The sequence below is a fragment of the Blennius ocellaris genome (assembly GCF_963422515.1).
Source record: "Blennius ocellaris genome assembly, chromosome: 20".
Classification (NCBI taxonomy): Eukaryota; Metazoa; Chordata; class Actinopteri; order Blenniiformes; family Blenniidae; genus Blennius; species Blennius ocellaris.
The window spans coordinates 17,670,872-17,899,997 of record NC_137669.1 but is presented as its reverse complement, the minus strand read 5'-3'; the positions used below and the strand labels follow the sequence as shown (position 1 = coordinate 17,899,997).

General features: G+C 43.3%; 18 protein-coding genes across 31 annotated transcripts; 6 read left to right on the top strand and 12 right to left on the bottom strand.

Annotated features, from left to right (window-relative positions):
* The first annotated feature begins 2,360 nt into the window (after positions 1-2,360).
* Positions 2,361-28,716, top strand: LOC308144761 (myocyte-specific enhancer factor 2D homolog). Its single transcript, XM_080515966.1, is given in 13 exon segments — positions 2,361-2,540; positions 11,864-12,250; positions 16,199-16,402; positions 16,725-16,862; positions 17,977-18,193; positions 18,693-18,749; positions 19,338-19,513; positions 24,456-24,585; positions 24,732-24,909; positions 26,419-26,487; positions 27,537-27,587; positions 28,112-28,409; positions 28,411-28,716. Coding segments are annotated over 12 exon segments (1,743 nt in total). The 5' UTR covers positions 2,361-2,540; positions 11,864-12,196; the 3' UTR covers positions 28,582-28,716.
* A 5,912-nt stretch (positions 28,717-34,628) lies between these two features.
* On the bottom strand, positions 34,629-39,627 carry tmem79a (transmembrane protein 79a). 2 transcript variants are annotated; one of them, XM_080515841.1, is made up of 6 exons: positions 39,527-39,627; positions 38,756-38,891; positions 38,119-38,677; positions 37,170-37,364; positions 36,847-37,069; positions 34,629-35,936 (listed from the first exon to the last, which is right to left on the bottom strand). In XM_080515841.1, exons 2-6 carry the CDS (start codon positions 38,765-38,767, stop codon positions 35,744-35,746), a joined length of 1,182 nt encoding a protein of 393 aa, XP_080371967.1. In that variant the 5' UTR covers positions 38,768-38,891; positions 39,527-39,627; the 3' UTR covers positions 34,629-35,743. The 2 variants fall into 2 exon arrangements, with proteins under 2 accessions (XP_080371967.1, XP_080371966.1); XM_080515840.1 differs by having other exon boundaries at positions 38,119-38,891.
* A 4,631-nt stretch (positions 39,628-44,258) lies between these two features.
* Positions 44,259-46,375, bottom strand: LOC308144503 (uncharacterized protein; the record flags this gene model as incomplete). The annotated part of the gene is made up of 2 exons (XM_080515627.1): positions 46,245-46,375; positions 44,259-45,648 (listed from the first exon to the last, which is right to left on the bottom strand). Exon 2 carries the CDS (start codon positions 45,621-45,623, stop codon positions 44,259-44,261), a length of 1,365 nt encoding a protein of 454 aa, XP_080371753.1. The 5' UTR covers positions 45,624-45,648; positions 46,245-46,375.
* A 34,195-nt stretch (positions 46,376-80,570) lies between these two features.
* Positions 80,571-83,636, top strand: LOC308144470 (small ribosomal subunit protein eS19; the record flags this gene model as incomplete). Its single annotated transcript, XM_080515591.1, has 5 exons — positions 80,571-80,641; positions 81,659-81,759; positions 82,323-82,506; positions 82,587-82,641; positions 83,589-83,636. 5 exons carry the CDS (start codon positions 80,571-80,573, stop codon positions 83,634-83,636), a joined length of 459 nt encoding a protein of 152 aa, XP_080371717.1.
* A 717-nt stretch (positions 83,637-84,353) lies between these two features.
* Positions 84,354-86,904, bottom strand: LOC308144441 (trypsin-3-like; the record flags this gene model as incomplete). The annotated part of the gene is made up of 5 exons (XM_080515556.1): positions 84,354-84,503; positions 84,780-84,916; positions 85,631-85,884; positions 86,627-86,777; positions 86,865-86,904. 5 exons carry the CDS (start codon positions 86,902-86,904, stop codon positions 84,354-84,356), a joined length of 732 nt encoding a protein of 243 aa, XP_080371682.1.
* Positions 86,905-89,676: 2,772 nt separating this feature from the next.
* On the bottom strand, positions 89,677-113,105 carry kmt2ba (lysine (K)-specific methyltransferase 2Ba; the record flags this gene model as incomplete). Of its 3 annotated transcripts, none has more annotated exons than XM_080516293.1 (36): positions 89,677-90,165; positions 90,447-90,576; positions 90,924-91,007; positions 91,094-91,204; positions 91,379-91,631; positions 91,760-91,885; positions 92,004-92,122; positions 92,371-92,481; positions 92,726-95,075; positions 95,176-95,337; positions 95,444-95,604; positions 95,695-95,773; positions 95,899-96,016; positions 96,112-96,270; positions 96,360-96,494; positions 96,649-96,716; positions 96,853-97,022; positions 97,298-97,374; positions 97,518-97,628; positions 97,856-97,954; positions 98,095-98,285; positions 98,516-98,629; positions 98,773-98,890; positions 98,996-99,088; positions 99,450-99,596; positions 99,732-99,845; positions 100,477-101,334; positions 103,433-103,530; positions 103,679-103,924; positions 104,012-104,073; positions 104,215-104,485; positions 106,911-107,067; positions 107,273-107,362; positions 107,757-107,917; positions 108,054-109,482; positions 112,803-113,105. In XM_080516293.1, 36 exons carry the CDS (start codon positions 113,103-113,105, stop codon positions 89,890-89,892), a joined length of 9,351 nt encoding a protein of 3,116 aa, XP_080372419.1. In that variant the 3' UTR covers positions 89,677-89,889. The 3 variants fall into 3 exon arrangements, with proteins under 3 accessions (XP_080372419.1, XP_080372421.1, XP_080372420.1); XM_080516295.1 differs by having other exon boundaries at positions 100,477-100,581; XM_080516294.1 differs by having other exon boundaries at positions 107,757-107,914.
* Positions 113,106-115,101: 1,996 nt separating this feature from the next.
* Positions 115,102-118,716, bottom strand: LOC308144939 (zinc finger and BTB domain-containing protein 41-like). The gene is made up of 5 exons (XM_080516229.1): positions 118,691-118,716; positions 118,233-118,370; positions 117,761-117,876; positions 116,553-116,696; positions 115,102-116,465 (listed from the first exon to the last, which is right to left on the bottom strand). The coding sequence occupies exons 2-5, from the start codon at positions 118,333-118,335 to the stop codon at positions 115,872-115,874; spliced, it is 957 nt and encodes a 318-aa protein (XP_080372355.1). The 5' UTR covers positions 118,336-118,370; positions 118,691-118,716; the 3' UTR covers positions 115,102-115,871.
* Positions 118,717-119,496: 780 nt separating this feature from the next.
* On the bottom strand, positions 119,497-124,630 carry ndufv1 (NADH:ubiquinone oxidoreductase core subunit V1). Its single transcript, XM_080516412.1, has 11 exons — positions 124,584-124,630; positions 123,052-123,161; positions 122,889-122,971; positions 122,635-122,805; positions 122,348-122,531; positions 121,478-121,667; positions 121,088-121,300; positions 120,485-120,651; positions 120,330-120,411; positions 120,063-120,208; positions 119,497-119,747 (listed from the first exon to the last, which is right to left on the bottom strand). The coding sequence occupies exons 2-11, from the start codon at positions 123,154-123,156 to the stop codon at positions 119,670-119,672; spliced, it is 1,419 nt and encodes a 472-aa protein (XP_080372538.1). The 5' UTR covers positions 123,157-123,161; positions 124,584-124,630; the 3' UTR covers positions 119,497-119,669.
* A 2,515-nt stretch (positions 124,631-127,145) lies between these two features.
* On the bottom strand, positions 127,146-135,743 carry hcn3 (hyperpolarization activated cyclic nucleotide-gated potassium channel 3; the record flags this gene model as incomplete). Its single annotated transcript, XM_080515626.1, has 7 exons — positions 135,598-135,743; positions 130,935-131,364; positions 130,687-130,848; positions 129,566-129,784; positions 128,844-128,990; positions 128,015-128,255; positions 127,146-127,357 (listed from the first exon to the last, which is right to left on the bottom strand). Exons 1-7 carry the CDS (start codon positions 135,720-135,722, stop codon positions 127,146-127,148), a joined length of 1,536 nt encoding a protein of 511 aa, XP_080371752.1. The 5' UTR covers positions 135,723-135,743.
* Positions 135,744-137,962: 2,219 nt separating this feature from the next.
* On the bottom strand, positions 137,963-141,267 carry LOC308144401 (uncharacterized protein). 2 transcript variants are annotated; one of them, XM_080515511.1, is made up of 5 exons: positions 141,169-141,267; positions 140,733-141,034; positions 139,433-139,487; positions 139,226-139,337; positions 137,963-139,149 (listed from the first exon to the last, which is right to left on the bottom strand). In XM_080515511.1, the coding sequence occupies exons 2-5, from the start codon at positions 141,027-141,029 to the stop codon at positions 139,116-139,118; spliced, it is 498 nt and encodes a 165-aa protein (XP_080371637.1). In that variant the 5' UTR covers positions 141,030-141,034; positions 141,169-141,267; the 3' UTR covers positions 137,963-139,115. The 2 variants fall into 2 exon arrangements, with proteins under 2 accessions (XP_080371637.1, XP_080371638.1); XM_080515512.1 differs by having other exon boundaries at positions 140,733-141,031; positions 141,169-141,245.
* Positions 141,268-150,002: 8,735 nt separating this feature from the next.
* On the top strand, positions 150,003-160,888 carry LOC308144583 (phosphatidylinositol 4-phosphate 5-kinase type-1 alpha-like). 2 transcript variants are annotated; one of them, XM_080515729.1, is made up of 16 exons: positions 150,003-150,137; positions 150,413-150,565; positions 153,087-153,121; positions 153,344-153,430; positions 153,645-153,775; positions 153,893-154,010; positions 154,239-154,391; positions 154,790-155,089; positions 155,205-155,416; positions 155,526-155,609; positions 155,855-155,903; positions 156,592-156,676; positions 156,761-156,928; positions 157,106-157,334; positions 157,732-157,804; positions 157,910-160,888. In XM_080515729.1, exons 2-16 carry the CDS (start codon positions 150,514-150,516, stop codon positions 157,913-157,915), a joined length of 1,782 nt encoding a protein of 593 aa, XP_080371855.1. In that variant the 5' UTR covers positions 150,003-150,137; positions 150,413-150,513; the 3' UTR covers positions 157,916-160,888. The 2 variants fall into 2 exon arrangements, with proteins under 2 accessions (XP_080371855.1, XP_080371854.1); XM_080515728.1 differs by lacking the exons at positions 150,003-150,137; positions 150,413-150,565 and having other exon boundaries at positions 151,542-153,121.
* A 389-nt stretch (positions 160,889-161,277) lies between these two features.
* Positions 161,278-164,878, top strand: psmd4a (proteasome 26S subunit ubiquitin receptor, non-ATPase 4a). The gene is made up of 10 exons (XM_080515684.1): positions 161,278-161,318; positions 161,889-162,029; positions 162,341-162,455; positions 162,564-162,650; positions 162,827-162,895; positions 162,985-163,200; positions 163,424-163,532; positions 163,642-163,773; positions 163,865-163,917; positions 164,315-164,878. Exons 1-10 carry the CDS (start codon positions 161,293-161,295, stop codon positions 164,483-164,485), a joined length of 1,119 nt encoding a protein of 372 aa, XP_080371810.1. The 5' UTR covers positions 161,278-161,292; the 3' UTR covers positions 164,486-164,878.
* A 293-nt stretch (positions 164,879-165,171) lies between these two features.
* On the top strand, positions 165,172-173,000 carry znf687b (zinc finger protein 687b; the record flags this gene model as incomplete). Of its 2 annotated transcripts, none has more annotated exons than XM_080516427.1 (10): positions 165,172-165,206; positions 166,679-169,030; positions 169,491-169,753; positions 169,862-170,046; positions 170,148-170,324; positions 170,426-170,588; positions 170,854-171,222; positions 171,718-171,818; positions 172,019-172,106; positions 172,374-173,000. In XM_080516427.1, exons 2-10 carry the CDS (start codon positions 166,693-166,695, stop codon positions 172,998-173,000), a joined length of 4,311 nt encoding a protein of 1,436 aa, XP_080372553.1. In that variant the 5' UTR covers positions 165,172-165,206; positions 166,679-166,692. The 2 variants fall into 2 exon arrangements, with proteins under 2 accessions (XP_080372553.1, XP_080372552.1); XM_080516426.1 differs by having other exon boundaries at positions 169,458-169,753.
* Positions 173,001-174,468: 1,468 nt separating this feature from the next.
* aqp10b (aquaporin 10b) lies at positions 174,469-176,694 on the bottom strand. The gene is made up of 6 exons (XM_080516336.1): positions 176,513-176,694; positions 175,919-176,045; positions 175,693-175,830; positions 175,450-175,568; positions 174,905-175,122; positions 174,469-174,804 (listed from the first exon to the last, which is right to left on the bottom strand). Exons 1-6 carry the CDS (start codon positions 176,600-176,602, stop codon positions 174,633-174,635), a joined length of 864 nt encoding a protein of 287 aa, XP_080372462.1. The 5' UTR covers positions 176,603-176,694; the 3' UTR covers positions 174,469-174,632.
* A 533-nt stretch (positions 176,695-177,227) lies between these two features.
* hax1 (HCLS1 associated protein X-1) lies at positions 177,228-179,632 on the bottom strand. The gene is made up of 7 exons (XM_080515837.1): positions 179,443-179,632; positions 178,898-179,148; positions 178,300-178,496; positions 178,146-178,209; positions 177,905-178,038; positions 177,703-177,823; positions 177,228-177,613 (listed from the first exon to the last, which is right to left on the bottom strand). The coding sequence occupies exons 1-7, from the start codon at positions 179,505-179,507 to the stop codon at positions 177,540-177,542; spliced, it is 906 nt and encodes a 301-aa protein (XP_080371963.1). The 5' UTR covers positions 179,508-179,632; the 3' UTR covers positions 177,228-177,539.
* Positions 179,633-181,152: 1,520 nt separating this feature from the next.
* Positions 181,153-207,182, bottom strand: ubap2l (ubiquitin associated protein 2-like). 8 transcript variants are annotated; one of them, XM_080516128.1, is made up of 30 exons: positions 207,123-207,182; positions 205,164-205,302; positions 204,059-204,136; positions 203,310-203,420; positions 202,299-202,473; positions 201,128-201,283; positions 200,943-200,988; positions 198,187-198,231; positions 195,306-195,412; positions 195,080-195,139; positions 194,922-194,974; positions 194,629-194,714; positions 193,741-193,921; positions 193,423-193,621; positions 193,004-193,344; positions 192,686-192,855; positions 192,133-192,253; positions 190,926-190,965; positions 190,607-190,802; positions 190,435-190,501; positions 189,912-190,242; positions 188,526-188,614; positions 188,371-188,424; positions 188,202-188,283; positions 187,146-187,369; positions 186,763-186,868; positions 185,578-185,703; positions 183,547-183,614; positions 183,236-183,430; positions 181,153-182,589 (listed from the first exon to the last, which is right to left on the bottom strand). In XM_080516128.1, the coding sequence occupies exons 2-30, from the start codon at positions 205,257-205,259 to the stop codon at positions 182,494-182,496; spliced, it is 3,699 nt and encodes a 1,232-aa protein (XP_080372254.1). In that variant the 5' UTR covers positions 205,260-205,302; positions 207,123-207,182; the 3' UTR covers positions 181,153-182,493. The 8 variants fall into 8 exon arrangements, with proteins under 8 accessions (XP_080372254.1, XP_080372252.1, XP_080372253.1 ...); XM_080516126.1 differs by having other exon boundaries at positions 183,236-183,464; positions 183,569-183,614; XM_080516127.1 differs by lacking the exon at positions 207,123-207,182 and adding an exon at positions 206,939-207,013 and having other exon boundaries at positions 183,236-183,464; positions 183,569-183,614.
* Positions 207,183-208,242: 1,060 nt separating this feature from the next.
* LOC308145150 (protein C1orf43 homolog) lies at positions 208,243-210,469 on the top strand. The gene is made up of 7 exons (XM_080516507.1): positions 208,243-208,511; positions 208,605-208,706; positions 208,792-208,900; positions 208,986-209,039; positions 209,575-209,741; positions 209,835-209,893; positions 209,994-210,469. The coding sequence occupies exons 1-7, from the start codon at positions 208,449-208,451 to the stop codon at positions 210,199-210,201; spliced, it is 762 nt and encodes a 253-aa protein (XP_080372633.1). The 5' UTR covers positions 208,243-208,448; the 3' UTR covers positions 210,202-210,469.
* A 194-nt stretch (positions 210,470-210,663) lies between these two features.
* Positions 210,664-223,468, bottom strand: tuft1b (tuftelin 1b). Its single transcript, XM_080515487.1, has 12 exons — positions 223,385-223,468; positions 216,966-217,043; positions 216,781-216,879; positions 216,589-216,663; positions 215,892-215,957; positions 214,911-214,997; positions 213,731-213,841; positions 212,719-212,942; positions 212,528-212,633; positions 212,164-212,247; positions 211,876-211,961; positions 210,664-211,760 (listed from the first exon to the last, which is right to left on the bottom strand). Exons 4-12 carry the CDS (start codon positions 216,619-216,621, stop codon positions 211,688-211,690), a joined length of 870 nt encoding a protein of 289 aa, XP_080371613.1. The 5' UTR covers positions 216,622-216,663; positions 216,781-216,879; positions 216,966-217,043; positions 223,385-223,468; the 3' UTR covers positions 210,664-211,687.
* Positions 223,469-229,126: the final 5,658 nt, after the last annotated feature.

The following is a 229,126-nucleotide window of genomic DNA, read 5'->3' as shown; positions in this document are numbered from 1 at the left end:
AGATTTGCGTATATCACATCCTGTTTTTCCAGTTTTGTTCCTATTACATAAACAGGATTGTGGATTATTGTGCTTTTGTGTTTTATAATCTTATGTTTTCAGCCATTTAGCGAAGCTGAACATGTAAATGTAGCTGCATGTTGAGCATACAAATATTGGAACAGTATTGATTTTTCTATCCAACTAAAAATGTGCAACTGTTTCTTTTGAATACAGAGCAGGTGGCTGAGAGTAACTCACTACTGTAAATGAGCTCCTATTGGGGGAATAATACCAGCTGTTCACAAAACTTATTATGCTTTGGAGGACATATCCCTCAACATGACAGCTTTTTCAAATGCTGTCATCTAAAAAAAAAAAAAAAAACACAAGCAAACAAAGATGAGTAACACAATAGCAGCAACTTGACAAGAATAGTAGGTTTCTCTTCACCTGGCATGTCATGTTGTGAGGAACTCCTTAAAAGAACCTGTCAGATTTGTTCATTGGAAAGAATAGCATGAGCACCGCTGCCAGCGAGATAACAAGCTACAGTTGCTTGCTGCTTTGCAAAACGCATTTGAACAAAACTGGGCATGAAAATAGGCTGTTTTTCTTTTCGCCAACAGACAACACAGACGATTCTTGGATTTTATTTCACAAACTGCACGCTCATTATAATCAAAACAACACATGTAACAGAGGCTTGCTGTTGACGTAAAGCTGCCAGGTACCGGTAAAAAATGGGACATCATAGATTGAATAAATGATCGCGGTACAGAGAAATAAATCTGTTTGAGATTTGAATCAACTGTCTCGGCCTTGTACAATGACAAATACATGGGGATTAATGCCAATTTTCTGCCGTGTTAACAGACAAAACTACAATATAGAGGGAGAAAAATGACAGTAAGATGCACTGTAAATGTCTGAAATTTAACAAAGAGCAGGAGAATTGAATCCACCCTATAATAAAAGTAATAGCTTAACTGTCTGCAGGTCTTATTATTACTGCAGTTGGGTTTTCAGTATAAATGATACAAAAGTCCATTGTAGTGCAAAGACTGCTGTTATAACACTTTAAAGCTCAATCTCTGAGGAAAATTGGTTTTTGCCATGCCTTTAACTAGAGGATTACTTTGTGGTAATTCTATTAAGGGACTTTTGCTTTAAAAATCTCTAAAACAATCTCTCCGATGAAACAGCCTTGTTGAGAAGCCATAGGCATTTAAACCTTCATCACGTCCTGTTGTCATGTGAAGAAGGTGAAGAAAGACTGGAAAAAAGTCTATCCAGGTCACTCCAATATGAAATTTCACCCAAAGAAAGAGTAAAGAACGGACTGCTGGGTATAAAACAAACATGTGATTATATCAAAAAATAAAAAAGGACTGAATGTGAGAAACTAAATAATTACAAACAAAACTAACAAAAAATGTGGTACACAGATGACTGTCCTAAATGGGGTAAAAATGAAAGTACAAAGCCACAAAATGACCACAAGGAGAGGAATAAAAAACAAACAAACAAAGAAAACATGTATAACAGGATGACAATGCAAAACAACTGAATAATGTGCAGTTGGAGGCACAAGGCTTCAACAAAACTGCAGGGTGTCCTGATCTTTGGTTTGATCTGCGGGGGCCTTTTGCACATTTCTGTCTGGGGGGTCACTGTGCCCTGATCTGTCCATGCATATAAAAGCACTGTTCTGTGCAAAGACGGAGAATAAATACAGTGAAAGCTTATGCATCCAAAAGAGACCAACACATGATGATAAAAGGATGTTATGCAGTAATATGCACAGGGTGGGCTGGCCTATTTAACACAGTGAATGGCTGATTTGCACATTATTCTGCAATAGTGCATTCTTTTGCCTGTTCACGGAAGAAAATAGCCTTTTCATTTTCTCCACATAAAGCAAGTGGCTGGTAAACATCAGTGGACATGTCTGCAGGCTGTGATGGGATTTCGTGTGAAAGGTATATAACAGGGCAATTTGGACGTTTGCCCTTTTTAACAGGCTCCACATGTCTGAACGGGTGGTTATTTTCCATGTACAGGGCTGTGGTGATTCCACCCGTGAAAAAACAAATGTCCTAGCGGGCAGCGGTATGGAAAGCGGGCAGGACACAGTGGGGCTACACTGACATTTTCCCCACATGCAAAATCATGCAAAAGGTAAATACTGAGGCGGAGGGATACAAACACTATTGCAGAACATGGCCGTCACCTCCGTCATGTCCTCTCCCGCAGTCCCGCCCCCTCAACTGACACCGCCCTCTGATTGGATCACAACTTCGCACGTCAGCTTTCCATTGGCTCCCCGGCGGGTCAATCGCCTGCTAATGTCACTGACGTCGGTCGTACAGTGGGTACGCTGTGTCGCCTGGGTGGACAGTTTAGTTACTTCAACATTAAATGGAATAAAATGCCGCCGATCCGTGTAAATAAAGACGCCGCTTCAGAGCACTTATTTAATGCTTGTTAACTCGACGCGGGTCACCTCTGGAGCGGGTGGCGGAAGGCCTGTAGTCGGTGTTTATCAGCAATACTTCAGGGTAAGTGGAGTGATACATTTCCTTCCTGCGTCTTTTTTCCCTTCGCACGGGTCCAGACTGTGCTCGCCGCGTTTATTTTTTTTTAAAATAAAGCTAAAAGTTATGGCTAACAACACTCTCGGTTTACATAATGCGGACTCGCGGCGTTCGGACGAACGCGAAATATCCGCACGGGGGGTTAAAAGTAGTGCGTACTCTCAGCGCTCCCAGCCGAGCTGCTATGGAGAGAGTGAAGAAGGTAATGGCTGTCGGTCGGACTCGTAACTCGGAAAAAAATTGTGAAATGGCCTGTTTGGAGTCACGCTGGCTCGCCTCGCTGCTCCGACCACTCGGCCACGGCTTGTTTGTGGGAGTACGCGTGGCTTGGTTAACAGTCGGGGACAGGTGACGCGACGGCAGTGTCGGCGTCCCAAACATGTCAGACCTCGGTCCTGGAGGCTACCTGTCTGCCGTCAGAGGCCCCCCGCTCGGTCTCCAGACTCCATCTGTCACCGCGGCTGCAGGATTCCAGCTCCCCAGTCCTCATCCCACTTCATCTTCTCACGTTCTAATCTCATTCCAGCAGCATATTGGTTCCTTAACACCAAATCCGACACGGTTCCTCGCGGGGTGATAGGAGAAGTGCACACTACACGTCAGTAAAGGAGCTATTGTTCAAATCTCTCCGTGCGTCGTTTTATCGTGTTTCTGTCTCTTGTTTGGAAAGATTAAAATCGTTTTGTTTCTGCCTGGTTCATCCACATAATGAAAGTTATTTTTAACAGAGGAAGGGAATCTCCTCGTTGGCCCCCCAAAAAATGAATGCTTCTGTCTGCATATCAAGCTGATTTAATGCTTGGATATTGCATATAAGGTTGATAATGTTTAGAACCGCAAGTTAATGCTTCTGAAGTAATGCCATTTGTAAATTGGAAAGCCCTTTTATATCTGCTTTTAATGTTGGGCATTATAAAAGCAAACATTATTTTGATGAATCCACAACTTGGAAGGTCTCTGGCTTTATAAATACACGTTGGGATTGCAAACCAAAAAAATGGAATTGTGCCACATTGATGCATAATTTACTGAATATGGAAGTATTACCTTCAAATTAAAATATCCCAAGCTGCTGTTGTTTTCTTCTTCCAACATACAGTACATACTATAGATTTAAGAATGACCATGATGAGAATTCAAGAAATTCTCATCTTGGAAGTCTTTGTTTCTATTTAAATTTGACTCTTTATTGTCATACATACGTGTAACACTGCAGTCTGTATTTGAATTAGTCGCAAAACACACAATAGTATTGTAATTGAATGATCCAATAGCTACTTGAAAAGTATAGTGTATTTTGAATAGAGAAGTCTTCTATTATAATAATTGCAGTTCAATGAAGGTGTTTTTTCAGCCTAAAGTGAGAAAATGATTAACTTTCCAATCATAATCAATTTTATTTTAGATGCATTTGTATTGGCAATCCAGTCCTTTCTCTCTCTCTCTCTATATATATATATATATATATATAGATAGATAGATAGATAGATAGATAGATAGATCAACGAAATACGGTCTGAAAGCAAATCTTGTTTATTTTTAGTTTATAAGCTATTATCAAATCATCAATTATCTATTACCCACTTGCTATAAGAGTCACTATAAAATTGGACATCTATCAAATTACTAGAAAAGAAAACTAAATATTGGGTCACTTCTTTAAAAAGGATAACTTGCTGCTCCAAGAGTGTTTTTTTGTTGTTTTTTTTAAAGCCGGTTTACCTGTATTCCCCCTACACTTTGGCATTTATCCCACTCGGAACAAATTAGGGCACTGATCATGGTCGTACGTGTTGAGCGGCTGGCCGGCGCACCTCTGATTTCCTCTGCCCTCCCAGGGTAGATAACCAAAGCTGCTGGGCAGAAGTAGGCCAGTTTGACGGGTGATCCTGCGCCGCGAGGCGTCCCTGCAGATGGATTCATCCCAACATCTGTAGGTAGTTCAGTCCCACTGATCAGCAGCAGAGATTGCACCAATAATTCCTCTTCCCACCAGACTTTTTGTTGTAATGGCTCATATGTGCTTTGGACGGAGTAGAAAAAGACTTTTCTTTTCGGGGGAATTTTAAAGCGACACCTTTTTTGTTTGGATTACGCAGGTTCCCAGGACGTGTTTCTCTACTGGACCCGTGGCAGGATCAACATATTGGTTGGCCAAAGCGGTTGTTGTCATAAAAGAAAGTATTTATTAAAATGCTTAAGATAATATTTACCTCGAAGTGCGGCGTCTCAGTGGTCGGACTTGAGCTGACAAAGCTGTGAATGGAAGCCAAGATGAACAGAATTATGCAGGTTTTCCACAGCAACGGTTTCTGAAGACCGTATTCATTTCTTGACATGTTGGCATTATTTGAGCTGTGGGAAATCCAACGATTGTGCCTCCTGACAGATGATGGCCAACTAGATGAATAAACACTTAAAGAAATGATGATAAATTATGTTTATCTTGTACCGTTGGCCAAACTCATTTGATGACAATAAAGCCTTTCTCTAAAACTGAGTAATGTGAAGATACGTTTTTAGTACATTGGGGTTTTTTTTTCAAAGAATAACTTTAACGCAGACGTTATTGAAATGCCGAAGGCGTGCTGAGGAAATGGCAAACATTTACCCTTTTGTTAAATTACAAATTAAGTTTTCTTCAGGTTGTCCTTCAAAATCATTGATAATTGTGAGTTTCTTTTTTGGTGAACATTTTAAGAAAACAGCTCAGTGAGTTGCTTTTCATTGGGGAACTTACTCAATATCAGCTATACACATTTGTTGTATGAGCTGTGAGGTGTTTCTTCAATAAGACACGTGTCTCTGTTGACAGATTTTTATGATTTGTTTTTCATATTTTCTCTTGGTTTTTGTCAGTTAAAAGAGGAACAGTAAAACCTCACGGCATCTGAATAAAATCTTTGTGGCTTGTATGGTTACATACACATCTTGGCTTTGAGATAAGCAGTATTATTCACAAATATTATTCATACTGTCATATATTTAGACATGCTATTACAGATTGTAGTTATGATGAAGAAACATTTGAACGTTTTAGCACGCTGTCCGTCATACTGTCGGGTGCCTTGTGAAACGTGGCAACATTATTAAAGATAGACCGCTTGTGGTGCTGAAACCACTAGGAAATGAATTGAAAAGTCAATTGACACGAGCTTCTGTCAAGACATATTTTAGGAAAATATGGCGCCAAACACTCTAATTTTCCTCAGTTGTGATGGTTGCTTCTTTTTTTTTTTGTTGATGGAGTATTAACTAAATTATCTTTGGAGATTGGTTTTATGTTTGGATAAATTAATGAGTTTTAGAAGTCCACGTTGGACTGATTTCATCATTATCCTGCGCCCTGTAGTCAAAATTGTTTTATAATGAGAATGGGAATATTTAAAACTCTGCTTGTATTGCCTGCAGGCGACTTTAAGCTGTTGGTCCTTTTAACTGAGCTGTGTGTAGCACCACATCTTCTCAGGTGTCGGGGTTGATGTCAGAGTCCTGACAGTCTTTGGAGCGTAAATTCTTGCCGTCCGCCATTGGAGATTGAGCCAGAGAGGTTGTCCAGAGTCCCAATCCAAACCCTCATCTGAGAGCCGCGGACGGGCAAACTCTGCTGCAAGTAATGTTTGAGGCACCGAGCATTTATCTCAGGGCTCTGGCACGTCTCATTGGCTACCGCGTAATCCGCTAAAGGTCACTGCCACTAATTACACTCCTCCAAAACAGACAGATGCATACCCTGTGAGCTTGATTGCGCTCTCCTTCTGCAGAAGAATATTCCGGGGGGGTTGCGTAACCATCGCATGGATGATGCAATAACATATGCATCGCTCGTTTTTTATCAGAGTGACAGAGTTCCCTCCTTAAGATAATGAGGCGAACCTGCTCCGCCTATAAGTCACTCATCCGCTCCCGGCGCGCTTGTTTTGTACACTGTCTTCCAGCGGCTGTTTGGACTGACTCGTAAACTATGTCTTTTCTGCCTCGCCGGCCTCCCGTATGTCACCGTGCACGTTTGACTCGGCGGGATCCGGGGCCGAGCCGCAGCCGAGCGGCGACCTCGTTATCTTGGTGTCCAATCAGTCCGGCGGCCGAGCTCCTAATTGAGCCATCAGCGCCTTAAGGGGGAAGAGGAGGGATGAACGTGTCAATTACAGTAATGAGGGGGCAGCCATGCAGAGTGCAGTCAGGGAGAGAGAGGAAGGCCAGACAGAAGCCTCGCAGTGCATCCCCACGCTGGCAAATTTAGTCAGAAGGGAAAAGGTTTAAAAAAAAAACAAACATATATATAAATTGTCCCTCTTGCTGTACGGTGTTTCTCCATGTTGTGTTGTGGTGACTGTTTTAGAGCTGGTAGCCAATGGATGAGCTGTTGTGCTGCTCAGCAGAACCATGGAGGTATGAAAAGCTCCACCTTGGGCCAGTGTCAGTTTGGTGTCACTGTTGAATTGTTGGAAAATGCCAATAATCAGAAGATTAGATTTGGATCTCCTCAAACCGGTAATATTCCTTTGGGAGTCTGCTAACTGCATGCTGTATCTTAAATGATTGCATTTAGGACATTTACCAATAAATTGGTAATGGAGTTCCTCTCGCACAGCAATAGTTTATCTGACATTTGTCAATTTGGGCTAATGGCGTCAGCGGTAAAGCCGCGACTGTTAATTAGATTGTTTTTCTCAGTTTTAACAAAGAAAATGTGGGAAAATGTGAAAATACTCTATATGTGTATGTCTCTGCTTTGAACTAATACTGAACCGAGCTGTGGAGTGTGTGTGTGTTCAAGGTCAAGCTTGGAGGTTTGTTATCCCTTTTTCCTTTTCATTCTTTTTTTTTGCTCCCCACTGTGAACATGTCCGTCAACATTGGTGTTTAAAAAATAAATAAATAAATAACTGTACTTCACTTTCCATTATCTGTTATATTGAACCGTTCACATATTGATTTTAAAACCACTTCAAGAGATAAGTTACCACTTAAGATCTCACAGTGAGGCCTGGAACATCATGTTTTGCTTTTCGTTTTTTTTGTGAGACTATCTAAAGAATTGGATGTGTTGTGACTGAAGTTATCAAAAAGGTATTAAAGATAAGATGTCATGCTACAGTATTAGTCCCCATCTGTCCAGAACCACAAGGCTGTCTTTATTCCACTCAATGTTCACTTCATCTCCCTCACTTGGGTGAAACACTTGTAAAAGGTGAATGGATAGATGTATGTCTTTTATTTTTTTCCACCAAGAATACACTAAATGTTTAAAACAATGACTGAAATATGTTCGGTGAACCAACGCACACATAAAAAGATGACCAGCAGCGTATTCAGTTCTCTCAAAGATGTAAGAATTCCTCACTTTTTAATGATCTGTTGCAGAGTGACTCCCGTTATTTGAATTCTGAACAGATTAAACGAGCCCTGAGCAAATAAACAACTCAGATATCTAGTCTCAAATGTTCCGCCACCGACGACCGTCTGACTTCATAGGCGCCGCCTCTTCTCGGAAGCGGCCCGCGTCATTTGCGGCGTCTCGACTCCAGATGACGGCTGAGAGCCTGGAAGCTCCCGACTGCTGTTTCTAACACCTCCGCTCACCGTTGTCGACCCTCGTTGGCAGGCGGCCGCGCCAAAATCCCAACTCTGAACTTTGCCATCAGAGGGACTCGCCTCTGGCAGCGAAGGAACTTGCGCAATGGCGAGGATGTAGCGTTACAGCTGACACCTGGTCCGCTCAGTCAGATTAGTATTGGTGTTGGTACCAATACAGCACATCACACATGGACATCTCTGGAAATCAGTCGGCCAGCGAGCGGAAAGTGTATGACAGGATATGAAGACCAGCTGCCGCCGGTGCAGGTGGCCGTCGTACCGACTGCGAACTTTACCCTGGAAAACAAAGAAGAGTTGGCGACGACGTCCACGCGATCGATACGTCACGCCGCCGTCCATACGCGACGTCTCGGGGTTCGTCCCAGCCATCATTAGAGGTGAAGCTAATCTGCCACGAGTGCTAACATCTTCTGATTAATTCTCAAGCCGGACGTGTGTTGAAATGTGGCTCACGTAGGCCCCATGTGCACTCCAGTGGCGTTTTTCAATTTTTTTCCGTCTGGCCTAACAACAATCCCACAGGAAAGCGCGAACGTGGCGGGTCAAGACTGGAGGGGAAAGCGTGACGCCTGCTGCAGCAGCTTAGCCCATGTGTAGGAAGGAGAATGGCTTTGAGGTGAATACAGAGTGGAGTTCTAAATGTGAGAGGATGACTTTTTGTTCAGTTTTCACTCTCGCTACTTAGCTGCGGTTCAGTGTGTTGTTGGCACTTTGTCATTCCTAAACGAAGCTAAATACCTCAACCTTGTTCGCTTCTCTCTGTGAATGCTGAGGACTGGATCGTGTTCTTGATGGTTTTTTACTCACAAATTACAAACAAAAAGATGTTTCTCTGTGCAACTTAACAAAAATATAAATTCTTCAGAATTTTTTTTTTTTTAAGACAAATGACACTAATTGGACTGTTTCACTCCTGACCAGTAGAATCATGTAACACTTGCTCTATTTGAATAATGATCATTTATATTTTTACTTTTCATTTAAAGGAATTTTTTTTCAATATGGGTGGAAGGGGCTTTTTTTTATCATAACAATTATTTCAGCCAATAACCTCATGACCTACTATTCTATTGATGCTCCATGTTGATTTTAACATGCGTAATACATATTTGAGGGTGGGTGCTGCGGATCCTTTGGGTCCGGAGTTTGTCTTCGGCACTGCTGCACAAGCTAAAGGTCACAAGAAGAGGCAGGAAATTCTCCCAATGTGGAGGTCTTTCTGTTCTGAGAATGAATCCATAATAAAACATCGGAGTCCTCTCGCGTGCTGAAGTGCCTGAGTTAATGCAGCGGACCAGCCATCCTGAATGCAGAGCATCAGCACGGCACCAGGCTGCGTTTAATGAAATGTTGTGATTAATATATGACTCGCTGAGCAACCCGGCTGTGAAGGTAAATCACAGCTGTAGATATCTTAAAAGCTCTCACCGCAGGCAGGATAAAGTGCAGCTGTATCCATGACTTAATGAATTATAACACTTAAACATGATGCTGCTGTCTGTATGGCGCTTTCTAAATATTTATCAGCGAGGCAGGTGATATGTTAAAGTGGAGCGGCTTCACATCAATACATCCCTCGAACCAGCGTAGAGGGCGGACGGCTTCTCCAGTGTCAAATCTGTTTGTTGGAGGGACGGCTCGGAGATTTGAGCTACAGCAGAGTTCTCAAGGATTTCCTATTCACCCATTCTCCACTGTTCTCATTTATTTATTCATGGGTATCAGGCCTTCATACAAATGGTAATGGCGATTTCAAGGTATGCCCGACATAAAGACTCCCCGGCAGTGACTCAGAGCGCACACAAAGATGGAAGGCCCACACGTACGATGTTGCAGCGCAGTCGACAAAGAACTTCTTATGTTGCTGAGACAAACTTTAGTTTCTCATACAGAAAATATCATGATATTGATTTTTTTTGAGGTGAAATGTCTTGATGCACGGCCACGATCGATGCAGTTTTTCGAGCCTTTGCGAAGCCGCCTTGACTGTTACTTTTTCCCCCACTGAATCAGCTATTAAAGGTCTTAAAGCTGCCCACTGACTTTCCTTTTCACGGAGGCCCGCTCTGACTTTCCTTCAAAGTGATACCACATTGATTGTTTCGGCAGTGGCACCCAGTGGCCCTAAAGAGGGCTAAAGCATCATGCGTGTGTGTGTGTGTGGGGGGGGTAAAATGCTGACTATGTTAAAGTGCTTAGCTCTGTGCAAGGCCGCAATGAATCAGCTTGAGCATCGATTATTCCATTTAATTGATCCATGTGGCATGTATTTACTCAGAAGAACAGCATTATATCTCTGTTATACTGTAAGTCACCAATTGATTTGCCAATGATGGGAGGAAACGTTGTGTTTGCTTGAATTCCGATTCCAGATTATAGCCCTGACATCGTAACTTTTAGGAACGTGAAACAATAGTTACTCAGCGAGGCATCAGCAATCACACTTTGAGGGAAAATCCTTGAATACATTTGACATTCACTTATCAGTGATTGACCCTGTTTGTCAATATGAATGATGTCAGAGTCCATTATTCTATATTTTAGACGAGCTGAGCGTTCACGGCTTGTTTTCTAAGATAGTAAGTGACTTAAAATGTATAATTGAGGTGATACCATTTCTTTAGTCGTGAGTCACTTTGTCACTAGTTTTTTTTTAAGCCCCAATAACACAAGCGCTCGCTGTGTTCTGGATGTTCGTTTGACACACCAATGGTGCTCAAAGTCACTGAAACCTGAACCTTTTGAAAACACTCTCTCTCCATGTAAACAGTGAAAATGGAACTTTTCTGCACCGCTGGTACTGCACATGTGCACTACGGTTGCGGCGTAGATCACTTGAATGGTTACGGCATATGGTTTTGTAGTCTGTGATTTGTCTGAGATGAATAGATGCTTGTTGGCCTCATTCAGAGTCGTCTGTCGTCCGCTGGTCTCTGTGGAGGCGAGCGGCGCTGCTCACTTGAGTGTCTTCGCAGGTGAACTTGGGAAATACTTCCTTTTGCTGTGTCTTGAGTCCTCTTACTGCCAGATTGGGTAACGCTATTATAGGCTCGTATGACGATATTTTTTTAAATATATTTCACGTGAATATTTACTTAAGCATTGATATTTTTGAACAGCCTTTGTCTGGGATGTACCTCATCTTCAAGCATTACGAGCTTTGACCAGATGTATAGATGTGTGTGTGTGTTTTGGATGGGGTTTTTTTTGGGGGGGGGGGTTAAATAGCAATTTTCAATTGGATTTGCAACAGAAAATGCAGCGTTCATTGCTGAACCTTGTCGTCTTTCAGTTTCACGATGTTGAACTCTGCCTGTTTGGACTGAGTCTTGGAGCCCCGCCGCGCACACATGATCTGTTTTCCATGTTTTGAAATGGTTTGTTTGAGCGTTCCACTGAATGCAACTTGTGATTCAGCTGCAATCTGTGCTGGCTGGTGTCTCCTCTGCCCTCGTGATCACACAGCACAGTTGTCTTTGTTGCCCTCCCATTTAATTTATTGGAACATTGTCATGTTATTTTCATCTTCTCATGTGACAAGAATTTGATAACCTAATGTTTTATGAAGCAGTGCCCTTCCTGAACAGATTTAACCCCCCCCCCCCCTGCTTGTAGCTACTCCTATTTTGAGTTTTTGTACTTTTGGGCGCATTTGAGTAATGTTGTGTTTTCTTTCTGTCACGCAGGAGAGGAGTGACGTCCTCCTCGCTGCAGGGACGTTTGCCGCTTTGGTCGTGGTCGAAGAAACGATGAACTGAGCTCTTTTCAACTTCTCCACATCACACATCTTCCACACCGCCCTCTCCTCATTCGCCTTCCCGTTGGGGGAAAACAAAACAAAAAAAACGAGCCGACGTCGTTGTCTCACCGCACCTGGTCAGAGAAATGTGCGCGCGCACGTGTCCTGGGATGCATGACTGTGTCTGAGCGTGTTTGGACTGCACTTCCTCTCTCACCTGCCGAGAGACGCTTCTCCACTTGATCGACTGCGACGTTTGTCTTCACAACTGCAAAGCATCATGGGTAGGAAAAAGATTCAGATCCAACGGATCACCGACGAAAGGAACAAGCAGGTGAGTCTCAGTCATATGGAACACATTGGTTTTTTGTTTCTTTATCTGAAAACATCAGAAAGGTGACTTAATGTGGCAAAATATACTTTTAACTTAATACTTGTGCTGCAAAAACAAACTGGTGTTGATGTTGATGTGTATCACCTAAATATTCTTGTTTATTTGTGAAAAATTACTGCAAATGAAGTAAAAAAAACATAACTTTTTAGAAATCTGCCAACCTTAGAAATGACCTATCCAACTTCTTATTATAGGTTAATATTATTCTTCTCTCTAACAGTAGATGATAACAGAAAGAGGACTTTAATGAACAGATCTAGTCTGTCACTTGTGTCAGAACAGGTCATTTTTTTAGTTCTTCTTCTGTTTGCCTTTTAATTTATACTCCCGATTTTGTCACAAGACAACATGTGGCGTGTCACTGTGCTCTGCTGTTCGCTGCTGTTTGAATTTATGCCACAGAATGGATCCAGGTGAACAGTAAAGAAGAAATAAGCAGCTTTCAAGTACATTCTTTTTGACAGCTTTTAATAACAAACACGGCGGTTCAGTCGTCAAAGCAGCCTCACTGGAGCTGATTAAAGAGGCTCCTCCATGTTCGCTTGAGGATTTGAAATACGTTGTTGTTTTTACTACAACAAACAGCTCAGTGGATTGAACAGCAACATAATGTTTCGGTGTCAAGGTGATGTGCAGCTGAAATAATCTGCAGTCTGCATGCGTTTATGTCGGCTTAACAGTAAAACTGAGCGCAGCTGTTACACAGATTTCCATTTTCCATCCAAAAAAATCAGCCATTAAACTGTTTGGAACATTTATTTTTCTTCATCCTTCGTCCTGGCCTTAGACAAAGCCATATAATTGCTTCCATGAGCAATGGGGAATTGAGAAAGTATAACTTTGAGGGGTGATAATCCATGGATTTTCAGTTTTCAGTGGGAAATTAGGATGTTTCAGTCAGTTTTAGTGAGCAAATCCGACGTCACAACACAGCGATGGGAGATAGTATTTACTGCACACCTTGTTCTGATTAAAGCAGGAATAAACCTAAACTTGGTCGTTACCCATCTGATTACAAAAACCATCAGCATTTCCAAATGTTCAGCAAAATCTTTGTATTTTCAGCTGGAATGTTGATTCATACGGTTTGTAACGTTTTGCAGATTACGTGGGCGCCTCGCTTGCTGACTGTTTTTGGTTGCCATAGCAACAATCCCAAATTAAACATCACTCACACGACAACATTTATACATTGACAGAGAAAATATTACTAACCACAGCGTACCTCATCCCCCGTTCAAACAAGTTTGCCAACAACAAAAACTCTTTAGTAATTCCAAATGTGTCGAAGTGAAGTCTGTGGATAATGTTGACTTTACGAGCATAAATTCAGCCGCGTGTCGGTTTATACTAGATAAATCAGTGCTGTTGGTCATATTTCTGGCGATTAAGAGCCGTCTAAATGTTCACAATGAGCAAGAACTGTGAAAATTGTTCTCTCCCAAAAGAAAAATAGTGACGTTGTAATGTTCTCCCAGCCCCGCTGTGGGAGTTCTTGCATACACATATGTTGTGTGATTGGTCAGAAATTTGTAATTGTGGTTGATTTTTGGAAAAGAGGTCATGCAGCCTACGCGCTTTCTCTCCCCCCCTACCCCCATTTCTTCTTGGGATTTCTGCTCTTGTGTTTCTCCTTAAGTATGAAACTTTCTGTGACTTTAAGGAAACAAAGTACTCGTCTCTACTCATGTGGAGTATGTGTCAACTTGTTGCCTGTTTCCTGTTCTCACTCGGATGTGGGACTTTCCCAACCGATAACTCTCCTGTTCGGAAATGCCTGAATGCAGCATTATTCAGCCGTTTTTAATTGAGAGGTCCAGCTACTTTAGTTATTATACAATTATATGTTAAAAAGAAAAAGAAAAGAAAAAACAAACGTGAAAAGATTATGCATCAAGCAGAAGACTTTACTTTTCAAAAAGGTTGATTTTGAATCCGTGTTTACTTTAGCTTGCTGAAGAAAAACAAAAATCTGTGCAAAATCTCAGGATGTGCAGCCAAAAGGAAAACCATAACTTTGAGCACATTCGACGTTGTGTTCTTCACCGTCTAGAAATCATTTAGTTTTTGGACTCGGGTCATGACTGCACGGCTCTATTGTTGATTTGGCTTCATGCTCGTGCCATTGTCCTCCTCTAAGTGTCCGTCTTTTCAGCTGTGAAAGGTCTCGAGTATTCCAAAGCAGGCTGTTCCTAGAAATGTGCCCTTTTTTTTTTTTTTTTTTTCCTCCCTGAGCTCCATTTGTGGTTTTCTTCTTCTTTTTCTTCTTTTGGCTGTGCGACGCTGCCACCCCCTCTTCACAGTAGTGATGACGCTGAGTGAGCGATGAAGAAGCGTCTCAGCTCTGCCAAACAAAGTGCTTTGTGACTCCGCTGAAAAGTTTAATTGTGTTTCCATCACACCACAGAGGAGTTCGCCTCGTGCTCTCTTCTCCGCGGTTTTGGGGGGAAATCTTCAAGCACATTTATTTTTCCATGACTGGATTTCTTTTGGCACATTTTCAGCTAAAAGTATAAACATTTGGAACTCAATGGACGCTTCCATTGACTTCTGCTTGTGTCGTGTTTGTTTTCCCAGCTGGGTTGAATGAGATCTCAAAAACCTCGTCTTTCTTTAAGAATATTTTGAAATCCTGACAACAATTAGGCTATTTTTGCGAACCGTCAATGAATATTTGGTTTTTTACTCTAATTCCACATCTCAACAGCTCTAAACTATCTATGCAGACAGATTTTGTTACACGGATGATGATGTCCAAAATACAGACTTTTAAAAGTTTATGTCTCGAGTCATGTAATGTTTCTGACATTCAAAGTCACTTAATATAACAGTCACATTGGTAGAAGCTGGTTCAAATCCCTTTTTGACTTCAGAACTGCTTCAGTCCTTCATGACGGGGATTTAAAACGCTGCCCAAAATTGGTGAGTGTGGACGTGTGTGGTGAGTTGGTGATGTAACTTCAGCCTCTTCGCTAGTCAGCAGCAGCAATATTAGTCATGCAAACCAATTAGTGGCAGTACAGTGGTGATACACGTTCGCAAAAGGATGGAGATGATGAGCAACAATAGTCGGGGAGGCTGCGGTGGCTTCAGAACTCTCAATTGTTTGCAAAGTCTGTTAACAAGTTTCACACGACGAGCAGCCCGACTCTGTCGCAACCAGGCAGAATGGATCCATGCTGTCAAGTTGTTTATGCCAAATTCTGACCATTTGAATGTGGCAGCATAAATTACGACTCGTCAGAAGGGCAAACTAACCTTCCAGTTCTCTAATTTCAATGAACCTGTATGAAGCATAACCTCAGCTTCTTGTTTTTAGCTGACAGGAGTGACAGCACGTGTGGTTTTCTGCCGCTGTAGCCCATCTGCTTCAAGGTTGCGTTGGGAGATGGTCTCATGCATAACTCTAATAATCGTGTCTCGGAAATGAGGACGCTTCAGTATTGACGCTGGAATCGACTACATTGTGTTTCATTGGTGGCTCTTTATGATGAATGCACACGAAACACTTCTCTATTATCTGTCTGCCATTGTTATCTAATGTGTTTGTCTGTTATTTGGCTGAATGTATTTTCCGCACCACAAGTCAGCTGAAGTATCACTCACAGGTCATCAACGTTTCCTGAATTATCAATTAGGTTTTGCTCCTCTTTGTGTGTGGATCGCTGCAGACCTGTTCACAGGGAAGTGTTTACATCACTCCCATCATTGTAACCATGGAAAATAAACTTGAGGGATTGAAGGCAGTGACAAGGAGAGGCTATATTTATATGCGTCATCCCAAGTAATCAGCTTCAACACATTAACTCGCCACAAGTCACAAACCACAGAACTGTTGCTTTCTGTTCCCTCCATCTTGAACTTTCTCTCATCTCCCGTCTTCAACAGGTCACGTTTACGAAGCGAAAGTTCGGTTTGATGAAGAAAGCGTACGAGCTGAGCGTGCTGTGCGACTGTGAGATCGCCCTGATTATCTTCAACCACGCAAACAAGCTGTTCCAGTACGCCAGCACCGACATGGACAAGGTCCTGCTCAAATACACCGAGTACAACGAGCCGCATGAGAGCCGGACCAACGCCGACATCATCGAGGTAAATCCACCATACCGGTGTGTGTTCGTGATTTCAGGGATCTTTTCACCAGGAAACTTGTTGATGTTTAAACATTTAAAAAAAAAATGGTTATTATGTCACAGAACATGTGATAAAAAAAAATTCACTCAAAATTATTTTCTGTGGGGAAAATAGGAATTTTACACAAAGGAATAAAGAATTCGCCTCAGAAATTTTTGTTTTAGACCTTTTATTTTCTTTACTTTTCAAGTAAAATCCCCTTGCCTGGTTAAATGACCACCTCAACAAACTCAAGGTTTTTTACATGACTGATCAACTCTTTCTGTTTTATATTCTCAAGACTTTGAGAAAGAAAGGTTTCAATGGTTGTGACAGTCCAGAGCCGGACGGTGAAGACTCCATCGACCAAAGTCCCCTTAATGATGACAAGTATCGCAAAACCACAGAAGACCTGGATGTTCTCTTTAAACGCTACGGAGTAAGTTTGTCAAAGTTATGCAGAGTTTTGTAGCTGCACTTTGTTCTGCTTCCCCTTTGACTCGCTGGCCGGACATTTGTGTTTATCTTCTGTCTCGTCAACCAGAAACTGCAACAAGTGTGAAGTTCCTCTAACTGCATGTTTCACACTTGCGTCATCATAATCTACTGAAAACATAATATATTTATGATCATCATAGAATATAACGGCTATGTTACCTGTTTGATAGGCTGGTCTTATATTTGGCTTTAGGTTTTGAGTCGTTCAAGAAGATATGACCGATGGATTTCCTGCAGCCCCAGACTTTGTTTTTACTACTGTATGCTGACGATACTCACCTGTTACTTCCTATTGAATTTGACTTTCACAACTGTGGTTTTTCACACTTGTTGTTCCTGTTCACATTAAAAACTTGACACAGCAAAATGTTCATGTGGAGCCACTCATCTGTATTAGTAAGCATGACTTAGGGAGTCACGTTGTGTTTCATACAGGATGTGTGTGTCCACGCCTGAACCGTGAGAGAAAGGAGAGATTCTTTGTTCAGGTGCAGAAAGTAAACTAAACACCACTACTGTGGGTTCTTGAGCAAGGCCACTGAACACTCTTTCTGTTTTTCTTTCTCTCTTTCTTGACTTTTCGTCTTTGTTTTTGTTGTTTTTGATCATTTTTATTTCAGACATATTCATTACATACATGTATCATAGTACAGATATCTCATGTATACAAAGTCACTCATACCACACATGCACACAAAACAGAAATTGTGTCTGGAAAGAAGAAGGAAGAAGCGAAACTTATTTGACTTACTCCTTGTCGATCTAAAGCATATTATTATTATTAATCAGTGTTTTAAAGCTAATGATCTCTGGAAGCTTCTGGTTCAGTGAGGAAAAGTGAAACACTACACAAGTTTCAGCTTTATCAACACGTAACAAACCATATTATAGCTTTTCACTATGTTTTTGTGAACTAATATAGAAATGTCTTACATGTTTACGAGCAAAATGTGTTATAGTTTAGATGTACACTTTTCAGTGTCCGTTGTGATGGTGGTAATGATGCATAAAGTGACTGAGCGCGGCCAGAAAGTGAAACTCTGCTGTTCTTGCAGCAGTCGGCAGCTCCGGCCCAGACCTTCTCCATGCCCGTCACCGTCCAGGCGTCCAATCAAAGCACACTGCAGTTCAGTAATCCCGGCAACGCACTGGTAACTACCTCCTACGTGACATCGCCGTCGCTCACCGATACCCACCTCCTGTCGCCACAGCAACCGGCCCTTCAGAGAAACACAGTGTCTCCTGGGTTGCCACAGCGACCAGCGAGTGCAGGTGAGCGAGTGATCTTGTGCAGCACCAGTGGGGCCGTCAAATGAAAACCAAGGGGAGAAAACGAAGGGTAGATGATTCTCAGCTCAGGGACGCGTTGTTTATTTCCACCCTGTTTGTGTTTGTGGAAGAGGCTCTGTGTTTTAGGACGTACTGCATGTAGATTTCTGCAGAATGAGATGATTCACTGTGCAGGGAGGAGAACATGTCTGCTCTGCACTAATTTGACCTGTGTGACAATCCTTGTGCAATTTTTGACTTTTGCGCCACATTTTATTGGGGCGGTTCGAGCTACATGGAATTTCTAATGACCACAGTAAATGGCAGTAAACAGTTCTCTACCAAAAATGGTAGTAATTCAGCTCCCACTTAAAGTCCAGTTTGTACTTAATTGGACCAAACCATTGAAGCTTAATAACCTCAGATGTGTTGTTTTTCTCTATTTTAAAAATGTAACATGTTTTGGTCAATAAATTTGTTTTCTTTATCTTTTTATCTACAGGCGCTCTTCTTAGTGGCGACCTTAATAATTCAAATGGAGGATGTCCAAGTCCAGTCCGTGAGTATCCGTCTGATTATTTCACTGGATTTGTTCTAAACATGAGATTTGTCCTTGTGGTTATTTCTTTTGTTCTGTGCCAAGTGTCCATTGGGTGGTCTGATGAGTTATTAACATTTCATTCCTCCTCCACCTTGGCGGGATCAGAAGATAAAAAAAAAAAAGAAAAGAAAAGAAATATTCTCTCCACAACCTCTGAAACTTAAATGTAGCAAAGATGGCATTTGTATTTGTTAAATATTTATACAATCTTATTGACAATGAGACGTTTATAGATCCAAAATTGTTTGTTATTATCAAAGGCCGTCAAAGAATTTGACAAATAGGGAGGAAATGTGTCTCTGCATCAATAATCCTGAACATTTACTCGGGGTGGCATTTACTTTACAAGGACCTTTATTCTGTCGACGCTGACGCGTCTTTAAATGATCTGCTCTCTGAGCAGAATAACAGTTTGAATTGGAAACCTTTGGAGGATTGCGTAAAGCCCCTTTGAGGGCGCATGCTGCCTGTCCTCCCCACCGTCTGCATTCACCTGTTTGATTTCGCTATTGATTCCCGTCCATTCGCACCTCCGTCTCCCCACAGCTAATGGATACACCAGTGCCAGGGCCTCCCCAGGCCTCCTCACTGTTTCCAACGGCAACAGCCTGGGGAAAGTAGTCCCGGCCAAGTCTCCACCCCCACCTCCCAGCCCCCAGATGGTCAACAGCCGCAAGCCAGACCTCCGAGTCATCACCGGCGGAAAGAGCCTCATGCAGATGGTGAGCTTAACTGAGCCGCGATTGTAAAGTCGAGCCTTCGCTGAGTTTACGTCGTGATACTTCTTAAAGGCCCCCGGGGAACAATGTCAAGTGAAACCTGTCTGTTTTAAGTGTTTCCTTTTCAAGGGAGAAAGGCTTTTTCACATTTCATTGACATTTTCAGCAGCCAAGAGGCTTTTGTATTGGATGCATATTTCGTGAATGCCCTCTAGTGCGAGATGAGTCATGAGACGTTTGACTTTGTTTCAGAAGAAGAGAAAAGGACTGAATTAAATGTGGACCTTTTCTAAATTGTTTTTTTTTTTTTTTTACAATACTATTGCCTCTCCCTGGGATGTCAGTCTTTTGCAAATAAGACGCCATGTACATCGACACAGGAAGTAGTAATACTAACAAAGCATACTTCATCCCCCTTAAAGCAAAAACAATCAGGTAGTTGTCCTACTATAAAAAGTAATTTCAAATGTGTAGAAGTGAAGTCTCAGTATAGTATTGCCTTTAAGGGCGTAATTTTATATGTGAGGATCTAAAGGTCGAGGCAAACTGTAGAAAATAAATCATGAGTAATTTCTTGCGGCTTGTTCTCGACACATCATCTGAGCAGAACTTTCCTGGTGTCCTTGATCTGCTCTGTGATTGGCCAGAACTTTGTATAGAGCGAGTCTGATGCAGCAAGGCAAAGGCGCTACGTAAGGTTTTGGCGAAGTATGAGAATTCCTGGACAAAATTTGTTCTTGCCACTTTGAGAAAACCCCAAATGTCTCTGTTCTCGCAGAGTGTGTGTCCACCTTGAGACCGAAGACAAATGTGCAGACTGAGATTCACAATGTAAACGGGTTTTTTCATTGCCCAACAAATGAGATCGAACATTTTACTCAAACGATGAACTTCAGGAATCAGCCGCAGGGTAAGCAGCCTGTCAGAAGGCCGTTTGCCATCATCTCACCTGGAGTCTGTCACTTTAACTCCAGTGTTTTGTTATTTTGTCAAGCAGTCAATGAAATCTCTATGAATCACCGTTAAACTTCTTTGTCTGTACTGGCGCTAACGGTGTTTGCTGGAAACACCGGAGGCTGTGGTTCAGTTAAACAGACTGTATGTAAAGATGAGGTCCTCAAAAGTGAATCTCTGAGATTCTGAGTGAAGCAAACAATGGTTAAAGAAAAACACTTGTAATCACAGTGATTGTTGTAGCGATCAATAGGAGGGAAAACCACTCGAAGCAGCTTGTCAGTCACTGCAAATACCTGATTAGGCATAAATGAACTTTAAATGGCAGTTTACCCTAACATATTTCTCATTTCAAATTTCTTTAATAATATATATAGATTTTTTTTTTATTACAGGCCTGTCCTTTATGATGACAAATTAGATTACTGAATGCCGATCCAGAGAGTTACTTATATCTCAGTTGTAATTATAAATCAAGAAAGATTAAAAGCTTAAATGAGCTAAACACACAGAATATAAATTGGCCACATTGAACAAGAAAACATCAGTATCACTTTATATAATATAATATAATATAATATAATATAATATAATATAATATAATATAATATAATATAATATAATATAATATAATATAATATAATATAATATAATATAATATAATATCAAAGAAGTCCCATTGTACATCATTTAGTATAAATTCTTTACATTTCTTTGATTATCTACTATTTACCTGATGAAGTTAAAATGTAAGGAAATCTCACCATGTGCTATTTTGAATTGTGATTTTATTTCAATATAAGTAAATACTTTGTATTTTATGAGGTGATACATTTGATACATTGATGATTGATTGTTATATTGTGATTCAACTTCCAGTAAAGCTTTCTGATCACAATATAATAGTTTCCCACTGGAATATTATTGTATACGACAGAATTGTGATCTGAACTGCTCCCATGGCAGTGATCAAGCTTTATGTAGTGGGTTTTCTGGAGTCTTCTCACACATTGTGCACTTTTCAGAGTCAAACTCCACATGGAAAATCTTTACTTGTCGCTTTAATTTTGATTCCTCAAAGTCAGTTGAATCAGGTCATCTGGGCTCAGTCACGAGTCTTTGAAGACGACGCCTGCTCGTCGAGGGACGGCATGAAATGATGGATAAGGGACGAAATGTCCTCGAAGACATTTGATCAAGTCCAAGTTGACCTGATTCAATTTGCTTTCAGTTGTCTCCTACCTGTACTCAGGATAAATGTGTGAATACAATAATCTCAACTCGACATGCAAACATGTTCATCAACTGATGTGAAAGAAGTCGGCAACAAAAAGCTATCAGGTTGATATTCAGGGCTCAGACACACAGAAAGAAGCTGTTAAAGCACTGTGAGTAGTTTTAGTACTGTTTTTTTTTTTTTTTAATCGCTTGGCTGTTGTAACCCTCTTTGTTACCACCCTTTGCAGACAGAGGATGAGCTGGAGTTGGTAAACGAGGTGATTTCTCCTCACGTCAGTCACTCGCATGAGTCGGCGGCAGTCGACTGTCGGTCCGGTGTTAGCATGAAGCAGAACTGTGCAGGAGTCCCATCGTTTGTCCTGGTCTTGTTCCACCCGCATTTTCTTGGGATGGTCGTCAGTTTGTGGTTCCTCACTCAGACTGCATGTGGTTCAAGAGGCTCATGGACTTGTTAGTTCCAGCAGCCGGATCACCAAAACTTCCAACTCGGCACACGGATCAGTTTGTTTCGGCTCAAGCGTATCTCAAGCGCTCCGGGCAGTTTGACATCAGGCCCCATTTACCTCAGGGTAGGATGCCGTGGAGAGCATGGGTGTCTCTTCTCATGTCGGCGTTTGTGGTGCCAAGCACCGCTCAGCATGTCGCCACTCACCACCGTCCACCCAAAGACGTGCCCATTGGAGACGTTTCAGAAACTAACGTGCTTTACATTAAAGGCATTCCACTCAAATGTACCGTCAGTCACAACTTTTGTTTAACCTTAAATCGGGTGATTAGGAGGATTTAGCTTCGGTGTTTAACAATTACGATTTGATGGGAATATAACTGAATCTGTCCAATTTGTTTTGTTTGGATTAAACAAAGAAAGCTAAATATGGATTAACGTTGATATAGGAGTAAATAAAATAGGGATAGGTTGTCGCTATAATAGATGTCAAGAGAATAGGATTAAATACTGTAGATAAAATCTGAATAGATGTCGGTGATACTGGGGGTACATAGTTAAAATAGAATTAATTGTATAGAAAAAGTGTTGATGCGATTGGGTATATTGAACCGGAGTTTATAGAATAAATTAATATAATAACAGTTGATTGATAGCATAGGATAGATAAGTAGTAAGTCAATAGTTAGAGATGATTTGTTAATAGAAATTAACTTTCAAATTCAGCCTTGCAATGGACAGTCATGATTTCCTAAACAATGATTTTGTTTTTTTTAAATTAACTTAAAGAGCAGAACATGGACGTGTTTTAAACTTTGTATAATCTCGTGCTAATTTGAGACAAACGCACTGCTTTCCGCCGCCGCTGGTGGCGGCTGTCAGTCCTCCTCCTTTATAATTCTCCTCAAAGTTGACAGGCAAGATTCTCATTTTCCAGAAGATAGTGATTAATTCTCATCGCCCCGCCACCCCCTCCTCAATTCCTCACAAAGGCAGATAATTGAATCTGGCTCCTCTCTCCGCTCCGTCTCTCTCTTCTCTCTGTAAATTCAGAGCTACTGTCATAACTCCAGATGAATGTTTCCTCTCAGGACCAGCAGCCTCACAGGCAGTAATTCTGCTCGGAGATGATTCTCCTGCACTCTTTGGTCTTTTTACGCTTTTATCAGTGATATAATTCAACTGTAGCAGACTCTGAGGGCGAACGTTCCCTCGCACATTTGTCTCTTTCAGTGCAGCTATAATAATGAAACCTCCTGGCAGCAGATCCAGCAGCCTGTCTGCTGCGCCGCGATGGAGAAAAACACAATGTCTTTCGGTGCCGACGCGCCGCCTTCACCTGTTTCACGTCCCGTTCCAGTGAAACACGGAGAAGCTTGTTTAGCTGCAGTGCAGTTCACTGCAGGAGTGGACTGTCAGGACTTTACTGACATCCACTGGAGAACCAGGAGACGAGCCGTCGTCAGATTAACGTCACACAAGACACGTTTCGTCTGAACAGAGTTCATCCTGGAGTTAATTTAAGTACTTCTCACACTGCAGGTATATAACTTAACCTTCAATTATTTATTAATATTACACAGTTTACATGGGGTTTTCTTTGAAACCACCTAGTTCTTCTTCCTGTTGTAGGAAATTGATTGTTTTAAACTTTTATTTTCACAAGTTTGGGGTTTCTATGAGACTTTTTTTTGACGTGTTCTAGTCCAGAGAATTAAGGCAAACTTGATTTCCTCCATTAACAGGGTGAATGAAACATTGACACGGGTTTACATAAGAAGAAATGAAAGTTATCTTTGTTTTATATGGAAACCAACCAATGGAAAATATGACAGAAAAGTTAACTAACTGATAGGTCATCGACATGAAAAGAACTTCATGTGGGGACAAACATCTGCGTGTTAAAGCCAAAATAAAGCAAAGATAATTATTGCTTTAAAAACTCACACAGGAAAAAGAGGATCAGGTCTGTGTTACTTGTACAACAGATGTTTGAAAGATTTTTAGTGTTTTAAATGTGACAAGGTAAGAAATAGGGTTGAATGGATTGCCTTTAATGTATTTCTTGTACACACTCATACCCAGGAAGTTGTCTTTTGACGCATGTCATCAAGAACGTCTTCACAGTAAATCCCGTCCCGACGCCGAGATTTACTTGACGCCGGCGCATCATTACGAGTCCAGCCATGTGCACATCCGTCATTCCCGGCATGTTGAGAGACTCACATGATTTGGCACGAGCCGTACGTTCGCGAACAAGCGGGGTCCGCGACGTCGACGTGACGCTCCCGTTGCTCCTCTCCGCAGAACGCGCAGCGGCTAGCGGCCGGAGCGCAGGTGGCCCAAACCCTCACCACGCCGGTGGTCTCCGTGGCCACGCCGAGCCTCCTGGCACAGGGGCTGCCCTTCTCCGCCATGCCGACGGCGTACAACACAGGTGAGGCACACGCACATCAAAAACCCTGAGTGGTATTGTTTACGATACAAATAAACTCGTCACAAAATGAGCGCATAAGAGACGTCGGTGACTAAATAAATCCAAATCGCTATTCAGACTGACTGAAGTCCTGTCTCCTCTCTCAGAGTACCAGCTGACCAGTGCTGACATCACCGCCTTGCACGCGTTGGCATCACCTGGCGGCCTGCTGCCCACCACGTGGCAGCAGCAGCAGACCATCTCCCAGCAACCGCAGCAACAGCAACAACCGCCGCAGCAGCAAACGCAGCAGCAACTGAATCTGGCGTCGCTCAGCAACCTGGTGTAAGTGTTTCCTCCGTGTTCTGACCGGCCGGGTGTCACCCAGGTGGAGGGGCGGTGGCGGTGGCGGGGTGTGTTTCTCTTGGTGGCTCAGTCTGCTGATAACCTTCTCCTTAACGCTGAACTACTTACCGACCTCCCCAGTCGGCTTGCATGATTTCCATACCATGACCTGATATGCAAGCGATTCACATCCTTTTTTTTTTTTTTTTTTGAGTGAACTGGTCTCTCACCAGCATCTCACCATCTCTTCCATAACATCAATCTGAAGTTTCTTCTCGCCGTCGACGGGACAATTTTGTGGCACAAAACGTTCCGGGGAACATAGGAGGAGAGAAGTGACGCGAGCGGCATGAGATGAAATGCACATATGAGGGGAACGTCTCGGTGAGCCACAGGGCTCCCCGTCTGCTCAAACTGTATTCTCCTCTCCGATTCAGCGTCATGTTTACACGACCTCAGCCCGTATGGAGACGCTTCCGTACGTCAGCTGTCCCACTTGGCTTTGAAAGACGCCGCTATTCCTGCTGGAGGTCACGCATCTTTCCGTGGTTGTAAACGTCTGAATAAAGAGGCTTTTGTTTGGCCCCTTCAGCTGCCACTTACCCCAAAGCAAGTCTATAAAGCAAAAAAAAAAAAGACTCATTCTGGCTCTAAAAATAGAATCAAGATGCAGCTTACAACCACAAAGCATGATAATGTGGAGAATATTTACAAGTACAGTACCTCCCAGTCCTGAAATAAACTATGTGGGTACGCAATGCTAAAAGTGATAGCTCGATGAAACTGGCGTCTAAATGTTATTTAATTTTCTAGGAAAAACTAAAACCAATGAGAGGGCGTAGCTGATTTTCTAGTAACTTTAGGAACGTAGTGAAAATGTACTTGCAGCATGGAGCATAAACAGGACATGATGGATTTTAGTTGTTCGTCTCCATCGACTGTTGTTGTTCAGCCCATGGAGAAAAAATACCACCACGATAATCTAACTTACATTGTTTTGATTTTAGCGCAGCACACAGAAGATAACAGTATCAACTTGTCCTTGTTGACAACGAAGCCCTGAGCTGCAAAGCCTCCACTTGATTCGATTAAAACTTAAAATGAATGGTATTCAGTATTTGTCCTATTTATAGAAAGGAGCATATTTTGGTAAACACCCATAAAATGCCTCAGATGATTTATGTCAGTATCTTAACTCTTCCATTCCGGCGGACTGACGAGAGTCATCAGTGTGTCACACATTTATAACGCCGACCGTCAAACAAATACAATGAAATGTCTAGAAATTGTACGTCCACGATCATAAAATCCAGTCATAACAGACAGAAATTCCAGTATTCGATTTGCATCTTGAGAGCCTGGAAGAGTTAGTCAGCTGCAGGAAGCGGGACCGGGACGAGGACCGAGGTCTGGGCCTTGGCCCTGGACCGGGTCTTGGTTTTTTTGGGGGGGGGTTTTGGTGGCATGAAGAGCAGATGGTTGAAGTGTGTCCTCTCCTCTCGTCCACAGCATGTGGGGCGTGGACAAACAGAGCAGCGAGCTGTCTAGCCAGGTGTCCAGTCTGGCTGCCAACCTGAGGTGAACAGCCACTGTTAGTGTGTGCGTGTGTGAAGTGTCATGAGCGTGTCTGTAGGGGGGGGCTCGTCGTCCACTGCACCTTGACACAAACATTTGTACTTTAAATGAAAGTTTTCGGACAAAACGTACATTTTACAATATGTATTCTTATATAAAAGCAGAGCTGGGCCCCGTTCCCTGCTTTACTATTTGACAAGGACGCAACAGCGAAATGTAAACAAGCCAAAACAAAACAAACGGCTCATCGCAATAGATTCAATTGAGGCTAACGAGGATCTGAGCAAGTCTCATTAATCATTCAACGTGAATTAAATTGCTCCTCATAAGCTGCACCTCTGGCTTTTTTTCATGGTCACGCACATGAAACACACATCATCTCGTAAGAGCAACGTGTTTTCTTTCCAGAGCATTAACATCCGTAAATATCACAGTTGAAATGTTAACTGCGATTGTAAGAAGTATTCTGGATTTAGTGAAATAAGTGGTAACGGTGTGGCTCGTTGCTGTCTAGTTATTTTCTTTCCATTTTCAGCTGAAGTCCTTTAACTCTAAAATAAATCCTCTGTCCGTTGAGGACCAAACATATGCAAGAATAAAATCCTGTAAAATATCGAAATGCATCAAAAAAGATGGGAGATAAAACACGTGGCTTAAACGCTGGGGGTTTTCCACTTGTGGAAAAAGGAAATAAGTCATGCTTTTGCATTCAAAGTAGCATATTTTTGCCCCTCGAGGGCCACCGTAGTCACACTGCAGTCAGACAGAAGTGCAAACTGCTTCACGGCTGAGCAGAAAGCGTGCCGATGTTTCTCTCGCTTGTGTGTTTGAAAATGAGAAAAACGTCTGGATTTGATTGTGTGCCGAAGACGGAAGTTTGTGTTTCTCATGCTGGGACATCATCAACATTATTGCTGTTGTTGGGGAAGAAAAGGAAGAAAAAAGGAAAAGTGATCTGCAATAATGTTTCACACCTTTGTTTTCACACACATGCCTCCTGATCCACCTGCTCCCTTCGGTTTCCCCTCCAACGTTTTGTTTTCTTCCCACAGTGTTGGCTCTCCGTCCAACCTGCTCTTGGGTAGAGATGAGTGGTTGGGCCGGTACTGTATCACACTTCCTGTTTCCTGTGTGTCTGTGCTTCTGGCTGCCCCCCCCCCCCCCCCCCCCCCCCCCAAAAAAAAAAAAAGAATATACGCATGTTGGCGGCTGCAGTCAAATAGGAAAAACAGGCGTAGTTCCAGCCTCCGCCATGTTTGTGTTTGTCGTCTTCACGTCACAGCTGACTCACCGCACTCCGCCTCGTCACACCACCATCTCACGCTTCCTCGGCTGTTCTGTTGATCTTTTTAGGAGCAGTTGGGGTGTTTTTTTTTTTTTTCTTCTTCTTTCTTCTGCTTTTAAAAGGCTCAGAGTCGAGTGTGTGATCAGTCGATGGCGTGTGGCTTCTCCCTGTCGGTGCTGTGCATTGTAATGTGGGTTTCTGTCTCCACGCCGTCGCCGCGTGGCTAACCTTGTCGTCATGTTGTCTTTCTTTTTTCCTTTTTTTTTTGCTTTCCCTCTCCGTTCTGGCCCTCATCTACCCCCCCCCCCCCCGTCTTCTTCCTGTCCGTGACCCTGTCTCCAGGCCGGTGACCAACATACCTCAGGGCGCCATGCTGACCGTCAACACCAACTCCAGCGTGAGCATCAAGTCGGAGCCCGTGTCGCCCGGGCGGGACCGCAGCACCCCGTGCCCCCCTCCCTCCACCACGCCGTCCTCCGCCGCGGGGGGCGCCATCCTGACCGCCCCGCCGCAGTACCCCGGCTCGCTGCTGTGCCTGGAGCCGCCCACCGGCCGCTCGCCCGCCGACAGCGTGAGCAGCAACGCCAGCTCCTTCGAGGGCAGCGACCGCGACGACGCCGCGGGAGGCGGCGGCGGGGGAGGAGGTGGCGGCGGGGGAGGCGGCGGGAGCGCCGGCGCCTCGACGGGAGCCGCCGCCCGATCGGTGCCCGCCCGACTTCAGCCCCTCCGCGGAGCTGCTGAGGGTGTCGAACGACCCGGAGCAGGAAGGGGGAAACATCAAGCGCATGAGGCTGGATGCCTGGGTCACATAGAGCGAGCGGCGCCGCCTCCTGCCCACAGTGAAGCTTTGGTGACTCCTAAACGTCCACAAAACACACTCACACACACACACACACACACACACACTCACTCACTCACTCACTCACTCACTCACTCACTTGCTCACTCACTCACTCACTCACTCACTCACTCACTCACTCGCTCACTCGCTCACTCATAGCCCCGCCCCCACCGCCACGTGACACTATCACCACACATCCGCCTCCACATTTAGACGTCTCGGCTGCATCGCGAGGCCGAAAACACACGAAAAGCTGAAGAAAAAAAAATAAATAAAGCTGAGCGAGGAGCGGACCGCCGTGGCGTCAGACGGACCCTCCAATCGGGGGGACGGTAGTTTTTTTTTTTTTTCCTGAAGCCGTCTTGCTTGAACGGACTCCCATATAGTGATTCTTTTTGTAGAAACGAGGCGTTGGGGCCTCTCTTGCAATCTGACGGGGGGAAAAAAACCACACAAACATTTATCTCTCGCACGGTTTTCCTCGTCGCCTCCCATGTTTTCACGTCGAAGCTCTTTAAGACCTTCAACGACGCGGCGGCTCGCTGACGACGACCACAGGCCTCAGGCCTCGCCACCCTCTTGCTCTCCGGAAGACCGAACGTCACATCAAGTCGTTGTTGCTGTCCATTTCTTCCATGAGTCACTTTCAAACTGCACTATTGGAAAAACAACTGTTATCTGGACGGGTCTGAGGACTAAAAACCGGATCTGCTTTTCTAGACGATGACCGGGTGGAATCTTTGCGCTGCCTCGTTGCAAGCAGGCAGGCCCGAGCCCCCCCCCCCTCAGGTGGAGTCCAGCACTTTGCCAGAGTGCCAATATATCGCTTCGGAAGTGAAAACAAAACAAAAACAAACAAACAAACAAAAAAAAAAAAGCCAAATGCCTCTCTCTTTCTCGCTCTTGCTCTCTCTCTTTTTCTCTCTCTGTCTCTCTCTCTCTCTCTCTCTCTCTCTCTCTCTCTCTCTTGCACACGGTGCAGGGACGCCGACGTCGCTGGCGGAAACATTGGGGACTTTTCTCGGCTTGTGATTGGCCGCCGCGTTGCTCCTCCTCCCCCCCCCCCCCCCCGTCTCCTCTGGATCCCGGATGGAAATCAGAAATCCAGCCAGCCGCTCAAGCTCACTAGCCGGAGTAGATCCAGTCGAAAATGTTGTCGTAAACATGCAAGTTTTTTCAAGCCTCTTGGTGGCTTTTCTTTGAGTAGAGGAAAGTATTTGGTTCTTTCAGTCCAAGTGTTCTTTATCTGTTGGTATTTTAAAGAATTAAAAAAATCTGTTTTGAAGGTTCGTTAGTCGTCCAGACGTAGGAATTTGTATGAAACTCACTCCTTATACGAAAGCTTTGATGTCCTCTTTAGCTCTCTATAGCTCTCCCTAGCTCTTTGCTGTGTTTCGACAAGTGAAAGGAAAAAGACATTTTCTATATTTCTACCGCTTCAGTTGGCGACAAAGTAAAATGGCTTTTCAGCTTCAACGCCGTGTATGTACATATGAATATATTTGCATAGACTTTGCTAGGTATCCCTAAAAACAAGCAATGTGTTGATTCTCAGTGGATCTGTTTGCATATATGAGTGTGACTTTGATATGTGTCGAGCTACGGTGCAGGGGCGGGGCCACTGGCGGCGGCGGTGGCGGCGCTGGCGGATTGGACTCGCTTCACTATTTGATTCTAGTGCTTGATGGTGTGTGTGTGTGCACTTCCTGTCTCTCGCGCACTGAGGCCTGCCTGGTTGTGGTGTCATCATCTTCCTCTGACACCCCTTTTTAAAAAAAAAACAAACCCACGATCAAAGAAAGCTCGTACACCGTGACGTGAACTCATTATTAGGACACTGCCATTCACTGATAGTGTAATTGTTGAGGGGGGGGGGGCGACACACTTTTACAGTAGACGCAGATTACGCCTTCGCTCCCTCGCTTTCAAACGACGTCAGGAGACTGACTCCCAAGTTTGTTTGTTTTGTTTTCTTGAACAAATTTGTCTGAACCATTTCAAGTGTGTGTGTGTGTGTGTGTTTGCGGGTTGTTTGAAGTCTTAAGATAGAAACGTTTCTCTGGATTGTTTGACCTTTTTATACTTGAGACGACGCTCAAAGCGCAAGGCTGCGGCGACAGCTGCTGCTGATTGAACAAGCCTCCACGCCGAAGTGTGTGTGTGTGTGTGTGTGTGTGTGTGTGTGTGTGTAGGTGCAGCGGCCACCGTTATAAACCGACCTTCGCTCGGTGCAACTGCGTGGCAGCTCCTGACCCGGCGGGTGGCTTAGATCTGTGGGGAGTGTCCGGGGGAACAGAAACCCCGGCGCCCAATGGCGTCCATGTTTTTCCACCAAGTCACGTGTCCCTCCCTTATCCGACTGTGTGGCGAGCAGCTGCAACTCCGGGTCACGTCGGGTCTACTCGGAGAGATATTCAACATTCAGCACTCGTGAAACGTGCTGCCTGAATTTGTGTTTGTGGGAGAATTTGAGGAAACGGGAAGTTTGTCCCTCTAAAGATGTAACACGATTCGTCTCCTGGCAAAGTGGACACGAGCAGAAAAGACCTCAAAATGATTCGGCTTCTTTCACAGCTCTGGATTCTGGAAACTGTTTTTTTGTTTGAGTTGCGACTCAAAACAAATCTAATTCAACAGACAAACCATTTGTCCATTTTTTGTGAAGGAAAAGCCAAAATGTAATTCCTGCAGAAGGAAGTGGAAAATGTGCAGAAATACAATCAGATTATTTCTCCATTGGCACAATTTTTGCCTCAAATGTTGCATTTGCAGTATCCAAAAATATATTTTAGTCTTTGTAAACATCGGAAAGCTTTAGTTCTCTCATGATAAGACAGTCAGCAGCTGTTGAAGAGAAAAGATGAGTTTGGAGGTTCTCAAAGTGCGGTGCGGGCCTCCACTGGGGGGCGCTAAAGAGTTTTAGGGACGTGACAGCTGGACTGCCTTTTCCGTTGTAGATTTAAGAAGGAAAAAAAAAAATCCTAAATGGAACTGAATGAAGGGTTCAATTAAGCGCAATACAGAATAAATGGAACTATAAAATATGACAAGGGCCTCTTCCCCGCCACACTGTCCAACAGGAAGGCCCCTGGACGCCGCCTCGCTCGCCACACAGTTGTTCCCATCGCTGCTCACGTTTGGTTTCCACGGCGACTCTCTTTGCGTTTGTGGGCGCTGACGTAGGACTTGAAATGTGACGCCACACCGAGGGGCTTCCTGCCGCACGCGCGCGCGCAGGGGGTCGCTCAACAAAACAAAACAACGAAAACGTTCTCGGTCCAATCCAGCCGTGTAGTCACAAGACAATCTGTACGAGAAATGAAAACCTGCACCCGTTACTCGTCGTGTACAATGTTTTTTAGAATCTCACTATTTTTGGATTAATTTGTGCTGGTGACAGTTCCATTGTTTTATTATTATGATGATGATGATATTATTATGGAGCTTTTATTTCATTGATATTTTGTGTAGGGTAGCCAACTGTTTTTTTTATTTTCTCTCTCTCTCTCTCTCTTTTTTCCTTATCATAAACATATAGTACTGGTTTCCTTTTTTGAAACAACTTGCTGAAAATTGCACGATCAGTTATTGTGGTATTAGCAAAATGCAATGAAGGAAATACCAGTTAAATGCTGCAGTTTTAATTCAGATATAGAATATATTTATAAAACAAAATGGGGAAACAACTGAAATTAGTAATTCATAAAAAAAAAAATTTGAAAAGTGTAAATGCATGGGATACAGGTAAAAACAACAAAGCATATGTTACATACAGTAATGATAAGGACATGCATCACACATGAGTTCGACTCAGAATAATGTAGCATATGAAATACTAAAGATGAAATTTATAGCTAATATATTGTGTTGAGCTGGTCTGCTTTTGGGTTTTGTTGTAAAGAAAATATTTCTTTTTGTTGTTTTTTTGAGAATGATATACAGTTTGTGTATATTTTCATATACAAAGTATGCACTGATATGTTATTGAAATTCTATACCGCTTTTACAAAAAAGTGTTTGTTGTACCAAAGTATCCAAGTCCCTTGAAACCTTATCCTTTTTGCGTATGTTTTACCGTATTTTATATATTAAATAGACAAACTGAGTGAAATGAAGCTGAGTCTGTGCTTTTATTTTCTGTTTCACAAAGCATTCTAATTCGTGCAGAACGTCGGTGTGTTTCCCACATTCTTTTTTTCCTCCCTCCTTGTTCTCGACCCGTCAGTTATTTCCACGAGTTACGAAGCTTCACACGTTCAGCGAGAACGAGACGGCTAAATATAGCTGCTGATCATCCGTGACCTCGGAGGAGATAAACACTGAGTGTGTGAGCCAATCCACGAGTGAGAGTGAAGAGTGTTTTAATTATCGCTCAGGAAAAATGTTTTCTTCTTGTTTAGTTATGCCATGGGTCTTTTTTTTTTTTTATATAAAACTTATTGCTGATATGACCTCATTAGATATAAAGTTAAACAACTCATAACACTCTCATTTTCACACTTTTCAATAAATTGTAGGTAAAACCAATCCAGCGGTTTGTTTGAAAATAATACAAAATGAACAATTCTATATGACTTTATTAGGCACATCTGTAATGGCCAATAATGTAATCAAACGTTTTAGATAGATACATGCATGCCAATATCTTTTTTACGTTTTAATTTATTAAGTTATAACATTCAAGTCGCTTGATTTAATGATGTAGGGTTTAAATGTCGGAGACCAGACTTTGTTTCCCGGGGACATTATTTTGTGACGGAACCAAACTGGACGGCCGAGAACAAACATACGTTATTTAACATGAAGTCGTGACAATTTCAACACAATGACAGACATTGATTTATCCTGAAAGTACGTGGCTACTTTATTCACAACCATCTGGCAGCAGCAGTGTTTTTCTTACGTTTAATTAGACGTTCCCGAAATCAGAATAGTCCGTCAGTAAATATTGTCCCCCGGAAATTGCCGGTTTTTTTCCGGTCACTGCAGACGTCCGTTGTGGATTTTTGCTGTTGCGTTGGTGCGTAATTCTTACAATATTGGAGTCACGTCCTTCAGTATTGTCATCATATAATGAATTAAAATTGTATAACGCTGGCTCCAATATTTTATTGCATTATTACCCATTTGTGTTATTGTTATTGACTATTTTTCAATTAGAACATGCAGAGAGCTGGTGGAAAATGTAAGTGAATCCTGAAACATTATTTATTATGACTTGGCAAACCTGGAGTCAAATCATTAACAGGAAATTGGTCCAAAAGTGTAGAACCAAGTTTTTTTGACTTCTCTCAGTAGAAGAGGAAGTTGAAACCAAAGCCACAATTCAGGAGTCTCATTAAAGTAGTCCTATAACAACAATACCACAAAATAATGTCAAAACTCCAGATGAGCTGAAGCACTTCAGTAAGAAAGCTTCCAAATGAAAATATCTTTTTGTTTTAACATGTTAAATCCAGTGATTCACTGTAAAAAAAAAAATCTTGTAAATTCAAAAGGTTTTTAAATACATTTTCTTACTCTCTATATAATGAACTTCAGAGATGTTGCTCACAGTTGGCATGATTTAAATTGTTGAGGTTGTTTTTAAGTCTGATTCAGGCGCTGAGAGCTCAGTAAGTTTCTTTCCTCCTCTGACGAGTCTTTTGTTCTGCTGCTATGAGGTGACTGGGATTCCTTTGCAGGTTACAACAGATCTCCGAGGGGAAAAGTCTGGCAACACAGACCAAACAATCTCTCCTGATCAGACGAAGACAAATTCAGACTAACCACTTCAACACTACGCTAACCTGTTCCCATAATGCTATGCTACAATAATGAATTATTTTGTTAATGCAACACCGCTTCTTATGTTTGTTGACATCACCTTATGACTGTAAGATTTCCACGTCTCTCATATTATAATAAGCAGTTGCAAAAAGTACTCAACACAGAGACAAAGTAGCATTTCATGAGTTGTTACCACTGAGAAAGCATTGATCTTGTGCTACTTTTCACATGTTTAATTGTATCGTTTTAATCTCCAGCAGGCACACAAGGGTTGGGGTTACTTAAACAGGTCAGTTAAACTAACAAGACGTCACTTGCACTTCAACATTAGCAACATTTTCCGGCTTCTTTGTTCTTGAAACTTGCCTCATAATTTTTTTTTTTTTTTAACGTCTGATCCCATGTCAATGGACTGTAACACAAACACACAGTTGTTCTGACTCATCGGCTGCTGCACACGACTGACTGAGCATCACGTTTCTGAGCAAAGTTTTATTGAACACATTCGGTGTCCCAGAACTGGATCAGATTTCCTTTAAACACTCATCATCCACAGACTGGAATAATAAATCCTTTAAGACAGAGAATAGAAAAATAGAAAAAGCTCTGCTGCCATTTAGAAGAACCTGTGATCAAACAGCCTCTCTTATAAATATAAAGTATACAATATATATATAATATACTAAACTGTATATAAAAATGTAATATCACCTATAAAAGCTTTGTTTCAATCCATCCAAGTGCTGAATGTTCTTATACTGAACAAAACTCAAATATTGAATGAAAGGCTGTGTTCAAATGTGTGATTGAAGTTCGTAAACATGATCTGAAAAGACAAATCTCTTTAGGTTCTGTTACAAGCAGAGTTCATGGAGGAGATCATCTTTGACATTTTTAACCGTCAAAAACAAGTGGAAAATAATAGATTTAAGCATTCAGTTTTTACAGCATTTCATCGGCAAAAGGGATAAAAAACAGTATCAAATTCAAAAAGTTGTGATTATTTAAACGACAAAATGTTCCATCAAGTATTTACAGTTACAATAATGAGCTCTATCTCTGGAAGAACATTCAGGTTGATGCTGATGAACAAACACTTTAATGAATTTACAGTCAATTGGATCAGAAATGTGTTTCATCTACGGATTATATATATATATATATATATATATATTGTTGCTGTAGCATCCTGTGTTTTACTGTAGCTGCTGGAGGAGTGTTACCATGGCAACCGAACACCTCAAACCGTCCCGGATAGAAACTTTCAGGATTCCATGTTTTAATGACACACAAACACACACACAAAAAAACCAAACAAACGACACAAAGAAGGGCACGATGTCCGAGGTGTTTTACAACCGTCCTCAGCCCCACCATCGCTGTTTGGGAGGGGGCGCCGTAGTGGGCGGGGCCACCTCGAAGACGGCGCCCTGTCCGTCAGTGGCGCACACGAAGTAGAGGTTGGTGCCGAGCATGAGCAGGATGGGGAGGAAGGAGAAGCCGAAGCCGAAGCTGCGGACGCTGCTGTCCAGAGAGAGGCAGAGCCAGTAGATGAGCCTGCAAAAACAAACAAACAAACAAACAACAAAACAAGGTGAGAATCCTTTCTGTCCGACGTACTGCTGCAATGAGCTCATGACTCATGAGCCACCAGGTGGTACGAAGCCAACTGATCAAAGTCAACAAGGTGTTAAATATTCGCCAACAGGCCGATCCCATCGGCTGCGTTGGATCCGACATTTAACTCGTCGCAATCAAGATTGTCAGGCAGCGCCGTGTTTACGCGGCTCAGGAATGCCGACTGCGCAGTTTATTACAGACCAGCCACTACATGCCGTTAGCTGGAATTGCATAACGACTTCTAGATGTTATTGATATTTTAGCAGGAACCCTGAACGCTGGCACTTCTTAAATCTCACCAGGGATGCATCATATTGGATAATTGTAAAACTAAATATTGCCGATATAATACGGGGTCTATGGATGCGTTGGCGTGTCAAAATCACGTGTCGACATGATGCGTCAATTTCACGCTTCCCATTCATTGTCTATGTGAAACGCACCGTTGCGTGGGTGCGGCACGCCAAAGCAGAGATTCCCTCGGCTCATGGAGGACGGAGAGCGGAGGTCCGACGCGTCACGAAACGTTTGTTAAAAAAAAAAAAAAAAAAAAAGTCTAAACTCGCGATGTTGGAACCAAAACGACAGAATCAGCAGCTACGCGGCTTATTTCTCACCTCCAAAGTTTTCAGAAACATTTTTCTCTGAACTGTTTCAGTAAGAAAAAAAAAAGAAAGTTGGTGACCGAGCGGCCATGTTGGTTTGGTATGATCTCCGGGAGCAGACGGCCGCGAGGCGACGCGTTTGTCCAACATAGCTACACATGATTCAATTCTAACGGATACGCTCACCGACGGCGAGGTCGATTCCACACCGCGACCTCTAAACTACCGAAGACGACGCGCACCTGCCGAAGACGAAGATGATGGTGAGCAGCGGCACCAGCTTGAGCAGGTCCTGGTGGATGTAGGTCGCCATGACGGCCAGCTGCAGGAAGTAGAAGAGAAAGAGGGCCAGCGACTCGTTGACGTAGTGCCAGTGGAGCGCCACCTCCCGGTGCACCGCGCTGCTGTGGTAGAGCGGCGTCAGGACGCTGTAACGCAGCCGGGCCAGGCCCTGCACCACCACACCTACACACACACACACACACACATCATCAACACCAGGGGTGGGGGGGGGGGGCTTCACATTCTGAATGGCGGTGGGACTCAGGGGGGGGCGTTCTCTCACCGAGCAGGATGGGGATAGTGGCGAAGAAGGCGCAGCGCAGCGTGTACATCACCCTGACGGGGGCGCCGTCCAGCTGCGGCGAGTCAAAGGGCAGGAGGGCGTAGCCCCCCCACACCAGCAGGGGGAACAGCAGCGCCGCCGCCAGCATGGCCACCACCAGCTTCATCTTCTCGCCGCACAAGTGCTCACACAGGTCTGAGGAGCCAAAACACAGAGAGGAGTATTTTATCTCTCATTCATTCTAACTCAAATGTATAACTTGATCAGCCTTTTCCCACTTCGTGAGATTAAGTGTGAGGGAGTTCGACAAGCATTTGTGCTTCAGAGCAAAACGTTTGGAAAAGATCAAACTAAATATGAGGCTGAACGGTAAAGCTGTGAGGAAAAACAAGCTGCTATAAAAAAAAATAAAGAGAAAAGGGCCAAAGGAAAATAAGAAGAAAAGCGTCTTTGAGGCTTATTTTTCACTTAAAACGTGGTTGAATTTTGTCTTTAATCACTGCTTTATTATGATGATTGTGTTTGATCTTTATTGAAACTTCTTATCCATCTAAACTTTATCCCCAATTCATCATTTAATAATCATTTTAATCTCATGTCAGTTACAAAGCTCTTATTTTGATGCACTAATGAACGTCTACTCTTCCACTGTTGAATTAATCAGGAAGTTGTCAAATTCGTAATCTTTTTTCTTTTTACCAATAACGATGTGTTCAGTTTCAGTCCCACATCAAGTCTTTGTATCTTTGCACTAGTTTCCTGCCACAACTGGGATTCAAACCCGAGACCAAACGCTCACGGAGACGATTCGACTCAAGCTTTACAGGCGATGAAAGTATAACGGGTCAATTTCGCTGCCGACCTGTCCAGACGCTATCCTGCCGTTTGCCCACTGAGCTGTGCTGGAACCAGTCAGGATTAGCGATTACAGATTTCTCCAGACACTCACAGTACTTGTCGTCCGGCTCCGTCCACTCGGGGTAAATGTGGACGGTGGAGTCCGGCTCCACCTCCAGCTCGCTCTCCGCGTAGTGTCGCCTCGGCTCCTCGTGGATCTCGTTGCTGGACGGACGCACGATCATGACGTTGGCGGTGAAACCATGAGCGGCTTTCTCTGAGGTCCACTCCGACTCCTCTTCCTCCTCCTCCTCCTCCTCCTCGTCATCCGCAAACGAGCCGTCTCCCTTGTCGTTCCTTTGCTCCTGGACCTCGTCGTCCCTCCACCTCTCGCCCTCCGGCATGCTCTCCCTCCACGCGGCCTTGTCCTTCAGGTCGCCCTCCTCCGGCTGGCTGTGCTCCTCCGACAGGTCCTGGCTGATCCCCGTGTCCTGCTCTTCAGACTCCGAGCCCTTTTCTGACCACACGTCCTCGCCGGTGTCCACCGAGGGCTTTTTGTCTTTGTCTCCTGGCCATGGTAGCGTTGCTGGCTCCAGATGGGCAGAACTGATTTTCTCCTCCTCCTCCTCGTCTTCGCTATTCCTGTCCAGTGGCTTTTTGTCTCCTGCCGCCTGTGGTTCAGCAGCCTGGTCAGCAGCCTGGTCAGCAGGTAAAACAGTCGCCGCCTCCTCTGTTAAATCTGTGCTCACCCTCGCCGACATTTTTCAAGATCCTTTCCAAGTTTTTCCTCCGGTCGACGTCGACACCTGCCGCACTGCCAAGACTGTTTAGTGACTCTTCCTCCTGCTGCTACGAGTCATCTTGGGCAACAATTCCTGGTTTTGCCTGCATGGGAGTAAAACAAAGTTACGCTTGTGTTTCAAACAACACCCAGCCTCACCTTCACACAGGGGGAAAGAAATTTTTATATTCAAAGTCCAGAGCTTATCAGTGGTGAGCTGCCATATAAGGCCTGGTCTCCCCCAGGAGACACTGTACAGCATGTGTGTTTTTAAAAGTTCTAAAAAACAAAAAATATAGTCAAAACACATGGCAAAGTAAACCGTGTCTGTGACTTCTCAACTAAGTGGAAAAAGTAAAGTACAACATTAAGACTAACAAAATGGCAACTCCAAAGAAACATGTTACTGAATCAGAATGACTGTGGATTTTTCTTTAACCTGGATTCACTGCCAAAAGGAAAGATTTCACTGAAGGGTTTAGTTTGTCAAAACAGCTGGTTATAAACAACAACTAATTAAAAAAAAAAAAAAAAAGTGAAACTTTGCAGTGGAAAAGTTTGTTTGGACCAAATAAGCTCCCCAGTGTGTTGTAATGTTTCAGCTCGGAGCCGCAGCGCAGCCGTGAGGAATGTAGTTTCAGACTGAAGTGTAAAACTAGTTCAGCAACTCTGTTTACCAGCGACTTTTGTCAAAAGGTCCAGCGGAGGGAAGAATCACGATAACGCTTGTTTGACCTACCTGCCTTCATCCGCTCCGGTCACATCGCCGAAACACGTCGCGGCCTGGTTGTGAACGTTTGTCCGGGCGAAGCGGCGTGAAGTGACAAAGTTTAACCTGGCAGGTGTGACCAGGTGTCCCTTCTCTTTCGCGACAGAGGTATCACTCCGCCGCCGTTTCCAGAAACCACAGAGGTATAACTCCGCCGCCGATTCCGCGCACCAAAACCAGCGCTCCGCTGTGACGTCACAACAATTAGGAGCTCATTTTCACTTTACCTGCAATTCTTAAAGTACGTTCTTAATGGACAAACGTTGCATTTCTTTCTCTGCTTCTTGCACTTATTTTAAATTATTAAATCTCCAGGTTTGAATCCGGAGACAGGAAGGACATTCAGTGTACAAACAAGCCAAATGTGGAAGATTTACTCTAATAAAAAAAGAGCAGCTGGATGTAAACGACCGTCTATTTGTAGCAAAGGTCAGTATTATATCATTTGGTTTTTTTTTTTTATTATGAAAGAAACTCATTGTAACGTTCTAGCAGCACATTTCTGCACTTTATCAGAATCACAACAAATTACGAGCTGATTTGTCTGTTATTGAAGCAGACAGAAATTACAAGGACATTTCCAGCAGTCGGTGGCAGACAGTGCTTCAGTAAAGTGCAGCCACAAATCTGTTTACTCGACAATAAAAGTGTTTGAAGGCTGTTTATGAATAAACAGGATATAGCCTTTTGCTGCTGCTCTCTTGACGTGTAGCATAAACTGTAAAGTAGAATAAACCTAACAGTTACGCAGCTTATTTCATGCCACTGATGGTTAAATATGTGAGACAACAGGCTGGTTTTTATGTCTCTATGTGGTTCCTTCAGGCAGGAGGTTTGTTGTCATATGCATGCTTTTGACCCAAACATGGGAATTTCCCAAATGGGAACTTTCCAGATCACCAGAAAAGCCTGTGGGATTTTTCCATTGGATGTCGTGAATTCATTGAAGACGATCCATACATGTACAAATAGACAACTGTTATGCTTTTCGAAGTAGTAGATTAAGAGTTAAGATGATGAAAATTAACTGCACAAAGCTGCATTTGCACTGATTAATCTAGCTTTACAGTTAAATTGCAGTGATGTCATGTGCTCTCAACTATAGTTCATCAACTCCCATCACTTTGAGGACTGGCAAGACTACAAAATGATAAATAAATAAATATTAAGAGTAGGACAAATATTCTTGTTGTATGTATAAAATGAGGAAATCCTGCAACTATCAAGGCTGTAGTCTTTAACTTTCTCTAGCTTTTAAGTAAACGGCGATATTTTGAACGTGTCTCCTCAATGCAAGTGGTTTGTTTTATCTCATTTATAATTAAAGCCTCATTTAAACAATATTCCTTGTAAACGCATGTTTCCATTTTCGTTTCAGAAGTTGAACAAAAAAAAAAAAAAAAAAGTTTCATGCCCGTTTACATGAAAACACTGCTCTCCTGTTGGGCCACTAGTGGGTGCTGTTTCTTTTTATTTTCGTAATGAAACGACACACACAGAGAACAATACACTATAGACATTAACAATGGCGAGGAGATGATGGAGTTGGATTGTTATTATTCCAGGTGACTCTTTAATAAAACTGCCACGTCTGAGGAGAATCTGGACGAGAAGTCACGACACTCTGGAGGCCGCCATATGTTTATTGTCCATCTACTCTACCATCGTCATGAAAACGGTCCTCTTTAATGCAACAAATGTTTTGCGTTTTGACTTGGGGCGTCGTCGGTAAACGGAGCTTTAGGCTCATTATTTCATTTCAACATGTCTGTGATTACCTTTGTCCTCAAAACACATTTACTCAATTTTCTTTAAGACCAAAACCTAATTTGCGTTGAGATTTCAGTTTAGAGTGACTCATCTTGCCAGAACACACCCAGCCGTTTGGTTTTGTTCCACGACTCGGGTGACCGAGTGCTCCTGAAGTCACAAACAGGACTGGCGAGGGTGGAGCTGAAACTCGCTGCACGAGTGGCGGCAGGAATCCGACAAACGCCGAGCTTCATGCGGCGCGGACGTTACCTGAGATACAATAAAATTCCACCACGGCGAAGAAATCTCTTTTTAGAAACGGAACAAACAAGATAAGACACCAGCAGATGTTTCTCAGAAAAGTGAGCCTTCATCAAATATCCAGTCGACCTTCAGTACAACGGTGAATGAAACGCAAAGAAAACCGGACGCTTCCATCTTCGGCCACTAGGCGGCGCAGTTGAGATGCATCTTCAACTATTTTCCTCCAGAGAGGAAGTGAAGTCGCTTCCCTGTGTTGCTCCCCAGACGAGAATGAATCCTGTGTTCTTAAATTAATACATAGAGTTTCCAAGTCACTGCTAGGACAAATTAAGTCGTTAAACAAATACTAAAAGAGCCCAAATCAAAACATCACAACAAACTACGGGGAAATAAAACAGAAAGATCAACATTTTATTTCAACTCGACCATAATCTCACAAATAATTGACTTTTTCAAAACACACACACACACAAACAAAAAAATGCAAATGTACACTTAAAATCATTTGAATTCACAAAGCTGGGCCGAACTCAACCGACACTTTTTTTTATTTTCATTTTTTTTTTTTGTTAAACTCCGACCCTCCTCCATTAAGCATTTAGAAATTTTCGATGTTTGAACCAAACCCGAAAGTCGTCAGTATACAAGTCGTTGTCACACTAATTTATACAAGGTACTCACAACAAGTGAATGAATTGTTTGTAAAAAAAAAAAATCAAACCAAATCGTTTTGTACGAATCTCAAAACAAATTAAAAAATGGCCTCACAGCTGCGCCGACATTCGGAAGAGCTTGGAGCTGCTAACAGTTTAGTGCCGGGACACAAGAGAAACAGTGGCGAGCTAAAGTTTTCACACGCCTTCAACTTTTTCACACCTCAGTTATTTGTTTAAAAAAAAACAACATAATTTTCCTTCCGTTTAATCGTTCAGCTTGTTGTGTTTTTACATAAAATCCTAAAAAAATAGATTTGTCATCATTGAAATGTGGTAAAATGTGGAAAAGCTCAAGGAGCATGAAGACTTTTTTTTCAATCCACTGTAAATGAAACCTACTTGTGGTCGGCAGGTGTCGGATACATTGTTTTTGTTTTAATCCTCTTGAGGAATGAGTTTATTTAACAATTAAGGAGCTGATCAGTGCAGGACAAAGTCGACCGAAGTCGTGGATGGTACATTCCAAACTTTGGCAATTAAGGCAAAAAACAAACGATGAGGCCATGATCGGCTGTGAAATAGCATCCAGGGTATCACAACATCATTCAGACTTTTTTTTTTTTTCTTCTTCTTTTCAAACTCTCCAAAGCTGCAGATACTTCCTCACAGAAAAACAGGATTCAAAGAAGAATCGGACACAAATACAGCTGAACATCAGGGCCACATAGAAAAAAAAAAGAGGAAGCTAATTTTTTTTTTTTTTTGTAATTTGCAATAAGATTATAAGCAAAAGTTTGAGAATAACTTGTAAAATAAAAAAAATAAAAAAAAAGAATATAGTGAAAATATAAGTTGTTATATGACTGCTTCGGTCTTCCTCTTTGTATTTCCATCATTTTGGCCCCAATATGTCACTGTAGACAAGACACATTTTTTTTTAATCTCAACGATAAAAAAAAAAGAAAAGAAAAGAAAAACATTTAAAATCATTCCGTGGTCAGGGACAGCCCAAACTGTTACAAACATCTTATTGAAAAATAAAATGTTAGTGATCACGTGGCAAGACGTTGCGTTCTGAACCTGCTAAAACGAATATTTCAGAGCAGTAAAAAAAAAAAACAAGTCCACTGATTTAAAATCAATATGAATCTACTCGTTGCGTGGAGTTCTCATCAAACTCTCATGTAAATCACTGTACTTTAGTGGGGAGTATTCCTATATTATAGAATAAAGAATACTTGTCAAGTTTCATAGAAAAATATCAATTATCGCCGTAATGGGAACACAATATTTATCTATATAGGGCAAGTAGTGTTCACTGTATGCAATATTTCAGATTCCCTTTAATTTTTCTTTTTTCTTTTCTTGTGCAATGGTTTGGAGCCACAAACTAAACCTCCAGCCATGAAACTCCACTCCGAGCGGCAGTTTCAGTGGACGAGGCGTCGCCGCGCCGCCAACTCTGTTCATTCTTCAATTAAAAGTGATGTCAGATCCAGGAACATCTTTTTTTAATATATATATATATATATATATATAATAGATGAAAACAAAACAAAACAAAAAAAGAATTGCTTAACATGAAACTGTGTTGACAGATACTTTCCAACATTTCTGTGGGATTTTCCCCATCGGAGAAGTTTCCCCCAGCAACCGTTTTACTACGAACTAAACTAACAAACAACTACACATGAAGGGTACAGTGAAAACAGGGACAGTCACTCTATAATACTCACCTCCACATCATGCCAGTTCTAGTCAAAGATTATTAGTACTTCCGCTTATTCAGATGACAAAAACAAATGTATAAAAAAAAAATCAAAAAAAAAAAAAAAAAAGAATCAAATGAAGCACAGGAAGAACGAACAAGTTAGTGAGAGAATCAGAGGAGCTGCAGAATATCTAGCCTAGCCAACTGACAACATGTTAAAAACATTTTTTTCTTTTTCCTCATTGATGAAAATGTATTCTATGTTTTAAAATGCAATTACTACAGCAATTTTTTTTTCTTTCAGGGGGGGGGTGGGTCGTCAGTACGGGGTCGTGTCACTGAGAGTTTCTCCTGTATTGACTTGGTGCTCCGCCGACACCGAGACGTCCTCCTCCCCCTTTTCTACCACCTCTGCTTCCGCCACTTCGCTCGGCGGTTGAGAGTGGTTGGGCAGGGCGCCGTCGGGCTGTGTTACGCTTTTGGATTTGTTTAGCGACCCTTTGGGGCGCCCCCGCTTTTTCTGTGGGCCGCCATCCTCGCTTTTCTTGGGACGGCCCCGCTTCCTCGGGGGGCCGTCGTAGGGCTGCCGCGGTGCCGCCGGCGCGCCTTTCCGCAGGTGAGCGCCTTTTTTGGACTCCGACTTGCGGGGCCGACCGCGACTCCGGCGGGGAGCCGCCGGCGCTCCTTCCGGCGGGTCGACGCGGGGGTACTTCCTCGGTCTGCCGAGCGGCTTCCACACTTTGGGCTTCTTCAGCTCCTCGGGCGATGGGAGAGGATACTTCCTCGGCCTCCCTCTCTTGGCCGGCAGCGGGTGTAACCGCGGCCGCCCGTGCTTCTTCCCTTTCGCCGCTACTTTCCGAACGCCGCCGTGCGCCTTGGAGGCGGCGGGCTTCTTGTTCGACGAGCCTTTGGGGCGACCTCGTCCTCTCTTCGCGGGCTGCGAGCCGCCTGAGAGGGGAATAGTTTTTCTCGGTCTCCCTCTTCCCCTTCGAGGCGTCTTTGAGACGCCGTTCGAAGAACTCTGCGACAACACCACTTTGATCCGCCGGCCTCTACCCGACCGTGGCGAGTTCGAGACGTCATCGGCTTCTGTGTCACCGTCACTCAATTCCCGCTCCAGCCGGGGTTTCTTGTTGAGGGAGCCTTTTGGCCGACCGCGTTTCTTCGGTGTGGCGCCCTCTTCCCCGCTCGTGGAGCTTTCTAATTTGCGCTTCACGGAGCCTTTGGGACGTCCCCGTTTCCGCCGGTCAGTGCCACCGTTGGGCAAGTCAGGAGTTTTCTCACCGGCACTTTGACCGAGGGACTTTTTTGGCCGGCCCCTTTTCCGCGGAGACTGTCCCGTCGTGTTTCTATCACTGTCCCGTTTCTTTGACCCTTTTGGCCTGCCTCGACCCCGAGACTTTGGCGCCGGCTCGTCATTGTGGCCGTGTTCCACGCTGTCTTCTTCCGTGTGTGTCGTGCTGCAGAGTTTTGGACGCCCCCTCCCTCTCGGGGCCGGTGTGCCATTGGGATCATCTGAAGGTATGCTGACCGCTGAAACACAAACCTTAAGCTTCTTGGAACCTTGCGGCCTCCCCCGTCCCCTTTTGACTGGAGTTTTGTTCGCCTCGTCGACACTGGCGTCCACTTTGTTGCTCACAGCTTCTGCTTGTTCGCTCTCCGCCATCGCAATTTCTTCCTCCATTTTGCCGCCTTCAGCTTGGAAGCACCTGGACATTCGACAGACAAGAATTATTACTGGCTTTAAATTATTAATGGTTGCAGATCATAAATATTCATAATCAGCTTTATCAATATGAACTTCAGTACAACTGTAGATTTTGAAACAGCTCAAACTCAAAGTGTAACATTTTAAACAAGTATTGTTGGTACACTGACGCAGTGGCGCCCCCTGCCGGTGGAGAAGCAGGTTTTCAGGGTGGACAGACGCTGCTGTGGGCAGAAGGAACCTCCGGCTCAGATCTAACGGAAGGGGTCGTTGTGGCTGCGTCTACTATCTGGATTACAATCTGGTAACGGCGGGAAAGTGAGCCGAGCTGGGCGTCCCGTCAACACTTCTCTCCGCTGCCCGTCAAACTGCTCTTTCAAGCTGCACATTTACAGAGCCAAACCATGGAAACTTCGAGAAAACCATGCAGACACAAAGCGCCCACAGCTCCAGCCCAACGAATGAAGTTAACATTATTAAACAATGTCTGAGACTGAGGAGCAGATTGTTTTCCAGGAGATAGTCGCCTTCAGTGAAAAGAGTGGCCGGCGGCGTGGAGCAGATTAAACTGTGCAAACAGCCGAGTGTGCGTCTTACCTCAAAGAGGCTTCTCGCGTCTGTTTTATCGTATTTTTGGGGAATAAAATGTGGATTGCGCAGATGTACCGCGAAGAGAAAGTGCGCGTTTATTGTTGCTGTGATGGCTGTTCAAATTTCACACCGCTTCCGGACGGCCGTGTCCTTCTTCCAAGTTCCGACAGAAACTGCAGCTCGAATCTTCAGTTCCGCTCCCGCAGATTTCATTTCCACTCATAAATTGTTTAGCGAAGATATTATAACCGCACACAGGGCAACATTGAGCTCATTTAACAATATTCACCAATGGAAACAATTACCAAGAAGCAGAGCTTCACTTTAATTTCTCCAATGCGGAATAGAGGAGCTCAAAGCTGCTGTTAAGATCATTAAATCAGAAATGTTAAACTGGTGGTCTGCGGGTCTCATGCAGTTTTTTTCCACACCATTTGTAGCCCAGGAGTCTATTCAGAAAAAATAAATAACGGGTTTCAAACAAAACGGAAGGGTTGTTTTACATTTAACTCTGAAATTTAAGCTTTGATATGAAATATGGAACACTACATTTTGGGGGCACTTTTGGAGGTTTGCAATAATAAGAGAAAAATATGGGGGATGGCTTCTTTATGCAGGATTTTTGTTTTACCATTCATTTCTGAGGAGAAACCATCCATCCATCCATCTTCAATGCTGAGAAGAGACCTTGATGTAGAATTAATTTGAGAGTAAAACTTGAATAACTTAATTAAATCATGTATTTTCATTCTTGAGTTTGTTATAAGTGTATTAAATAATAGTGTGGTTTAAACTCACCCTCACACACCTGAAGAGCTTGTTTTGGTTCCACAGTTTTTATATATCTTAGAGGTTCCTGGTCACTTTAAGCTGTCTGGTAGTGAACCAATTGTTTGATACCCCATTCATCAATATTGCTCATTCCTATAACAACAAAGAATAGCTGGCTCCTCTACCAGCACGTCAATGTTAATTCACTTCATTTATAAGGCAAGCTTTCTCACAATCTTTAGAACGTGAAAGTTCCTTACAGAATCAACAGCCACAAATACAAAATACACTCACCTGGAACAATTGCTGCATCTTCCAAACAGCAGGTTGGAGTCCCCATTTGCCCCTCAGAGCTGCACTCATGCTTCATGGCAGTGATTCAGTGTGACAGTGACTCTTCTCTGCCCTCTACAGACTAGTTTGTACACTGGAAAAACTAACCAAACATTCAGTATTCATTTCACAGCAGGAACTGATAAATAGAGTTCACTGTCTTTAAAAAAAAATCTATCTAAACATCCTCATTATAGAGTACAGATTGTAAAATGATAAGACCTTTGAAGCATTCACCAATTTTATTACGAATACACAAAGACTGAGGCCGAACATCTGTGACATTCTCACGGAAAAATGTAATATTATTATATCACATAGTTCCACAAATTCCCCTCGAAACCTCTTTTTGTGTCACATAAGTTTCCTGCAGCAGAATATGATTAAAATTAAATGTAAACTACATTTAAAACAGTTTCTACATGTCTGCATGAGAAGATGCGAGGATGAACGCTATAGCTTATTGGCAGTTGACTGGAGGAAAACAATGCCATTTGTAACAGTAGGACGTAAATCACACTGCTGCTTTCTACAGGTAAATCACAATCAGGAGAAAACACACACTGTGACAGTCGAGTAGGTAAACATGTAAACATGTACGAGTTGTGTGGGTGTTTTATGAGCTTGTCATTTTTAATATATATAATTAAGGAACGATATAAAGGGCATAATTTAAATCTCCGGGTGCAACTCAAGTGTACACACACACACATGCACAGTAAGAATAACATCCAACAAAGTGTTTTATTATTTAATTGAACAATCTCTACACTGATTTTCCACATGAACAGATGGAACAAGACCAAATAAGAGTGACCATTAGTGTATTTAAAGCACAAGAGATGGAAAAAGTACATAAAAGATGTCTGCTACTGTGAGTTTCCAGGAGCCCCGTAGCTCAAAGTTCAAATCCATTTATTATTTAATTTGGGGTCACGTTGATGATAAACAACAAACTATACTCAGACCGCCCTGCCGACACGAAGCTGAATGCATCGCTGTAAATGAATAGGTCAAGAAATAATTAGCAGAGCACCAAGTCACTGCAGCAAAACAATCCCCATCATTAAGGGTTCAGTGTGAATTCTCAGTACTTCAGATTCTTCCCACCGTCTACAGACGTGCTTGTTAGATTAACCGGTGACTCCAAATTGCCTGTCGGTGTGTGTGAGTGTGTGTCTCTTTGTGTTAGGAGCCGTTAACCTGTCTGAGGAGCAGCCTGCTCTTTTACCACAGTCAGCTCCGATGGGCTCCAACTCAGTGACCCAAATCGTCCGGACTTTGTACCTTTTTTTTTTTTTTTTCCACTCTACTGTGGAAATTGAGGCGGTATGTCTATTTTTAAAGTTTCACTGTACACGTGTACCTGCACTGTCAATGTGCTCTGGAGCTCTGCTTCCCATGACAGTGATGTAAATTAGCGAAGTCAGGTGTCATTTAGATTTGGCCACGCTTGCCTTTTCTGTTTTGAAGTTAGACAACCTAAGTTGACTAACTTGAGCAGAAGAGCAATCCAGCCGCAAAAAAAGACAGAGCTAATTATTATTTCTAAGCGGTGTAAATGATTTCTAGAAGAAACGCCAATGATGGTGTGCAGATGGGCCTGTCGGAGAAACGGAAGCACAAAAATTTTTTTTTATGACAATGACGAGTTTTGATTTCTTCATTTATTAATTATGAAAGCAAATCCTATAATATGATCAGTTACATTTAGTGGAGGTTATTTTTGTTTCGACAAAGACGCACATATTGATGAAAAGGTTTTTTTTGGCTCATGGGGGGCAGAACAAGATGAGGACAAAGTGATGAGGTCAGCGTCAAAAGGGGAAATCGCACAAAGAAGAGGAGGGAAAAAGAAATATGCAAATGTGTTTTTTTGGTGTGCGAGGAGACACGGAGAGATGGAGACGCCGTCGGTTCGAGCGAGTGAAGGAGAGAATCCAGGAGAAAATGACAGACATGGCCGGAGGAAAGGAAAGGAGCGTTTGAGAAAGACAACCCCTGAGACTGCTCACTGAACCCGCTGCCCCGTTTCAACCCTCCTCCTGCTCCTCTTCCTCCACCCCCCTCCCTCCCTCCCTCCCTCCATCCGCCAGTGTTCTTTGCCATGGTTACCAGACAGGGCTCCCAATGCAGCCGGTTAATGTGTTTTTCAGCAGCAGGAGCGAGCTGGGTACTAATGTGTCTCGGTCTGTCTCATGCACAATCAATGTCAACTGTCCTGGGATGCACAAACACACGGCGGGCGGCGGAGCCAGGGAACACCGAGCCACCCGGGCTGAGTGTCAGAGCGAGATGGCTGAAAGAGGAGCACGTCACTTCCATTTATTCACCTGAGAAGTTCCTACTCCGGCTCTCAGCGGGGGCCCCGGATCACTACCCGCGTCAAAACGTTTACCTCCCGTCGGATTCCTCTGTGGATGAGCTTCACGTGTCCCCCCCGGGGGGAGGGGGGGGGGCTGTGTGAAATCAGGACAACCGCAAAGTCCGATTGATGTATTTTATTCGGTCGGTCGTTACACACATCAGGAGGACGGGATGCAGATCATTTATCTCGAAAAAAGTTGACAACAAAATAGCAGGAAAATATTTCAGAGTAAAGTTTTTCATGCAGTAAGCACAAAAAAAAAAAGCATCTAATTATAATACAGTCAATAAAAATCTTATCTCACACAAACACCTGAAGGGCGTCAACATGTCTGCATCTGATTCTTCGCTGTTGTATAAGAGTTCTCTGCAGGTCTTGAGTGTCGCTGTCAGTCTCTGGAAGCAAATTGAAAAATCTCTCGTGACTCATAAATCGGGGTCATGAACCTTTGGCTGTCTTTTTTTAAATTATTGAAACACGAATGTATTCAGAGCACAAAGCCGGCCAGAATGTTCTGCCCCCTTCCAAAAAAACAAAAAAAACAAACCTGAAAAATATTTCTGTGTCTTTCCGTGATTAGAGGAAAAAAAGTTTCTCTGCAGACTAAACGTCTCCTCTTGTGACCGTCCTGCAGATTCACAGTATGATGTCATGTTTTGGTCACAGCGTGTGTGTGCGTGTTGTTTGTTTCCTCGTTTTCTCAAAGGACAGAAGAGCGAGCTGATCTCCAGACGTCTGTGCATGCGAGCCTTGTTCCCAAGGACCTCACCTGTGACCTTTCATATCATCACAGGTTAAGGGTCTCAGGGACAAAGGACCACGCCAAGAGGAGCGTTTTGATTTCCATCTTGCCGGGCGGCGTCGTGCTCCGGCTGAGACGCAACACCAAGTCCTGGGGAAAAAACCACTGCAATCTGAGAGGTTTCGTACGAGACGACCTATGCCTCACCCTCCAGCCGTCTTCACGTGTATCAATATTTCATGTAGATTTTTAAAGGTAAAAGTCCGTGTCGTGGTGACACCCTGAACATCAGAATCATTTTAAAACGACTCGATACGTCGCGTCTGAGAAAATGTGCCGTTAAAAAAAAAAAACGAGAGACAATTTGTAACGTCACTTGAAATTATTACCATTGTTTGTTACCGATGCCGACGGGAGTCCGACATGAAACGTATCGTTCGGACGCGCCTTGCAACGACCCGGGCTGGATCACATCCTGTGAAAACAGAGAGAGATTCGGTTAGAGGACGCGGCTTGATAAATGAAGATAAAGTTGCTGCTTTTCATTTGACTGTCTTTCCTCCTGACATAGCCAGCGCCTGGTGCTGAGTGCAGGTCTGTGCTGCAACGACTGTGAGACAACCTGATGCCCCCTGCTGGCAGACAGATAGACACACACACGCGCACACATACACACACGCACGCACACACGACGTAGAAATCAGGACTTGCAGAATGGATGAAGTTGCAGACACAAAGCCAGTGTGAGTCGTCCGGCTCCGACATTGCCCTTCGCTCAGTGCACGTGCACGTATAGTTGACTCTCCTGCTTGTGCAATGTTGCACTTGCATGTAACGTCCGCAGACAGCTGTGCCCCGGAGCCCCAGACAACACTGTCGTCTTATATTTCCTACAGGCCTTGTGATCTCACCGGATTATGCAATCACTCCCCCATGACAACGACGTTCAGCCTTGAGGGAGCGACACTGATTTAACTCTCCTCCAGACGAAATAAATGTCACACAAAAAAAAAAGCCTGACGCTGCAGATTGCCACATGAAGAATGCGACCGGGGGGACTTCAAACGAAACGCTCCAGTTTCATCAGACGTGAAATCCGTCCGCGCGGCGGCTCCCGTCGTCTGCCGGCCGTCCGGAACGCGTCCCGGACTCACAAGATGCGTCGCCAGCCCGCACGCGGGCGAGCACGCCGCGCCACCGGGGCAGCACGGTACACGCGGCGATATGCCGCCGTGTGAGAATCTACTCTGCCTCCCCATTTCCTCTTTGTCTCTGCGCTTTGAGATTTCTCCTCTGCCCCAGTTTTATGAGCTCCTCTGTTGCTCTCTGAAGCACCAGAGACAAAGAACGCAGGATGTGAACCGGAGGCTGGAGGGAGGAGGACGTGAAATATTCCCAATAATCTCTTTTAAGCACAATGAACGTGACGATGGACACAGATGAAGGAAGATGGCGGGTGGCCAGGGGAACCGCCGGTCTCAATTTGTTAAGACGTCCCGTTCAAGTCATTCTCAACTCACCCTTTGCCTTTGCCTGGTTTTGCTCGCAACTGCACGCACACACACGCACACACACACACCTACTGTATGTCCATGTGCACCACAACAAGTGCATGTACATAAAGCAGGTGCACGCTCACAGTGCAGCAGAACACACTCTTACGATGAGTTATTGATCCATTTTCCCTCTGACCAAAAAAAAAAAAGAAAAAGAAAAAAAAAAACTATTAATCCGGTGGTAAAAGAAAATAAGGTTTGATCAAATCTATCCTGCCCCATCTTCACAGTCTTCCTCTTTCTGTGAGCGTTCGCACGAGCGGCGGCAGACTGAAACAGCTATTCCCCTCTCGCTACCCCTACATCTCCTGCTCTCCTCCTGTTGTCTCTCCTCTCCTTCTATCCCTCGCTCCGGCTCCGGCGCCGTCCCTGGCTCTGCTTTCTGCCCGTTTCCCGCTGCCAAGTCACATCACTAATTCTCCAGGCGATTAGAGTCCGAACAGGCAATGTCTATGAGACAGGTACGCCGCGCACACACACACACACACACACACACACACACACACACACACACACACACACACACACACACACTGATTCCATTATCTAGTGCAGCACCAACACCCCCACTTCCACCACCAACAGTGCTGTGACCCCCTCCTTTCATAAATCTGTGTCACCTACATACATCGCACACACACACACACACACACACACACACACACACACACACACACACACACACACACACACACACACACACACACACACACACACACACACACACACACACACCGAACACTTATGCAAGCATGCAGTATCTCCAGCCATCGTTCTTTCTTCTCTTGCTTCAACACTCACTCCCACTCTGTCCCCGCCTCCCCTCATCCCCCCCACTCCCACCCCCTCTTTCTCCCGCACTCTCTAACCCCCTCATATTTTTTTTCAGGCGTGACGCCCTGTCTTGCCTGGAAAAAAAAAAGAAAAAAGTCTACGTTCACATGATGCCATGTGTCTCTACGTGGGTGTCTATTACACTCTGTGTGTGCGCGCGCGTGTGTGTGTGTGTGTGTGTGTGTGTGTGTGTGTGTGTGTGTGTGTGTGTGTGTGTGTGTGTGTGTGTGTGTTTGAACTCCATGCATCTGGAGGATTGCGAGCAAGTCGATGTGCTGTGCGGGAGGGAGGGAGGGAGGGGCAACGTGTGTGAGGTGTGTGCTCACATTTGTCCTCGTGCACCGCTGTGCACACGTGCATCTGTGTGAGAGTGAGTACGAAGGCAGGGAGGGGGGAGGGGAGGGGGGGGGGGGGGGCGGCGTGGCGGCGGAGGGGAGCCTGCAGACGGAGGCTGTGGATTTTACACAGCGCGAGGATCAAAGCCACAGCGAGCCCAGGGGTGATTAACCTCCCAGCCGCTCTGACCACAACACGGCTGCTCTCCTTCCATATTTCATTAACAAGTCCACACAATTCACCGTCAATCCCGCCGCCTCAGACTCGTACGGTAGATCTCAACCTGTGACGTAATGCAGGTTAAACTTTGGCGGAGATTCTTCTCAATCAACTTACACCACGGACGAGAAAGCTGTCAATGGTGCTTTTTAAATCACATTCAAACGGCAAACAAAGTGTCACGCGAACGCTGGCAATGAGACAATTCAGCCGTTTGAATGCTAAATAACTGTATGAGCATTAAATGTGGAAAAACAAGTGCGGGGCTCGGCCACCTCAGATAAATAGCGGGGTGGCAAGCGGCTCCATTGTGACGGCTGGATTTCCTCTTGAGTTGGAACATGCCTGGGAGTCGTTTCTTTGTGTGCGCGCAGAAAAGAGCAGTGCTCGGCAGAGATTGCTGATATGTGCTCTTTTTCCCCCCTTCCTTGCCGGAGCACGGCAACGCAATGCGGATACTGGGTGTCTGAGCCACTAGCCAGACACACTGGGGGACAGAGGGGGAGGGTGGGGTGGGGTGGGGGGGAGTGGAGGGGGGGGGGGGGGGGGGAGTAGGCGGAGGCAGTAAGCAAGTTCACATACATCCTCGCGCTTCAGGACACGCTGATTCCCAACGTCTGGGCACACTGTGATTATCTGCCATGACTACAGAGAGCAGCGCGTTCGCACGGCGCTCGCTCTTCACTTTAGAGATTTTTTTTCTCCCTGCCTTCCTTTTTTGTCAACTGACAAAAGACGCACTGAAAATCGCAGACGTCCCAGTGTGTCTGCGTACAATAAAAACAAGAATCATCTGTGAATTACACACCGGTGTGAAATAAAAGCCAAGGTGGAGGCGTTCAAGATGCTGATGGACAGAAACTCAATGCACAATGCGACCGAGCCCGCGTAGAACAACATGCATTTTTGCAGGGACCCCCGATTCTTTTGAGACGCTTCCACACGCCGAAGCGCAACGCCGTCTGAAGACACATTCTGTGGTCGGCATGCCAAGAAAGCACGGAGACAAACCACTATTGATAGCTGGCTCGACACCCCGTTAGACTGCACCAAATAACAAATCAAAGAGCACTGCAGAGCAAGGTGGGTAAATCGATGTGTGGATTAGCTGGACCTCCACAGCACAGACTGATTAGTATTGCACATCTATGAGATTCTTCTTCAACACCCAAGCTGTTCGGTAGCTTAACTATTGTGTGACTATGACTGAATCTAAGGAGAAGTCCTCATTATTTCAGATCTGGTAATGTCAGAACATTTTCATTAAGTAATTCAGTCAAATTGTAGTTTCGAGGGCCTTTGACTCAACACACACACACACAAAAATGCATATATTTTCAGTAAAACTCTAATAAAAGACTGCTGAACATAATTGAAAATGTTGTGTAATTCATCTACCCGCCACACTTTCTTCTTTTGATATCTCAGAAGGGAACAGCCAAGGGTCAGCTGGAAGTACTCCCTTCAAACTTTCAGTCCTTTTGTCTTCACACTCACCACATCAGAGGACGTCCGGGCCGACGGCATTCACGCGAAGTCTGGGCGACTCCGCAGGGAAAGCTAGAAGGTTGTACAGTTATCTCCAGGCTGTTTATTATGCGAAACCATACAACCAACTACCTCACACTGCAGAGCGCCGGCGCTGGGGTCAGAGCTGGAGTCTTTTCTTCCTTCATCCAGGCACAGATCTGTCTGCCCGCCTCTCATCTGTCCGTCCCACTTCATTCAGGATCTCATGAATTCATCACAGGCTCACACCTTCCCTGTTTGCCTGCACTTTGCCCCCGGTGACATGCAACAAGAATGCAGGTTGCCTGTAGAGTTTTTCCACTATGCTTTGAAATAAAGCATTTTTTTGTGGCCATGTCTCCCTCTTGTGGGTAGACTCAGTACACCGACGCCCCCCCCCCCACCCATCAGAGGCCAACGCAGACCTTCACTGTCTCTGAATACAAAGACAAGCACTTAACCTGCAGTTGCTCACTGTAGGCGTCTGCCTGACCTACTTCTGCAAGTGGAGCTGCTGGAATCTTCCGTATCCTCAAAGATTCGATTCAGCTCCACTGAGCACTCGTTTTCTGTTTCCCAGAGGTTAAAGTCTGATACTCCTCTACGGCGGCTGCTGTTCGACAGAGCCAACAGTTAAATTCTGCTCCTGCCATCGTCCCTGAAGACAAATTATAAGATATGACCTCTGCAGCTGCACCAAGGAGCGTCGTCTCTTTGTCTACGCGTCACTGGTTAAACTCCTGTGTACCGCCACAGATATCCTTCCAAACCCTGCAGAGGCATATCCTGACTGCTTCTTCACCCACCCGCTGGAGCGTTTTGAAAAAGACAACAACCTGCATCAGATCTTAGAAACTTAAGACATTTTCCTTCACATGAGACAAAGAAAAGCAGCGAGCAGTTTATGTTGTGGTTGAAATTATGACTTCATTATTCAGACCAGTGAACCTCTGCTGTTTTTTTTGTTTTGTTTTTTTAACTGTTCATTTGAATGACGACATTTTGAGTCCTTGAAAACAGCTTCCACCATGGAGTGTTGTGGAAAACTACGAAAGGAACTACCAGCATATGTGCACTGTGCATCAAAATCAATGTTTTGTTGTTTTTTTTTATGCACATGCACATTGTCAATCGAGATATGTGCAACGAGTCGGCAAAACAATTAAACACGGTTAGTCAGCACTTAATAATATAGTGTTTTATACTTGTTAAAGCTGCTTCACGGCCTCTCTTCAGAGCTGGAGAGCTCTCAGACAGCAGCAACTCTCCTCGCCACGATAAAACAGCACAGTTGAAAATGAAGAAGGAATAAACAGCACTGTGGCAGTACTTTCATCCAAATAATGAAAACAAGGTAAGGATGTCAGAAAATATTTTTTAAATTGTTCACCCGGATCAGCTCTTATCCTGCCTGGTCAAAGATTTAACCTCCAGAACACAAAGAGCCTCGTACTTCAGCTCCATCATAAGAACTGGTTAAAAGCTTCAAAGGGCTCTGAATACACCGACAATATTTTCATGGAAAACGTTTAAAACTAACTACAAAACACACCAAAATTTGACTTGTTTCACTAGTGGTTCCCTGGAATCAATATAGAACTCAGTAGTAAGGAATGTCCCCAATCAAGGACAGTAACAATTATGAATTCAAGCCCACTTTATGAAACTGATGGTTTCAGCTCAATAACAGATTTATAGACATTTCATATTTTGCTCAGTCATTTTTGTGAATCATTCACAACACCAGCGCTGGAATTAAAGTCACTGGCACTTTGCCCTGGTTAAAGTTTTGCATGCTGCAGGTTGAGTGTCTCTCTGAATGTGTTTTTTGTTCCCCACACTGCCCGAGTTCGAATTTATTTTTTTCAAGATTCATCCAAATACAATTCAAAGCAATATATTTCCTTTCTGTTTGTATAGTGAGAGTGCGTCATTGTGCAGGCCTGCCTACAATTTGTCATGAAGTTAGTTATATCGTCACCTTGTTGTAAAAAGGTGCAAAAAAAAAAAACACTTTTCTGGACTATCCTTCAAATGAAGCATCTCACACACGCACGCACGCACGCACGCACGCACGCACACACACACACACACACACACACACACACACACACACACACACACACACACACACACACACACACACACACACACACACACACACACACACACACACACACACACACACACTCTCACTGCAGTCCTGACAAGAAGGCACAGCGAAATCTTTATGATTCTCTAAAATCATTGTGGCCTTATGTTTCGGAGCACCGAGTTGTGAAAGTTAGAAGGTTTTGAAAATTGGGGGCTCCTTTTCATTCATTTTTTTTTTTTTTTTTTTTTTTGCGAGTACAACTGAGCGCAATCAATTCAAGGAGAGGCTTGCTCAGAGTGTGCTTCATTATCCGCATGTGTGTCATTACTGAGGCGCTGCTCTGAGACTGCAGGCATTTCGCTCCGTCGCCGAGGTCGGGGCAGGTTGTGTCAAACTCATTTCTGTTCACTGGCCACACACAGACCAATTTGATCTCAATTGGGGCCCAGGAACCTGAAATTTCTGAAGAAAAGAGGAGAGATCTGAAATAATAACACATTTTATTTGTACTGCACGTTACATTCAGTAAAAGCTTGTCTGCAGAGGTATTTTTCTTCTGCATAATATTGACCAAAAAAAAAAAAAAAGGGCTTGTCGCTCCTCAAAACACACAATTTACACAAACATCTCCTGAAAATGTCCACAATTTGAATTATTCAAACGTTATGGTCTAAATTTCTGTTGCCACAATTTTATTGTAGAAACTGCAATATGATACAAATAATTTAAATGATGGGAGTTTTGATGGAAGTGAATGTAGCGGAAGAAAGATTAAAAGAATGAATGCTGAATGAAAAAATGACAAAAATTTCAAATTGTCAAACTGTTTTTATATATTCTTTGCAAACATTTCTTTTTTTTTTAAAGTTCCTGGATTGGTTTCTATCAACTATTTATCTATTTCAGAAAGGGACCGTGAATGTATTTGATATCCAGGTAAATTGAATCGAGTACTTGTGCAAATAAATTTGTTAAAAGTTGCAAACACTATGAATAGTCTTTGACAAGATTACTTTGTATTTTCACTTGTAGTTAAACATAATTTAAAGTTCACGTTCTGAAAGGCTGCGTGTTCCTAAAAAGGCGAGGCTGAACTTGTGACGGTGGATTAGTGTCGAATGTTACGTAATACCATTACAGCGATGATGAAGAACATGTGGCTGGGGCCGAGACCTTTATATTAACACGGGCAAATTGTGTGAAAGATGTGAAGTAATGCTGCAGAGGTCTGGCCTCCAGAAATGACCATTCTCCCCAACGGCCACACACAGGTCCAATTTGAGCGGGGGGCACGGTGCAAACATTAATTTCTCCACCGATCTTCTAAAGACCGTCCTATTAAGTAGTTATTCGTATTTCTTTCTACCTCATCAGAAACTCAAGATGGTGTCAGACACCGGTGTACATTAAAACGACAGGGGCTGATTTGTGCCGTTTAATAAACCACAATCAGGGTGATCCAGAAATTGGTGCATCGTAGAACAGTTTCCAATGCGGCAAATAGAGATCTAATGGGTGAGTAATTGGATGACAATTTGGAGTAACAGCACTATCCAGTCAATCTCCTTCATTATACTCCATAAATAATGGGGTGCACCCACACGTTCGACATCTCGCCGAGGTGATCTCCTGCAAAAGCAGCAAATTGGCTGTTGTTAGCAGTCAATGGCTGTGTTTTGACACTGCTCCTGTGTGCCTCAAGGACTCATTGATTACTTGATAGCTGCTGCACATGCTGAGTTGCTGGGCCTTCTATTCAGACCTGGTCAATGTGCCATAGATGGAGGAGTCTGAAGACGAGCAGACAAGTGGTGTATCACCAGGCCCTCCAAAGGTTACTCACTCTATTGCCGGCTCCAACCACTGCTGCAAGTCAACGAGCATGGGCCACACAGGTAGATGTGTGTTTAGGATCATGCGCGTCTGTGATGGGTCTTGTCCAATTCCATTAACTAAAGATTTAACATCAAGCCACTAATAAAAGGGAAAAAGAGCCAACTAAGTATTAACTTCAAAAGGCCCTGTTTTGGCAACACCATATGCTTAATAGAGACATTGATTGTGTGCATTTTTTTATTTATTTTTTTTATTGGCGAGCTTCCAGATGCAAACCCATTCACCTCGCCTCTCTCCACTGCCCTCTGCCATTCTAAAAGCCCACCCTCCACCCACCCTTCACTTTCTTTCTTTCTTTGGCCGTCCTCCCGCCTCTCTAAGTGCCTCTTATTTGTCCTTCATCGCTGAACATTTCATGCCTCAAAATCTTTAACAACTTTTCTCTTTTTCGCCCCCCCAAGACAATCTCTCTGTTCATGCCAACTGAGCCCCCCCCCCCCTTCTTTCAATCCCCTTGATTGCACCCCCCCCCCTTTTCTTTTTTTTTTTTTTTAACCTTTCTCACCATCTCATTGGCAGTCGGATCACGCAAGCATGCGGCATGGTTGTGCCAATGCCAGCTCTTTGCCAATCTGCCTGGGCGTGTTTGTGTGCCAGAGGATTCTGCCCCTGCACCAGAGAGTACGGATGGTTTATAACACCAAACTCTGGTTGGTGTCGGCTCAGGTGAAGCCTTGAGAGACTTATAATTCCCCCTCTCGAGAGTGAGAACAAATGAATCGCGTTGGACCAAAAGCACCGAACAAGCAAGCGACACCTAAAATCACCATAACTGAAATCTGGCTCTGCTAAACAGTGTGTGAAAAAAAAACACAAAAAAAAAACACAAAGACAATTACACAGACCCAACTTTTAATTCAAATTTGTGGCAACATTTGTGCCACACGAAAGCTTGTGGCCAAAGCGCTCATTAAGTACTCAGCATGAATCTTTGTTTCAGTGTTTTGATCACTTGTGCCAAACCCTTCAAAAGTTCTGAGAAGATAACCTTTTGGCAAAATTGCAGGGAAGTCTTGTTGAGATGACAGGTAAATGCCACTATAACTGCAAAATACAGCCTATACTGCAGCAGAATACTGGTTATATAAATAGTAGTTAAATAAACTACCACTGTGCCTGAAACAGTCAGTGAACCAGATAAAACTGCAGCATTTGGACGACCGGTGGTCTAATTTCATCAGCAAGTTCACACACTGTTCATCAGCTCAATGCAAAATGTGATTTTTTTTGGCAAGAGGTGGTTTTTTTATTTGCATTTTCTAAAAGTGATAGTTTCACATATCTTTGGAAATTCTGTGCTGTCTCAATTCAAATTCATTGTTGTTGTTACATCCTACAATGGCGCTTTTTTGTTGGTCTTAGAAATACGTAAAAAGATGTTGATCATCATACATTAGGCTGATTTTGGCCGCTTCACTGGCTCAGGTGTTGAATTAAAACTAAAAGAAGAGACGAGAGCATTATAAATGATCCTGTTATTTTTTTTACATTTTGCTAAGAGCATAAAGCTCTCTTTCAAATTCAGTTTTTACTTTGTTCATGCAGTGAGAGCACCACAGATGATTTGTGAAACAATCCCAAACAGAATCAGTTATATTCAGTGTATATTAAAACCTATAAAACTTTACTGCTACCTAAATGTGATGTTTATGGCATGTATTTCAAATGAAAATAAGAAAAAAGAGAGAAAAGGGAAAGGAAAAGAAAAGAAAAGAGAAAAAAAAAAAAGCAGAACATTTATATCAAAAGAGCATAAAACGGATCAACAGCCCAGCAGTATGAAAAAAAGAAGAACACTGAAGACCTCACTGTTTTCTACACAAGAAAACTACCACAAAACACAAGTGAGTGACTGACTTGGAGAGAGAAAATTAATGAGACGATTACTGAAGCCAAGCCCACATCTGCCTCGCAACAAGCCACTTTGGTCAATATATATATATATATATATATATATATATATATACATATACACACACACATATGCATATACATACACATATACATATACATATACATATACATATACATATACATATACATATACATATACATATACATATACATATACATAAAAAAAGACAAAACAAAATGATCTTGACTCAGCCATTGACGATGGAACAAAGAATTCAGGTGGCTCTCCGCAACTCGTTGTCTTTGAGAAATGACGCACAGACACTAAGGCACCACCCAAACACTGTTGGGGCAGAGAGGAGTGAAATCTGCCCAGTGACAGCAAATAAACTGGCAAGTGCCAGCTCAACAGGAATGCAGACAGCGGTTCTCAAACTCAAGGCCAAGGGCCACTGCCGGCCCTTTTCATGTTGACAGAGGGACGCCGCCGTTCAGCTAAACCGAACTGTTTGTTACTTGGTGGATAGTAAATAAAAAAAATCCCATCAGAAAAAGACATTATAGCAAGAGTCAACATGAAAAGAAATTCTATGATGGGAGATGCAGAACTATGAGTATTCTGAGAAAAACAAGCCTTGGCATTGCCCTCACTGGAGCAAGTGCAGCCATTATTTTCCGACTAAATTTTATAGGAGAAGCAATGTAGAGACCTGGGAAAGGTCTAATGCTCCTCCTCTGTGCTTCTGAAAAAAACATTAGGTTTGACCGAGCGGTGAGGACTCAGACCTCTGATCCTCACTGGCGTTAATGCACCTCCTGAGTGACAACTCAGCCTGGTGCAGGACCACTATAACCATCAGCTTCTCACTAAAATAAATTATTAGCTTCTCTCAAGACAGAATGAGATTCTGTAGTGCAATTTCTCCCAAACCCCCCCTTTTCTCTCTCCTAGTACCTTATTTACAAAGGCAGAAAGCGTTGCCATGGGAACACACTACCAGGCAACCTCAGTGGCTTGGCATGATGCCCAATGGTTGCTAGGGCACTGTTGTCAATGGCTATTGGGTTGTGTGGGCCAGTGTGTGTGTGAGTAGGAGAGGAGAGGTACATTTGTGTGTGAGTGTTCACAAATGTGTACAGTGCACGCAGCAGATTCAAGTATATATTCATATGTATAAAAAAAGTAAACTCACAATTTATTGTTCTGCTTTTATAATGGCAGCTTTTCAATGCGTCCAGTACGTCATTATTTTAAATGATATGTGCCACTTTAAATTGTTTTTTTTTTTTCTTTTTGCCTGTTTGACTCGGTAAGTGACAAATGATGCCTGGCAGCTCTTGTGGGTTTACGCACTCATTTATTTCTTTGCGAAGCGCGCGTTTGTCAAAGAGGGAGAAAAGAAAAGACCGAGCCGTTATGTGAGGTCCCATTTGCAATTACATTGAATAACATACAATGATGGCTCTCCAATTTAGCCTTCCTCCAACAGGTTTCAATGGGTTAAACCGGTCGGGATTCTTTATAGCGCCGACAATTGAACAGTTTTGTTTGGGAACACACTGTCAGTTGGGGAAAACTTGCGTTTTATGATGAGAGTGAAAATAAAAGAGACAAGAGAAGAATGAGAGACTGCCAGAGATGAAAAAAGAAGCCGAGGCACATGGAGGTGTCGGTGTGTCTGTACATTTGAAGCCCCTGTTCTCCATCACTGCCTCTGATCTATCAAGCGCTCTGCTTTGCTCGCTCATTTGTGTCTTTGTTGGGAGAAGCGGGGAGAAACAGATGTTGTCAAAGCGTTTTACCTCACGACTGGGATCGCGCTCCGGCTTTTTCCCCGTGACTCGTTCCTCGCTGCGGAGCCTCGATGGTTGACCGTGGCATTCCTGGAATCAGCAGAGCACCATGCAGATTATTAGCATACCACAGGATAGGAAGGGAAACATCAATAAACAACGTGAACCGAGAAGTTGGGATTTGAAAAACACGATCGAGTCCGTCACCTGCACACGGCTTTACATCCCCTCTATACATGGCAAAGAGTTCACTTGTTAAATCTTAAGCTTAAACCCAAACACATTGATCAAAGAACATAACAAGATCAGTAACTCATAATGGGTCACAGGAACAGGGAGGGGAATACTGACATTTAAAACAGAAAAAGCACCAGGCAGTGTAAAACGCATTAACAAAGTGGGACATAATGGTGAGAATGAATACTCTGCTATCAACAAAGCATGAATGAGAGGGTGGTACAAATATACATGTAGACTGAAGAAGCTTAAAGACAACGGCGATGAATAATACATCAATAACACTGGATAAGGCAGTCCAATGTCATAAATTAAGCAGCAGTAAGCCAAACAAATGCAATAATTAAGACACGGCAACACAATGAAAGAAAGACTGAGATCTGTGGCTTTTGTGTCGCACTCATTCACTCCCACATGTATGTATACATCTATATGTTCTCTTAAGAAGAGCTTAGGCAGAGTATTGCCTGTGGTGCATCTTATCTAATATTACCAGGAGGAAACAGAGCCTCTCTCCCCCTTCATCGCCCCCCCCCGGCCCTTTGAACTCGAGCCGCTTCTGGAGATGCAGTCTGACTGAGCACAGCATGTCCTGAAAGGAGGTCAGAGGGCAGGACAAACAGTCTGCCGCCATGGCAACTTGATGCCACCAACCAAAAATGTAGAAAGGGCCTGGTGGGCCTGTGATAAAGTTGGTCAACCTATCACAGCTTGTTGAAGATGGCGAGGTGCCACTTGGATGGGTTTTTATTGGAAAAAGAAAATCCTGTGGCGAGATTAAGACCCACTGATCCTGGTTACATGCAAAGGCCTGATTCATTTCATTTCGCCAGAAGCTCCAGTGAGGCAGAAAGCGACGGCAACTTTTTTTTTTTTTTTCATTCTTTTAAAGCTTAGGTTTAGCTTAGGCACAGACCTAATATTACCCAAATCTTCATGTAAGCAAAGATGATCGAACCACGCAAACAAATCATCCCTTTGAATACCCACACCAGACACACCATTACTACCCAGCAGGGTGTCCAGTTAACTCACTGCGAGTCAGTGTTTAGATATTAGTTACCTTTTGTTTGACCTCTTGACTGGCACAACCATCTCTATCTGCCAACATCCATCTCTCTGGCTATATACTCACAGGAATACTATTTCATGCCTCAATGCTCAGATGCTAAACAATTCATGTTGTTTTGTTCCCCTCACTAATTATATATTACTGTACCAACCCACAAGTCATTTCCTATTAATGAATATACATTTTTATGACCCGAACCATCAGATTTGCGTGTTAACCGGAGTGTCTGTGAGCCTAGCAGCGTGAAGATTCCGAGTTGAGTTTAGGAGTTCGGTAACGTTCAAAACAATCTAATTGTTATTGTGTCCTCAAACCACAACAGAAGTCAAGTGATTGTTGAGGATTACGAACAAAACAGCACTAAAAGGCAGAATAAAAAGGCATGCAGTTAAAGTCAATAGGGGCAAATGTTTCTTAAATTTACAAATAATAAACATTGTGAGTCCTTGTTGTGAGGCATTCAGAGTGCCGCATTCATCAAGTTCAAAGAAATAGAAATAATACGACCTATTGAAAAAAATACAAAACCGAGAAATCTCAGCTTCTGAATATCAGGCCCACGTTGGCATACAGAAGAGGTAAAATGTTAAATTATCAGTTTTCAGCTCAGATTCTGATAGGAACATCCTGAGAGAGCAAGTTATTTGTGTACTCTGGCAATTCGAGGAAAACATGGAATAATGCCAGAAACATTGTTTAAATAGCCTCAGCGCTCATGTTGATAAAGCTATTTCTGTACAAGTGTGATCTTTGTTTTGGTTTTCGGTTTGTTTTAATTGGACAGTGTATCGCACAAGTATTTAAAAAGATATTTGCTATGAAGCAGTTTTAGGAAAGCCAATTTAAGAAAACAGCCTCGCTTTTAACCTTGATTGATGTGACTTGATCATTTTATTGGGAAGCCTCTAAATGGTTTTCAAGCCAAAACTCAATTCCTGCCACTAATGTCACCTTGGCTCATCTACCTCTCTGAACAATTACGACCAATAGGAATTCATTTCATTTGTTTGTGCGAATTCAGCAAATCTGGGAAATGAACCGCAGCTGTAATCGTGTCGCCTGCCAGTGGCCGCCGCGCACTGCCTATGTTTTCATCTCACTGCTGAAGTGTTGGATCAACACAGAATCCAGGTTGCTCTGTATGTCATTAGCTTGCCGGGTGCTTGAGCCGAGACCTCTCCAAGCCGTCGTGCTTTTCAGCCTCTGAAATCTCCCCGATCGAGTGTGTGACTGCTGGTGTGTCAGCCTGTGGGCATGCGTGCATATTAACCTTCAAAAGCAGCGAACATTTAACAGCCTTTAAATTGACGTGTTTTTTTAAAATTTTTTAAAGCCATTCATTCTTTGGGTATATAGGTGCACGTGCGAGGCTTGTGCGAGACGCGCATGCGCTGCATCTGTGGGCTTTTGTGTGCACGGTGTGTGTCCTTGTGTTTGCTCAATGCGGCAGAGGGTGGAGTGGCAGATCAATAGGAAACAAATGAATTCAGATCAATATTAAGCCAGGGAGTGAAGGAGAGAGAAGGAGAGATTGAAAGCGAGTGAGTGGGGTGATGCACCACAGCAGAGGAGGAGGAGGAGGAGGAAGAGGAAGAGGAGGAGGAGGAGGAGGAGGAGGAGGAGGAGGAGGAGGAGGGGTGCTGCTGGGTTGGAGGGGTGATGTGTTACCAGCAGCACAGCGACTAACTGCACACTTGGGAAAGACCACTCATTTCTACAGCCAAAACCTCAGCGCTTTGAGGTCATTGGCGGTTAAAATGGATGGCTGAGCGAGGCGGCGTGAGGGCAGGAGACATGAGAGGGATTGTGCACAGGAGGCAAAGACGCCACTCCTGCTGCACCGCTGGTGGTCTTCGGTGGACAGTGAGGACGCAGGCTGTCAAACGACGTTGGACTGCTGCACCGTCACAACATTTAAGACAAATCCTACCAGCATTGGAAATAGAAATCCACATATTTACATTTTTTTTTGGAAGACCTGTGTTTATATGCTTCTGAAAAAAACAGACACGTCTGTGGCACGTTGTCAAAGTTACAACTGTACTGTATTCGTTTCAATTAAATCTCATGTACGGCATGCTGATAAATCTTAAGGTGTATTTTCTAATTTAATTAAGATAGATTTTTGTTCATCCTTAATTAGATTCTTGTAACTAAATACACAAGATGCATATGAATAAAAATATATATTAGTAAGGATTAACAATGTATGAGTGTACAACAAGCAAAACCTTGAATCATTATGTAAAACAATAATAAATGTAGACACATTTGAGTTTGTTGTGATGTTTATACAATGCACATTTTAATAATACGACGACTGATAACTGAAACAATTTTGAGACAATAATTTAAACATGGCATTATGTGAATAGGAGTAATGAAATATAAATGGTCATTTATTTTGACAGATCGATTAATCCTATCAAGATCTGTGATTATTAAATAAAGCCTTTTTTTTTCTTTGTTTAATATTAAAATAGAGATGCCAGCATGTTTATACAATTTGTATTTGTTATGTTGTGTCCAGTGTATGTCCAGCTTGTGTTCTGTGTCGTTCAGCCTAATAATAGACAATCATCACAGCTGCCTCACTGGTACGGTATTTTATTTTTACACTGGAGTGGCACATAGTTTCCCAATTTGTTCATTGTCAGAAGCAATCTGATGATAAGTGAGGTGAAGGGGCCACGGCTGTAAATAAGCAAACCCCGGCTCAGATCTCACAGCAGCAACATCTGCCACTGTGCACACGCGGCAGCTGGAGTTAAAGTCAACTCTGACCTTTTTACTTCTTTCCTCGGTCTAAATAACAAATTTCGTTCTCACCGAGCGTTATAAGATAAGAAATCTCCGCCGAGCTCAGATTTAATTCTGACCTTTCAACTTCCAACTCCCCGGTTGGAGCTTGACATTTGCAGCCAAACCTGCGAGGACCCGACATGTCCAGATTGGAAAAGGGCTCGACTTCTCACGTCTGGTTTCTCAATGTTTGACTGCGAGCGATAGAACACCCTGAAGCTTGGCCTTCTTTTTTTTTTGTATTACTCTCTAAACAGGTAAAATATCAATGTGCAACAAATTAGATTGAAGTTATCATTTGCCTGTGCATTGTTTGATATTTAAAAAAAAAAAAACCAACAACATTGAAATTGTGCTACGAACAGAACAAAGACAGGGAGAAACACGACAATAATCAAACCGTTTTATCAAAGACTTTAAGATGATTGTTCTTTTAGAAACGAGTTTGAAACTTTGAAAGCTAGATTTTAATTGTGCTTCAACTTGAAAATGTGAATATTGAGGACAGGATGTGGACACACTTATCTCTACTCAGCTGCCTATCTGCACATGTAAAGGGCCTTCAGAGAAACCTGAGACACCGGTCGAATATATTCGTCTAGACTGCGACCGAAGAGTCACCAGAGATTTGATTGCCTATCACATTTCCACGGTCGTGAATATTATTTTGAGAGGGGGGGGGGGGGGTGATATACAGTATATGAGATGGATCGCGGTAGTGTTGATGTCTTTTTTTAGCCCTGTCAACATCTTTTTGTTTATAAATCAGTGCTACACGTCGCATCATTCATGATCTCGCTTTCCTTGATTAGCATCAGAGGCATTATTGGAGCATAATTATTACCATATTTAATCCATGCCAAAGAAACAGGAGGAGTTTTTTTTTTTTTTTTGCTTTGCCGTATCACCTTGAAAACATAAGCGAGATTGCTCAGCGTTGTGTCGCAGCTCATCTTCAAGATCAAAGCATCAAGAACCATTTGGGAGTCGGAGCTCAATGTGACTTTGAAGTGATAGTGGCAAAAACAAATACGTGGCAGTTGAGTGCTTGTGAACGACCACTCTCCACTTCCAGCTCAAGGTTCCTCAACTCTTGAGATGGATTCCAACAATAAACGTTTCAATTAGCTCTGAGTGCCGTATTCATAATGCCGTCGAGAAAATACCGCCAGCTGTAAGCCTCTTGTTTAATTGTTCAGTACACCTATGGCAACGGAGTTTCTTGAATTCACCGCGTGGCCTTGTCGGTAAAAAATGTTATACTATCGCACATTAGCTAATCGTTATGAGTGACATACTGCACATAAGTGAAGAGCATCAGGTGATATTTAACAGCCACTTTCACTTCACTTTCTAAAATATGATCTGATGAGGCATCGCTCAGATGTTAATATTGACTAGTGTGCGTCGCGCAAATTGGTATATCCGCAACTGGAATGGGATATGTGAGGTTTAAGTAAAATAATAATAATTTTAAAAAAAAGAAAAGTCAGAGAAAATCCGTCAGGCTTCAATAAAACTCTGCTATTCTTTTGAATGGAGAAATTAAAAAGTAACATAAATTATTTAAATTGCATATCAAGTCATATTAACTTCATTTATATGACTTTACCTTTGTTTCTGGTTACCAATGTAAAAACTAAACAATTGCCAAACAAATAATTAATAAAAGAATCAAAGCTGCACATTTCAATTATTCCAAAATTAATCTATCGTCTCTGGAAAAAGATTTAGTGTTTGTTATATGAAAACAACTGGAGTTGGTTTCTGATTTATTCATTCACTACTTGTTTTTTTTCTTATCATACATTTTTGACAATCTTTGGCCATAATGACATGAAGCTTTAGATTATTTAGTATTACCACCTTCTCTGACTTCACAATCGCATGCCCGTAACACTCATTTGCATGGATCCAACGTTTTCTGTACCAGTCAGGTTGTCGATCAAATATCTTATTGTTGTTTAGTGCGTCTCGGCGCTACCTGAACGCCGCTTCCGCTCGGCATGCGTCATCTTAACTTGCATATTTTGTAGCGCTCAACGGGCCCAGTGGAGCACAGAGGGCCTTCTGAGTCAATCTATCAGGCGCTGCATGGCGAACGAACGTGTGAGGCGGCGAGCTCAGCAGCCCTTCAGCTGCATCACTGTCACTCATTTCACCCTTGTTGAACTCACACCATCATTTTCACCTTTGGCAATTTCACACAGTGAGCAGACTTGACAGTCAGTGACCATGGATACAAACAAGATCAAGGCTGAGGACAGAAATGTCTGTTATGGGTGAAAAATAAAAACTAAACAAAAATAAATAAATAAATAAAAAAAAGGCACCAGCTATCTGGTAATCTATTGATCACTTTTTATTATTATTTAGTTTGACTGAAAATGTAACGTGAGAAGGCTTTAGTTATAAGCCTGCGTCTTAACAAGAGCATTAAAGAACAAATATGTGCGCACATCTGCAGACAAGACAAGAGAAGGATTTGGCTTGGTTTTTTTTTCAATTTGACCAATAATGACTTAATTGTCCTCGATTCATTTTCAGACTAGCTTCATATTAATTTTCCATCTTTGATCTCACTCCAAAGCGGCTTTGGTGTTTTAACATAAAGCAACGGAGAGAGAGAGAGAGCGGACGGAGAGCGAAACACTGAGAGAAACCTGAGGCGGTGATGTAGAACATCAACGCCAAGCAGACAGTCTGCAGAGGGAAAGAAAAAAAGAGAGAGAGAGAGAGAGAGAGAGCGAAGAGGAGCATGGAGAGGCAAACATCGCCATGTCTTTCAGCTTTTCTTGCTCCTCTTTAATCTGACACCCCCCCGCCCCCCCATCTGTCTCTCTTCCCCTTCTCTCTCTCTCTCTCTCTCTCTCTCTCTGTCCCCCTGAGCTGTGTTCTGCATGTTCTCTCCCCGTCTCTCTCCATCTCCCTGCTTCTAATGTGCTCTGGCGTGTGTTACCCGCGGGTGCCTGCGCACTGCTGCCGCCATCCTAAAGCCGGGTCAGGGGGGCATCGAAAGCGGCGCGATGCTGCCTGTGACATCATCAGTCGCTGATATTACTCACGTCTCACCTCCCCTCACTGTCTGAAGCTGCACACACACACACATATACATACAAAGACAAGCAGATCTCCACCCGAGTTGTCGGCCATGAAGGTGTATTTAAATCAAAAAAAACAAAAACGTGTAAATACAGTTTCACATACAGCCGACACTGATGCCACCCTGTGTTATATAATCAGATGCCAGTTTGCCCAAAATGTTGGACATCTTCCACGCAATTAAATTCTTCTCTTAATAATTCAAGATGTTAGTTCTAACCCAAGTGGACAACAAGATAGACGCAATAAATAATTTAACACGGCAAAATATTTATGACGGTTATGCTGTCGGTCAGAGTGAAGAGCCTTGGTGGAAGATGAGATTGATGTGTCCCAAAATCGTGACGTTTCAATCAAACAAATCTCATTAACGCGACATCTTTTTTTTGGATTACTAATCTATTTGCAAATATGCGAAGTTGTTTAAATTGGATAAATGTAAGTGTGAATCAATTCTAGCAAATCAACAAGTGCCAGCAGTCTGTTTGATTTGTGCCACAATTGTTGAGTCTTCATACACATTTGAAAGAAAAAGGGATTTGGCTAATTTTGTGTTGCGTTAAAATCATCCACAGCACGATGGGGATAGTTTTCCAAAAGGAGATGGAACATACAATGTCCTACTTATGGCAGTCTATCATAAAACATTGAAAAGTGGCGGCTGCATCGTAATACGAATTGTGGCCAGTTGCTTGCCCCGTGCAACTTTTGAAGACCACAAAAAAAAATTCAAAATGTTGAGATTAGAGCTATTTTTGATAACTGAAAGCTCACAGGGGAATGGGTTCGCCATCAAAATAATCAAAAGCATGACATCACAAAAGAGTTGAACAAACTGAAAAACTATTGTCTCAAAAAAATAAATTCTCAATTAATTATCATAATCAATAATATGAGTTTGGAAGTGTTCATTAAATTTTTTGATTAATCCTTTGTCAGCAGTGCAAAAACCCATCTAAATAGACAAACTGTTATCGACAATCAATTTACTCAGGTAAAATCTGTTGCTCTCATTATTTCATAATCGTGCAACCTTCAGATGGAAACTACATGTAAAAAAAGAAAAAAAAAAAAAAAACTAGCGCAAGTGATTTTTCACATGTATTCGGTTGAACTTTTCAGAAGGACGAGAGAAGCTCCAGATGTGGCCTCCACCGGCCTTCCACACATCTGTGCAAAAACCCAAGAAATGTGCCTCCATTCAGCCATTCAGAGGATCAGACTGTGTCAAATCGCCACATCTGCCATCGGCGGAAACACTGTACCTGGGGGTCCGTCTGTCACCCCCGCCGTCAGCCAATGGAGAGGTGAGACACTGCAAACTCCTCCATTCCAGAATACAGATAGTCGGCATGAAAGTCATCAGCCCGTGTGTGTGTGTGTGTGTGTGTGTGTGGGTGCGTGTGTCTGGGAACGCACCATATAAATCATACATGACCAGCACCACCAGGCACCATATGCATGTTACTGCGCTGCATTAATAACAAGCATCCCCAGAATTCACAAGCATACAAAGAATGTGTGTGCATTTGTCTTATCCTCCCTCACTCCCCTGCACTACTGACATGTCCTCACGAAAGCACCTGCAGCACTGAACTCAATGCACCAAATAAAAGTGAGAGGGGGAAAATGGCCGGATGAGGGGTGGAAGGAATGGGGGAAAAAAAACAAAAACCTGATAATAATTACAAAAAAATAACATTTGGAGCATAAATTGCAAAAGTCTAAATTTTAAAAAAGAAAGAAAGAAAAAAAAAGCTAAAAGACTACGGGGATAAATAAAAGACAAGGAAAAACGCGAGAAAAAAAAACGCGAGGCGAAGTGGTACAGCAAAATAGACGGCGCGTCTGGAAGACAAGGCAGACAGACGAACTGAAAGAGACACTGGAGAGACAGGAACAGACACAAAGAGCAAGCGTGGGGAACAAAAGACGAGGGGATGAAATATGAAAGGGAGGAAGAGGAGAGCGAGAGAAGGGCAGACTCGCAGCCAAGGCGGAGAGAGAGAGGAAGGGAGAAGGAAAGAGAGAGGGAGCCGGGGCGGGCAGAGTTAGCGTTGCGCATGCTAAAATAGGTGGCAGACTCTTGTCAGTGCAGTGACCTCGTCGCAGAGGACTGAGGAATTCTCCCCGTTGACCCGGACACATTCCTCCGGTCCTCAGACGTTAACCCATGCCAGACCGCCGTACTGTACTGCGGCGGCTCTCTTGTCACCCACCCGTGAAAAATGGAAAAAAAATTAATCACTTTAAGTGTCTCGAATGCGCACACGCCACAGACAAGGTTTACGGACCGTGAAGCAACGTCAAGCGTTTGCGCCGTTTTGAGTCGATGTTCGCGCACGAATCTGAAAAAAGCGACCAAATTGCACCGCGGCGTCTTCACGACGCACTTCGTCGCAGAGGACGCAAAGTGCTACAAATCTCTGTGCAAACACCTTTGAGAAGAATGGGAATATCGGGTGAAGTGCAGCACTCAACTGAATCAACAGCCGGCGCTGCCTGCAGAGGTCTGTGAGCGCATGTGTGCACAGGGCCCTGCAAAAACATTGTGAAACTCTCGGGGCAAGAAGGGATCTATTGTGTCGCAGTGGCAGAATGTCGCTCTTATTCTCATGCTGCTGGTCGGAGGGCATGGCGTGACATCAGCACAAAGGCAGAAATGTAATGTGAGAGGCATCTCCTGAGCTTGGCTTCGAGGCTGGACCACAGTCCCGCCTTTATACCCGCCGTCTCTCGCTATTCGGCCAAAAAATCGGGACGTGACCAACTGGTGACCCTTCAACTTGTTGCTCACTCGGATTAGGTCACGGCCAGGACTGAGACCAGCAAATTGTCTTTCCTGCTGCTTGCACATGGGCCCATGGTGAGCACATATCTGCGAGGTTCATCACGGCAGAATGACTCAGGGAAGGGTAATTCAATTATTCTGATGGTGCATTGACGTTTCGATCGGGCCGGACTAAAATAGCTGACCAAGTGTTCCTGACTGCTGAGTGCCATTAAGCGAAGCTCTTGATCTTACTACGCGATAAACACAAACTCTGCAATCCGATGTTTATTCGAGGTCCTTCATGAATGTTCAGAAAGAAGAGAAACGAGATGAGCAAACGTGAACGTACCTTATAGAAAACAATTTTGAAGTTCTGCACATCTCAAGCTCAATCTGAAAAACAAAGAAAATGCAGATTACCTCTTAATTACTACTTGCATGTTCTAAAAGCATATAAACTATAAGACATGATTCATAAGCTCATTCAGTAATTCAAAATAAAATACTTTTCCTATTTTCACATTTTTGTATTTAATACCGTATCATTGTACTTTTACATAGTGATGCTTTTTTTCTTCCTTTGTCGTTGAATCTACCGTTTTATAAGAGTCTTTTCAGTCATCAATCAGCAACGACACTCCCGCTTTCCTGCAGTCTTTTCTTTGTACTACAGTATTTGTATTTCGCAGTGAGCCTGGTGTTGCGGTTGCACGATTCAGTCTGTCAGTTTCGAGATAGGGAGAGGAAAAAAAAAAAAAAAGAAGAAGAAGAAGGAAGAAAAAAAAAAAATTCAAACCTGCTCCACACAATGGCAGCTTGCATGGGAATTTCTGAGGTCTGTTCGATCCATTAATGTATGCTGCGGTTGAATGTCATCAATTATGAATGAGAAAACACACAAGCCTCACGGAGAGCTGCTATAGAATCATGGGAACGGCTCAGAACTGTAGTATCTTAAGATATTTATGACGTATTGTGTGAAAACGAGGCCATGCAGTCAAATGTGAGCTGGTCTGGGGCGGGCTAATCTGAACGCTTTACACACTGACAGAAAAACCTACCGCGATGCCGCTGGAATCTGATCCGAGCGCAGCGAATAACTTTCATCTAAAGACATGTACAGGGTCGATATTAAAGCAAGCAGCCTGCTTTCTGGGAGGCAAACTCTATTATAATAATCATAATCATTCAGCTTTTTTTTTTTTTTTTTTTTTGTTCCTATGACATTTACTGCAGGGTCTTTATGCAGCTGGCGTCTGTTCCCCTTTAAGTCCCTGGTCTGTAGGAGTGTGTTGACCCTGCCAGCGAGTTCATACCATAAGCAGACCCATATAGCTTCTCCTCCAGAGCCCCAGATCACGAGCCTGCTGGGCTGCCGCCTCAGTTATGTAAGATTACATAACACCAGGTCTGTCTGAGTAATATTTCATAACCTGGGGGTCCCACCACACTGGCATTACGACCGAATCCCCGGAGGACTTGCATTAAAGCGGCTCGGCAGGTTTGGAGGTATAAAAACAAACCTGATTTGAAAACAATTAGAGAGACAATCTCAAATTTGTAAACAATTAAAGAGAAAATCTTGAGATGTATTTCCCCCCACAAAAAAACCGAGTGCTTTTGCTGACAAAGACCGATGTTCGATTTTGTCAAAACCTTGACATCAAGGGGTTTTAACTTGATTTTCTTCAGAGCTAAATTGGAGGTCACGGGAGCTTGACCCTGGGACGCTACTAAACAAAAGCCTGCTCCCCCCCCGGCTTATTACGGAGTGCAGTGATGCTGTCTGCCATAAATGTCATACCATTGTGTTTTAATCAGTTGATTGAATGTGAATTGATTCACCATACATTTACAGACTGACAATTATTCCTGAAGTAGGCCAGTGATTGTTATCTAACGGTCTCAGCGCTGCAATCAGCTTCATTTGAGCCAGATCGACAACATGTAGTGGGAAAAAAAAAAAACGAGGCTTGTATTATTTTTCGATGAAAACTTCTCTTCACGGTTTTTCTACAAACCCTGCTTGAGTCACAAAGGTTTTGAATTGGAAGCAAGAAACTAATACAGATGATTAAAAGTGCTTTCTGACATTTTTGTTCACACAATCACACCAATAAAGAACATTCCCGCGGAGGAACACACACACACGCACACACACACACACACATACACACACTCCCCTCGGAGCGATACCAGAGAACAATCTCAGATTCAGATAACAACTGTGGCGAGTGATACAGAAAACGTGTGCTGCGATAACGGCGGCAGGGTAAAAAGTAAAGCAGAGCAGGCAGATATATTGCACAGAAGGAAAAAGAGAAACGGGAAGGAGATGCCAGGAGACCCACCGAGGCGGATACCGCCGGTGCGAACGGCGAACGCTCGATGTCGGTTGCAGTGGATGAGCTGCAAATGCACAAAAGGGGATTTGCTTTACGTCGAGCGCGTCTGTCTACATCCCCAAGTTTCACGCCAACTGTATTTACTGTACAATAATCAATTCATACAAATGACTCCTGCCAAGATCTTTACATCACGGGCGTTCAGTAATGTGCGGTAAAGCTTTGGTCTTTACGTTGAACTCAACCTCTTCAAACAAAAGTAATCTCCGTCTCAATTTTGTTGCAAAAAAACTGGAGGGAAAATAAAACGTGAATTTAAACTTATTGAACCTGCCTTCGGTCTGTTGCTTTCGGTGACGCCCTCTGAACACGTCCGCCCATATCTCTCTCTGATACCGAACCACATCGTGGGTTTTGTCTACGCGGGCAGACCAACCGATAGATTGGGGATACCCGGATGAACGGATGGAAGATGGGATAGAAAAAGCGGCGACATATGAGGAGGGGGGGGGGGGGGGGGGACGGGGACGACAAGAAAGGTAACGAGAAGACTAAGACGAACAAGAAACCCACCGTAGTAACGCAAAGTATTTCCACTATAATCCTTATATTAGCAGGTCTAGCTTTGTGCGCATTGTGTAATAAACGGCGTGATACAATCAGCGGATATGAGACGTGAAACGTGATTGTGCAAATCCACGCATGCGTACGCAGGAGTGACCGTCCACCGCTGCCGGCTCCCTTAACTCCCAAATCACACCCCGGCACACGGGCACGGACACACACACATGACGAATGCAGATAGTCGAACGCACTAACGCACGTACCCTGCCTCCCCGTACGTGGGCCCCCCTCTAAAAACTAGGTGCACCCAGTGATCCCTTTCCAAAGCCCTCATCTGAATGTGAGCAGAGGTAATCCTTGAAGGAGAGGCAAAGAGAACAGCGATAACCCACGATAAAGAGGCTGGAGCAGGAAAGAGAGAGAGAGAGAGAGAGAGAGAGAGAGAGAGAGAGAGAGAGAGAGAGAGAGAGAGAGAGAGAGAGAGAGAGAGAGAGAGAGAGAGAGAGGGAGGGAGAGTGCGAGATGGGATAGACGAACAGGATGGGGGGATTAGCAACCTAGGGAACACATTTTTCAAACAAGTGAAAAAAAAAAGAGTTGAAAAATGACGTGAAGGAGGGGGGGTGGGAGAGGAGACGGAGCCGTACGGAGAGAGAGAAAAAAAAAAGAAAGGAAAAAAAGGGAAAAAAGGCAGAGCATGTGTCAGGAAGGGAAGACGGACATGTACGTGCCGTATACTCACAGATGAATGAGAGGGTGACCGAAGAAGTGGTGGAAAAAATCATGTCTGGAAACCAAAATCAAAGGCGACCAGGCGAGCACAAGTGTGAGATTGAAGCGCCGTCCAGTTTGTTCTCCTTCTGGAGTTTTGTTTTTTCTCCTCTTTCCCGCGATTTTGCCAATTCCTATCCAGCGGTCCCTCCTTCCTGAGTCTATCCCCTACTGGTCCTCCTTCTCCTCTCTTCCCCCTCCCGTTTTTCTTGCCAGTGCCGGTACTCTCGCTCCTAAGTCTCTCACCCTCTCGCTCTCTCTCTCTCTCTTTCTTGCTTTCTCCCGCAGACCATGCTCTCCATTTTCACCTCATTCTCTGCATCTGTCTCCTTCATATCTCTATTCATCAGGCATGAGTCTCCTTTTCTTCAAGTCTCGGCAGCAGCTTCAAAATAGAGATTTTAAAAAAAGTCGAGTTTTGAGTTGGAGAAAAAAAAACAAACAAAAAGGAAGCCAAAAACTACTGCAGGAGGAAAGAACCAAAAAAAAAAAAGTGTTTACGGGGAAAAGACAAGCAGTTTGTGGCATGCAGTCTAATGCAGGGACAATCCACGGCCTGCGCTTTCCAGGGGCGCCACGCAGAGTCAGGGTGAAGCGTCTGTGTGGTGCTGCTGCTGCTGCCGTACATGAGGGCATAACCGAAAGCAAAGAATGGCAAAAGCAAAAGAAAAGAAGAATAGGAGAAGAAGAAGAAGAAGAAAAAAAACAAAACCTGAGCTGACTGCGGTCGGTTTCCAGTGAAAGTGGATAGTAGGCGCGCGTGAGGTGAGGGAAATGAGTGGGAAGGAGTCCGGGGCGTGTGCATGTGTGTGAAGAGGTGGGAGGGGAGAAAAACGAGAGCCAGCGAGAAGAGAGACTGGAGGTTAATGGAGAAATATCCAAGAGGGAGGGATAGAGGAGGAGTGTGTCGGTGAGGAGAGAAAAGAGGAGGGGGCAGAATTAATAATAATTTCTTTTTTTCTTCTCTTTTTTTTTTTACGGTATTCAAATTTTATGCTTTTCATTTTTCGCCCCCCCTGTTCTGAAGCTAATACCTTCTCTTTCTGTCAGGAGAAAAATAGGGAGGAAGAAAGAAGAAGAGAAAGAGCTACTGTGTGCTTTGTCTATCGCCCCTGCCGTCCCTTTCCTGGTTTCCTTTCTGCTCCGACTCTCCTCTATTCAGCCTATTTTCTGCACGTGCACTTGAACTAAATCCTGTCTGCTTTCCCCTCCCCTCTCTCTCTCTCTCTCTCTCTCTCTCTCTCTCTCTCTCTCTCTTTGACTGCGCATCTATGTGTGTCGGCCTCTCTCGCCCTCCCTCTCTCCTCGGCAGAGGCTCGAAATAGTGCGAGCAGTCAGGAGAGCGCGAGGGGAGGGAAACGAAGAGGGCGAGGGGGACAAAAAGGGGAGAGAGATGTTGAGAAGGGGGGAGGGGAAGAAGCTTCGACGGGCTGACACAGAGCTGCTGTGTGTGTGTGTGTGTGTGTGTGTGTGTGTGTGTGTGTGTGTGTGTGTGTGTGTGTGTGTGTGTGTGTGTGTGTGTGTGTGTGTGTGTGCTCGCGCGCGCGCGTCTACATGTCTGTACATCTGTAAACGCACGTTTATCTAACTTGGGTTTCGACATGGTGTTTCACACGTCGGTGATCTTCAGACAAGAAATGCGGGACTTTGAAGGTTTTAATGAAAAAACACAGCCACAATTAAAGCAACACTTTACAGCCAACAACAGCCACAATTAGCACTGCAAGTATTGTTTGTCTTAATTATTAATTAATCCAATAATGAATAAGTAATCTTAATTAATCTCTCAATGAATAATTAATTTTTAAAAAACCCTAAACATCAATAAGATATTGACAAAGCCTTATCAGCAGCACAGAGTGACGCCTTCTACCCGGGATCACTCGTGAAACCTCAACCAGATCCAACTCAGTTGACGAAGATTAGCAATTCTGCCAGTTCAAGGCAACGTTTCTTGATTTGATTTGCAAAAAATCATCTACTCATTTTGAGTCCCGAGTGCATCTCTCTGTAAGTTGATGATTATAATATAGATCAACGACAATATCAGCTTCGACATGAACTATTTCATCAGGACCATAAGCCACGTTGATCATTTGAATCATCCAAAAGGAGTTTCAGTAAATTTAATTTTAGGGAAAGGAATTGTTACATGATAATAAAAACACTTTTCTCAAACAGAAGATTATTTTCCCCCATGTGAATTAGAAATGGGCAACTTTGTTTGTAGTGATGTCCACAAACATTATGATGGATGACTTAATTATGTATAAATATTGGACATAGTAGGTTAACATGAGGGACGATGTGAATGGTGGTAAATTAAGCCTTATTGAATCAAAATCCACGCATTTAATTATTTATACCTAAAATGCATTTAGTTTTACAATATCTAGAGAATAATTAAACAATTGATATCGAGTTAAAATATGGACAATAAGACCTCTTCTTCTCCAGATTGCATTCAAAGATAAATTGGTATAGTTCAGAAGAGTAATCAGCTGATTTCAAAGGATTGAAGAATACCTAGAATAACCTTGATGAGCATCTACTTTTATTTATTTTTCCAATTAAGTGTATTTACTTTTAATTTACTGTCAATATCTTCAAGTTGTCAGTCAAGCTGTCAGCATCCTCCATTTGAACTTTGCTTCTTAAAAGTATTAATTCTGTCAATCATTGCTACTAAAACCCACACGTAAGTTATTCTAAATTAATTATTGGTATTACAATATTCATTATTATTATAGTTAGTTATAATAATGTACTATAAAGCTGTATTAACCAACATGGATGCTGCTATACTATCTAATTTGGATAATTGGGCAACAATGGCAAATGCTACGAATTTCATTTGACCACTTGAGGCTTTCTATAAAAAGTGACTGCGTTTGGTAATGAGGAAGAGAAATGTACAGTGGAGGCGTCACGTGTTGTCCTAATTTTCACAAACACCACAGACCTGTTAGTGCCAAACAGCTGATTGATGTGTTTAAATTAAAGACACAATGTCCATTTTTAAAAAAAAACTTTTTTTAAATTCATGGTAAAATTATATCCATCTAGATAAACCTTTGAGCTACACAGTCTGAAATATGTTGATGTTTTACACATTCTGATACATTTTCAGTCAATATGAATCGCATACGATGGTATGCATTAACGCCAAATTTGAGTCTTATCTTGTAAAAAGTGGCTCTCGCTCTCACGTCACAGTGAAAAGATCCCTGTTCAACTACCGGCTGGGCTTTTCTATGTGGAGTTTGAGTGTTCTCGCCGTGTGGGTTTCCTCCTCGGTGTGAGTAGGAGTGAGTGTGTGTCGTTGTCTGTCTCTGTTTGGATGGACGGGCGGAAAGACGAATGGACGGATGGATGGAAGAATTGCAGTCACTGCATACTGCTTTATCTTTTAGAAACGTGAAAGCCACTTCGGCAGCCTATAAGCAACAACAAAAACGTGTTACAAAACGTATCACTGTGTCATGGTCGTCCTTTAAAATGCAACACGGCGTGTTGTAAGTCATTTCAGAACAAATTCAAGGCCTAAAAGCACATTTTTGTGATCCTTGTAAAGGTGCAGATATGAAGATACATGCAAGTAAATTAAAGCAACATGTGAACGCCGTTTACAGAGATGAAGGCTGCTGCTGACCTTCTGCGGGGTGTCTGCTTCATCCCGTCTCTTCTCTCTTCTCTCTCTGACTGCAGCTCAAATTTGAGAACCGTCTCGTGAAGCAGGGGGAACCGATAAAAAGGTTTAGCAGCACCGCCACCTGCTGGAAGGACCGGGAAACAGCACACAAAGCATCCTCACGGCCAACGTCTATTATTTCAACGCTGCTGCTCCATCACCTCCACAAACCGTGACTGTGAGAGAAGTGTAGGATAATGCTGATGGAGTGGATAGGGTTTAAAAGGATGAGGGCAGCTCGGATTTGGAGGTTAATTCAGGTTATGGTATCATTAAGTCCACCCACCCCCCCCCCCCCTCTCACCCCCCCTCCTCCTCCTGCTGCTGCGGTTTTACCGCATTAGCTGCGGCTAAACCGCCTACTTCACTCCCACCTCTCCGCCTGGCTGCCGGCTCAATATCATATATGAACAGTAAGATGTCAATCATTATCTTATAATACAGAAACAGTTTCTGTGGGTAGCTGCCAAAGAAAGCTGTCCGGAATCTCCCTTCAGTTACTTTATGTTAAAATGGCTAATGCTGAAGCTAATGCTAGCAAAAAATGTTCCAATGCTGCATTTCGGGGGGGAAATAAATAAATAAATAAAAGAAAGAAAGAAACATTTCCGATCAGAGTTTAAGCTTACCCTCGTTTTAAATTTGTCTTTTGTTTGGTTTTTTTTGAGATGCCCAGTGTGACCGTGAAGGATGTCAACCAGCAGGAGTTTGTCAAGGCGCTGTCAGCTTTCCTGAAAAAGTGAGTATTACAGTGGAGCCGCTCGTGGCGGCTGTCACGTGTACGCCTGTCAGTCACCCGGATGACCTCGAGTAACCCCACGATACGCTTCCTTTTATAATTGATTTTAATTTAACTCATATTTTTTTCAATGTACAATGAAGCAAAAAAAAAAAAAAAAGTCACTTTAAAGTCAAGTTTGTAACTTTTTGCAGATTTTTAACCAGTATGCTTTTTTCCTATCCCAATTCATTGTTTTGAATGAATTGCCTATCTATTATTTGTGTTTCGTTGTTATTCGGGCTTTTTAGAGACTAATGATTTGTAATAACAATCACAATTCCCTTGCTTCCTTCCTTCTTAACTTACATTTGATAATATTAATAAAAACAGAAAGTATACCACAAATAACTACTTTGAAAAACTTTAGAAAAATATGATTATTATTAGATGAATACTGAATATGAATATGATTAGAGTAACAGAATAGTTGATGCATGATTGACACTTCCACTTCTCTTCTGTACGACTTTATCCAATTTAGTGTGGCACTTCAAGAGTGCTGCGCAACTGGACACTATCTAGATTACCGGTATATAGCTGTTTTATACTGTATAAAAGATTTGGGTAGATGTGAAAAAAGCAGTTGGACATCATTTAAACTTCATTCTGGAGCAGAGAGCAAGGACCCCAAATACACAGCCTTTGTATTTAAGAATTACGTTAACCTTAAGGAGGAATTTGACTCCTCGAAGTGAAAGCATGGCCTCTGCAGAGGCAAGGCAAAAGGAAGGGAAGAAAGAAAGAGGAATCATGCACAGATAATCTGTCTTTTTTTTCAAGGACCTGAGTACAAATGTAAGAATTGATGCAGTTTTAAAGGCAAGAAGGGTGGTGACAAATATTCATCTCTACCCTGCTTTTAATTCACTTTAAACTCACTTTAAAACACTTCATTTTGAAACTGTTTATACTTCTGTTTTTCTTCCCCACACTGTATGTATATCTAAAGGGACTCGTTTGATGGTTGGGTTTCAGGTCAGGTAAGCTGAAAGTCCCAGAATGGGTCGACACTGTGAAGCTGGCCAGGCACAAAGAGCTGGCGCCCTGTGACGACAACTGGTTTTACACCAGAGCAGGTGGGTTACAATGCATGTTGTCCCCCTGGACTAGTCATGGAAGAGTCAGCGTTCCTTACTGACGTCCGGGCCCATGTTTCATTTTGTCCTCCTTCATTATGTTACCACATGAATTAAAGAAAACTATTTTACTGAATCTTGAACAAAACTTTATATATTAATATAATACTTATTACTGTCTTTTTCATGTTGAAATAAAAATTTGATTTTTGCACCGATGAGCGTATCTCAGTCTGTCATCTCTGCCAGTCCCGGACTTATCTTGAGCTTTTCCAGGTGTTCATGTGACTTACAGTTCTTACACAAACAGTTGGGTAATATGTCACGAGGGTTCCACTAGCAGATCCTCTGTGATATATACAAGGAAAGCCAATCCACACATTCTCCTTGGCTCGTGTGCACATTATCTGTGCACGCATGTCGACCCTACAGTAGCATGGAAAATGTCACACGTTCGATAAGTTGGAATGTTTGATTACACGTCTCTCGGGCTGGAGAAGTCGGGACGATAACGAAAGTACACATTGCAACATACGCTGTGAACTGCATGTATGTCTGACCAGCGTCCACGGCCCGTCACCTGTACCTGCGGGGGGGTGTGGGCGTGGGCTCCATGATCAAGGTCTACGGAGGGCGTCAGAGGAACGGCGTGTGCCCCGCCCACTTCAGCGTGGGATCCAGGAACGTGGCGAGGAAAGTCCTCCAAGCTCTGGAGGGCCTCAAGATGGTGGAGAAGGATCCCAATGGGTGAGAGAGGCGGAGACTGGAGTATATGATTTTGAGCTTGTGACTTGAATGAATAATAGATGCGTATGTTCTTGCAATAGTGGTCGGAGACTTACTCCTCAGGGCCAGAGAGACCTGGATAGGATTGCTGGTCAGGTGGGTTATCAAGCTGTCGACAGCCACATTACATGTACACTGAGAGCTTGTGCCGCCATAACACTTCAACACCATCAGGAGCAACCAAAGGTTCAGTGTCTCTTGACGATGACACAATGGGCGGGCAGGAGGGGGATTAAACCGCCAACCTTTTGGATTGAAGGATGAGCTGCTATACCGACTCACCCAGAGCTGCTCAGGTTAATGTCTGAAGTTACAGTTTCTTGTATCTTTTCAACACCACGTGTGACTTGATCCAAAAATATAATTGGTTGACAGTGGCTATAAAAATACATTCTAAAGTGTTACAACTCCAGTTAAGAACTCTTAAAGTAAGAACTTCAAATCTACTTCAAAATCTCGTAAGGTCAAGTAGGGATGCTGACAAATAGTAGAATACTTATCATGACAATATAATAATGGAATTTATTTATTTATGAATGGGGGCTAAACTCCTGCGATGGACTGGCAGCATGTCCAGGATGTAGTTGGCTCCAGTGTCCCGAGACACTGTGCTGGATGGAGCAGTGGAAGAGGTGGATGAATGGGCGGCGGTAGCAGCTAACAGCATTTATGTATGAAGTTTGAGCTTGAATGGGTGAGTGACGGTGAAATGCTTTGAGATTGCCGAAGTGAATTCCACTTACTGTTTATGAAGTTTTACCTGAATGACTTTCTCAGAATTGCTTTCAAATGCAATCGCAACCAAGTGAGATGTCGCGATTATTCCACACTTTTCTGAGACACTTCACTTCAATGATGCCTCTAAAAGTAAAGTGTCCACACATGTATGGCATAAAGTAGGAGTGGTTCCCACTTGTCTATTGTGCCTTAAATGCTCTACAATGAGTGTTTTGGCCTTAATACACATGCTTGAATGCATGTTTTTACCACATGTACTTCACGACTGCCCCCCCCCCCCTTGTGTTTTCTCTGTGTACGTTTAGGTTGCCTCAGCAAACAAGAAGCAACGCAGTCTGCAGAGCGCCATCTGAGGAAAGAACCCAGACACGTGAAATGCAGCTATATATTGCCTTACTGCGTATTTGCTCAAGTTCACTTGTCTCCCATATCAACCCAGTGCCCAAAGATACTAAGCACAGAAGGCATTTCACAGAGATGCATGTGTCTATATTGCCGTCTGAGTAAATTCAATATTATACATGAATGTTTGCAAGGGCTTTAGCTTTGTGCTTCATTTGAAACACATTATGAATTTCAAGACAGTGGTGGCCTTGAGACAGCAACACGGAATGAACGCTGAAGCACTGAGAACGCAGTATTACCAAGCATGAGCATGATAATATTGTTTCCTGTAAATGTGAAATGGAAAAACTGTGAAACTTAACAGAGTAAATAAAAACCAATGCAATGAGTTATGTTACACTGACATTTATTCGTGTCTGTTCTTTTGTTGTTTTGCAGAAACGTGTACGAAGGTTTTAGCCGTAGTTTATCTGAATGCTGATATGATTAAAAGGGCATCTTGAAAATACTTCTTTTAACATTTAGATTGGCTCTATTCATGTCTGACTCTTGTCAGTCAGCAAGAATTTAATCAGTTTGACAGAAAAATTAGCTTATAAGCGAATACGTTGCATAAGCGCGACACAATATTACACAAGGTATTCCACAACACACCAGTTTGTATGCCGGCCAGCGTGTTTTAATGTCAGCTGCTCTGATGCAGCTGCGTGACTGACAGCGGGTGTTTAGTTGCTGCTCATGACGCTGCTGATCCAGCTGTTGTAGCGGCACACTCGGGCGTAGACGCTGGGGTGTCCCTGCATGGCACAGTCGTAACCCCAGGACACGACTCCCTGCAGCTGACCGTTACACACCAAAGGACCGCCGGAGTCTCCCTGCACACAACAGGCGGAGGTGGAATAACAGTGAATTAAAGGTTACTCACAGTGGTCATATCAAATGGTGATAGTTACTGCTCGATGTGTTTAATGGGAGAGGATACAGCTCTCGGGATATTAACTATAATAGTGTCGAGGCGCCTTCTTCCTGTAAAGCCATCGCTCATTTTTTAATAGTAGCTATTGGGAGGCAACATGTGTATTGTAATCACTGCACATGCAGGTTTACCACCTGACTGCATCTGTTTTTCACTGTGATTTGGTCCAACTCACTTGGCAGCTGCTGGCGCCACCGTGCATGAACCCGGAGCAGACCATGTTGTCCGTGAAGAGGTGGGAGTAGGCGTTCCTGCAGATCCTGTCGTCGATGATGGGCTGCCTCAGACACTGGAGTCTGTCAGGGAAGCTGTCTGAGGAGCGACAAGGCAGACCTCCGTTTGTTTATATATTCGACGAGAAAGGCGTTAGGATTGAATACATGGCATATAAAGACTCACAGCAACTAACCAAATCAAAAAGAGTTAAAAATTTTTGATTGCGAACGAGACGTAGGGCCATTCTCCAGCACACTGAACACCATTGGTATTATATAAAGTATGAAATATGCAGTCACTAGTAATCAAGTGATTGATGGAAAATTAATGACTGTACTGAAAATGAATTATATTTTACCGGTGGATACACCGGTACAATGCTCTAATGTTTCCGTTGAATTTATCACTATGACTCATAAACGCTATCGTTCAACCATACCCGTCTGTACCAGACTCAGAAGAAGAGGCTCCTGAAGATGGGGAGTTAAAAAATATTGTCAGAATATGTTACTCAGTGTGGTTGTAGTGTTTTCACAGTTACTAAGTAGAATGTTGGCTCCTGCTAACTGCAACTGTAACTTTTTTTTCATATTGTACTGAATTTATTCAGTGTATCAGTAAGGCAGAGCTCCTGGTTATTTCCCTGCATGACATCATGAAGGGAGACTCTCTGAATCACCTGTATGAACACACATTTGCAGCAAGCAAATGAGGGAGCTAATGGACTTCACTTCTGGGGCCTCATATACCGGCTATAGGGACGCATTTTACAGTTCGAAGACATAATAAAGTGAATGTTCCAGAACTCACTGCCATTGGCGGACATGTTGCCCCAGCCGGACACCAGGCAGTTCTCGTCGGCCACGGGGCAGCGGGAGGGCAGGGACACAGTCTGGACGAAGTTGTTGAGGGCGGCGGGGCGGCTCAGCTTGATCAGCATGATGTCGTTGTCCAGGTTGTAGCTGTTGTATTGTGGGTGCTTGATCATCTTCGCACCGTCGATCCACTGCTCGCTCCCCTCGTTCACCGCGATGTTGTGCTCGCCCAGGCGGACCTGGATCCGGCTGGTAAGTTGTGACAGTTTACACGCGGTGAATGCAGTGTATGTAAAGGGTGACAGATTCAAATCTATATTTACTTCTGTATTTTGGTGCGTTTGTGTAAATGTTGTTGCTGTAGCAACCACACTGTGCCCCATAGCAACAATCAGCAATACATTTATTTCAATTATTTAGTGTTTAGATCATTTTTATTACACTTAAGAAGTAACATATTACAAAGAAAAAAGGTATTATACAATTATATATTATAGTATTATGCATTATACAACTGGTAATAGAAAACTTGCTGTATAAATTAAGCAAGCAAAAAGAAAGTAATTTGTTGTAATGTACTGTACTACATGCATTTACACCATTGTACTTATATTTAAAAAGTAAAACACATTTTAAATGTTATGCAAGTAACTTTTTTTATGGAAATATTTTGTCCCCGACAAATTAGGTTGAATGTTTTAAACAGCGTTTCTTGCATTCTGTCCAATGACCAAGTAAAAGTATAATGTTTAACCTAATGTATGTTCACAAATACCTACTAAGAAGGGTATAAGGCCTTTATAAAATACTGGTGCATTTACAAAGACTTGCTATTAAGGCGACCAAAAAAACTGCTTTTAACGAATCGATGAGACGTAGTGGAAACCTTACAGAAAATGAATCCTGTATCCATCAACTGGACCTGGGTGTTAGTTAGTTTGAGTGTATATTATTACTAGTAACACTTTAAATCATGGCCTCCGGTACTTACGACTTGTAGCAGTGAGCGGCAGACACGACCCACTGGCTGGAGATGAGGGATCCTCCGCAGAAGTGGTATCCGGCGTTCAGAGACACCTGGTAGGGCACAGAGTGTCTGGGACACTCATACCCTCCCACCACCTTTTCATCTTCAGCGGCGACTGAAGGAAAAGAAAATATGCCGTGACTGAAATACAAGTAGTCAGAAATTAGGAGTACCAAAGAGTAAAATCATGTTCGTCTCTTACAAGCCGCCGCGAGCAAAGTCAGGAATACCAGAGCCTTCATTGTCAGACTGCGGAAGAAAGCCCGAGCTGTAGCTCCTTATATACTCCTGACCTCTGCTTCTCTCACTTCAGTTCTTAGAGGTAAAAGGCAAAAAGGCTCATGATGGGAAAGAGCCATATGGCTGGAAGCTCCAGAAAGACCTTGAGCGAAGTCAAAGGGGAGACACGCTGCCACTGGGCTGTTCTGATTGAACAGCCTCCTTGATTTGAAAGTTATGTAATCAGCAGTTATGTAATTTGCAGCCATTGAAACTTGGATGGGTCCAGATGCAAATGAAACAATTTGACATCCAAAACATGCTCTTTTCAGTAGAAACTGTCATTCACGACACAGCAATGTGTCAGCAAACAGATAGTGAGGATATTGGTGCAATTTCATTGTCGATGTGACTCATATAACATCGACAGGTGGCTTTGATCTCACGTCAGCAGAAACAGGTTTACCCAGGCTCGCTGTGGAAATGCTGATCAGGCTGTTCCAAAACCACAGAAAAAAAAAAGGTCAAAACCCAGAATATTAAAAGTTCCCATACTGTAGGTCTGGGCCTCCCATGCGGATCACTGGATAAATCAAAGGGCATGATTGTTTTTGAATCAGATCTCCCTAGATTATAATTTGTCCTCATTTTATTCTTAAATGTAACCTTGAGGAATCAAACATACACCCTGGGGGCCACAGCAGCCTTCCAGAGGGCCAGTTGCAGCTCACCATTTGACCTTGTAAAACATATAGACTACAAAGTCCACATCAACTGTCAAACTTCAGTAAAAACAGCCGCTTCAGATTTATTCACTGGAGATCACACTATTTATGTAGGAGCGGACATAAAGAACACTGAGACCTGACATAAACCTATTACCTTACTGTTATTTTACTGTTGAAGGCTGCAAAATGCCAAATTAGTGAGTCAGGATATTTTACTTTAAACATTTTGATGAGCTTCTTTGCACTAAAACAAATCAGCAACCGTCCCGACAGTTGCATTTAGGCTATCAATGTACACATATGGCCCACTCCTGAAGAAATCGGGCTGAATGTGGCCTCTGAACTCAGTTCTAACAATTTTTTAGGCTTTAAACTGTTGTAATGAAACTGCGGAAGATTGGTTCTGATGTTTGTAGTTGTAATAATTTACATAAGTTAGAAAATGGGTGTTGTCATACTCATAGATGACCTTTTGATTATAGCTCAGGAATGGGGTTGTGGAGTCTGTTGGAATGTCGTGTACGTAAAAGTAGTTACCTAGTGCCGTTAATATTATGCTACTGAATAGCTGAAGAATCAAAAGTTTGATATATATACACAAGTTGCTGGACTGACCTGATTTGTGATTAAAGTAAAAAAAAATGTCCAGCGTTTTTTGAAGATAAGACATGCTATGACTTTTTTTTTTTAATTTGCTGTGTATAAACAAGAACCACCAAAATGATAAATCATTTTTATCACAGTATTACTGCACAACATGAAATCACAAAACCTATTTTAATTGATTTAATACACACAGAGCGATATAAACATTGGCAAATGAAAAGCAAACTTCCAACACATTTTATTGAACGTAAATTTAAAAAAACAAAAAACAAAACAAAATTGGAGGTAAAAAAATATTTAACAGGTTTAGAAATGTTTTACAACTATGTACAGGCAAGGATCCATGGTGAGCTCACAAAGTAACAAGAGTTCTGCTTGGTAATTCAGTTAATAATCTTATAAAAACAAGTCCACAGCATCCAACCTTCAACTTAAAGTGACAATTCCTATCTACATCCAGTAGCTTGGTTTTGGTGCACAACGCAGTAAATGAGCACAACAAAATGATGTCAACCGGTTTTTTTGTTTTTTCTTTTAACGATAATAGTGTTGATGGTAATTCATTTCCAATGATTAGAAACCAGGAGGAAAAGAGGAAGCAGTTCTTCAACCAAACTAATTAAATGTTGCTTCATAACGACTTGAGGTAGTACACCAGTGAGAGACAAAAACAGGAGGAAGGAGGGTGCAAAACATAAACAAAACTATTAACTTAGTAGAATTTCTTGGCAATGGCTTCATTTCTGTCAGTTCGCCTTCACTTACAAATTTAAAGTTAAAAGCTCACACAAAATTTTCCTCCATCAGTTTGTCGAATATACATTTATTATTCAAATATACAAAATGATTAAGGGGCCGCAGGCGAGCGCCACTATCTTTGCGACGGCTGCTTCGGCAGAACTCTCCCTTGTAGGCCTTAAAATACATAGAAAACACGAAGTAACAAAAACTGAATGTTATAGCACGATAAAAGATCACAGCGTCTCTGCCAGTACGAGGCAAAGACAGAAGGTTGAAGCTGACTGGAGGAACGACTCTATTGAAACTAACCCTTGGAATAAACGTCATCAGCACCTGAAATGTTGGATTCCCTGCCAATGAGAGATGTGGTTTTGGAGATGGCGGTGAAGCATAGCTGCACTAGAACATCCACAAGGTGCTTGGAGTCAGAGGTGTTAATTGCCTTCTGAAGTGAAAATGTGCTGCCAGTGATGATTGTGTGCAAGTAAGACGCTGGACAAATCCTCCTCGTTCCAATCTGACTGATCCCTCGCCACACGGCGGGGGAACTCGCTCTCGGGTCGTTTCAAACGGCACGGCCGGCTCCTCGGAGTGGCGACGTCCAGCCCCCGGTTCCAGCAGAGGCCACCGACGGGAGCTGCAACACGGACAAGTGTGTGCGCATACGACGTGGAAAAAACAAACCCCCCCCCCACCCCGAAGACCAAAACATCACCAGCGATCCAGTAGTTAAAAGTCATTTATGTCGGCTTCAGCTTTGACATATGGCTCTTGTCTGATTTCAGTAATTAAGAGGATGCTCGTTAAAATAGGCTTTCATCAACGTGACGAGTCGGCGGATCAGCAGCTTTCTGCTGATGGCTACATCGCAGCTTTCCTTCAGAGCTCCACCCCCTGCGGCGCCTCGCAACATGGCTTCTCGTTCACGCCGGTCTAATTCAGGAAGCGGCGGCAGCGTCTCGCCCCGCAGTTGCAGTGCAGCTTGTTGCGCTCGTCCTCGATGGGGAACTTGTAGTCGTACGTGAGCTCCTCGCCGCGGTAGATCTTCCTCAGGGCGAAGATGACAATGTGCTTGCGGCCGTCCACGTTGATGACGCGCGAGTAGCAATTTGGCTCGCACGCGTGGTTGATGAACCGGGCGGCGTTGCCTTGCATTGTCGCGTCGACCACGTCGAAGTCGTCGATGCGGAACATGTAGCAGCCGATGCCCTGGTGCAAAGACACAAACGACGGGAACCCGGTCACATGGTATTCAACAGCTGAACGTCATGTTCCTTCCTCGCAACGATAAACGGAATTATTAGCGGCAGCTTCTGACATTGATTGAACAAGAAAAGAACCAAGGCAGAAACCGATCTCTTATTTACATCAGAGATGCACTGCAGAAGGAAATTTCAAGTAACCGGGATAAAATAAGGGGCCTAAAATGAAGTGCGAGAATAAATAAGTGGGAATAAGTTCAAACAGGGAATAAGTAAGTTAAAACTGACCTTGCTGTCGTAATATTTCTCCCGCTTGTCAGTCAGGACCGCACGGATGACGGTGCCAGCGTACTCGATCACCATCTCCCCGGCATCGATGTTCCTCTTGCAGAACAGCCCTCGTCCATGAATCGGAGACCTGGAATCAGTTACAGGGAGACGCCGCGGATGTGAAGAACAGTCTGTCGGTACTGTGGCTCTCGCCAATGTCGAGCAACGTGAAGCATATTTTAGGACACGCCGCCCTCAATTTGTCACCCCCCCCCCCCCCCCCCAGATAGATAAAGGATTGAGTTCAAAAAGCGGCGTGCCACGTGATCACAGGCCGACGCACGATAAAGAGAAAGGGTCAGTCTGTCGTAGAGAGACTGACCCTGTGAGAGAGAATTTTTGAATGAAATGACCCAACAGACTGTAAATAATACTGAAGCAAAAAAACCCACAAAAAAAGCCAGTTAAAGATTACGAAAGGTTTGTTCCAATCACCTGTAAACTCCAACTGCTTCTTTGGAGATTTTCTCCAGGTGTCTGAATCTCATCGCCATCGGAAGTTCACTGTTGGTGGCTCGCCTGGTGGAGAAGGGGCACCGGTAAGCGTTTTTGCCATGTGGTTCCAATCGGGATCAATAAATATGTGACGAGTTAAATCCACCGACCTGGACGACTTCAGGGGGAATTCATCCTCCTCCTCATCGAAGGGGCCGACAATATCGGGGAGCTGTCGGTGTTGCGACGCCAGGAAATTGAACATATCAAAAGTTGCTTTCCTAATTAGACAAACAGAAGGGGGGAGACCAATTAATTTGCCGAGCATATCAAAACAACACAGACAAGAGAGGGGGGGGGGTAAAAAATAAATAAAGAGAGCAACATGTTTTTAATTGAGCCTCATTAAAAGTTTTTTTTTTACAGCAAGAAGATGTAAATGAGCTTTTTTTTACCGCGTGTAGACTTCAGTTCGAGCGCAGCCACTGGGGTTAAGAGGAAGCTCCTCTTCAATGTCATCGCAGCGGTGGAAACGGAAGCGGTGATGTTTGCAGTTCGCGGCACCCTGCAGCTGCTCCAGCAGGAAGATGACGGCGTCGTGGACGACGCCGAGCACCCGCGGCCCGCTCATCCCGCCCAGAGGCAGCTGCTTCAGGTGGAAACCTGCCCGGGCTTCAAGGACGCCGTCAATCACGGCACGCCAAGCGACTTGAGACACGAGAGACGAAGGGATGAAGGGAGAACTTTGGCAAAGACTCGCACAAGATGCACATGGCTTCAGTCGCTCCTAACGGCTAGAAATTTACAGGATAACGCGAAAACAAAACCGCTCTCACCTTCTATACTGTTGGCCTTCACGCTGAAGCCGTCGTCGCTGGTGATTTCAAAGCGCAGGTGAGGCTGATTCAGGTACGTTCTGTATCTGTGTTTAGGGAGGGGGGCGTCGTCTTCTGAACTAACACCTACGAAGAAAAGTCATAAAGGAGACAAACAAAACATAAAGAAAAGAGATATTATGATCAGAGTCTCACATGTGTCGCTTTTGACTACTTCAGACCAAAACATAAAAATAAAACAAACCTGTGTAAGGGCCCCACTCGGTGAGATCTCCATGACGGGCACTGACCCACATGTGTGTTTTACCCTGAATGTAACTGCTGATATTTTTGGATGGAGGTGGAGTCTTGGCTTGAGGGTGCCTATAAAAAAATTAAATAAAAAAATTAATCAGACTGGTCAGAGGGAGTGAAGGATACATATGAAATCTATTGCATAAAAACAAATCTTTACATTACTTATTTTAAAATTGAAATATTTGAAAAGGAAAAAAATAATGGTTGCAACTAATTGAAATGCCTTAATTTTTTTTTTTTTAACACTAAAACCAGTTTAGAAGCCCGTTTGATAACTGGTGGCGTCTTAATCTATTTTTCTAAACTGGACTCACCGGAGAGCTGGGGGAGCTTTAGCAGTGATCTTCAGTGGCTGGGACGTATCCTTCTGGTCCAAGTCGAGAACACTTTTCACCGATGGAGCCTTCATTCTCACGCCACTCAACCTGTGTGAAGGATTCAAAATTCTGACTTGTAGATTTTGACTTTATCGCTCTGAAAAGTCTGCAAGCTGCTGAAAGAAACCGTTGGGTAACTCCACTTCTCATTATGACCTTGAATAGGATCAATCACAATGCTGATGAAATGTTTCCACCACGCACAATCGTTTCATCCCAAGTTAATAGGTAGACGAGTGCCCGTGTGTGATTCTACGTCATCAAATCAATCCATTTTTAGATCTTTTCTTACCTGGAATCATTTTCTTCCAGCTCACTTGACAGATCCTTCAAAAAGTCCAGCTTGGATTTCTTCCTCGAAGGCCTTTCAGCCACCGATGAGTCTCTCTTCACGCTCACCTGCTGGCATGATGAAACGGGTTTCTGTCCCTTAACCCCACTGGGCAATTCCGAGTATCCCAACGATGGCTGATTAGAGTCTGCTTTCTGAAACACGGCGGTTTTTTGCTGCTTGGGCTGAGACGATGGACTACTGTTGAGGATGATGGGTTTCACCCTGGACTGGGGGATGGCCATCGCTCTGCTGATGATCGCCTGTGCTGTGCTTTCTGTGATCTTGGCAGGATTTGGTTCCTGAGCACTCGGCACACTGGCAGCAGCTGCAGGAGCAGGAGCAGGTGCAGGTGCGGGAGCAGGAGCGGAAGCAGAAGCAGAGGGAGGAGGACCACTGCTTTTCAGCACTCTCAGGACTATTTTTCTTTCAGTCACTGTGTGGTTACCGGCGGCGGAGGAAGAGGCGGCGGTGGGGATGGCACTGGAGCGAGGCTTTAATATGACGCGAGGGGCAGTGTGACGCAATGGGTTACCGCTGTGGAGAATTTTTGCTATCTGACTTATTTTACTGTATGCAGGAGAGTTTGCGTGGAGTGACTGGAAAGTATTCGATCTGGGATCTTTCAGCAGAATCTGGCCATGACGGTTGACCAGTAAGACCTGAGGGGTAGGAGTCTGGGGCGGCGGTGTGTTGGAAACGCCCGCCTGATCGTGAGTGACCGCCTGTGCAACTCCAGTGTTTGAGTTGTCCAAGCGAATGGCAATGGCCTTGGCCCGTGTGGCACTCGAGTGAAAGGGTAGGGCATTTAGGCCATTGATGATGATGGGGGAGGTGACTGGACGAGGGACAGGACAGACAGTCACGCTAGCTGTGGAAAGGGGCACATTGTTGACAGGGTGTCGAGGAGGCAAAGGCAGCTTGAGTTTCGGCTGGATCAGAAGAACTGGTTTTACGGGGTGGTTGGTGTCTGGTTGAGGAAGTTTGGGCTTGACAGGGACGACTTTCATCTGCGATGTGGGAGATTTTTTGGTTTTGGGCTCTGGACTGTAATCGGGGTCATTCAGATCATCTTTAAATTCCTCAATCGAGTCGGTTGACGAGGACCTCCCGTCGTCGCTGTCTTCAGTCGCCTTTTTCTCTTGGAGCACAACAGAGCCGCCCTCCGTGGGAACAAAATGGCCAGTCACTGTATCCAGAATCACTTCATTTTGCAGTTCCACCGTTTCTGGGGTTATGGAGACCTCTTCCTCCTGAACTGAAAGTTCACTGCTTCCAAAATCTGTTTCAAGAAGTTCAGACGGCGGTAAACTTTGCTGAAGCTCTGCTCCAGCCATTTCTTGTTCAACTTGTGACTTTGACACCGTGTAGATAGACTCCAACCGCTTTAGAGTAACCGTAAGTTGTTTAGTTGGAGTGTTGTGATTTATGTGACTGAGATCACCTCTGTCCTGGTCGTTATCAGCGACCCCCTCGCCGTCGTCACTGTCGGACCCACCGTCTGCTCCATCCAACTGCGAGATCGACTCAGTGGAGTGGAGCTGAGCTGCAGCATCTGAGCTGCTAGCTGCGTCACGCACCACTGTGCGAGAAAACTTTAGGTAATGACTGGAGTCTTCGTCTTCGGAGTCATTCTCACGGTTATCTGCATGCATTTCTACATCATTCCCTACACATTCCACATCTCCTCTGCCGCCCTGTGATTCACAGTGAAGCGCCACGTTCTCGCCCAGTAGAGCATCGTCAAACTCTAGCTTTGCATTCAGCATCGAGGCCACGTCTGTGTCGGGATCAAAAACGGTGTAAGGCAGCTCCTCGGCCATGAGATTGGCCACCTCCTCCTCCAGGTTATCGGGGGCGAGTGAAATCCCGTTTGTTGTGGCCACTGCTGCATCTTCTGCTTCAGACGACGCGAGGAAGTCTTGGGGAACCTCTGCAGACACTGGGGTGGTGATTTTAAAGTTGAGCCGTGTTCTGGGGGAATGAGTGAGGAGTCCCTGACAAGGCGACATCGCTGCAGAAAGACTAGAGTTGGATCTTGGCGGGGAGCTCCAGACGGGAGATGCAGAGTTTTGTCGCGACAGAGGAGGCGAGGCGGATCCCAAATTTGAGGGCCGAGGAGGGGAGCCAAACAATGCGCATTTGGGTTGGACGGTGCTACTGGAGCGCAGGGTCACAGACGGGAGCACAGACGGATCGCTCTCCGATGGCGAAGAACTGCAGCGGCTTCTTGACGAGAGCCTCCGAGTCCGACGGGTATCCTCGAGGTCCCGCAGTGTAAGGATGTGATGTGATTTGGGAAGAATGGACCCTGAGGGCATCAAAGGATACAGTTACACAACTACACTTATACACCGAACCGAAATGATCATAAACTAAGAATATACAAGGAACTATATAATCCTACTCACCTGGAGAAGGGAGAGGTCGAGATGATCCCCCTGCTGGTCTCCTGGTCTGAGAGTAACCAGGACTTCTAGGTCCAGGTGTGTTGTGCAGTTTTGAGTTGGGTGATGGGGTCGTGGACTTTATTGGACTGGATGAAGGGGTCAAACAATCCGATGATTCAATATCTGGTGAAGAAAAAGAAAAGTCTCAAACAAAGCAAGTGTAGCACTACGAGCCGTTTTTTTCTTTTGGATTCCTGGCTGCCGATCAAGTTCATCCCTTCTTGCTCACCTCTCGTGTGGTGGGGACTGTGAACAATGGTGTGGTTCTCTTCATGGTCCCACCGCGGATCTTGCTCCTCACCGGGGAGAGGTGTGCTCACTTCTGTCACCTTACATGTGTACTTACAGCGCCTCCGGGGATCAACGGTGCTCCAGTACAACCGAGAGCATCTGGGGAATAGAGGGAGGAAGGTGTGATAAGACTATAAGCTTGTTAAGGGAAAAAAAACCCAAACACATTTAAAGGCAGTGACTACTTACTGATAGCCAACTGGATACAACATCCTCCCATTCGAAGACAGCTCAGATAACACACCAAGTTTCTGAATCTGCAGGGAGCCTGGAAACAAACCAGAATGAAAGTCAACAGTCGAAGGCAAAATTTCCTCTCACAATGGAAACACGGGGCTGGTGCAGGAGTCAAGTGACACAAACCAACAACGCGTAACAATTCCACATTCTTACCGATGGTCATGTTTATGGATTCTGGCTCCAGGCCTGTGAGGAACTTTCTTCTGAGAGTGATCCCTTCAAAATCCACAAACACCCTTCGAGGGACTTCAAATCCTTTACCAGCCACGATCTGGAAGGCATCATCAAAATTCAGCAGGTGTGACGAGAGCGTGCAAAAAAAAAAAAAAACAAGTGTAGTAATGACAAAGAAGCTCGTTTGCATACCTTTGCACTGACAAGATCTCGGTGTTTGCAGCAGTACACCTTCCTGTCCTGCTGGAAGACGCAGTTCTTTGCCCGAGCGCACATGAAGTGAAAATTACTCTGGCAGGTGGCCAGACAGCAGCCCACCGTCGCTCCTGACTGCCCACAACGATCACAACGCTGCAGAATGAGGGACACGGGGAGGTTATGTCAAAATGCTTTTCACAGGACAAAAAATGTAATTATATATTTTTGAGCGCAAGTCTTACCAGATGGCGCCCTCTCGATACAGCACTGTGCACCTGCAGAAGAGCGCTGTTGTCCTCGTACACCTCAGCAGACCAGAGGCAGCAGTTCACGTGAGCCCACTCGTTTTGCCCCAAGTACAGGAGCCGCCCCGCTTCCTACCAAGACAAAGACGCAGTCACAGTACTTAATAAAACAACAAATTGCTCTATTAACTACAATTATGGAGCAGAAACTAAAAATACTCAGCACAAAATTGTCAATAAAACTAGGAGATAATGTCATTATGGCAAATAAGGCAGCAAAACTCACACTGGGAGCAAAGTCTCCATATTGCTGGCACAACGCACACTGCCTCACATCTTCAGCCTTGGTGGACTCTGGGGAATCAAACAGAATTTCCAGATAAGAAGATGAGAACAACTCTGTACTGATCACCACTACAATAAATGACTTGAAACCGTGTTCCCGTCTTCGGCATCACATCATACAGAGCAGGCTACAGTCACTTCGTACCATGTGGACGCAGAGGACGGGCAGACTGCCGTACAGCCACCGACGACAGCACAGAGTCAGTTTTGCCCTTCTGAAGGCCCCTGGCCTCTTTCAGCTGGTATGTCCTCTCCAGCCACTGTGCATAGCTGTGCTCCAAAGATGGTGGGAGAACTGCCTCGGGGAGCATACCGCTGGAAGAGTCGAGATAAGAACAGACATGTTCAAGACAGCTGTCCATCAACTGGAGTGACATTAAACTCATTTAACACAGAGTGCACTTGTGCAATCTTACACAACAGTTCTGGGAGTTGTAAGGTAAGAATGAAGTCAGTGGGAATCGTTTGGTTTGAGATTATCATTAAATGCAATACAATTATGATTTTTCTAATATATATATATGTATAAAAAGAACAAAAATCTGGGGTTCAATAATTCATGTAGAATGAACAATGTCGGGAAGTCCTACCTCGGGAATTCTTCGGAAAATGAATTCCACTTTTTGAGATTGCAGGCAGGAAGCCAGCTGAAAACCTGCTTCATTACCTGTTGGATATTGAAAACAGAAGATGGATTACAGACAAATGATGTCGATACAAACACATTTTTGCGGGCCATAGTTGTCAAACCATGACGTGTCTATAAAAACACCGCTAATTGTGGACGGGTGTCTGAGGAGAGAAGCTTACTTTGATGTAGTGTGCTTTGGACTGAATGGTTGGTTTCTGCTCCTCAGGGAGAAGTTCCTCCTCCTTCAACCACGTCTTCATCACAGACGCAACGTCTGCATGAAAAGCTTTCTGAGTGGGCGACGGGGGAAAAAAAAAAAAAAGAGACACCTGGGTGTCAGGAGGAGCTTTGAGCAGCAAGAGTGCATGCAATTGATTCCACCAGCATTTTTATTTCTCCTCAGCAGACTTTCTACAATCTATTTATAACAGAGAACTTTTTTTTAAATTGAAACAGGAAGTTATAACTGTGATCCAAGTTTCAGTTCCTGTTAATAACTGGTAAATGATTCACTTACTATTGAGGTGTAATTGCCCGCTTTAAACTTCTCCTGCACAGCCTGGAGATCACAAACCGGCTCTTGCTCCCTGATAGATGTGATGGTTTGTTCTTGACACTGAAAATAAACACATTTCACGATAAGATCCAGAAAATAGACCCGGAATCGGATTTAACCGCTTTAATTTCGAAAGAGGGGCATGTACTTAATTGGACAAATTAGCTTTTGTTTGCTTGTGCATGTTTATTTCTCCTCACCGTTTTGCAGGAGACAAGGTGCTGGGTGCTGCTGGAGGAGAGGAGGTCTGTGAGGACTCCCTCCAGCTCCACCATCAGCCGACTCTGCAGCCCCTGCTTCAAGCTGCTGTGCTCGGTTTGCTGTTGACTGCAGGAGCAACAGGTGAACTCCACTTCGTCTCTCTGACTTGACAGCAGTCCAAAGTGCTCCTCTGCAACGACAACAACACCAACATGAGCTTTGTTTCCATCTATACTCCCCAAATGCAGTCAACTATTTTGTCACTGGCCCTTTTGAAAGCAGCATCAATAAATGAACCTTGTGCATTCAAGGTGTCTGTATATTCAGAACCGTGCTGTTGTTGCACACCGAAATCTGAATTACTACCAAGAAAATCCCACACCTAACAGCAGCATGTTGTTAGCCTTTCATGCTACTCACCTGAAAGTCCTTCACAAGTGTAATGAATCCAGTGGCTGCACTGCGAACATTTAATCATCTGTGACAGTTGACTGCTGTCGTCATAGCACTTGTTGCAGACGGTGCAAAAACTGCCTGCGATGAACACAAAACAAGTGCCACATGAGTCAGACATCAGAAAAACAACACATGTGAACAAAGAGCCTTCATTGAAGCCGTTCTTCACACCGTCCCATCAACATGACCCTGCCAAGCTCAGCCAACACTAAAAGTTTCACCTTTTTTGTGCAGAACGGTGCAGTCGGGGCAGAGGTCCTTCTCGTGGTTCCAGGCCAGATCCCAGGTCTTTCCAGGAGTAACGCCACAACTTTTACAACGGATGCAAGTCATACACACCTGCACGAGAACAACGGAATTAAATAATCAGCAACCTTCCCCACTGAGGTTTCCCTGTGCTGCATGTAGATTCGTGTCATAAGTCATTGCAATGCAGTCCATTACCCATGGTATGGTGCAGTTCATCGGCTTTGGGTATGTCGGCCCTAAGCAGGAGGGATGGTAGGATGTTTGGCACCTTCTGCACTGCAATACAGGCTACAAGAACACAAGAATGTACATGAATGTTGAGAGTTGTTCAACGTGTCGAATACTCATCTTTCACCTCAGACCCACACCATCACTTTCTTCAGTTTATAAATGTTCCATATAAACTTGAACATGGTGCAAAGATGTCACATGTGGCTTTTTCAACAACAAAGAATACATTTTCTTTGACAATCAAAGCCATTAATTGAACTCTCTAGAAAGCATTTCTATTATATTGTCAAAAGACAATGATCCTTATGTTTAAGAGTAATATCAAAAAGCTGGTGGAATAAAGCAAATGTACCTAAACTAATGAAAAAAAAAGAGTTAATTTCATTAATGATAGACCCAGTGATTCTACCCCATATACCTTTGTGCTTTTGCTCCGACGGCCACACACGTTGCAGAATTTGCAGCGCCTGCAGCACCAGTTCTCCTTGCTGTCCTCTTGAGGGCGCTCCTCAGGTGAGAGGCAGAAACTGTGGAACGGTTCACAGCAGATCTGGCAGAACAGCATCTGATAGAACAGATAACGATGGAGAAGACATGTATTAGGATCAAATCACTGGAGAAACGGTCTGAATGAACACCACAAGGTTCTTAAAGCTACGAAGGAATATGATACATAGTCATCAGTGACCGTTCCCATTACCTCGTGTCGGCCTTTACTGGCACAGAGCAGGCAGATGGGTTGTGGCGTTGTGGGGATAGACGTGAGCACACTGAGGCCGCCCATTAGCCACACATTCTGGACAGCACAGTCCTCCTGACGGACACACGGGAAAACAACAGCATTACAGTTTCAGAAGGATTACTATATTGCATAGAAGCTGTTGGATTACTTCCTTAATCTGCACAGACTGTGCCTCCAACGTATTCTAGTACTGAGCAAGCCATTCTGCTCGTATTGAACTGGATAGTTTGGAAACATTTAGTCCGTTTCAAAATGTGTTTTTTTGTGATATCAATGTTTTGTTTTCTGGACATTTTATTTTTGTCCTGAAAAGCAGTGGGTTCCATTCCGAGGTTACCATATTAGATTTACACGTCACAAAAATCTACAGAGACACTTTACAGAATCCAGAGCCAGCATAGTAAACTAAGCACTGCTTTTCAATTGAAGGCATCTGCTTTGATACGTTAGTACCAAATGTGGACTCACTGTCACATTCAAGCAGTCAGAAAGGGATTGAGATTGGGAACCATGTTCCTTACATTCCAGTCAGGATGACTAAATGCCAACAAATTAATTATCTTAGAGCTAAATCAACATCATGATAAGACAGACAACCAAAAGTTTATCATTTTTCCCGCAAAGCTTAAAGTCCAACTCGGGCACGAGAACAAAAGACTGAGATTTAAAATCAGTGTGCTTCCAGCAACAAATGCAGACTCACCTTAAAGTCTACACGGATCTTGTACTTGTTCTGCAACACGCCCTTTTGGGGAAATCCGTTAGTTAACCCAGTCAGGGAGTTCACAGATGCAAACTCTGCAGGATTCTGGGAACGAAGGACACAGTGTGCATCAGTTGTTGGAGAGCTTTGCTCCACAGTCTCTGTTATAGGCGAGTCCTCCCCGTCCTCTTCGGCCAACTCCACTCGTCTATCCTCCTGCTCTTCTTGGGGCCGATCCTGCAACACTGTTCTTGGACTGACTGCCTGAGGAAGCCCGGTCACAACACCGGGCACCGTTATATCTGCATGAGAGCTGCGCGCCTCCGTCAAAACATCTGGGTGTTGCACCTCAGACTCGGATCGTCCCCGTGCACGTGGCCGTGGGGGCACATCTCTGGCAGTGGACTGCAGCTCGGGCTGTGGATTTGGTCGACGTGATGCTGGCGAAACAGATTTGTGCAAATGGAAGGCGGCCTGCACCACGGACTTTGGCAAGCGTTGCAAGCGCACCTGCAGGCGCTTCTCTCGGGGGTTTGCTACGGGGCGGGGCGAGAGTGGGGAAGCGGGGAGCGTTTCAGGCCGGGCCGGTTCCGGAGGAGGGCTTGCTAGAGAGTGTGAGGCGTGTGAAATAGCGGGGTGGGTTATAAGACGAGTCAGCATGGGATATGACCGTGTAACGCACTGATCCACGCGCGCAGGCAACTCTCGCAGCGCGTATGCAGCGGACGGCACGATATAATCAGGCAGACGGCATAATTGTATTCGCAGCTGCCTCTGCAGCGTCGTCGCGGGGCTCCGGGATGGTCGGGGTTCAGGCAAAGTTTCTCTGGAGTCCGTCTCTTCTGTGTTCGCCTGTGCCTGTGGAGGAGGGGACTGCCTAAGCCAACCAGCAAGATAAGATTCCAAAGTAACACTAACACTAGAAACATGCACAGGCGGCAACAGAGAGCAGTGTTAACCAAGAGTGAGGAGACGGAAGAGGGAGTAATTAAAGGGATAGGAGAACTGAGGAAAGGGTATTCAGTAGCAGCAGATACACACACAGAAGTGCAGCGAGCAGTCGTTCTAACATGAGATTATGCATTTCGGAGACTCCAAAAGCGATACTAGCAATCAGCAGTCTGCCGACCAAAAACTCTGGGCAGGTGGAAAGCAGAAACTAAAAATCCTACAAGTGTTTTTTTTTTAATTTTTTTTTATACATTATGGATTCAAATCTTTATATTCCTACACATGGGGATTCAACTGCAACACCTATATGTCCTGCATGCGAGAAACACAGTTAAGGAGTTGAAAAGACAAAAACACAGACAATGACAAACTTATGCAGAGCTTCACTGTCCTGTTCTGAACACAAACACCATTTCGGAAGTTTTGTTTCTACGTCTACACGATGACAGGTGCAATACTATCAAACTCGCACAACTTTTCATGTTCTTCTTTCAAAGACTCGATTTGATTTGCGTAGTAAGACTGGAGAATGCAAAGGGAGAGTCAGATCCAACAAACACAAGAGAAATGACAGAGTAAACGCAAGTTTGATCGGGGAAGCTGGCCCAGCTCTGAAGTGGCCTCAATACAGTCTTCCATACGCTTTGAATTTTCTCAAACTTTGTAGGATTTAGCGAGCAGGCATTGATGGCCTCAAAGATTGTAAAATAGGCTAGTTTTAAATCCTACTTCCAACGAGTCCCTCAGCAAGGCCATTAACCTCAAACTGCTCCAACATGCCGATTACCAATTAATGCGATTCCGGACTGGAGGGGCAGAAAAGCACGCACCATTGTTTCTATTATGTTCTCTTAGTTTTGGGAGTAGTAATTATCAGTGGAGACTCAATGAAAAAAAACAAAAACAACTCTTAATAAGTTAGGGGCTTTGCAGTTCATCACAAATCAATATTTCATAGAACAATCTTTATTTGTTACTTCATTTTTCAGTTGGGAAAACAATAATGTTAATAAAACACTACAACTAATGTTAAGCCAAATCACCTCTGGTATCCATGCTTGCAGCTACAAGTTAAGCCGGGAAGTAAAACCAAAGATTTAATGTTGCTTTGGCAAAATGCATATTCTTTTGTTGCACACAGCTGGTCTCTTCTCAACGCCTCCATCCCACAGGTCTTTTAAAACTAATCTTTCCATCCATCTCATCCTTTAGCTTAACCACGTTCCACGTGAAGCTTCGTGGTTTGCCCTCTGGTGCATTGGTAGTTTGGAAACTGAAAGGCTTCAAGGGAACTTTCTGAGAAAGCAGAATTAGCTCGATAAAGTCGCACTTCTACTAACGGTCACATACTTGGAAAGAGAGGGTGAAGTGAATGGCACTCGGCGAGTTGCAATCTTTAACTTCACCACTGGATGCCACTAAATCCTACAAAGTCTTTGCGTTTACCAAAAACACACCTCACTAATGTAAAACAGCAGCAAAGTCATTTACTGTTGAGGTGAGATCTTCTACAACTCTTCCAAACATACACTTGTGTATACACATCATGCTGCTACAAAAGCAAATGGTGAAAGCGTTGGTAGAAATTAGCGTGAACACATATCGCATGCATAATTTAGTACATGCAGTGACCCGCTATGAAGCCAGAAGTCAGGAATAAAAGATTAGCCAGGCTGAATTTGAAAGTTGTGATTGCAATAACATATTAATAAGCAGGTGTGGTAATTTACCAAAAAAAACAAAAAAAACCAAAGTGAGATACAGGCCTGGGCTAAGTATTGTTTGGAAATAACTTTTGTTTGACTTTAAATAACTTAAGTCAACAATTGAGTCGATTTGAAAATCAATAATCAGAACAATTCTGGACCAAAAAAAAAAAGAGACAAATGCGTTTTGAGCACCTACCAAGGCCAACAAAAACAACTTTCCAAAAATACCATTCAACCCAGGCTTGGTCAGGAGGAACGTCAGGAGGTGAAGAGGAAAGCCTACTCCGTGTTTTTACCTTATATGCTCGCGGCTTGTTGCCGACTCCTTTAGAGAACAGCCGCCGATGCTTCACCACCTCGTCTGGGAGCGATCTGCCATCTTGAGCGGCGTAATCTCCAAAACAAGAGCACAATTAGTCTTCGGCACTATTCTACTCCTCCATTGTATATAGAAAACACTTCAATGAGTAAAAGACCCAACGCATTCAGAAAGTAGCTTTTGGTCGTGGCTTTAAAGTCACTAAAAACAAAGCTTCGGTTACCTTGCTTGCTCACAGCTGCTGGGTTTGGCTTGATCGTCGCTTTATCACCTTTCTTCTGATTTACCGTCTCCTCCTCCTCTTCAGATTCAGATTTAAGTAGGCTGCTGTACGAGCGCGGCGTGATGTTACGCAGAGACTGTTTCCGGCCTCCGGTGGCCACGGAGGGCAATCCTTCACCGGCTCCTCCCAAGCTCCAGTTCGTGTCCTCGCTGCTCGACATGGTGCATGGAAGTCGCCTTGCCTGGACTGAGAAAACAGAGCCTTGTGACTTTTGAGACCACAACCTGTTTGAAACTAGTACTGCCTAAATATTCCTGCACTGTTAAGACTTACGTTTCAGTGGTCTGATGATACGCTTCATCTTTGCTTTTTCAATCCGATCACACTTCTTGTATCTAAAGAAAGGCAAAGAACGTGCATTTTTGCAACACCTGCCACAATGCAATACACCGTATCCAATAAAGCTTTAAAGAAACATTAAAGTTGCGTTTCAGATTTAGTTTCATAACGAAGAGACCGGGCTTGTTTTGACTTACATGCAGCACTGCCGCTTGGTGTTCGGCCCCCCAAACTTGGGCTTGTCCAGGCAGTTCATGCACGTTGCGCAATCCTCCACAACCAAACAGCCTTGGCAGTGTCCACACCGGCGGGAACGCAGGTTCCCGCGCGCAAAGCGAGTCAACAGCTTCTTCTTTTGGAACCGGTGGCTCTTGCCCTTCCTCCTGCGCTGGGTGTTCTCCAAAGAGACGGCCCACTGCGCCTCGCCCTGCTCGGTTAGGTCGTCGTCGTCGTCGTCATATGCCACGTCTGCAGGTGAAATACACGGAGGATGGGTAAAAGCTCCACAACATGGTTTCCAATAATCATTACCTACATGTGATTGGGGGGTGGGGGGTAGGGGGTGGGGGTGGGGAGTGACATCTGGGGATGCCAGAACTCACTATTCAGTCAGCTGGAGACATTACAGTTCAAACTGTGATTAGAAGAGCTCATACGCAGTTACTGGATCTGTGTCCAACACATTAGCTTGATTTTTCTTTTTTCATAGCTACGTGTTCGTCAAGTTACTTCAAATGTTGGATAAATGAAGAAGCTCCAGATTAAAAGTTAGGTGACTGAACAGAAACGAGAGTCTCTGTGTGGAGAAATCCATGAACTCTTTTGAAACCTATTAGGATCCCCTTAAATCCCCCCCAAGAGCTATTTTAATGCCCACAAAGAGACAGCGAAGCTGTTTCGGACATAAAACAATTACTTTTGAAGTGGCGACTTGTCAGATTTGAAAAACAAAAAAAAACAAAAAAAAAAGATGAGTTAGGAAAAATGGAATAACGCTGTGAAGGGAATCACTCTGCTCTGGAGCACTACATGTGTTGAGTGAGTCTATTATTTGTCAAACAGCGCTTCCTCACCTCATACTGAGTGACGCTCACTTGACCAGTGTTGGGTATAGCTTTCCAACAGCGGTGGCTAATCTGTGTGTGACAAAAGATATTTTTGCTGGCAAATATTTTAGTTACAACTACATTGAACTAACAAAGCAGATTTTTTTTCTTTGCCCTGCTCGGTAAATTTGACAAGAGAGACCAGAATTACGTTGCTGCACACAATTCGAAAAACAATTTAGGTTGTGTTCTTAAGTTTGAGAGAATAATTTTTAGCTCATCAGTGCTTTTCACTTCAATACAATAGAAGGGCAGCTTTGTCAGACATGAGCAAACTGCAGAAACAAAAGGAGAAGTGGAAAATTGAATTAAAAGCAAATGACCTACCTGAGACCACGGTTACACAGTCTTTTTTTATAATACTCGGTGAACAGTTTAGTGATGCAGTAGTTGTGACTAGTCCAGAATTGGGAAACATAACTGCTGATTGTCTCACCCTAAAAAAAAAAAAAAATACTGTTTCTACTTTTCACTTGTGTGTTTCCAATCGATGGACGATGATGTAATCGGGGGAGGAGAACTTTTCTGGTATGAATATGGCGGAGTGAACTCAATCAGAACGCATCTATGTTGTTTTTTTACCAAAATGATCATCACAGTCATGTAGGTCCTGCTGACACCAAGTGTTCAGGTGTCGGCTCCCGCCGTGGTTCCCAACCTGGGGTCCAGCCCCCCCCCCCCCCCCCGAAGGGGAGCATGGTTGTCTGCTCAAGTAAGATTTGTATATGCTAAACAGAACGAGGGCCGCACAACAACAGATGAACAATTCGAGAATTGCGACACCGATATGATCTGCGATGCATAGAAACACTTTAACATCTTTAACTTTAGCAATTTATTTATTTCAAATAACAGTGTTCCTTCTCTAAGTCTCTAAAATACACCAGGAATGACACGACCACTTGTGCACATGCAGTTGCTACCAGCAGCTTTTGTGGACAAGTTTGTTGACTGTTTCTTTCTTTTTTTTGTGCTGCTGACATCTACCCTCATTTTTAAGTGGTTTTATTTTATTTTTTTAATTGAGAAAATTGCCTTTCACGCAGCAACTTCCTGTCTGGTTCAATCGTCTGTGCCCGTCTCTGGTTAACCGAGATATTGTCAGTGGAATCACTAAAGGTGAAAAGGCAAGCGTGGTCTAGAACAAGGGGTGTCCAAACTCGGTCCTGGAGGGCCGGCTTCCTGCAGGGCTTAGCGCTCTCCCAGTTGCAACACACCTGATTACGATGAAGGGCTTTTTCACAACCTTGGTGATGACATCACAAAGCATCATCCAGGTTGTCCTTCCTGCTCTCAGGCCTTTCCCTCACCGTGACGCTCAATAAGCTCCCCACTCCACACTTTAGTTTAACTGTGATGTTCTGGTAACAAACCTGAAATTAGAATTGGCTGAGAACCACAGTGCTACAGATCTCCTAGTATCAAATACCTGCAGTATGTAACAAACCGCCAGACATATAATAGCAGCCTCTCTATATAACAGAATGTAAAGATTTTACAGGATTAGGACAGATGGTTAAACTGAAAGTGTTCATTGACTGAGGCCTCTCATTTATGCTTCGTTGAAGGTTTAACTGCAATTGAAAAAAAAAAAAGGCAGCTGCAGCTTTTTTTTTTTCACTTCCTTCCCATTTTTACTGATATTGAGTTCACCTACAGGAAACACGACGCAAACAGCTTCATCATTAATCATAAAAAAACATTAATTCACTCAAATGCTTGAGCACTCGCTGCACATTTACAGTGCAGCCCTATGTAAAGCGAGAGAGCTGATTTGGAGACTGTACCTTCTGCGGCAGGAGAAAAGGTGATACCCTCTCTCTCGTGGAGGGGCAAAGCGCTGAGTCTGGGAATATCGTCTGGCACCATGGCGCGAGGCTGCCCCAAAGCCACCGCTGCTGCCCGACATACGTGCTTGATCCTGGGTCCGCAGAGCGGCTGCTCCTGCACACAGAACCACACAATCAAGTAACGGAAATCAAGCGTCTGCTCAGCCACTCACTTTACAAGAAGAGGCCAGAGAATGTAATCGCACGTGGCTGTCTTTAGACTGGGCTAGTTGCAAAGACAACCACATAATGAGTAAATAAAAGTGACAGATGTTCGCTTTGTCAGAGGGCAAGTAAAAAAAACATTAATTTTTTTTTACCTCAGGACCGAGATCTTTGGGAGGCGTGCCAACTCTCCTTCTCCTCCTGCTGCTACTGCTCACCGGCATTCGCGACTCTCCAGATACCAACTACAGACAAAAACAAGACATTGTAAAATGATTATGTTCCTATAAGTTTGAATCGGCGGCCACCGAAGACAAACAGTCTGACGAGCACCAGAAGACAAAACAAATCTTGGGAGGAGCTGTTCTGCTTCAAACGTTGTCAGTCTGGTCAATCTCACTATCAGTTTTACCAGCAGTCATAAGCAATTTATATCCATCTGCCTCCGTGATGTTGTCAAATGGAAGATTTCCCTGGTTAATTTTATCAGTCACAAGAAAAAAAGAAAAAAAAAGAAGCTGCAACCAGGCAAAAACAAATACATTTGTGCAGGTTATACACATATTATCTAGAAAACGTTAAACTAAGTTGATGTTTGTCATGTCAAAAGAATCTTTTCGCCACATGCTCATTTGTTACCTGGGAGAGCTTGAGCTGCTTCTGCTGATCAATTTTGATGAGTTGGACTTTAGCTTTCTTGAGCAGGTGGAGCATCCTCTTGTTGGCGCCGCTGAGACCGATGCGATGGCTGGACCCACTGACTTCCAGTCCATCACGATTCTCCCTCATCGTGGTTGCTGCTTCAACAGTGAAAGTACTCAAGTCAAATCTCTCTTTACTTTCACAACCAAACTGTTTACAGCCATCTAGTGGCTTAAACTCAAACAATTGCCCCCCGCCCAAAAAAAAACCCAACTGAAAAACAATTTTTCTTACTGTTTTCTGTATACGGAGTCACTTGCGAAGGTTCCTTGACGTCAGTGTTCACCATCACGGCGAATTTCCTGACCACGCCAGGGGAGTCGATCTCCTCCATCATGAGCTTGGACCTGCGTCTCTTCTTGGCATGTGAGGTTAAACTGTCGTCTTGGTCCGAGTACTCCCCCTGAGACTGGCCTTTCTTCTTCTCTGCGAGCTTCAGCGTCAGCTTCTTGAGGTTCTGGTAGATCTCCACGTGGCTCGTGCCCACGCTGGGCTTGGACGTGACTTTAGCAGGCTGGCTGTCAAAGGCAGCCGCGGCATCCGTCTGCGGCGAGTTGCCGCCGTAGCCTGACTCCTCCTTCTGTTGACTTTTCAGCCAATTTGTGAGGGAGCCTTTAGGGAAGGGGATCATTTCCTCATCCAGGAACCTCTTCGGCGCTTTGATGACGCGGGAGGACCGCGCGCTCATGACGGGGATGGGGGAGTTGTTGGAGCTGTGTGGCAGTTGCTCGGAGAGTGACCTCTGCTCCTCCTCTGACGGGGGGACACTCTGACCCTGGATGTGCGAGTCGTCGCCGACCTGGGCGGCTGGAGCCGGAAGAGGCTCGGGTACGTATGTGTAATAGACACGCCGAGAGCGAACGTTGCCCATTTTCGGACGTCTGATAGAAAGGTCTTTCGACTGCTTTCGCCGGGACCCAAACGATTTGCGCTTTTTATTCAATTTCTTCTCCGCGGCGTCTTCGGCTTTGCACTCGAGGGGCATGGCCGCTTCCTCCTCGCCGCTGTGTGCGCCGGCCTCCGCCCCAGCCTCCGGAGAGGCGCCCATGCCTTTAGTCATCCTCTTCCTCTGCCGCTTGTGAAAGGATGGAAATGACAGAGTGATGGCCGGGGACGTGCCTTTGGTGTGCTCTGCTCGAAATCTCCGGATGCTTTGGGACTGGCTCGAGTCGGAGGCGTCGGACACCTCGCCTTCTTCTTTGATCCCTTCTTGAGGTTTTTCAGAGCATGTGCCTTTCGCCGACACGCCCGCCGTCCTGTCCTGCTTGCCGCCACCGGCTGAGGTAGCGGCTGTTTGGTTGTGCGTGCTGCTCGTGGTTTTTCCTGCCGATGTTGTTCCTGAGGCCTGCTTGTCTGCATGTTTGGCTTTCACAGGAGGAGCTTCCTGCTTGCCTTTCACTTTAATATTGACCTTTGGTATTTCTTTGTCTTCGACCAAGCTTTCTATAGCACCCTGCTCCCCTTTCGAGCGTTTTGAGAGAATTTTCCCAATCAGTGCTGGTGGCAGAGTCTTGAGGATAACTTTTCCAATAACAGGCTTTGCTCTTGACAAGTGGACAGAAGGCTGGCGAGCCTTTGATGCTCTGAATAACGACTGATGAACAGTGGCTGACGTTCTCTGCGGACGAACTGTTGTGGTACCAAATCCAGTGAAATCCTCCTCCTGGAGAAAAAACAAAAGTCAAGTATTTCAGTCGGTATAAGACTGATTTACTTTATTTCAATGTTAAGCACCTCATCGTGTCCAGCCAGCACGGGGCGCACCGGACACCATAAAACATACAATCGCCTAACAAACAATACACATTTACTCAAATTCAACAAAGAAAATAAAAAGAAACCATTGCCAAACAATTTCCAAAAGACTACAGACGTTTCCACAATGAACTTTGACTTATCTTGCATGCCACAGTTATAAACTTTGCCAACAAAACAACAAAGTACGTGTTGCAAAATGATGCTGTAATTGTAAACCAGAGTTGTACAATGCCAATTATTGTGAGGGCCAAAGTGTGATCAAGCTCACCTATGACAAGAATTTTTTTTTTTTTTTAATAAAAGGCAGTTTTTATGGATTTATAGAAATTGCAGGGTTTATTTTAATCACCAAGGATATGTTTTATCATATTAATCTCACAATACAGTCATCTAGAGTAATTCCAATTGTTACTTGGTTTATATGATTAACATAATCTGAAAATTGGTTGTGAAACTAATAGTTAACATTTTTTTTTTTTTTTTTTACATTTTTTTCCAATTTAGTGTCCACAAACTGCCAGCAAAAACAAAAAAACTTCTCTATACATTATCCAATCCACAGCTGTCAAAGTACATTAGGAAGAAAAAAAAAATTAATAGTGGTGTGCAAACAAAAGTACGACCGTTTCTGTTCAGTGTTCGATTTCAAACCACGATTGAGGTAATGAATGGGTTCGGTAGCTTCTCAGGTTACTTTAGGTGGAATACGGTGGAGGGTGGAGTCATCCCTGCCACAAGGCTGCCACTTAGAATTTGCACCCGAGTTTAAATTTCTTTATCAGTCACCAGCTCTGATGAAACTTTAACCACAGCACTCCTCTGCGCTCTTACTAGTGTTGCATCAGTAGCATTCTGAGGCAACACAATCTTTCAGTCAATTATAAGTAATACCTTGTTTGCTCATGTGTCTTAAATTTTTAGTCGCAGTGAGAATATTAATGGAGTGCCGGTTGCAGTAAAATGCACATCCAACGCCTACCACCCTTTACATCCCCATTTTAAGTAGAAATGTTAAAAATACACAGACCCCCAGCGTCCTCTGATTCACACACAGGTCCACTGCAGATGCAGAGGCTGCAAACGGCAGCAAATCGCAAACTGAAAGTCCAGTTACTCACACCCATCTTAACATGCGAAACAGTGAGTCTAAAGATTCGTCAGCCAGCAAAACCCCCAGAACGATCATCTATCCCACAGCACGCACACACACACACACACACACACACACACACACACACACACACACACACACACACACACACACACACACACACACAGACAGACAGACAGACAGACAGACAGACAGACAGACAGACAGACAGACAGACAGACAGACAGACAGACAGACAGACAGACAGACAGACAGACAGACAGACAGACACCCGAGTGTGCAGTGTTCCAGCTGAGCATCACCGAAAGGCTTTAGCGTGGACCATGTGACCCCGTTTCAGTCCACTCTAAAAGGATTGCATCAGTGAAGCCCAACTGATGTCAGATGCTATAGCCTCCTGCTTTGGAGGTTAAATATGATTAGATCCAGTTTGCCATTAAATCATTATATAGCATCCTGCCTGACCGGCGCTGAAGAGAGAGGGCAGCGCTGGAGTAAATGATATCCAACAGTGACGGCACAAACACAATACAAGGATTTCATTAGTATAGAGTGGATTTATATAGTTAATTTTTTTTTTTTTTACTTTCACCAGTGGTTTGACACTGCAGAGTCAAAAACAAACAAAATTCAGCCTTTGTTTCAACTTGTGCACATCAGGTGAGGCGCCAGCATCTTTTCACACTCTACACTATTTTTGTTTATGACTTTGGACAGTTTCAAGGCAACATCAGAATTTCTCTCAATCTGGGCCAAGTAATCATTTAGATCAGACACTGTCCTCAAGATTAATTGAGCTTGTTGCCCCTTTGTGTATTTGTATATTAGAAAAATTCTAACACGGAAAAAGAACCACAGATAAAGTAGGCTTGCAATTCAAAATACCATATTGGCGTACAAAGGTACAGAATCATTTTCAATGCCAATTTTGTTGCTGTTGTGCCTTCTAATATGACTACATTTTAGCTTGCCCTGTGAATCCAATTTAACTTTGCAACTATGCTTTCACAACACATTTCCCGAGAACTCTGCATTAATAACAAAAACATTTTCTTCATAATTCCTCTCTTTGTTATTGCAGCGCTTCACTAATACACTATAATTTAATAGTTCACTCTTTATATACAGCTATATGGACATCTAAAAAGAGGCTGTACACTTTACCTTCCCTCACCTGAGCAGCATGTCGATTACATTTTAGTTCACCATTAAGATGTTATGCAATAAAGATTGATTTCTTGAATGCTGGACCTTCCCAGACTGATGAAATCTTGCATCGAGTTTTAGCAAATAAAACAACAACAATTCAATCAGTGCTTGATTGTGGAGCAGATATGACAGTAAACAAAGCGTCATGAGGGACAATCTGCATTGTAAGTGAGAAATTGGCAGAATTATAAGATTTGCAATCGAACGGTTTGAATTGCACAACACCATCTGACATATGTATCCGTCAGATTTTCTTTTTAAATTTTTTTTAACGTCAATTAATCTTTGGGCGTTCCATCCTATTGCGTCCCACGCTAAAGCCACGTTCAAAACAGCGAGCGGTCAGCTGACAGCTCCAACGTGGAGGCTGCGAGCTCCTCCGACACTACGACCAGATTAGCAGGCGGAGGATGTCAGCACAGGGTGGGAACTCAAACTCACGATGCCATGTCAAGGGACACACAAACAAAAGAACAACCCTTGGTTTCCATAACAGAAAACAGCGAAACAAAACTTTCAGCCCGGGGGGTTGGGGAGGGGAGGGAGTCCTTTAAATTATGCAAACAAACTCAGCTGGACGGGGCTAGTATGTGCGAGCAACACCGCTGCAACTTGCAGAATTGACGTGCGTTTGAAAACAACAATTAGGTCAAATGTGTGTAGGTGTAATCCAACTCTAATATCCACCCTTTCTGCGTGTAGCTGCAGCTCAAGCACGCAGGGAGGCTAAAGGCGCCTCTTTTAATGTTTCTGTTTGCTCGGCTAAGTTTCCGCTAACGGCTACAAACGCTCTTTGTAAGTAACGAACATGATTCGGGGGTCTTTCTTTTCGGCAAACCACGCTTTAATCGCATTTAATGGCGCCGCTTGGCGTCTTGCTGCCGCGCTCCGCTGAGCTTATTCACCTCCTCGCTGTTGCTGGACTCGAAGCCCACGTCTCTCTGCCGGCGGTGCTTCTCCGTCAGCCCGAGCAGGCGCAGCAGGGACGGATCCTCGCTCAACGCCAGGCCGATGTTTACAGGCCTCGGCCCTCCGGCAGCCAGCTCCCCGTCGCCCAAACCCAACCTTCCGCGTATGGTGCGTTTCTCCGACCGCAGCCTGCTGCGAGCCGAGCCCGGCCGGCCCGGGAAACGAGCCCGGGCCGGCGCTACGGTGCTCTGGGCCGCCACGGTCGTGGGGGATGATAATCCACCTCCCGATGCCGCCATTATTTACTACAACAACACGGACGGCGCGCGGGCGGAGGGAGACTGCAGCGATCTGCGAGCCAAGATGGACCGCTCCGAGGCGAAGGCGCCAGATAGAGAGAGACAGCGAGGCATCATGGGAAAACGAACTGCTGTACGCCCACTGTTCGCCTGGCCGACCGGCAGAGCGACTTCGAACAGGAAACAAATCAAACGCTTTGTGTGTGAAGAACAAATTTACATTAACTGCTCATTTAAATATATCAATCCTCCGTATTAATAGCGATCAGTGATGATCAATAAAGACTTTAATTAACAGGTTAACCTATTATTACTCACTTTCTATGACTGATGAAATATTACATGGACTTCACATCTACTGTGTTACATAGATACATGTATTTTTGCTGAAATGTTGAATGTAATTTTTTTTAAATATAACTTGCTTTTTAGTAACTATTTACTACAGATAAAGATGAGTTCGAGCTTTTAAAAATTATCTTTCACTTTCATTTCACACTCATTAGTTGTATACTAAATAGTGCAATACAAATAGATATTAACTGTGTTTAAATCTCTGCAATGGCTGCCTGTCAGTCAAAGGCTCGACTTCAAAATGTTAATTCTTATAAAGGTTTGAATGGGTGTGGGTCTAAATACAGCTCAGACTGGTAGAATGTGAAGCATCCAGAGCCCCGAGGTCCTCCAGAAGAGTTCCCAGAGTCAGAGGAAACAAGGTGAAGCATCTTTTAGTTTCTACGCCCCTCATCTATGGAACAAACTTTCTGCTGACACACTTCTTTTAAATTAGGCCTTGAAACATAATTATTTGCTCGGGTTTTGCAATAAATAATATGTTTTTAATTATTATATTACTTTTCTTATATCAAAGCTTTTACTTTATTAATTTCTTTATTGGGAGCAGCATTTTTTTTTACATATTTAAATACCTTATTAGAGACAGACAACTTGCAGCAACTTTCTCATATGCAGGTTCACATTGACAAATTCTTACACTTTGGATAGACATGTTGGAATGTAGACAATTCTCCTGAGGCTACAATAATATTATAATGCCCCATGTCCTCATATGTCTTTCATACAAGCTTTGTTTTCATTTATTTCCTTTATTTCCCTTTAAAGCTCTATGAATTGCCTTGTCTGAATTATGGAATATATATAATTTTTCCTTGTCTTTCCTAAATCCTAACAGGCAACAAAATGAGTTGATACTCGCATTAAATCAATAATGCACCGTTTTAAGTGTTTGCATTATTATTATTATTATTATATTGAGCATTTATTATTCATTTAACAATAGTAAATGTATTTACAATCCAGCAAATACTGACAACATTTAACGAAACAATTTTTAGCCAACCATACATTTTTCAAGTTTTCTGAAATTGGTGAGTAAACGAGGAGTAAACAGCATGTCTGAAACCGTCATGCTTGATGTGCAGTGCTATGTTGTATTTTGTGAAGTCGCAGTATGTGTGTGAATAATTGATTTTTAATGAAAATAATGCTCAATGCGGAGAATAGAATTGTGTACCAAAGAATGACCAATGCAATCAAAGTATTCCTAAGTTAGTATATTGAGTTATATTGTGAGTTTGTCAATCCGGGGTCTTTTTGAAAGTACTATTCCACAAACTATTAAATCCAAGCTAAAGTCAACCTTTTAAAGATGCTTGAGTCACTGATATAACGTTATCCATGAACTGTACTATTCACACCTTTCATTCTCAGTTATGTGACAAGAAAAACAAATTGATTTCAATTTCTTCATAAATTTCTGAGGACACTAAATAAAGTTTCATGTTCTTTATAAGTGTCAAGCCAGAAATAACAATAGCACAACAACCTACAGACAATTAAACTGTCCCCCTTTGGTGCAAAAAATTTTAACGTGTTCAATATAATGTTTTGTGAAAAGACAAAAATAAACCAACGCTACAATTAATGAAGTCCCACCGAAGATAATTTTGTACACTTATTTATTGAATTTTGCATTTTGTTATGTTGAAGGCTTACATTCTCTGTGGCTCTGTCATATAATGAGTGTTTCTCAAAAATAGGACGATACAGCAAAGCCATAATCACCCCCACACATGAGGGAGAATGAAGACTGTCAATCTACAAAGAATAAAGTAGAATAGAGGCAATACATACACATCAAAAAGAAGCTTGTGATATCATTTTAAATGAGCATAAATCACAATCCTATACAATGTGGTAAACAGTTTTAATATAATTCAAAAAACCTTAATACACTCCCAGTAAAAAGTTTGAATACAGCTTCAGTTTTTTTCTTTATTTTCATGACTATCTAAAACTGTAGATTCCCACCGAAGACATCAACACTATGAATAACAACATATGGAATTACATAGTGTAAAAAAAAAAAAAAAAAAAGTAAAATGACTCAAAACATCTTTTAGATTTTTGATTCTTCAAAATAGCCAAACTTTGCTTTGCACACTCTTGGTCTTCTCTGGATGAGCTTCATGAGGTCGTCACCTCTCCTTCAGTGAGAATCTACAATGTAAATAGTCATGAAAATAAAGAAAAAAAAACATTGAATGAGAATGTGTGTCCAAACTTTGGACCGGTGCTGTACATTGGCGTTGCATTTATCCCCTTGATCACCCTGAAATATTCACAGAAACAAAAATAATAAAAAAAAATAAAATAAAAAAAAATCTTCCGCCATGTTCTCCAATAATGTAAATTGAACATTGTGGGAGGATTGGTGAAGTAATTTTTTTTCTTTCAAAATCAGTATTATCTGTTTGCTGCTTCCTCTTCTCCCTCAGCGTGGGTGCTTTGATGAGCCTTTAGCGTGGTGATTCGTGCAAAGCTCTTTCCACAAATAGGGCAAGGATACCCGGTGCCGACGGCCTTGCGCTGCGGGGGCCCGTGGGCCTCCCTCTTGTGGGCCCGCAGGGCTGCGACAGAAGGAAAGACAAGCTCACATTCCGACTCAGAACAGGGAATCTGCAGCTCTGCGGAGGAGCATCCCTCAGTCGGGGAGTCATCGTCTTCTTCTTCTTCTTCTTCTTCTTCTTCTTCTTCTTCTTCTTTGATCCTTTTAGTGCTCACTCCCTCTTCGGCATCCTCCGATGTTTTGCGACGTCTTCGGCCGCAGTTTGCCTTGTTTGCATATTTCTCCTGGTGCTGCTGGAGCGCTTCGTCCGACTGGAAACTGCAGCTGCACTTGCTGCAGCGGTGCGCGTCGAGGTCCCGCGCCATCTCGGCGGCTCGGACGTGTATTTCGGTGCGATGGTTGCGAAGCCGCGCGACAGTGGAAAACAAGATACCGCAGTCTTTGCAGATGTACTTTCGTACCACGCACTCGTGTCGCCTGTGACTGTTCAACTGCAAGACAACATCAATGACGTTTTAAATTCGTGACAGATTTGCAAATAAAAAAAAACAAAAACAAAACGAACGCCGTTTCCTCACCTCAGCATAGGTGACAAATTTGGCGAAGCAGTGTGCGCAGCGGAAAGGCTTCTCCTCTGTGTTATGGGAGAGCTGATGCTGCCTGAGCTCTTCGGAGAACTTGAAGGATTTGTCGCACTTGTAGCAGGTAAATAGAGTATTTGTCTGAACAAAGATGAGAGGAAAACTAATGAGAACATTCTCATTCACTGAAGAACAGTCTTCACCAAACTACATCCCTACGTTCACCTAAAAAAAGAGAAATATACAAAAGATTAAATGACAACTGAAAGCACAAAAGACACGGCGGGGGAAGGTGAGCTACTCCTGCCTGATCCTATTGTCTGTTAACCATGGGAAACTGAAGCCCTGAAAGTCTCCGCCATTTCTACTTGAACACATTTCTCTCACACATAAAAGTTCAAGTCTGAAGATCCAGTTACAAAAAAAGACAGAGTCATACTATAAAACATAAAAACCCAATAAAGCTCACATTATCAGTTGTATAATAGCTCAATTAAAGGTATAGTAGAGGATTTTCTTCTTCCGGGTGGATCATCAAAATAACTGGTCCTCCCAATTGTCAATCATTCTGGTGATCTATGACGTAAGCCCGTCGTACGTGCTCGTCCCTGCGCGCAGCTCACTCCACACGGTTCTCATCATGCCGGTGGCCGACCCGACGCATTATTCTCTGACATTTTTATACAGTTTCACCCCCCTCTGGTGCAAATCTTCTTGTAAAGTGAGCTTATGTGAGCGATGCCGACTTGTGACTTGTAAACAGAGCGTGCACGAGGAGAACTGGGCTCGTGCATGTCTCGTGCACGCGTTTTAGTAGGCGTTCCGTCTCGGGAGCAGGTACAGCGTTGCGCATGCGCATTTTTTTCAAAAGGTGGAGAGGGCGGTTCTTTCCTAAAATTCGGGAAAATCCTCCTGTATACCTTTAATAATTTGGAAGATAGATTTTTAATTTTATTTTAAGTGTATAGCCACGCTACTATGGAGTTGAAAAAAAAGATCTTGCACCAAAACAATTAGCTTGTCCAGCAACCATGACAATAAATGTATTGAACTTTTTCCATCAAGCAGATTCCCTAAGCTGTATCCAAATGGTGGCTTGTCAATGACAATGTGGAGCAACCCTTCCCTTAAACATCTGTTTCATTGAACGCCGGCTACAGAATTTGAAAGTGTTGCTTTTTAACTCGGCACAAAGAAAACCCCACCTGCATCAGGTGCTGTCTGTACTGATCCCGATGGCTCTTCTTTATGTGTCGCTCCTTGGCTTGGAAGTTGCGGAACGTGATGAAACACTGAAAGCACTGCAGACTTTCATGTTGATCTGTATCACAATGAAATAATACGCTGATCATTATTAGTTCAGTGAATATAGACCAACCACACACCTGAGCCTCACTTGGAGAAAACCAAACCCCAAAAAGTATTATTTTCAAAATATGTTACCAGTCTTAAATGTATTTTACCGCTTCAATCCTCCAATCGCCAAACTATGATCAATAATAAACGTGTTACAACAAATGAATAACATACCAAATACGAATTTTCTTTACTTTTGGGTCTGTGTTTACATTTAACGATCTAAAACAATAGAAATCACGAACTCAGGGTTGGGCACTCGCACGGCGAGAGCTGTGAAATAGGACTTTGCATAACTGATGAGAGGAAACGTCATCTTACAGGCCGGCAGAGGAGCGACCACTGGTTCGGGCTTCATCTCCGGAGGAGGATGGGGCTTCATCTCTCCTCCGACAATCACCTGCTCAATCTTCATCATGTCCATATTGACGCTAATCAACCCAACCCAACCGCACGAGGCTGGAACACAGTAAACAATGAGGATAAGTGGCCAAATAATAACATTCGCCAGAGGCAATCGTCACAAGAGTGTACATATTTCATGTGTGATTATAGAAAACATGACGGGCAGCGACAGGCCCGAGCCAACCGCTGACACAGGATGAGGGCAGCCAATAACAAGCACCGCCTCTCGCTCCTATAGAGAACTACTTTTTTCCAATCTACGCCATCCTGTGTCAATTTAGCGTCGGACCCGCGTGCCTCGACGCCATAAATGCGCGGAATTGTAGCAGATTTGGCCTAAATTCGATGTAAACACTTCCTGGCGACTGACTTACCTCACGAAGGTTTCGCCGGAATGAAGCCGCGAAGAAACGGCTGTTCTCGTCACGTGACGAGGGAAACTTGTTATCGCGAGATTACGGGACTGCGCCTGTTGTGTGGACTGTACCACTGCGTTTGTTGACGCGGAGCAGCGCCCATTCAAGGTATTCAGGTGAAAAACGGGTTTCTAAAGGGAAATTACCTCATTTATTTATTTCTAATTCCGTTGATTTTTATGGGACGTCACTGGCACAAAAATTTGATGTTGAAACATTTGCTTAAACGTCTGACTGCATGCCCAGATAAAAATGTACATAATCAGGATATGTATTTTGTATTTGAATATTGATTAGATAAACTTGCAAGCTATTTTACCAGATGGGCGTTTACAATCCAAAGGAAAACTACATTAAAGGTCATAATGCACACATTTTCTTTAAGCAATATTTCATATGAATAAAAGAAATCAACTGTCAAGATGAAAAACAGAAACCTTAAAGAATTTATGGTGAAACTGATGTTTTGGATAAAAACAGATTATGTTTATCTCATGAAATGTTCAGCTATTATACAAATATATATAGGACATAACTTATTGCAAGTTGTGGAAATTCATTAATATTTTTTTGAGAATGTGATTAATTTGAAAAATATGTCTATAAAACCCAGAAATTCAAAATACGTATTTTTTTAATCTGCAGAAATATAAAATTTGAAAAATTGTTGATTTAACAAAAAGTGTGATCGCTATGAGTATCTTATAAACCAAAGGCTAAGAGTGAAAAAGTTAAAATGTCAAAATGAAGAAACAAACACTTGATTGTTCATAGAACTTTATTCGGTAATTTCCTCCTACAAGGCAGACACATCAATGCAAAAGTTGATGATGAGGTGATGAGACGGCACGTTTTCTTTTTCTTTAAATAATTTGTGAAAGACACAAGCACAGGGTGAAGAGCTCAAGAGGCGAGGTTAAGGAGGACAAGTTGCAGTTCAAGCCCTGGCCTGCTGCTGCTGTTGGTATTCAGAAATCCTGCTTTCCATCACAGGCCTGAAGTGCCTGATCAGTCCCTGAAAACACAGAGGAGACAAAAAAGTCATGCTGTTAGCAAAACAGGACAAATACATGACAATATGTAAACAACATAAACATATACAAATGACAAAAATCACAGCAGCATGTGATGGCATTTGGATAAAAATAAAGAGTGGGTTCATTTACACTTGGCAAGTTAACATCTAGAGAAGAAAAATAACCTTCAAAGCACAAGTTGGATATACATTTTTAAATTTAGATCCTGAATTTGCCACGGAGACCAAAACAGAAACGGCCCTTAATAATCCAGTGAGGTGTTTAAATACTCGATCCTGATAACAGTTGTTTACCTGCACAGGCCATGCGGCGCCGTCGCCCAGGGCACAGATTGTGTGTCCTTCAATCTGCTTACTGATTTCCCAGATCATGTCGATCTCTGCTGCACGAGCATCGCCGCGCACAAAACGCCACATCATGTTGTTCATCCAGTCCACTCCTGCAGAAACGGACAAAATGGTGAAAAAGTTTTGTTTGTTTTCTCAAAATAAAGGCTTTAATGACATCGGATTCAGAAACGTTCCTTCTAAACCCACAGACGACACTGAAGCGGCGCGTACCTTCTCTGCAGGGTGTGCACTGACCACAGCTCTCATGCTTGTAGAACTCAATCAGACGTGCAATGGCTCTGATGATATCGGTCTGCACAAAACAAGCCACAGACAATGAGAGGGCTGCCTTGTCGTTTCGTACGCGTCAGAGGCGAGACACTTACCGATTTGTCCATGACGATGAGGGCGGCGGTGCCCAGGCCGGTCTGAGCCTGAACGAGGCCGTCAAAGTCCATCAGCACCTCCTCGCACACGCTCTTGGGAATGAGTGGCGTTGAGGAGCCGCCGGGGATTACAGCCAGCAGGTTGTCCCAGCCGCCACGCACTCCACCTACCGGACAGATGTTTGTTTCAATCAAGTAGAGGGAAAAAAAAAATAAACTGCCCTTATCCTGGGTCTGAGTCTGAGCTGTCTTAATCTTTCAGTTCATGACCCCCCGCGGTGCAAGGAAACAGACACAGATGTCTATGTTTCAGATTTAATTTATAAAGGAGCAAAGTGTTTATTAATTAACATATACAGCAACATAACATTCACTACAGCAGTAGCAGGAGATTAAAGTGCAAAATAGATAAAATATTGTTGATTTCAGACAAGAGCAGGTACCACAACAACTGGAATGTGGCACCAAAGTACATGAGTGCAAATCTATAATGTTTACATGTTTGTGTTGTTGCAGTAATTAGCATGGTGAATTGGACAAGACACGTTTTGTCTTGACGCGAGGGAATTTATACAAGTGTCATGTTCTCATTGTAAAAGGCACCTGCGTGTTTCTCGATGAGGTCTTTCAGGGGGATGGACATCTCCTCCTCCACGGTGCACGGGTGGTTGACGTGGCCCGAGATGTTGAAGAGCTTCGTGCCGGAGTTCCTCTCTCTGCCAAAGCCCAGAAACCACGAGCCTCCGCGGCGACAGATGGTGGGCGCGACGGCTACCGTCTCCACATTGGCAACAGTTGTCGGGCAACCAAACACACCTTCACAGAGCGAGAGAAAGCATACGGAGAGACATTGGCACGGGGGGGGGACGCTTGACTTTGAGGCAAGATAAATAAATGCCCAGCAGTGATACCAATCGGTGTTATGGTGGGAAAAAAAAGCATCCTTTGTTTGATCAGGCTGCTGTGGATCCCTTTCCGAGTGCCGGGACTCACCCACATCAGCAGGAAAAGGGGGCTTCAGGCGGGGCTTCCCCTGTTTCCCCTCCAGGGATTCGATCAGAGCCGTCTCCTCTCCGCAGATGTACGCGCCGGCACCGCGCATCACGAACACATCAAAGTCGTAACCAGAGCCACAGGCGTTCTTTCCGATCAGCCCGGCGGCGTAGGCCTCATTGATCGCCACCTGGGGGGCAAAACCACATCGTAGAATACTTAAAGAAGATGAATTAGACAATAAAATCTGAACCTGATTAAACTTAATTAGTTGTGTTGAGCTCCAGAGATTAAGAAGAAGAAGAGGTTGCTGTCATTTGAAGAAGAAAACAAAGGAAAAGTTGTAACAATAAATATAATAATTGAATAAGAAAAATAGACTTTCTGTAGGCAAAGTGCTTTATCTTTTGTTTATATCAGTCCTCCCATTCGCTATTCTGTGTGACTCAAATATTAATTGGGTGGTTGGTTGTGTGAAGTTGTAAGTACATTAATTCACCTGCAGGCTATGACAATTAATTTTTTCAAAATTATTTAGAAACTGATCCAGAAAGATGCTGCAAAATGTAAAGAAACTCTGTTACCCCTGCAATTACTATGAAGCATGTCATAGAGAAAATACAATCAAAAAAGTAGTTCACCGTCTTTCAACCCTGCACATTTTTCATATCATCTTGAAACAGTTAAATAAACATAAAATGTTGGTCCAAATAAAGGACAGGCTTTTTTTTTCTTTCTTGAAACAGATATATTCATCTCCTCTAGTTATGCTGAGTTTTGCCTCATATCAGTACAGTTGTGGTCTGCAAAATCATTCTGAAAAATGTTTCAAAAGACCCTACTGTAAAGAGACACGTCAGTCAGTTTCACCTGCAGGTTGGACGACTCGTTGTAAAACTCTCCTCTGATGTAAATATAAGCGGCACGCGCTCCCATGGCCCTCCCAGCCACCAGGCAGCCCTCCACCAGCTTGTGGGGGTCGTTCCTCATGATCTCCCGGTCCTTACAGGTGCCCGGCTCTCCCTCATCTGCATTTACCACCAGATACTTTGGGCTGAAGACAGAAAAAAAACAACAAAGACACAGCTTAAAAAACAAAACAAAAAATGCAGCAAGTTTGACTTTAACAGGAGAGGATTTCTCAAAAAGGGACTGACCGGCCATCACTGGGTTTGTTCATGAAGCTCCATTTCATGCCTGTCGGGAAACCAGCTCCACCTCTCCCACGCAGGCCAGAAACCTTGACCTCATTAAGGATCCAGTCCACCCCCTTCAGAAGTATCTCCTTAGTTTTGTACCAGTCACCACGCTTCAGCGCGCCCTTCAGCCTGCAGCACAAGCCAGAGTCAAGAGTGTTAATCACATCAAATCGGATTCAAACAGCACATGAGCGTGACATCAGTAGTGTTACCTCCAGTCGTGACGGCCATAAAGGTTTGTGAAGATGCGGTCCTGATCAGCCAGAGGCCCAAATGTTGTTTTCTTTGGAGCGCCCTGGATAAACAAACCGTTCTTCATGTCGTTGTCATGGAGATGGTTCTAAATGTAGTCATACCAAAGCGTGGTCCGCGTACCTGAGCTGTGCTGTTGTAACGGGTGATTGTGGTCACGGCACCTTGACTGACAGCAGCTGGGGCCCGTGACACCCCGCTCACCACGGCGCGAGTCAAGGCCAGCATCGTTCCTGCAGAGGAAAGAGGCCAAAACGTGAGCCCGCCATTCTAGATCATGACAGCAATTGCATTGCTATTTTTAGATGACAAGATCCCTGCTTGTCTTTTGACATTTGTCAGCAGATTGAAGTTACCTAAAACCTTCACTTTAAAACAGAATAAGTGATTTCCCAGATTCTAACTCTGTTCTTTCTTGTCATTCACTTCATCTCACTTGTTTTCCTGTCTCCTATAATATTATAACAGCTACAGCCACGTCTTCTCTCCTCCGAGGTCTTCATTCATATTACATATTTATATGTATGCCATATCCAACAACATTGAATTGTGTGAATAATACGATAACCAAGTTTCTCCCCAGTAATGTGTTAGGCTGCTCATACACAGACAGCAATGTGGGGGGAAAAATGGCAGTGTCAATCTAGTCATAACATGTGGAAGACATCAGACAAACATGATGTGGAAAATCAGGGGGAAAAGGCCACTTCTGGACGGGGACATTCATTTCATGTTACATTGATTAAAAACACTCCTCCAAAACTACTCCAAAACACCCCAGGTGTGAATGTGTAAAATCTAAATGAGTTGTTTAGTCATTATCACTTTGTAAAAAAAAATAAAAAATCTTGGACAAAAAAAGTTCAGTTTCGTTAACAAAGAGAAGATTATGACGTTTTTATTACTGTGAACTACAGTAGGTTTTGAAAATATTCACACAAGGCACGGACATGTCCACCATGAAAATATTATAAACGTTTCTTAAACTAATCACTTTAGATTATCTATGACTAACATTTTGAAGTCATAAGTTGATGTTTGTGTGAGAATGTGAATTAGTTTGAAGGGATTTGTAGCTTCTGTTATGTGATGTTGTTATATCAGAGGGAGCTGACAGTTGGTTAACGAAGGTGAGGACGCGCACAGATGCTATAAATCCTCACACAAACACCACTTCAGATTATCTATGACTCACATTTTGAAGTTATACGTTGACGTTTGTGTGAGAATGTGAATTAGTTTGGAGGGATTTGTGGCTTCTGTTATGTGATGTTGTTATGTCAGAGGGAGCTTGACAGTTAGTTAACGAAGGTGAGGACGAGCGAGCACAGATGTTATAAATCCTCACAGGGTAGCCAAAACCTCGGACCCACTCACATGCGAAGAAACTGAACAATAATCCACAAATCAGGGGCGCTTGGTTCACTGTCAGCGCCATAGTTAAAGAGTACACACTGACCTCCATGTAGCCGCTGCTGCTAGCCGCGTGCTAAGCTAAGTTTAGCGCTTAACCTTGCACAAGCAGAGTAAAAACACTGGATTCACCGCAAAATCTCAGACATGGATGGCCTTTCACTAAGTGGTATGACCCTGGACGAAGCTTTAATATTGATCAAACTGTACAAATCAGTGAGCAAAGAATCGCTCCGTCCTACCTCCAGTCTGCGTCCCGACTTTATGAAACGGAGGTTTACCGGAAGTAGAGCGCCCGGACCGGAAACAGTTCTGAGTCCGTCCGCTGCGGCGCTGCGGAGGAGCATTTAAACGCAACACGCTTCATAACATCTGGCCTTTAAAGAGGTCTCATATACCACAACACGCTTTTGTAACATATCTGTGACCTTTAAAGAGCCGACATTTATTACAAAAGCTCTTTAATAACATTACTGAGCTTTTTAAAAGGTCCGATTTATTACAAAACTCCATCACATCAAAGTGTCCTTTACATTAAAAGGTCTCATTTATTCTAATAATTATTTCATACCACCACTTTGTCGGTTAAAAAAGTCCCATTCCAAAACAAAAGTCGTTCATAAAGTCACTGTGTCCTGAAAAAAAAATCTGTCTAAAAATCTGTCACAGTTACCACAAAAAACACTTCCATAACACCACTCCCTTAATTAAACAAAGGCCGATCTGTGTGGTTTGTCTATGCACGAAACCTAAAGAAAATATATTGTATATTTTATGCAAGTGTAAAAAAATTATAATCAGTAATATAATATAATAAATAATTTAAGCAGTTGAAAAAGCTCTGAAAATTTATAATATGCTTTTATTGTCCTCAATTCCAATCACATCATTGTGGTTTAAAATGTACTCAAGTAAAAGAATAAAGTATTCCATGGAACTGCAACTCACAGGTTTTTTTTACCTTTGAAGTGCATCTAACTGCAATATATTATCATGAAAAATCAAAACGTGAGAAACTTCAATTGCAATGAAGCACAAACACACGTGAAAGAGAATTTAAACAGACAGAATTACATCCTACGCTTCATGTGAGTGACGAAGCTTTTTGACTGCAGGGAACGAAACAATAATGGCAAGTTTATGTAAAGTTTGGGGCTTATGGGCTCGTGGCTACTTGTTAATCTTCCTATTGTAAATATGACTTAATTCCCACATAGGGATGATTAATATTGATTTATCATTAATTATCACAATTGGCACTACAACAGCATTTATGCTGTACACATCTATGTATGATTGGATGTGTCTCTGGGCTGCAGTACAAATGAAACTGAATGAAACACTGAAGCAACTGCATAGGCAAAAATACATATTTTATAATTGTGCATCAAGGATCAAAATAATATTTACACAACATAATCAGTCTGAGGGTATTCACTGGAAAACCTAAATACCAAAGCAAGCAAATTCAATACAAATTGATCACATTCACAGGAATACTATGATGTACAGCGCTCTAATAACAGCTATACCTTTTCAGTGCATCAAATGTCCCTTTAATGATATGCTTATTCACCTGAGAGAAATACATACTATTACTTTAACTGTAAATATGTGGAATAACAAGATGGATTAAACGGTTGAGTAGTCATGAAATGTTAATATGAAGAACAAATGCAGAAAATAAAAAGCTAAAAAAAAAGGCCTTTATTACTGCCTATTTTCACACAATAAATGTAGAAAAGCACAGCTGTGATTAGATGATTTCTAATAATCCTATTGTTGACAGGATACTTGTTGTTATTAGGTATGCTTATGCTTGACCTGGTGTGATGAGTCTGTCATGAATAATGTACATTTAGTTTTATGTGAGTGATATAAAATGTTGTTTCTGCTCAGTAATAAACTGTTAAAAAAAAAATCTAAAGGATTCATAGGGAGACAATAGTTAAATATTAAACAGCCCGTGAAGCTTTTTGATTAATGCTCATATTTAGAGTTAAGTTGGAACTGAATTTTTGAAAAAACTGGTTGTATTTTAAGAGAATAAAACAAGTTTTTGCATGGAAGAACAAATGACCTGAGAATATTGGAGACTAAATTACAGAAATGCATATGTAATCTGGAGGTGATGAGATCTTTTTTTCTCATAGAAAAATAATCCTCAAGGGAAATTGGAAGTTGCTATAATTATAAAAAAATATATATATATTTTAAATGTATACAGCCTGTGTACAGTTGGACATATTACATCACTGCAGCTTATCATCTGTGAACATGGGCATTAAAACCCTCACTTCAGGCAGCCTACACATCCCAGGGATCATTTAAATTAGAAATCTGTGTGATGTATAACACCAGCTGGTGTTCCTGTTTGCTTTCAATATCCTGCAGGAAGGAGGAGATTCACGGTCAAATCTGTATAAGCATGCTGAGATAGAAAGCCTGGCCTTAAATGTACTTAGACTGGAACAGACAGTGTGGCAAGTGGGAAAAACAGAACAAAAACAAATACACTACAGTTGGGAACAAAGGAAGAAAGTGCCGTTTCTTATGTGAATTCAGTGGACAGAGCATGGATAATATATAAAAATCTGAAATAGTCATGAGAAAATAGCTTTTATAGATTCAAGTACCAATAAGAAACAAAGTGACAGTAAAGTATTTTCAAGTACAAGTATAATCTGTTTATAATTTATGATGAAGGTCTTCATTTTAAGTCCATTTAACATCTCTTTGTTGTATAAAGTCCATTTAAGAAGTGATATCTATGTTGCTCATATCTGGCTGGAGTTTTGTTTTTTTTAGTTCTCAGTCTCATTCTCTGGAGGCTGATAACTGGGTCTTCGTGCGACCCGGTCCAGCCGATCCACGGCCACGCTCTCAAACGCCCTCCTCATCAGAGGGTGCTCCTCCAGGACCTCATTGAAGCTGTCCACACTCAGCGAGTAGAGACGACAGTAGGTGTCGGCCCTCACCGAGGCTGTCCGTCGGCCCTGAGTCAGCAGGCAGATCTCTGAAACACATAGGAAGGAGGACATGCTGCTGTTAGACCAATGCACTGGTGCCACACTGGTCCTCTTGTGTCTGAGTAATGAGAGTGACACAGCAGCTGGCTGGCCTGGGTAGAAATTGACTAAAACAAAACCTCTATCCTAGATGTGTCCAGATAAAACATATATTGTTGCTTCATCCAATTTAGTGTGAAGCCAAGTTTCAAACTTGATTAAAAACAATCAACCACCACAGCTTGGTAATATAGTTAAGTATTAGTTTTATATAACTATCAAATAATCTCTATGAATAATAATTAGTTAAAGAAAATGAAAAGGTAATTTTTTATTGAAAATAAATCATTCCAATAATGCTACGACTAAATTCATAATAAATGAAATAATAAAGCCACAATATTGACCAAGTGTGAAAAACTAAACCTTCAGTCAAATGAAGGGAAAAACCAGAATCAGTTTTAAAAACATAAAAGTAACAATATGAAGTTTGTTAGATCCATTTCACTTCAGCTTCTTACGGCAGATAAAGCTGATGTGGCTCACTAGTTGCACTGTTATGTCTATAGTCATGTGCAGTTCACTTTTTTTATCAAACGCTGCCTATAAATTTCCTTCATTCTTTTATGTGAAAGGAAACTGTGTGAAGGTCAGTGTCGATTTACCCCCAAAATAGGCTCCGTCACTGAGACTGATCTCCTTACTGCCACGTGGGATGACGGTGACGGTGCCGTGTTGGATGAAGTACATCTTCCGGCCCAGCGTTCCCTCTCGAATCACCAGGTCTCCGGGCTGGAAGACCTCGAAACGCAGTTTGGTGAGGATCACCGTCACAAAATGAGGGTCTGTGTTGGCAAACAGCGGCATGTTGGCCACCAGCCCGCGACAGTTATAGCTGACAATCTCCTGCATGGGGGGAGGGAAGAAACAGATCTTCAAATTATTACTCTATATTTTGAATCTTCACCAGCATCATTATAGCACTTCTATACTACTTTATCCACCTCAGGGTTGATACAGACACATCACAGTAGAGGGAAAATGACCGTCACACACCCACATCCACACCTACAGGCTTTTTTTTAATAGTCACCACTTCACCTTAAATGCATGTTTTTGGACTATAAAAGGAAACCAGACTATCTGGAACATGTAAATACACAGGTAGAGCATGAAAACTTCACAAGCAGGCTTGAACTGCAGACTGTGAGGAGACATGCTAACCACTACACCACTGTGCAGCCTGACAATTAAAGACTTTGGTGTTTTTTTTAACTTCTTTTTTGTACACTATCTATCGATTAGATTGATTCCTTTTTGGTTTGAAGACACGTTTAATTTCTGACAATTCTAAACTTTTCAGATTAACTTCCAATAAAAATGTGTTTGAATTCTAGGCTTATAATTCCTTCAGGATGCTGATCAATGAGACTGATGTGTTTGGCTGTGTTGTGAGTGAGAGAGGCTCATGAGGAGAGTTTATGAACGACACACCTCCTTGAGCGGATCACTGAGCTCTCCAAAAATGCTGTCCTCATCGAACATCTTGCCCTGGAACCGCTGCTCGTAATAATCGTGGATCCTCTGCCTGACGTCGGCCGGCAGTTTATGAAATGACATGTACTGCTCCACTTGCTTATACTGAAAAAAAACAAAAACAAAAAGTGTAGAAAACACATGGTGATTGAGGATACAGTTGAAATTCTGCAGGATGGCTGTCAGCTGTCACAATTAGTCACATTTTCCACCATGTGTTTAGTGAATTATGCCGAGCACAGTAATTACACATTCGCTCTACCAGCTTTGCAGGATTTTTTTTTCTTTTTTCTATTGTTTTAAGTGGATTACAAACTCATTTGTAATGGGCATTAGCCAGCAGTGATTGAAAACAAAGGTGCTGCCATTTGTCTATTATCTGCTCCTGCTTTATCTTGTGAAAATCCTCTGGAGAGGTTCGCAATGAGGCCGCAAAATCCATTAGATAATACACATATTCTCTAGACATTTGGCACAATTTCCACGAATGAGGCAAGTAAGCAAGCCTATGATATAAAAAAACAAAACAAAACATGACTGTGATATTAAATCTCAAAGCTGGAATCACATTAACATCCACGTGAGTCCCCCGGGACATATTGTCCGCAGTGCAAGCGAGGCTGTGGGTCAAAAGGGATGATGTTTGTTAAAGTTTTAAAGCTCCGAGCACAGATGATCACCTTCTCTTGATACTGCCGATGTGATGCATCCAAGGACTGCACAAGGTTGGTGGCGTGACCGAGGAACATGGCGTAGCAGGTGGCCCCGACCACCATGCTGGTCATGGTGAGCCACACATCAGTCATGCCCTCTGGGGGGTGGGCACCGTACCCGATGCACAACATGTGACTCATGGCCATGAAGAGGGCGTACGAGTACTGTATGTGCCACGTATCGTTCTGAGAGGGACAGAGTGAAGAGGAGACGAGACGGCGAAGTGGTGAAAATATATATATATATATGGAATAATGTCGTGGTGAAAATATATATATATATATGGAATAATGTCACACGTCACATGATCCTGATTTTAACACTGGAAATAGAGGGGAAAATATATAATAAATAAGTCTATGCTTTCTCATTGAGATGCTATTGTCACATGTAGTGTTTAGAGAGAACTGTGTAGCATAATCTCACACTTAACAGCTTGAGTTTATGTTGTGGATTATTTCAAAGCCTTTCAATTTCACACACTCTTATACATAATGAGTCTGTGAGGTTGTGGCCCATAAAGCCACTGTAAAAAGGATTGCATTTTGTGCTAAATATAAATACAAAATAGTGAAGTTTTTATTTCTTCTTGGTGTGAATTCAGAGTTGTTTTAGAGAAACAAACTGAGCTGTGTTTACACTATACACCACAAATAAGAACAAAATCTAAGTACATAAAGCATAAATACTTATTGAGAAAAGTATTCCGTTATATGTTACCTTGTGTCAATAGTTACATACTTGATGTGATGTGTATAACTGTGTAGTATTAGCAGGTATTGCCAATGGTTTTTCTATTTTCTCTTCTGCTGAATTAGTTTCACTCAGTTTTAACACACATTGACTTTGTGACAAATAAAGCTGCTTAACCTGTAGTTTTAATTAAAAAAAAAAAAATCTCACAACAGTAAAAACTCAATGGTTGAAGCAAGACCCCCCTCTCATATTGTTTTTAAACTTGTCTTTCAGTGCTGGAGCACAGTGATAGTTGTTCTGATTTAAGTGACGTCTCAGACCTGATTTCAGCGAGAGTAAAAGTACCCCATAAATATTATGTCTTGTTATATTTAAAGGATGCTGCACTCACCACCATGTTGTTTTTGGACACCCAACAGTCTGAAGGAAACTCCTGCAGCATCGGCACCATGAAGGTCAAGCAGCCGTCCCAGTGGCACAGCAGCAGCATCATGCCGATCAGGTTGACTATTCGCACCACGGCGCTGGCCAGGTCGTAGGTCATGTGGAAAATCTGAGGGTCAGACAAAGATGAGAAACGATCATGTTTATTTTTCCTGATGTGCACATCTGTGCACGTCCTCCCTCCTCTTGCGTTACCTCTTCCCACTGGTGAATGTATCGGATGAGACGGGACAGCCTCAGGAGACGCAGCAGGCTGAGGATCTTGGTGAAGCGGACGATGCGGAGAGCTCGGGCGGTGCGGTACACGTCGGATGACTCGTGCCGCGACTCCAGGTCCACGATGAGGAAGATGTAGTCGACGGGGATGGAGGAAACGAAGTCCACCATGAACCAGGTGCGCAGGTAGTGCGTTCGGATCTCTTTGGGATTCAGGATGATGTGGCTGTCCTCTCCCAAGATGCCTGTACGGAAGTTAAAGACCAGGTCCATGAGGAAGAGCGTGTCGGACAGGACGTTGAAGGTGATCCAGGGCATCGTGTTCTGGTCTTCGAAGAAAGTGATGCCCCACGGCAGGATGACCAGGTTACTCATCATCAGCAGGAGCATCACGATGTCCCAGTAGAACCTAGACGGAGCAGAAAGAGAGGATATACAGTGAGAAGTTGTGCTTAAAACAAAGTGATGCGTTATTTCTGGTACTTCCAAAACAGGTCTATCTAATTTTGCTTTGGACTGTGTTTACCTGACAGCTACAAAATGACAGAAAGCCCAAACTTCCATAATATCTGGAACACTGAGAACATGTGTGAATTTATGAATCAATCTTTATTGCAGACTCTTAGGTCCATATACAAACATAAAAAACAGTGAACACTATAATAAAAAAAAGCATGTAAGAGTAGCCAATGGCGACTCACATAATCCCAACACAAGAGGATTTCATGAACCTTTCCTCCAGTAAATTGAAATTGTCATCTCGATACAGCTCTTAACTATTTCAGGTAGAATTGTCTGAAAGGTTATTGTTACTGGATTACACAGTAAACACAATGAACCAGAACAGTTTTATCTCTTGCTATTACACAAGTGTCCCTCTGTTTAAGTTTGGTGTGCGTGTGCTTTTGCCACCCCTGGTCACGTGGTCCAGCTGTGTTTTCTCTAAATGCTTTCACTGCTGATGTAACACAGATGTTCATCAGGATTTAAAGTCTTACACCTGCAGCAGACACGAATTCAGACCTGATCTCATAACAACTTCATTTAATGAAGCAAGACGTGCTGTTAAACACAGATGTTGTGATTTCATTCAACTGCAGCCTAATGTATATAAACAACATTATATTTAGTGAATAGAGAGAAATCACTCTCTCGTCAGGAAGTGGCCAACTTTATCTGATAGGTACATCCATTCGTATAAATAATATCCATTCATATAGATAATGACAGATTTGACCATGCTTGTTTTTGTCAGTGGACATTATTCGGATCAGGGTACATATATATTTACACCAACCAACTAACAAACTAAGTTTTTTATTTATAGCCAGATGCCCTCCCTGCTGCAACCCTGAATTAAACCAGAGTTCCTCCTCAAGGTCAAGACTTAATTTGACGCACCACCTATATAACTATATAGGTTATTTTATCAAAATACAATAATGTTGAGTAAACAAATTGAATAAACAGATTAAAGGGGATAATAATGTTCATCAGGATTAAAAGTTTCACAACTGCATCATATTCAACTGATCTCACAACATCGTAAATTCTTAAAGGGAGATGTGGTTTATAATTCAAAGACCACATTGATTGACTGGTTCATGCGTATAACATTCAGTGAATAAAGAGGCATTACTCACACATTTATGAGCAAGTAACTCATCATGATGCCTTTTAGAAAGCAGAATAGAAAACTGACTACAGTCAAAACTGTTTTCAACCGGTTTGCTAATATTCACATCCAGTTATGTGTGAACATAATGATGAACAAACTACCCAACATACTAACAACTAACTAACTGAGCTTGACATTCAATATAAATTTAAAGCATAGCTCTACTATTCTAAATAATATACAAATGTATGAATGTAGAAATACTTGAATTAAAAAAAAACCTCTTAGTAGTCATATTAAAAGAACAGCATCATAAGTCAATAAAAGAGATTTTTAAGAAGGGATTTCACAGATTATTTCTTTAGGGGGGCCTCTCTCTCTCTCACCAGCTGTTCCTGCAACCTGCAGTTTGGCAGATTAAACCAACAAGACATGATGTTTTTAACTAACTGGACAGGGTTGTTGTTTTTTTTTTCAAGCATGTGTCACCCTGCATGAACTGGATTCACCCCCGGGTGAGAGCCGGAAGAAGGTTGATGTAAATGATCACAGTCTCACAGCCTTTGCAGTTGTCATGCATCGTACCGGATCCAGTCAGGAGATGCGGACCTGGATTCGGTGTCAACAGCAGGTCTGAATGTGGTCTGCAAGCTCACAGAATTTGAAACAGCCACCGAGGGCAAGTGAAGTCATCCAATCAGGGGGTCAAGCAGAGGGAGTGACCCACTTCAGAGTGATCCTTACTCTCATCACAGCTTCTGTCACAGGAGGAACCCCTCTCATTAAAAATGCACGGCGCTCGCCTGGTCAGGCTCGATATAGTATCAAAGGGGAGTGGAGAAAAGAAAGGCGCCGCGGCGTCTGGAAATGTCCGGCCTGTTGGGCGTGTGGTTGGCAGTCGTGTTGGAGCACGGACGTCCGGGCTGCACGCTAACTCATCTTCGTGTCATACGCCATCTCATCTCCCACACGGGTCTCCAGTGTCTCGTTGTGCAGCACGTCTCCACGGTTTGAATTTCCTTACAGACTGTTTCCATCAAAGTGTCAATCACTTCGGGCCTTTCAGTCACTCGTTCGCCAAACAAGAGGCCGAGGAACAGAACACGAACCAGACTGTTTTTTGATTACCGTCACCCTCCGGCGGCTGCAACGTGAAGCCTGCGAGAAAGCGACCTGCTTCTCTGGCTAATCGAGGCACAGACACAGAACTGATTGATGGGCCCTTTATTGTCATTCAGGTTTATCCCGCCATCCATCTCTGGCGCCCCTGTCCTGCCTGCACACACGCACTGGTTTACATGACTACTAATCATCACTTCTCATGTTGCAGCAGATTAGCGGTTGCCTGCTGCTAATAACTCAAAAGACTCTGGGAAGCATCATGGCCGACCTGTGTGCGTTTAGCACCAGAGTGTGTGTGTGTGAAAGAGCGGCTGAATGAAATCTGCTGCATTAAAACCTTTTAGACTTAACATCAGTGAATGTGTGACCAAAATAGACACGTAGACTTAAAGCGTTTCATTTGTTAGCAATTGATGTGAGCCTACGTTACACTTTTTAGAGCAGTAGAAACTACAAAGCAACCTTTAATTTTGCCAGATTGATCACATAGCTACCATTAGGATGAACCACTTACATGCCTTTATGACAAATAGACACTTACACAACTATTTGAAGGACTACTAAAACTGTCAAACTAAAGTTAGAATTTTTTTTCTATAAAAAAATGTTTTATATATACAAAAACACCCAACCTGCTAAAATCACTCAGTATGTCCTCCCTTCCCAGAGCCATCAGGCTGTACACATGTTAGGAAGCAGAGGCTTTTTAGGGTTAGTCAATTCATCAATAAACCATCAAATACTTGGCTAATTATCTAAGGTTTCAAACGTTTTGTGGGATAGACCCTGCCTAAACCACACTGAGATCCCAAACTCCGCTGCCGATGCATTGATGGATGATGCATTGATAGCAATTTTGAAAACTGTCTGGTCTTCGTATGTAGTCGGTAACTGTTGCACTCACAGCTTTACTGTTAATTGTCATTACATTTGCAACAAGTTCAGTAATCCGATGCTTTGATAAAATAGTTTCAATCTGCACTTGTTTCTTCTCTGGTGCCCCTCCGGTTCACCACTTTAAAACCACTTTCATATTTCATCTTAAAAACCTCAAACTAAGACAGCAAACTTGTCCATCAACGGGACTGTACGCATCTACAACCAGCTTTGACAATACCTCATGTTGGATCCAAAATAAAAACCAGCTGTTCTGACTCGTCTGCCTCTTCTTTTTTTAAAATAGGAAGTTGGACCATAAGGTCTGAGGAGAGCAGGCCCTCGGTAATCCCCCTCTCAGCTGCCTGTGTATTGTTGCATAATAGAGCAAGATAGGAATTATACGATTCTTATAGGCAATAATCCCTGCGCACGGGCTGATCCTCCCTGCGGGCCTGATGGTTGAAAATTGTTTAAATTTGATGCTATTAAAAGGGGCCCTCACAAACAAAAAGCTTTGGTTAGACTTTCAGGAGGAAATTCAGCAGCAGACGCTGAACAGGCACACAATAGAAAGACAAACTATACTGCAAAATGATTGGAAGTTTGTAATTTTGAATACTCTGGGTTGCTGCAATGATTGGGTTCACTTGGTGTAGTTCTGCCCTCACCAGGAAGGAGAAAAGGAGTCACAGCAGGGGAGTGGTATCATTAATCCAGATGATCTTGTCCTATATACTGTAGCACTAATCAGATCCCTTCATCTCCTTATAATGTGCTATGAACCATGACATCAGCAGCTGTCCTGTATTCTGCCCTTGGAGAAAACTTGCTGGGGACACTTAATCAATGGATAAGGGATTAAAAAAATAATAACGACAAAAGCACTTAAAATTGAAATTCATGGATGGAGAGGACAGATAGGGGGATGTTTTATGGGGGCTATAACTATATATACTACTCTTTTCCCCCCCAAAAAAAACTATTGCACAAGCATGATTCAGCCATAGGTCAACTCATCTTTACCTGAAGTCACTGTATGGGTGTATGATCCACACTCCAAAGCTCTTGACCCTCTCCTGTTCAGCAGCGACCCCTTTGTGGCTGCCAAACATGCGCAGGGAGAACTTGTTGACCCCGGGCTGCAGCATGGAGCCGAACTGCTTCTGGAAGTAGGTGGCCGGGTCCGGAGGCAGGTCCTCCGCGTCTCCTTCCACCTCCGTGTTGTTCTCCAGCAGGCCGTCGGGGTCCGCCGTGTAGTCGTCATTGTGCGTCTTCACCAGAGAGAAGAGCGTCCGGGACACGTCGCTCCTCTTGTCCGCCTTTGGTGAGGGGGTGGTCGGCGGGGTCGTCCTCTGAGAGCCGCTCCTCCACCGGGAGAACCGGAGGCTGCTCCAGCTGCGGAACCGGGGCGCCTCCGATTTGTGAGCGGGACTTTCACTGACGCCTCTCTGCTCTTCGACACTCCTGCAGGGGCTGGTCATTTTCACACTTTGCGCTCGAAAAAGACTAAACGCAAACTCAAGTTTTTTTTGTTTTGTTTTGTTTTTAGTTTAAAAAGTTGATGGCAGATGCCATTTTTCTTTAAAGTTATTATTAAAATGTCACAGAAAACAATGACACTGAATAAACAAAGATACACAACCTTACCAAAATGCGCATAACTTTAAATTCCTAACAGTCGGCGCAGTATGCAGCTGCAAAAAAATAAAACAAACAAAAAAAATCTATATACATGTATAGTCACAATGTGTCAGTCTTTATTCTCCACAAGTTTCCAAAAGTTGAATGAAATTGTTTTCTTCTTGGTTTTGTAGTGTCGCAGCCCACATCCGTTAGAAAAAAGTTGCCATATCCAATAAAAAAGCGCGTCTTTTACGCAAATATCATCTGAGGAGATCCAGCCTTCTACTACGTCCGCGTCCTGCGTGAATGAGTGGACGGACACAAATTGACAAAGAGGGCTCAGTAGCCTTCAATAATCGGCTTGTTGGCACTGCTGTTTCCACTCTCCCCTCTCCTCCCTCCTCTCCTCCTCCCTCCTCCCTTCTCTCCTCCCCGGTCTGAGCCGCAGGTCATGTTGCGCGCTCAAGACGGGGATGATCCGAGACGAGTCAGCAGAAACAGCACGAATTGCGTATTTATGCCAAACTACATTTCCTATAGGAAAGATCAACGCTCTCTATTCAAACTGTTATTCTCAACAGTTGTTTGATATATATAAAAAAACAACTTTACGCACGGTTGTGCGTCATCTTTCTCCACCTGCAGATGGTAGACTGTTCAATCGACAGTGTTCATTCAAAAGCTAAGGTAGATTTTGCACCACGCTTTACACATTTACAGACAACGCCGCCATGTTTTAAACATATTAACTGCTTCCTTTATAAAGTATTTGCTTGCAAATCTAACTGCGCAAAACCAAGGTCAAAAGAACCCAAAATATAGACCTCTTCAACTCAAAAATGGCCAAAAGTTGTATATTTCTGATACTATGTGGGGAAAGATGTAAAGTCTAAAACTGGGACACGGTTTTTCCACTGTAAAAATTTTTTTTATTGATTTTGTAACGTCAAAAAGAGACTGCACTGTGACTTGTCCCCCCCTCCTCATATTGAGAATGTCTACAGTTTGTATATTCTCCCTATGCTTGCATATTTCCTTGTGTCTGGCTTTAATTCAGTGTTTGCACGTTTTCCCTGTGCATCTACTCTGGTTCCCTCCCACGGTTCAGATTTGAGGATGAAGACTTTCTCCATGTATCAGATCCAACTTTGAAAAAAAAAAACAAACAAACATAAATTTGCATGTTCAGATAAAAACAAAAATATTAAATTTAGTCCAACTTTTGTTTCCTCCGCTGTGTCTTTTTGCAACTTACATTGTGGTGTAAGTTGTGCCAACAGTTACTTCCATCCAAAGGACATTTGCCAACAAGTTCTAAAACTTTGTGGCATTTCGGTGTTACCTTTTATGTCACTATAAATTAAAATAATGGATATCACACTTTTTAACATTAACAAAGTGTCACGTGACACTTCATGTAAAAACAATGTGCAATTTCTACCTTTAAGAATGTTGAAATGTTATATGTTTGACATTCTTGAGACATTACCTTAATTATTAAAGTACTCATCCTTTAGGTAAAACTCAGTGGAGCGAGTCCAGGTCATTACCAGCAGTGTTATCCAGCTCACTGAACTTTGGCCAATGGCTTCTATCAGCGGTGCCACTCGTAGCCTCTCCTGCAGTTTCCATTTTCAGGACTCATGTCGACAGTTCATAACAAATATTAAATATTGATTTATTATTTCAATCAATAACAGATTTTTACTATTTATGGGACAACAGAGATTGAGGAGTCCTCGTAGTTTCTGCGGTGTGTCCAGGTCACTCCACAGGTTGTGCGGTCACTCAACGTGCATCGGATTTCACTGTTGTCGGACACGAACGCTCTGAAGTGGCGAATATCCTACTCATGTACTGTTACAGGTACATTTGAGACGCTGCAGCCACACTCACTGGGTCATGTCTTCAGCTTGTTCCTCTCTTGGGTTTCAAAGATCAAAATGACAACATGGTTAACTTCATTTTAAAAATGAAAAACACGTCATATTACACTCTTTAAAAAGTCAGTGTTTAACAAAACCTATATAAAAGGAAATGAGGAGGGATGGTTCAATTGCCGAAAAACTTGAGTGAATTTTTTTTTAATTGACTTAAATTAGTGATATAGTACATTTTAACCCTTGTACAGTCTCAAAGTAGATACACATTCATCTATTCACACGCATCCCGATGGCGATGGCTCATGGCTGCCATGTACATCGGTAAGTTGTGGTTCAGTCCCTTAACTCAAGACAGACTTATGGACAGGGTGAGATGGGGGTCAAATCCTTAAAATGAAGACAGCTTTTTGTCTTTTTCCGAAAAATGTCAAGCTCCACCCAGGCGTTTTAAGCAAAATCCTCCGAATAAACCCACAAGACGCCAACATCTGTGAGGAAACTGGCAGATTATCCAGTGGCCTAAACCAGAGAACTGTCCGTTTCACACTCTGGCTTTTGTACATTTTAAACACCACAAATTATTTAGACAAGCAGTTGAGGCGAGAGGCAGGTTTCGTTTCTTTTTGGCAGAACAGGACAGTTTCCAGTCACAACAGGAGATTGTGAGAAGACAAAGCAAAGGTTTCCTCCTGTGTTCTCTTTTAAATGCTCAATAAACCATTTTTTTTTTACCCACAGAAAAAAAACAAAAAAAAAACCTTCCTGAAAAATTGGGTAAATCTGACTGAATTACAAGTCACATGCAGCATCACAGCAGGTTTTTTAATCTAAGAATTTATACAATTACTGAATAAAAGTGAGATTTGGGAAAAAATGTGTTCGATTTCAATCTGGGGTTTTCCTGTGTGACATTTGGATGTTCTCCATTTGCCAATTTTTTTTCTTTGTGTTTCTCTTGTGTACTCCGCTTTTTCAAACAATCCAAAGACAGAAAAGAAAACACGCAGGTACAGCTTCATAATGTGAACCTCCTCTTCAGGGTTTGCTGCTTTTGAAGCCACACAGCTCCCTGAAAGACACAAACCTATCATTAACACAACTACAAACTCAGGAGTTCTCGAGAAGTTTGAGGTTTTGTGACTTACACAGCCTTTGGGTTTTTCTTCACAAAGCTACATATCGGACTGCGGGCCAGCAGCTGCGTTTTCAGATTTTGTATCTCTTTCTTCCAGGTGTCAGGCAAGCTTTTCATGACACCTTGTTGACAACAACAACAACAAAAAAACGTTAGACAGCAGAGGAATTACTCTTGTATTCCACCACATGGTGGCACTGTCTGCTGTGTGCTGTACCTTTAACCTTCGCCTGTTCCTTCTGCATGGAATCCAGCTCTCCTTTTATTGTTTTCTACAACAGCGTGAGAGAAATGTTGGCATAAAAAAGTAAAAGTGACGTGGCATAGAAAGCAGTGGGATGGACCATCAGGCCTCCACGCCTCCATTACATGAGCAATTTGGGAATGGGAAACATGCAAAGCATCAGCCCACAACAATCAGACTGAACCTGTAAGACGAGTGTGAGGACTGAAAGGTTTTACAGTTGAAAAGTAAACAGCCAGGCACCAGAACGCTCAATGTGACAGTTATGAGTGAAACAGTATATTCTAGATAAAGCATTTGAAGGGCGGAAAAAAAAAAGAAAAGTGTTTCCATGCTTTTGCTGTAATTTTAAAGCCAAGTCATTGCTATGCCGAGATGTGATGCGAAAAATAGAAATCAAAGAAAACAAAAGACCAGTTTCACATTAAGAATTTTTTACATGAAATATTCACGCACCAAGTTATTAAATCATCAACTCTTCTTTTCTGTGTTAAACCTGCCTGAAATTTCACAATTCACTCAGTTCATTGCTGAACCAGTTCATTGACTTGATAGTGACTTCTAAGCTACACTACATTGAGATGAAATTGTGTCTTTATTTTTACTAAAAGGCAGAGATTTCAAATCATTAAGATCAAGCTTTGAATCACACAAATACACAGTCGATGGGATATTACAGTGCCGTTTATATAACGTTTTAGCCAAGAACCTATTCTCGTTCTTTTAAATGACAGTGAATAATGACAATTATTTGTGCATGTTTTTTTTGCATTTAAAAGCTTGGAAAGCACAAGATGTGTGATCCATCAAAAATCAAGTAGTGGCAGAAAAAAGTATGGATAAAACCACAAAGTTTATATTTTCTGTGAGGTGACTTCATCAATTCAAGCATCTGTTTGAAAAAAAAAGGTTGCTCAAAGTGAAAATAGGTAAGTTTAATAAGTTTTCTCTAACTTGAAGGTTAAGTGAAACAGGTAAAAGGTTTTTTTTTTTTATAATGACTGAGTAATTTTTGTTTTGCTTTCAGACAATAGTATATTTCTGCTGTTAAGAAATCTGAAATCAGATCCAGCAGGACAGACCAGAAGAACAAAGAAAACCAGCCATTGTGTTTTGAGGATAAAAAAAGAGCTTTGATCTTGTGCAAACAAATTAATATGGAGATTAACGTGTGTACATGACGGGTGAAGCGACAATTAACGTGCGGGTTAGTGCAGTGATGGATATCAAAACTGTAAAGACGACACAATGTTTTTCTTTTCTTTTTTTTTACCAAAATCTCTTGACAGGCCTCGTTTTGCGTCTTCGTTTTCTCCGCAGTCAAAGTGAGTTCAGGCACTTTCTTCTCCAACTCCTGCACTTCACTTATTCCACTGGTCACCTGCATGTCCATGTTGGAGTTATATTGCTGTTCGGCTGCTCGTCGCTCATCCAGCTTCACGGATCTAATTTTCAGCCTTTCGTCTTGATTTTTAAGCTCCACGATCATTTTGTTTTGGCTGAAGGCGACCTTCAGCAGCCACAGGGATATCAGCATGGAGAATATAAACAGCATCGAGGTGAAATGCATGGCTGCTGCGGTGAGAAAGAGAACAAACGCAGGCGAGACTATTGCAAACTCAAAAAACGAGGGTTGGGAACATTACAGCCAAGTTACAATACAAGAAGTTTCATAATCAAGTGTTCCATTCGACCTTTGGTTTCCTCACCTGATATGTGTGTATTTAGCTCTGTAAAATGCACACGGACTCCCTGATTGTGTTTCAAAGATGCAAGCCGTCAGCACGTCCAAGCTCCTCTCATTTTTGTACCATTGCAGTGTGACACTGAAAACAGGTTAAGTCGGTTAAACACATACGTACAAAAGGATTTCGTAACGCGAAGCCTCAGTGAGTTTACTCAAGAGGGTGGAGACACGGCGCTGCACGTCTCTGCATCCGTCTGCTCCGACAGCTGAATCTAATGACCGGTGTCATCATGAAGGCTTTTGATGATGAGCCTCTCAGGACACTCAGGTGTGTGGAAGCAGGAAACCCCGACAGAAGCTCGACAAGCTTCTGCCAGTGACGTGGGAAAATGTTGCTACAATAAGTGGTTCAATTTTCAATCCAAAAATAGTTTGAGAACCAGTTCATATTTATTTTCTGTTTGGGTAGGCCTCGTCGATGATTATAATTGCTAGACTTTCTGGAGTGAAAATATGTGGATGAGCTTGTATTTGTGTGTTGAGGCGATGGTTACAATGCAAATCAGTTCAATCCCACCCAAGAATTATTTTTTTTTGTCTCCTTTCTTCATGACACAAACAAAAATATGTGGCCGTGATGCTTATGGAAATCCACGGTCTTGTTGTTGACATTTTCCGTCCAACAAGTTCAGCATGTGAAATAGGATCACAGTGTGACTTTCTGGGAGAAAAGAAGATAAAGATCTTTCTCCATAATACAATGTCTCCTTCTTCTAGTTTGTTTTTAAATATAGGGGGATGAGACATATCTCTAGTTAGGCTAATTCACCAGCATTAAAATAAAAGTCATAAAGATTACTGTACTTTATACTTAACCTGATGTTTAGTTTAAGGGCCTCATACCAACCACCATTTACCATTTCCCCTATGATTTAGTGCAGAAATACATGAATTAATTTCTCATTATTTTATTGCACCCTGAATTCCCTTCTTCCACAGGGATTCTTTTAAATGTAACATTTACAACAGTTTGCTGGCTGCCTGCTCTCTTCAGTATGTATAAGCTAAATGTTGAAAGACTTACCCTCAAAGTATGAGAGCAATGTTAATGTTATTGCTTTAGAATCTAAGTGTTGCATTAACACTTTTTCCAGACTGTATGATTTTAACAGTTCATTGCTGGACATTGCTGTTATCTGTGTTGCGTTCGTTGCCATTTCCATTGGTTGATTGTCTGACTATGTGAGAAAACAACGGCCGTGATATCGGCAGGCTGCGAACCCGTCTCACTGTACGACTCAGCTCCTTCTCTGAAAGTTGGGGAGGTTTTCCTGTTTCTGATGAGACCTCCACCAAATGCTATCCACGTGTGGAAGTTCTCTCCTCGCTCTTACTGTGGTGTGTTACTGGCAGCGGGTTCTGTCTCGTCTGCCGTGCCACGTGCCCGGTGTCCGGTGACCCGCACTGAGTGACCTCTGTTGGGCATCATTACCACCCGCCGGGCATTTGCACACGGGAGATGGCTGGTTTGGTGTCTCATCCGACCAAAGTAGTCTGGAACACTTTAGGTCTGTTGTCCAATTAGTGGCGGAAAAAGTGTAGAAATACATCTTAACGATCAGTTTGTCCATATTTCTAAGCTTTCTAATACAGTTTCAATTCAAACAATTGAAATACTTTGTGATTTAATCAGGTCTTTTCCATAAACGTATATGACTGCAACTTTATCATGTGAAGTATTACTTTGTTTGTTTTAAGTGGATCGAACCCCCCCCCCCCCCCCCCCCCAAAAAAAAAAAAAAAAAACCTGCAATGAGAGAGTAACTGTAAAATCACCTAAATTCCCCCGTGAAGTCGAAATTTCATGCTAATTAAACAGTCAAAGATAAATATAATCAGACTTAGGGAACAAAAGGTCCATAAAAATAATCCAGTTGATATTGACTTACATTTTGACTAAATATTATCAAACAATATAAGTACTTGATTGTGACTTTTATTTCTCTGTAGGTCAAGCATGTTTTTTTTTAATTATTATTTTCCAATATGTGAATGACATAGGAGGTCGCTCAATATCCAGTTAAATTAGGGAAAATTAGGAATATGCAACAGTTTCTACATCGATATCTTAAAAATGTTCCCGTTCAATGCATTTTCTATAAAACCCATCGTGCCACAGTATTTCTCTTCGACCTCATGTTTCTTAATAGCCACCATCTCTGCACCAATTAGAGTCTGACGTTCAGTTTGGAGTGTTTCCTGTTAATTGAATTTGTGCGACACCCAATGGACAAATTATGAATTGCACTTGACGCTTTGTTTATTTCCACGCAGCACTTCTCACTCATCATCTTCTGAGTTTGGGACACAAGCATTATGTTCGACACTTCTGATCAGTAATCCATCACAGAAAAAAATTAACAACACAGCCCTTCACACCTACAAGTAATTTTAGAGTTTTAGCTATGCAGTTTAATTGAAAGTTCACCCCCTTATCGAATGTTTACGTTTTTAGATGTACAAAAAAAAGAAAAATCCTATTTTGAAAATGTAATTCCTTTTAAATAATTAGAAAATATAGCAGGTTTTATCTATTTAAAGAACCATGTTTGTGTCACTTCTAATATGTATTTATTTGCCTTTATTTAGTCAGGAGTACCACATTGAGATTAACCATCTCTTTTACAAGTGTGTCCTGGCAGAAGTACGTAAAACATTCCAAATGACCATATTTGCAAGCTTATCTTGAGCTTGATCTTTCAGTGACTGTTCTGGGGAATTTAGAGATCCAGTTTATTCTCCACTGTAACACCCACAATATGCGCGCGCCGTGCACGCCCAGTAAAACCTCCGCTCTTTAAAACAATATTGTGCGGCACAATACCCACTATATTTAGCCAAAGTGATAAAGATAATGAGTAATAAGTGATAAGATGGAAAGGTTACAAGCCTGCCACTTCAGCACACAACTGAATGTGAACTTTAACACAATAATATGACAGACGCAGCCACAACAACAGCAACAGGAAGTAAAACACACAAGTTTTCATTTGGGCCTCACACACACACACACACGAGACACGAACTCCTGCTGCCAAAACCTCCACTGAATGAACAATATTTAGATCATTGGCTCTAATGTCATACTAATAAACATAACATAGAGATAACCAGTAGTCACTGCTCGTATCTCAAACACCAAATAGGAAATAGTGATCACTCACCATGAGATGTTAGAATAAAACGTCGGTTGTTGTGGTTTAGAGCGAAGCCGTCAGTGATTTTGTCACTTTTTTCTTTTCTTTTTTGTGTGCAAAAAGCGCTCAATGTTTTATTGCTATCAGTAAGTTACGGAGTGACCAGGGAAAGTGCGCTCTCAAGAACAGGAAGTTCAAAAGGTCAATCATGCGCTGCAGCGATTGGCTAAATCAGAAGACGCTGCTTAAAAAAACAAAAAACAAGCAAACAAAAAAGCCCATAAATATTTATACAATTAAACATTAACCAGGCAACAAATTACAATCTTCATATATATATATATATATATGAAGATTGTATATCACATATATTTAAAAAAAATCCAAATAAAGCACTTTTCAGCATTTGTATTTGCCTATTCTGAAATTCCCAAATAAGGCTGTTTTTGTCCAGCATTATGTAACACCCTCAATTGAAATCTTGCTGAAAATGTCGTGAGTGGTTTGGCTCACAGATTACATTTTTTTTTTTTACAATAATAACACAAAGAAGATTTGTTTTGGGAAAATAAACAGAAGTATTTCAACCTCAACAGAGATAATTGCGCGTATTTGAAACTTATTTGGGCCTCCATCACCGCAGCTCTCGTCAAACCTGACGATTTGTCCAACAAATTCAAATGGTGTAGAATGAAAATATCCATACTAATACGCCACTAATTCACGACTGCGGCAGGAAGAGTTTGAGAGAAAAGTAGATGCAAATATCGAAGTTGTCGATGCAATAATGTCTAAAAATCACAAGAGAAAACAGACCAATTAAATATCCACAAGTCTGATTCATAATTTAAAGTATACTAATTATATGTTTTGAACAAAGACAGAACTATTTTATTCTATCACTTATAGCTGCCAACAACTTTCTGAACCGCACCATGCAGAGAGCAGGAACAACTGATGTTTTGGTTTCCAGGGAGTCAAAACACCGTAAAGAAAACGATTTCTTCCCAGGAAATCCATCCTCTTCTCGTGTTTGTCTGGCTTCACTTGGAAACAAACATGAAAACAACATTTCCAGCATTTTTGGCCAGTCTGAATCACTTTGATAAGAAACTCACACTCATCCCACCAGTGGAAACTGGGATCAAAGGTTTTTTTTCTTCTTTATTTTCTGTAATGTCTGTGCAGTTTTTGGAAACAAATGAGAAAGGTTTTGATAAAGAGTCAGCCAAAGATAAGCAAAGGGAGGATTCGTGGTTATAACATCCTGTTGAAAACTGTTGAGTGAAACCTGCCTCCCATTGTCTCTCAAAAGTTGAGATTGAAGGCATTTTATGAGAAAAACAAAATTAAAGAGGTGACTCTGTCTCCTATTAAGCTCCAGTTTTTGTGGATACTTAGAGGAAACACTGTATGGAAAACTGAAATATGCGATATGGTAAAATGTTAGTAAAGCAATCCAGAAAGCGCAAGGATGGTAATAGAAATATTCATAGCAGGAAAAACATATAGTGATGCGGGATATTTTAGGTAATCTTGCCTCTATACAGGCAGAATAACATTGTTGAGTACACCAATCAACATTTCAGTGTAATTAAATTAAAATATACAGTGTGTTCTCTTCATTTGTTGCGCCACAAAAAATTCCAGGTATTTATTACCCGTTATCTTTTAGTGCCATTGTTTCCATTAACCTCCCACTCAAACCAGTCTGGGCAGACGGATGACCACCCCTGAAACTATTTTTTCCCGTCAAAATGGGAGTTTTTGTGTCCTTTTATCTTAACCTAGATGTAAAAACTGCCCTGAGATAAGGTTAACATATCTGATAGTTAAAAAAACAAAACAACAAAACTTTAGCAAACAAAATTGTTGTTTGATGCTATTTTCTTTTAGCCATCATGAGATTTTTGTGCCATTTGAAAATCAATTTTTGACACAGTTTTGGTTAAAAAAAAAACCATGTGAATGAAAATATTGAACTGAATGTCATTGTAGAATTTAAACTACATATTGAGATATACATATTTATTGTAAAGTTTAGGTTCATGTGCAAATATTTATTGTGATAAAAGATTCAGTAGATCTCATGGTTTTTTGTTTATTTGCCATTCAATCATGAAAATGCATGAAACCAGCAAATATTTTTTTTAATAGTTTCAGATTTTTTGCAAATAGAAGCTAATTAAATAAAAGTGGCTTGAGGCTCCTGATTTATCTCCTTCTAACAAAAGTCAAAATGTTTTTTCTCAAATTTAAAGCAGCACCAACATGTTTTAGATTTAATCTAAGTCTGATTGCAGAGGTTTTCTTTTTTCTTTTTTCTTTTTTTTTTTTTAGCCTGTCTTGAACATGTCAACAAATATCAGTCCTGTTGTGGTTATCTTGACAACTGTCAACAGTATCTTTCCTCCTCTCAACCACACACACACACACACACACACACACACACACACACACACACACACACACACACACACACACACACACACACACACACACACACACAAACACAAAAGTATGCCTGCATGCACTTTCAAGTACCCCCCCCCCCCCCCCCCCCTCCTCCTCCTTGCCTATATAAGCAGGTTGAAAGCATCCTTTCACAACAATCTTCCTTTTCAGAGCTCACACACACACAAACATACACACACACACACACACAACCATGACTTCAGCTGTAAGCCTGGCAGGATTTTTGATAATTGTACTGATGAGTCTTCACAGTGTAAATCTCGGAGGTAACTTCTTTCCCTTTCTCACTTTTGCTCCTCAGCCTGCAGCACTAACATTTTCTTTTTTTAAAAAAATGCTTTGGTTTCATGTCTGATTTCCATCACAGAGACCAAGCCGTACTCTCTCAACGAGCCGGACGTCCCCTTCCCGCCCGCCTATCCCACCGCTCAGAGCCTGTTCGCCGTTTGTCACCAGGGTCAAGGCCGTCCCAGATACCCGAACAACTTCTTCCCGCGGTCGGGTGTCAGTCACTTCCGCCGCCGCGGGACCGCCATCAACCTCATGGAGTCCTGGTTTGACTTCTGCTGCAGTGGAGTCCCGGCACAAGACAGCAGCAAGATCCTCTGCTGTACCCAGCAAGCTGTGAGTGTTCGAGAGACGACATCACAGATCTGTGCTGTTACTCCAACAGAAAGGTTCATTATGAGCCATGGATGCAATCCAACTACATTTGCAGTCCATTTGAAGCAAAGGGAGTTCCTCTGTAACTTTGTGCAGGGTGCTAGATGTTAATTAAAGCTTCCAGTTCCCGTCCATCTACAGTTTGTGATTATATTTATAGCAACAAGTGTCATAAATGTTCTGTAATTAATCCTATTTCACATGAAAAGGTGGTTGTGATTGTCTGGGAATAGAGTCAGAGTCTTTATTAGCGTTATTAATGACTTTTTAAGTGATATTAATCAAATCATTATGTACAAAATAATTACATTTGTAGTAAATATAAATGGATTTGTGAGATTTTAATCAAGATATTGACTTGGGGAAAAATTGTGGATCAATTAGCTGCAACAAATACAAGGTTGTGTGTTTTGTTTTTGCAGTGGAGACAAGCCTTGTCGATATTCTGCATTGGCGAATACTCCACCATGACACTGGCGTACCAGTGCTGTGATGGCAAGGGCGACTCTCGGTGGAGCTGCTTCAACCAGCATTCCATCAACCCAGGCTACATCGCCAAGCCGGGCTACAACGCCCCAGCAGTCACTGTGCAGGACGGATTATTTTCCTTCAACTCCAGCCTCTGCTAGAAGAACAAACACAGAAATATATATATAAAAGCAAACATCTATCCGTGAAATCGTCATGATAATATGTCTCTGTAGCTTTTCCCTTTCTGTATCTTCTCTTTGTCACAGGTTTTCAGAAAAATACAGAACACACTGGTTTGGTTTATTGTTTTGCCGCATGAGAACAATGGAAGTGTTCCCTGCCAAGTTTAAAATACAGTTAAAATGTTAGAACTGCCATTAAATGTATTCTGCTTGAAATACACTGTTTTGACCTTTTGCATTGTTTGTAATTGAAATAAAGACGCAACTGAAAGCATCCTATGTTTTTTTTTTAAGTTCATCCCGATTCTTTATCAAGTTTATCACCTGGGATAAATAGCTCATAGACGTCCAGACTGAGGTTTCTTTAAGTGAAACAAGATAATTCTGTTGGCAAACATTGTAAACAAACTCTAAATCTTTTTTTTTTCTAAGAAAAGATTTACCTAAACAAAATTACAAATAAACATTTTTCCTCAGAATTCACTTACTTCTTCAAGTAACCTTTGGTATACAGTATACACAAAGAAAGAACAGTTGAAAGTGATCAGGGCCAAAGTTTTCTTTTGTTGTTGTTTTTTTTTTTTTTGTTACAGTAAATCTGTGACTCAGAATCTGTTCATTCAAGGCAACAACTTAAGTTGGAATACTTCATTCTTCAAGATTACAAGCAAAATATTTTACTTGAACATCAGCAAAAACAATCTCAATAACGTATTTAGAATCGGAATGTGTGAGAAAGTTTCTTTTTGGTGAAGTTTTTTAATTCAGCAGGCAAAATACACATTTGCCCTCAATATCACATATTTCACAAATGTAGATTGCAGCTCTCATGATCTGAAAACATTTGAGTTCTGAATTGCACAACCTGAACTTGTCAGTACAGTTATTTGCATTTTTGTTTAATTATAGGGCTTGTACAGAATATACTGTTGACTCTGTGAACATTTGCACATCCCTGTGCAAATATTTTGAACCGTGTGCATATTCTAAAAACACACGCAATATTTTTTTTTAATTTGTCAGTGGATTTTGGAAATTTGTTTTGGACTGGTGGGACCTAATACACATTTTCAAGCAAGGTATAAATAAAAACAATTAAATGCTGCTTGAACTTTAGTGCAATTATTGTGACTTAACACTGAGGGGAGCCATTGGTTTTAGCTACTGGAGCAAAAAAACCAAATGACTCTGGGCAAAGGAGAGGTGCATCCTGAACAAATCCAGTGAGAAAGTTACACACTCACATTCATATCAATGGGTCTGTGAGAAGAAAGCAGAGGACTTAAAGAAAGCTCAGGGAGATCATGCAACCTGGGGGGGAACCTAGAGAAATGAGAGCGCTAACCACTGCGGTGAGAACTAAATCTTTCAACAAGTTTTAAAGTAGGATCCCAACTAGAAGGGGCCCTCAGCAGAGCGCAGACCTTCGCCAACGCCACACTCGATGCATTTCGGATTAATAGTTACGAAAAGTTGGTTAAACTCCAAACATAAAAACCAATAAATACACGCAGACAAAAACATAATCTTCCACTCTGACTTTCGTTGGCAAAGATACATATCTTGAATTTATTGGATAAACCAGCAGCAGAATCTCCTCCAGTCTCATAAACCATATGGATATAATACATACATTTCTTGTGAAAGTTTCAATTGGTTCAATGAAATTAAATCGCTTGAAAAGAGGTAATGAATTCGAAATACTCATATTACTGGAAATGAATCATATTTTGGATGCTTTGTCAGGAATTTACCCGTGATTCAGTATAATTTGCAGCATCCCTTTTCCACTTTTTTTTTTTCTATATATATATTTATTGTGACATGGTGTGTTTTATTGTGAAATCGAGCAGCTGCTTCCGGTCTCTCCGGCTGTTAACTACCGCTTCCGCATCGCTTCCCTGCTTGTTTGTTTTCTGTCAGTAAAACAACACTTTTACGAGAGAAAACGTCAACTGTCAACTTCTCCGTAGGCCCACGGAGTCCCCTCACGAAGTTTTCCGGTGAGTAAACATTTGTTTTGCGATTATTATTTTTTTTAACTCGACTCTCTTGCTGGAAGTGGGAAAAGTTGAGTTAGCACTTTAGCTTCAGCTTGGCTAACTGTATAAACTCCTTAAAGCTGCTTGAACTCGGACTAACTGGGTGTTAAAGACCGGGTAGAACCGGGAGGGAAGCCCGGAGGGGGGTTTCTCGTGGGGTGAAGGGGTCCAGTCAACGTGGCTGCTGCTAATACTTGTATCATGAAGTCATCCCGTGTGTTTTTTTTTTCTCGCAGAGATCCTCCTCCTCTTCCTCCTCCTCCTCCACCTCCACCTGCCCGAACCGGCACGCTCTGACTGCATCACCCCGGACAGGAGCTTCAGTGTCCGGTTCTGAATGGCCACAGCTGCAGAGGAGCCTCCGGGGCTGCAGGGGCATCAAGCTGCCAGTGAGTTCTCAATGATCATTATATACCCCAATTTACCCCAACATGTATGTGGCCCTTTAGCTCTGCTTGACTCGGGGTGACCCTGGGAAATCTTCAATCAAATTAAATTAACTGTCACCATTGGCCTGTTTACAGAATGGTCCCATTTTTCTTGTTATTGGCCTTTATTACATTATTAGAGAAAATATTGTTTTTATTCACCGTGCTCACAATTAAGAATCATTTCCAGACACACTGGAAAATATAAAGTGCAACAGAGACAAACATTCAGGAATCGAAGAAATAGTCTTTGCCAAAGAAAACACAAAATCTGTTATTAATGCATTTTTGGTTGCAACAGAATTCAAAGGGTCTCCTTAAGTGGAGCTGTTTTATTTGTGGTTAACATAGTTTTTGAACATTTCACTGTATTTTGCAGTGGGGAATTAAAAGTAGAAATTTGAATTAAAATGTTCAAATTGCGTGTATTTTCGACAAGAATAATCTAATGAATTTGTAAAAACATACCTTGTTGAATGTAGACCTTGTCAGAATGCCAGTGTGCTTAAAAAAGACGAAAATATAAATTTTACGAAACGAAGTGTGCGGGAACACACTTAAGCTCGTTTATTTATTTAGATGTTACACAGTGCCAACACTGTATTTACACGAGTGTCCCAGTTTTGTGGCTTATTCTGGTTTATGGATTAGTTTTCATCGTCTCTCATACAGTTAAGTTAGTACTCAGGTTTTCTAATCCCGTCTTTACAGCTGCATTTAACAAAGTCTTTATATATTGATTTATACTCTATTTGACTCTCCACCTTGAGATCGAGACAGTTAGGTTATTTTTTGTGTCGACTGAGTGACTGCAATAAAAAGTATAAATCAGCCAAGTTTATAGGATGAATTGATATTGATAGTAAAAAATAAACCAATTTTATTTATAATAGTCTTTTGTACCATACAGTTCAGTCGCTGTGACTGAACAGAAAATGTTTATACTCTTTAAATTCTGTGATTCTGAATATTAGCTGGTACAGAGCGTGTTTAATTGGAGCTTTGTGGCCAGATCGCTCTGGGTGTCAGTTTTCTTTTTTAGTTGGAACTTTGACTGAAGTGCTGACTTGGCGCTGTCTTTTCGTAACACTTGAGGAGGTCATTTGTTCTTCTGTTGAACTGTGTCTAACATCGACAAGAGGCTGGAAGTTTCCAGAGAGAATGATTTCACATCCTAAACTTGGCCACAATGTTTTTGTAATGTCAAATTACGAGACGGATCTGAAACAGAAACTAATAAAACGACTAAATCAATGGCCTCAGGACTTCTTGGTACCTCAATACAGCTGATATGAATTGAACTCACACTTTTAGAATGCATCAGCTCCACCCAGGCTCAATAAAAACGCTGAAGGACCAAGACCATACGTATAGAAGTCATTGAACCATACACTATTATATCAGCAAAGAACGTATTGTAGCTACAGACGTCTCTCCTGTAAAGTTCACTTTTTAGAATCCTTATTAATTAAAGTCAAAATCAAATGAAATTGTAAAAAGAAACTGCTCATGTTCTTAACAAGCATTTCCCCTCTTTATGAGGCGAGGAGCAAAGATTACTATCCTGGGCAGCCGTTTATTTCTTTTTTCCTTATTTCTTTTCTTCTACCCTTTTATTTGGCGTGTATTAAGTGTCGCACTGTCGGGAGCACGGACACAAAAAGCCCACCAAAATGTGCCAAAAGTTTGGGAATGGATTTGGCTAACGGTTTCCAAATAAACTGCAAAAAAAATGCAAAAAAGAATCCTATACAAAGCAGATGGAAGAGCTGAAAGGAGATCACTATGTTGCCATGGAGACGCTGCAGCTGACAAACAGTAGTGTAGAGCTCTGACAGTTAAGGATGTGAGAGGCAGCCACACAAACTTTCCTCTGGAATTTTCTAGCCTCTTTTACTTTTTGCCAACTTTTTAAATTATTAAAAAAAAAAAAAAAAAAAAAAAGTGTATATAATAGTGTCAAACAATCCAGTATGTCCTTTTTAATGCTATGAAGCTTGAAACTCTAGAAAACCTGCAGCCGTCATGAGAAAATCTCTGCTCGGACCACATCTCGCTTGATGAAGCCAAACAATAGAAGACAACAGTTGTTTCAATCCCTAAACTTTGTTTCCTGAAAGATAAGTAGAAAGTATTCCGTGTTGACTTTGGACTCCTGGCAACATGACTTTCATCGGCCTCGTGTGAACTCACTTTAATAGCATACTTATCTAATTCCTCCCATTGCACGCAAAGACCTGCAGAGTCACTTGTGGAGGAGGCTTTCTTCTCTCAGAGGTAATGAACGAGGTGCGTCTGCATGCTTGTGTCGAAGCTCGGCTGCACTCTCTGGTTTCAGTGTGAGGAAAGTCTGCTGTGGTATTAATGCATCCTGTGCTTAAAACAATAGAAAATAAAAGCTTTTGTGTGATGAAGCTATTGGCTACTTTGTCTTGTGTGTTTTGTAACTTTGTTTTTATGTTGTTTTTTTTTGTCACTACAGATTCGACTGGGACTCGAAAAAATGGTTCTGTCGAGGTGAGGAATCTCAGGAAGGGCTGTGTAATCGAGCACTGTGATTGTTGGGAAACATGCATTGTTCTTTTTTTTTTGTTGTTGTTTTAACAGTTTGTGATTTTCCAATATTCTGCTGACGCGTCTCATCCTTCCTGTTTGTAACATGTTGCAGCAAATTCTGACGCTGAACTCCCCCCCCCCCCCCCCCCCCCCCCCCCCCCAACATTCTTCCTGTCGCCGCAGGGTCCAGTTCTCACCATGACTCCGGCCATGAAAAAAACTATTGGCCACCGTGGAATCGCTCACACGGGGGAGACCACGTACAAAAAAGTAACTTTTTTTTTTTTTTTTTACTTTGATAATCTTGATAATCATTATTAAATTCAGTAGTTGTGAGAAGCAGGTTGAATGTACAAACCAAACACATGCAGAAGAAAGACTCATGCGAGGGACTTAAATTCTGTCTCAATAAGTCACACTTGACAATTGGGACTTTTAAACTGCGTTTGCGTCTTGATGCATACAAAGTCTCCCTTTCTTCCAGACAACATCGTCGGCGCTGCAAGGTGCTATCCAGCTGGGCATCACGCACACGGTGGGCAGCTTAAGTCAAAAGCCTGAGCGAGACGTGCTGCTGCAGGACTTTGAGGTGGTGGAGAGCATCTTTTTTCCGTGGTGAGCTTTTAAATCGATAAGTCGGATTCTGTTTTTTAGATGTGGATTCTGCACAGACGTACCAAACTCCTCTCGCATTAAACGCAATCCGGTGTCTCTGCTGTGTTTTTCCGACAGCGAGGGCAGTAACCTGACACCGGCCCACCACTACGGAGACTTCAGGTTCAAAACATACGCCCCCATTGCCTTTCGCTACTTCAGAGAGATGTTTGGCATCCGGCCTGATGACTACATGGTATACTCCTTTTTATTCGGCATCCGGTTTATTTACAAAGTGTGCACAATCTTCATCTGTGTGTGTGGAAAAGGAAAGGCATGTGAATACAAAGAAGAGCGATTGAGTAACCGGAAAGACGTAAACTAGGGAAGTGTGAATAACTGTGCCGTGTCAGATTTCACTGCGTTTAACCCTCTGGATCTTTATCTTCTTTTATACGCCACTGCGCTGGGTATGGATTTCCAGTATTCGCTGTGTAACGAGTCGCTGATCGAGCTGTCAAACTCCGGGGCCAGCGGATCCCTGTTCTACGTCTCCAGCGACGACGAGTACATCATCAAGACCGTGCAACACAAAGAGGCCGAATTTCTGCAAAAGCTGCTGCCCGGTTACTTCATGGTGAGATTATGGTGGCGTCACACATGGTGGAGCTGAGAGAATCTGGCCTGTCCTGAATCATCATCATCATCATCATCATCTTGATCATCTCGTTGATAATCAGTTCTGCATCTCAAAGTGGCCTAAACGAGAATCGTGCCATAGTTGGCCTGTTTTGCTGCTTAATGTGTGCACTGATGATGATGAGTGTCAAATCACCCTGATTTTTGAGGACAACTTCCCCTTTCACAAGGCACACGTGCTGCTGTTTTGCACAACTCTGCATGCGATCCACGTTTATTCATCCTGGCATCTTTGTCAGTGACGTTTGTTTGTCCCGTTTGTCGTTATTATTAAATTTGTCAAGAACTTGCTTCCCTTTCTGATCACCGATTTCGGTCTTCTCCGTCCTCCCTCAGAACCTGAACCAGAACAAACGGACCTTGCTACCAAAGTTTTACGGACTCTACTGCGTGCAGGCGGCCGGGAAAAATATCCGCATCGCAGTCATGAACAATCTGCTGCCGAGCTCCGTACGGATGCACCTCAAGTTTGACCTGAAGGGCTCCACCTACAAGCGACGGGCCTCGGCTAAAGAGCGGGACAAGGCCGTACCCACATACAAGGATCTGGATTTCATGCAGGACATGTCCGATGGGCTCATACTGGATGGGGACAAATTCAATGCTGTTTGCAAGACCATTCAAAGAGACTGTTTGGTGAGAACTGCAAAAGATGGATATTGTAAACCTACATTTTTTTTGGGGGGGGGGGTTTCATTTATTATTAAGGCTCTCCTTCATACTTGACTTATTCTCCTTGATCTTCTCTCAGCTCTTGCAGAGTTTCAAGATTATGGATTATAGCCTTTTGGTGGGCATTCACAATGTGGATCAGGCTCGTCGAGGGCAGGTTGGCGAGGAGGCTGCGGCGGCGGCGGCGGCCGACCAGAGGAGGCCTCAAGGCCAAAAGTCACTGTACAGCACAGCCATCGAGGCCATTCAGGCAGAGGCAGGGGGCATGGGGTCGCTGGACACGGAGGACAAGTGAGTGACCGACTCCTGTCACTGTGTTTATTGTGCGAGCAAGCATCACCCGTACAAGCGCCTCTCTCCGCAAGAAAGTTTTAGTGTCTTTATTTTTGTCCCTTTGCAGAACGGGAGGGATTCCTGCACGGAACTCAAAAAACGAGAGGCTGCTGGTTTACATCGGCATCATCGACATCCTGCAGTCCTACAGGTGACTGCAACGCTTCCCCCCGCCGTGTGTTTACTCTCTCGTGAATTCCATTAGGGAACCTTAAGAGCCTGGCAAAGTTAGAGTGGATAGAGAAAATGAATGGTTGGACTATTCGATGAGAACTTCATTATGAATCATCGTATTGAACGTTTCATTCAAAGTTTACTTCCATAATCTCTTTGCCATTGTAGTAAGTGTAAAGTGTGTTTTGTGAAACGACAACTTTGGTCTTTGTGCTCTTTCAGACTTGTAAAGAAACTGGAACACTCCTGGAAAGCTCTGGTTCATGATGGAGTAAGTGACTTCTTCCTCTTTTTTTTTGTTTTTGTTTTTTTTGAAACTCTCGGTTACCAGGAAGTCCCACTGAGATCAGAACCCATTTTGTAAGAGAAAGCCGGCCAACATTACAGCCATTACAAAACCACCAACACAAAGTAAAAACTTGCAGGTTGTAACACAACCAATTACAACGACGGACAATGAAACATGACGTGTTTTTACTCGCGATTAAAAGAGCTTAACTTTTTCTAACACTGACACGAGAGGTCTTATCTATTTAAACAACCATGTTTGTCACTTTTATTAACTATTTACAAAGCAAGTTGCCATATTTTGTAATTCCGCGCATTTTTTTTTTTTTACCCTTTTCTTACAAACTAGCAATGGTGAAATAATCAAAATATGCAACGGAAAAACACCAAGATGACACAAAACTACTGCAGTTTTCAAAACACTGTCCAATGAGTCATAGTTTGGGGACTACATGTATAACACATTATGTTGTATTTCAGTGCAAAAGTTATTACACAGGATTTTACAAAAGGGTTTATGCAACATTTTGCAGTCCAGTGAGAATCGTGTCCCACTTCGGGAAACTTTTAAGCTATAAATTCAAATATGATCGCCTCCAGCCGTCGCTGGATCATTGACAAACTTGAGAAGGGACTGAAGACTGTAACTTCTAATCTTTTCTCTCCCTCAGGACACGGTGTCGGTTCACCGGCCGAGTTTCTATGCAGATCGCTTCCAGAAGTTCATGTGCAACACAGTCTTTAGAAAAGTTTCATGTAAGTGTTGAGATCCTGCATAAAAGCATAATGTCATCTGAGCTCGCTGAACTCTTGAGAACGGCGTCTCTCTCTCGTTTTCAGTGAAGTCGTCCCCATCGAAGAAGCGCCGCGCCGTGACACAGGGACCAATGAGAAGAGCCGCCGGCTCTGGACTGACTCTGTCCACCCAAACCAGCACCACCAGCCAACAGCCTTCGCTCCAGTATCAGCTCAGCACCGACGCCAGAGACGACGCAGACGTGGACAGCGGTGAGCGCCGAGCGGCTTTTGCCGTCTCGTGGGAAGGGGCTCGTGTTTACTGCAATCTGCAAACCCTCAGTCCTCCTGCATGTGTCGGCATGTGAAGTGTTTCCTCCACAACAAAGTATTAAGAGTGTTCCCTCTCCTCCTCCTCCTCCTCCTCCTCCTCCTCCTCCTCCCTCTCAGCCCTGCAGTCGGGTCGCCCTGACCTCCTCCCAAAGTCCTTCCCGCCCAGCAACACTGCTGGCAGCAGCAGCTCCGAGGCCACCATCTTCTCCTCGGCCTCCTCTGTCGGAAACCCTGGATTTGCGCCCACAACTCAGCCCCTGCCACGTCCCGCAGATCCCGCCAAGATCTTGGAAACGGCCTTAAGCAACATCGCAACCAGGGAGAAAGGGAACAGCACCCCCAAGAGGTAACGGAGGGAAGGTCATACATCCTTCTGGAGTTCATTAAAACAAACATATTAATGTCATTATTTGGTACATTGACATAAAAAAACCACAGGATTATTCTTGGGGTGTTTTTAGTCACATGGCTGGGTAAGATTAAAGGACATTGTTGTTGATCAATATGTGAGTTTGAATTTATAAAGCCAATAACCTTGTTTTAATTAGATGCAGACCAATCACACAAACTCTGTTGTTTTAAAGTAAGAACATACAAACTCTCAATGAAATGTATGCCAATAGAAACTTTCACATTGGGTCTGTGTACAAATTTCTGCTCATGTTGCCTCCATCTGCAATTTATCTAGTTAGTGTCCATTTATTTATGTATTTATTGCAATAACCCTTCCCTTCTGTTTCCAGAGCTCAAATTGGGAGTCTTGAAGACAGTGTTGGCCCGGAGGAAGAGATCACGCTCGAAGATATTGTTTCTAATGCAAGTCAATAATTTGTAAATTAAAATCTCTTTTTTTTTTTCACCAGTATTTTCTTGTCATGCTCCATTTCCTTTCTGTTAACCTGTTGGTTTTCTGGTTTACAGGTGTAGACCTGGGAATGAAAGCAAGACTCAAACAAACTGAAACAAACTTGGAGGATTCTCAGAGGATGGCTGAAATGTTACAAACCCCCTTTTGGAGGTACCAGAATTTAAAAAAAAAACACACAAAAAAACGAAGAAGAAGAAGAAAAACAGTACTCGTGTTATCGTCAAGTGAGTTATTATAGTTTTTTTTTTTGCACTTTGGTTTCCAGATCTCATTGTGATTTGTGTGTGTGTGTCCATGTCCTGACACTAGTGACTGCAGGTACTGGCTGTGGTTATCGAACACTATTATTCATCTCCATGTATTCGCCACCAAAGATTATCGTCAGGTACGCCTTAATTGAGTCGTAAGAAGTAACGACACAAGAACTCCTTATTCGGAGGGGATTGTTTGAGTCGTCGTTCCGTTTTTTTTTGCAAATCGTGCCCCCCCCCCCCAGCGAGCAAATTCTACAGCATGATGGAATGAACACATTGGAACCGGCAACACGGTTTTAAATAAACATTTCTTTTATGAGAAATTATTCACAAGCTGCATGTTTTTTTTGGTTGTTTTTTTTAAACGAGAGGCTCATTCTCTCGGTTTTTATCCCACTAAATGTTCTAATGGAGCTGAGTTATTTTCTAGGAACTGTGAATCTTATTGTAACTTTTAATGTTTGGGTCCACGAGATATTTTTTTTATATATATTTTTTTTTTTCTTCCTATTTTAACATGTGATACTCGGCCACAGCACAACAAACAAACTAATCTCCCAGAGTCTCTGCAGTAGGAGGCGATGCCACTAAACCAACCCGCTTGTTAAAGTTTGTGTTAAAAGTTTTCAAGCGATAAGGTGCTTGAAAAAAAAAAAAAAAACCATGTCCTCACTGAACGAGGACGGAGCGTGACATTACTACAAACTGGTACAATCACTTTGTTTACTGTTCGATTTTTAGTTTATTGGGGACAAATTGGAAGGTTGCAATAAATGAGCGGCTGAACCGGGGCCTCATCCCGGTAAGACGGTCGTTGCAGTTATTTTTGTGTCATTAATCATTAAAAATGACATGGAGGTTGCACTTTTTGGTTTTTTTCCCCTGGGACCAGCGAGTATACTTAACATGTGACTCTGTCCATGCATTCTGGTTTATTTGGCAACAATTTTTTGAGCAGTCTTCAAAACGTGTTTTTGGAACCAATTTTGATACATATTTTTTCGCGTTATTGTTGAATATTTCCGGTATTTGTTTGTTGTTTTTTTAAATTTTTTGTCTACTTTGATTCTGTGAGCTTTGACTAATTATAGGAACTGCAGCTGAGTCGACTGAGCAATGACACACAATGTAATTAATGTCAAAACCTCTAAAAATAGTCCGTCACTGATATCATCCAGGACCAGAGCTGCAGTTGGAGCAGCCTCAGACCTGCTGATCTGTGCATGCAGACAAAGAAAGAAAGAAAATGTCATTGAGTTTAAGACTTTTTGTTTTTGTGACTGGGAAGCTCTGTGTGTACCTCTGTGTTTACCATTTTCTATTTTACATCTAAACACAAGTTTTGTTTTTGTTTTTTAACTGAAATCTGCCGGAGAGGGATAAAAGATTTGTGCGTTATCACCTTTCTTTAGTCTTCATGAGTTCTTTTGGGTGTGAGTGTAGGGTCTATAAAAAGAAACGGGTTGGTAAGAACTTAGACTTTGTTGCTTAATACCGTAGACTTGGGTGGTACTGTATTGTCTTAAAAGTATTCATTGCGCTGCTATGTGTAATCTGAAAATGATACAAGCTGTAAAAAACATCACAGCTCCATTTTTGTTTTTAGACTGATTTGTTGTAAATATAGATACTACTTTTCTTTGCCATTTCTGGCTCTATTCAGTTTAATAATAACTTAACCTTTATTGCTGCAGAGTCGGACTGAAGTATGTGTGATTGCCGTCAATTTTATAGTTCTCTGCAGATGATTTTATTGGAGCAATTGTCTTCTGATCTTAGACTTTCTGCATAAACTCATAGATGCAATAGTAAACACGGGATTAACAAATTTATATCCAATCGTCAGTGATAAATGTGGTGAGGCTGAAAATGTTAAATTAGATTATCCAGACAAACACCATTAACAGACACCTGCTTACGTCCGAAACCTGTATGAGTTATTCTGAGTTTATTATAAAGTCACACTGTTCGGTCTTTGCACTCGAGATCAAGTGTGCACTATTTTAACATAATGCTGTGACTTAAAGTTATTACTTTGATGCCAGTTTGAAAATACAGAAATATGCTAGAATTTAGGGGATTCTTTTTTGAGAGAAAGCAAACTGAAAATTTAAAATGATCTTCTTTGCATCATTCTTTTTGTTTACAACATAAGTGCTAATGAGTAAACTGTGCAATAATATTAAATTGAATGCCATTTTTCCAAAGCCAACCGAAATATGCAACTAACACTTGTGATTGGTAAATGAATATATTTTTTATCCTGGCTTTTGCGCTAAATTGTCGAATGGCCCTCTAGCCCAACATAATTGTGCCTTATTCCCAAATCCGCACACGCAGCCTGTGAACCAAACCGGTGGTGACTTATATTTATTATAGTATTTATTGCTGTATGTATTGCTCTAATATTTCCATAAGTGTTTATTATTGGTGATGGATCCTTGACAGAAGGAAAATGTAAAAAGAAAACGTGATAATTGTATTATCACAACTGTTAGATCATTCTGTATTTTCTGTCTGTAAATTGAACTTGACTTTGAAATGTATGTAGTTTATAAGTATACAAGTGTTTACAAGAATCACGGCAATACTTTTTCACAGAATACAACTTCACTCTGTCTTACTCTTTTAGGGGTGTCATGTTTTTTTCTCATGTGTACCTGAAGTTATTAAAAAAAAAAAAAGTTTCCTCTTGTTTTTATTTTTCTTCATGTTTCATTCAGGACACACTTGCGAAAGAGATTATTAATCTCAATGTGTTTCTCCTTAATAAATAAAGGCTAATGAAAAAAATGAATGTGTATTTCAAGCTTCTGTCAATGAACATAAAAAATAATGTAATGTCGAAAGACATCCAATTATTTTCCTCCTTTTCTTTTTTCAAGTTTTCCTTTCAGTTCTGATGAAATGGGACCTGCATTTATTTTATAAATATGATTGACTTGTGAATGGGTGAGGTACAGTTTATATTAAAAAAAGAATAAAGATTGATGGCGTCACTTTATGGCCACAAATTCAAAATATGAGTTGAAAATTAAAGAGTCTATTTGGTTTATTCTATTGTCTCGTGTCAATAAATTAACCGCACAGATTGGACCAATCAGCTCTCGGTTTACTCGGTCTTTATCCAATCATCTGCGAGCTTGCTGAGACACGACAGAGAGCAACAAGAACTTTCCAAAATGGGGCTTGAAAGTACGATGGTCTGGTAAGAAGTCCTCAAATTTCTGTTTTTCTATCGTTGTTGGTATTTTATTACTTCATCCGAAGACATGTTTGTTATTAACTCGATAAAGTCGCTTTCAGACAGGAACATGGACGAGATATCGCGGCTCCTTGAGCTGCTGTTTGTCGGTTAAAAGGCTAACCGGCTAACGCAGGCTCGGCAGGCTGAGTCATTGTAGCTCCAACGAGCTTTTCATTTATCCGTTAAATCGAATATGTATCCACCTATAACACACACGACATCGTTCAGATGTGACACCGTTCGCTGTTTTGTATTTTCACTTTTTGTTAATGCCTGACAACACGGACAATTTAATTGACAGTCTCGTCAACTGTCACAACATGCTAAAGTTAGCACGGCGTGCTAGTGAGAAATGGTTAAAGAATCTTTAATACATTTAGTGTGGTATGTGTTTAATGTTTTCATATAGAATTTAATGTAAAGAAATAACACACTTTAGGTAGTTTGTTCGGGCCCATGAGAGTGCCGGTTCCAAACTTACGTGGACTAGCCGTTTGGCTAAGTGATGTGCTAATGTCCTTTCTCCTTCAGTGTGGACAACAGTGAGTACATGAGGAATGGAGACTTTCTACCGACCAGGCTACAGGCTCAGCAGGATGCTGTCAACATCGTGTGTCACTCTAAAACAAGAAGCAACCCAGAAAACAATGTGGGCCTCATCACAATGGCAAAGTAAGCACACTGATCTCAGTAAACACACATCGGATGTCTTAACTGCTTCACGGCTTTTTAGATTAGGACAATATTTGATATAGAAGATGTCACACAGAGCTGTTGGGGTGTTTTGATAAACTTGATACAATGTTTTGCATGTATTGTACTGGGGACGCTTGTGGGTCTGCGAGTTACTAAAGTATTTCAGGTACTATTTCCATAGCAGTTGGATCAGTATAACTACTGGCTGCTGATAATTGATTGATCGTTTACCACTTGCATGTGGAGCTGAAGGTGAAACTCATGCAAACGGTTTTTTTCTTACACAGTAACTGTGAAGTCCTGACAACGCTGACACCAGACACCGGCCGCATCCTGTCCAAACTCCACGCTGTTTCTCCAATAGGGAAGATATGCTTCTGCACAGGCATCAGAGTGGCTCATGTGTGTAAACAATAGTTTTGAACTCTATACAAAAATGTTGATATAGATTTAAGCCTTTTCTTCAAGCACGATTTGTTTCTGAAATCTGTTTGTTGCTTTCCCGTGTAGCTGGCTCTCAAGCACAGACAAGGGAAAAACCACAAGATGAGGATCATTGCCTTTGTTGGGAGTCCTGTCGAGGATAATGAGAAAGATGTGAGTTTACGGTTTTGTTATTTACACTATTTCAATGTCATAAATGTTTAAGCAAAACAAACTCCACTCAAGTATAATCAGTCAAAAAAAAGCACAAAGTATTATGGTTAACGCTCTTCAAATAGTTTCTTTTTTACCTTTCATTGTGCTTCTGTCCCAATCTACTCATTTTGCAGCTTGTGAAGTTGGCAAAGCGCTTGAAAAAGGAGAAAGTGAATGTGGATATCATCAACTTTGGAGAGGAGGTAAGGAGCTCACATTTTCTTATTCTCGATTGTGATAATTTAATGTCCACATCATTTTCACTTGTTTTCAAACATATAATTTCTTTCAGGAAGCAAACACGGAAAAGCTGACTGCATTTATTAATACTCTAAATGGGAAAGAGGGAACGGGCTCCCACCTGGTCACAGTTCCTCCGGGGCCCAGTCTTGCCGACGCCCTGTTGTCCTCCCCCATTCTGGCCGGTGAAGGAGGCTCTATGATGGGTCTTGGAGCCAGCGACTTTGAGTTTGGTGTGGACCCCAGTGCAGATCCAGAGTTGGCCCTGGTAAGAAATATATGATGTATGAAAAGTGCCAGATAACTTTTTTTTTATCTTGGTGTTACACTGAATTTCAGTGCAACATTTGGTGAAATTGAGTGAAATCTCAAGCAGCTTCCTGTGAGAATTAAAAAAAAAAAAAAAAAAAAAAAGTAGCTTCGTGTGTATGAAATTGAGGATTTCCCTTACGGTTTGTGACTCACAATGTCGTCTTTGTGCTCTTATGCAGGCCCTGCGTGTTTCGATGGAGGAGCAGCGACAGAGGCAGGAGGAGGAGGCCCGCAGAGCCGCTGCCGCCTCTGCTGCCGAGGCTGGCATGCCAACACCCAGCGCGGACGGTAAGTGAAGTGAAGGATGATTGACGTGTCATTATGTGACATCGCAAATTACAGTCATTTGAGGTTGAATGACACCCCCCCCCCCCCCCCCCCAATCTTTTTATGTCAGAATCGGAGGAGGCCTTACTGAAGATGTCGGTTTCTCAGCCGGAGAGCGGTGCAGCAGTACTTCCTGACTTCAGCAGCATGACGGAGGAGGAGCAGATCGCCTATGCTATGCAGATGTCTCTTGCTGGAGGAGGTGCGTTACCCTAAAGTATTCTTCAAACTCATACCGTCACCTGCATCTCCTGGTGTGCTTGATAAATTTGTATTTTCGTATTTGTGAACAGAGTATGGTGAAATGGATGCAGGAGCCCCCATGGACACTGCAGAATCAGCCAAGGTGAGTCATCATACCATCCATCCATCTCCTGTACCGCTTTATTTATATCTATAGTGTTTAAGTTCACATGTAAAGGTAAGATGATGGGCCTCTTAAGCACATTTGAACCAGGTATCAACTGAAATTACTCCATATTATATCAGTACAGGCACTTTCACGCCAGGTCAGTTATTTGTTTTGGGTCATTTTCTCACTGCACTTTTTAAAGTGGAACGAACATCTTTGACAATTTGTAGTAGTTCCAACAGCAGTTTGTTCAAGAGAGCAAGAGGTTTGAAGGAGGAGCAGCCTTTCACTGAACAGACGAATGATTGATTGAAGCTGACATGGTATAGGCACTACATCATAAAGGTCCGGTCCATCATAACTGACTCCGTCTTTTGCAATAATGGAACAGGAGGAAGACGACTATGATGTGATGCAGGACCCAGAGTTCCTGCAGAGCGTCCTGGAGAATCTGCCTGGTGTCGACCCCAACAACGAGGCCATCCGCAATGCCATGGGCTCCCTGGCCTCCCAGACAGGAAACAAGCCGGACGGCAAAAAGGATGAGGAGAAGAAGAAATGAGGAAAACTTGAACTATTTCCAACTAATACAGGATTTATTAAGCGTATTAAAAAAGACTGCTGATGCACTTCCCTGCATGTCAGCAATCTCATTTATTACCACCATTTTGTCATGAATACTCAGACATTAAATAAAATGTAAAAAAAAACAAAAAAAAAACGACAACCTGATGTTATGTCTTTGGTTTATAATTTACCCAGAAACATTGACATCATGTTAAAAAAAAAAGAATGAAAGTAATCTGGGCTTCTCTTTCCCCTACATTTCTCTACTTGGCATCGTTAAATACAAAACTGAGGGATTTGTGATGACAGGCTTTTAAATGAACACTTACCAACACCCCTGTCACGTCTTTGTGTTTTTTTGCAATAAAAGTATTGTGTAAATAGCTGATTTCGTTTGTTTTGTTTGTGTTGATGTTTGATATTGTTGACAGTGCGCGTGCTGGGGTTTTTTCCAACTGCCGGACGTTAGAAAAAATAAATCCCTGCAGGGTTCTAGTTTACATATCTACAAACCGTCCTTTGAAGATTATACGTGGGTTTGTTTTTCTGTAGAAACAAGTAAATAGAGTACAATATACGTGTCGCTTGCGGCATCCTCCGTGCTTTTTTTTCCCCCAGCGCGAGCCGCGGTTGATAGGACATCCCGGGTCACGTGACGGGAAGCGCAGCATTTTCAGCTGAAAACGAGCTTGGATAGTCGGGAATCGCACGTCCAGGTAAACAACCCAAATCCCAGAGATATTGCAGGAAAATCCACATACCGAGCGCAATTTCCAGTCACGCCGTCGACCCCGCGATCACCGGAATGCTCCCGCTGTCAACCCCGAGCCCCAGCACGCGCGCGGCGGCTGCTTTTTAATGGCGAGCGCTAGCTAGTTAGCTAAATGACCCCTCTCTTCTGTGTTGGCTGGAGCTCCGCGGCCAGCTAGCCGACGCAGCCTCGGTCGTTAGGTCGCGTTCGGGAGACGCTTCCCCTCCCCTCCCGCGGTTGAACCGCGTCTCGAGCGGACCCCGTTGTGAATCCGAACCTGCACGGTGGAAACGGCGCATTCCATTCATCTGGAAGCAGAGCTGCTCCCGGCAGAGCGGCTGCAGGATCGCCGCCGCGACGAGCGCGCTAGCGGGCTAACCGCTAACCTGCCTGTCAGCTTGTGTTTAAAGCACCGTGCGGACCTGCAGCTGGCCAGTGTTTCTGCACCTGGTTCTGATGCGAAGCTTTGGACACTGCTCGTCTCTGATTGTGTTAATGTTGATCACCAAATGCACCCCCCCCCTTCCACCTCCACCCGTTTTCCCCATTTCCCCTCATTATTGACATCACTGGTTTTCAAAGGGAAGCTGCAGCATCAATGGGGATTCAGCAAATAGAAATAACAATGGAGCACATTAGTTGTATAGAAGAAAGCGCACATGAGCACCTAAATCCGTGTGATTTCAGTGTGTTTTGAGGATTTCTGCTGATATTATCAATATCCAGGTATCTGAAATTGATATAATCTTCTGGACTGACACTGTTGTGTGTTTCCTGATGTGTGAGTTCCTGCAAACAGCATTATTAGGCATCTTGGGCTCAGTCGTTGAGTGCCTTAAATAGCATAACCATAATCTCACTGTCATCTAGGATTTCAGCAAAGGTACTGTCTTCCAATTTTTGGCTCAGACTTTTAAAAAGCAACAGTAGTAAACTTATTATTCACATAACTTGGGATGCACCTGCATTCGGATTGGCTTTCCTTTTCTTATTTGTGTCACTGACCATCTTGGTTGACATTTTCTTCATACAGGCAAAATAACCATTGAAGAGAAACTGGATAGTTCACAAAGTTTTTTTTTTTTTTTTTTTTGAATAAAATAACTCATTTTAGCCATGAGATCCCATACATCGTATCACATGATATAGCTTGATGCTGTATATTGCTCCGCAGAATTTCAATTTGAATGCTTTTTAAGTTCAAACGACTTGTTTTTTTTGTTTGTTTGCTGTCAATACCGTGTTGCATGTCTGTTTTACATTCAGAATATTTTGTGCTGCTTTTCTTTTTCTTTATATTTCATGGCACAGCTGCCTCAAAAATGAATTAAAGCGACGATCGTTATTTAGATAAGCGACAACAACAGGTTGATTCATATTTGTGTCTGTACTTTTGCAATTGCTGCCACTTCAGCCTGTTATTCTGTGTGTTTGCAGGAGTTATTCCCGGTATGGGGGACATGAAGACCCCAGATTTTGATGACCTGTTGGCAGCATTTGATATTCCTGACATCGATGCCAAAGAGGCCATCCAGTCGGCGCCGGACGAGGCAGAGGGGCCCCATGGAGCGGCGGGTGCCCCTCTGGGAAAGCCGGACAGCGTGGTGGGTGTTGGGTCATCTTTGAGACCACCGAGCCCCTCAGACCCCCAGGGGGACACCTCGATCGTGAGCGTGATCGTGAAGAATAAAGTTCGCCTTGAGGCGGTGGACGGCGCGGAGGGAGAAGCTGACCAGGATCCCATCGACGTGATCGCGGGGGTCGATGTGGGCCCCCGACTCGGCGCGTGCGCTCCCGGCATGGCCGAGTCGGAGGCCCTCAACCACAACGGTTTCGGCGCGTCCGGTGTTTCCACGCCCCTCCCGCTCGCTCAGTCCAACGGCGCGCCGTGGTCGCTGAACACCCCCAAGGTGTCCTCAGAAGCAGCCGGCGGCAGCACGGCCAAGTCCCACAAACAGGGCGGGAACATTTTCAACAGACTGAAGCCGCTGGTGGCGCAGGGCTCTGGAGACCCGGTGGGTCGGGCCAGGAAGATGCAGCTCCTCCAGCAGCAGCACCAGCAGCAGCAGGACACGGGCCAAGAGAGAGCAGACGGGGTCAAAGCGTCGTTGCCCTCGTCCTCCTCTCTGTCTGCGGGAACGTCTCCGCTGACCGCCGCGAGCCCCGTCGGCCTGGCCTCGCCTTTCTTCCCCCCTTCCAAGCCCCTGATTTCTACTCTGCCTTCGGCCCCGTCGTCACACCCGCTACACTCATCTCAGCCTTTCAACGGAGCGCCCAAAAGCGGGCCCGTGGGGTTCCAGCCCCAGCAGATGGAGGAGGAGGATTCCGACCCTGACCTGGGGAGTCCCCTGGTAATCCAGGAGACCCCGGACTCTCCCACCTGCACTCAGCTGAGCCGGCGGTACAAGTCCGACCCCATCTCGACGCAGCCCTCGTCCTCTACCGCGTCGCAGCCCAAACCCGGGGACACGCCGTCCGGTGCGGCGCTGACCTCTGCAACCCCCCAGTCCGGCTCCACGGAGAGTCCGCAGGTGGAGGAGCGGCACCCCGAGCACGTCATCGAGGAGAGAGACTCGCCAGAGAGCCCCGAGCCAGAAATGCCAAAATCAACTGCGCAAGTTGCAGCTAAAAGGTGCTCCAGCCCCGCCGTGGCCTCCACGCTGCCGGATTCGGAGCTGCGGGAGCCGAAAGAGGAGGAGGAGGAGATGGAGGTGGGGAATGGGATTGACAGGGTCGTGGATAACAAAGCTGACAAGACAGAAAACGTGAGAACCGGCGAGGAAAGCATGGAGGTGGGCGATGGCAAGCCCAAACCGCCATCCGCCGACGGGGGAGAAGCAGGAGTTGCTGCGCCCGCCGCCGCCTCGGGAGCTCCATCCCGACCGCTCAAAGTCAGAATAAAAACAATTAAAACCTCGACGGGGGGAATCACTCGGACCGTCACCAGAGTGGCGGGGAAAGGTGCGGCTGCCGGGAAAGGCCTGGACTCTAAAGGCGAAGCTGGCGAGCGCAAGGTGTTGGGAAGCAAAGGGCAGAAGCTGGAGGCTTCCCCCGCTCACATGACGTCGGCGTCTCAGAAAGTAAGTGCCCTCAACGCTCTGCCCGTGTCCACGCTCGCCGCCAGCAGCGTCATGCTCGCCGCGGCCACAAAGGTCCAAAATAAACTGGCCGCGTCGGACAAGGCGAAGGTTTCCGCCACCGCCGTCAGCATCACAAAATCCGCCGCCCTGCCCGCGACCCCCGCCGTGACCTCCTCCCCGAAGTTCTCCGTCGCCGCCGGCGGGATCAGCGTGCGCTCGGCCACCAGCAAAGCCGCCAACGGCGGCAGCGGCACCATCATCGGCAGCACGCTGCAGCCCAACAAGCCCGCCTCCATCGTCAACAGCACCGGCGCCGTCATCTCGCGCAGCCAGTCCAGCCTGGTGGAGGCCTTCAACAAAATCCTCAACAGCAAGAACCTCCTGCCGAGCTACAAACCCGACCTCTCGGCCCCGCCCCCGCCCGAGTGGGGCCTCCCGCTGCCCGCAACGGGCTACCGCTGCCTGGAGTGCGGCGACGCGTTCGCCCTGGAGCGCTCGCTGGCGCGACACTACGACCGGCGGTCGCTCCGCATCGAGGTGACGTGCAACCACTGTGCGAAAAGGCTGGCCTTCTTCAACAAGTGCAGCCTGCTGCTGCACGCCAGGGAGCACAAGGAGCGCGGACTCGTCATGCAGTGCTCCCACCTGGTCATGAGGCCCGTCACCGTGGAGCAGATGATCGGGCAGCAGGACATCACGCCGATCGGCGGTAAGCAGGACTTCAGCGGATCCCTTGTTCTTTCACCAGTTCAGTCACGTGTTCAATTAAAATGTGATCGACTGCTTGTGGTCTGTCAATGAAGTGATTGTTTCCAGTTAAACCAGTGAAAAAATGTATTGCGTTACCATGTAAAATCACAAAGCCAGTTAAAGATTTTGAAATCAGGGTATTCTTTTGGGCTTTTTTTCTTCAAAACACCACACCTAAATTGACTTAATTAAAAAAAAAAATCTACTTCCTGTGGTAGTATACATGTTTTATCTTTTCCCAGAAGTAAAAATTGTGCTTAAATGTAGTGTTGACTAGTTTCCTGAACTGTTTATAAAGTCTGATGTACGTGTCACTCATTTTCTGACTCATCCTCATTCACCTCGTCCCATTTGTCTCCCCCGTTCTCCACCTGCGTCCCGGCCAGGCCTGATCACCTCTTCGTCCTCCTCTCCTCCAGTCTCCTCTCCCTCGGCCACGTCCGGCGCTCCGTCCATCTCGGCCAGCTCCAGCCCGCTGAAGGACTCGTCCTCGGCGGCGGCGGCGCAGCCTCGGCCGGTGCGGCGCGCCCCTCAGGGCCCCCAGGCGCTGATGCCGCTGCCCTGCAAGAAGGCCGAGGGGCTGCAATACAACAACTTCAAATGTCCGGAGTGTCAGACTCAGTTCTCCGGCAAAACCGAGCTGGTCACGCACTTCCAGCAGATCAGAGCTGCTCCCAACTCGGTGAGTCTTGGACGTCAGCAGACAGACGTGTCCTGCTGCCGGTTCGAAACAACTTCAACTTGTTCGACTACTTTTATCTGATCCTCCCCACTCTTTTTTTGTATGCAGACGTGTATGCAGTGCTCGCCTCCCATGATGCTCCCGAACTCGTGTGCCGTGTCCGCCCACCAGAGGATCCACAAACACCGGGCGCCGCACGTCTGTCCCGAGTGTGGCGGGACGGCACGGCAGGCCAGCTTCCAGACACATCTGGAGGAGGCGTGTCTGCACTTTGCCCGGCGCATCGGTTACAGGTGCGGAGACCCCCCCCGACAGAGCCGTTACTTTACCTCATCAGTTTCGTCCCGTTCAGCAAACACACGAGTGACGATCTGTCCCGTCTCCTTTGCCGAAGGTGTTCGAGCTGCCAGGTCGTGTTCGGGGGGTTGAACTCCATCAAGTCCCACATCCAGACGGCTCACTGCGAGGTCTTCCATAAGTGCCCCAGCTGCCCCATGGCCTTCAAGTCTTCCCCCAGCGCCCAGAGCCACATCAGCACTCAGCACCCGACGCTCACCGGAGGACAGGCCAAGTACGCTGGCTCCGTCCACCTGAACGTCTCCAACCAGAACACTTCACCTCACCTCTAACATGCGCATCTATTTCTCCCCCCCCCCCCTGTTTCTCTTGCAGGATGATCTACAAGTGTGTGATGTGTGACACAGTTTTTACCCAGAAACCGCTGCTGTACATGCACTTTGACACTCATTTAGCCAAACAGAAAGTGCACGTGTTCAAGTGTCCTGACTGCACCAAGCTCTACGCCCAGAAAGGCTCCATGATGGAGCACATCAAGGTGAGATTACCCAGCTTTGTAACAAGCACAGCAAATCGAGCCTTTTGCCTTCATGTGTTGCCCGTTCATTGCGTTCTACAGTGAATGTGGTGTCAACTGAGGCATACAGCAAATCTTGGATTGGCCTTTGGGAGGCTTCCGATCGGAGACCTCGTCCTAAGTTCTATGCCAAGAACAAGCGTTAGAAAGTGTGTTTTGACAAATGAAATGAAACGACTTCACAGAAGCCGAACTCAGTTTTTTTTTCCCCCGCCGTCGCACTCAGACCGCCCACCGAGGACCCTCGGCCAAACAGGAGTCTCAGTCCGACGCCACCAATCCCGCCTCGGCCCCCGCCAACACGTCCGGCTCCTCCAGCCAGAAGTCCAAGTCCTCCGGGAAGCCCGACAACTCCGACGGGGAGGACTGGGGCCGGGAGCAAGAGGAGGAGGAAGAGGAGGAGGAGGAGGACGACGACGACGATGCGGACGAGGACTACGAGGCCCCGGGGGCGGGGCACTCCGGCTCGGCGGCAGCGGCGGCGACGGGCGCCGCCCACCCCGCCACCCCGACCGAGTGGACCTGCCCGCAGTGTCAGAGCACCTTCACCGACAACGACGACTACCTGAGTCATGTGAAGATGGAGCACGGCAAGGTGGGACCCCGTGTGACCTCACATGACCCTACGTGACCTCACGTGACCCTACGTGACCTCACATGACCCTACGTGACCTCACAGGACCCCACATGACCCTACGTGACCTCACATGATTCCCTCTTTCCTAATATTTCATGTGTTATTTTCATAAAAACATCCCAACATGGCGGCTTTGTTCCTCTGGACATTACCGTATGTTAAAGCATTTTTTTCCTTCCAATATTTCTGTTTTTTTTTTTTAAAGTAAAAGGTTCAATCCAATGCGTTAACCGTGAGGAATAGATACTTTATGAATACGAGTTGGCAAAATATTCCCTCCTTGTTTATCCTGACTATTAATTCAATTTATGAACACCAATTGAACATGATTGGCTTAGCGCTCTTTGTAGAAGTTTGATCACGGGCCACAGGAAAATGTATGTTTGTAAATAAGTGGGATCTTATGTGTTTTTTTTTTTTTTTTTTTGTCTCTTCCTGTGCGTTTCCCTGCAGTTCCCCTGTCGTATCTGTGGAGGCACATTCAGCACGTCCTCCAGCCTCAGGCGTCACGAGCGCGTCATCCACGAGGGCAACAAAAGGGTCTTCCATTGCCAGTGAGTTTGCATGTTTTCCAGACACGACGTGTTTGTCCTGTGGGGGACCGGTGCACTAAATCAAAAGGCTTGCTTGAAATAATTTAGCTTTTATATGAGCTCCACTCTGTTAGCATGTGGTTGACAAATTTACGCGTAAATACCAGTTGGTAGAGGAAGTCCTGGATGCTTTGAGTGAGTCTGGTGTGATTGATTTTCAGATATTGCACAGAAGGAAAACGCACCTTTGGCAGCCGGTTCTTACTGGACAAACACATCCGGCTCCACCACAGATCCACGGACGGACAGGTGAGTCGGCAAAAAAATGCTCTTGGATGCACTTATTCACGTATTTTCCGTAAAGAACAACAGGGGAGAGGACATGTTGAGGTTTTGACAGATTTGATTTTCGATAAAGTGATGAATGAATTGAGTAGAATTTGGGGGTTCTATTGTCTTTTGTCCATTTTAACTGACTCATTTTTTGAAATGAGGCAAATGAAAGCAGAGGAATTGTCTTATAATCGGGGTCGTATTTGGACCAATGGGGTCAATGGAACCTGTCTCTGCCTCCAGGGACCCCCCATGACCAGGAAGCGCGCGGCCACGGGCGGCGAGGGGCCGGGAAGCTCGTCGGAACAGGACGGCGAGGTCGGCCCGCCGGCGGGCCGGGCGGGAGACGAGGAGGAGAACGCCACGGAGGAAGGCCCCGGCGCCGCCGCCGCCCCCGCCCCCGCCCCCGCGCCGGCCAAGCGAAACAGGGCGTCGGCGCCCTCCACGTCGTTGGCGTCGGAGCCGGAGGAAGAAGACAGCGTCTTCCGCTGCGTCCCGTGCGGCTTCGCCACCGAGGACGGCGCGGAGTTCCAGCGCCACATCCCCCAGCACCGCGGCGACACCGCCTCCTTCCAGTGCCTGCAGTGCGGCGTCTGCTTCGCCTCGGCCGGCTCCCTGGGCCGCCACCGCTTCATCGCCCACCGAGTGCGGGACACCCAGGGCGACGCGGAGCGCGGCGCCCCGCGCGCCCACGGCTCGCCGGACGGCTCCCCCGCCGGCTCCCCGCAGGCGGCGGGCGAGGACGCCGACGGCAACCTGGGCTGCAAGGTGTGCGGGCGGCGTTTCGACAAGGCCTCGGACCTCAACACCCACTTCAGGACCCACGGCATGGCCTTCCTCACCGCACACAAGACGGACAAGCCCCAGTAGAGGAGGAGGAGGGGGAGGGGGCGGGGCATCGCGTGGGACTGAATGAACACTGAGAGCAAGCGAGGAGAGGGGGGGAGGGGGGGTTGTAGAATATGAATGTTGATGAAACGGGGCTGTTTCCCCGATTGTATGTGCATGTCGGGTCACCTGCGATAGACTTTCTATAGCGGCCATACTGCGTCAAAAAAAAAAACATGGCCTCATTTCCATTTCCACTCTCACTCTGCACAGACTGTAGCCACCTGCCTGTTTCTTAATGTACCACATATGTAAACACACACACACACACACACACACCTCCCACTGTACTCCTGACTGCTGTGTTTTCTACATCACATCTCTATCAGTCCATGTTTTTTTTTTTTTTGATTTGATTTTTGAATTCGGGTCACTTTAAACAGAAATAAAAGACGTCAAACCGAAACGCGCAGAAGCATGAAGGAAGACAAACCTGCAGCCCGGAGACTCCCGACACCGACTTTTATGTTGCTATTATTATTTATTTATACGAAACACACGACTGCTGTCGGTATTTGTGCGAGTCGGTTGCGTCAGATCGTCCTCCGGTGCAATTTACCTGCGACAGAGAGATGTGAGGCGAGATCTCTCGAGGGGAGATCTCCGGAGGGGGGGGGGGGCGTGGCCCGCGTCCTGTGTGAATACGTTGTGATGTCGTTACTCGTTGAGCTAGAAAGAAGAGAGATCAGGCTTCCTGCCGTTTAGTATACGTGTTTGACTTTTGCCCTGTAAATACATATGACACTAAATGAAAGCGTTCTGGTTTTAGTAACTTGCTATGATAATGTGAATACGTATAGTATTTGTACTTGTACTGTCACCTTCTTTTCCAAAATGATTTGAAGTCTAAAAGAATAAAAAAAAAAAAAAAGAGCCCCCCCCCCAATCCCCCAACAAAGTTAGCTCCACATTGTAATTACAGAGCAGAGGGAGAGCGCGGCTAGGGGGGGGTCGTGTCGTCTTAATGTGTATGAAAACAAATGTTTATCTCTTTGAGACGGTTCTTTTTTTATCTACAGACTCAGTGCTTGCTGTACTCACGTTTCTTTTGTATGTTTTAAAAACAGCCTTCACTGTCGCGTGACGGAGGCCTCTGAGTGGATGTTTTGTTTTTTTTTTCTTTGTTGGTTTGTATCTTTTATATGTCATATCATATTTATATAGCTGAATAGTGGAAAATTCCATGTCATTTCCTTTTCCATGGTTGTGGTCTGCTTGCTGAAATGCCATACACTTTTGTGCTGTTTGGAAATAAATGTTGAAAACAGACGAAACTCGCAGTCTCGGCACATATTTGACCGATGACTTCCACTTTGTTTCCTCCAGAAATTGAATAACAAATAATTGTCCTTTAATATCAGCTGAAGGGAAAAGATGAATCCCATTAAATCTCTCTCCAGTTTTATTTTCATAATGAAAAACGTTCACACAACGCAGAATTTTCCAGCCGTACATATTTTGTCAATCAACTTTTCTATCTTTTTATTTTCAGCCGACTTTCAGGCTATTCTCATCAGTGCAACAAAGTTCAACCAAAAACACACACAGGCCGTCTTCAGTGTGTTTTTACATTAAGTTGTTTTTCATTTTTTTCCTTTTCTTTCCCCTCTCCAGTCATTCCAGTTCCAGTTCCACCTTCCCCTCGGCCTCCTCCTGACAAGAGGCCTGCAGCTCCGCTGGAGGAGACGGATGGTGCACCTCCACCATCAGTTCATATATCACACTCCCCACCAGCCCCCCCACGCAGGGGCCGACGATCGGCACCCACCACCAGCCGCCTCCGGCCCTGCAAAACACAACAAGCCCACGTCACCAAACGACCCCCCTCCAAAAAAGCATGGATCGGGAATAACGCGGGCAGTTTGGTCGGCGAAACAACTACTGACTCGAACACGTCCGCCCCCCAGCCGGCGATGTACGTGAACAGGCGAGGTCCGAAGTCCCGGGCCGGGTTCAGGGCGTAGCCGCTGTTTGAGCCCATGGAGATGCCGATGACCAGCACGGCGGCGCCGACCAGCGGCGGCTGGAGAGCGTCGGGGACGGAGGTGTTCCTGCGGTCGCCCAGAGCCAGGACGCACAGCAGCAGGGCGGCGGTGCCCACCACCTGGGACAGGAAGTCACAGGATGGAGTCTCGAAACTGCCTTGAACTCGTTGGAAACGTCGTTTTTTAAATGAGCAAGATTATATAAGTCCAGCAGGTGTCATTCCTATGTGGAGTTTGCATATTTTCTCAAGGGGCGAGTTTCCTAGTTTCCTCAGAATCCACAAAAAAAACCTGCCGTTAAGGTCAGTTGGTGACTATAAAGTGGCCGAACGTGTGAATGTGAGTGGTAAATGCAGATTTGATTTCAAATTAATACCCTTAATGATGGTACGCCTTTGTACTATTGAATTAAGAGAATTAAATATATATATATATATGTGCCTGACCTGGTCCACGATGCCTCCCCACAGACTGAGGTAGTCGGCCGGGTAGGTGGCGAATATCCCCGCCGTGGCGTTTGGCCCCGTCACCGTCAGCCGGCCCCCGCCGAACATCTGGATGGCATCTGTACACGCGTGCGTGCATCATCAGGGTGCAGCCACACACACACAGAACATTTCACCCTTGGGGGTTTATTGAGCTCGGTGTTCTCGCCCTACGCCAAGAGGACACGACTTCGCTTGCCTCACCGTAGTACTGCAGGCCGACCGTGGCCGCAGCCAGGAAACTTCCGAGCACTTGGAAGAAGATGTACAGGGGGAGTTTTTTCCAGGGATGTCGCCCCAGAACACACAAACTCAGAGACACGGCGGGGTTCAGATGAGCACCTGAGACGAGAAGAAAAAAAACAAACTTAGATGTAATATGTCATATTAAATGGGAAAAAAACTCTTTTCCTGTACAGGTTCTTCTTACCGGAAACTCCACGAGACATAAAGACCCCGAACGTGACTCCCAGAGCGAAGCCCAGGTTGATGGACAGGTACTGTCCCTTGGTGTCCCGAGTGGTGGTCACCTGGGCCACGGAGCCACAGCCGAACAGCTGCAGGTAAGGAGAATTGTCATTATGAAACGGAACTGCACACAATAGTGCAGTGTACACACACACACACACACACACACACACACACACACACTGCAATCTGCATTTTTATGCACTTCCATTCTGCTTTATGGTTTGTGCTGTAAAATGTTTGCAGCCCGGGGAGGTGTGATGGTCATTACTGATAAAAGATCTGAGCTTCTTCTATCTAACCGCCCCCCCCCCCCACCCCACACACACACACACACACACACACAGACTATCACCCTTGCTTTGACTCTGCAGTGATCAAAGTCCTCCGTCAGACATTGTGCAGATTCCCCAGCTGCTCCGAAACTAGAGAACAAACGTGGAACTGCCGTTTCATACACTCATAGTTAGACTTCTTTTGGTTCCCCAGAGTTAAATCCTGCCCTTTTTTTTTTAGAGTTTGGAGGTCGTCAAACAACTTGAAGGCAGACACTTACAATGAGGATGTAAGTCCCAAGACATTCGGCCAGACACTCTCTGACCAGCTGGTTCCCGATGTGACACTTCTTCAGCAGCTTCTCCATCATGTCCGGGCGGCAGCAGGCGAGCGCTCAGAGCTCGGACGCCGTCATGGAGAAGATCTCGCTCTATCTATCTCTCCACTGTCTTGTGTGGGCAGAGTTTGACCTCAGGAGACGCGTCACGCACTTTATGGCACGGCAGATTTGATTGCTATTGTGGATCCGCATATAGGAAACGCAGACTGTGAATTGGCAACATACGCGCATAAACATCCAATTCTTTGATACTGAAAACTTTCTTTTTTGGCTGGGAGTGTTCGTATTAGAGTCACACCGAGTGTGATCGTGAGCTTTTATAACAGAAACACTTCATTTCTCGCCAGGAGCTTCGTTTTGTTATAAATGTCGAGGTGCTGTTTTCAAAACATACTTTTCTTTTAGTTTTTCTACATAAAACCCCAATAAATATCATTTAGAAATAGTAAAACATTTTGGTAAACTGCAAAACTAACCAGTGATGGAATGTTTTTTAGGCATTACCTCCTAACGATTTATAAAGAAATAGAAATAAATAAGTTGTAATGTCGATATTGTGCTTAGAATCATTTATTACCACAGCAGGAACGTCTAAAGCTGCAGGACAGGACAGCAAAAAAAAAATTACAATTAAAAAACCCCAGCCGCAAACAACTTTGTAAATATATTGAAACTCTTTATTTCAACCATCACTCAGACATTCACACAGGACATTACAGAAAGAAAACCTTTTTTTTGGTCTCGAATTGTTGAACTGATTCGTCGTCGGTTGGAAGCTTCTAACCGACATCTGAATGTTGGAATCTGAAGTTTGAACCTCAAAGTCGCCGGCCTTCTTTTAACAAACATATTGAGCTCATGCGTCTTGACGGTGCAGCTCAAGTCCAAGAAACACAAACTTTTGGAACACAAGATTTTTGTGATTTTATTTTTTTTCTCCCCCAGAGACTTTTCATCGCTTCACTTATTATTTAAAGCCTCCAAAGAACTTGGAGAATAACGAGTGGTCGTCTCTCAAGTCTGAAAAGTGTCGCGCACCACCTGGAAGGCAAAGACGAGAAAGAAAGAGGCACGGCGGTGAGATAGAAGACGGAGTGCGATGAAAAAGGAGGAAAAGGAGGAGAGCTGACCTGGAAGGTGGGGAGAGGTGTGATGGTCTGGACCCTGCGGGGTCCCGGGACCGCCTGAGCGAGTCACGGTGGTTTCCTCGTTGCCTTTTCCGTCTCGGACTGTCCGCCGCTCCTCCACAGTCTGAGCGTCCAGAAAACAGAAGAAAAACATTATAAGCCGTCGTTCAATGTGATTCACTTCAATAAAACGACGACGCCTCACCCCGTCAGGCTTCACCACCTTGGTGACGACCACAGACTGAAAGAAGGAGCGAACTCTGGGCTCTGTGGGTGTCTGACCAGCAGGGGGCGACAGGATCTGATCCAGGCCTCCCGATTGCACAACAGAGTCCAGGTCTGCCAGAGGATGGGGGAAAAACAAAATAAAAAAAAAATCAATCAGAGATGAGTTCAAAGATCCAACAGCGATTCTCTTTCACCGATGGATGGGAAACTTCGCCCACCTACGTCTTCTCTGATCCCGTCCTGCGGTGCAATGTGCCGGTCCTGCCTCCAAATGTCATGGAACTACGTCAAGAAGATTACAGATGATATGTTATGATGAGATGAGGACAAAAATAAATAAATAGATGATCACATGAAAGAAGGAGACATTACTTTGGAAAAAGGCGTCCAGCCTTGAGAGGGCGAGCGTGAAAAACCTGGCGACTCCGAAGGGCGGGTGTCGCCTCGGGGTCGCCGAGCGTCATCGTTAGGGGGTTTGAGCATGAAGTCTCTGAGGGGGTTCCCTCCGGGTCTGTACGCTCCTTTCTCCGCTCCCTCCTGAGGCAGCGCCGGCATTGAGCTGGGAACATCTATACAACCACACAGGAGATTCAGAGATTCATCTGGTGGAAACGAGTCTCGGTGCTCAAAATAACACACAGAGAAAAATGAAACAAACGACCACGTGACCAGAGAAACAACTATATAGGCAACAAAAACCCAACCACAATTAAATACAAAGGTTGAGATCACTGACAAATCTAAAGATTAATAATAATATTAAAAAAATATCCCTTTTTTCCCCTTAAAATTTGAGTTAATGTGTGGATGCCACTGCTTACCAAGCATCCTGCTGAAACACTCACTCCTTTATAATAAAACTATTACAATTCAGGCTTTCCACTAAACAACACATTTGATTTATCCGAATCATCTTCATCTACTTTATATATTCTTCTTTTGATGATCAAAAACAGAAGAGTCTCCTCACCTCTGTGTCCGAGCTGGGTCTGTCCGTCCCAGTGGCCGAGCTGGGAGAAGATCTCCTCCATCTCCCGGAGGACTTGTCCAAACACAGGAGGCTCCTGGAGCCTCATCCCGTCCGGACCGAGGCTGAATCCGAACCTCCAGGCGCTGTCGAAGGGGTCCTGGTGATCCCCCCGGAAGCCATCGTAGTACGTCCCGTCATCTTCCTCCTCGTCGTCCTCATCATCGTGGGTCATTGTGTCGAAGAATGGGTCCCTGGTAAAGACAATAGTTGTTTAAAACGCCTTAACGATCACAGTTGTGTTGCTGCAGATTAAATCTAAATTAAAGGAGCAGTTCACCAAACTTCGTTAATAGACTTTACACCCGGTCGCATTAGCCTTCGGGTCAGAACAAGTCTAAATAAGACAGCAGCCGCTGGACCCCTGCGGTTTTCCTGGCAGAAGAAAATAACAACTAATCTTGTTATTGGTGGAGATTTATCAACTAACTCAACTGGTGCTAGCTCTCTCGTTAGCCGAGTAGCGGCTAGCCGACAACAACACTGACCTCCGGCCGTGGTAATGTCCTCCAGGGACCCCGAAGAAGCCCCGAAACAAGTCGAAGACGCTCATCTAATGCGAGGGTGCGAAGAAATCTAATTCATGACTGGGAATATGCCCGCACGGCGAGCTCCGAGAGAGGCAAACAAACCCCAGGAGCCAACAGCTGGTGGAAGTGTCGTAAAACGTTCTGGAAGGATTCCTGACGTAATATATCGTGTTGCTGGGTTTTACCGTAACTGAACGAGACAACGCGCAGCAGCAAAGACGGAAGCCTTGATGGGACTTCCGCTGAAAAAATCAAATAAAGCGGATGCATAATAAAAATAAAAAAAAAAGTTATAAGCTAAATTAAATTAATAGCAATTGTATGTTTGTTGTATTTTTCTTCTTAGTTACACTTAATGCATTACTTGTGTCAGAAGTATACAGTAAATGTAAAATTTCGTATTTATACAGACTCAAAAGCTTGAAATCTGTCAAAACTCAGCTCGTCCTGGGTTTTTTTTTTGTCTCATTGTCAAAAATGCAGTTTGTCGCTATTCAAAGTGCGTCTCCACAAGTAAATAACGTTTTACAAAACAGTAAATTACTGGAGCTCAATCCTTGGTTTTGTTCATGTGATTTGCAAAAAAAAAAAGTTTTTAATTCCTCTACCAGAATCCACACTGGAAAATTTAGGACCCAGCTTTAGCTGCTGTTGTACAGATGGCAGTAGTACAACTTCATGGATGCCAACTGCCATTGAATCCAAGTGAAAAATAAGGGAAACGGTCATCAGGACGAAAAGAGCGATGGGAAACAATGTAGATAGAACCAGCAGATGGAAGCAATGCAACTTTATGGATGCAAACTGCCATTAAACCCAAAAGAAGAAACTACTTGCCTCCTTTTCAAGTCTTTCCAGACATTTATAGTGAATCATGTGAACGCCGGAAGAAATATCGTAAAAGTTCTTTCCATTTTTCCTCCCAGTTTTTATCAAATTCTAATGTCAAAACATGCAACCGGATGCATTCCTGCATAATTTTAAGCTCTGAAAATAAGATTTTTGAATTTGCTGTGAAGTCTGTCAGGACGAAATCTCCAATTATTGACGTGGGTGGAGAGAAGGCAGGAGGAGAAGGTGGTGGTGGAGGACTATGAGACGAGCTGGCAGGGCGGTGCAGTGGCGAGACGGTGACGGCAAAGGGAGTGGAGAGTCTCATCACGGCCTCCTTAAGGAGTCTATGGTGAGAAGAGGTTTTCTGATGGGAAGAAGGCCGACGGTTTGGTTTTCCAGGGGAGTGGAGCGCCGCTCCAGCGCTGGGAACCCCAACCCTCGACGGCGTCAACGAAATCTCCGCTTCCCTCATCTAAAATATCTTAAGTGTAAATCACCTCAATCTGGCTGCTCTCTATATATATATATATAAATATAGGAACATCTGGAGGTCTAGTTTCATTAGGTGCTGTAGATGTTTGACCTTCAGCAACACACACAGACACACACAGCTATAAAACAGTGTAAACAAGAGGAATTTCTGCATTTACACGCCACATGAGAAATGGTTTCCGAAGACATTCACATCCAAAATGATGAAAATGTCTTTTTGTTGTTTATTTACTTAATATTTATATATTTTTACAAAATAAAAAAAATATATGAAAGAAAAAGCTAACAAGTCTGCAAGGATTCAAGAAGGAAAAAGGAGAAAGCCATCGAACAAACAGGGACTACAGTACTTGTGTTTTTTTTATATATGTACAAGACAAGTTAATCCATTTAAATCTTTTTTTTTCTTTTTTTTTTAAAACGCACAGTACAAAAAGAAAAAAAAAATCACTGACAAAAAAAACAAAACAAAACCCCAAAGTACAATTCTGTCCATCAGTATGCATCGCTGCAGGTTTCCTTACATGTCGGGGGGGACAGGTGGAGTTGTCGGGGGGAGGTGGGTGGTTGGGTGGGGGGGGCTCGGAAACTGAATATAAAAGAAAAACACACTGGAAGGCAGACTGGGTGTGCAATGGCCTTGGAACACATTCAACAACTTTCGAAAAAAACAAACAGGCGGGAACGTTTGCAAACTTATTTAAGAATCGGTGGGAACGGTTAAACTGTACAAAGCGGCGGATAATGGGGGGGGGGGGGGGGGGATAAAATAAAATCCTGTGCTCGGCAAAAAAAACAAAGCACAGTACACAGCCACAGCCCCCGTGTGTACAAACATGCACGCAGTCACATGACAAACACACTTCTCCTCACAGTCCAAGCCAGTGAGCTCGCTTATATGTCTTTATATATAATATATCTATATTTGGTAAAAAATAAACTTCACAACTCTACCAATTTAGAGAATTGTTTTCTTCAAACTTAAAACATGGAAAAGAAAAGACATTAAAGAGCAAATTGCGTTTGGAGATTTTCTGTGCGTGTGTGTATGTGTGTGTGTGTGGTGGGGGGGCGGGGGGGGGGGTTTGGACAATTTTCTGCCTAAAATTATTGAAATGGGGGAGTTGAGGGTGAGAAACAAAACCAGCCTGTCCCCCCCACCGTCCGATTTTACTTCATCCCTCCCCTTAAGGGGGAAAAAAAAAAAAAAAGGGGTGGGGAGACGAAAAGAAAGAAAGACCATCCAGGAAATGTTCATTCTTTTAGAAAACAGTTCTATGTTACATACAAGTGAAAGAAAAAAAAGGTGGGGGTGGGGGGGCTGGGTGGCTCGGGTGAGGGGGGATGGGTGGGGTTAACACGATACAAATTCCCAACACTCGTCGCTCCCCTGTTGACGGTGATTTTTCTATCATCATTTGAACTCTGAACGTCCCTCGTGTCGACGCCCTCCTCGTCCCTCCGGACCGCGGTGCTTCTCTTCCTCCGACGGCGCTCGGGGCTGCGAGGAGAGCTGGGCGCCAAGACACCGGGGAGGGAATCTCAGCAGGAGGAGGAGGGACGTTACATGTGGGGACTATCTGCAGACTAAGAGGTGAGCCCCTGCCCCCAGCTTGTTGACACTGTGGGGGAGGGTGGGAGAGGAGGGGGTGTGGGGTGGGGGGGTTGCCCTTCGGTGGTAGGTTAGTTTGCACCCCAGTTGTAGCTGTTGTAAGCCGACTTGTTGATCTGGGACTTCTGCTGAATGGAGGCGTTCTGGCTGCGCTGTCCGGTGCCGCTCTGCGGGGACAGAGAGCGAGACGTCACTTCACGCCAGCACACGGCGGAACGCAACCACAGGAGGATAATGGAAACAATGGCACTGAATTGGCAAGATATAAAACACGACTAAATAACCAAGGTGTCCTTCAGGTCGATATCCAAACGTTGATGCAGATAGTTTCCACCGAACTGAAAACACAGATGACCCACGTCCCTTGAACGTCTCCCAGCAGCTCTGCTAACATGTGCCATTTATGCTACGTTTAAATCAGTTGACCATTTTAGCTTCTCGGCTGAAAAGGAGGAACTGGACACAAACTTGACCGACATGAAGCCACTGATTTGATGAAATTTAAAAACCATGTGAGAATTCAGATTTGACAGTTTATTAGATTTACACAAGAGGTTAATGCGAAGCTGCGATTCTCCTTGAAGTTGCGACGTACTGGGTTGATCAGTACAAGCATGGAGTTTTTCCTTTGTTTGCCGTTTCTCTTTGTAAAAAGCACCTAAATAAACCCCAACTATGTTGTATTTGGGGCGACATAAATAAAGTTTAATTGAATCTGTTACATAAAATAGTCCACTGTGCCTGCTTCTCCATCCGTGTGCCTTCTCTTGGCGTTGCTCCCCATTCTGACCATTTCTAACTCCATGTAATCACCTGTCCGTCCTGCTGCAGGTGGTGGTGCAGAATCTGAGAGTGGGGTTGTTGGTGTGGTGCCAGGATGTGCATGAAGGGGGCCGGAGCGTAGCCGGCGGCGGCGGGGGGGTTGATGGGACCGCCGCTGCCCAGCGCCGAGGGCAGGCTGAATGAGGCGGCCGGCGTCCCGGCGTGGAAACCCTGCTTCTCAAACGACTGCAGGAGGGAGCGAGGCCGAGAACAGTCAGGACTACACGTGTCAAGTTTTAAGAAAGAAAACAAAAAAAAAAGAAGTTATTTTCCCACGGGGAAGAGAAGAATGTGAAATTTACCTGTGTCTTTGTGTAAACAGACCCTGAAATATCTGGTACTCCCGTGTTGCTTGATGTCACGGAGACTCCTGCAGAGGTGAGAGGAAAGAAGAGAAACTTAATCGAAAAACATGGAAACAAGGAAACGATCATCTTTACCTGCCAGATAACAGTTATTCTTTTATAAAGCAGAACATTTACCAAAAAAAAAAAAAAAAAACCGACAAGAAATTCCAGATACAAGCATGACGGTCCGTCTTTCTCGGAGAGGATTGGCGTAATATTTCCTCTCGGCGAGGACGGCAAAGAGCCGAGTGGAGGAGATGAAGAGGGGTGAGATGAGGAGAGGGGGAATAGAAAGATGGAGGAGCAGCGAGAGTGCCGGATGACCACAGCGGCTCCAGTCTGACTCCATGTTGGGGGTGGAAAAAAAACGAGCCGCCGTTTCACCAGGGAAACACTGAAATGCTGGTCAACTGTTCTGACGTGAAAACCCGTCAGTGAGACGGCCAAATAAACCAAATAAACCAGTGGAAGTCCAATTAGCTGACGTCTAATCAATGACTTCTAAAACCTTTTGTTAAAAACATCTGGAAGTTTTGTGTTAAAACATATCCGGCTTCACTTTACCGCTGCAATGACTCACCGTTTAACAACGGGGAAAAAAAAATTATACTTGGATTGTTTGCTCTCTCAGATGTGTTGCCTGTCTTTTTTTTTTTTTTAATATATTTTTGGAGATGAAACTCCAGGAAATTCTGATGTGCAATTTCCCCTTTATTTCCCAAGAGGCTGCAAAACATATTAAGTGAAAAAAAAAAAAAATCTAATTAATACACAATCGTTGGAGGCTACAGTGACTGAAGATGTTTTTTTCTCGTCACGACCTGCATGTTTACTCTGACACAGCAGGTTCGTGTAATAATTGGCATGTGATGTAATGGAGCTACGAGAAAACAGTTGAAAATGGAGGATATGGATGAATTTTTAATGACCACAGGCTGCTCGACAGATGTTTCTCGCTACGTGCTGCTGTTTATGACGGCACAGTCCTGCCACCGATGTGGGAAGTGAAAATACTCTGGACTTCTGTTCCAAGTGACAATGTTAAACTAGTTCTTGTTTAGCACAAAGATTTTGCAGTAAATTCATGAGAACCGTGGAATCCATGATCACGCGGTCATTTTTGAAACAGACGCAAGAGTAAAGCATTTCTTTTACCCACTCACAGCAACTGATTGATGCTTTCAATGGTCATTGTGGAAACGGAGCCATGCAGTGTGTTCAGAAGCATTTAAAGGAATTCAGTGAGGAGAAATTAACCAATTTGAGCGATTCTAGGATTGAAGTTTGACGCATCAGTCCTTGTTCTCGGAAACGTAAATGGGTCCAGTGATGGAGAAGCAACGATTTCCAGGCGATCATTCGGGTACCATGTGTTGTCGAGCGCAAACTGAGCTGCAAATGCTTAATAGTCGGCAGTGTCGGGATTAGGTCTGTACATTTCTATGCTTTTGTCCCCCCCCCTCGTGTTGTAAAAGCCACGTCAATCACAAGACCACCAACTTGTTCTTCTGCAAACGGACACACCAGTAATGACAACATGAGTGACGAGCAAGCAGGACTGAGGGAAAACGCAGCAGCATCGACCCGAGCAACTCATAACCAGCTGGGAGCAGAGAATCGGTGCGGGGCTTCATTTCTTTGCTGGAAATACGGTGGTTTCACAGCACGGCGGACCAATTTAGAAAGGGTATCGAATTAGACCGATGATGAGTTACTCGGGTAGCAGAAACAATGGCAGACGAGGCTTGTAAAGAGAAGGGCAGGCTGCACTGGGCTGTTTGAAAGCAGATGTGGTGAGAGGGTCTTCCCACAGGCACAGCTCATCAGGCGATGAGGCAAAGGAACAAGAGCAGAGGGAGAAAATGATGGTTGGTGACACGAGGAGGAAGACGGGAGGGACAGGGTGGTTCTTGGTTTTTTTTTTGTTTCCCTTTCCTTCTTCTTCTTCTTTAATTTTTTTTAAATTTGGCATGTGGCGGCACTCACCGACTCCAGGCCCGGTGACAGAGCTGGCTGGCTTGTTTTGTGCAGAAGCTGCGGCGGCCACGGCAGTGCCGTATCCGCCCTTACAGAAATCCCCACTCCCTGAAGCCTGGCCCACATCCTCATAGCCTGCAACAGTCAGACACACAGCCGCAGCCCACAGCGTTAGACACACCAGGCAGGGGACGCAGACCTGCCTCAGCTAGCCATTGCAAATGATGCGTCGTGTTTGGGGTTCGGCGCCGTACCACACCCGACGGGTTTTCACCAACATCTCAGGCCGTGCGGCCGGTGCCGGGGGTCAGCCGGCGCCGGCCGCATCGCCTGCGTGGCCAAACCTGCGGCTCACGATCGACGCCGACATCATTTGCAAGTACTATCTGACCCAAGTCTGAGGGGGAGGAGGTGAGGGAGGTGAGGGGGCAAGCAGGGCGTGTGTGGGGGAGGGAGGGAGAGCGAGCGTGAGGTGGGTGATGGCAGAAAGCAGCAGATGGTTCGGCTTCGAACAAATAGGTGTTGCGACCAGAGGTGGTTTTTGCTACGTGATGAACAAAGTGCAAAAAATACAGCTGAAGTGAATCAAGTGGTTGTGAGGATGTGAAGCTGCTGGAGGGATCGCGGCGCAAACCACAGCTGAGTTAGGAATCATAAGGTAGGTGATGGAGTCAGATGTGGATGTGCGCGGGTGATTCGGTAGATGGCAGAGCCCCGAGGGCAAACCTTCTGAAATGAGCAAAGCAAGCCATGGAAGACAGCAGGAAACCAAAACGTAAACCCTCTTGATTCGTTACACTGGTATATCCAGCTGCTACTGTCCAGCCCTCCTGCTGTGTCTAAATGGCAATCCTACATATTCCTGGTAAATTAGGTCAGCGGGTTTCTTCAGCGGACAGGACGCGTCAGGCTCAATCTGAAGACATTTCCACTCCGAGGTCAACGATTCAGGTAAAAAGCCGGCGGCCAAGAATGTTTCGTCACCCGACGCGAGGACAACAAGATGAGACACGAGCACCATGTTTACGCTTGTGGATGCAGCAGTGCTCAAAATATGAAATCTGCACTCCACAGCAATAAGAGACCAAGGTTTTCATAGTGGGAATCGGCACGTAGTCATTGGTATGCAGGTAAACAGAGTGGGACCTGCATGACCCTCCAAACATGCCGGTTCGACACCGTGCAGTCCCTCACCAGTGCTGTATCCATGGGAACCGTAGCCGCTGGCCTGCTGGAAGGGCGTGGCAGAGGCGTTGACGCCGACATTCACACCGTGCTGCTTTGACGAGGTAGGAGCCACCTGGACGAGAAATGAAGACAGACAGTCATTAAGTATAAAAGCGGATAGAGTGAAAGAGACGAGGTGTATTGAATAGGAGGGAGAACGTTTATACATCAAAATATAAGCGACTCCCAACGGTTGTGCGTAGGAATTCTGATTTGAACCAAAACCTGGATGCAATTTCGGGCCCAGTGTAAAAATAAACATGTTGAAATCATTCCAAGATTTTAAAAGGTAAAGAAGCGAATTAATGGAATGCGGTGTGCAGAAATGCATGCTCGATCAATGTCCTCACCGGAAACACAGCAGGTCCGTACTGGAAGGTGTTGGGCAGGCCCGGCATGCCGGTGTAGTACGGGAGGCTCGTGTAGCTGTAGCCAGGCGGCAGCGCCGGGTTGAGGAATGGCTGCTGCGTCGTGTGATGCGTATGCGTCTGCGTCTGATTCTGCTGCGTTTGCGCCAACGTGGTGGCTGGAGCCGGGGACGACGCGTCACCTCGGCCGAACTTGGATAAGTCGCCTGCGGAGGGAAAACGACAGCGGCGTCAATGTATGAATGTATTCACACAGAAGAACGTGGATAGAGGCTGACAGGTGTCGTCACCCAGAAGATTAAACAAGACCATAATGCCAATGGACATTTATGGGAGAATTTATTGCTTTTGGAGACCAAGACTAAAATCAATCATTGGCTGGAGATGTTCAACATCCCACCTTTAAAAACATTTGAACGACTGTATAATTAATAAGTCAGTTTACGAAGGCATGAGTCCAACTCCATGTCGGCTGCAATCACACTTACCTGCACTTGGCAACATTGAAATCTGAGCAAAACTAATAGCAAATTGTATTGCTCTTGGAACATTTTTAAGCTAGTTAAGCAGCAGGGGCACATCTTTACCAATTATTTCCTTTTGTCCATACGTTCATAAGTTACATTTTATCTCTGTGGTTTCTCCTCTGTTCTTATTCTGTACCTTCCTGTTGGATCTCAGACAGAGGAAGTGCAAATCTGTGATCTGTTTTCTCTGCTCATCACGTCTTCAGCATGTTGATTAGCTTGTCGTCTGATGTCAACTTGTTTGTTTTTCTGCGAACACCCCCCCGACCGGTGCAACACAAAAGCTGCTTGGTAGAAACCTGGAGATCGAAGCTACAAACCATCTGCTTGCTCAAGATAGTTTTGAGGCTTTCAGTCTAGTAAAAGTGCCTTGAGATGACCATGTAACTTATTGGCACTATATAAAATCAACTGAATATAATAATTGCTGCCCCCCCCCCCCCCCCCCACCTCCATCAAATTCACTTCAGTGCATCACAAACTAAAACTGCTTAACCAAGCGCTGTCTCACCAGAGTACGGGTTGCTCGTCAGGCTGCCCTCCCTGCCAGTCAGTGCCGTTGTTGGAGTTGCAAAGGGAATGCTGTAATAATCCTGCGGGAGAGATTACCACATTCAATTCAAGTATTTACAACTAATATTGATCGATTTCTTTTTACTTTTAAATAAAGGAAAACCCACCAGCGGTATTCTCGTCTGCAGCATCTGTAGGTCATCGTAGCCGTACACCTGAGGCTGAGGGGACGCAATCGGTATATCAAACGTCGTTCCACTTGTGCTCGGAAATCTTAAAGCTTAAAATTGCTCAACTTCTATTAACTTGAGTGCAAACTCACAGGGTACGCGTGCAGTAGTCCAGGAGCCACGATGTAAGGGTTGGGCAGTAGAGGGGGCACTCCAGGTGGCAGGTTTGGAGGTGCTTTCCCTGGAAGTAGGAAATAAATATCATGTCTAAACAAGTTGATCAATAATTCCCGCTGCATACACTACATACAAAAGCTTGCAACAGTTTAAGGTCAAATGTTAAGAAAAGATGCAAGAACGAAAAAAATTTATAATCACAAATTTTTTTCAGGCCCATTTTGCACATTTTTGTGTAATAAGTCTGCAAAATACGGACCTTTTCCACAATGACAATAAACAATAATAATAACAGACTCGTAATTGATATGAAGCCACATAAGGAAATATATGTACTTCAGACTATATCTATAAATGATATCTTTCTAACTATGTCAAACCCATTTAAGTGTAATTGCTCGATGAAGCAGCATCTGCCACACTTCAAGCAGCAAAAACAAGTGCTACAAAATTCCTCTCCGAGCTGCATCAATAAATGACGAGCCTGCATTGCATCACGTGACCCAGTGTGCACCAGCAGAGGGAGCAGAGAAGAAAACCGTTTCAGAGAGCAAATGTGTTTGACATGTCAGAGAAACAACAAAGAAAAAGAAGCTTCTGAAGAACCAAACGATACGCGATGAGTCACAATCACGGGAAACCAAAAACGGTCAAAGGAAAAGCAAATCACCAAACCCCAGATAAAAACACGACAACCGTGCCAAACAAAGGAGGGGCCTTCACTGTTATTATACCACCGGTGTAGGTTACCGACATGCAAGAAAATAAAGTTCTTACAGGAACATGATTAGGATTAGACCTGCGACAATAACTAATTTTACTGGATGATATATTGTCCTATAAATTATTGCTGATAATATCACCAAAAATTTACCACAAATACAATGATAATATATCATAATAATGCAAGTATACACTTTCAAATGCAATAATCTTGTTTGTTATGTTTCATCATTGTAATTTGAACGTCAAGAATAACCGGCAGCGCAGGTAAGCGACGTCTGCCCCGGTGAAAAGAACGACAAATTTCCTTTACAAATTAGGATTACAGGTAACCGTGTCAAATACCCAGATCAGACATTTATCAGCTGCATTAACACCATTTTAATTCATAATTAACACTGATGCTTTATTTAGGTTACTGGATCTTCTCCCTGGCATGTACGTTCTGACAACACTCCCATTAAAACCTTACAATGTATAAATATATAGTAAAAGACCAACACATCCACTCTGGCGATGTCGACATAAAACTGCCAAGCGGTAATTAACTCACTGCTACACTGACGGCAGGATTTTAAGGAAAGTTATACACGAAAACTGAAGAAGCCCATTTCCCTGGTGTGTTCGTATTATCTAACCTGAGGATGCTGCAGAGCCGCGCGAGGATGAGTTTTGCGAAGAGGGAATGGCTGAAGCCGACGTAGAAATGGAGATGGTGGCGGCAGCTGCTGGCGGTGGAGCCCCCATGGAGGCAGTGTTGAGGCCCATGGCCAGACTGCTGACGGGGCCAAGACCGGAGGGGGCCGACACGGTGGCAGAGCCCACTGAGGAGCCCTGAGGAGCGCCGAGGGACACCTGTGCGGCGGCCACAGAGGAAGAGGAGGAGGGGACTGACGAAGATGGAACGGCCGACACAGAGGAAGGGAAGGACGACGAGTGCAGGCTGGAGTCGCCGTCGACGCCGGGGTGCTGCGGAATGGGGGGGGGGAGGAAGACGCTGTTCAGAGTGATGAAGTTGCATCTGAATTAAGGGTCAAGCTAATGCGCCTGTCCGCCATCACAGGAAATGTAGCTGAAGCTCGGAGGAGCAAGGAGCAAATAATGCCTTCTGATTGGTTCAGGCAGAATCTGCTACATCACACTGACGGATGAAGCGCTCACCAGTAAGCTTGTGTTGGATGTCCTGACTGAAGATGGAGCAAGGCTGTTCTGTTGTGATGGATGAGAGCTGGAAACGTTTCAGAAAGATCGACAACAGTTATCAGTTTTCACAATGCTTGAGTTCGAACTGACGCCATAGAACTTGAGATACCATCAGTTCCTCGTGACTCACTTGTTGTGCTGAGGGGGGATGGTGCTCGGAGGCAGGTCTTTATTATGCCCGAGACCACTCAGGGATGCTTGATTGGATGTGGTCAACAAAGAGGCGGCGCCTGACCCAGTGTCGGTCAGCGTGCCCATGCTGGAGACGGACGAAGGCGCGACGGAGTCGGGCGCCGGCTTTACTGAAACTGCAGAGCCTGCTGCAGCTGGGAGACGGGAAGAGATGATAGAAAGGAATCAAAGAGTAGAAATCGACAAATTAAAAAAAAAAATGCACGAGGCAATTTTAACATTTTGCAGAAGTGGAGACAGAGTAATTTGACACTTACCTTCAACAGATTGTGATGCTTGTATTGAACTGAAGCCATTCTGTAAAAGCAACAATGGAAGTGAGCTCACAGGTTTCCATAGAAACAGGCCATTGATAAAAAAAAAAAAAAAAGTTGGGGCTTGTCTGACTCTTAGAAACAGTCTCCAAGACGCTTGTTTGAAATGCAGAGCATTTTAACAACGGGTCAGGTCTGACGCCAGCGGTGCATTACAATGAACACCACGCAATGCAACGGCTGCACTTGGAACAATGAGGGGATCAAATAACACCATCTGCACCAAGCGTACACTTTATGGAGAACACCTGCTCCCTGTGCACGTCCAACACTTCAGTTAATGACCTTGGAACGTTAGAATTGTGCTTCACAATAAAGGTGCCGGCTACAGACTCACTTATGTTTTGCGTTGGATACATAAAGAGGCGTCTATCTACAGGAAGTCAACAAATACGGACCAAATGCTGCAGTGCCACCGGGAGTCATTGGAGTCAGTGTTGGGATTCTAAGAAGAAAACTGAGTGACATCCTGAGATGCTTATTGGCTCAGTTGTCTGCCATGTTACCTCAGATGAAGGTTTCTTCAGAGTATAATTTGTCTCATTTCTGCGACCAACAATATGTTATTTATCTTCTAACTGTCCTTTAAAAAAAAAAAAACAACAACTTATATTTAACCAAATGTTTACAATTAACAAAAAAACACAAAAACAACTTTAAATCTTTATTTTAGGTTGCCCGGCTCATCTATTAACTCATTAAGAAGCAACTATATATGAGGATGTACCTTGATGACAGTGGATGACAACAGAATGCTGCTATAGTACTGTAGACGTAGGATTAAATACATTTTATCCCACAGTAACCAAAGTAGTCGTTCACACAATGCCATTAATCAATGATTCGGGTGTGGTGGGAGATTAATGCTATTGTTGTGAGACTTGACAGAAATTCCAGACCTTGAGCGAGGATAAAGAGTTTTTATAATTCACACCTTCCCACAGCGAGTCATAATTGTTTGCTATGATGATGTAATTATCGTGCGTGATCCTTTCCAGTTGATTCAAATGACCATACATGCACGACTTCCTGTACATTGGTCCTGGCACACACTGCAGGAGTTCATTATCACAATATATTTCTGCAAATGCAAGAACTTGGACGGGAAAGACTAAATATTTCAGTAAACGTGATTAAGAGAAGTCCTTACTTTGGGCTGCATGTCTTTCTGGGGGGAGGAGGAAACTGAAGGTGGGTAGCGGCGTGTCTGAGGCGCCCTCTGATCGTACAGGTCCATCTGGCTGGAGTTGGACAACGCTGGAGCCGATTCACTGCAACGGCATTAAACAAAGCAAAGTTTGATTGGATTAGTTTTGTGTTCCTGACTTGAATAATGATGAAAACCCCATTTCGACTTTTAAAAAGCGAGACCATGCATCAAAATTCAGTAATGTTCATTGTAGAACACAAAGGCTGCATACTAAAGAAAACAAAAGCTAAAATGCAAATCAAAAGTAAAAAAACACTGCATGAATCTCCAAAACTTGTAAGAGTCTTGTTTTCAGACACAGGTGTGAAGGAATAATGAGGCACAATCCAGAAATGTGGTGCAGCATTCATTATCCAAATTAATTATTCCATTCATGTAGTCTAAATAGAAACGCTAGTCTTGGGATTCACCAGATGGCACCAAATAAAAGCCTTTTCTAAAAGTGTGTGTGTGTGTGTGTGTGTGTGTGTGTAAGATATTCACATGTACCAACCTGGGGCTGGTGTAAAGACTGTTCTGGACCTGGTTGCCTGGTGTGGTGGTGGAAGAAGTGGACTCGTACTCCGGCAGGACCGGCTCCGACCCAAACTGCAGCGCTCCGAACTGCAGATTAAGGCCCGAGATGTCGGTTGAGCCAGGCATCTCCACCGCCATGGCGGGAATCTGAGGGTGGCGAGAAGCATTTTTTGAACTCCAAAACCTTTTATTGCTATATTTTTGAAAGTCTAGGGTTGAATGATTGCTTTCACAGTCGGTGAACAAATAAAACAATGCACGTTGCAAATAATCGGCGATATGAAAACAATCTTACCTTTGTTGTGATGGAGGTCCTCTTCTTCTGCTGTTTGAGTTTGTGTTGCTGCAGGGGCAGCGGACTTGAACCCTGCGCGTCCGATGAACTCGGTGAAACCTGCTGCACGAGAGAAGGAATGGCTGCCATTTTGGGGAGGGAGGAAGCAGGCGGAGGCACCACATGGGGCGAGGATGTCGTCTGTTGCGGTAAGGAAGAAGGCGAGGAGACGGAAGAGGAAGGAGGCAGGCCTTTGTCCTGCAGGAAAACATCTAACATGGACGAGGTGGAGGTGGCGGCCTGGTACGGCTGCCGCTTTGTAAAGGGCGTGTGGATCGCAGAGTCCGTCTGAGTCTTCATATCTAGACAATGAAAGAAAGTATATTAAAAAGCTGTAAAACTGTACTTTGGCAATTGATAATCAAGGCCGTCCTCCTCACCGTATTGTGCCAGTGAGGCGGCGCTGGTGTCCCAGGAGGAAGGGGTCGTGTTGGGGGGTCCGGTCTGGGAGTGCTGAGCTGCCAGCTGAGCCAGAGCCTGTGCCGTTTTGTACTGCTCCAGGAACTGGGAGCCAGTGGTGCCCGAGCTCGCAACTTTGGGGTCCCCCACCTCCCCGAATCCCTTGCTCAGCATGCTGACCTGCAGTGTGCAAACCGCAGAACACCAACGTCACAAATAAAACGCAGTAGCGACAGCCGTCTAAAAAGCCTGGGTGCATTTAACTGCTCTGTGACAACTGGTGTTCTCAAGAGCCTCACCATGTTGTGCTGGGAGTACGGGGTGCTGGAGGACGTTTGAGAAAGCGGCACCCCTTGCTTGGAGTTGCTGAAAACCAGTGATTGGGACAAGGAGGGGGGCTGGGTGGCGTCCATGGGGGCAGTTTCTGTCTCAGAGGAGGATGAGGGTGGAGTCTTCCCCAGAAGCACTGCGATGTCAATCCTACAGCAACAATTAGAACCAAACGATCACAACGTGACCTTTATGTTCCCTCCGATTAACGTTTTTTTTTTGGTTTCCTCATTCACACTTGATTAACCTGCAGATTTTTTTTTTTGTCTGAAGCCGCAGGGGATGAATAAAACCTTTAAAATAACTTGGCCTTTTTGAAGTTGATGGCTTTGTGGTGAGATGACAGCATTTGTTTTGTGTTCAACATAAAGCTTGTTTGAACTCGTCTTCAATGATTTGATCACATACCATTTTGCTTCTGCTGCATCATAAACTTCTACTCATGCTCTTATCAATTCCAACTTTAACTTGCCCAATTTGGGAAAAACTACAATTTTCTTCTAGACATAAATAATACCCTTTGCTTCATTGACTAAAAATATAAAAGGGATGAACGGTGGTTGTGATATGAACATAAAAAGAAAGACAATTCTTGAGTTTGTTACCAAGTACTACAAATATTCACAATCATATGCAGTCCAATAAAAGTGTTGGTGCACAATTAAGCTAAAAAACAAACTGAAACTCATTTCTGGCCCAAGACCTTGAGCCACTAAATATTACAATTTCCATTGGTGTTTATAAAGAAGTAAAAGAAATCGGGTAAAGAAAACCACACTTGTAAACACAGGAAAAGGTGCTCGCTGGCAATTTTTTTTCATTCAAGCAGAAAGTTGGAGTTTGTTGAAGCGACTCACCTCTGTCCTTTGGTGATAGTCACATTCTCTTGAGGAAGAGGCATCGTCGCCACGCTGGAAGCTGTGAATACCTTGGGCTCTGAAAGCTGCGGAGGAAATGACAGTGGGAAAAGGGAGTAGTTATAATTGGAAGGGAAAACATTGAGCACTAATAACACAAAACATTTTCCATCAGCGATATTGCTGCGGAAGCTAATCAGATTATTGAACAGATACGGTCACAGATTTGCAGGGTTTTTTTTTTTTTTTTTTTTTTTAAACAGGTGGATGAGATGAAGCCCTTGAACACTCACATCTTCATTATATTCCTCAGTGCCCCACTCCTCCGGAGCAGACCTCCAGGCACCTGCAAGCCAGAGAGACGGTTCAATACCATTACGGTGGGCAAAGAGAGCTTCAAACAGAATAAGCAATGTCCAAAAAAAAAAAACACGAGAAAATAAAGGTTTACCAGGAGCAGAGTCAAACTTGGGTGGATAATTTGTTCCCTCTCCTGCAGAATACTCCAACCCTGGAGACAAAGAGAGGCGATGAGCTCCTGCAGTGTATCATACTACTTGTATTATAGGGCACAATCCTAAAGCCTCCTAACCTCTGAACATGACGTTGTATTTGTTTGCGCTGTGAAAAAAGGAACTGCTTTTATTGGGTTGTAAGCTCTTAACGAATGAACTTACTTGCTCCCTCCTCCATCTCCATATTTCCCGTGTTGTTCCAGGTACTGCCGCTTCCGTAGTTGTCTTCTGTCTGGGCCGGCTCTGCGTAGTCAGCAGGGTTGAAGGTTCTGGTGAAGAGAAGAGTTGAGAACTGAGTATGTGCAATTAACAATACCAAACAACCCGAGTGTGTACCAACAACATGAGCCCAAGGGAAGAAGAGAAAAGGAAGAGGGGAAAACAAAAAAAAAACCCCACGAGAATATTTCTTATAACAAGGGAGGCACAATTTGTAGAAGTAGGAAGATGAGAAGGTTTAGTTTTTTTCCTGTAATATTCGTGATGCAGTCATGTGTCCGATTGTAAAAGTGTGCCCGTTTACAGGTTGGGTTCAATTAAATGGAGATCTGGTATACCCGTTGCTTGCGTGTGGTCCACTTTTGGAACGTCACACATGGCACAAACTAATGCGGACGGATTCCATTTGAAAAGCACATCTCCATCGTCTTCTCAACCACTCTAATGCCGTTTGATGAAAGTGTCAACCCAGCACAGACTAAAGAGCTCGAAACCACACACAAAGCATGATCGACTTCCGAGCTCAGCATCCTTGCAGCAGATGGCATTACTTGAACATCACTGAGGAATTCCTGCAGCTTTTTTTTTTTTTTTAAATGCCCTTGTATATTTTATAAGCGGTCACATTCTCAGTTGGTAAACGCACCCCCACAATGAAAACACGTGTGCCACATTACGCTTAGCAATACACACAACAATGTTATGGTTATTTTGCAGAATATATATCAAAACAACCATCCAGAATCCATTTCCCCCCCCCTCCATGTGCACACATAAAGTGAACCTGATTACGATGCAAACGCTGCTTTATTTCCACCTCTGAGGTTGCGCTTTGTCCGCTGCGATTTTGTATGTTAGTGCTCAAAGTAAGTGAATCCTGCAGCACAATAAACACAGGGGCCAGAGTCATATAGAAAGCCAATCTCACTTCACCTCCGAACAAACTCTGTTGCAGTGTACTTGAAATACGAGCGCAACACAGGATAAAAAAAAGGCCTCCAAATGAAACCAACACAGGATGCAACAGGCTTCAGAGATGCTACATGCTTGTAACACGTCTTTTAACGGCAGGTGCAACGTGTTGATTTGGGCTTTTAATGTGTTCTCAGCTGACAAAGACCGCAATAATCCAGCAACGGTTGCTCAAATCCAGCACACAACCTTTTTGTTGACGTGATAAAAGTCACAAAGCACGAAATACTTGAGCGTTATATTTGTATGTTTTAGTTGAAGGTTAAAGATGCCGATGCACAACCTTTTTTGGTGTGTGTTCTCCCAACTTTTGTTAAAATCAAGTAACTGTACCTTAAGTTCCAGACCCGACAGGTGTGATGGAAGATGTTGGAATGCGGTCAACTAATTTCCATTTGGACTAAACTGAGATTTTGAATTTAGATTAAACTTTTCTTAAAACAAGAAAATGGGGAAATGCTGAGAAAATTCCAAAGCGTTGGCAGTGTATTCTGGCTCAACATTTTCTATTAGTTTCCGGAAGCTATTATAGTTCGGTGCAGGTCCGGTTTGACCAAAGCAATGAATTTAATTTCCTATATTATAGTGGAAGATTATGCTACTTTAATATATGTATTAGAAAGCAGGGAGAGTGCGTTTCTTATTTTTAGGTTTTACAACACAAATATGAAGGCAGCATTTTCCTCCAGCCACAATAGAGGATGAAAAATCCACCAGGCTGTTTGAGATAATTTCTGACTCTTATCTGTTAAATGTACAAATCCAAAACAAGTATCAAAAAATGTAAGACTTAAAATCTTGGTCTATTTGGTTCGCTTCAGGATAAGATACATTTCATGATAAAAGAAATGCAACTAAAAGGGCGGTGACTTTACAGTAAAGTGTCTTTGGTCCAAGAATGACAGAAATGTGTCATTTAAACAGTGTTATATAAGTATATATTATATATGTACGACACATTGCAAAGGTGGGCCGAACAACTTCTAGTTGTATGACCTATGAATCTCAACTTGCTATAAGCACCTCACATCTAAAAAGCCGTCATTGATTCAGGCTCTACCTGAACCTCAGTTGTGCGTTTCTTTTCTCAATGTGTGTGAAATGTTTCGCATTAATGCACCGAGAGGCGTGTGCAATGTAGGTAAATGCATCCTTAAGTAGAGAACATTACGCCGGTTTAGCTTAATTTACTTTAGCTGAAATTGCACTTCCTGCAATGTGATTATGCATTTGCATATCACAACGTTGATGTTGAAGCAGTACGTTGTACAGCCCGAGTTATAGCTGCTCTCGTACAGGTCAAATTCACACTGAATAATAAATACAGTTGAAAATAAATCCAATTTGTAGCTCCCATCTTAAGATGTACTTGATAGAAACACTTCAGAGAGGAAAAACTGGAGTTGTAAAAGGAAAAATAAAACAGAAGAAACCTAATTCCAGCTTTTACGGTTTGTATATTGAAAATAAGCGGCATTAGGCAGCAATTGAAGTTTCTGTAGTTACTGAGCAACTCTTTCCTGGTACGGCATGTGTTTCATTAATGCGACACATCCGTGTAAACTGAGAAAATTACAGCGGGTGCAGCCTAGCAACATGATCATGTGCAACACTTTCTCCTTTGAGTCAAGCCAAGCAGCTTTTGGTTTTTTTTGTCGGAGATCCTTCCTGTGCAAATCACGCTGCATTTATGGCCTGAATGAACAGATTTAATGTCAAGGCTCGGAAAGACTACATCCTATTAATAGGAGGAGTAGTGGTATTTTCTGTTTCGATAAGATCCTGTTTGAAGGCTCAAAAAGCTCCCGATGAAAAGCAAGAGTAACAGACACACCAGAGGCGATTCACTCACCTCTCACCTTCAGCAAAATCATATCTGGGCCCCTTATCAATCTGGCTTTAGAGGAAAAACAACAGCAACAATTACAAGAGGAACAACAAAGTAAAAGTTGAGAACAAAACTTCAGTATTTCACACCACAATTCAATGTAGCAGCAGCCTTCAAGCTGCCTGAGCCAGCACTGTGAATACCACTCTGCACCGGTCAGTCACACCGCAAGGCCAAAGCAAGCCGGAGTACTTTTAGTCGCAGCGGGTCGATACAATGTGCAAGAAACCCAACTTGCAATTGGCTTCGATAATGCAACCACAAAACCTGAAGCCAAGTGATAGCAGCGACAGCAGAAGTAAATGCAACAATTATTTCTATTGAAAACCACCTGAAAGTTCAATACTGAGGTTCATGAGCCAGAGAAAGACAAAGCATGCAGACAAGATGCTTCTGGCAATGCGAATCCGTCACTGAAGTAAAACGACAGGGGATATTTGCAGCTACCTTGACCCTGATTAGTGCAAATGCCAAAGAGTTTTGTAGAAGCGTCCAACAACCACAGTCGCCGACTGTCCTCATATTCCGTTATGAACGAGGAGGTGCAGAAATGCAAACCGTTTCTTTTCTGCAAACGTGACAACAGATCACAAACACAGAGGCAGCTAACTGTTCCGTCAGCGAGGCAGCGCCCCGAGCCGTCAGACACTGTGGTACCACTGAAAACAGCTCCCGACATAATAAACAAGAGCGCTCATTCTCGGCACCAACAGTTCAATGCATTGCACATCTTTGAAGCAGAAAATACATCTAGTGTTGAACATACAGGCGATCTGAATGGAGCAGTTAGTTTAGCTTTTATGTAAAGTGACGGCTGTTTTATCACCGAGTCATTCAGTTAACCACACCCGTCACAGTAATTACCAAACTGGAGTTTTATTGAGTGAATACGACTCCTCTCTCCTTATAGGCTCTGCATTTATTTAATAAACATTTTTTTATATTGGAGACACATGGAGGATATTTTCGTTGGTGATGCGTCAGGCTGAGCTGTGATCTTGGCTGTGGAGAACCGTCACTACCCAGGGTGGTTCAAGGCACCGGTGTCAGGAGCTGCATTTACCACAATTATTCAATGAACTAAATTCAACCATTTAATTAGAAACGGCTTTTGTTGGAGCTTGTAAGATTCACTATCATTAGAAAAAGCTGGCAGCATTCTTAAAACATAGCATCAGTGAATAAGAGACCATAGACACTGCACTGCAATACAGTTTCCTGTATTTTTATGCTCAACAACAGGTCTGTGATCAGAGACTAGTTTTTTTTTAATGCACAGAGTAAACACCCCTGATAACCTAATACGTCTTCTAAAGTACTGTTAAACATTTGCATTTAAAATGAGAGTTTATTTGCAAATTTCCTCTCATCTGTATTGAAGAGCAGCACTCACTTTTTGTTTTTAATTTGATGCATGCTTAGATTTATAATCAGAGTATCTGTGCGTGAGCTGAATAAAAAGTTGCCTGAGCATCAATTGAAAAGCACAAAACAACCAATGACACACACAGACCCGACCTCTGTCCCCTCAAAACCACAATAATAAACAGATTAAAAGGCTTTTCAGAAGAAAAGACTGCTTCTTTTCCAGCCAGGTGCTCTTCGAGACACAGATGCCAAGCTGGTACACTGTAACCGCTGGCAACTGGATGCAAACACAACAAAACTGTTGGTGTACTGAGGTGCATATAAAAAACAAAAAAAACAGACATCTCGGCTTGCATTGCACGATTGCTCCATCAGGTCAAGTCTCCAACAACATTATCTTAGAATCTGGTTGAAAAACTGTTTGAGACACGCGAGTCGAGAAATGCTAAAACAAACATGTTTAAAAGTGAAAGATTTTTCCATAGGTTCAGACCGTGAAGATCTTGCATGAGGTTACACAACCTTATTGGTTGCATGCAAGCACGTCTGAACCATAATACAAGCCATCAGTCAGACTTTGGTCATCCACTTAAGTCTTGTGTACAATCATACCGTATACTCATGGTATATTGGACAATTGATTTGTAGTGCAGGATTAATGCTTTAAACAGAATCAGTCAAAGTCTCAGTGCAGAGAACACCATGCAGCTCTTGACCTCATAAGCATGAACCACCAAAAAGTAACCTGTGCCTCTTTAGCAGACCCCAAGACGATTAAAAAAAAAAAAAAACTGCAACATCACATTGCACCCGACTGCTTATGCTTGTCATAATGAAATCCTGTGGATTGCACTGCAGCGGCTCAAGCTTTACTGCATTGTAGCTTATAAAGTGACGATGAAATGAGTCAAGCACACCAACAGTGGAAAGGAAAAAGTACTTCCTCTGGTCTGACTTCTCACTGCGAGATGCCAACTCATCAACTGACATGTTATTAATGGCACACGCACACAAACGAACAAACACACAAACAACAGGCAAAAAAAACACAAACAGAACAATGCTAGAGCCCAGGGCCAGAGAGCAGAGACTTTAAGGATCACCAGCTGCGCCTCCGACACCCTCCTTATTGTTTGTGTCGAGATTTCATTTCTAAATAAAATGTTTAGACATGGCACTCTCTGTAGCGAGGTGCAGCCCACGCTGTTGCAACCCATTGGCTGCTGTATGCCCGCCCTCCGTTGGATTAAAGCTAAACAATAGGTTGGGGTCCTGCTCTCTGGTGACCATGGCAACAGGTAAAAGTGGAACAAAAGGCCCTCTGGATTTAGGCAACGCAGGTATTCCCTTACCCCATGCCCTGTGCCGAAAACCTGCCGCCTCGCCGTCCAGACACTCCTGAGGAGACAATGAGAGCTCTTGTCGGACTCTTAAGTTTGACAACTACGACGACAAAAATGAACATTAAACACGTAGAAATCAGTTATTTTGGTTATATACACTTCATTGAGGAATTTGACCAAATAGGAATACTTACCGACGCTTCCCCTTCCTCTGCCTCTTCCCCTTCGACCCCGGTCTGCTCCTCTTCCAGCGCCCCCGGCTGCTCCTGCACCTACAGCTGCTCCAGCACCTCCAGCTGCTCCAACACCTCCAGCTTTGCCTCCATCCAGACCGTTCTCCTGACCACGGACTTCAGGAATGGAGGAAGAAAAAAAAAACCAAAACGCGACATTTACCTTCTGCATTGCATCCATGTATTACTAGTGTACATAAAGACTCTATAAAAGTGGTACTGTACTAAAAACCTGAGTGGCTCTTCATTCAGCAATCAAGATGAATGATTAATCTTATTATTATTAATCTTATCTAATCTTACTCCGGCCAACGCTTACAAGGGCTCACAGAGTTCCTGCTGCAGGGCTTCAGATAGGACTGAGAAATACCTTCTGGTGCTAAGCAAATAATGAAATAAACATAAAAGGTAACAAGACGTATTCAAACTCAGCAACTACTATAGTGCTGATAAAGTTACTAATTTGCAAAGTTAGTGTGATAATTTTCTGGTTTACATCAAGTCATGTTTTGGTTTATCTGACCTACACTCAGGAAACGTGCAATAAAGTATTGCTGCACAAAAAAAAGAAATTCTATGCTTTGCTATACAAAAATATTTCATGCATAAATAGCTCTGAAAAAACGTGCCAAACCAGCGAGTATCAGTATAAATAGCAATTACTGCAGAATATCTACAAGACATGAACTAACTATGCTAATATGTTAAATATAAAGTATTTTCAGACACGTCATCCCCGCTTTAGCATGGCCCCATGTTATTTAATGTTAATTATGCACAATCTGAAACAGTGCAAAGTGCATGATCAATACTTACAGTCTAAATAAGACAAACCTTACAAAACTATCTGATAATGTGAGGGGAGACTGACAGTCATTTACTACTCAAAAGAGGAACAAGGGAATGTGCATGGTTGGAGAAGTGACATAGTTCATTATGGAAGTTACCCAAAATTCCTTTTAAATGCGTACAAATAGACATGTACGTCAAGCGATTAATCACAGAAGCATCTTCCTCTTGCACCCTGCAGCCTTAATAGATCACAACTCGTCTGTTTTGATTTGCGATAATGATGTGATCATGTTGGTGAAACAAGCGAATACATTTGGAAGGATGACTGACAAACACTCACACTCTCGTCCCCTGCTGGCTCCGCGGCTCTTGCGTGGAGCCCCCCCTCGACGGCGTGCGGCGTCTTTTTCTGCCCCTTTCTCTCTGTTCTCTTTTCCTTCCTCTCCGATGTCTGCCTGGCTGGTCTCCTTCTGACCCGACATCCCTTTCTTCTTTCCGACCATTTCCCAGGAGTCCTTCAGAAATAAATACCGCATTATAACAGGGGTTCTCTTTAGGCCGGTGTATTAAAGAACTTGCAGTGTTTGTATTTAGTCAATCAGACAGAAAGGAAGAGACGGTGAGGGTCAGTTGTTAAGTGAGGGCACTTATTTCAGTAAAGTTATGTATAGAAAACTTAGCTCACGGTGGAACTAGAATCACCCCAGATGCTCTACATCTGACCACTTATAGGACTGTCCCTATGACACAGCACTTTAGATATATATATTAATAAAACTCTTTTCTTCACTGATTCGATATCTTGACAGACTAAGGAACCGACAAGCTCGTATCAGTTGTGATTAATGTGCTGCCAAGATGCATTTCCACTGAAATTGTGCTTCATATTCTACTAGATACCACTACACTCGGGCGAGTAACTATGAGGGATCATGAGGTTGATCTGTGCTGCAGTCGAGTCCCGAGTACAAACCGCACTCTCATCAAAAAATAATGAAGGAACCATTGCAGTTAGCTTAGTAAAATCTTAAAACTTAATTGAGGCGTGACAATCCATTTTACTGTCACACGCCAATAATTAAAAATCAATAATTAAAGCCACGGCACTCATCTTTGACACCATGCAAGTGGAGTCAAAAAGAAACATCGCGACCGACAGAGGAAACACAGAAAATATGTTTCCAGTTAACTCCTCCTGGCACTTTTTCCAATTTCAATGATAAAACTCTCCCCATGTTGATAACAAGCTCAAAGGGTTCTGACTTGTACAGTTGTGTCCGCAATGAGCTCGCTCAAGCAAGGGGGCCACCGATTTCTCCGGAATCTGATCCTGACAAGAGCAAATACTCACAGTGTCTGGGCTTCCCTCCAGCAACACGTTGATGGCTCTGTTAACGTCCCCATTGCAGTCATGCAGTGCGATCATAGACTCATCCTGGTCCTTGCCTGTGATGTCAATCAGCTAGAAAAAAACAAAACAAAAAAAACCCAACACATTAGCAATTACACTGAGGTGAACAACTGACATTTGTTGTGTTGCATTGTTTGAGGAAATTTAAAAAAAAAAAGACAACTTGACATATTTACATGTTCTACAAAATTTTTTAAATACATTTCAGTGCTTTAAGAATAAAAAAAAAACAGAGTGTGATGATGTGTGACGTTCAACCCTCTTTCAGTCTCTGAAACGGTCAGATCGGCTATCGTTTTCTGGAAAAGATCAACTTTTACCAGGTCCTGATAACCTCTTAACTGGACTTCATGACTTTAAATGACATTTTTGAGTCTCCTTTTTTTACATTTATGCTCAATCAATGTTGACACAAACAATCTGATGCCAGATTCTGTAAGATTTTACCAAAAAGTTAAAACAAATAATAAAAAAAAAAAATTCATTCCATATCATTTTAAGAGTTTAGACACATTTTCAACAATTATTCACATTTTACAAGGAATAGGCTAACTTTTTACAATCTGCCTTTAAATATCTAAAGTGTTATCCAGCATACAAACATATTGAGTGCAAAGCGTAACGGGCGTAACACTAAAACAAGGCGCTAAATAAAGCACAGCGGAAGGAAAAGAAGTCCATCTGCTCACCTGTTTGACCTTCTCTTCAAAGTCTGCATCATTGTGGTCCGAAATCATCTGTGCAAGTCGGATCTGCTCTGCGGTCGCCTGTTCAAAGTGCAGTGGAATATCCAACATTTGCCTCAGCAAGCACAAAATTTGCATCTTTTTTTATTAAACACATCCAGACATCTGTAGAATTTAAGCCGGAGCTTCAAAGTTAAGCTGACAAAATGAAGCAATTTTGCTGCAGACGCTTCAGTTTAAGACAACCGATTACTGCATAATTAATTGTTTTGGTATTAGTTCCATCTGTAGCACATTTTTTGATGTACACAAACAAAACGGAGAGAAAAAGCTTGCAGTTTAACATGCACACGGAAAACTAAACTTTCAAATTATTTAACATTAGCTAATCACAAACGGGTTTTATTTTTTGCATTTTTTAATACAGATCATCTTGTCTGTCATAAATATGATCCGTCTGCTCTAATGAACTCATAAAACCTTGAAAACAATATTATGTCTGATGACTAACCCCAATTATCTAAATGGATACGATAGAACTACATTTAAATCACAAAAACAACACTGTAATAAAGCTAAAACTACAAAAAGAACAAAAAGTATTTGTTAGCCAGATGAAGTTACTGTCATTTGTTTGCATAGTTGACATCATTACAAGTTGATAAAGCAGCAGTGCATGTTTAATGTACTGGTAAATGTAAATGCCGATAATTCTTGATGAGTTAACATCCGCCACAAACACTGTACTAATAAACTTGTCTGTGCAGTTACTTTAAAAATCAATAAATGAGCTGATCAGAGAAGTTTATGCAGAATTTGTAATCCTTAAATCTAAAGATCTGGGATTTCGCTCCCAATTCTCAAAATATGTGGTCCACCTTTGTGACAAACATCAAGGGCTGTTTTGCATTAAACCCCACAACACCTTTCAACTTGAGGTATGCATGTGATATCGGCAGCTATGCTAAACACACTGCACTGATTGTTGATGTGCAACCAGCTGAAAACAACTAAATGATAAGGAAAGACAAACCTAAAGCTTATGTTCGACAATCAATGCAATCATTGTGCATGTGGGCAGTGTGACGGGCAGTGCGAGGGAGGGTACCTGAGGCCTCTGCTTGTGCTGTGTCTGGCTCTGTGTCTGGCCCTGTGTCTGCTCCCAGCTGCCCCGGGCTCGGTTTCCGCCCATGGACGTCATCATTTACAGTATATACAAATAACAGTATTTACAAAGGAATTAACACCTGTGGAGAGAGGGACGAGAGAGGCATTAAAGACTTGTGACCACCGGCCAACTTCAGCCCTGGCGCAGTTCAATGCAACTTCCTTAATCTGCCTGGTAGCCTATTGTCGAGTGGCGAGGAAGCTGGCAGTGGTGCGAACTCAGCTCTCAGAGACGCCGAGAAAATGTTGACAAAGGGTGTTTTACTGCGCGTCTTTTAAGAGGACAACTGAAACTGAGGAGACGCGCGAGTTTGACCCGGGAAACAAGAGTGCCGTGGTGCGTGCTGCTGCACACAAAGCTAATCAGTGCAGAGCGCCGGTTAACTTATTTACTTCTCCAGATCATGATGCAACACTCTCAGCGGTGTTTAGTAATCCCCGGTGTTTTACTTCACCCACACAGTGCGAGCCCACCACACTGGGATTTGTCCCACCACAGTGCACCTGTAGTATTTTCACACTTGTGGTACAAACAGCTGTGTTTTCTCACAGTTTCAACAAGACATCTTAAATCTCAGTGAATGCATCAGGCAACTGTAAACTAAAATACATTTTCCTCTGATAGATGATGGACAGCCTCAAGAGTTTAAGGGTGGTGCATAAACTAGTTTGTTGGGAAATACCATTTCCAATGACCAAATATGAACAAAAAGAACTTTATATTATCATTGCACTGCACATAAATAATTGTGGATAATAATGAAAAATCATCACACAGTAATTTGCTGTGTTTTATATAAATACACACAAATTTATGACAGACATTAGGATAAGAAAAACCAGGGGAGGTGGCTGCAAAGAGGGGGGAGGGGGGGGGGGGCACAGAGGAGGCCTGAAATTAACTGACTCCAACGAGAAAAGTAACGGGTCAATTCATCTGAAATGCATTCCGATCCAAATCCCACGGGGGCTGCTTATAGCCATCAATAAAACCGATAAAAAAAAAAAAATCACTGAAGTAAATGGATCAGAGATCAGCTGCAACCACACACTCCAGCCTGTCAAGTGCATCTCCACTCGATCACAAATTGTTAACCTTGATATCGACTCCTTAATCTACGTTACGTAAAAGCCTGTTTTGACTAGCCCACAAACAAGCCTTGAAGCCAGGGCCCCGAACGACACACAAGCCACCGTTCCTGGCCAGCCACATGGCTCAAAAACGCTAGCCGAACGAGCTAACACTTGACGAGAGGGGGGGAAAGAGAGAAGCGTCCAGCCTCGGTGGGCTTCCGCTTCTCACGGCTTCGCCTCATGGCGACAGCGAGGCTAACTTCGCCCGCTAGCACGGGGGGCTAACCCACTTAGCATCATAGCCAACAAGTTAATTAGCCGAGCAAGTCCGGGCGAGCGGTTTCGCAGGGAGCCACCGGACAAAACCAGGGGGAGGAAAAAAAAAACGCCCATACGCCGCTGGTTATCCGCTAACCACCGTGCTAACTTAACCCAAACGAGCGTCGCCTCGCGCTGCCACACGGCGTTAGCCGCATTAGCGAATTAGCAGGTCTATAATACTGCACCGCCGCTCCGGACATCCACGGCAAGGTAGTGGAGCCGGTGCAGCCTGATTCCCGTGACGTGGGCAGAGAAAACGCCGAGGCTGGAGGAAGGCCTGCAGGCCCCGTGAAATGAAAATAAATAACAGGCGATACTGACCAGAAACCCTGCTCAATAATACACTCTGCCACCCAACCGGCCGACAAGTGGCCTCCCTGTCGACCTTCGAGTCGGATCGAGGACGGGGGGAAACAAGCCCTCAGCGTGAAGTTTACACAACTAAATGGAGAAAAATGAGACGAGCCGACTCGCTCACACAATAAGCGAGAGACTGTGAATTTACCTGTTTCTTTTCCACTCTGACACCACGGAGAGCCGAGTCACGTGGTCCACAGAGCGCTTCGAGGAAACAGGAGCCGCACCACGTGACCGCTTCGCGAATATATTTTATTCCATCAACGAGGAGCTGACATGTCAGAGCAGGGATGCACAACACCACACACAAGCATAAAAGGCATTGCACATGAAATAACAACACGAAGAGAAGAAAAATGACCCCCCTATAACCGAATAATGTTAAACACATTTCAGGGGCCATATACAGCCTCATCGAGAGTGGATGCAGATTACACGTCACAAATTTTTTTTATATTTTCATAAAACCAAATAATTACTACTGCAAATTAAGACAATCTCATCATAAAGACGATTTTGATTATGTCGTCTTCTTCAAATACAGTGAAATGTCCTAAAAACATCTATAGCTGGTGCATTATTTTTTCTTTTCTTTTACAAACTCATCAATATCTCAGCTAAGTGTTGCGTTGTGTCCGCGACTCATAAGACTAAAGAAAAAAGAAAAGAAAAAAAATCAGCGCTTTCTTCTCAAATTGTTTCTAATTTGCTTTGTGGATTGGTGGGCTGGATGAGAGCCTCTTGTGGGAAGATTTTGGCCCACGGGTCTTATGTTTCACACCCCTGCTATAACCCCTCAATTAAATACTTTTAAAAGTGAAAAATCAACCTTAAAATCATATGAGATTGGCTCCAACGTCCCCCAACCCTAAACTGGGTAACTGAAGATGTATACATTGACAAGTCAGTCCCTGAGTAAGGCCCTTGCACCCTCCGGAAGTTCTCCTGTATGTGTTATTATGAACCAAATACAGAGAAATAAAGTTTTATCACTTGAAATATATGCCTACTAGGGCAAATATAAAATGTCATTATGTAACAGTACTGTTTAAAATTGTAATTGATGTATTATACAGTGTGGGTATTTTTTTAATGCATATTGTTTACAAGCAAACACAGTATTTTATTCATAAAATAATTATTAGCTGTAAATAAATGTAACTTTATATTTATGTATTCCACTTATTACGGTAATGTTCATGCCGTAAACCGACTCAATGTGTCGCGCTGTATCGTAAAGCTAGCAAACCCTAAACTGCGTAATTTCACTGAAGCTGAAGAAAGATGGAGATTTGTAGGCCTACAGTCGCTATATATGGTTTGTTTTAACTGGAAATAGACTTTCAAAGCGGAGGAGCAGCTTCGACTCGTAGATATGCGCCTGTGTGTATTAGTCGTGAAACTCACGTAGCAGAGCAACGGTCGGTTTTAGCTGTTAGCTCGTTAGCTGTTTCTGTATACACACAGTGGCAGCATGGCAGATTCCTCGCCGCTCTCTGGGGTTAATGTGGTCCTGGTTATGGCCTATGGGAGCTTGGTGAGTCGGTCAACTGTCGTGGATGATGGCTGCTCTCCCCGCCTTGTGATTTCGTGCTTGATTTTCTAACCTCGTGTGTGTGTGTGTGTGCAGGTGTTCGTGCTGCTGTTCATCTTCGTCAAGAGGCAGATTATGCGCTTTGCCATGAGATCCCGCCGCGGACCACACGCACCGATCGGCCACAACGCACCCAAGGTAAGTCCGTTTTTTTTTGTTTTTTTTCTGTTTTCAAACAAATGGACTGATGAATGTCCTGACCAACGGATGAATGTCCCCGCAGGGCCTGAAGGAGGAGATCGACGCCAGGCTGTCCAAAGTGCAGGAGATCCGCTTCGAGCCTCGACTCCTGTCGGAGGAGGACGACCGGCTGAGGAGGGGATCTCACATCAGTCAGTCACACAGTCACACCCCTTTTCAGATGGAGACATCGTAGCTTTTGTTGCATCTAAATAAAAACCTGTTTGCATGTTAAAGGTTGCTACAACTACCTGTACAGGATGAAAGCCCTGGATGCCATCCGTGACTCAGGTGACCCAGCTTTAATATTATTCCCATCACAACAAAATAAAAACACAACAATGTTGAATGCAAACCTATTGTCATCAGACGCTGGATTTTGGTTTATTTACTTTTCTCTCTCATAATTATAACTAATTTAATAAAGAGGCAGTTTTTAGCCTTTCCCATGTCTTTGTGTGTAATATTGTGTGATTTTATGCACACGTAGCTTGTTTTCTTGTACATTATTGAAAGTGAGACCCAGTTCTCATCTAACATACCTGGTAAAATAAATAAGGAAATATCTCTTTATTTGTTATAAATGGGGAAAAAAGTGTATTCCACTCTTTTATTATTAAATTATTATTCTAATATCCACTTTGCAACATTAGTTTTTACATAAAATCTGATTCGTGTTTACAAATCGGCAAAATGTAATGTAACGTTTATGTTTTTGTGGCCATACAGTGCATTATATTCAGTGGGTTTTTCCCGTATCCACACAGATCTGCCTCATGATGTTTTAAAGCATTATTCAGATTGTTCCGTCTCGTCTGATCCTCAGGAATCCCTCTGCAGGAGATAAGCCGCAGTCCCAGCGCCTTCACCGGACGCAACTTCAGGAGCTGGCTGTTGGAGCTGCGCAACTCCCACTCTCTGATCAAGAGCAGCCGCAGCGCTCTCATCGACCGCCTGCTCGAAGGCTACGACAGCGCTCGCCACGGGACCGGGGTGTGTGGGAGGATTTTTAAAAAATTTTTAGTGTGTGCCACAACTACGTCCTGGAGTTTTTAATATCCATCAATTGCACTTTATCTGTTCCAGGTGTTTGGAGAAGCGGAATTTCTTGAATATCAACAAGCTCTCGATGAACTGGCTGACGTGTAGGTGTCGCCGTGCCGGTCCAGACTTGATGTTTGTTGAGATTTTTCCTGACGTTGGTGGAGCGTGTGTGGTGACCCGTGCGACCTCTCTCTTCCTCAGCGTGAAGGCCTACTCCAGCAGCACCAGCCTGGACCAGCACCACCAGTCGGCAGCCAAGGACCTGACGGGCTCCCCGGTCCGCGGCACCCCCTCCACCATCCAGGTCACCTACCTGCCCTCCACCGGGCAGCGCAGCAAGAGGCCCAAACACTTCCTGGAGCTCAAGAGCTTCAAAGACAATTACAACACACTGGAGAGCACGCTGTGAGGCGCAGGCGACGTGGTTTTTTTTCCAAATCAGCTTTAAAGCAACAAATTAAGTGCTGTGGGGCACTGACGACTATGAATTCAGAGTTGGATATTTATATTTATGATGTAAACAAAAGATTCACAACGGTGAGACACTTTGTACAGATGTTCCAAGGTTTTCGGTGGAGGTTTTTTGGACTTGATAATTCATGTTTTCCTTTCAACAAATTGATTGTAAATACACAACTTATATTTGATTATTTGTACAGATGTAAGATATTTATATGCTGCAGTAATAATTTATTTGATACGGTTTAGTTTGTTTTCATGTGAAAGTTGCACTTCTGTAATTTCAGATAAAAAAAACATCTCAAACATTGTCTGCTGTCTTTAATATCTCCACTAGGTGGCAGTATAAGCTTATATAGCGCATACACTTTGGACCACAGAGGTTAATAAGCCATTAAACGACAACAAATGATCGGTTCAACCAGTATTTGTTTTATTATATTTAAATAAGAATCTACACGATCTACAGAAAAAGGACACAGGCATCACTTCGGCAAATCTATACAATGTTCACAGTAAAAGGTTACTTTAAAAAAAAATGCTCAACCTAAAGAGTATTTGACAAACGAAACAGCAAAGTCCATGCAAACAGAATATATTCAAAGTAAATAAGTGTCATTAAAGTCAGAGTTGTTAAATATGTAACTTTTGTTAAGTACAAACAAACAGGACTGCACAATAAGCATGTTTAGGCCACACTTGGCAGAGTAGATTATTATTATTATTCTAATTGGTGATTTACAGTAAGAGTAAAATGAAGCAATTGATTTGACACCAACAAAGCATTATCACTCTTATTTTTGAGCCACTCTAGTGTCAGAAAAAAAAAGTATTTGAGTTGCATAAGTCACGTTTCATCAGTGACATCGGCTTGGCTGCTGTTGGCAATGTGGCGCAAAGCACTGAAGAATTGATCCCGACTCTGAGGAACAAGGCAGGAGGATAAAGAACAGCTGAAAAACAAAACAAAACAAAAAAAAACAACACCAAACACAATCGTTTGGACATTTGACCTGGAATAATTAAGATGCTGTAATTGACTTGGCTCGTACGTTGACCTGTTGATGCACTTTATTTAAATTCCGTTCGCTGAACTCTCTCGTCTGTCACTGTTGGCCAAACGACTCGCTGATAAAAGTCCTCACGCCAACCGGGTTGTGTCTTGTGTAATTCAAGGAGATCGGCGAGAGGCTTCGCATCGGTTTTGCTTTCAAGCATTTCTCCTTCTACTGGATCATTGTTCTCGATTCATTTTGACACAGAAAACCAACAAGCAGAATGTACAACAGCCTCCACAAGGAACTCTGAGGTCCTACGAAAGGACCCGTGTGCGTTCGGTCTGCAGCTCTACTTTGTGTATACTGGTCGGTGGATATATGTACATATATTTCTACAGAGTTTGTTACTTCTAGTTATTCTGTTGGTTGTTGCTTCATTCAGGATTTGATCTCGATCACTTTGATGAATGGGAGGGCCTTGCTGCTCTGCGTCGTCGGTGTCAGTGTTTTGCTGCGCCGAAGAGAGACGACAAACAAAAAAAAGAAGGGGAAAAAAAAAAAAGGGTACGGTTTGAGTTTATTTTGATATTTAAGATTAAACTCCAGATTAAGAAGCCCCGTCTCACCTGTAAACAACCTCTGGTTTGTTTTCAGTCGGTGACGGATCCTGACCAGCCAGGAAGTACTCCATGTGGTCATGCATTTCTCTGTTCTGGAAACAGAAAGCAGTTCAGACATTATTTCTTTTGCTCGGGGGCAAATATAAAAGATAGAATTTACAACGATTCAGTGTCCAGGGTGAGGTCTGAGAGCTTGTGTGTGTGTGTGAGAGTGCGTGATGCTTCTAGAAAACAGCGAGCAGCACACACACATATAAACTGGTCTTAGATTTGAAGAACCGCGAAGCGTCTCACCTCAGCTTCGAGGAACGCCACCTTCTCCTCCAGATCTCGGATGACTCGGTCTCGCTCCTGCAGGACAGTCCGGGAGTTCTGCAGCTGCGGCGTCGTCGAAAAACAAACCCAAGTTAAACACACGGCCGAAACGCACGTCGCTTTGTGAGCTCAAGCGGAATCAACAATTCACGGCGAGTTCTCTCTTTCCACTGCACGTTTGGGTTTTGGCTTCGCCTCTTCACTTCAGTTGCACCTCACATGTCTGCTGTCTCCAAACCGAATAACATCACGAATGGCTTCCTGAACGTTCGTGGGCCTCAACGTGCTGATTTGTAATGGCGTGTTTGTGTGTGTGCGTGCCGCAGGCCGTGTGCATCAATACCTGTTCGATCATGTGGCGAACCTTCCTCTGCTGACTCTTCAACATGTCGTCGAGGTGATGAATCTTCTCCTTCAAGATGGCCACCTCCTTCTCCAGCTCCTCACACCTGCACAAAATAATAAAAATACAATAGGATCTGAAATGTCGCATGACAAAAACATAAAACGACCTGCTCCGGGATGAGTCTTAACCTCTGGGAGTTCTCCACCCCTTCCTCCCTGTCCGCTCGCAGCTGCAGCAGCTCGACCTCGCCGGCGGCCATCTTGTCTTTGAGGAGGCCGCTCTCAGTCTCCATGTTCTCCAGCAGCCTCTGCAGCTCCTCCACCTGCTGGTCCTTCTCGTCCGACTGCTTCTCGGCCTTCTTGAGCCGCTCCGACTGCTCGGCCAAACGCGCCCGCTGCTCATTTGACTCCGACTGTAAGAAAGAAAGAGTGAGAACTGTGGAGCCATGAGGCTAAACCGTGATTTTTTTTTTTTTTATTTCATTTGGTTTTTAAAGTTACTTTTGTCAATAATGAGGAGGGGAAAGTGACCAGATCAAGATCACATCAAGCCATGTGCTCTAGAAATATTATTTGAATCCCTGTGCATCACAGATACTTTCTTGTTTCTCATATTTTAATGTGTGTTAATAGTCTCCACTTATTTGTTACTTATTAGTGCATGAGCCACGTCCCAACGACTTACTACACACAAATTCTCTCACTGTAAATGTGCTATGTGTGATATTCATGCAGCGTGCTACATTGAAAGAATAATATACAATACACTCAAATATAGTTCTTTTGAGAATGTGGTAATTGTGCTGTACATTTCCACATCCTGCATGTGTGTGAGAGACTCTTATTTCTTTTTTGTGGTGATCTAAATAGTCTATATTTTGTTTGAATCTTGACTCGACATCTTAGAATGACTAAAGGAAAATGTCAGCCGGTAGCATTGGCTTACATTTTTGTGGGTTGTGAGTAATATAATAAAAAGAAAAAAGGGAACTAGACAAGATCACGGACAGAGTCTGCGGTGAAACGTCGGGCCTGAGGCCTCTGTCTCTACTTGCCCGGGGAGACGAGTGCAGAGGATCATCAGATGAGGAATGAAATCAGAAGCTCTGGCTGACAGATAATGAGACGGATCGAAGGAGCGAGGGGAGCGGCGGCGGGCTGAGTCACACAGGAAATGGTGTCACGTGACCGGGACACGAACCTGCAGTCTGTCTCGCTCCTCCTGGTGCTTCTTCTCCATCTCCTTCAGCTGGGCGTACAGACGCTTGGTCGCCTCCCGGAGCCTCGCGCTCTCCTCCTGATTATCCACGGCCTGGGCGGGAGGGCAGACAACATGGCGCGCTCCATTGAGGCCTAATCTCATCAACTCCTTGAACTTGAAGGCAAGACGGGCGCCGACAGACAGATAAAAGGTGACAAACAGTGTTTAGACAGGCTGCTCGTTGTTGTGTGGGGGCGACTGGAGCTTCAACACGAGAAGCTGCTAATTCTCTTATCTCTGGGCCGTCGCTTGTGGAGGCAGGAAAGCTTCATCTCACGGGCAAACAAGAGGATTTGCATCGCTGTATAATCGGAAACCGCTTAGAAATGAGGGCAGTGTAATCTGACCCAAGATTACCTGGATAGCACACATGCAGGTCACTGCTCTTGGACATCCGGAGAGTCCATGTATTTCTCAACACTACTGTCTGGGTGGATGAAGGTGTTGGATTACAGAGGATGTTATGATACGGGTCGAGAATAATGGATGGGAAATACAATATTATGTGTGACCAGCGTGTGACTTGTGAGTGAGCTACGGTGCTCTGTGTGTGTGTGTGTGTGTGTGTGTGTGTGTGTGTGTGTGTGTGTGTATCTGATGATGTGGACATTCATTTGACTTTCGTTGACAAAATAATTGGTGGACTGGGATCATTTCCAATTTTCTTTCAATTAGTGTTGCGCGCCCCTGTCGTGTGGCCAATGTCGTGTTCTCGAGCCATTCATGTTTCTAATTTGCACGTTCACTGCGTCTTTCTGTCTCCAAATTGTAGCAAATCCATTGAAATGAGCTCTTCGGATTATGCAAGTCATCGTTACAGCTGTGATTGGAGTGAGGCAGCAGGAAATCAATGTAAACAAAAGTATTGTCCTCATAAGACTGAACAATAACGTGTGTGTGGGAAACAGCTGGAAGGCCCAACATTGTTTTTTCTATTATGAATTACATGCCTGAAATTAAAATAATAATAATTTTAAAAAAACAACCTCTCAAAGCATTCAAACAAGCGGGTGTGGAAACCTACTTCTACTTTTCCTGTACTTCCTTCATGTTTAATCGGAGCAATAATCCGAACACACCGGCCACACAGAGGATGTTAAAGAAGTGAGAGGAAACGTACATGAGCTTCACTGAGGACATTGTTGACGCTGCTGCCGACAGCTGCTTGGTTGTTGGGCACTTTGACTCTGAAGCCGTTGGCGGGAAACTGAAAAGATAAAACAGCAACCGGTTGGTGGAGTTAAAGCTTCAAATATGCAAATATGACAACGGCACCTTGAAAACTCGACGTTTCCTCAAAAATGTTATTTGGGCAAGTGACATCATTTGGGAACTTCCTCGGTTTATTTATTCCTTCCAAACTAGTAATAATTTAATCAGTATCAGTTATGCTATACAGTGAAATTGGTTACAGTGTTGTAACTTCAGAAAACATCATATACAAACTGTTTTTTGCCCTGCTTTGCTTTTAAGGAAGCATTTTTACTTCCTTTAAAATGTAAAAAAAGCTCATATGTTTGTGATGTGATCTATTAAACTATTATTAAACATAGCTATGAGTACCTCCTCTATTTCACTGCTTCCCTCTAGAGTTTATGTAATTTACATTTAAGGAAGAGCATAATATTTCCCCTCCGTCTATATCCGCTGCTGGGACAAAACTCACATGACTCATAATGACAAAGCAGTTCAGCCCAACTTTTCGAAGTTATGATCATTTTAACACCGAATTGTTTTTATATAGAACTGAGTTGGAATATTTTGCTGTCTTTCCTTAAAAAAAAATCTTAATCCTATAGGTTAATGTGCATTTTTAAACTCTAACTTTACTATTTTGTAAAAAATATGTGTTACAGTGTTGTTCTATACAGTATATATTATATTACCACGGATTCAAACAGGTACTGTTACTCTTCTATTATTCTTTAGATTGTTAGAATTGCTCATATCTAGTATTTTGGTGTTTGAGATGACCGTCACATTAAAGTCGAGAAGCCACGTTCTGTATTCTTTATATTTAATTTATTTGAAATAGATAGGACTTGGTGCCTCATTGCTCCACTATTGTACTGTTTCACTGCACAGCAGCATGTGTGTGTACCTTGTTGTTGGTCGTGCTCTGCCTGGCTGCCATCTGCTCTCGCAGAGTCTTCAGACAGTATCTCACCTGGAAACAAAAACACAGCGCGAGTTCAAAAAGACATGCATGCCAAAACATGGATATAAAATGTATCTCATTTTATTTACCACCTCAACTAACTCACTGCCAAGCAAACAAAGATTTAACCAAATGATTAACCAACTAATCAACCAACCAACCAAAAGACAGACTGACTGACTGAAGGACCAACTAGTCAAGTCACCACCAAACAAGCAATTAACCATCCATCCATCCATCTTCTATCCTTCTTACAATACTCACAATGTGCTTTACACTCTAAAAACAGTAAAACAATCACAAATGAAAAATGAAATGTGTAAAATCAAACAATATGTTTCAGCTGGACGACCCAATAAAAATAGAATACATAACACTGCTAAATACAAAAAAAAGAATATAACAAATTAAAAAGTGATAAAAGTTGTCTAAAAAGGTACAGCCTTCAGTCCAAGCGCACGCACGCGCGCGCGCGCACACACACACACGCACACACACACACACACACACACACACACACACACACACACACACACACACACACACACACACACACACACACACACACACACACACACACACACACACACACACACACACACACACACACACACACACACACACACACACACACACTGACCTCCTGAATCTGGGACACCTCGTCCGTCAGCATCCTGACGCTCTCCGCTGTCTCTGGACGAGACTCGAGGAAGACCTACGACACAGCAGCAGAGTGTGTGAGACGAAGTGTCTCACACCTTCATACAACTGGATGAACGAACTTCTTTTTTTCTTTTTTTACAGGAAAGAAGAAAAAAAAACACACACACACCTTAATGACTTCAACTTTGTCTTCAGTGGGTGTGATGAGTTGGAGTGTTTCTTCCTCCTCCTCTGGAGTCTGTGGCAACACCAATTCCAAGCCACTTTCCTAAGTTCAATAAATAAAGAGTTAGTGCTCTTTGCTCTCAGGGAACGTGAGGACACCGAGCTCCTCTGTGGGTGGAGATACTCTACCTCGCTGCTGCTCTGGTCTGAGACACAGTCTGACGACTCCTGATCTTGTATGGTGAGTCGCAGCCGCCTGCACTGGTTCTGAAGGGAAAGACGAGAGCATATGAGGACGTTGGCGGGTAAAAGAGGGGAATTGGGGACTATGAGTCAAAAAAACAACAACCAATGACGAGGGAGAAGAAGGGCCTTAAAATGAAAGCCACAAGTGAAAGAGAGGGTGGAGCGGAGAGACAAAGAGCGAGAAGGGGGTGTGTTTTTACCATAAAACTTCCCCTTTACTGAAGTTCCTCTGTAGATGCCACACAGCGAGTCTGTAAAACCTAGCAACCCACACCGAGGAGACATTTCCACTGCCAACGTCTGGTGATTATGACTAAAACACCGCCTGGGCTCAATGGAGAAACTGAAACCAGCCCAGCCGGGGACGAAAATATAAACTCTGAAAACATCTGCAGCCACTTAGTCACTATAAACCAAACTTTGTTACCTTGGCAACAAGAAAACGGATAGTATGAGTGTTATGCAACAAAGCATGGTTTTACATTTTTAGCTATAAGTGAGTATCTCCATCAGGTGATTCAGTATTCTATTTTCTTTGTGTATTATCTTCTATTGATCATATTTACATTCCATTCTAGTCTATTCTATTCTATAATTATTTTTTTGCTCCACCTGTTTGTCAGCTATTGATTTATTGAATTTATTGTTTTGTTTTTTTAAAATATTATTTTACATAACAACACAGAGCTCTTTTAATAGAAGGACATGTTGCTGATTAAGTTATTTTTTTGTTGTTTTTTTGTTCACAAAAGCCTTTAAGCTTCCCTGACCCTTCAGCGTCCCCGGAGAGACAACAAATACCTCTTTAACTGCACATAATCCCTTCTTGGGAACACCCTTTACAGTATGCAAAGCTATGTCATCACACAGACTGATGCTTTTTTCTCGTGAAACACCGAAAGAAAACAAGCCGTTTGACTTCCTGACAAATTCAATCCACGTCAGGAAGAAGAGCGAGTTATGTAATAGTAGATATTTATCGTGTCCACAGCTATACTTTTCTTAATCATGGCTTCTGCGTTGTGCAAATACTCATGTGGCTGCAAGTGTGTGCAACTAAAGTACATGCATCACGCTGGAGCTGCCTCCACCCTGAAGGAAGTTATTAAAACTCTCCGTCATTAGCTGGGTTGAGTTAAGACACGATAAGATTTTTAAATTTGTTGTTTTGTAGTGGGAGTTATCACCAATGGCTTTAATTAAACTTGTGTGGGCGCCGGCTCCAGAATAAATAGGACATTCGCTCTAATGATGGAAAATCTTAACGCCAGATGCAAGAAGGAAGGTATTAAAAATGTCTAATAGATGTTTTGACAGTAATTATCTTCTTCGTTGATTTTATTCGTTGTGATGTCATCACACTAAACACTCCACAGGTATTTCGATACCTGGAAGTGTGTCATTTCTAATCGGGGATTCTGTAGGATATTTCAAGCCGTTGAAATACTAGAAATTTTATAAATTCTCAATATTCTTAAAAATGACGAATCTTTGTGTTTCACTCATTTGTTTGTCTTTAACGCATGTGTGTGAGTTTCAGAAGAGTTACTATTTCTGGCCATCCATACTGATTTTGCACTAGTTTTGGATGATTTTAAACTGATGTAGACGAGTTTCATACCATCTTCTCTATGGTAGTAAGGAGGGTAAGAGAGTACAGGAATCCCTGCCCCTTTAAACCTCTCCACCTCCTCTTGGGGGGAATTCTGAGTCGCTACCACAACAACTGGAGGATTAAATCGCTCCATCGGTTTCTCTCAGCTGGACTTGCCTGGTGGATGTCTAAAATGCGATGGGCAAGGGGGGGGTTTCTTATCAGATGCCCGAACCACTTGAAGTGGTTCCTGTCAAAGTGGAGTACTGGCACTACTTTGAGTCTCCCCGAGATGGTTGAGCTCTTCTCTCTGGCACAAAGAGTGAGACCCGCCACCCTCCAGAGAATCCTCACATCACCTGTCCTTGTAACTGCAGCCTCAGAAGATGCTGAAGCAGATAAACATTGGCTGTCAGGACAGTAGTTTTTCCAGTGAAGTGTGCAGCAGGTGTTAACTCACACCGATAGAAGCCATAAAAATATTTTCGACTCTCAGCTACTTATTTTCAGTCAGAAAGGTATTTTTACAGGCTTCAAAGGCAGACGTGACTGGTGCCAGAGACCTATATAACAGTGAGAATAGAAGCAGATGCACACCCCTGTAAGTTGCGGTTTTATCCTTTACAGGTGAATTTCTCCACTAAGCTGTTGCAACATGTGGTCATACAGCGCAGTGATGCTGCTCACACGCCAAGTACGTAACACACACACACCTTTAATTACTCCCTGTGAGAATGACACCTGGGAGTCAGTTACACATTCTCAACATACCACAATCAGTTGTTAGCTTGTGGAAATACTGTAACAAGAACTTCAACAGTTCGCACATGTAAACACATATTTGTGCATGGGCAGGCATCCGGCATGAAAACAAACCAATACAATGGCAAAGGTTGCTATGGCAACCCAAGGGGCAAAGTTTTAATTTGTTTGATATAAAAAAAAAACCTATTTTGATTGGTTCATTCTCTTGTTTGCTGAGCAGCAATCTATAATTTTAATGTAAAGTAAGCGTTGGAAATTCCTTGTCATGCATCAAAGATATCAGAAAGACTCGAATCAAGGACCTCCAGATAACAGAATTATTCATCCAACCACTCCTCTCTGGGGACAAAACCAATGACTATGCAACTTCTGACTAACACCCCGACAGTCAAGTGAGCACATGAAGTGCCAGTGGCTGATATCTGAGCCGAATCCCTTTGATATTCAGGTACAGTATATGCAAAAAACAAAAAACAAATTCACAAGTGTGTGATGCTTGTGCACAAGATGCAGAAAAGAAGAAAAGTTTAGAGTAAAATACATTTGTTTTTAAAACATTCATAAACATGCTTGGAGGCTGGAGATTAAAGAAAGTGACCTTCTTGTGATTTTGTTCTATGTGTGCCACAAAATAATGTGTGTGTGTGTGTGTGTGTGAGAGGGTGTGCACAGATCAGTGCTGTAAAAATGTGTGTGAACATGCCAGCCATAGGTCAGGTCGACACATACAGAGAACAAAAGCAAGGCGACCAATCACGTGAAATGTGGGAGGCACATTTGGTTGCTGACGCAAGGAAACCAGTTCTCTCTTCTCCAATCCAGACAAATGCTTTCGCGTGAGTGGCAGCTGGATTGAGTGTAATTGCAGCGTCTGAAAACCATCAGCGCCGAGGCAGTGACAACATTTCCCTCCGAGTTCTGAAGAAGCGACAGCTCAATGGCTTCCCCTCTCCCAGAGACACAGAGGATTGTGGGACGGACACGCCCTGGGAGGAGCCGACGGCACAGAGAAACACAATGTTCAGCATCTCACCGCACGTTTGTTCTCTCTCTGCTTCTCTAGCACTGACTGTCTAAACATGTTTACACCTCAAATGTTTGGCCACAGAGTCAGAAATTAAAGTAGAACATTGTGACTGGATTCAATTTCATGTTCAATTAATTTCTTGACTTGTTGTTGATATTTCACAACTTCGCCAATACAGCTTAGCTGACATTTGTTTTTCCTGCAACATAAACACACTGTACAGAAATAATATAAAGCAGGTGTATGAGAAGGTTGGATGGACGACTCAAATGAATCCACGCAACTTTCTCTCACTCAATTTGTTCTAACTGTCTCAGGTCCCTTTTCAAATGTTTGCAGGGTTTTCTTTCCTATTCATTTGGGATTTGATTTAGTCTCAGCCAAAAAAGAAACACAGGACTCCTCAGACAACAAAAAAAAAAATGATTAAAAGCCGGATTCTGAGCATCGAATTTCAGAAAACCACCGTGACTTGCACAAACTGCAGTGGCCGCGGCGCCGAGAGATCAGCATGACTTCACCACGAAAACAGCTTCAAAAGGTGAATGTGAATAAAAGCACAAATAATTACCACCACTCCTGAAAGCTGTGCTTGTTATGTGTAATTACAGACCAAAGAGCCTGCGCTTGTTATGCTCCAAGGTGAAATGAAACACTGAATCAATGAATTCAGTGGCGACTCGCCCACTTTGCATGTGAGCAACTGTTACCATCTGATATGTATGTCTTGATGAATAATGGGTCGGGGTCACCTAATACGATGATGTGAGGTGGTTGTAAAGATGACGCATAGACGGTGGAAGTTCAGTAGGTGGCTACATTTCTACAGTTTATTGCCTTGTCTTCTGCCAGACGGGACGGACATGAGCAAACTTGCACTTTTGTCACGTATTATAATGAAATCCACCTTTTCATCTGCTCGGCGCGTTTGCAGTGAAATAAATATTTGGCTTCGTTATTGAGGTGAAGAAAACAGCTGCTCCTCTAAGCTCGTCTGTGCAGCTCAGGGGACGCCTTCATTTACATTTCAATCATAAAGGACTAACCTCAGATAGAATTCAAATGACAGAGAAAGCAACAGCCGCAAAGATGCTGCTCATACAAGCCAGAGTGTTTTGGTTTTCATATGGCGGAGAGCCTCTGGGATAAAATAACCCAAACATTAGAACCACTTAATGACTTATTAGAAGATGATAGATTCACATTTCAGCGTATGGAATAATACAGCATCTATAAATAAGAGATAATCTCTGATATTTCATGCTATTTTACAATGGGGCCACTGCGCACTTTGTTTATTTGTAGTCACAGGAGAGAATCTTTCCAGTTGAACGTTTCATTATTCAACAATTTATACAAAATTGCAGTTGATTCAAACAAGTAACTGAGTTGAGTGAGTCACTGTGGTACACATTAAAAACAAGATCAAATAAACCCCGTCCTTCTCAAACGTCCCTCCATCATATCTACTGGCTCTGTCCTGAAATGAACCTCGTGAAGAAAATGCTACAATGGGAAGATGATGAATTAAACAAAAAATAAAGTTTAGGTAAAAATATAGTTTGTGGTAAATACTACTATCCAGGACATGTGAGCCTTTCAGCTGAACAGTTTTGGGGGGGGGGGGGGGGGGGGGGTCTGTTTTCTGTCTCGAGTGTCCTCCTTTCATCAGACTACACAAAGGAGCAGGACGACGGAGACCTGCTTCAGCTGCTGCACACATTTCTGCTTGGCAAGGTCTCCTGCTTTATGATTCTCTCCTCGAAATACCTTTAAAGAGTAAAGTACAGGTCAATGCAGAAGTGCTGCAGTTCCTACGGTGGTTTTGTGACATGCCTATTCATTGGTTTTGGAACTAAATGCTGGAAATTGGGGAAACATGAGATCACATCATGACAGGGGCTGAACAGTGAAGTGGAGAACAGGAGCGTGAAGACGGGGGGGCCGCCGAGTCGAGACGGACAGACATTACTGCGTACACTGAGGTAATCATATAGGAAAAGTTCAGCTGTAGTGGATAAGACTTGTAGATAAGGCAGGAAAACCTCAGTCCAGGCTGACTCATGCTCACTCACATCACTCAGTGAGTTCACACGATCAATACAGCTCCAGTAATGGGAGCGATGATGAGCCTGACGAACACTGCTGGTTTGGAAGTGATGTCACTCACACTGAACTCTGCGACAACGAACCAAGAAGCACAGTAACACATCCGTACGTCACTCTAACAAGCTGAGAAAGAGCGAAAGCGGTGGAAGAAGATTTAGAGCAGCACAGTGTGACATTGCAGCCGACTGTGAAACCCATTCCTCTCCAAGTGCAGTCAAAACAAGATAATTTATAACCAGGCAACACACACACACACACATACACACACACACACACACACACACACACACAGGCACGCACGCACTCTAAGACAGTCTAAAGCAGTTAATACAGTACAGGACCTCATGGACATCAGAAAATCCTGTTCCACAGGATCACACGCGGTAATTATAAACCTATTTTTTTCCCCCTGTGAATAATACCTACTCAATGCGTCACCATAAGTTCAATTGAATCACATTTCCAAGCAACAAGGAGCAACTGAAAAAAAAAGATTGTTTTTTGTTGTTGTTTTTTTTAGAAAGTTTTAAAGTTTGCTTTATATTTGTAGAAATCAAATGAAATTACACCAGATGATAAATGACACTTTTCTAGAAAAAGTCAATGTTCACACAAGCAATAAGGTTCGATGTGATTGTGCCCAGGATTTCAACTCTAAATCAATATTCATGACCTGACTTTAACCTGCGTATGCGTGAGAAGAAGAACTGCGTAGACCTGTCCAGAAGAATCACATAACCAAACACATTTCATTCAATCCAACCAAAAATCCCTCCCCCCCAAAAAAAACAAAACAAACCACAGCCTCTTGTATCATCATGCAGCTCACTGACAAAGTAGAAACCATCATCATGAAAACTTTTCTACCTGAGCAGGCAAAGTTGTGTGGGACTCTTCCCAGTGATGATCAGCTGCGACCCAGACCGCCTGTGACTGAGTGAATGCGTGAGAAGCTGCGGGCTGTCTTGCCTTACATGGCTGGGCGAGGCTCCACCAGCCGCCCAACCCTTTTTATTCCTCCAGACTGTCACTGTGATACACCGCCAGGCCGAGGAGCCACATGGCTGCGAGCCTCCCCTGCAGGACTGTGATGCCAAGTACACAATGGAAAGAACTGGAGGAAACAGATTAGATTAAACACAGCCCCCTATGAATACACTTGTCTCAACTGAATCTAAACCGAATAACAACCCCAGTTCACTTTTATAACTTATTCCTAATTTTAACATTGTTGCTCAGTATTGTATAATACTAAAGTCTCAAACAAGCCCATTATAATCCTTAATCTGCCCAACAAAAGTAAATGAGTGACTCAGCTAAACCAACACAAATGGGGCAAAGGCCTGAACTCATGCAAACACCCTGTTATTCAAAGTTACTAACAGCATTGGAAAATAAACACAATTGTTGAATGACGGAGCCTGTTTAGCCGCCACATGGTGACATTGGTGGATCACAGTGGTCCAAGGAATGTGTGGCGCGTGTTACATAAGAGAGATTAATGCAGCGTCTTTATATAACAGCCACTGTCTCGCTAAGTGTGTGCAGAGTAAACAAAACTGTGCAAACAGAAGTCAAAAGCTGCACACAACCAAATATGTTCATGCTTGAGTATCTCTCATTCTGAGGCTTTAGATAGAGCTGGTTCTCTTTGTGCACCATTAGGCTGCATTCAATGGTTATTCTTATTTAACTATTGTGATTTTTAATGATTTACAAGCTGCAAGGAACTGGATGATTAATAGATCTTGATTTTTTTACCTGGATGACGAACCATTTAATATTTTACAGCCTTTTGAAAACTTAAACTTTCAAGAGTAATTTTTTTTTAACAAGTGAATAGAGTTTATCTAGGTTTTAAATTGTGAAAGATATCATTCTAAAGACTTTCCCAATGTAATTGATTGAGAGGCCATGGTGGTCCAGAGGGTAGGGCAGCGAGCGTATGACCGTAAGGTCAAAGTTCAAGACCCCAGTCCTACTTGGAGTTGTGTCAGCAAACGTATCCAGCGCAAGACTTGTGCCAAGTCAGCATGAGGATCACAACTGGAATGGGAGCAGCCGAAAGCCTGCCTCATATTTGGTGGCACTGGAAGGTCAAGGTCCAAATCCCACCGCCGTCCGATGAAAGGACGCCTCAAACTTGAGCCAAGTCAAAGGTTTGGATCACAATCAGCTGTGGTTGGCCAAAAAATTGCGTATGACCAGAAGAGAATAAAGTAATTCTCTTAATGACTAATCGGTTGTAGTATTTCTGCCTGGAAAAAAAAAAAAAAAGTGAAATGTGATGTAAAAATATCTATTATTTAACGTAAAACCGGCAAAATCCGATATGTCAGAAGCTGGATTCAATAAATGTTTGACTAAGTAATAAATGACTTTATATTTTTCATTGACAATCAATACTGACACACAGATTCATCGCTGGTACATTATATTGTCAATCTTCGATGGCATTATTCTGTGTACAGAATTCTCTGTTATCTCGCGAGTGAAGGCGCCTATCAGGGTGTTGACATGTGAGCAGTGTAATCATCTGAGAATGTTTGCATCACACACAAGCGGCTCGCAGTCGGAGCTCATGTAAGCATAATGTAGTGTTGACAAAAACACATTAAAGCCCAGCTAAGCTGTTTTAATTATACCTTTGACGGCGGCCTTTAGAAAAAAAGAAAAAAGTAACCTCTTCTCAGTTTGTTCTCACGCCACCACAAGTTTCCTTAAACGTCGATAAGATAAGAAGGAAAACTACTTCAACACGACCTACAGATATTTAAGTGGAATTGCAAAGAAAAAGCAAACTAAGGGGTTTTCAGAGCTCGAGGGGGAAAAAAAGGTCAAAGCTTATGTTCACTGTGATATCAGTCGACTTGCTGTACATTTCACTTTGACCTGAGGCCAAAACCGTTCTTTTACCAAGTTTTACTCTTTTACTTCAGGCAAGTTTTTGACACTTCATCTTGAGAAAAAAAAGCACTTAAAAGTAGTCAAACAATCGACCTTTACCCTGATGGATATGGGACACTGAAGGGAATTTTTGAAAAACTGCAGTTTTAGAAAGTAAGAAAAAAAAAAATGCCTCAGACAAAAAATGAATTGCAACTCTACCAGGATTTAATAAAAAAACAAAAAAACAAAAACATGTTCCATCCTTTTTGATCTTGTCAGAACAAAGCTACCATGTTTGGCAACCTTGTGTTTTCCTAACAGATACAGTTCACGTCTGTTCTCCTGGCTGGAACAATTTTAAGAGACTGTCACAACAACATCATGCGGCTGTATTTACAGACGTATCCTGCTCAAAACTCTGTGTAACATCCTCAAACCATTACATAAGAACCACCGTTCTCGCACGGATATTTAATGATCCTCCGAGGCAGAATTTCACTTTTGTATTCCTTCCGTTTCAAACAAAGAAACACTTTGACACAGTGATGGCAGTATCGTCTTTTTCTTCCTCGTCAAACAAATGAACGTGGCCCGGTGTCGTACGTGTGCAGTCATGATGGATCACGTCAACATATCAACCCAATCGTGTACAAGAAAATACTTTCCAATCATTAAAACGGTCAGGCGTTTATTTGGCTCCGTTTGTATTTATAACTTCTCAATTCAAAAGGCAAACAGAAGAAATCGTTCAATCAACAAACTCTCAAAACTTTTGCTGAGTTTCATGTTTTTGCTTAATTCTTTTCCTTGTGTGATCACTACTCTTTTTTTTGGTTCAAATACAGAGAGCACATTTCTATGGAATCACCAAACCAACAAGTCTTTGCACATTCTTTAATGAGTTCTGGAACTTGGTGAATTCCTGAATGTCAGCTCCATTGTTTTGTCAAACAAGATTGACTTTCGAGCTCCAGAAAGGTTCAAGATGTCAAAGGGCTTTTTAAGCATTTAAATGTGGCCCGAGGCTCTGATTGTTTCAACAACATTGGATGATGCTGGAAACATTGGGACACTTGACTTCACTTGTTTAAACACATTATTTCCTCTGAAGACAGTCTTCTAAGGTAAAGAAGCAGTGAAGAGATTTTTTTTGGTGCATTCAGTGGAGTATTTTTCAGAGGATAACTAATACACTCAGTTGTATAAACTTGGTTTTTATAATTAATTCATATAGAATCAGAGAGATAGTCAAGACATTGCCAGAATGTCACTTTAAATAAGATCCTTCAACTCATACCATCAGCCATCAGATGCATGTATCAAGCCTTAAGGGAAGTTGTTTTACATGACTAGAAGTTTAGTGTTGTTATGTTTTATGCTGGATTCTAGACCAGATCAACAGATTTGAGGAAAACCCCTTGTAGATTAATTTTCAAAACCATGTAGCCTAAATATATTATATACTGAAAATATCAAATATAAGAGTAATTAGAATAATTCCTGTTTTTTAACTCTATAAAAAGCAAAAACACAGTTTTACTGCTGTTTTATCTCTACTGTGGTATTTCCATACGTGATTTGTACCTGCTACTCTATAGATGTAATTTAAAAAGAAAAGTAACATGTAATAAAATGAAAGGTAATGTGTTGTGCCTCGGACAATAAAGTGATGTGACCATCCATTGTGGAGTTCTCCAATGACATTTTGGATGCAAAAAAATGTTTCACACTGAATCGAACATGGTTTCAACACGACCTCCCGTCAAATCACTAAATAAATCGCTCTGTCTGATTCCGTGTGTTTGTCGTTCCTACAGGTTGTGACAGTTGCTCGTCATCACTCACATATTGGTCTTCTTCTCCATTTCCTGCCATCCGCGTCGCGCCGCTCATCTTCTCCGCGTAAAGTCAGTCCAAGACATACAAGTTAAAGAGAAATGACTGCCGTGAGCAAAGATGTATGATTAATTAAAAAAACATTTTTTTAAATCTGGACTTCCTCCAACTTCCTTGTAGATACAGCAAACAGTTGAAGAGAAGTGAGGATCTCTGCGTCCCTCCGCCTTCACTGTATCCAGGTGGGAAAGTTACGCACAGACCTGCAGCTCCGCGCCTCATTTAAATGGAATTTACTGAACCGTAAATCATCCAGGACGCACCAATCATCACACACACACACACCTGCTGCCCAACTGCAAGCCTGTCCGTTTTTACTTCAAATGTGGTTTTCATTTAACCATTCAGGTTGATTTATTATTGACTAAAATGCTTTTGATTATTATTTATATACTGTGACTTCTACAGCAAACACGCTTTTGTTTTAGAATGTTAAAGAACATGTTTCTCACCCTTAGCTTGCTGAAAAAAATATTTGTGTACTGATGCATTATATTGATTTTTGAACACAAACTGACCTTGGAGATCTTCAGGACGCCTCCGTCCTGCAGACTTTTGTTGCTCAACCATGATTTTTTGTTTTTGGTCACCTGCCTGATCTTCTTCCAAAAAGGTCCCATATGCCCTCACTCTTCATCTGTCCCGTCTCAGCAAAGTTTGTGCATCCTCCTCCTCAGCATTGAGGATGTTTGGAGGAGCTGTGATCTGTTTCCCTCCTGCTAATTCCACGTCAGACCTGCAAATAGGATAGAGTCTTGTTTGATAAGTGTCCTGCCACACGTCAGGTGGCTCTGGTGCCACTTTCCATTAAGTCTTAGCTGAACTCCTTTACCTCGGCTCTTTATGTTTGATTAAATCCTCCACATCTCGGAGACTGACAGCGTCAGAGCATCCAGATGTCTGTTGAATAATGGATCATGTTGTGCACCAAACAAAGTTTTAATTGCGATCAAATTGTTGAATCCAAACTTGGTGTGATTAGAAATGTACAAAAGACCCGGGATAAGGAGCATCCGGGCGTGTGGCGGTTTAAGTGAAGCAACAACCTGATCTGCTCTCCTGTTCTTACTTGCTCTCGGGAAGGTGTGGCGAGAAGACTGGCACATAAACCCCCTTATAATCCTGCTTTATTTCACTCCAGGGTGCTTCCGCTCCAGCTGAGTTTCAAACATACCTTTTATACAACAGTTAAAGAGTTTTTTTTTCTTTTCCCAGACACCCAAACAAAAGAAACACTTTTATTTATGCCATTCAACAACAATAACGACTGTAAATATAGCACATCTGCTTTGTATGAGGAAGCTTTTGTGTTAAATGGACTTCTAACAATGAGACAAAGTGAAAAGACGGGTCATTTTAAACAGCCCAACCCACGGCAAACATCCACTGCTGTTATATATCGATGGTTTTACTATTGTTAGAACTGCGGCTACCTTTGTATACAGCACAATGTAAAAGGCTGAGCTTCATCATGTCCTTGTAGGCAACACTGCAAATAATCCCAGTCCTGAATGCCGTTGGTGACAGCTCCCAGAACCTGAATATACATATCTGATTTATGGTTCACATATCTGAAAGACAGTCGATCCCTCCTTTATATATGGGAAAGACAGAACATAATGCATCACAACACCCTTGTCATTATCCCACATAACCAGCAGCCTCTCAGAAAAAAAACTCTCCAACAATGCAAAGTATTTGAGTTGTAAAAGATGCTACTCACTTTCTCACGTATGTATTTTCATACTGGCTCCAAATTACAGTTATGTTCATTGACACAATGATCACTCATCACAAAAGTATCATCATTCGGGGAATCCAGTT

Coding starts and splice junctions, on each gene's coding strand:
- aqp10b (XM_080516336.1), bottom strand. CDS start 176,602: ATGATGGAGAAGCTGCTGAAGAAGTGTCACATCGGGAACCAGCTGGTC. Junction 176,046..176,512: donor TTGGGACTTACATCCTCATT/GTAAGTGTCTGC, acceptor CCTTACCTGCAG/CTGTTCGGCTGTGGCTCCGT. Junction 175,123..175,449: donor GGGGAGGCATCGTGGACCAG/GTCAGGCACATA, acceptor TTCCTGTCCCAG/GTGGTGGGCACCGCCGCCCT.
- LOC308145150 (XM_080516507.1), top strand. CDS start 208,449: ATGGCAGATTCCTCGCCGCTCTCTGGGGTTAATGTGGTCCTGGTTATG. Junction 208,707..208,791: donor TCGGCCACAACGCACCCAAG/GTAAGTCCGTTT, acceptor ATGTCCCCGCAG/GGCCTGAAGGAGGAGATCGA. Junction 209,894..209,993: donor CTCGATGAACTGGCTGACGT/GTAGGTGTCGCC, acceptor TCTCTTCCTCAG/CGTGAAGGCCTACTCCAGCA.
- psmd4a (XM_080515684.1), top strand. CDS start 161,293: ATGGGGCTTGAAAGTACGATGGTCTG. Junction 162,896..162,984: donor TCATCAACTTTGGAGAGGAG/GTAAGGAGCTCA, acceptor AATTTCTTTCAG/GAAGCAAACACGGAAAAGCT. Junction 163,918..164,314: donor ACACTGCAGAATCAGCCAAG/GTGAGTCATCAT, acceptor ATAATGGAACAG/GAGGAAGACGACTATGATGT.
- ndufv1 (XM_080516412.1), bottom strand. CDS start 123,156: ATGCTGGCCTTGACTCGCGCCGTGGTGAGCGGGGTGTCACGGGCCCCA. Junction 121,668..122,347: donor ACGAGTCGTCCAACCTGCAG/GTGAAACTGACT, acceptor TTTGCCCCCCAG/GTGGCGATCAATGAGGCCTA. Junction 121,301..121,477: donor CCCTTTTCCTGCTGATGTGG/GTGAGTCCCGGC, acceptor CGCTCTGTGAAG/GTGTGTTTGGTTGCCCGACA.
- tmem79a (XM_080515840.1), bottom strand. CDS start 38,767: ATGTCGGCGAGGGTGAGCACAGATTTAACAGAGGAGGCGGCGACTGTT. Junction 37,070..37,169: donor CACTATCCCCATCCTGCTCG/GTGAGAGAACGC, acceptor GTGTGTGTGTAG/GTGTGGTGGTGCAGGGCCTG. Junction 35,937..36,846: donor ATCATCTTCGTCTTCGGCAG/GTGCGCGTCGTC, acceptor TTGTTTTTGCAG/GCTCATCTACTGGCTCTGCC.
- LOC308144939 (XM_080516229.1), bottom strand. CDS start 118,335: ATGGACATGATGAAGATTGAGCAGGTGATTGTCGGAGGAGAGATGAAG. Junction 117,877..118,232: donor GGTCGCTCCTCTGCCGGCCT/GTAAGATGACGT, acceptor ATTGTGATACAG/ATCAACATGAAAGTCTGCAG. Junction 116,697..117,760: donor ACAGACAGCACCTGATGCAG/GTGGGGTTTTCT, acceptor ATCTTTGTTCAG/ACAAATACTCTATTTACCTG.
- ubap2l (XM_080516126.1), bottom strand. CDS start 205,259: ATGATGACGTCCATGGGCGGAAACCGAGCCCGGGGCAGCTGGGAGCAG. Junction 190,502..190,606: donor ATCCCCCCTCAGCACAACAA/GTGAGTCACGAG, acceptor AAACGTTTCCAG/CTCTCATCCATCACAACAGA. Junction 188,284..188,370: donor TGCAGACGAGAATACCGCTG/GTGGGTTTTCCT, acceptor TCTCTCCCGCAG/GATTATTACAGCATTCCCTT.
- hax1 (XM_080515837.1), bottom strand. CDS start 179,507: ATGAGCGTCTTCGACTTGTTTCGGGGCTTCTTCGGGGTCCCTGGAGGA. Junction 178,210..178,299: donor GCTGGACGCCTTTTTCCAAA/GTAATGTCTCCT, acceptor TTCTTGACGTAG/TTCCATGACATTTGGAGGCA. Junction 177,614..177,702: donor CACCTCTCCCCACCTTCCAG/GTCAGCTCTCCT, acceptor TTTGCCTTCCAG/GTGGTGCGCGACACTTTTCA.
- tuft1b (XM_080515487.1), bottom strand. CDS start 216,621: ATGCTGACGGACGAGGTGTCCCAGATTCAGGAG. Junction 212,943..213,730: donor AGGAGCGAGACAGACTGCAG/GTTCGTGTCCCG, acceptor TCTTTCTTACAG/TCGGAGTCAAATGAGCAGCG. Junction 212,248..212,527: donor TTCGCCACATGATCGAACAG/GTATTGATGCAC, acceptor ACGACGCCGCAG/CTGCAGAACTCCCGGACTGT.
- LOC308144583 (XM_080515728.1), top strand. CDS start 152,969: ATGCATCCTGTGCTTAAAACAATAGAAAATAAAAGCTTTTGTGTGATG. Junction 153,776..153,892: donor GAGAGCATCTTTTTTCCGTG/GTGAGCTTTTAA, acceptor TTTTTCCGACAG/CGAGGGCAGTAACCTGACAC. Junction 157,335..157,731: donor GGGAACAGCACCCCCAAGAG/GTAACGGAGGGA, acceptor TTCTGTTTCCAG/AGCTCAAATTGGGAGTCTTG.
- LOC308144401 (XM_080515511.1), bottom strand. CDS start 141,029: ATGCATTTCACCTCGATGCTGTTTATATTCTCCATGCTGATATCCCTG. Junction 139,488..140,732: donor AGGCCTGTCAAGAGATTTTG/GTAAAAAAAAAG, acceptor ACGCTGTTGTAG/AAAACAATAAAAGGAGAGCT. Junction 139,150..139,225: donor AAGAAAAACCCAAAGGCTGT/GTAAGTCACAAA, acceptor TGTGTCTTTCAG/GGAGCTGTGTGGCTTCAAAA.